Source organism: Prunus mume, linkage group LG6, assembly GCF_029339155.1.
Source record: "Prunus mume cultivar Tortuosa linkage group LG6, ASM2933915v1, whole genome shotgun sequence".
NCBI classification, from domain to species: domain Eukaryota; kingdom Viridiplantae; phylum Streptophyta; class Magnoliopsida; order Rosales; family Rosaceae; genus Prunus; species Prunus mume.
The window spans coordinates 11,697,393-11,931,373 of record NC_142703.1 but is presented as its reverse complement, the minus strand read 5'-3'; the positions used below and the strand labels follow the sequence as shown (position 1 = coordinate 11,931,373).

General features: G+C 38.1%; 24 protein-coding genes, 5 long non-coding RNA genes and 8 pseudogenes across 59 annotated transcripts; 21 read left to right on the top strand and 16 right to left on the bottom strand.

Annotated features, from left to right (window-relative positions):
* Window positions 1-292: 292 nt before the first annotated feature.
* Window positions 293-1,594, top strand: LOC148916079 (uncharacterized). Its single transcript, XM_089055056.1, has 2 exons — window positions 293-990; window positions 1,168-1,594. Exons 1-2 carry the CDS (start codon window positions 293-295, stop codon window positions 1,592-1,594), a joined length of 1,125 nt encoding a protein of 374 aa, XP_088911182.1.
* A 358-nt stretch (window positions 1,595-1,952) lies between these two features.
* Window positions 1,953-36,733, top strand: LOC107882015 (protein ROOT HAIR SPECIFIC 17-like). The gene is made up of 10 exons (XM_089055055.1): window positions 1,953-2,125; window positions 2,418-2,421; window positions 2,856-3,045; window positions 3,249-3,325; window positions 34,245-34,333; window positions 34,431-34,614; window positions 34,777-34,973; window positions 35,231-35,345; window positions 35,457-35,788; window positions 35,887-36,733. The coding sequence occupies exons 1-10, from the start codon at window positions 1,953-1,955 to the stop codon at window positions 36,356-36,358; spliced, it is 1,833 nt and encodes a 610-aa protein (XP_088911181.1). The 3' UTR covers window positions 36,359-36,733.
* On the bottom strand, window positions 5,529-15,752 carry LOC103343893 (TMV resistance protein N-like). Its single transcript, XM_089054410.1, is given in 10 exon segments — window positions 5,529-5,716; window positions 11,224-11,583; window positions 11,710-12,896; window positions 12,899-13,073; window positions 13,175-13,450; window positions 13,569-14,679; window positions 14,777-14,855; window positions 14,858-14,928; window positions 14,930-15,284; window positions 15,378-15,752. Coding segments are annotated over 9 exon segments (3,711 nt in total). The 5' UTR covers window positions 15,262-15,284; window positions 15,378-15,752; the 3' UTR covers window positions 5,529-5,596.
* Window positions 8,220-8,818, top strand: LOC148916078 (uncharacterized). The gene is made up of 2 exons (XR_016127861.1): window positions 8,220-8,519; window positions 8,703-8,818. It is a non-coding gene; the product is annotated as an uncharacterized LOC148916078 (long non-coding RNA).
* Window positions 17,277-18,617, top strand: LOC148916077 (uncharacterized). The gene is made up of 2 exons (XR_016127865.1): window positions 17,277-17,393; window positions 17,532-18,617. It is a non-coding gene; the product is annotated as an uncharacterized LOC148916077 (long non-coding RNA).
* On the bottom strand, window positions 18,700-24,375 carry LOC103334703 (TMV resistance protein N-like). 5 transcript variants are annotated; one of them, XM_089054395.1, is made up of 7 exons: window positions 24,246-24,375; window positions 23,587-24,137; window positions 23,133-23,171; window positions 22,446-22,946; window positions 21,253-22,354; window positions 20,859-21,134; window positions 18,700-20,757 (listed from the first exon to the last, which is right to left on the bottom strand). In XM_089054395.1, the coding sequence occupies exons 4-7, from the start codon at window positions 22,871-22,873 to the stop codon at window positions 18,916-18,918; spliced, it is 3,648 nt and encodes a 1,215-aa protein (XP_088910521.1). In that variant the 5' UTR covers window positions 22,874-22,946; window positions 23,133-23,171; window positions 23,587-24,137; window positions 24,246-24,375; the 3' UTR covers window positions 18,700-18,915. The 5 variants fall into 5 exon arrangements, with proteins under 5 accessions (XP_088910521.1, XP_088910522.1, XP_088910524.1 ...); XM_089054396.1 differs by having other exon boundaries at window positions 23,619-24,137; XM_089054398.1 differs by lacking the exon at window positions 23,133-23,171.
* On the bottom strand, window positions 25,183-29,772 carry LOC103334701 (disease resistance-like protein DSC1). 3 transcript variants are annotated; one of them, XM_089054406.1, is made up of 6 exons: window positions 29,435-29,772; window positions 28,849-29,341; window positions 27,641-28,751; window positions 27,251-27,538; window positions 26,007-27,143; window positions 25,183-25,911 (listed from the first exon to the last, which is right to left on the bottom strand). In XM_089054406.1, exons 2-6 carry the CDS (start codon window positions 29,316-29,318, stop codon window positions 25,390-25,392), a joined length of 3,528 nt encoding a protein of 1,175 aa, XP_088910532.1. In that variant the 5' UTR covers window positions 29,319-29,341; window positions 29,435-29,772; the 3' UTR covers window positions 25,183-25,389. The 3 variants fall into 3 exon arrangements, with proteins under 3 accessions (XP_088910532.1, XP_088910534.1, XP_088910531.1); XM_089054408.1 differs by having other exon boundaries at window positions 28,849-29,333; XM_089054405.1 differs by having other exon boundaries at window positions 28,849-29,491.
* A 223-nt stretch (window positions 36,734-36,956) lies between the features above and the next one.
* Window positions 36,957-41,317, bottom strand: LOC148916076 (disease resistance-like protein DSC1). The gene is made up of 4 exons (XM_089054386.1): window positions 40,233-41,317; window positions 39,607-39,873; window positions 37,869-39,503; window positions 36,957-37,733 (listed from the first exon to the last, which is right to left on the bottom strand). The coding sequence occupies exons 1-4, from the start codon at window positions 41,169-41,171 to the stop codon at window positions 37,248-37,250; spliced, it is 3,327 nt and encodes a 1,108-aa protein (XP_088910512.1). The 5' UTR covers window positions 41,172-41,317; the 3' UTR covers window positions 36,957-37,247.
* Window positions 41,318-41,465: 148 nt separating this feature from the next.
* Window positions 41,466-41,957, bottom strand: LOC148916075 (disease resistance protein RLM3 pseudogene; annotated as a pseudogene).
* Window positions 41,958-44,414: 2,457 nt separating this feature from the next.
* Window positions 44,415-44,861, bottom strand: LOC148916074 (disease resistance protein RLM3-like). Its single transcript, XM_089055054.1, has one exon. It carries the CDS (start codon window positions 44,859-44,861, stop codon window positions 44,415-44,417), a length of 447 nt encoding a protein of 148 aa, XP_088911180.1.
* Window positions 44,862-46,466: 1,605 nt separating this feature from the next.
* LOC103334784 (TMV resistance protein N) lies at window positions 46,467-52,069 on the bottom strand. 2 transcript variants are annotated; one of them, XM_089054384.1, is made up of 8 exons: window positions 51,949-52,069; window positions 51,737-51,849; window positions 51,142-51,503; window positions 50,531-51,044; window positions 49,326-50,436; window positions 48,921-49,208; window positions 47,110-48,822; window positions 46,467-47,004 (listed from the first exon to the last, which is right to left on the bottom strand). In XM_089054384.1, exons 4-8 carry the CDS (start codon window positions 51,019-51,021, stop codon window positions 46,510-46,512), a joined length of 4,098 nt encoding a protein of 1,365 aa, XP_088910510.1. In that variant the 5' UTR covers window positions 51,022-51,044; window positions 51,142-51,503; window positions 51,737-51,849; window positions 51,949-52,069; the 3' UTR covers window positions 46,467-46,509. The 2 variants fall into 2 exon arrangements, with proteins under 2 accessions (XP_088910510.1, XP_088910511.1); XM_089054385.1 differs by lacking the exons at window positions 51,737-51,849; window positions 51,949-52,069 and having other exon boundaries at window positions 50,531-51,036; window positions 51,142-51,314.
* A 2,132-nt stretch (window positions 52,070-54,201) lies between these two features.
* On the top strand, window positions 54,202-56,997 carry LOC148916072 (uncharacterized). Its single transcript, XR_016127862.1, has 3 exons — window positions 54,202-54,364; window positions 55,978-56,124; window positions 56,222-56,997. It is a non-coding gene; the product is annotated as an uncharacterized LOC148916072 (long non-coding RNA).
* Window positions 54,593-55,980, bottom strand: LOC148916073 (uncharacterized). The gene is made up of 2 exons (XM_089054388.1): window positions 55,403-55,980; window positions 54,593-55,285 (listed from the first exon to the last, which is right to left on the bottom strand). The coding sequence occupies exons 1-2, from the start codon at window positions 55,868-55,870 to the stop codon at window positions 54,797-54,799; spliced, it is 957 nt and encodes a 318-aa protein (XP_088910514.1). The 5' UTR covers window positions 55,871-55,980; the 3' UTR covers window positions 54,593-54,796.
* Window positions 56,173-59,184, bottom strand: LOC148916071 (disease resistance-like protein DSC1; annotated as a pseudogene). Its single transcript, XR_016127860.1, has 4 exons — window positions 58,628-59,184; window positions 57,441-58,530; window positions 57,052-57,339; window positions 56,173-56,953 (listed from the first exon to the last, which is right to left on the bottom strand). The product of XR_016127860.1 is annotated as a disease resistance-like protein DSC1 (transcript).
* A 6,235-nt stretch (window positions 59,185-65,419) lies between these two features.
* On the top strand, window positions 65,420-75,626 carry LOC103334612 (uncharacterized). The gene is made up of 13 exons (XM_008237585.3): window positions 65,420-65,791; window positions 66,508-67,660; window positions 68,136-68,354; window positions 68,438-68,670; window positions 69,333-69,407; window positions 70,638-70,709; window positions 70,795-70,893; window positions 71,301-71,372; window positions 71,447-71,561; window positions 72,025-72,093; window positions 72,317-72,662; window positions 73,592-73,715; window positions 74,545-75,626. The coding sequence occupies exons 1-13, from the start codon at window positions 65,642-65,644 to the stop codon at window positions 75,247-75,249; spliced, it is 3,432 nt and encodes a 1,143-aa protein (XP_008235807.2). The 5' UTR covers window positions 65,420-65,641; the 3' UTR covers window positions 75,250-75,626.
* Window positions 75,627-81,202: 5,576 nt separating this feature from the next.
* LOC103334613 (amino acid transporter AVT3B-like) lies at window positions 81,203-83,001 on the bottom strand. The gene has a single exon (XM_008237586.3). It carries the CDS (start codon window positions 82,749-82,751, stop codon window positions 81,468-81,470), a length of 1,284 nt encoding a protein of 427 aa, XP_008235808.1. The 5' UTR covers window positions 82,752-83,001; the 3' UTR covers window positions 81,203-81,467.
* An 814-nt stretch (window positions 83,002-83,815) lies between these two features.
* CGL1 (alpha-1,3-mannosyl-glycoprotein beta-1,2-N-acetylglucosaminyltransferase) lies at window positions 83,816-89,353 on the top strand. The gene is made up of 19 exons (XM_008237587.3): window positions 83,816-84,149; window positions 84,304-84,354; window positions 84,738-84,825; window positions 85,287-85,349; window positions 85,577-85,611; window positions 85,704-85,780; window positions 85,907-85,952; window positions 86,069-86,131; window positions 86,233-86,299; window positions 86,369-86,437; window positions 86,545-86,614; window positions 86,732-86,793; window positions 87,319-87,409; window positions 87,504-87,597; window positions 87,935-87,997; window positions 88,104-88,142; window positions 88,224-88,394; window positions 88,615-88,743; window positions 88,858-89,353. The coding sequence occupies exons 1-18, from the start codon at window positions 84,081-84,083 to the stop codon at window positions 88,729-88,731; spliced, it is 1,335 nt and encodes a 444-aa protein (XP_008235809.2). The 5' UTR covers window positions 83,816-84,080; the 3' UTR covers window positions 88,732-88,743; window positions 88,858-89,353.
* A 628-nt stretch (window positions 89,354-89,981) lies between these two features.
* EMB2762 (CCAAT-binding factor) lies at window positions 89,982-94,562 on the top strand. Its single transcript, XM_016795091.2, has 15 exons — window positions 89,982-90,441; window positions 90,540-90,632; window positions 90,734-90,807; window positions 90,911-90,972; window positions 91,085-91,136; window positions 91,311-91,411; window positions 91,518-91,591; window positions 91,728-91,829; window positions 91,938-91,996; window positions 92,132-92,306; window positions 92,798-92,971; window positions 93,115-93,277; window positions 93,454-93,511; window positions 93,596-93,701; window positions 94,071-94,562. The coding sequence occupies exons 1-15, from the start codon at window positions 90,076-90,078 to the stop codon at window positions 94,275-94,277; spliced, it is 1,866 nt and encodes a 621-aa protein (XP_016650577.1). The 5' UTR covers window positions 89,982-90,075; the 3' UTR covers window positions 94,278-94,562.
* Window positions 94,563-95,162: 600 nt separating this feature from the next.
* LOC103334617 (putative protein phosphatase 2C 27) lies at window positions 95,163-98,389 on the bottom strand. 2 transcript variants are annotated; one of them, XM_008237589.3, is made up of 5 exons: window positions 98,214-98,389; window positions 97,247-97,660; window positions 96,951-97,145; window positions 96,591-96,796; window positions 95,163-95,918 (listed from the first exon to the last, which is right to left on the bottom strand). In XM_008237589.3, exons 2-5 carry the CDS (start codon window positions 97,445-97,447, stop codon window positions 95,360-95,362), a joined length of 1,161 nt encoding a protein of 386 aa, XP_008235811.1. In that variant the 5' UTR covers window positions 97,448-97,660; window positions 98,214-98,389; the 3' UTR covers window positions 95,163-95,359. The 2 variants fall into 2 exon arrangements, with proteins under 2 accessions (XP_008235811.1, XP_008235812.1); XM_008237590.3 differs by having other exon boundaries at window positions 98,219-98,389.
* Window positions 98,390-99,444: 1,055 nt separating this feature from the next.
* Window positions 99,445-100,852, top strand: LOC103334708 (putative anion transporter 5; annotated as a pseudogene).
* A 240-nt stretch (window positions 100,853-101,092) lies between these two features.
* LOC103334709 (glutamate receptor 3.2-like) lies at window positions 101,093-104,206 on the top strand (annotated as a pseudogene).
* A 2,517-nt stretch (window positions 104,207-106,723) lies between these two features.
* On the top strand, window positions 106,724-108,382 carry LOC103334710 (uncharacterized). The gene has a single exon (XM_008237688.2). It carries the CDS (start codon window positions 106,724-106,726, stop codon window positions 108,380-108,382), a length of 1,659 nt encoding a protein of 552 aa, XP_008235910.2.
* Window positions 108,383-111,028: 2,646 nt separating this feature from the next.
* Window positions 111,029-115,353, top strand: LOC148916070 (large ribosomal subunit protein eL20-like). 10 transcript variants are annotated; one of them, XM_089055254.1, is made up of 12 exons: window positions 111,029-111,163; window positions 111,336-111,489; window positions 111,969-112,020; window positions 112,150-112,246; window positions 112,329-112,445; window positions 112,597-112,676; window positions 113,194-113,309; window positions 113,407-113,470; window positions 113,574-113,630; window positions 113,754-113,802; window positions 114,810-114,969; window positions 115,064-115,353. In XM_089055254.1, exons 5-8 carry the CDS (start codon window positions 112,430-112,432, stop codon window positions 113,450-113,452), a joined length of 258 nt encoding a protein of 85 aa, XP_088911380.1. In that variant the 5' UTR covers window positions 111,029-111,163; window positions 111,336-111,489; window positions 111,969-112,020; window positions 112,150-112,246; window positions 112,329-112,429; the 3' UTR covers window positions 113,453-113,470; window positions 113,574-113,630; window positions 113,754-113,802; window positions 114,810-114,969; window positions 115,064-115,353. The 10 variants fall into 10 exon arrangements, with proteins under 10 accessions (XP_088911380.1, XP_088911381.1, XP_088911387.1 ...); XM_089055255.1 differs by having other exon boundaries at window positions 111,062-111,153; XM_089055261.1 differs by lacking the exon at window positions 111,029-111,163 and having other exon boundaries at window positions 111,189-111,489; window positions 113,194-113,286; window positions 114,817-114,969.
* Window positions 115,354-120,380: 5,027 nt separating this feature from the next.
* On the top strand, window positions 120,381-122,491 carry LOC103334711 (uncharacterized). The gene has a single exon (XM_008237689.2). It carries the CDS (start codon window positions 120,393-120,395, stop codon window positions 122,244-122,246), a length of 1,854 nt encoding a protein of 617 aa, XP_008235911.2. The 5' UTR covers window positions 120,381-120,392; the 3' UTR covers window positions 122,247-122,491.
* Window positions 122,492-124,091: 1,600 nt separating this feature from the next.
* LOC148916069 (uncharacterized) lies at window positions 124,092-132,117 on the bottom strand. Of its 8 annotated transcripts, none has more exons than XR_016128254.1 (6): window positions 131,638-132,115; window positions 131,064-131,144; window positions 130,902-130,968; window positions 130,404-130,784; window positions 130,170-130,295; window positions 127,221-130,025 (listed from the first exon to the last, which is right to left on the bottom strand). It is a non-coding gene; the product is annotated as an uncharacterized LOC148916069 (long non-coding RNA). The 8 variants fall into 8 exon arrangements; XR_016128248.1 differs by having other exon boundaries at window positions 131,316-132,112; XR_016128250.1 differs by adding an exon at window positions 124,092-124,394 and having other exon boundaries at window positions 129,847-130,025; window positions 130,902-132,098.
* Window positions 132,118-136,826: 4,709 nt separating this feature from the next.
* Window positions 136,827-137,868, bottom strand: LOC103334619 (uncharacterized). Its single transcript, XR_514270.2, has 2 exons — window positions 137,200-137,868; window positions 136,827-137,094 (listed from the first exon to the last, which is right to left on the bottom strand). It is a non-coding gene; the product is annotated as an uncharacterized LOC103334619 (long non-coding RNA).
* Window positions 137,869-147,226: 9,358 nt separating this feature from the next.
* Window positions 147,227-148,565, top strand: LOC103334712 (putative anion transporter 5; annotated as a pseudogene).
* LOC103334714 (glutamate receptor 3.2-like) lies at window positions 148,530-153,983 on the top strand. 5 transcript variants are annotated; one of them, XM_089055472.1, is made up of 8 exons: window positions 148,530-148,566; window positions 149,819-149,906; window positions 150,382-150,585; window positions 150,691-152,024; window positions 152,128-152,405; window positions 152,586-152,617; window positions 152,702-153,096; window positions 153,380-153,983. In XM_089055472.1, exons 3-8 carry the CDS (start codon window positions 150,429-150,431, stop codon window positions 153,887-153,889), a joined length of 2,706 nt encoding a protein of 901 aa, XP_088911598.1. In that variant the 5' UTR covers window positions 148,530-148,566; window positions 149,819-149,906; window positions 150,382-150,428; the 3' UTR covers window positions 153,890-153,983. The 5 variants fall into 5 exon arrangements, with proteins under 5 accessions (XP_088911598.1, XP_088911599.1, XP_088911597.1 ...); XM_089055473.1 differs by lacking the exon at window positions 148,530-148,566 and adding an exon at window positions 149,442-149,688; XM_089055471.1 differs by lacking the exon at window positions 148,530-148,566 and adding an exon at window positions 149,442-149,717.
* A 201-nt stretch (window positions 153,984-154,184) lies between these two features.
* HSK (homoserine kinase) lies at window positions 154,185-155,623 on the top strand. Its single transcript, XM_089055475.1, has one exon. The coding sequence runs from the start codon at window positions 154,325-154,327 to the stop codon at window positions 155,435-155,437; it is 1,113 nt and encodes a 370-aa protein (XP_088911601.1). The 5' UTR covers window positions 154,185-154,324; the 3' UTR covers window positions 155,438-155,623.
* A 590-nt stretch (window positions 155,624-156,213) lies between these two features.
* On the top strand, window positions 156,214-156,651 carry LOC103334715 (RING-H2 finger protein ATL80 pseudogene; annotated as a pseudogene).
* Window positions 156,652-157,171: 520 nt separating this feature from the next.
* LOC103334621 (monosaccharide-sensing protein 2) lies at window positions 157,172-161,674 on the bottom strand. 2 transcript variants are annotated; one of them, XM_008237594.3, is made up of 7 exons: window positions 161,138-161,674; window positions 160,929-161,050; window positions 160,516-160,733; window positions 159,678-160,244; window positions 158,347-159,278; window positions 158,054-158,241; window positions 157,172-157,836 (listed from the first exon to the last, which is right to left on the bottom strand). In XM_008237594.3, exons 3-7 carry the CDS (start codon window positions 160,592-160,594, stop codon window positions 157,392-157,394), a joined length of 2,211 nt encoding a protein of 736 aa, XP_008235816.2. In that variant the 5' UTR covers window positions 160,595-160,733; window positions 160,929-161,050; window positions 161,138-161,674; the 3' UTR covers window positions 157,172-157,391. The 2 variants fall into 2 exon arrangements, with proteins under 2 accessions (XP_008235816.2, XP_008235817.2); XM_008237595.3 differs by lacking the exons at window positions 160,929-161,050; window positions 161,138-161,674 and adding an exon at window positions 160,829-160,918.
* Window positions 161,675-167,391: 5,717 nt separating this feature from the next.
* Window positions 167,392-171,202, top strand: PHT3;3 (phosphate transporter 3;3). The gene is made up of 6 exons (XM_008237596.3): window positions 167,392-167,845; window positions 168,911-169,260; window positions 169,337-169,380; window positions 170,295-170,509; window positions 170,600-170,724; window positions 170,813-171,202. Exons 1-6 carry the CDS (start codon window positions 167,708-167,710, stop codon window positions 170,865-170,867), a joined length of 927 nt encoding a protein of 308 aa, XP_008235818.2. The 5' UTR covers window positions 167,392-167,707; the 3' UTR covers window positions 170,868-171,202.
* A 2,304-nt stretch (window positions 171,203-173,506) lies between these two features.
* On the top strand, window positions 173,507-178,053 carry LOC103334623 (calcium-dependent protein kinase 26). The gene is made up of 9 exons (XM_008237597.3): window positions 173,507-173,870; window positions 174,305-175,158; window positions 175,498-175,641; window positions 175,726-175,878; window positions 176,331-176,446; window positions 176,686-176,853; window positions 176,994-177,218; window positions 177,455-177,621; window positions 177,800-178,053. The coding sequence occupies exons 2-8, from the start codon at window positions 174,378-174,380 to the stop codon at window positions 177,587-177,589; spliced, it is 1,722 nt and encodes a 573-aa protein (XP_008235819.1). The 5' UTR covers window positions 173,507-173,870; window positions 174,305-174,377; the 3' UTR covers window positions 177,590-177,621; window positions 177,800-178,053.
* Window positions 178,054-189,357: 11,304 nt separating this feature from the next.
* Window positions 189,358-192,195, bottom strand: LOC103334625 (glycerol kinase). Its single transcript, XM_008237598.3, has 4 exons — window positions 191,682-192,195; window positions 190,638-191,281; window positions 190,038-190,247; window positions 189,358-189,662 (listed from the first exon to the last, which is right to left on the bottom strand). Exons 1-4 carry the CDS (start codon window positions 191,911-191,913, stop codon window positions 189,618-189,620), a joined length of 1,131 nt encoding a protein of 376 aa, XP_008235820.2. The 5' UTR covers window positions 191,914-192,195; the 3' UTR covers window positions 189,358-189,617.
* A 1,844-nt stretch (window positions 192,196-194,039) lies between these two features.
* LOC103334628 (uncharacterized) lies at window positions 194,040-195,198 on the bottom strand. The gene has a single exon (XM_008237602.3). The coding sequence runs from the start codon at window positions 195,013-195,015 to the stop codon at window positions 194,578-194,580; it is 438 nt and encodes a 145-aa protein (XP_008235824.1). The 5' UTR covers window positions 195,016-195,198; the 3' UTR covers window positions 194,040-194,577.
* A 2,215-nt stretch (window positions 195,199-197,413) lies between these two features.
* On the top strand, window positions 197,414-199,709 carry LOC107881329 (pentatricopeptide repeat-containing protein At4g32430, mitochondrial pseudogene; annotated as a pseudogene).
* A 5,999-nt stretch (window positions 199,710-205,708) lies between these two features.
* LOC148916068 (pentatricopeptide repeat-containing protein At4g32430, mitochondrial pseudogene) lies at window positions 205,709-208,307 on the top strand (annotated as a pseudogene).
* The last annotated feature ends 25,674 nt before the right edge of the window (window positions 208,308-233,981 follow it).

Here is a 233,981-nt window from a genome sequence, read left to right as displayed (position 1 = left end):
GAAATTTTACATGTTTTTTCAACTAAAGTGAAGAAAGCAATCTGTGAAGAAATTGGGGAATCAAAGTTTTGTATAATTGTTGATGAAGCGCGTGATGAATCCAAGAGAGAGCAAATGGCTATAGTGTTGCGATTTGTTGACAAAAGGTCTTATTCAGGAGTTCTTTTTTGGGCTTGTTCATGTGTCAGACACTGAGGCATTAACTCTGAAAAAAGGTATATACTCTATATTGTCTCATAATTCACTAAATATTCAAAATATTAGAGGACAAGGATATGATGGTGCAAGTAACATGCGAGGTGAATGGAATGGGTTACAAGCTTTGATTTTGAATGATTGCCCATATGCTTACTATGTTCATTGTTTAGCACATCGATTACAATTGGCATTAATTGCATCATCAAGAGAAGTTATTCATGTTCACCACTTTTTCACTAAATTGACTTCTATTGTCAATATTATTGGTGTTTCATGCAAGCGTAATGATGAACTGAAAAATGCTCAAGCTGCTGAAATTGAGCACATGATTGCAATTGATGAGCTCGAGACTGGGAAAGGAATGAACCAAATTGGCATCTTACAACGTGCTGGTGATACTCGTTGGGGTTCTCATTTGAAATCAATTACTAGCTTGGTAAATATGTTTAGTGCAACATGCATAGTTCTAATTAATATAATTGATAACGGAACTACTTATTCTCAACGAGGAGATGCTGATGCAGCTTATGAGGCAATGACTTCATATGAATTTATCTTTATCTTACATCTTATGAAAGAACTTATGGAGATCACTAGTGATCTTTGTCAAGCTTTGCAATGTCAATCCCAAGACATCATAAATGCCATGAATCTTGTTTCTTCCACTAAAGCACTCATCCAAGAATTAAGAGATGATGGATGGGATTCTTTGCTTACCAAGGTGAATTCTTTTTGTGAAGCACGGAACATAGATATCCTAGATATGAATGCTCGTTATGTTTGCAAGACGAGGTAGAGCTCGCCATCAACAAGATGATTTTACGATTAAGCATTATTATATGATAGATATTTTTTATGCTACAATAGATTCTCAACTTCAAGAATTAAATAGCAGATTTAGTGATCAAACAACAGAGCTGCTTATTATGGGGTCGGCTTTGGATCTCGTGAAGTGAATAAATCTTTTAGGATTGATGATATTCGTCAATTGGTAGATAAGTTCTATCCACAAGACTTTGAAGATCATGAGAAGATAGGTTTGAGAAGACAACTTCAACATTTTGAGAATGACGTCGTTAGACTTCCAGAGTTCAAAAACTTGTCAACAATTTCTGATCTATCTCAATGGATGGTAACAACTAGAAGATCAATGACATATCCACTTGTTTATAGAGTGGTTGTTCTTGTGCTTACTCTTCCTGTTTCTACAGCAACTGCAGAGCGATCATTTTCTGCTATGCGTATAGTAAAAACTAGGCTCCGTAACAAGATGGAAGATGAATTTCTCACAGACTCTTTGATTATGTACATTGAAAGGGAAATTGCAGAAAAGTTTAGCGTTGACTCAATCATAGATGGTTTTCGAGATATGAAAGAACGACGAGTGTTATTTTGATACCTAATTGAATAAACAATTATTTTTTGCCTTTAATTTTTCCAAACATTATTAAGGTTGAAAATTTGAAATTTTTTAATGTCTTGTTTGGTTTATATATTGGCCCCCCAACACATAAATTCCTGGCTCCGCCACTGCTTGGAAGCCTTGTTTATGGGCCGGGTCGGATCCTCCCGCTCTTGCGTCAGCATCAACACTACTTGTCAATACTCAGAAACGGCAGGGCAATTTGGAATTTGTAAAACTTTACATGTAAGGCTCTTCATTGATGTCTTGAATTATGTCATTCAGTAGTGACCTGTTTTATATAATTTGTATATCTGCATTATAATGAGATTGATATTCGGGGTTATATTGCATGGCGGACCTGTGCAGGCGCAAGGAGATGCACCTGCACCTCCGGTTGCCGGAAAAGTCCATTAGAGCAGCTGGAGTTGCACCTCTGCTTCAGACTAGAGACGCACGCAACGTGTTCGACGAAATGCCCAAACCACCTAGGCGCTGTGCTACAGCTGCTGCGCACAAAAAACTGTAAGACCTCCTCTTCTTTTCCTTCAACTTTCGTTAAGCCAACTTCTAAACCCCTTTTGCTTCACTCTCAAAATGCACACAAAACTTGTACTCAATTGGGCTCTGCAGAAGCTCAAAGTCCTTACCCGAAGAGGCGAAATTTCATCCGGGTATGCTGCATTTCTTCCTCAATGACGTAAATTACATTCAACTTTTAGTTGGTCCAATTGGGTTCTTCTCTAAGCAGTGTTCATTAGGAAATGCTACTATGAAACTTTGGTTAGAAGATTGTTTTTTTTTTTCTCTTTTCCAGCTGGGTATGTTTGATTTTGCTCCAATTAGTGAATTTTGGTCTGTGTAATTTTTTCCTTTGGCTGTCATTGTTAGCTTGTGGAACTGGAAGTTTCTACTTGATTATTATTCTGAAGTTATGCTGCAATTATGACATTATGTCAAGGTTTGAAGGACTAATATAGGGTAAGCGGTTGATAGTAGGCAATTCTACTTTTGAACATGTCAAAGCAGCAAAAAACTAGTTAGAAGCTTGATATAGTTGTACCTATTTGCTTTACTGTGGAACTATACAAATAGAAAAGAAAAAAAAAAGCAATTTGGTGTCTGTTTATAGATTATACTCCCTGTCCCTTGTTGCTGATTTTGATTATGATTTTACATGTATATTGTTTAAATTATAAGGATGTTTAGTTGTTTTCATTTTTTATCTTTTATTATTTTTTTTAATAGCTCTTAGCTTTTGAAAATTGCACCTCTCCTGAGAAATTCCTGGGTCCGCCAGGCAAGCAACCCTGACAAGGTAAGAAGACATGGCAGAAGCCCGCTAACTCCAGAGGAGGGTGGAGGGAGCTCAGGTCGAGATTTATGGAGCACAAGGAAATCGGATAAGTTCCATGGTTGCAGCAATGCCGCTGATAACTTTGCAAGTAAAGTATATCAGATATTATTAATTTTATTTATGCCCTTTTTTCTCCATGGTTGCAGTAATGAATAAGCTTTCAAGTTTCTCTTAACTTGCGGATGATCAGATATTCAGACTGAGATTCAATTAAAACTTGATAATTTTTCTTAATCTGGAATTGCTGATGCCTTGTTTTGTTCATTCCATGCACTAAATTTAATGTTGCAGCTGCTGATGTGAAAACACATTTGAATCGCTACTTGTTGATTGCTACGAGTGGAGGCTTAAACCAACAAAGAACAGGGGTGAGTTTCTTGATTGAGCTAGAGTTGCATAGTTTTCTTCTATTCAAGGCTTAACTTATTGTTCTCATTTGTTCATATAAAGGCTTAAAAGAACCTTGTGGTTATGCATTCAGATTCCAAATGACTTCTTTATTATTCTAATTGTCGATAGTTATTTCGTTTTGGCATCTGGTTATAAGTAGCTCTTGTATAGGACTAGTTGATAGGACTTTGTAACTTTTTCATTCCATGAGTTTCATTGATGAGACTGGCTTCTAATCATGCATGCTTTTGTTGCTGATTCTGTCTCTGATGCTTTGTTTCCTGATTCTGTTACGATAACTGATGCTGTTGTTGCAGCTTATATATCTTGAATGCTACTCTTGTTGTTCTGAAGCTCGACCAGAAATCGTTTTGGAAGGATTCCAGGTCAGTTTCAACATATCACAGTTAAAGAACTATTGTCGAGGTCAATGTAAGCAAAATAGTCAAGAGTATTTGTGTGTTATTTCGTGTATTTAGTGCAGCAACTTCGATGCAATCTTTGATGTGGACTGGTTTATATCATCTCTCGCAGAAGACGTTGAAATCATTAAACAGCTTCCAACAAAGGGAGGAAAATCAACGAGTCCATATACCGTGCGTGTCCCAAAGGAAGTGCAATGCAAAATGCTACCAGAATCGTTTAGTGCAATGCAAAATGCAAAGCAAACAGCTCAAATCAAAAGAAAATTTGAATTTCGTCATCTTGGGCATACAAAGCCCTCTTCTTTATCATCTCAGCATCTTTGCCATAAAATATACATCCCACACCTTTCCACCTCCACCTCGTCCCCCACCGGAAAGGGTTCGCGATGATAATTCAGTAGGAGGAAGTCAACATTGACCTCAGTAAAATGGTTGTAAATGCAATGGGGCTTCGAGCTTCCTCTATAACTTCTTCAAAGACAATATTATACCACCACACAAACACCTCATGTGAATCTTCATAAACAAAGGTTAGTTCATTTATTCGTGAATCATAAAACAAAGGATGGTTGACTTCATGGCTTTCACCATTGCTAGTTTTGAAGTTGTACTTGCATCCAATCTTCTGTGCAGCAAAGCCAACAACAAAAGATAGAGCAAAACCAAAGAAATCTGTGCTAAACCAATCATGAGGAAGCTCAATCTTTATTGAACATCCCTCACTTTGATGGCATTTGTCTCATTAATCACCCAAAGTTTAGGGGTGTATTCGGTGCATACTTTTGATGAATTTGAATGAAATTAAAAAGTCGAGGTATCTAATTTAGATTTTTCAAAAAGGGTGTTGTTAAATGAATTCTAAAACTAACTGAGTATTTGATCTAAGTACACCCTAATATTTAAAACAAAATGTAAAAGTAACAAAATACACCCTATTTGAATGAGTTTAATGAAAAGAAACAGATTAATCAGCCTAGGAATTAATTTCCAACTGTAGATCATCTTTTGAAGCTACCATTGATCATAGGATGAGCAATTAGTTCATTAAATTGGATCAATGGATATCATTGTCTACTGCTCCTTTCCCACTTGCTTTACAAAATTACATTGCCATATGGACTTGCTTTTGCTTCTGCTTTCTTTCTTTTCAGCAATAAGTTGTGTGCTTATGTTTGTTCTTTGTCCAATCAAGAAACTGAAAATTTTAGAACAAAGATCTAAACTTCCAATAAATGGTCCCACTGAATCTAGAAAGTTGCTGAGAGATTCTTGTATACATACTCCATTTGAAGTTTGTCCGCGATTATGAAATCTATTTTATTCGTTGCAGAAACGATTACCAGATTTGGTAATGCATCCAGTATTTTTATGTTTAGGTAGATGGGGAAGGGAAATTTGCTCTTATACAATGGGACAAGCATTCTGAAATATCATTCGATTACTTGACAGACACAGGCATGCATACAAGCACACACATCCCAGAAAAGGTATGCATAGACATGGAGAATTGTGCATGTGCTTTGAAGGGAATCTAGCCAGGGAAATGATTTCATAAAAGGAAAACTTGTTATTTTTTTATTCTCAAATCTTGACATTGATAAAAGGAAAACTGGATCATACTTATTTAATACTTGAATTGAATGAAGAAAATTACTAAACTCAATAGCATCCTTAGCCAAGAAGCTTGGCGATGGAAAGGGGGAAGGGTTAAAACAAGAAAGACATCCCTACGCCTAACAAACTCAGAAGCATCCTCAGCCACAAGGCTTGCATAACAAACAGCTCAAATAAAATGAATTTTGAATTTAGGGATATCGGCTTGATCTACAAAGCCCTCTGCTTTATCATCTCAGCACCTTTGCCATACAACAGACATATCCCACACTTTTCCGCCTCCAGAAGGGGTTCGTAGCTAAGATTCCATACGATGAAGTCAACATTGACCTCAGAAACAAGTTTGTAAAATGCAGTGAGGCTTTGAGCTCCTTTTACAACTTCTTCAAAGACATTATTATACCACCACACAAACACCCCACGTGAATCTTCCTCTCTTCGATGGACATTATCAGTGGTGAACAGATTATGCAAAGGATGTCTGATTTCATGGCTTTCACCATTACTAGTTTTGAAGTTATACTTGCATAAACAGCGCATATACCCATATTGAGCATTGCGAAGAACAAGAGATAGAGCGAAACCCAAGAAATCTGTGCTAAACCAATCACGAGGAAGCTCAATCTTCATTGAACATCCCTCACTTTTATGGCTGAACCAATTTGGAATTTCATTCCCAAAACATCTAATGGCAACAAAAGATCTCTTGAATAAAGATTCCTGTACCATGGACATCATAATTATTAAACTCGTGAAAAACAAAGAGCAACTTCTTCAACAGAAGTGAGTTCGACAGACAGAGTGTGTGCGTGAGAGAGAGAGAGAGAGAGAGAGAGAGAGACCTCATTTGAATCATATGATGGTTGTTCAATTTTGTCTTCTTTAAACTTTGACGACGCAGTTGCCATTCGCATAATTCTGAGCTGTGCATCACCCATTATGTTGCTTCGTGCATTCTCATCCAACTTTGGGCAACCAGAAAATATATGTTTCTCATAAAGCCTTTGAAAATATATATATTCGCCCCAACCTTGTGTGATTGTAGTGCTTGAACTAGACACAGTCTTCAGTGACGTGCAAGCACGTGCTTCAAGACATTGCAGTAATGGGGGGAGCTCTGGTAAAGATTCAAGGCTCTTGCAATTTATGAGGCACATATGAGACAGCTGAGCAGCTTCTTTGATGCTTGCAGGTATGTTCTTAATTTCGGTCCCACTTAGATCTAATTTTTGAAGCGCAACTAGATTTCCAATTGATGGGGGCAGCTCTTTAACCGCGGTACCTGATAAATTTAGAAATTGCAGATGTTCCATAGCCTCCAATATTTCTGGGAAGTGTTGAAAGTTATAGCAACCACTGAGATCAAGGCTCTCCAGATAATTCAACTTCCAAATGCTCATTGGGAGACTCACAAGGCTTTCGCAATTGATCAGTTTAATTGCAGTGAGACCAACAACAGACTCTATTGATGTATTCCTCAATTCTTTTACTGTTGTACCACTAAACGCTAGCAATGTTGTATTCCTGGCAATGTTTTCAAAGGCGAGGCGTATAGGCGAGGCGTTTTTAGTAGCGCTATACGAGGCGTAAGCCTTAAAGCGTTGAGGCGTAAGCCTTTTGAACATTAATTTATTTTAATAAGAAAAATTTATGAATAATACAATACGATTAAATTGTACAACTAATTCTTATTCGACCATAACAATTTTCTAAATATAATCAAATATAAGTATTAATTGTCATTCAAAGCATAATAATCAATCACAAAATATAAAATAATATTTATTCAACATCAAAACATAAAATTATATGGAACTTCAAATTACAGTTTATTATTGTCAAATTATACAAGTATGATGTATGTACGTAAAAAATAAATTTAAAAAAAAACTTACTTGCAATCAAAAGATGAAGAGAATTCTTGAAATTAATGGAATTATCTGATAAGGGTAGAAATTAGAGTTGTACACATACTATACAATATATATATATATATATATATAGTTCATGTGTTAATATATTAATTTAGAGAAAGACAAAAAAAAGAAAAAGAAAAAAGGGTAAGTAGAAAACCAACAGCCGATTGGAGAAGAAAAAAAGAAAGATATTAACTATTGTATTAAGTTTATTACAATAAAGGTAAGGAAAAAAACTGAAACTAGCGTGTTTTTTTTTAAAAAAAAAAACACAGATTCCAGGTGAAACGACGTCGTTTCACTTTAATATTGTTTTTAAAACACTGCAATCAAAACGACGTCGTTTCATTACAATAAACCTAAAATAAAAAAAAGGCAAGTCGTCTTCTTCGCGAAGTCATCTTCAACGCAGAAAATTTGCAGAAAATTTGCAGAGTCGCAAATTTCTTCCGGTTCAAAAGTTTCCAGATCTGATACGCCTTTATCCGCCTGGCCACGCCTTCTCACGCCTTTCTAGCGCTAAACGTGCAACTCGCGAAACAGCCGACCGCCTCGGGCGTTTTCCTCCCGCCTCGCGCCGACGCGCGCGAAGGCATGCCTTTGAAAACACTGATTCCTGGGAAGCTCCCAAAACTTGCAAAGATATTCGCAGCCTTCTACACTAAAAGAATTCGAGAGTTTCAGCTTACAACTGTTGCTTGGAAGACTCTTAAGATGTTCACAAAATTTAAGATCTAAGTGAGATATTTTTTCGTGAGACCAAACTGATGAAGGCAATTTCTTTGTTGCTGTCCAAGACAAATCTAAGAATTCAAGACTGCATGGCATCTCGGGAAGATTTTTGAGATTGTAGCACCGCGCAAGGTCAAGATAAGTAAGCTTGCTAAGATGTTGAAAATACGAAGGAATTTCAAATCTCTCTGTATGTCATTTTAGGGCTTCGGATTTTCGTTCCCAATTCTTGGTTTTCTGATTGCTCCGCTGCTCCTCAGGTACACGGTAGCTTGAGCACGCGGCACTCTTGATCTCATGGTCTGATCTTGGCGAATCGCAATTCGACGGTGGTGATGGCGTCGGCGCAAAACCAATCGGCAATTGTGGATCTCTTCGATGCTTATTTCCGACGAACCGATTTGGACCGCGATGGCGGGATTAGTGGCAGCGAAGCCGTCGCTTTCTTCCAAGCCTCCGGTCTCCCTAAACCGGTCCTTGCGCAGGTACTCTCTCTCCTCTCTCTTCATTTTGGTCGTATAAGCCGTCGCAAAACCAATCTATAGTTGTATTTATATCATAGTGTTTATGATTGTATATGTATAATGGTAGTGGTTGATCGGGCTTTGACGTTGATGGAAATGTGCTCTCAATCAGATTGTTTTGAATTTTTAGTCTTTTTTTGGCAGAAGCAGTTAATGTGAGCTCGGAATGTCCTAGTTCTCTGATGGGAGCTGAGCGCTTTCATTTTTGTATTACTGTAAATGCGGAATTGATTTTTATTTAGTTCATTTTCTTTAGCACACGTATGCGACTAGTTACATTTTTTTGGTTAATTCACGATCTGAATACAATTGTTAATGAACTTATAAATGCTGAAAAATACTTCAAACCAAGAAGTTAACACTCTTTGATCCCTTATATTTTTCTTTTATCATTTTTTAAATTATTTAGGAAAATTGAAATGATCAAGTACCATAATCACTTTGCCATTGACCATTAGGGTTTGTCGACATCCATGGGGAAGATAAGAAAGCGAGGAGGAAAGGGGATACAAATGTAAGGTGGGATGCTTTTAATTTTGGTAAAGGAGAAAACGCCCATGCCTTATTTCTTTATCGTTACAAAAATAAAACTGTACATCACCAATCTCATAAATAGAGAAACAGAGAAGAAAAAAAAACTACAAATCACACATATCAAATAAATTCAAATAGTCATAAATTTGTAACGTCAAACTAGTGACGTAGTTTATAACTCATTTCATCATTGCAATTTTATTATATGTGAACTATTTGATGAGTTTTGCAGCTTTTTATTTATTTATCGATATACGAGTTTTGCAGCTTAGTTGTTCATTGAGGTATATAAATGGCAATTAAGTAATACTTTGGGATTAAAAATTTATTTTTATTTGTGAAAAAAAAGGCTTGTTTTTATTGCGACAACGACTATATATATATATATATATATATATATCTCCTAAAAGCTTGCATAATTGCATGTGTCAAGTATTAAAAATAGTGGTGAGCATACATATTGAATTAACGTACTGAGCAAAAATATTTCCCAAAATGAATACTAAGCACAATGGACCATACATGTTAGCCGTAAATTTTATTGTAAGATTCACATCATGGTTACATGGAAGATTATCTCTAACATGACTCATTTTGCTTAATTTAGTCAACAAAAATGTAACCTATTAAGCTAGTTATATTTTTATATATAAACGATATTCTACTTTAATCTAATTTAAATTATAGGAAGTGGGATTCGAACTCGAATGTAGAGTAAGAAGCACATCCGCTATAGTCAATTGGGCTAAGCAAACGTATGCAACTAGTTACATTTTTTTTTTGTTAATTCACGATCTGAATACAATTGTTAATGAACTTATAAATGCTGAAAAATACTTCAAACCAAGAAGTTAACACTCTTTGATTCCCGTATATTTTTCTTTTATCATTTTTTAAATTATTTAAGAAAATTGAAATGATCAAGTACCATCATCACTTTGCCATTGACCATTAGTGTTTGTCGACATCCATGGGGAAGATAAGAAAGCGAGGAGGAAAGGGGATACAAATGTAAGGTGGGATGCTTTTAATTTTGGTAAAGGAGAAAACGCCCACGCCTTATTTCTTTATCGTTACAAAAATAAAATTGTAAATCACCAATCTCATAAATAGAGAAACAAAGAAAAAAAAAACTGCAAATCACACGTATCAAACAAATTCAAATATTGATAAATTTGTAACGTCAAACTAGTAATTATATGTGAACTATTTGACAAGTTTTGCAGCTTTTTATTTATTTATCTATATACGAGTTTTGCAGCTTAGTTGTTGATTGAGATATATAAATGGCAATTAAGTAATACTTTGGGATTAAAAATTTATTTTTATTTGTAAAAAAACAAGGCTTGTTTTTATTGCGACAACGACTATATATATATATATATATATCTCCTAAAAGCTTGGGGCAATGTTTATTATTGCCAATATCAGTAGCACTGAATACAATTTTTATTTTCATTTATTTATTTTTTGTCTTAAAAAAAACCAGTGAATGTTGAGCTGTCCGATTACAGCACAATCAGACAACTGAATACATTTTTGTCCCCATAATTGGTGGGAAAAAGTGTGAAAATTACGTTTAAAGTTGACCCAGAAATTCCATGATAAGCCAATCTTTCATTGACTTTGCTTTTGCACTAACTGAGAGGCCATTGCTCTGCACAAAAAAGGCCCCCAAACTCTGAAGTGATGACCAAGAGGCCCAATGTATTTAACCTTATTATAGATATGAGTTTCCAAAAATATCTACTCATTTATGCCCAGAGTCTCAAAATTACTTAAATGACACTATTAACAATTTAATACTTGAATTCAATGAAGAAAATTACTAAACTCAAAAGCATGCTTAGCCAAAAAGCTTGGCGATGGAGAGGATAAAGGGTTAAAACAAGAAAGACATCCCTCAGCCTAACAAACTCAAAAGCATCCTCAGCCACAAGTCTTGCAAACAGCTCAAATGAAATGAAATTTTGAATTTAGGGATATCGGCTTGATCTACAAAGCCCTCTGCTTTATCATCTCGGCATCTTTGCCATACAACAGACATATCCCACACTTTTCCACCTTCATCGCCTCCTCCTTGTCATAACGCTCAGTAACAAGTTTGTAACAAGTGGAAGTGAACATTGACCTCAGTAACAAGTTTGTAAAACGCAGTGGGGCTTTGAGCTCCCTCTACAACTTCTTCAAAGAAACCACTATACCACCACACGAACACCTCAGGTGAATCTCCTCTGCTTCCAGTCATTAACGGACTACACCAAGGATGGTTGACTTCATGGCTTTCACCATTACTAGTTTTGAAGTTGTACTTGCATATAATCTCCATATCCCATGCAGCAAAGTCAACAACAAGAGATAGAGCGAAGCCCAAGAAATCTGTGCTAAACCAATCACGAGGAAGCTCAATCTTTATTGAACATCCCTCACTTTTATGGCTGAACCATTTTGGAATTTCATTCCCACAACATATAATGCCAACGGAAGATTCCTGTACCATGGATATGGACATCATAGTTATTAAACTCGTGAAAAACAAAGAGCAACTTCTTCAACAGAAGTGAGTTAGAGAGAGAGAGAGAGAGAGAGAGAGAGAGAGAGAGAGAGAGAGAGATACCTCATCATCATAGCTATCATCTGAATCATATGATGGTTCTTCAATTTTGTCTTCTTTAAACTTTGACGACGCAGTTGCCATTCGCATAATTCTGAGCTGTGCATCAGCCATTATGTTGCTTCGTGCATTCTCATCCAACTCTGGGCATTCCAAAAATATATGTTGCTCATGAAGCCCTCGAGAAAATTTATATTTTTCCCAACCTTGTGCGAGTGCAGTGCTTGAACTTGACACTGTCTTCAGTGACGTGCAACCTTCTACTTCAAGATGTTGAAGCAATGGGGGGAGCTCTGGTAAAGATTCAAGGCTCTTGCAGTTGGTGAGGAACAGGCGAGACAACTGAGCAGCTTGTTGTTTGATGCTTGCAGGTATTCTCTTAATTTTGGTCCCCCTCAAAAATAACTCTTGTAATGAGATTAAGCAAAAGAGCTCATCGGGGACAACCTCAAGGTTCTTGCAGCGCTCGAGATCTAATTTCCGAAGCGCAACTAGATTTCCAATTGATGGGGGTAGCTCTTTAACCGTTGTACCTATTAAATTTAGAATCTCCAGATATTCCATAACCTCCGAGATTTCTGGGAAGTTTTGAAAGTTAAAACAAAACTGGAGATTAATTGCCTTCAGTGATGGGGGGAGCTCTGGTAAAGATTCAAGGTTCTTGCAGTTGTGGAGATCTAATTCTCGAAGCGCAACTAGATTTCTAATTGATGGGGGTAGCTCTTTAACCGCTGTATCTGATAAATTTAGAAACTCTAGATATTCCATAACCTCCGAGATTTCTGGGAAGTTTTGAAAGTTAGAACAAAACTGGAGATCAAGGCTCTTCAGAGATTTCAACTTCCAAATGTTCGTTGGGAGACTCAAAAGGCTTTCGCAATAATTCAGTTTAATTGCAGTGAGACCAACGGCAGACTCTATTGATGCATTAATCCTCAATTCTTTTATTGTTGAACGAGTCAACGCTAGCTCTGTTGTATCCCTGGGAAGCTCCCAAAACTCGCAAAGAGATTCGCAGCCTTCTAGACTAAGAGAGGGTTTCAGCTTACAAGTGTTGCTTGGAAGACTCTTAAGATGTTTACAATATGTAATATCTAAGTGAGATATTTTTTCCTGAGACCAAACGGATGAAGGCAATTCCTCTATTGCTGTTAAAGACAAATCTAAGAATTCAAGATTGCATGGCATCTCCCAAGGTCAAGATAAGTAAGCTTGCCAAGATGTTGAAAATACGAAGGAATTTCAACCAAACTTTGACAGTCATTCATTTCTATATGCTCAATTTTTAGACTTCGAGAGAGATTTGGGACTTCAGTTAAATGTGGGCTTCCACTGAGACGGATCCATTTTAAGTTCACAGGAGGACTCTGTAACAAATTAAACAAGAATTAATAACTTATTAGCTTGTAGATTATTACTTTCTCGGTCACATGTTATACAGGAACTAAAATAAGCATATATAATATACCTGGTCTTCATTCCAAAGTTGCCCCTCAACTTGGCCCCACGGCATATCAAGGACAAGAAGATTTTGAGCAGAAAATTTTGATGGCAAAGATTTCAAAGGATATCTGTACCAGTCAAGATATCTGAGAGAATTTGGAAGACCTAGAGAACCAATTAATGAAGTTGCGAGGTCCTCAAAAGAAAAGACACGTAGCCATCTCAGTTCACGCATCTTTTCGAAGTTTGCATATTCCATCTCACGCCAGTAAATGGATATGGCTTGAACATGTCCATCGGTCTGACAATCAAGAGCAACAATATAAATGTAAAATATAATATACAAAAAAAGTTTAATCAAAATTACATTTGTAGGAATTATCTGACTTTTTTATTGAAAATGTGAATAATTAAACTACCTGGTTATTTGCCAATAATTGATTGACATCCTTTGCCATGAGTAACCTACTGCCTTGTTCTTGAGCAATTGCCTTACCCATTTCTTCCACCAAATCATGCATCTCTATCCGTGCTTCTAACTTTTTTCCCCACCATCTATTGAAATATGAAATTGATATGAGAGACCTATCAATAAGATCATTGATTCCCTTTTTCCCACAGAAACCAGAACCATCTAATAATTCTTTAACATAATTCCTCTCACAGCCTTTATAAAAACATGCTATATCAAGAAATATCTCCTTCTCATGTTTTCCTAATCCATCGTAACTTATTCTCAACACTTGATTGATTTCTTCGTCTGGAAATTCTTTCACTTTTTCCCATTGATCTTCCCACTCTTGTTTGCTCTTGCAACGACGGAATGAGGACCCCATAACTTTAAGAACTAATGGAATGCCCTTAATATAATCCACCACCTCTCTTGACAACTCAGTGTAATCTGTTGTCGGAGACTTATTTCCAAAAGCATGCGAGTGAAAGAGCTCAAGACCTTCATCAGAACATAATCCCTCAACATTGTATATCCTTTCACGGTCAACTCTTTGCTCAAGTAGGCCTTGATCTCTAGAAGTTATAATGATTCGACTTCCTTGGCAAAACCGATCATCATCACCAACAAGAACTTCTAGTTGTTTTCGAGCATCCACATCATCAAGAACAATGAGCGCCTTTGTACGCCTGAGCCTATCTTGAATATGAGGTGGTATAGACGGAGTGTTGATATTTACATCTTTATCCTTTAATAAATCACGAACAAGTGTATTTCGCAACTGATGTAGTCCATTCGTTTGTTCTGAGTCCCCCCTGACATTTGCAAGAAAACAAGTAGCTTCAAATTTAGAGGAGTGCCTGTGAAATACAGCATCAGCAAGGGTAGTCTTGCCAATACCACCCATGCCCCATATACCTACACAGCAAACACCTGGTGAATCTAAGCATAATAAAGACTCAATTTTCTCAATTTTCTTTTCAATCCCAAACAGGCCCTTTAAATCACTTGACGATTTGCGATTCAATTTGTTCAAAACATCTTGAACAACTTTCTCAACAAAATCGGCCTCTGTCGTCCTGGCAAATATCGTTATGAAAGACAAACAATAGTATGAGTAGAGTATGAATCAAATAATAAAAAGTAGAAATTGATACAAATTAGAGAGTTAGTTACCCTGTTTTGCTGGAATAATGAAACCCAGACATATTGGCTGCTTCCTCCAAAGCAGCCCTCCATTCAACCACCTCATCCCTCTGCGCTTAAGTGGACGATCTTCAAGTGCATAAGTTCCCTGCTGTTTTCGTACATCGATGGATCTATGCGATAAAAATGGGTATAACAATCTGTCCATGGCTTTTCTTGCATCCAAGTATATGCACAAGTTCTTTCAAACACCATGTGGAAGAAGCGTAGTCTTTTGAGAAAATGACTAGTGCAATTTTCGATTTCTCGATTGCTTCTAGAAGGGTAGGTCCAATGTCGTCTCCTCTCTCAAGTCTGTTATCTATGTAGGTCTCAATGTTCTTCCGACCTAAAGCCGCATGAAGATGGCTGGTAAAAGTATCGCGTGTGTCTTCACCCCTGAAACTAAGAAACACATCGTACTTTTCTCGAAGAGGAGCAGGAAAAGGAAGAGAAGAAGAAGAAGAAGAATCCATATCCCTATCCAAAACCTGCAAACCTGTCAAAACATGCATATATGCAAATAATGATAGGTCCAAAAAATCTCCACAAATATAAGAGAGCTAATAATTAAGTTAGAGACAGACAGTACCTCCAGATCAAGAAAGAAGCTGCAGAGATATTAATCGCCTTATCAGCAAATATTAAGAAAGAAATAATTGTATGATTATGAAGACCTCAGAAAGAAGTGGTAGAGCTTATAGCTATATCATGTTTTGGCAATCGTACTAAAAGCAGAACGCGCTTTTGAGTTCCAGGATGAGATCTAGGTGGGAGTGGCAGCACAGACTTTCGCTTTTGAGCTGGAATTTTTCTTCAGTTCATCGCGCTTTTGAGTTGACTTCTACCTCCAGATCAAGAAAGAAGCTGCAGAGATATTAATCGTACTAGAAGCAGAACGGAAAAACAATGGAAATTATGAAAAGAAAAACGAAAGTGCAGAGGAATTGTCCAAGCATTCAAACTTGGATTAGTAAAATGACTAGATTTCATGCGCAATCAACGAAGAATATAGAAGTTGTTTTCTAACTTGAAGGATTAAGATGGACTATTCATATGAGATTGATATCTAAAACTATCCCCATTAATTCCAATGAATAGTCCATCCTAATCCTCTAGGTTAGAAAACAACACCCATACACTGGCCCATTCTCTAAGACTTGATCAATGGGCTGAGTTCAACTAAGGCTGGTCCAGGTTGTGGACAAGGTTCTTATTTTAGTTTTAGTAATTTATTTCTATGTAAATTGAGGAAAGAAGATTCGACTTACAACCTTCATTTATTTTAATTTGCAATTATCTAATTCCATACCTCAGAATCTCAGATTTTCCATGGTTTCCAGCTAAGCCAGACTTCTTGGTTCTTTTTTGCTTCTTTTGATGGTAGCCTGCTTAGGGACCTGATTGGTAACTTGAGGGTTGAAATCCACTTCGTTTGTCATTTATAGATCTGCAGTAAACATATACAACAATCAGCAAATCAGATCTATTAGGTGAGTAAAAGAAACACAAATAGAGACTTTGTTGGCAAACCAGCAATGTTGGTGGTGGTGGTGGTACTTCAAAACGGAGGACTCGAGAGAAATGGTTGCTTCGTTTCATCTTGTTTCTTCTCTAATGAATACTCTACGTGGGAAAGAGTTGTTTCGTTTTCCAAGACCCAGGCACCAATTAAATGCCATGTTAGAACTTTTTGGTTTTTGGATTGTGAAAATCTAAGTATTTTCTGTCGGGTGGCATGCATTAGGGTCCAATTAAAGGCCAATTAAGACAAGCCACGTTTAAAGCAAGTTTTGAGCAAATTGTTTGTGTTGCTTTGCTTTTTTGTTTTTTTAATCCTAAGGTGGATGACATTAATCTATTGGAAAAAAATATATATATATATATATATATTGTTAGAGAAAAACAAGACTATATATTTTTTACCAATAGTCTTAAATTAATATACTCCTATGTTTAGCATATATGAATATATGAGTACTGAAATAAAATATATATAAGACTTATAAATAAATAAAAATTAATTATAATTAAAATTCGGAATTTTCCAGAAAATACTGGAAAAATCAGATCCTTTTGTAGTTCGGAATTTTTCGGACCAGAATTTACAAATACATTATGTCCCATGTCTCTTGACCGAGATTTGGTGATTCACTTTGTCTCATGTCGTCAATTTCATCCAAAAATATAGTAACTTTGATGACATTGCAAGTGAAGGACCCACTTTTATGTTGATGTGTTAATACAAATAATAAAAAAGTCCTTAAAATAAGAAAACATTAATATTCTTAATAAATATTTTTACAAGATGTGGATGATGTTTGCATATATTAAGTAGGCATCGAACGCTAATTTTGCTTTCCTTTTTTTTTTTCCTTGGAGGAGACTCAACCTTGTTTCTTAATAAATATTTTTGGTACATGGGATGGGATCATGGGAGGGCAAAAAGCTTAAATTGAGTTTCTTTCCCAACAACCGGCCACTGAATAGAATATTAGAAGCCTTGTTTATGGGCCGGTTCGAATCCTCCCGCTCCTGCGTCAGCGTCAACACCACTTGTCAATACTAAGAAACGGCGACGTTTGTGTTCCATTGCTCTGCATTTGAGGTAATTTGGAATTTGTAATACTTTACATGTAAGGCTTCATTGATGTCTTGAATTATGTCATTCAGTAGTGACCTGTTTTATATAATTTGTATATCTGCATTATAATGAGATTGATATTTGGGGTTATATTGCATGCAGGAAAGCAACCCTGACAAGGTACGAAGACATGGCAGATGCCGCTAACTCCAGAGGAGAGTGGAGGGAGCTCAGGTCGAGATTTATGGAGCACAAGGAAATCGGATAAGTTCCATGGTTGCAGCAACGAATAAGCTTTCAAGTTTCTCTTAACTTGCGGATGATCAGATATTCAGACTGAAATTCAATTAGAACTTGATAATTTTTCTTAATCCGGAATTGATTGATGTCTTGTTTTGTTCATTCCATGCACTGAATTTAATGTTGCAGCTGCTGATGTGTTTCTTAATTGAGCTAGAGTTGCATAGTTTTCTTCTATTCAAGGCTTAACTTATTGTTCTAATTTGTTCATATAAAGGCTTAAAAGAACCTTGTGGTTACGCATTCAGATTCCAAATGACTTCTTTATTAGTCTAATTGTTGCTAGTTATTTCGTTTTGGCATCTGGTTATAAGTAGCTCTTGTATAGGACCAGTTGATGGGACTTTGTAACTTTTTCATTCCATGAGTGAATAGTGATGAGACTGGCTTCTAATCATGCATGCTTTTGTTGCTGATTCTGTCTCTGATGCTTTGTTTCCTGATTCTGTTACGATAACTGATGCTGTTGTTGCAGCTTATATCTTGAATGCTACTCTTGTTGTTCTCAAGCTCGACCAGAAATCGTTTTGGAAGGATTCCAGGTCAGTTTCAACATATCACAGAAAGAACTATTGTCAGAGTATTTATAATGTTATTTCGTGTATTTGGTGCAGCAGCTTCGATGCAATCTTTGATGTGGACTGGTTTATATCATCTCTCGCAGAAGACGTTGAAATCATTAAACAGCTTCCAACGAAGGGAGGAAAATCAACGAGTCCCAAGGAAGTGTAATGCAAAATGCTACCAGAATCGTTTAGTGTCTGTTCTTAATAAAAAGCTTGTAAGCGTCTTTCAGGAGGCGTAAATAGAGTCCTATTTAGATTTTGAAACTTGCAAATTAAAGCTACTGGAACATCTTTTGCTGTTTTCATTTTTCTTTTCATTTTCTCTGATGCTTCTTGCCATAAGGCACGAATGTTTATATGAAAGGAAGTTTAGGATTTTTCACTTCTTCTTCAGGCTTCACTCTCTTTCATTTTCTCCAATTTCTCCCCTCGCTCTTCTTTTAGTACGTGTTCTATGATAGGCATTGAATCCAACGATGGCCCTGCTTTCTTCATCTCCAGAAATCCAATTGATGTACAATTTAATACTGTTGACTTTTTAACAATTGAAAACTTGAAATCAATGAAGGAAATTACATGGCTTACATGGGGCGTTAAAACAAGAAAGACATATCTAACCGTAACAAACTCAAAATCAAAAGCATCCTCAGCCACAAGGCTTGCAAAGCAAACAGCTCAAATCAAAAGAAATTTTGAATTTCGTCATCTTGGGCATACAAAGCCCTCTGCTTTATCATCTCAGCATCTTTGCCATACAACAGACATATCCCACACTTTTCCACCCCCACCTCGTCCCCCACCGGAAAGGGTTCGCGGTGATAATTCAGTAGGTTGAAGTCAACATTGACCTCAGTAAAATGGTTGTAAAACACAGTGGGGCTTCGAGCTTCCTCTGCAACTTCTTCAAAGACATTATTATACCACCACACAAACACCTCATGTGAATCTTCATAAACAAAGGTTAGTTCATTTATTTGTGAATCATAAAACAAAGGATGGTTGACTTCATGGTTTTCACCATTACTAGTTTTGAAGTTGTACTTGCATCCAATCTTCTGTGCAGCACAGCCAACAACAAAAGATAGAGCAAAACCAAAGAAATCTGTGCTAAACCAATCAGGAGGAAGCTCAATCTTTATTGAAGATCCCTCACTTTGATGGCTGAACCATTTTGGAATTTCATATCCCCAACATCTAATGGCAACCGAAGATCTCTTGCCAAAAAATTCATGTACCATGGATATGGACATCATAGTTATTAAACTCGTGAAAAAAATAGACAGAATGAGTAAGGCAGACAGAGTGTGTGCGTGCGGTAGAGAGAGAGAGAGAGAGAGAGAGAGAGAGAGAGAGAGAGAAAGAAAGATAGACAGAGAGACCTTCTCTGATTCATCATGGAAATAATCTGAATCATATGATGAGTGTTCATTTTTTTCTTCAATTTTGTCTTTAAACTTTGACGACGAAGTTGCCATTCGCATAATTCTGAGTTGTGCATCAGCCATTATGTTGCTTCTTGCATTCTCATCCAAGTTTGGGCAATCAGAAAATATATGCTCCTCACGAAGCCCCCGAGAAAATATATATTCTTCCCAACCTTGTGTGATTGCAGTGCTTGAACTTGACACTGTCTTCAGTGACGTGCAACCTTCTGCTTCTAGACATTGCAGCAATGGGGGGAGCTCTGGTAAAAATTCAAGGCTCTTGCAATCCCTTAGGCACAGGCAAGACAGCTGTGCAGCTTGTTTGATGCTTGCAGGTATGCTCTTAATTTTGGTGCTACTCAGATCTAACTCTTGTAATGAGGTTAAGTAAAAGAGGTCATCAGGGACAACCTCAAGGTTATTGCAATCACCGAGATCTAATTTTCGAAGTGCAACTAGATTTCCAATTGATGGGGGTAGCTCTTTAACTGATGTACCTGATAAATTTAGAAACTCCAGATGTTCCATAGCCTCCAAGATTTCAGGGAAGTTTTGAAATTTGGAGCAGCAACTGAGATCAAGGCTCTCCAGAGATTTCAACTTCCAAATGTTCGTTGGGAGACTCACAAGGTTTCTGGAAGATAAGAATAATGTCTCACTCAAATCTAGCACTCTTGTATTCGTGGGAAGCTCCCAAAACCCGCAAAGAGATTCACAGCCATTTAGACTAAGAGAACCCGAGAGTTTCAGCTTACAACTGTTGCTCGGAAGACTCCTAAGGTCTCTACAATATGTAATATCTAAGTGAGATATTTTTTCGTGAGACCAAACTGATGAAGGCAATTCCTCTATTGCTGTGTCAAATAAAAGTAAGACTTCAAGATTACATGGCATCTCGGGAAGATTTTTGAGATTTGTGCAGCCCCCAAGGTCAAGATAAGTAAGCTTGCCAAGATGTTGAAAATACGAAGGAATTTCAACCAAACTTTCACAGCCCCACAGATCTATATGCTCAATTTTCAGACTCCGAGAGAGATTTGGGACTTCAGTTAGATGTTTGCATTCATTAAGACAGATCCATTTTAAGTTCACAGGACTCTGTAACAAATTAAACAAGAATTAATAACTTATTAGCTTGTAGATTATTACTTTCTCGGTAACATGTTATACAGGAACTAAAATAAGCATATATAATATACCTGGTCTTCATTCCAAAGTTGCCCCCCAACGACGCTGGACGAAATTTGAAGGAAAACAAGATTTTGAGCAGAAAATTTTGATGGCAAAGATTTCAAAGGATAATCGTGCCATTCAAGAAATCTAATAGAATTGGGAAGATCAATTGATGGAAGAAAATGACTGACACGTAGGAATCTCAGTTGATACATCTTTTCGAAGTTTGCATGTTCCAACTCCAAGTGTCGGGTTTTAGAATCAGACAAGTGAAAGGATATGGCTTGAACATGTCCATCTCTCTGACAATCAAGAGGAAAATATAAATGTAAATATAATATACAAAAAAATATTTGAACAAAATTACATGTATAGGAATAATCTGACTTGTTATTTGTAAATGTGAATATTACTACGTACTTGGTTATTTGTCAACACTTGATAGACATCCTCAGCATTGAACAACCTACTACGTTGTTCTCGAGCAATTGCCCTACCCATTTCTTGCACCAAATCATGCATTTTTATAAATCCTCTTGACAGCAAATCTTTCCGTTGTACTTTTGAAATTGATATGAGAGACCTATCAATAAGATCATTGATTCCCTTTTCCCCACGGAAACCACAACCATCTAATAATTTTTGTACATAATTCCTCTCATAGCCTTTATAAAAACATGCTATATCAAGAAATATCTCCTCCTCATTTTTTCCTAATCCATCGTAACTTATTCTCAACACTTCCTCGATTTCTTCGTTTGAAAAATGTTTCAAATTGTTCCATTGGTCTTCCCACTCTTGTTTGCTCCTGCAACGATGGAATAAGGACCCCATAACTTTAAGAGCTAACGGATTGCCCTTACTATAAACTATCACCTTTTTTGACAACCCAATATAATCTGTTGTTGGAGACTTATTTCTGAAAGCATGGGAATGAAAGAGCTGAAGAGCTTCATCAGAACCTAATCCCTCAACATTGTATATCTTTTCATGGTCAACTTTTTGCTCAAGTAGGCCTTTATCTCTAGCAGTTATAATGATTCGACTTCCTTGGCAAAACCGATCATTATCACCAACAAGATCTTCTAGTTGTTTTCGAGCATTCACATCATCAAGAACAATGAGCGCCTTTGTACGCCTGAGCCTATCTTGAATATGAAGTGGTATAGATGGAGTGTTGATATTAAAGGAGTCCTTTAATATTTCACCAAGAAGTGTATTTCGCAATTGTTTTAGTCCATCCGTTTGTTCTGATTTCTCCCTAACATTTGCAAGAAAACAAGCAGCATCAAATTTAGAAGACTGCCTGTGAAATACAGCATCAGCAAGGGTGGTCTTGCCAATACCACCCATGCCCCAAATACCTACACAGCAAACACCTGTTGAATCCAACCATAATAACGACTCCATTTCCTCAATTTTTCTTTCAATTCCAACCAGGCCCCTTAAATCACTTGACGATTCGCGATTCAATTTGGTCAAAACATGTTGGACAACTTCCTCAACAAAATCGGCCTCCGTCCTGGCAAATATCATTATGAAAGACGAACAATGGTAAGCATGAATGAAATGAAAATAAAGTAGAAATTGATACAAGTTAGCGAGTTGGCTACCCTTTTTTGCTTGAATAAGGAAACCCAGACATATTGGCTGCTTCCTCCAAAGCAGCTCTCCAGTTGGTCACCTCATCCATACTGCGCTTAAGTGGACGATCTTCGAGTGCATAAGTTCCCTGCTGTTTTCGTACATGTGATGGATCTATGCCATAAAAAATGGGTATAACAATTTGTCCATAGCTTTTCTTGCATTCTAGTATATGCACAAGTTCTTTCAAACACCATGTGGAAGAAGCATAGTTTTTTGAGAAAATGACTACGGCAATTTTCGATTTCTTGATTGCTTCTTTAAGGGAAGGTCCAATGTCGTCTCCTTTCTCAAGTCTGTTATCTATGTAGGTCTCAATTTGCCTCCGAAGTAAAGCCGCGTGAAGATGGCTGGTAAAAGCATCGCGTGTGTTCACCTCTGAAACTAAGAAACACATCGTACTTTTCTTGAAGGGGAGCAGGAAAAGGAAGAGAAGAAGAAGACGATGAATTCATATCCGTATCCAAAACCTGAAAACTTACAAGTCAAAGCATGCATATATGCATATATATATTCATAAAATATGCAAATAACGCTAGGTCCAAAAATTAGCTTTGTGCATATTCAGTAAATGATAAAGGAAATTAAACAACTAGTGGCACTCAAGAGATTTTGAAAATTACCAACTGAAAAGAATAAGTGAAATCTACACTTACATATCAGAATGCTGTTTATCATGCGCCGAATCAGCTCAACTGTAATTATAAAAAAAAAAATTATATCTCAACTGCCTGCATTGTAAGTGACATGATTATTTTCTTGTCATAATAGTAAATGTAAGCTCATCAAAATTTTGGAGGCTCGTATGTTAGTTTCAATATTTCTTGTAGCCGACCAGATTACTAGGATCGTTCTATTCGTCTGTCAAAGCCTTTGGCTTGAATCAAATTACTTGTCTATTATCTTTCAAATTATTGTGCAGCAAGGAACAGGGCCAAAACTCTACTTCCAGAAATCGAAAATCATCGACCCAAAGCCAAAACTATGTGGATTTCAAATTTACAAAACATCCAATACCCAATTCTCAAGATAAGATTTTTCATTGACTTACCTGATAAGGTAGCGGAAAAACAAGAAAATATCAGAGAAATATAAGGAAAAAATTGGTACCTTGACAGAAGGAGTTATGGATATTGGCTTACACTAAAAAACTGGACTGGTGTCTTATTGCAGAATAATCTCTGATTTTGAATCATCGGAAGCCGTCTTCTCCGCTACCTCTTTCTTCAGCGGTTGAGCTTTCAATTTGCGGAAGCTTCCCTCTCCACTCCAACTCAACTAAAGACAACGTTTTTTTCATTTTCCTTTTATTTATTTTTCTGGTTTTGCAAATCTCACGTGACCTCCACGTGCTCTGAACAAAAATAGACAAAAAGAAAAAGATAAACTGCCGAATTCCCTCATCCAACAACAAAAAACCATCGCTCTCTCACTTTCTCTCTTTGGGAAAAACTCAATCGCTCAAACATCAAGGAATTCTGCTTCAGCTTCAAGTTGCAAACCACTTCCTAGGCCTCCACTGTATATGTTTCTTGCAATTGAGAAACTTCTGACAATTTTCTTTCTCTTCATCTCCATTTCACCATCAAGCTCCAAAGATTGTAGCACTGAAATTGAGCTATTAACCTTGTTCTTGTAAGCAATTGCTGCCTTCACAAATTCTTACAAAAACCCAGAAAAAATAAAATCAATAATTAACCTCTAGAATCCCATATCAATCAAGATCAAGGGATTTTTTATTTTTTATTTTTTAAAAGTAGGTAAGATACCTGATAAGCAGATGGGCAAGCAATAATTAACCTCTCGCAATTTTTATTATATGCGAACTACTTGACGATATACGAGTTTTGCAGCTTAGTTGTTCATTGAAATGTATAAATGGCAATCAAGTAATACCTTGGATTAAAAAAATATTTTTTTTAACAGAAAGAGGGGTTGTTTTTGTTGTGACAACGACTATATATATCTCCTAAAAGCTTGGGGCAATGTTTATTATCGCCAATATTTCATTAAATTTTTTTTTTTTGGGTCTGAAAAAAAAAACAGTGAATGTTGAGGTGTCCGATTACAGCTCAATCAGACAACTGAGTGTAAATTTTTGTCCCCATAATTGGTGGAAAAAAGTGTGAAAATTACATTTAAAGTTGACCCAGAAATTCCATGATAAGCCAATCTTTAAGTTTCTACGAGCACAACAGTTGCATTTAATGCATCCATCGACTATTTGTCCTATAGATTGATGATTCTAACGTATAGATTTTTTAAAATAAATTTTTTGGTCGCTTTATCGAAAGAATTCGACTTTCACGCTTTCTTCCTCTTGATATAAAAGGAAACTTGTTATTTTTTTTATACAAATTTATAAATAAACTCAATCCTAAACATGTATTTATAAAAAAACCCAAGCACTATTTAAACATAGAAACACACCCAAAATCAACCCCAAAGTCAACTTTTTTGGTGTGTTTATAAATGGGTTTTGAGTGTGTGTAATGATGGGTTTTGGGTGTGTTTATAAAGTGTTTTGGGTGTTGGGTTTTTTTATAATTTCAACCTCCATTTTGGGTGTTTTAGTGAAACTGCCTTTTTTTTAATCTCAAATATTTACATTCCTTATCCATCAAACCTTGATAGCTCTAAATATGGGAGTTGGATTGGATCATACTTATGTATAGGTTAGGACTGATGATAATTACTTAAATGACATTATTAACAATTTAATAGTTGAATTGAATGAAGAAAATTACTAAACTCAAAAGCATCCTCAGCCAAAAAGCTTGGCGATGGAGAGGGCGAAGGGTTAAAACAAGAAAGACATCCCTCAGCCTAACAAACTCAAAAGCATCCTCAACCACAAGTCTTGCAAACAGCTCAAATAAAATGAAAATTTGAATTTAGGGATATCTGCTTGATCTACAAAGCCCTCTGCTTTATCATCTCAGCATCTTTGCCATACAACAGACATATCCCACACTTTTCCACCTTCACCTCCGAATAGCCATAACAATCCATTACGGTGAAGTCAACATTGACCTCAGTAACAAGTTTGTAAAACGCAGTGGGGCTTTGAGCCCCCTCCACAACTTCTTCAAAGACATTACTATACCACCACACAAACACCTCATGTGAATCTGCGCGTCTAATATTCCTTGGCAATCCCGGATCACACAAAGGATGGCTGACTTCATGGCTTTTACCATTACTAGTTTTGAAGTTGTACTTGCATTCAAGCCCGAAATACTTAATAAAAGATGGATCCAAGCCTCTCTTGTTTGCAACAACAAGAGATAGAGCAAAACCCAAGAAATCTGTGCTAAACCAATTACGAGGAAGCTCAATCTTTATTGAACATCCCTCACTTTTATGGTTGAACCATTCTGGAATTTCATAGCCCAAACATCTAATGGCAACCAAAGATCTCTTGCCAAAAAATTCCTGTACCATGGACATGTACATCATAGTTATTAAACTTGTGAAAAAGAAAAGCAACTTCTTCAACAGAAGAGAGAGAGAGAGAGAGAGAGAGAGACCTCATCTGAATCATATGATATTTCTTCAATTTTGTCTTCCTCATCTGAATCATATGATGCTTCTTCACTTCTGTCTTCTTTAAACTTTGATGACGCAGTTGCCATTCGCATAATTTTGAGTTGTGCATCACCCATTATGTTGCTTCGTGCACTCTCATCCAACCTTCTGCAATTAGAAAATATATGTTTCTCATGAAGCCCTCGAGAAAATATATACTCTTCCCAACCTTGTGTGATTGCAGTGCTTGAACTTGACACTGTCTTCAGTGACATGCAACCTTCTGCTTCAAGACATTGCAGCAATGGGGGGAGCTCTGGTAAAAATTCAAGGCTCTCACAATTCCTTAGGCACAGGCAAGACAGCTGTGTAGCTTGTTTGATGCCTGCAGGTATGCTCTTAATTTTGGTGCTACTCAGATCTAAATTTTGAAGCGCAACTAGATTTCCAATTGATGGGGGCAGCTCTTTAACATCTGTACATGATAAATTTACAAACACCAGATGTTCCATAGCCTCCGAGATTTCTGGCAAGTGTTGAAAGTTAGAGCAACCACTGAGATCAAGGCTCTCCAGAGATTTCAACTTCCAAATGTTCGTTGGGAGACTCACAAGGCTTTTGCAATTGATCAGTTTAATTGCAATGAGACCAACAACAGACTCTATTGATGTATTCCTCAATTCTTTTATTGTTGCATCTCTCAACTTTAGCACTGTTGTATCCCTTGGAAGCTCCCAAAACTCGCAAAGAGATATGCAGCCTTTTAGACTAAGAGAACCCGAGAGTTTCAACTTACAAGTGTTGCTTGGAAGACTTTTAAGGTCTCTACAATATTTAATATCTAAGTGAGATATTTTTTCGTGAGACCAAATTGATGAAGGCAATTCCTCTATTGCTGTCCAAGACAAATCTAAGAATTCAAGATTGCATGGCATCTCAGGAAGATTTTTTATTTTTTTGCACCGCCCAAGGTGAAGATAAGTAAGCTTGCCAAGATGTTGAAAATACGAAGGGATTTCAACCAAGCTTTCACAGCCTGGCAGATTTATATGCTCAATATTTAGACTCCGAGAGAGATTTGGGACTTCAGTTAGGTATTTGCAAAAACGAAGACTGATCCGTTTTAAATTCACTGGACTCTGTAACAAATTAAAGAGAAATAACAAGAATTAATAACTTAGTTTGCAGATTATTACTTTCTAGGCCACATGTTATACAATAACTAAAATAAGCATATATAATATACCTGGTTTTCATTCCAAAGTTGCACCCCAACTTCGTTGGATGACATATCAAGGACAACAAGGTCTTGAGCAGAAAATTTTGATGGCAAAGATTTGAAAGGATATTCGTCCCAGCTAAGATATCTAAGAGAATTGGGAAGATCAAGAGAAACAATTGACCGACAATAACGACCGAAGACACGTAGGAATCTCAGTTGATACATCTTTTCGAAGTTTGCATGTTCCAACTCCAAGTGTAGCGTTTTAATCTCATACAAGTCAAAGGATATTGCTTGAACATGTCCATCTTTCTGACAAATCAAAAGCAAAATATAAATGTAAATATAATATACAAAATTACATTTGTAGGAATAATCTTACTTGTTTATTGTAAATGTGAATAATTAAACTACCTGGTTATTTGTCAATACTTGATAGACATCCTTTCCAATGAACAACCTACTGTGTTGTTCTCGAGCAATTGCTCTACCCATTTCTTGCACCAAATCATGCATCTCTATCCGTGCTTCTAACTTATCTTCCCACTTTTCGCAAGAATATGAAATTGATATGAGAGACCTATCAATAAGGTCATTGATTCCCGCTGCCCCAAAGAAACCACAACCATCTAACATTATTTCTACATCATTCCTCTTACGGCCTTTATGAAAACATGCTATATCAAGAAATATCTCCTTCTCATTGTCATCTAATCCATCGTAACTTACTCTCAATACTTTCTGGATTTCTCCGATTGGAACTCGTTTCACTTTTTTCCATTGAACTTCCCACTCTTGTTTGCTCTTGCAACGACGGAATGAGGACCCCATAAGTTTAAGAGCTAATGGAATGCCCTTAATATAATCCACCACCACTCTTGACAACTCAGTGTAATCTGTTGTCGGAGACTTATTTCCAAAAGCATGCGAATGAAAGAGCTGAAGAGCTTCTTCGGCACCTAATCCCTCAACGCTGAATATCTTCGCAGGGTCAACTTTTTGCTCAAGTAGGCCTTTATCTCTAGCAGTTATAATGATTCGACTTCCTTGGCAAAACCGATCATCATCACCAACAAGAACTTCTAGTTGTTTTTCAGCATTCACATCATCAAGAACAATGAGCGCCTTTGTACACCTGAGCCTGTCTTGAATATAAGGTGGTATGGACGGAGTGTCGATATTTACATCTTTATCCTTTAATAAATCACGAACAAGTGTATTTCGCAACTGATGTAGTCCATTCGTTTGTTCTGAGTTCCCCCTGACATTTGCAAGAAAACAAGTAGCTTCAAATTTAGAGGAGTGCCTGTGAAATACAGCATCAGCAAGGGTAGTCTTGCCAATACCACCCATGCCCCAAATACCTACACAGCAAACACCTGGTGAATCCAAGCATAATAACGACTCAATTTTCTCAATTTTCTTTTCAATCCCAAACAGGCCCTTTAAATCACTTGACGATTCGCGATTCAATTTGTTCAAAACATCTTGAACAACTTTCTCAACAAAATCGGCCTCTGTCGTCCTGGCAAATATCGTTATGAAAGACAAACAATAGTATGAGTAGAGTATGAATCAAATAATAAAAAGTAGAAATTGATACAAATTAGAGAGTTAGTTACCCTGTTTTGCTGGAATAATGAAACCCAGACATATTGGCTGCTTCCTCCAAAGCAGCCCTCCAGTTGGCCACCTCATCCCTACTGCGCTTAAGTGGAGGATCTTCAACTGCATAAGTTCCCTTTTGTTTTCGTACATGTGATGGATCTATGCGATAAAAAATGGGTATAACAATCTGTCCATGGCTTTTCTTGCATCCAAGTATATGCACAAGTTCTTTCAAACACCAAGTGGAAGAAGCATAGTCTTTTGAGAAAATGACTAGTGCAATTTTCGATTTCTCGATTGCTTTTAGAAGGGCAGGTTCAATGTTGTCTCCTTTCTCCAGTCTGTAATCCATGTAGGTCTGAATTTTCTTCCAAAGTAAAGCCTTGTGAAGATGGCTGGTAAAAGCCTCGCGTGTGTCCTCACCTCTGAAGCTAATAAACACATCATACTTTTTTTGAAGAGGAGAAGAAGAAGAAGAATCCATATCCCTATCCAAAACCTGCAAACCTTTCAAAACATGCATATATGCAAATAACGCTAGGTCCAAAGAATCTCCACAAATAAGTAAAAGAGAGCTAATAATTAAGTTAGAGTCAGTACCTCCAGATCAAGAAAGAAGTTGCAGAATAATAATCGCCTTATCAGCAAATATTAAGAAAGAACCTCAGGATGACATCTAGAAAGAAGTGGCAGAGCTTATAGCTGTATCATGTTTTAGCAATCGTACTAAAAGCAGAACGAAAAAACAACGGAAATTATGAAAAGAAAAACGAAAGTGCAGAGGAATTGTCCAAGCAGTCAAACTTTGAAGCCATCCAACTCTTTCTTGATCTTGACTAAGAAAAGTACTGACAAAACCCAGGAAATAATCAGAGATGGAAAAAGAGAAGTGAACGGTGGACAAAAATTCAAACATTCACACGTTGAAAAAAGAAAAGGGCATATGGGATAATGGGAGCGGCAGTACAAACTTTTGCTTTTGAGGATATTCTAACTTTTGCTTTTGAGGATAATAAAATAAAAATGTATCCTAGTTTTTTATTTAAAAAATGAGATGCAACACAATTGTACTAGTTCAGACATGACTAGCACACAAAGTAGCAAAACAATCCAGCAAAATCATCAAAGCTTGAAAAAAGGTAGAGAAAAAATAGCCCAAGCACTTTCCGCGAAGAAACTGTCATGCATCATGCATCATGCATCATGCACGCATTTCAAACAAAAGAAAATGGTATATATAAATTACAATATCCGAGACGTGGCCGACAAGCCATTGAAAGTGATCAACTAAACAATCGAAAAGAATTGGCAAAAAAATAAAAAAAACAATCGAAAAGAGAATTGGCAAAGAAATAAAAAAAAACAATCGAAAAGAATTGGCAGAAATAAAACCCACGCACATGATGTTGCCTAAAATTGGGATTATCGCTGGAGTCTTTGTGCAAGTAATCACTTTAAACTTTAGCATGTTTGCCCAGCTTACTTTTAACAGTATTGACATTGAATTCAATGGAGCTCATTACATGGGTAGGAAAAGCCGAAGGGTTAAAACAAGAAAGACACCAAACTCAAAAGCATCCTTAGCCACACAAGGCTTGCAATAGCTTATATAAGTTTAGGTGCATATTCCTAACTACTGGAGCTTTAAACTCTTTGCTTTATAATTTCAACATCTTGGGCATACAATAGGTAGATCTCACACTGTTCGAGCTTCAAAGTCGATAAGGATTCATCAGAAGAAGTTTGTACATAGAAGTCAACATAGGCCTTAGTAACAAGTTCGTAAAACGCAGGGGGCCCTTTCAGCTCCCTATAGAACTTCAAAGAAATTATACCACCACACAAACACCTCATGGGAATCTTCGAAACCGCTTGCATCCAAAAACTGATGATGCAAATTATGTTTTCATGGGTTTCACCATTTTTGGTTTTGAAGGTTTACTTACATTCCAACTTCAAATAACGTTGTGTCTTCATATGCAACAACAAGAAATAAGCGAAACCCAAGATATTTGTACTAAACCAATCAGGAGGAAGCTTGATATTTATTGAAAATCATGGCTGAACCAGTTTGAAATTTCATACCCTGAACGTTTAATGGCAACAAAAGATCTCTTGCTTAAATTATGTAACATGGATATAACGAGAATGAGAAACGAGGGATGAAAAAAATCTCCAAATTGGATGTATATGCACAAAGCTAGAAAGATTGAAAGCAGTTGGTTGCGGAGAGTAATTAAGGTAGATGACAATTTACACGTTTTACGCACAAAGTTCTGCTTTTGCCTTTTCTTGTTGGGTTCCATGTAGGAAGAATATGCATATATGGCCTCAATTTACACGTTATAACTACCACAACTTCTTCTTTTCTTTTCTTTTTTTTTTTTTTTATTTTTAATTTAAATTTTGTCTTATTAATCACCCAAAGTTTAGGGGTGTATTGGGTCCATATTTTTTATGAATTTGAATGAAATTTAAAAGTTGAGGTATCTAATTTAGATTTTTAAAAGGGTGTTGCTAAATGAATTCGAAAACTAACTGAGTATGCCCTATGATCTAAGTACACCCTAATATCATCAATAAATTATATCATCGATGCTAAAGTATAATCAACGACATCGGTAGAAAACTCCTAAAATTTGTGCTGACGCCTTTATACCCATTTAGTCTTATTAATTATAAAATCGATACCTAAAATACTAATAGCATCGGTTTTTAGATTTGTCGATGCCTATGGGGTGTAGTGTAAAGTAAAATTTGGCATAGTGTGGTCTGAGTATGTGGGAGTAAGCAAATATATGCACAAGTATCGAATCTCAAATGGAATTGAGTTTTTTTTTTTTTTTTTTGTTTGTTTGTTTTTTTTTTTACAATTATTTTTGGTACATGGGATGGGATGGGAGAAGACTTAAAATTGAAGCTACCATTGATATCATAGGATGAGCAATTCGTTCAATTGTCTACTGTTCCTTTCCTACTTGCTTTACAGTGTTGTGAACTTGTCATATGGACTTGCTTCTGTTTTCTTTCTTCTCAGCAATAAGTTGTGTGCTTATGCTTGTTCTTATCCAATCAAGAAACTGAATGTAGAAAGTTGTTGAGAGATTCTTGTATACGTACTCCATTTGAAGTTTGTCAGCGATTATGAAATCTATTTTATTCGTTGCAGAAACGATTACCAGACTTGGTAATGTATCCAGTATTTTTATGTTTAGGTAGATTGGGAAGGGAAATTTGCTCTTATACAATGTGACAAGCATCCTGAAATTCCACTTGTGGAGATCATCAAGTATTGCACTGAAATTACATCTTTCTTGATCTTGAGTAAGAAAAGCACTGACAAAACCCAGGAAGTAATCAGAGATGGAAAAAGAGAAGTGAACGGTGGACAATAATTCAAACATTCACACACTGAAAAAAGAAAAGGGCATATGGGATAATGGGAGTGGCAGCACAAACTTTTGCTGCCACTCATTTTTACAAGATGTGGCATGATGTTTGCATATATTAAAAATAACCAAGTAGGCATCGAACGCTAATTTTGCTTTACCTTTTTTTTCCTTGGAGGAGACTCAACCTTGTTTCTTAATAAATATTTTTGGTACATGGGATGGGAGGGCAAAAAGCTTAAATTGAGTTTCTTTCCCTACGACCGGCCCCTGAATAGAAAATTAGAAGCCTTGTTTATGGGCCGGATCGGATCCTCCCGCTCTTGCGTCAGCGTCAACACTACTTGTCAATACTCAGAAACGGCAGGGCAATTTGGAATTTGTAAAACTTTACATGTAAGGCTTTTCATTGATGTCTTGAATTATGTCATTCAGTAGTGACCTGTTTTATATAATTTGTATATCTGCATTATAATGAGATTGATATTCGGGGTTATATTGCATGCTGGCAAGCAACCCTGACAAGGTAAGAAGACATGGCAGAAGCCCGCTAACTCCAGAGGAGGGTGGAGGGAGCTCAGGTCGAGATTTATGGAGCACAAGGAAATCGGATAAGTTCCATGGTTGCAGCAATGCCGCTGATAACTTTGCAAGTAAAGTATATCAGATATTATTAATTTTATTTATGCCCTTTTTTCTCCATGGTTGCAGTAATGAATAAGCTTTCAAGTTTCTCTTAACTTGCTGATGATCAGATATTCAGACTGAGATTCAATTAAAACTTGATAATTTTTCTTAATCTGGAATTGACTGATGCCTTGTTTTGTTCATTCCATGCACTAAATTTAATGTTGCAGCTGCTGATGTGAAAACACATTTGAATCGCTACTTGTTGATTGCTACGAGTTGAGGCTTAAACCAACAAAGAAGAGGGGTGAGTTTCTTGATTGAGCTAGAGTTGCATAGTTTTCTTCTATTCAAGGCTTAACTTATTGTTCTAATTTGTTCATATAAAGGCTTAAAAGAACCTTGTGGTTGTGCATTCAGATTCCAAATGACTTCTTTATTATTCTAATTGTCGATAGTTATTCCGTTTTGGCATCTGGTTATAAGTAGCTCTTGTATAGGACTAGTTGATAGGACTTTGTAACTTTTTCATTCCGTGAGTGAATAGTGATTAGACTGGCTTCTAATCATGCATGTTTTTGTTGCTGATTCTGTCTCTGATGCTTTGTTTCCTGATTCTGTTACGATAACTGATGCTGTTGTTGCAGCTTATATCTTGAATGCTACTCTTGTTGTTCTCAAGCTCGACCAGAAATCGTTTTGGAAGGATTCCAGGTCAGTTTCAACATATCACAGTTAAAGAACTATTGTCGAGGTCAATGTAAGCAAAATATTATAATGTTATTTCATGTATTTGGTGCAGCAACTTCGATGCAATCTTTGATGGAGAATGTTTTATATTATCTCTCGCAAAAGATGTTGAAATCATTAAACAGCTTCCAACAAAGGGAGGAAAACCAACGAGTCCATATACCATGCGAGTCCCAGAGGAAGTGCAATGCAAAATGCTCCCAGAATCGTTGGCGGATCTGTGTGAAGGGCAGGGTGGGTGCCCGCCCATCCAAAGATTTTTTTATTATTTAAAAACCTATACATGTTATATGGGCAGCCCAAGTTTAAAAGCTTAAAAGCTTACCCAATATACACACACGCCCATCCAACTTACGCCCATCCAACTTCAAAGTGGTCCCAACTTAGTTTTCTTCCATTTAAGGCTAACTTATCGTTCTAATTTGTTCATGTAAAGGCTTAAAAGAAATTTAGTTTAAAGAACATTGTGGTTTGCTTTGCTTTCTTAGTCTAATTTTGGATTGTTATAAGTAGCTCTTGTATAGGACTAGTTGATTGTACTTTGTAACTTCTTCATTCCCTGAGTGATAAAGACTGGTTTGTAATCTTGCATGTTTTTGCTGCTGAATCAGCATCTGATGCTTCCTTTCCTGATTCTGTTACAGATAACTGATGCTGTTGTTGCAGCTTATATCTTGAATGCTACTCTTGTTGTTCCCAAGCTGGACCAGAAATCATTTTGGAAGGATTCCAGGTCAGTTTCACCATATCACAGATAAAAAACTACTGTCAAGTTCAATGTAAGCAAAACAGTCAGTGGATTAATATTGTTATTTGGGTATTTGGTGCAGCAACTTTGATGAAATCTTTGATGTAGACTGGTTTATATCATCTCTATCAAAAGATGTTGAAATCATTAAACAGCTTCCAACAAAGGGAGGAAAACCACTGAGTCCATATACCATGCGTGTCCCAAGGAAGTGCAATGCAAAATGCTACCAGAATCGTTTAGTGCCTGTTCTTAATAAAAAGCATGTAAGTGTCTTTCAGGAGAACCTACCACATTTTTGTAAAGAATTCGTTAATCATCATATGCTGGTGCATATAACCGAGGAAGAAAAACTTCTGGTGCTTGAATGAGTGCCTTTTCAGGTTATATGGAATTTACAGTTATTTATTATGCTTTCTAATGTGCAGGCTGTTCAGCTCACAAAGTTTGATTACAGGCTTTCAAATAAGTTGGATTCAAATTTACAAAAGCTTAGATGTAGAGCAAATTATCATGCCTTGAAGTTTACTGACATTATTAATGAAATGGGGAAAACGTTGGTTGACAGAATGAGGATGAAAAGCAAGCATTTCATTGCCCTGCATTTGAGTATTTTTTTCCTATTGTACATGCTAATGTACTGTGAGCAAGTTATGCCTTCGACAGAATACTTGCTTGTGCAGATAATTTCTTTGTAGAGTTAATGCGTGTTTTGTCTTGAAAAATGATTGAATTTTGTTTTCTTTAGCATGCTATATGTACGGGTGGGTTGTACAGCACAAAAGCCTCTATTTAGGTTGTTTTGATAGGTGGAATAGGTTTTGTGCTAGAGTTTTCCAAATTCTTTTGGACTGCATAGGAAAAAATTTCTGACATTGGTAGACCATGTTATAGGTTTGAGCCTGATATGCTGGCATTTTCTGGATGTGATTTTGGTGGAGGAGAAAAAGAAAGGAAAGAACTTGGAAAAATTCGGAAAAGGTGGAAAACTTTACATGTAAGGCTTCACTGATGCCTTGAATGATGTCATTCAATAGTGACCTGTTTTATATAATTTGTATATCTGCATTATAACTACATTTGATATTTGGGGTTATATTGCATGCAGGCAAGCAACCCTGACAAGGTACGAAGACATGGCAGATGCCCGCTAACTCCAGAGGAAGTTGGCCTTATGCTTAGAGCACTGGGTTTTGGAAGTGATATTCACTTGTATGTGGCATCAGGTGAAGTATACGGAGGTGAAGAGACGTTGGCACCACTAAAGAAACTTTTCCCAAACTTCCACTCAAAAGAGACTATAGCAAGTAAAGAGGAGTTGACACCATTTTCATCCTTCTCTTCTCGAATGGCTGCACTTGACTTTATTGTTTGTGATGAAAGTGATGTTTTCATCACCAACAACAACGGCAATATGGCTAGAATGTTAGCTGGTCGAAGGTGTTAAAACTTGAGTTCAAGGATACATTTCTGTCTTATGGTGGAAGGGTTTGATTTGATCATGTTTTGGTTTATAACTAGTTTGCTTACTGATGCAGGAGATACTTTGGTCATAAACCAACAATCCGTCCAAATGCTAAGAAACTGTCTGCGTTGTTCTTGAATCGTAATAACATGACTTGGGAAGAATTTGCCTCCAAGCTTCGAACTAGTCAAATTGGATTCATGGGAGAGCCAAATGAGATAAAGCCTGGCAGGGGTGAGTTCCATGAAAACCTAGCAGCCTGCATATGTAGTGCATCTAGCACAAGGTCCAACAAAGTTCCAATTCCTCAAAATGAAAGTTATGACAGCCAGAACATACATAAGGAGGATGACAGGGAAAAGGACAGTGGTTACGTGACAGATGAGCAAATAACTGAGGATGAGCAGGATTGGTCTGAGATTGATTATATGGAAATGAATATAAATCGTTCTCAGGGTCAAGTGCTGCCTAGTGTAAGAGTTTCAGATCCAGGTCTTCTACTCAAACCTGACGAACCAGAACTCAAAGAGTTCTTTTCAGACTAGACTGAATTAATTAGGAGAAGACTAGACTGGATCTCCACCTCTGCAAGTTAGCAGATTTTTCCAAACGAATTCGTCACCAAAATTCTTTGCTGGTTTGTTTTGATAGGTTACTTGTGCGCGCAAGATTGATTTTGTTACACTGAAGGGTAGTAATAACAAGGACGCACAATGTACATAGAAGGCCTTTGTAGCAACAGCATCGTCATTGGAATAACAGAATGGAGGCGTAATATAGCCCTATTCAGATTTTGAAACTTGTAAATGAAGCTACTGGAACATCTTTTGCTGTTTTTTTTTTCTTCATTTTCTCTGATGATTCTTGCCGTAAGGCAGGAATGTTTATATGATTTTTTTTTTTTTTTGGGGTCAAAAGAATGTTTATATGATCCTTGCTATTCTTTTGTACCTTATATATTTTTTTTGAATTTTTTTAAGTACGTGTTCTATGATAGGCATTGAACCCAACGATGCTTTGTTCATTTCCCTCCAAAATTTTAATCTTTTGCAATTGCTTTTGGGGTCAAAAAACGTATTTCATTTAAGAAATGCCAACTGAAGAAAGGTGCCAATTTCCCTTTTATGATTAAGAATGAAGCCATTCCAACTTGAAGCAGAAATCCAATTGATGCAAAATTTAATAATGTTGACTTTTAACAATTTAATACTTGAATTTCAATGAAGAAAATTACATGGCTTACATGGGGTGTGACCGTGAGAAACTAAACTCAAAAGCATCCTCAGCCAAAAAGCTTGGCGATGGAGAGGAGGGCGAAGGGTTAAAACAAGAAAGACATCCCTAAGCCTAATAAACTCAAAAGCATCCTCAGCCACAAGTCTTGCAAACAGCTCAAATAAAATGAAATTTTGAATTTAGGGATATCTGCTTGATCTACAAAGCCCTCTGCTTTATCGTCTCAACATCTTCGCCATACAACAGACATATCCCACACTTTTCCACCTCCGTATAGGAGTAGCCGCTAGCATAACTCCATACGGTGAAGTCAACATTGATCTCAGTAACAAGTTTGTAAAACGCAGTGAGGCTTTGAGCTCCCTTTACAGCTTCTTCAAAGACATTATTATACCACCAGACAAACACCTCATCACAAGAAAATAACTGGCTAGATTTCGGCTCCAGACTACACAAAGGATGGTTGACTATAAGGCTTTCACCATTACTATTTTTGAAGTTGTACTTGCATCTAATATTCATAAAATGTGTAGCAGCAGCAACAACAATAGATAGAGCGAAACCCAAGAAATCTGTGCTAAACCAATCAGGAGGAAGCTCAATCTTTATTGAACATCCCTCACTTTTATGGCTGAACCATTTTGGAATTTCATTCCCAGAACATCTAATGCCAACGAAAGATTCCTGTACCATGTAGATGGACATCATAGTTATTAAACTCGTGAAAAGCAACTTCTTCAACAGAAGTGAGAGAGAGAGAGAGAGAGAGAGAGAGAGAGAGAGAGAGAGAGAGAGAGAGAGAGCGAGAGAGAGAGAGACCTTATCTGAATCATATGATATTTCTTCAATTCTGTCTTCCTCATCTAAATCATATGATGCTTCTTCAATTCGGTCTTCTTTAAACTTTGATGACGCAGTTGCCATTCGCATAATTTTGAGCTGTGCATCACCCATTATGTTGCTTCGTGCATTCTCATCCAACCTGCTGCAATTAGAAAATATATGTTTCTCACGAAGCCCTCGAGAAAATTTATATTTTTCCCAACCTTGTGCGAGTGCAGTGCTTGAACTTGACACTGTCTTCAGTGACGTGCAACTTTCTGCTTCAAGAAGTTGAAGCAATGGGGGGAGCTTTGGTAAAGATTCAAGCCTCTTGCAACCGTCGAGGAACATGTGAGACAGCTGAGCAGCTTGTTTGATGCTTGCAGGTATGCTCTTAATTTCAGTGCAGCACAAATCTAACACTTGTAGTGAGGTTAAGCAAAAGAGCTCATCGGGGACAACCTCAAGGTTCTTGCAGAAGTTGAGATTTAATTCTCGAAGCGCAACTAGATTTCTAATTGATGAGGGTAGCTCTTTAACCGCTGTACCTGTTAAATTTAGAAACTCCATATGTTCCATAGGCTCTAAGATTTCTGGGAAGTATTGAAATTTGGAGCACCAACTGAGATCAATGCTCTCCAGACATTTCTTGTTCGTTGGCAATACTTTTATATGTTTCCTTTGAAGCCCTCGAGAAAATTTGCATCCGTCCCGACCAATTGTCTTTAGTGATGGGGGGAGCTCTGGTAAAGATTCAAGGCTCTTGCACCAGTTGAGGAACATGTGAGACAACTGAGCAGCTTGTTTGATGCTTGTAGGTATGCTCTTAATTTCGGTGAAGCACAAATTCAACACTTGTAATGAGGTTAAGCAAAAGAGCTCATCGGGGACAACCTCAAGGTTCATGCATTTCTGGAGATTTAATTCTCGAAGCGCAACTAGATTTCTAATTGATGGGGGTAGCTCTTTAACCGTTGTACCTGTTAAATTTAGAAACTCCATATGTTCCATAGGCTCTAAGATTTCTGGGAAGTATTGAAATTTGGAGCACCGACTGAGATCAATGCTTTCCAGACATTTCAACTTCCAAATGTTCGTTGGGAGACTCACAAGACTTTCGCAATAATCCAGTTTAATTGCAGTAAGACCAACGGCAGACTCTATTGATGCATTCCTCAATTCTTTTATTGTTGATCCACTCAACGCTAGCTCTGTTGTATCCCTGGGAAGCTCCCAAAACTCGCAAAGAGATTTGCAGCCCTGTAGACTAAGAGAGAGTTTCAACTTACAAGTGTTGCTTGGAAGACTCTTAAGGTGTCCACAAAATTCAATATTTAAGTCAAATATTTTTTCGTGAGACCAAACTGATGAAGGCAATTCCTCTATTGCTGTCCCATTTAAATTTAAGAATTCAAGATTGCATGGCATCTCGGGAAGATTTTTGAGATTTGTGCATTGCCCAAGGTGAAGATAAGTAAGCTTGCCAAGATGTTGAAAATACGAAGGAATTTCAACCAAACTTCCACAACTACTCAGATCTATATGTTCAATTTTTAGACTCTGAGAGAGATCTGGGACTTTAGTTATATGTCTGCAGTGTCTAAGATTGATCCATTTCAAGTTCACAGGACTCTGTAACAAATTAAACAAGAATTAATAACTTATTAGCTTGTAGATTATTACTTGTTAGGTCACATGTTATGCAAGAACTAAAATAAGCATATATATAATATACCTGGTCTTCATTCCAAAGTTTCCCCCCAACACTGCTGTACGACATTTCAAGGACAACAAGATTTTGAGCAGAAAATTTTGATGGCAAAGATTTCAAAGTATATCTGTCCCAGTGAAGACATCTAAGAGAATTGGGAAGACCTAGAGAATCAATTAATGGAGTTGCGCGAGAATCGACACGTAGCCATCTCAGTTGATGCATCTTTTCAAAGTTTGCATATTCCATCTCAAGCCAGTCAATGGATATGGCTTGAACATGTTCATCACTCTGACAATCAAGAGCAACAATATAAATGTAAAATAGAATATACAAAAAATGTTTAATCAAAATTACATTTGTAAGAATAATTTGACTTGTTTATTGAAAATGTGAATAATTAAAGGGAGTTTCACTAAAACACCCAAAATGGAGGTTGAAATTATAAAAAAACCCAACACCCAAAACACTTTATAAACACACCCAAAACTCATCATTACACACACTCAAAACCCATTTATAAACACACCCAAAAAGTTGACTTTTGGGTTGATTTTGGGTGTGTTTCTATGTTTAAATAGTGCTTGGGTTTTTTTATAAATACATGTCTAGGATTGGGTTTATTTATAAATTTGTAATAATTAAACTACCTGGTTATTTGTCAATATTTGATAGACATCCTCTGCAATGAATAACCTACTGCTTTGTTCTCGAGCAAGTGTCCTACCCATTTCTTGCACCAAATCATGCATCTCTATCTGTGCTTCTAACTTATCTTTCCACCGTTCGTAGGAATATGAAATTGATATGAGAGACCTATCAATAAGATCATTGATTCCTGTTTCCCCAAAGAAATCACAACTATCTAACATTCTTTCTACATCATTCCTCATATAGCCTTTATGAAAACATGCTATATCAAGAAATATCTCCTTCTCATGTTTTCCTAATCCATCGTAACTTATTCTCAAAGCTTTCTCAATTTTTTCAATTGGAAATTGTTTCAATTTTTCCCATTGAACTTCCCACTCTTGTTTGCTCTTGCAACGATGGAATGAGGACCCCATAAGTTTAAGAGCAAACGGAATGCCCTTAATATAACGTATCACCTTTCTTGACAACTCAGTATAATCTGTTGTCGGAGACTTACTTCCAAAAGCATGCGAATGAAAGAGCTGAAGAGCTTCATCAGAACCTAATCCCTTAATGTTGAATATCTTCGCATGGTCAACTTTCAACTCAAGTAGGCCTTTATCTCTAGCTGTTATAATGATTCGACTTCCTTGGCAAAACCGATCATTTTCACCAACAAGATCTTCTAGTTGTTTTTCATCATTCACATCATCAAGAACAATGAGCGCCTTTGTACGCCTGAGCCTATCTTGAATATGAGGAGGTATGGATGGAGTGTTGATATTTACATCTTTATCCTTTAATAATTCACGAACAAGTGTAGTTCGCAAGTCATTTAGTCCATTCGTTTGTTCTGATTTCTCCCTAACATTTGCAAGAAAACAACTTACTTCAAATTTAGAGGACAGCCTGTGAAATACAGCATCAGCAAGGGTGGTCTTGCCAATACCACCCATGCCCCAAATACCTACACAGCAAACACCTGGTGAATCCAAGCATAATAACGACTCAATTTTCTCAATTTTCCTTTGAATTCCAACCAGACCCTTTAAATCACTTGACGATTCGCGATTCAATTTGGTCAAATATCGTTATGGCAAATCGGCCTCTGTCCTGGCAAATCGTTATGAAAGATCAACAAAATCGGCCTCTGTCCTGGCAAATATCGTTATGAAAGACAAACAATATAGTATGAGTACAGTACGAATCAAATAATAAAAAGTAGAAATTGATACAAATTAGAGAGTTAGTTACCCTGTTTTGCTGGAATAATGAAACCCAGACATATTGGCTGCTTCCTCCAAAGCAGCCCTCCAGTTGGCCACCTCATCCCTACTGCGCTTAAGTGGACGATCTTCGAGTGCATAAGTTCCCTTTTGTTTTCGTACATGTGATGGATCTATGCGATAAAAAATGGGTAAAACAATCTGTCCATAGCTTTTCTTGCATCCAAGTATATGCACAAGTTCTTTCAAACACCATGTGGAAGAAGCATAGTCTTTTGAGAAAATTACTAGTGCAATTTTCGATTTCTCGATTGCTTCTAGAAGGGTAGGTCCAATGTCGTCTCCTTTCTCAAGTCTGTTATCTATGTAGGTGTCAATGTTCTTCCCAAGTAAAGCCTTGTGAAGATGGCTGGTAAAAGCGTCGCGTGTGTCCTCACCTCTGAAACTAAGAAACACATCGTACTTTTCTTGAAGGGGAGCAGGAAAAGGAAGAGAAGAAGAAGAAGATGGATTCATATTCGTATCCAAAACCTGCAAACTTACAAGTCAAAACATGCATATATGCAAATAACGCTAGGTCCAAAAAATCTCCACAAATAAGTATAAGAGAGCTAATAATTAAGTTAGAGACAGTACCTCCAGATCAAGAAAGAAGCTGCAGAATAATAGTATGATTATGAAGACCAACGTTGCACCTCAGGATAACATCTAGAAAGAAGTGGCAGAGCTTATAGCTATATCATGTTTTAGCAATCGTACTAAAAGAAGAACGAAAAAACAATGGAAAGGAATTGTCCAAGCATTCAAACTTTCAAGCCAACTCTTTGTTGATCTTGACTAAGAAAAGCACTGACAAAACCCAGGAAATAATCGGAGATGGAAAAAGAGAAGTAAACGGTGGACAAAAATTCAAACATTCACACACTGAAAAAAGAAAAGGGCATATGGGACAATGGGATTGGCAGCACAAACTTTTGCTTTTGAGGATAATGAAATAAAAATGTATCCTAGTTTTTTATTTAAAAAATGAGATGTGAGCGTGACCATCTTCTTTTGACCCCATAGGGAAAACAATCCAGCAAAGTCATCAAAGCTTGAAAAAAGTAGAGAATAAATTAATAGCCCAAGCACTTTCGGCTAGGGGTGGGCACTCAAACAGGCGAACCGGAAATCTGAATCAATCACACTGAATCAAACCGGAAAACCGAGTTGACCAAAAAGTCAACAACCGGTCAAAAATCGAACCAGACTGGTTTGGACCCATTTTGGATCCGATTCCATGTCTTCAAAAATCAGACCGGGCCGAACCGAACCGGTCAAATTAAAAAATATATATTTATATTTAATGCTATATTTTTAATTTAACAAAAAAAAAATTAATATTTATCCAAGTTCAATTTCAAAATATCTCTCTTTTATAACTTTAATATTTATTTTTATATGAAATTGAATAATTTGTTAATTTTCAAGTAAAAATAATAATATTTCAGTTGAGAATTGTATTAAAAAATAATTTTTTATAATTCGGTTCAAAATTGAACCAAACTGGAACTAGTTCAACCAAAACCGGACAGTTTTTGAAATTTTTTAATTAAAACTGAACCAAACCAAACCGGATGAATAGTAACGAATCGGTACTAATTTGAGGCAAAAAGTCCAACCCGAACCGTGCCCACCCCTACTTTCGACAAAGAAACTATCATGCATCATGCATCATGCACGCATTCAAACAAAAGAAAATGTATGTATAAATTACAATATCTGAGCGTGGCCAACAAGCCATTGCAAGTGATCAACTAAACAATCGAAAAGATTTGGCAAAAAAATAAAAAAAACAATCGAAAAGAGGATTGCAGAAATAAAACCCACGCACATGCTGTTGCCTAAACCCTCAATGGAGCACATTACATGGTTTACATAGGGGAGGAAAAGCCGAAGGGTTAAAAGAAGAAAAGACACTCTAAGTCTGACAAACTCAAAGGCTTAGAAGCAAGTCCAATGGATAGTGAGCCCGAGGCCGAGGGAAGGCTGTTTCTAGCGGTCACCAGCTCGGGGGACGTGTGGGACCCACCAACTCGTTCGCCCGGCGGCTTCACCGAGGTCCAAAACGCAGGGGTGACGTCATGCGTGCTACAATACCCCACGTGCTACAAGATCGCTATAGTGCCACGCGCTACGCTGCCGCTAAAGTCCACTGTCGCGCTCTGGGCTCTCCGATCATATTTTTTTCCAATCCAATGGCAGCCAATTTTGTGCAATAAAAATGAAAAAAATCAAATTTTTTTTAAAAAAAATACCAAAAAATTACTGATTTTTTTTTTTATAAATACCAAAATTTTATCCGATTGAGATATGAATTTTATAATAAATATTGACATGTACGAACCCAAAAATCTTATCCGAAAATATTATCCAAATTAATTGTTTAGGTAAACAAATTTGTGAAAAAAACAAAAAAATGAATAGTAATTGCCCTTTGCCATGGCAATGGGTGAAAACACACAATACTATTTGTAGTGAATAGTGGCTGCCCTAGCTCCCTCCTTGCCATGGCAAGGGGCAAACGGGTGGAGTTGCGCTTAGGGGTGTATTCGGTGCATACTTTTGATGAATTTGAATGAAATTTAAAAGTTGAGGTACCTAATTTAGATTTTTAAAAAGGGTGTTGTTAAATGAATTCTAAAACTAACTGAGTATTCCCTATAATCTAAGTACATCATAATATTTAAATCAAAATGTAAAAGTAACTAAGTGCACTCTATTTGGATGACTTTAACGAAAAGAAACAGATTAATCAGCCTATAAATTAATTTCCAAATGTAGATAATCTTTTGAAGCTACCATTGATCATAGGATGAGCAATTAGTTCATTAAATTGGATCAATGGATATCATTGTCTACTTCTCCTTTCCTACTTGCTTTACAAAATTATATTGCCATATGGACTTGCTTTTGCTTCTGCTCTCTTTCTTTTCAGCAATAAGTTGCTTTTGCAGCCCTCCAGTTGGCCACCTCATCCCTACTGCGCTTAAGTGGACGATCTTCAAGTGCATAAGTTCCCTGCTGTTTTCGTACATCTGATGGATCTATGCGATAAAAAATGGGTATAACAATCTGTCCATAGCTTTTCTTGCATCCAAGTATACGCACAAGTTCTTTCAAACACCATGTGGAAGAAGCATAGACTTTTGAGAAAATGACTAGTGCAATTTTCCATTTCTCGATTGCTTCTAGAAGGGAAGGAGCAATTTCATCTCCTCTCTCGAGCCTGTTATCTATGTAGGTGTCAATGTTCTTCCGATGCAAAGCCGCGTGAAGATGGCTGGTAAAAGTATCGCGTGTGTCTTCACCTCTGAAACTAAGAAACACATCGTACTTTTCTTGAAGGGGAGCAGGAAAAGGAAGAGAAGAAGAATCCATATCCCTATCCAAAACCTGCAAACCTGTCAAAACATGTATATATGCAAATAACGATAGGTCCAAAAAATCTCCACAAACAAGTATAAGAGAGCTAATAATTAAGTTATAGACAGACAGTACCTCCGGATCAAGAAAGAAGCTGCAGAGATATTAATCGCCTTATCAGCAAATATTAAGAAAGAAATAATTGTATGATTATGAAGACCTCAGGATGACATCTAGAAAGAAGTGGTAGAGCTTAAAACTAGTTAGCTGGTCGAAGGTATCAAAACTTGAGTTCAAGGATACATTTCTGTCTTCTGGTGGAAGGGTTTGATTTGATCATGTTTTGGTTTATAACTAGTTTGTTTACTGATGCAGGAGATACTTTGGTCATAAACCAACCATCCGTCCAAATGCTAAGAAACTGTCTCTGTTGTTCATGAATCGTAATAACATGACGTGGGAAGAATTTGCCTCCAAGCTTCGAACTAATCAAATTGGATTCATGGGAGAGCCAAATGAGATAAAGCCTGGCAGGGGTGAGTTCCATGAAAACCCAGCAGCCTGCACATGTAGTGCATCTAGCACAAGGTCCAACGAAGTTCCAATTCCTCAAAATGAAAGTTATGACAGCCAGAACATACATAAGGAGGATGACACGAAAAAGGACAGTGGTTACGTGACAGATGAGCAAATAACTGAGGATGAGCAGGATTGGTCTGAGATTTGATTATACGGACGAACCAGAACTCGAAGAGTTCTTTTCAGACTAGACTGAATTAATTAGGAGAAGACTAGACTGAATCTCCACCTCTGCAAGTCAGCAGATTTGTCCAAACGAATAAGTCACCAAAATTCTTTGCTGGTTTGTCTTCATAGGTTACTTGTGCGCGCAAGATTGATTTTGTTACACTGAAGGGTAGTAATAACAAGGACACACAATGTACATAGAAGGCCTTTGTAGCAACAGCATCGGCATTGGAATAACAGAATGAAGGCGTAATATAGCCCAATTTGGAAATTTGTAAATGAAGCTGCTGGAACATCTTTTGCTGTTTTTTTTTTTGGTTTTTCATTTTCTCTGATGATTCTTGCTGTAAGGCAGGAATGTTTATATGATTTTTTTTTGGGTCAAAAGAATGTTTATATGATCCTTGCTCTTCTTTTGTACCTTATATATATATTTTTTGAATTTTTTAAGTACGTGTTCTATGATAGGCATTGAACCCAACGGTGGCCCTGCTTTCTTCATCCCTCCAAAAATTTTATCTTTTGCAATTGCTTTATGGTGACGTTGATAGAAAAACGTATTCCATTTAAGAAATGCAAACTGAAGAAAGGTGCCAATTTCCCTTCTATGATTAAGAACGAAGCCATTCCAACTTGAAGCAGAAGTCCAATTGATGCAAAATTTAATACTGTTGACTTTTAACAATTTAATACTTGAATTCAATGAAGAAAATCACATGGCTTACATAGGGCGTGACCGTGAGAAACTAAACTCAAAAGCATCCTCAGCCAAAAAGCTTGGCGATGGAGAGGAGGGCGAAGGGTTAAAACAAGAAAGACATCCCTAAGCCTAACAAACTCAAAAGCATCCTCAACCACAAGTCTTGCAAACAGCTCAAATAAAATGAAATTTTGAATTTAGGGATATCTGCTTGATCTACAAAGCCCTCTGCTTTATCATCTCAACATCTTTGCCATACAACAGACATATCCCACACTTTTCCACCTTCGGACGGGAGTTGCTGCTACCATAACCCCTTACGGTGAAGTCAACATTGACCTCAGTAACAAGTTTGTAAAACTCATTGGGGCTTTGAGCTCCCTCTACAACTTTTTCAAAGACATTATTATACCACCACACAAACACCTCATCACAAGAAAATAACTCGCTTCTAATGACATTTTTTGGGTCCAGACTACACAAAGGATGGTAGACTTCACGGCTTTCACCATTACTAGTTTTGAAGTTGTACTTGCATTCAATCGTTATATGATATGTAGCAACAGCAACATGAAGAGATAGAGCGAAACCCAAGAAATCTGTGCTAAACCAATCAGGAGGAAGCTCAATCTTTATTGAACATCCCTCACTTTTATGGCTGAACCATTTTGGAATTTCATTCCTAGAACATCTAATGCCAACGAAAGATTCCTGTACCATGGATATGGACATCATAGTTATTAAACTCGTGAAAAAGAAAAGCAACTTCTTCAACAAAAGTGAGAGAGAGAGAGAGAGAGAGAGAGAGAGAGAGACCTCATCTGAATCATATGATGCTTTTTCAATTCTGTCTTCCTCATCTGAATCATATGATGCTTCTTCAATTCTGTCTTCCTCATCTGAATCATATGATGCTTCTTCAATTCTGTCTTCCTCATCTGAATCATATGATGCTTCTTCAATTCTGTCTTCTTTAAACTTTGACGATGCAGTTGCCATTCGCATAATTTTGAGCTGTGCATCACCCATTATGTTGCTTCGTGCATTCTCATCCAACCTTATGCAACTAGAAAATATATGTTTCTCATGAAGCCCTCGAGTAAATTTATATTTTTCCCAACCTTGTGCGAGTGCAGTGCTTGAACTTGACACTGTCTTCAGTGACGTGCAACCTTCTGCTTCAAGACATTGAAGAAATGGGGGGAGCTCTGGTAAAGATTCAAGGCTCTTGCAACGGTTGAGGAACATGCAAGACAGTTGAGCAGCTTGTTTGATGCTTGCAGGTATGCTCTTAATTTCGGTGCAACACAAATTTAACACTTGTAATGAGGTTAAGTAAAAGAGCTCATCGGGGACAACCTCAAGGTTCTTGCAGAAGTGGAGATTTAATTCTCGAAGCGCAACTAGATTTCCAATTGATGGGGGTAGCTCTTTAACCGCTGTACCTGTTAAATTTAGATACTCCAGATGTTCCATAGGCTCTAAGATTTCTAGGAAGTATTGAAATTTGGAGCACCAACTAAGATCAATGCTCTCCAGACATTTCTTGTTCGTTGGCAATTCTTTTATATGTTTCCTTTGAAGCCCTCGAGAAAATCTACATTCGTCCCAACCAATTGTCTTCAGTGATGGGGGGAGCTCTGGTAAAGATTCAAGGCTCTCGCAACGGTTGAGGAACAGGCAAGACAGCTGAGCAGCTTGTTTGATGCTTGCAGGTAAGCTCTTAATTTTGGTAAAACTCAAATTTAACACTTGTAATAAGGTTAAGCAAAAGAGCTCATCGGGGACAACCTCAAGGTCGCAGTTTTGGAGATCTAATTCTCGAAGCGCAACTAGATTTCTAATTGATGGGGGTAGCTCTTTAACCGCTGTACCTGATAAATTTAGAAACTCTAGATATTCCATAACCTCCGAGATTTCTGGGAAGTTTTGAAAGTTAGAACAATTCTCGAGATCAAGGCTCTTCAGAGATTTCAACTTCCAAATGTTCGTTGGGAGACTCACAAGACTTTTACAATTGAATAGTTTAATTGCAGTGAGACCAACGACAGACTCTATTGATGCATTCCTCAATTCTTTTATTGTTGATCTACTCAACGCTAGCTCTGTTGTATCCCTGGGAAGCTCCCAAAACTCGCAAAGAGATTCGCAGCCTTTTAGACTAAGAGAGAGTTTCAGCTTACAGGTGTTGCTTGGAAGACTCTTAAGAAGTTTACAATATGTAATATCTAAGTGAGATATTTTTTCGTGAGACCAAACTGATGAAGGCAGTTCCTCTATTGCTGTCCTGGATAAATTTAAGAATTCAAGATTGCATGGCATCTCTGGAAGATTTTTGAGATTTGTGCAACTCCCAAGGTGAAGATAAGTAAGCTTGCGAAGACATTGAAAATACGAAGGAACTTCAACCAAACTTTCACACCATTTCATATCTATATGTTCAATTTGTAGACTCCGAGAGAGATCTGGGACTTTAGTTAGATGCATGCAGCCTTTAAGATTGATCCGTTTCAAGTTCATAGGAGGACTCTGTAACAAATTAAACAAGAATTAATAACTTAGCTTGCAGATTATTACTTTCTAGGCCACATGTTATACAAGAACTAAAATAAGCATATATAATATACCTGGTCTTCATTCCAAAGTTGCCCCAAAACTTGGTTGTACGGCATTTCAAGGACAACAAGATTTTGAGCAGAAAATTTTGATGGCAAAGATTTCAAAGGATATTCGTACCAGTGAAGATATCTAAGAGAATTGGGAAGACTTAGAGAACCAGTGAACTGCAATTTCTTGAAAATGTGAGATGAACTGACACGTAGCCATCTTAGTTGATACATCTGTTCGAAGTTTGCATCTTTCAAGTGTAGCTTTTCAATCTTATACAAGTCAATGGCTTGAACATGTCCATCTCTCTGACAATCAAGAGCAAAATATAAATGTAAATATAATATACAAAAAACAATTTAATCAAAATTACATTTGTAGGAATAATCTAACTTGTTTATTGGAAATGTGAATAATTAAACTACCTGGTTATTTGTCAATACTTGATGGACATCCTTTGCAATGAACAACATGTTGCCTTGTTTTCGAGCAATTACCCTACCCATTTCTTGCACCAAATCATGCATCTCTATCCATGCTTCTAATTGCTCATCTACTGATGTGTTGGAATATGAAATTGATATGAGAGACCTATCAATAAGATCATTGATTCCTGCTTCCCCGTGGAAATCACAACTATCTAAACATTCTTTTACATAATTCCTCTCATAGCCTTTATAAAAACATGCTATTTCAAGAAATATCTCCTTTTCATGTATTCCTAATCCATCGTAACTTATTCTCAACACTCGATCAATTTTTTCGTTTGGAAATTGTTTCACTTTTTTCCATTGAACTTCCCACGCTTGTTTGCTCTTGCATCGACGGAATGAGGACCCTATAACTTTAAGAGCTAATGGAATGCCCTTAATATAATCCATCACCTCTCTTGACAACTCAGTGTAATCTGTTGTTGGAGACTTATTATTTCCAAAAGCATGCGAATGAAAGAGCTCAAGAGCTTCATCAGAACCTAATCCCTCAACATTGTACATCTTCGCATGGTTAACTTTTAACTCAAGTAGGCCTTTATCTCTAGCTGTTATAATGATTCGACTTCCTTGGCAAAACCGATCATTTTCACCAACAAGATCTTCTAGTTGTTTTTCATCATTCACATCATCAAGAACAATGAGCGCCTTTGTACGCCTGAGCCTATCTTGAATATGAGGTGGTATAGACGGAGTGTCGATTTTTACATCTTTATCCTTTAATAAGTCACGAACAAGTGTATTTCGCAAGTCATTTAGTCCATCCGTTTTTTCTGATTTCTCCCTGACATTTGCGAGAAAACAAGAAGCATCAAATTTACAGGAATGCCTGTGAAATACAGCATCAGCAAGGGTGGTCTTGCCAATACCACCCATGCCCCAAATACCTACACAGCAAACACCTGGTGAATCAAAGCATAATAACGACTCAATTTTCTCAATTTTCCTTTGAATTCCAAATAGGCCCCTTAAATCACTTGACGATTCACGATTCAATTTGGTCAAAACATCTTGGACAACTTCCTCAACAAAATCAGCCTCCGTCCTGGCAATATCATTATGAAAACACAGCAAACAATAGTAAGTATGCATCAAATGATAACAAGTAGAAATTGATACAAGCTAGAGATTTAGTGTACCCTGTTTTGCTTGAATCATGAAACCCAGCAATATTGGCTGCTTCCTCCAAAGCAGCCCTCCAGTTGGCCACCTCATCCGTACTGCGCTTAAGTCGACGATCTTCAAGTGCATAAGTTCCCTGCTGTTTTCGTACATGTGATGGATCTATGCGATAAAAAATGGGTATAACAATCATCTGTCCATAGCGTTTCTTGCATCCAAGTATATGCACAAGTTCTTTCAAACACCATGTGGAAGAAGCATATTTTTCTGAGAAAATGACAAGTGCAATTTTTGATTTCTCGATGGCTTCTTTGAGGGAAGGTCCAATGTCGTCTCCTTTCTCAAGTCTGTAATCTATGTAGGTCTCAATGTTCTTCCGACGTAAAGCCGCGTGAAGATGGCTGGTAAAAGTATCGCGTGTGTCTTCACCTCTGAAACTAAGAAACACATCGTACTTTTCTTGAAGAGGAGCAGGAAAAGGAAGAGAAGAAGATGAAGAAGAATCCATATCCCTATCCAAAACCTGCAAACCTGTCAAAACATGCATATATGCAAATAACGATAGGTCCAAAAAATCTCCACAAACAAGTATAAGAGAGCTAATAATTAAGTTAGAGACAGACAGTACCTCCGGATCAAGAAAGAAGCAGCAGAGATATTAATCGCCTTATCAGCAAATATTAAGAAAGAAATAATTGTATGATTATGAAGACCTCAGGATGACATCTAGAAAGAAGTGGTAGAGCTTATAGCTATATCATGTTTCAGCAATCCAACTCTTTCAAGCCATCCAACTCTTTCTTGATCTTGACTAAGAAAAGCACTGACAAAACCCAGAAAATAATCCGAGATGGAAAAAGAGAAGTGAAATAATTACCAATGCAGTGTCGGTGGACAAAAATTCAAGCATTTCACACACTGAAGAAAGAAAAGGGCACATGGGAGTGGCAGCACAATGGCCCCCTCTTACGCGCTTCACGTACAAAGTTCCTGTTGATTTTTCGTTGAGTTCAATTCTAATGGGAGTCACAAAACATTACACAGTAGGCACCCAATTTACACGTAAGTTCTGATTTTGTATTTTCTTTTACATGGCCAGGCCGAAGGCTTAACTGTATTAGGACATTACTAGAGAGGGGAGAGCCCAAAGCAACAAGAGAGGCCCAAGCAAGAAAGATTTACAACCTTTATTTATTTTAATTTGCAATTATCTAATTCCATACCTCATATTTTCCATGGTTTCCAGCTAAGCCAGACTTCTTGGTCCTTTTTGGCTTCTTTTGATGGTAGCCTGCTCAGGGATCCGATTGCTAACTTGAGGGTTGAAATCCACTTCCTTCGTCATTTATAGATTTGCAGTAAACATATACAACAATCAGCAAATCAGATCTATTAGGTGAGTAAAAGAAACACAAATAGAGACTTTGGGGCAAACCAGAAGTGGTGGTGGTGGTGGTATTGCAAAACGGAGGACTCGAGAGAAATGGTTGCTTCGTTTCGTCTTGTTTCTTCTCTAATGAATAGAGTCTACATGAGAAAGAGTTGTTTCGTTTTCCAAGACCCAGGCACTAATTAAATGCCATGTTAGAACTTTTTTGTTTTTAGATTGTGAAAATCTAAGTATTTTTGGTCGGGTGACAAGCCACGTTTAAAGCAACTTTTGAGCAAATTGTTTGTGTTGCTTTGCTTTTTTGTTTTTTTAATCCTAAGGTGGATGACATTAATCTAGTGGGAACAAAATTATATATATATTTTTAGAGAAAAACAAGACTATATATTTGTTCTCAATAGTCTTAAATTAATATACTCCTATGAGTACTGAAATGAAATATATATATAAGACCTATATAAATAAAAAGAAATTAAAAATTCGGAATTTTCTGGAAAAAAAATGTAAAAATCAAATTAAAAAGGGTTGGGAGAAGTTCATAATTTTTTTGAATCGGAATTTACAAATACATTTCGATTTCAATTCGAATTTTATCGAAAATATCGAATTTCGGCACTTTATAATATCAGAGGTATTGAAGTTGGATTTTTTAAAAAAGTTTCGGACCATAATCGGTGGGAATCGAATTTTCCAATTCAATTTACACCTCTAGAAGAGACCAAACCAAACCAATTAGTGATAGATTGGTTTGGTTTGGTTAAGATACATATATAGTCAATCCAAATTGTGATATTTCATTGCTCCAATGTGTTAATGAAGGATTAAACCGAACCAAATCGCACACATCCAATTAGTGATAGAGTGGCAGCACAGACTTTCGCTTTTGAGTTCGCTTCTACTTCCAGATCAAGAAAGAAGCTGCAGATCGAGATATTAATCGTACTAGAAGCAGAACGGAAAAACAATGGAAATTATGAAAAGAAAAACGAAAGTGCAGAGGAATTGTCCAAGCATTCAAACTTTCAACACAAATGGTTTGTGTTGCTTTGCTTTTTTGTTTTTTTATAAATATCCCCAAAAATATATATGAACTTGATAATTTGAGGATGTTTTGTAATTTGTCCTTATTTTAAAAACAACTTGCTATTAACAAAAATAAATAAATAAATAAATCCTGTGAAAAAAGATGTGTTGTGTGACTCTTATGTCGTCTTGCTCTGGATTCCATTACCAAGATAGTCTACGTGTTTACATTTCTTTAATTTCCGCCAGTATAGACATTACCATCCAGTTGCAATAATTAATGTTTATAAGGTCAGGATTGCATATATTAAACAACCAAGTAGACAGTGAAGGCGCAGACACAACCAAATGAAATCTATTTTATTCGTTGCAGAAACAATTACCAGACACAGGCATGCATAGGTAGTTGGGAAGGGAAATTTGCTCTTATACAATGGGACAAGTGTTTGTACAAATTTCCCTACGAGAATATTCGGTTGCAAAGATTCTCCTTCCTTCTTCACCTCCTCTTTCTCCTTGCAAAATAGAACAAATGAGAGGGCCACACCCGGGGGTGTTGGCCAAAGGCCCTCCGATGCCTAAATTAGTTCAATTGAATCGTATAGAAAACAATAGCTAATAGGGTACGGAGATATGTTTATGGTGTAAACCGGGCGGCCGGAGCCTTATGTAAAAGAGAGAGAGAAAGGAGATAGCTATCTTGATGTTAGTTATGATTTTATATTACCTCTCCTCATGCTGTCTGAATACATTCATTTTGTATGAGGATGTAGCTCGCCTGGCCTTTGTAGCTTTAAGAAATGAGAAAGTCATGGGAAGCTTCTCACATTTGCTGCCCCTCGCACATGGACAACCCAAGAGGTGAGTTTACCACCATCAGACAGTTCGTTGTTCTTTCCTCCTCTAATTTGTACAATATAGAATTGAAACCTCTAATTTGAAGTTTAAATTTTTTTTTTTTGGGTATGAATAAAAAACGGTGGATGTTGAGCTGTCTGATTATAGCACAATCAGACAATTGAGTAAATACCTAGCCATATTCTTTATTTTCCACACCAAAACCCTAAATCCTATCAAAATTAATCGTTTATGTATAAAAAAAAAAATAATAATAATAATTTAAAGTGCCTCCCCTTATCCTTTTTGTCATGATAAATAAGTGGAAGTGTTCTAATGGACCATTAAAACCAGTGGCAGTTTTGAAATATCGCAACAAACACAGTACCTTTTTTGTCATAAAGCAGAAATAATAAATAAATAGATTAACGACGATCGTTTGAAAAAAAATAAACTCATCGACATCTCTCTGTGTCCCCGTCGTCGTCAGGTGTACGGTAGCTTGAGCACGCGGCGCTCTTGATCTCATGGTCTGATCTTGGTGAATCTCGCCGTCGCTTTCTTCCAGGCCACCGGTCTACCCAAACAGGTCCTTGCGCAGGTACTCTGTCACTTCTCTCTGTTATTTATATATGTATAAGCCGTCCCAAAACCAATCTATAGCTGTAAGTATATCATAGTGTTTATGATTGTATATGTATAATTGTAGTGGTTGATCGGGCTGTAAGTAAATCTTGACATTCTTTACCCATCAATCAAACCTTGATAGCACTAAATATACATACTTATGTATAGGCTAGGACTGATAATAATTACTTAAATGACACTATTAACAATTTAATACTTGAATTGAATGAAGAAAATTACTAAACTCAAAAGCATCATCAGCCAAAAAGCTTGGCGATGGAGAGGATAAAGGGTTAAAACAAGAAAGATATCCCTAAGCCTAACAAACTCAAAAGCATCCTTAGCCACAAGTCTTGCAAACAGCTCAAATAAAATGAAATTTTGAATTCAGGGATATCGGCTTGATTTACAACGCCCTCTGCTTTATCATCTCAGCATCTTTGCCATACAACAGACATATCCCACACTTTTTCACCACCTCCAGATGGGGTTTCCTGGCATGCGACCATACGGTGAAGTCAACATTGTCCTCAGTAACAAGTGCAGTGTGGCTTTGAGCATCCTCTGCAACTCTTTCAAGGACACCTTTATGCCACCACACCCACACCTCACGTGAATATCTGCTTCCAATATTCGTCCACAAATCACTCAAATGATGGATTACTGCAAAGCTTTCACCATTACTAGTTTTGAAGTTGTACTCGCATCCAATCTTCATACAATCTGTAGCAGCAGCAACAACAATAGATAGAGCAAAACCCAAGAAATCTGTGCTAAACCAATCACGAGGAAGCTCAATCTTTATTGAACATCCCTCACTTTGATGGCTGAACCATTTTGGAATTTCATACCGCGAGCATTTAATGGCAACAAAACACCAACTGTCAATCAATTCCTGTACCATGGATATAGACATCATAGTTATTAAACTCTTGAAAAAAAGAGAGCAACTTCTTCAACAGAGAGAGAGAGAGAGAGAGAGAGAGAGAGAGAGAGAGAGAGAGAGAGAGACCTCATCTGAATCATATAATGCTTCTTCAATTCTGTCTTCCTCATCTGAATCATATGATGCTTCTTCAATTCTGTCTTCCTCATATGAATCATATGATGCTTCTTCAATTCTATCTGCCTCATCTAAATCATATGATGCTTCTTCAATTCTGTCTTCCTCATATGAATCATATGATGCTTCTTCAATTCTATCTTCCTCATCTAAATCATATGATGCTTCTTCAATTCTATCTTCCTCATCTAAATCATATGATGCTTCTTCAATTCTGTCTTCCTCATCCAAATCATATGATGCTTCCTCATCTAAATCATATGATGCTTCTTCAATTCTGTCTTCCTCATCTGAATCATATGATGCTTCTTCAATTCTGTCTTCCTCATCTGAATCATATGATGCTTCTTCAATTCTGTCTTCTTTAAACGAAAACATAGTTGCCATTCGCATAATTCTGAGTTGTGCATCACCCATTATGTTGCTTCGTGCATTCTCATCCAACTTTGGGCAATTAGAAAATATATGTTTCTCATAAAGCTGTAGATAAAATATAGATTCTTTCCAACCTTGTGTGATTGCAGTGCTTGAACTTGACACTGTCTTCAATGACGTGCAACCATCTGCTTCAAGACGTTGCAGCAATGGGGGGAACTCTGGTAAAGATTCAAGGCTCTTGCAACCGTTGAGGAGCAGGCAAGACAGTTGAGTAGCTTGTTTGATGCTTGCAGGTATGCTCTTAATTTCGGTCAAACTTAGATTTAACTCTTGTAATGAGGTTAAGCAAAAGAGGTCATCGGGGATTTCTTGTATACTGCACTCAACCAGGTGTAATTTTCGAAGCGCATCTAGATTTCCAATTGATGGGGGGTACCTCTTTAACCATTGTACCCGATAAATTTAGAAACTCCAGATGTTCCGTAGCCTCCGAGATTTCTGGGAAGTGTTGAAAGTTAGAGCAACCACTGAGATCAAGGCTCTCCAGATATTTCAACTTCCAAATGTTTGTTGGGAGACTCACAAGGCTTTTGCAATTGATCAGTTTAATTGCAATGAGACCAACAACAGACTCTATTGATTCATTCCTCAATTCTTTTATTGTTGTACTACTAAATTCTAGCACTGTTGTATCCCTTGGAAGCTCCCAAAACTCGCAAAGAGATTTGCAGCCCACTAGGCTAAGAGAGAGTTTCAGCTTACAAGAAATTCTAGCACTGTTGTATCCCTTGGAAGACTCTTAAGGTCTTCACAATGTCTAATATTTAAGTGAGATATTTTTTCGTGAGACCAAACTGATGAAGGCAATTCCTCTATTCCTGCCCAAGAAAAATCTAAGAATTCAAGATTGCATGGCATCTCGGGAAGACTTTTGAGATTTCCGCACATCGCAAGGTCAAGATAAGTAAGATTGCTAAGATGTTGAAAATACGAAGGAATTTCAACCAAACTTTTACAGCCAAGCAGATTTATATGCTCAATTTTCCGACTCCGAGAGAGATTAGGGACTTCAGTTAGATGTCTGGAGAAAGAAAGATTGATCGATTTTAAGTTCACAGGACTCTGTAACAAATTAAACAAGAATTAATAACTTAGCTTGCAGATTATTACTTTCTAGGCCACATATTATACAAGAACTAAAATAAGCATATATAATATACCTGGTTTTCATTCCAAAGTTGCCCCACAGCTTGGCTATAAGGCATCTTAAGGACAATAAGATTTTGAGCAGAAAATTTTGATGGCAAAGAATTCCACCGATATCTCGACCACTGAAGATATCTAAGAGAATTGGGAAGATCAAGAGAAAGAATTAATGGAAGATTACCATCAAAGACACATAGCGATCTCAGTTGATACATCTTTTCAAAGTTTGCACGTTCCAACTCCAAGTGTGGCTTTTCAATCTCAAGCCAGTCAAAGGATATGGCTTGAACATGTCCATCTCTCTGACAATCAAGACCAAAATATAAATGTAAATATAATATTAAAATTACATTTGTAGGAATAATCTAACTTGTTTATTGTACATGTGTATATTACTACGTACCTGGTTATTTATCAATGCTTGATAGACATCATCTGTATTGAACAACCTACTGCGTTGTTCTCGAGCAATTGCCCTACCCATTTCTTGCACCAAATCATGCATCTTTATTATTTGTCCTTTTGACCATCCTTTTGAAATTGATATGAGAGACCTATCGATAAGGTCATTGATTCCCGCTTCCCCAAAGAAATCACAACTATCTAACATTCTTTCTACATAATTCCTCACACAGCTTTTATGAAAACATGCTATATCAAGAAATATCTCCTCCTCATTGTCATCTAATCCATCATAACTTCCTCTCAACACTTTCTGGATTTCTCCGATTGGAACTTGTTTCACTTTTTTCCATTGAACTTCCCACTCTTGTTTGCTCTTGCAACGACGGAATGAGGACCCCATAACTTTAAGAGCTAATGGAATGCCCTTAATATAATCCACTACCTCTCTTGACAACTCAGGATGATCTGTTGTTGGAGACTTATTTCCAAAAGCATGCGAATGAAAGAGCTCAAGAGCTTCATCAGAACCTAATCCCTCAACCTCGTATATCTTTTCACGGTCAACTTTTTGCTCAAGTAGGCCTTTATCTCTAGCAGTTATAATGATTCGACTTCCTTGGCAAAACCGATCATGATCACCAACAAGAACTTCTAGTTGTTTTCGAGCTTTCACATCATCAAGAACAATGAGCGCCTTTGTACGCCTGAGCCTATCTTGAATATGGAGTGGTATAGATGGGGTGTCGATCTCAAAGGAGTCCCTTCATATCTCGCCAACAAGTTTATTTCGCAACTGATGTAGTCCATTCGTTTGTTCTGAGTTCTCCCTGACATTTGCAAGAAAACAACAAACTTCAAATTTAGAGGAGTGCCTGTGAAATACAGCATCAGCAAGGGTGGTCTTGCCAATACCACCCATGCACCAAATACCTACACAGCAAACACCTCGTGAATCCAAGCATAATAACGACTCAATTTTCTCAATGTTCTTTTCAATCCCAACCAGACCCTTTAAATCAGTTGACGATTCGCGATTCAATTTGGTCAAAACTTCTTGAACAACTTTCTCAACAAAATCGGCCTCTGTCCTGGCAAATATCGTTATGAAAGACAACCAATAGTATGAGCACAGTATGAATCAAATAATAAAAAGTAGAAATTGATACAAATTAGAGAGTTAGTTACCCTGTTTTGCTGGAATAATGAAACCCAGACATATTGGCTGCCTCCTCCATAGCAGCCCTCCAGTTGGCCACCTCATCCCTACTGCGCTTAAGTGGACGATCTTCAAGTGCATAAGTTCCCTGCTGTTTTCGTACATCTGATGGATCTATGCGATAAAAAATGGGTATAACAATCTGTCCATAGCTTTTCTTGCATCCAAGTATACGCACAAGTTCTTTCAAACACCATGTGGAAGAAGCATAGACTTTTGAGAAAATGACTAGTGCAATTTTCCATTTCTCGATTGCTTCTAGAAGGGAAGGAGCAATTTCATCTCCTCTCTCGAGCCTGTTATCTATGTAGGTGTCAATGTTCTTCCGATGTAAAGCCGCGTGAAGATGGCTGGTAAAAGTATCGCGTGTGTCTTCACCTCTGAAACTAAGAAACACATCGTACTTTGCTTGAAGGGGAGCAGGAAAAGGAAGAGAAGAAGAAGAAGAAGAATCCATATCCCTATCCAAAACCTGCAAACCTATCAAAACATGCATATATGCAAATAACGCTAGGTCCAAAAAATTTCCACAAACAAGTATAAGAGAGCTAATGATTAAGTTAGAGTCAATACCTCCAGATCAAGAGAGAAGCTGCAGAGATATTAATCGCCTTATCAGCAAATATTAAGAAAGAAATGGTAGAGCTTGAAAAGTTGTTTAGTTTTAGTTGAAATAAACCTTGTTATAAGGAAGTAGATAAGGTTTGAATTTTTCTTTAGGAGGATCCCTTGACTTCAGGGACTGTTAGTCATGGGATTAGTCATGGGGTCGTGTTCCTCTGCTTTCTGTTTTGTAAAGGCTATTTAAAAGCCACTTTCCATTCAATAAATTGATTGCATTCTCTCAATTAAAAGCTAGATATTGACAATTGGTATCAGAGCTCCAAATTGGGGTCTGAAGAGCAAAGAAAAGCAGCAACTCTTGCCGTAGCAAGTATCAATGAAGACTGAAGGAAGCAGCTTTGTTCAACCATCAATCCCACGCTTCGATGGTCACTATGATCATTGGAGCATGTTAATGGAGAATTTTTTGAGATCTAAAGAATACTGGAGTCTCGTGGAGAATGGAATCACAGCATATGCAGAAGGAACGGTGTTGACAGAAGCTCAACTCAAAAGCGTAGAAGATCAGAAGCTCAAAGACTTGAAGGCCAAGAATTACTTGTTTCAAGCCATTGATCGAGCTATTTTGGAGACAATTCTGAAGAAGGAAACGGCAAAGGATATTTGGGATTCCTTGAAGAAAAAGTATCAAGGCACGGCTAGAGTCAAACGTGCACAATTGCAAACTCTTCGCGAAGAGTTCGAGATGTTGCAAATGAAGAATGGAGAAACAGTCACTGACTATTTTGCTCGAACATTGACTGTTGCAAACAAAATGAGGATACATGGAGATAGAATGGAAGATGTCAATGTGATTGAGAAGATTATCAAGTCTATGACACCTAAGTACAACTATGTTGTATGTTCAATTGAAGAGTCAAAGGATATTGATGCCCTTTCAATTGATGAACTGCAAAGTAGTCTGCTGGTACATGAACAAAGGATGACTTGTCATGAAATGGAAAAGCAAGCTCTAAAGGTTAGTCAAGAGACTTATTCACCAGGAAGAGGAAGAGGTCGAGGCAGTTTCAGAGGTCGTGGAAGAGGGAGAGGTCGACAAGTTTCATTTGACAAATCAACCGTGGAGTGCTACCACTGTCATGAACTTGGACATTTTCAGTATGAATGTCCTCAGAAGAAGGAGTACAAGGCTAATGTGGCTGAGACTGAGGAAGAAATGTTGCTGATGGCATATGTTGAAGACGAAGGTGATCAAATGAGCAGCACCTGCTACTTGGACTTTGGATGCAACAATCACATGAGTGGGAGTAAGAAGTTGTTTTCGAATATGGATGAATCTTTCAGAGATAATGTGAAGCTTGGAAACAACTCCAGTCTTCGTGTCATGGGAAAAGGTAACATAAGGATTGAAGTCAATGGAGTGAAGCACTGTATAACTGAGGTATTTTATGTTCCTGAGTTAAAAAGCAATCTGATCAGTCTTAGTCAGTTGCAAGAAAAAGGAATTGTCATTTTGATTCAAAAGAACTCTTGTCAGATTCATCATCCTAACAAGGGTTTGATCATTCAAGCTGATATGACTTCCAACCGCATGTTTTTACTCAAAACTGAATCAGCAGCTGAGAAGCAAATGTGTTTCAAATCCACAATAGAAGAGGACACGTGGTTGTGGCACTTCAGATTTGGACATCTAAATTTCAATGGTCTCAAAGCACTCCAACAAAAAAATATGGTGAAAGGTCTTCCTCCGCTGCAAGTTCCTGCAAGAGTTTGTGAAGAATGTATGGTGGGAAAGCAACATCGTGAGCCATTTCCTAAGGAGAGCAATTGGAGAGCCACACGAATACTTGAATTGGTGCATTCTGACATATGTGGACTTGTCAACCCAATCTCCAACAGCAACAAAAGGGGTGGAGAATTTACTTCCAATGATTTTGTTCATTTCTGTGAGAAAAATGGTCTACACAGGCAATTAATTGCAGCTTATTCACCACAACAAAACGGTGTGGTCAAGAGGAAAATCGTACCATTATGAACATGGTAAGGAGCATGCTAGCAAGAATGAAGGTCCAAAGAAATTTTGGCCCGAAGCTGTGAATTGGAGCTCACACATCCTAAATAGATGTCCTACTCATGCTGTGAAGAGTGTAACACCAGAGGAGGCATGGAGTGGCAAAAAACCTCAAGTGAATTATTTTAAGGTTTTTGGTTGTCTGGCTTTTGTTCACACTCCAACAATCTAAGAACCAAGCTTGATGATAAGAGCAGAAAATGTGTGATGCTCGGAGTCAGTGAAGAGTCAAAGGCCTACAGACTGTACAATCCAGAGACTCAAAAGATCATAATTAGTAGAGACGTGGTATTTGATGAAGCTAATGGTTGGGACTGGAACAATAAACAAGAAAAGAGAGCTGGTGTTGATCTTGAAGAATTGAAACAATGAATGGTGTTGAAGAAGTCACATCTAGAGAAGTAGAAGATGAACCTGTTGGACACGATTCACCAAGAATTACTGAAGCTTCACCAAATGTATCAAGGCAGAGAAGACCCCCTGGTTGGATGACAGATTATGTGAGCGGTAATGAGCTCTTAGATAATGAGAACATTGCTCAAATTGCTTTGACTGGTGGGAATGATCCCACTACTTTTGATGATGCTGTGAAGAGTGGAGAAAAGCCATGGTCTTGGAGATACAAGCTATTGAAAGGAATGATACGTGGGAGTTGATTGACTTGCCTGAAGGAGAAAAAACAGTGGGAGTCAAGTGGATATTCAAGACCAAATTCAAATAAAATGGAGAGATTGAAAAGTACAAGGCCAGGTTAGTAGCTAAAGGTTATACTCAAGAATATGGTATTGATTATTCAGAAGTATTTGCCCTTGTGGTTCGTCATGATACCATATGCTTGGTTATATCCTTAGCTGCACAAAATGATTGGTCAATCTATCAACTTGATGTGAAGTCTGCATTTTTATATGGAGAACTCAATGAAAGAGTGTTCATCGATCAACCCCCTGGATATGTGCAAAGAGGGAAAGAACATAAGGTCTACAGATTAAAAAGGGCTCTATACGGACTAAAGCAAGCTTCAAGAGCTTGGTATAGTCGTATAGAGTCACACTTCTTGAAAGCTGGATTCACCAAGTGCCCATACGAGCACACTTTGTTTGTCAAGCATGGTAAAGAATGTGAGATTCTTATTGTATGTATTTATGTGGATGATCTAATTTTCACAGGAAATAATGAAGACATGTTCAAAGAATTCAAGAAGTCCATGATGGAAGAATTTGAGATGACAGACTTGGGAAAAATGCACTATTTTCTTGGAATTGAAGTGAAGCAAACAAGCAATGGGGTCTTTATTAGACAGAAGAAATACGCTGAGGAAATTCTCAAAAGATTTCACATGGAAGATGGCAATTATGTCCAAAATCCTATAGTTCCAGGAACAAAGCTTAACAAGGATGTGGGAGGAGAAGGAGTCAATAGCACTCACTTCAAGCAGATAGTGGGAAGCCTAATGTACTTAACTACTACCAGACCTGATCTGATGTTTGCTGTGAGCCTTATTAGCAGGTACATGGAATCACCTACCGAACTTCATTATCAGACAGCTAAGAGAGTGCTTCGCTATTTGAAAGGAACAATAGACCTTGGTCTATTCTACAAGAAGGAAACTAGAAACAAGAAGGAAGCTGGGGGTGAGCTAATGGGATTCAGCAACAGTGACTATGCAGGTGATCTTGATGATAGGAAAAGTACATCTGGATATGCATTCATGCTAAGTTCAGCAGCTGTCTCTTGGTCATGGAAAAAACAACCAGTTGTCACTCTCTCTACAACAGAAGCTGAATTCATAGCTGCAACTTCAAGTGCTTGTCAAGCTGTTTGGCTAAGAAGGTTGCTAGAAGAACTGTGCTTTAAACAAGATAAGCCTACTGTGATTTTATGTGACAATAGCTCTGCTATTAAGCTGTCCAGAAATCCAGTAATGCATGGGAGGAGCAAGCACATTGATGTCAGATTCCATTTCCTTCGAGATCTTGTCAAAAATGAAGTAATTGCGTTAGAGCATTGTCCAGGCAATATGCAGGTTGCTGATATCCTAACTAAGCCATTAAAGTTGGAGGCATTCGTAAAGATGCGGAAATTGCTGGGGATATGTTCAAGTTTGTCTTTAAATTGAAAGATTTATTGCCTTTCAATTTACGGGAGGATGAAAAGTTGTTATTTACTATTTGTTAAAGTTGTTTAGTTTTAGTTGAAATAAACCTTGTTATAAGGAAGTAGATAATGTTTGAATTTTTCTTTAGGATGATCCCTTGACTTTAGGGACTGTTAGTCATGGGATTAGTCATGGGGTCGTGTTCCTCTGCTTTCTGTTTTGTAAAGGTTATTTAAAAGCCACTTTCCATTCAATAAATTGATTGCATTCTCTCAATTAAAAGCAAGATATTGACAGAGCTTATAGCCATATCCAACTCAAAAGCAAAAATCAATGGTATATCCATAAGATCTCATCCGAAGCCCATTCGGAAAATGGGCTCGGCCTGATTATTTCGAAGCCCATTCAGAAAATTTCGGAAGTTACTACCTTCGGAACATTCAGACAACAATTTCGAAATGTCACTTTGTTTTAATTTTCTTGTGAATCATGATTAAGCTAACCCCAAAACAAAATAATTCCGTACCTCATATTTTTCATGGTTTCCAGTTAAGCCAGACTTCTTGGTCCTCTTTTGCTTATTTCGATGGTAGCCTGCTCAGGGCCTGATTGGTAACTTGAGGGTTGAAATCCACTTCGTTTGTCATTTATAGATCTACAGTAAAACATATACAACGATCAGCAAATCAGATCTATTAGGTGAGTAAAAGAAACACAAATAGAGACTTCGGGGCAAACCTGCGGTGGTGGTGGTGGTATTGCAAAAAGAAGGTCTACATGGGAAAGAGTTGTTTCGTTTTCCAAGAGCCAGGCACCAATTAAATGCAGTGTTAAAACTTGTTGGTTTTTGGATTGGGAAAATCTAAGTATTTTTGGTCGGGTGGCATGCATTAGGGTCCAATTAAAGGCCAATTAAGACAAGCCACGTTTAAAGCAACTTTTGAGCAAATTATTTGTGTTGCTTTGCTTTTATTTATTTTTTAATCCTAAGGTGGATGACATTAATCTATTGGGAATATATATATATATATATATATTGTTAGAGAAAAACTAGTCTATATATTTTTTACCAATAGTCTTAAATTAATATAGTCCTATGTTTAGCATATATGAATATATGAGTACTGAAATAAAACATTTATAAGAGTTATAAATAAATAAAAAGTAATTATAATTAAAAATTCAGAATTTTCCGGAAAATACTGGAAAAATCGGATCGAAAAGGGTTGGAAGTAGTTCGGAATTTGTCAGACTTTAATTTAAAATACATTTCGATTTCAATTCAAATTTTATAGGAAATATCAGATATTGGCACTTTCAAATATCATAGGTATCAAAGTTGGATTTTTTTAGAAAGTTTGGGACTATAATGGGTCGCAATCAAATTTTCTCATTCAATTTACACCCCTAGAAGAGACCAAACCAAACCAATAAACTCATTACTAATAGATTGGTTTGGTTTGGTTGATACATATATATTCAATTCCAACTGTGATATTTCATTGCTCCAATACTTTAACGAAGGATTAAACTTAACCGAATCACACCACATCCAATCCTACTTTACAATGCCTCCACACCCATCTTGACATGACTTACAAGGTCCATCTTACACTCAAGTAACAAACAATTAAATTTTTTTTAAAAAGTTATGAGATTCTTACTCTCGTATGTTCTTTATGCTTTGCTTGCTAGTTAATGCCTTAATCCCATGAGGAAAGAAACCCAATTTGCATTTTGATTGTTTGAACCCAAAAAAACTCAAATTCCATGGACACGTGACAATGACATCTCCTCCAAGACACACCAAAGTGGACAAGAGGCAACTTGGAAAATGTCCTTCCCAAGGGCAATCATAAAATCATTTTTGGTTGCAATCATTTTTCATCATTAAAAACCAGTGGTTACCTAATGGGCCGGGCTATTAAAACCAGGGGCAGTTTTGAAATATCGCAACAAACACAGTACCTTTTTTGTCATAAAGCAGAAAAAATAAATAAATTGATTAACGACGATCGTTTTAAAAAAACCTCATCGACATCTCCCAGTGTATCCGTCGTCGTTTTCTTTTTTCCTCCAAATCGGAGAAGAAAGACAGCAAATCTCTCTGTATGTCATTTTAGGGCTTCGAATTTTCGTTCCCAATTCTTGGTTTTCTGATTGCTCCGCTGCTCCTCAGTGAACGGTAGCTTGAGCATGCGGCGCTCTTGATCTCATGGTCTGATCTTGGCGAATCGCAATTCGACGGTGGTGATGGCGTCGGCGCAAAACCAATCGGCGAATGTGGATCTCTTCGATGCTTATTTCCGACGAGCCGATTTGGACCGCGATGGCCGGATTAGTGGCAGCGAAGCCGTCGCTTTCTTCCAAGCCTCCGGTCTCCCCAAACCGGTCCTTGCGCAGGTACTCTCTCTCCTCTCTCTTCTTTTTGGTCGTATAAGCCGTCGCAAAACCAATCTATAGTTGTATTTATATCATAGTGTTTATGATTGTATATGTATAATGGTAGTGGTTGATCGGGCTTTGATGTTGATGGAAATGTGCTCTCAATCAGATTGTTTTGAATTTTTAGTCTTTTTTTGGCTGAAGCAGTTAATGTGAGCTCGGAATGTCCTAGTTCTCTGATGGGAGCTGAGCGCTTTCATTTTGTAAGAGAGCCATGTTATCTTGTCATTAAACTAACTTTTTTTTTGTGCGTGCTCAATCGATAGTAGGTGGCATGGCAGGCAGACTTTAGAAATGCTATTTGTATGGATACTGTAAAATGTGACTTCTTTGCATTGATTGGTCACTGAGAATTGTTTATGAAATTACAGTAATGTAGTGGTGCAAACCTACAGTATGATTTCGTTAGGTTTTCCAAGGTGTCAATGATAGTATAAGACTACTCCGGAATAGTTGGAATTTTAGCATACAACTGAAATGTTCATGGACATGATGATATCAACAAATGGTATTTTATGCTGTATATTTGTTTAGTTGGAGGAAAACTGTGCAAGATGATAACTGGGGGAATGATATGTTATCTATAAATGAATTAGAAGCACTTTGTCATTATCTTTTTCAACCGAAATTTGGATCAGTTATAGTTTATATTTGCTTCTTATGTTCATTGGCAGATATGGGCAATCGCAGACCAGAGGCAGACTAGTTTCCTTGGTCGGGCAGAGTTTTACAATGCACTTAGACTTGTCACTGTGGCACAAAGTAAGCGAGAACTTACTCCAGAAATTGTGAAGGCAGCATTATATGGCCCAGCTGCAGCTAAAATACCTGCACCTCAAATAAATCTCGCGGCCACGGCTGCACCTCAGTTCAATTCTGCTCCAGCAGCACCTGCCACTCAGGGCGGTGCTGTTACTCCGACATCCTCCCGACCACAGGTACAATCTCAGTTCAATCCTGCTGCACAAGCACCTGCAACTCAGGGTGGTGCTGTTACTCCAGCATCCTCCCAAACCCTTGGGTTCAGAGGGCCGCAAGTACCTCCAAGTGTGAATGTGAACCAACAAAATTTCCTTTCTCAAGATGCTAAGTCAACGAGGCCTCCAGTGCCTCCATCTACTTCTGATTCCCAACCACCACAGGGTGTTGCCACTCAAGGGTTCCCTAGGGGAGGTTCAGTGGTACACCCTCATCCACCAAACTCGAGTATGTCAAATGATTGGATTGGTGGAAGGACTGGTGGAGCTCCGACGGGGATACCCTCAACATCAGGACCAACAGCTTCCCTACCACCTAGACCGCAGGCAGGTTTTGGGATAAGACCATCAGGACCACCAGCTAAGGATTCCAAGTCATTAAATATATCTGGGAATGGGTTTACTCCTGATTCATCTTTTGGAGATGACGTGTTTTCTGCAACAGCATCTCAACCAAAGCAAAATCCTTCTGCACATGCATTTCCTCCTGGCAGTGTACCGGTCTCATCAGCCATTGTACCAGCTGCTGGGACCCAATCTTCAGCTAGCCCAACTACTGTTGGTTCTTTGCAAAGTTCACACATGATGCAACAGGTTGGTGGGCAACCTCAGCAGGCCCAGTCATTTCCGAAGCCAAACCAACAGGTCTCTGCTCAGACTAGCCCATCTGGAGTTTCACTTGGAGCTGGGAACTCTGCTTCTAGTCAGTCCCATATACAATGGCCTAGGATGACTCAAAATGATGCTCAGAAGTATTCCAATATCTTTGTGAAAGTAGACACAGACAGAGATGGGAAAATCACTGGTGAACAAGCGCGCGACCTATTTCTAAAATGGGGACTACCAAGAGGTGGGACTAGTTTTGTTAAATTTATCTTTTGTCTTGTTATTTATAAGGCACAGTTTCTTCTTCTATGCTAGCTTGAAACTGCAACTGATGCCTCTTTGTAAAACTTGCATTGCCCCTATCTCTGAGTTAAAGTTGTTTAATTTCCCTCGTCTGGGTTGGTGGCATTTAGTTCAGACTTTCTGATTATAACAGGCTAGATCATTAATTTATAAGTTTTTTGTGAGATACCTTGCCACATCTATTTGTGACTTGGGACCATTCATAGAAACTTTAAAATGGATTCATGTCTGAATGTGCGGTCTATATTGATGGTTTGAAAACATATCTGCTGCATTGTCTTGCAAGGGAACATTACTATTGTAATTGGATATGAAATTTCAGTATTTTTTAAAACTCGTATAATGCTCTTCCTTGTCTTCTACGAGCCTTTAGTTCCCTCACTCTTTAACTGTATGCTATTGTTTACATCTGTCAGAGGTTTTGAAGCAGGTGTGGGACTTATCCGATCAGGATAATGATAGCATGCTTTCTCTCAGGGAGTTTTGTGCCGCACTATATTTGATGGAGCGGTATAGGGAGGGACGCCCTCTCCCAGCTGTGCTACCAAACAGTGTTATGTTTGATTTATCTAATATTTTTCAACCCACAAATCATTACAACCATGCTGGCAATGTACCCTGGAGACCTGCATCTGGTATTCATCCATAAAACGAATCACTTTTTTTGAGATCATATGTCCTTTCATGGAGATTAGTTTCTTATTTTTCACTTTAAAAGGCGTTCAACAACAGCAACCGATACCTGGCCCTGGGGCTCGACACATGGCACCCCCAGTTGGAGGAAGGCCACCGAAGCCAGTTGCTCCTTCTCATGCTGATGAAAGGCCACAGACCAATCAGCAGAAACCAAGAGTACCAGAATTAGAGAAACATCTTTTAAATCAACTGAGTAAAGAGGAGATTAACTCCCTGGAATTAAAGTTCAAAGAAGCAACTGAAGCTGATAAAAAGGTACTTGAACTTTCCTGTTCCCCAATTTTGACAGTGCGAGCCATTTGTCTGTTCATCTGATGTTCGAGCTTTCCCTCTTTATGGTATAAGTTGTATACCATATGTATTGTGGTAAAAAACTGGCAGCTTTTGTGTTTTTTATTCTGAGATAGAATTTGCTTCCTGACTAATTCTAAGCGCTGGTATAACATTTTGGTTATATTGGCTTTATCCGCAACCCAATTGGTTTAATCTGTTCTCTCTCTCTCTTGCTCCCTCCCTCCCTTCCCCCTCCACTGTCTCCCTCCCTTTTTTTTTCATGATGTAGCTCCAAAGCCAATTCATTTCCAGATTATCTCCTTATCTATGTATTATTTTTGCAAAGTTATATGTCTTTGTTACTTCCAGATACATGTCAAACATACCAAAGAACTTGAAAATCTTGTGATTATGCGTTTTACTTTGAACTTAATATTGTTGTTTTAATTCATTATTCTGTTGAGAAGATTTTCATTAGGCTTAAGTAGGAAGGCTGTTCTGGCAATGAATCATGATCAGTTTTCCTTGAATTGCCAACTTATGGAATAGGAATTTCCACATACTTTTATACTGTATTAAACTTTTGCTCCATTTTCAGCTTAAATCTTTCAACCTTTTAATATGATTCCTTTTGTTCTTTGAAGGTAGAAGAACTGGAGAAAGAAATTTTGGATGCTAAAGAGAAAATTGAATATTTCCGTGTCAAAATGCAAGAACTTGTGAGTATCTCATGTTATCTTCTTCCCTTTCCTTCTTGTATGCCCCTGCTTGGGCATATTGTATATAATAAAGTTGTTTTACTTTTTGCTTCTGAATCGAATTGTTCAATGACGAGTGATAGATTTTTGGATGTCCAAATCATTTGTTACTATTAACTAGTCCACAGAATTTTTACTATTTGATCTTCAGTGGTGTGAGAAAAACTTGTTTAAAGTGTGGATGGTTGTGTTGTGAAGTAGCAGTGATTCTTGTGCTGACAAGGACCTGTTGGGAAGTTAGGGCAGAAAGTGTAGATCATGTGTTTTTTCATTATCGCTTTAATTTGTGGATGAGACTGTTTAGGGAAGGAAATTTTTGTTGGGTAATTCCAGCTGGGTACTCTTCTCTGTTTTGTAGAGGGCATGAGTAGTTTGGTGGGGTTATGAAGGCAAATGTTTTTTGGGATGCAGTGTTCTAGCAGCTATTTGGGTTTCATGACTTGAGAAAAGCTAGAGGAGTTTATAAAACTTTATCGGGGTATGGAGTAGTTTTACGATAAAATTTGATTTCGGCCATCACCTTTGGCTTCAACATCGTCTGAATTTCATGATGTATCTTTTCAGCCATATTCACTGATTGAAAAGCAGCTGTTTTCTATTTTGATATTTTAATTAGATTGAAGGTTCTGTATGTTGGAAGAAATTATATTGTTCCTGTATTCATTGTATTACTGTTTACGGTGGACACTTGTCCACAGAGATTGCACCGTTTGATTGAAATAAAATATTGTTTCCATTTATTTTATTTTAATTTTTAAGGATTGACTAGGACTCTTTGAGTTGAGGAGCTTTGGTAGTCAATTAAGAGGTCATTCTTATGCACCATAATAGTGATGAAACCAAGATCCAAATTTTGATCAACAATGTAGCAGGGGCATGGGAAGAATTTGTCATATGTATAATTTTAGACCATATTTCTGGAAGAGTTCACAGCTTGTGGTGTATTTCAAGGCGGCTTCACTTTGTTACTTTAGGCAAATGACATTTTAAAAGGCATTTGTTTCAAACATGTAATAATTTTATATCTAGATACAAGCATTATTCTTTCAGTTTTTGAATGCTTGTATTGGATGATTGAGAATGATAATACTTTATTTTAAGTCTCACATGCGTTGGGTGTGGTGTTGAAATTAGCATGTTTGATGACCTTGTTGTTTTTGCTATATTCTATAATTTCCTTTTTGGTATAAGGTTTTGTACAAGAGCAGATGTGATAATCGCCTTAATGAGATCACAGAAAGGGCATCTGCTGATAAACGTGAGGTATGTTCTAGAATGCTTGAGCCTGAGCACATATTTACATTAATCTTTAGCTACTATTGACTTCATGAGCTCTACATGATTTTAGGCCGAGTCCCTGGCCAAGAAATATGAGGAGAAATACAAACAAACTGGAGATGTAGCTTCCAAGCTGACTATTGAAGAAGCCACATTTCGTGATTTACAGGTACGTGTAACTACATTTCAAAACTTTATGTACAATGCCTCCATATTGTGTTATGTTGCTCTTGCTCATTCAAATCTTAAAGGGTCACATGCTTGCTGTTTGTTAAGTTAGGATTTAAATTATAAATGTCTGTGCATGCGAGATGGCTTACTTTTATTGTTTTATGAGATAAGTAAGAATGGGAATTCAACGTCAAATAGGTCTTTATGAATGGGAATTCAAAATCAAATAGGTCTTTATGTGTTTTACTTTTATGAGTAACAAACATAATACATTTTTTAGGATTTCTAGGAGTAGTGGGATAGAGAGAAAGTAGGGTCGGAAAAGAGAAAAATAATGGTGATAGCCCAAGTGGTGTATTCATTTTATTATCACAGATTGGATTATGTTATGTGATTGATATGCAGGAGAAGAAAATGGAGCTATACAGGGCAATTGTCAAGATGGAGCAAGGAGGTGATGCAGATGGCACCCTTCAGGTATATTTAAACGTGGGTGGTTAATGGAAACCTTTGCAGAACTTGTCTAAGATAATTTCCAACTGAATTTTCAGGATCGGGTTGATCGTATCCAGTTGGATCTTGATGAGCTTGTAAAAACTCTCAATGAGCGCTGCAAGAAGTATGGATTACGTGGAAAGCCTACAACATTAACTGAGCTTCCTTTTGGTAAGTTGATCTCTTTCCTTTGTTGATTTCTTGGGAAATTTGAAATCCTATATATACTCATAAGAGTAGTTCTATTAAGGATTAAAATATATTTCATAGAAAATGTTATGTGAAAAGTATGATTTATGAGAAAGTCCCATGAATGCCCTTGGAGTTTTCAAAATGATTTTTCTTTATCGAAATTATTTGATGGATTTTACAACACTCTGGATGGTCAAATTATTTCGATTTAGTAAAAGCATTGTCTTTCTAGAAGCTGAAATCATTGGAAATCTTATGTAGTCTTGCAAATCTCTCTGATTTGTTTGTAAAAAAAGAAAACATGTAACAGGATGGATTGAACTTATTCAAAGTCTGTAAGGTTTCATTAGTGTCATTTTTTTTTTCTTTATAGTTAACTGCTGCAATATTTGTAGTTTTATTACATTTGGCCATTTGAAACTTTTCTTTGCTTTTATATAAGGCTGGCAACTGGGCATCCAAGAAGGAGCTGCTGACTGGGATGAAGATTGGGATAAATTTGAAGATGAAGGTATGCCATTAATGAGTTTACATAGGTCCAAGATAGTCTTTGTGATTAGAAACTGCTGGTAACACTTATATTTTTTTATTTAATTTTTCTTTTTTTTCTTCCTGTGGTGAATGGAGTATATTGTCTACTGTTCATAGTTCCTTTTTTTGTCTATATGTGGTCGGCTAATTTGATAAGGGATTGTAACTATTCAGGATGACTCATGTAGAAGTTCACTTTTCAGGATTCACTGTTGTCAAGGAGCTCACTCTTGATGTGCCAAATGTCTTGGCGCCTCCAAAACAGAAATCATCACCAGCTCAGAAAGAAAAAGCTCCCACAGTTGAGAGTCCAACAGCTGCTTCTTCACCTAAAGTTAATGAAAATTCAGAAAAGCCTCAGAGTGCAGATGGAAGGGTAGTTGAAAATGGAGCAGCATATGATAAAAATGAAAATGATTCAGCAAAAAGTGCTCCGAACAGTCCACTTGCTAGCAGTACTGTTGGAAGCCCATCTAGAGAATTTTCTGATTCTAACTTTGGAAAGACTGCAGGCGCAGATGCCTCACCCCGTGAGAAGGAATTTCAAAGGTATAGTTCTAGATCATTAGTTCCTACATGTTTAAGATCACCTTGATTGGTTGCGTGTTGATGCACTACACTTAAACAAGCCTCATAGTGCCTTTTACTTGAAATGAGTTATTTATCAACCTGTCTGGCCTTATGGTTTCGTTGCAATTCTCTACATTCTCGTCTTTCCTTAAATTGTGTGTCTCATACTTCTCACCTTGCTATAAATTATCTAATCATTTGCTGTTTCAAGAAAAAAATAATAATAAAAGAAAGAAAAAGAATCTAAGGATTATTATTGTTGGTAGCTAATAGTTAGCTTGATATACATTTTGTTATGTGTCAAAAGATCCTGGTTTTGAAGCCTCTCACCCCTTCCGCGCTTATTTGTTAATTCGCAAGCTGCATGTTTGGGCAATACCCGTATGTTCCCCTATGTCCCCCTATGTATGCTTCTGTGTCCTTCTCCATGTGCAGAATGGAAATGCACTTGAGAGAGGGTGTTAGCTTGATATACATGGTTGGCACATTTGGTAACAAATTAATCTTTTTAATTCTGATGGTTGTCGAACAATCTTTGGACAATTTTGACTGTTGAGTGCAATATAAGCTGCCAAACCTAATCCCATCCTTTGAACACTTAGATCTACGCATGAATTTCATAAAGAACATCTACATGAAAATATGTGGTTCTTAGCAAATATTTAAGCAATTCCTGTACAATATCGAATAGCCATGTCAAATGGCAATGCTTTTAGTCTTCTGATGCTCTTTGCTCTTTGTTTACCTAACTGTTTATGTTTTTTTCTTTGCTGCTGCTTCTTTAGTAAATTGATATCCTTAAATGACCACCAGATCATATTGGTCAAATCTGGCAAGAATCAAACATCTTCTATTATGTAAATCCTGATACCTGTAAAGTTTTTTAAATTCCAAATTTTCATGTGTAGTGATCATGGGGGTCCTGGGTCTGTGTTTGGTGACAAGAATTTTGATGAACCAGCGTGGGGAACATTTGACACTAATGATGACGTTGACTCTGTGTGGGGTTTCAATGCAGTTAGTACCACCAAGGTAAGCCAATATTGTGTTTGTTATTCTTTTTTGTTTGCTTTTGGTATTTAGTGTATTCAGTATTTATCTAATGGAAATCAGTACTCTCTGACCTTTTGTCTATGTTGACTGGATCTTACTGCATGATTGTGGTTAGTACCACCTAGTTGTTTGTGGTGGTGATTTGTCCATTATTTGATTACAATGGTTGCTGCCTCAAGTGATCTAATGCTGACTTGTTCAGTTATTAAATGAGGTTTAGATAATTTTAACAATACTAGGTTTTTTTTTTCTTTTCTTATCATCACTTAGTTTCTAGTTCTGATGGAATCTTCATGTAAAGCACGTCTGTAGTAAGGTCTTTTAACTGACCAATTATGATCAAACCCAGTTGGTTCACTGCAGATACAAAAGGGGTTGTGAAATTGTTCTTGGTGCAGTTAAATGCACATTGAGGAGACCATGATTTTGGCACTTGGACTTGGTTAATCAAAACCATTTTGGGTTTGCAGTGAAATGGGAGTAAATAACATGGTTAAACAATCTAATGCAACTCTCTTAGTCATAGTAAAGAATTGTGGTGAAAGGGAAAAGCAGGTCATATTTTAAGCTAAAACGTGAGCATTTCATTGTCATGTTATTTCTTGTTATTGTTTTTTTGTACATGATGAAAATTTCTCATATTTGGTCCCCACCTAGAATGCATGTATTCTAGGTTCCAGTGAATGTTTCTTTTCTTATGGCTAGTGGTTACTTGCCTCTTTCAAGCTCTCTGTTTTTGCTGTGTTATATTTGTGTTTGTTGTTGGCATGCTGGGTTGTGCTGTAACTGCTCTTAATCATACATGTAGGATATTGATCAGGAGAGTAATAGAGATCACTACTTTTCCGGGCCTGGGGAGTTCGGCCTCAACCCTATCAGGACTGGGTCATCAGCAGGTGGCTTTTCCCAGAATAATCGTCCCTTTACTTTTGACGATTCCGTTCCTAGCACACCACTCTCGGTCTTCAATTCAGGATACTCACCTCCAAGGTACAAGGATAGTTCAGAACCCTCATTTGACACCTTCTCCAGGTTTGATTCGTTCAGAAGTACACAAGATAGTGGATTTTTCCCTCAACAAGAAACACTGGGAAGATTTGATTCTATGCGCAGCAGTAGAGACTTTGATCAGGGTCATGGGTTTCCAACATTGGATGACATCCCAGATCCTTTTGGCTCTTCAGCGCCATTTAGGACATCACTGGACAGTCAAACTCCAAGAAGAGACTCGGACCCTTTTGGGTCTTCCGGGCCATTTAGGACATCATGGGACAGTCAAACTCCAAGAAGAGACTCAGACCCTTTCGGGTCTTCAGCGCCATTTAGGACATCACTGGACAGTCAAACTCCGAGAAGAGACTCGGATACTTTTGGGTCTTCTCCATTTAGTACATCACTGGAGAGTCAAACTCCAAGACGAGACTCAGACCCCTTTGGGTCTTCAGGGCCTTTTAAGTTGTCAATGGAGAGTCAGACTCCAAGAAGAGACTCTGATCATTGGAGTGCATTTTAGCTGGGTAGTAGTTCTGCTTCATATTTGTGTCTGCTATTCGCCGTTCCAAGCCGTGTTAATGCAGCTTACTGATGAAGATATTGGGGGACTGACGATTGTGTTTTATGTTTTGAAATCACTGAGCTTGTATTGTATCTTTTGTATTTCATATTGTGTATGCGTCTCTTTTTCTTGATTCTTATTCTTTAGCTTGTTGGATGACATGTATCTTCTTTTCGGAAATTTTCCTAGTCCTGTTGAAGCTAAGACCTATAGGTTTTTTTCTTCTCTTTATTACACATTTGATGATTGTATTATTAAACTGAGTTGTGTCTTCCTCTTTGGCCTCTGCTGTAATTTTTTGTTTGATCTCAAATAAAAGTTGTATTTGCCGATTCTCTCTCTCTCTCTCTCTCTCTCTCTCTCGTCAAACATGAATGAACACAGTTTTGTTGATGTTGGTTTTAGCTGGATCATTCGTATATTTTGCTCATGCCGTTTCAGTTCTCAAATTCTTTATGGCCTGAAGTATGGATATAAGTTTATGAACAAAAACAATTGACAGAATACATGGGTTGTTGTAAATGAATCTTGAGAATCACTCTCAATGACCCACAACACACAAATGTGTTAATAATCTCTCTTACACAACACATAAAACAGAACAATAATGAGAGGGTTCATTATGAAAATATCAGCATCAGTGCATCATCTTTAAGCCAAACACTCGAACATACTCCGCGACAATGAAAACTTCATTTGAACAACTGTGGTAACGTTCTACTAGCATCATATGCCTTTACAGTCTTTGAATGATGATGCCGTTTATGATCAAACTAAGATAACAATCTGTAGGCAAGCAAACGATCTTTTGGTAATGCGGAGAAAAACCATTCAAGCTTGCCAAGGAATAGACGTCAACTCTCAACTCACATATCCTAATCGAATAATAAGTGCCCCATAGTAGGCTTATGGTTAGGGTTCAAGGCTTGAGAAAGGTTTGAGACTCAGATTTAGGGTTTGGAGGCTCAAATCCATTTTGGAATACTAAAATAATTTTCTAATAATTGAAACTATTTAAAAAATATATTCGGAAAGTAAAAATAATTTTAAAGTCCACAAAATTATTTAAGACAAGTAAATATAATTAATTAGTATGTATTAAGTAATTTATGAATTTAATTAAATACTAATTATTCACTAAATAAGTAATAATTAAACATAATTACTAATTAATATAATTAAATACTGCTAAGATATTACTTAATTGCAAATATTAAACTAAACAAACTAATTTTGTATATATATATAAAAAAAAGTCCACAAAATAATTTAAATAATTAATTACTACTTATGAATTAATTTATGAAATTAGTAAAATATTTAAATACTAATTATTCACTAAATAAATAATAATTGAAACATAATTACTACTTAAAGTAATTGAAAAAGACTGAGATATTACTTAATTACAAAAAAGAAAACGTCCAAGCGCCCAGACCCGCCTAGGCGCCCGCCTAGAGCCTAGGCAACGATTTAATATCCTCTGTAGTTGATTTCGAGATCTGTCAACTTCCAAAGATGGATTCATTTGGTTCAGCATATTATTAGGATTTTCCCTAAGTGATATCATATGCTAAACAAGGTGTACATGATGAGAGCATAGGCTGTTTGCTGTTGCTGCAATATTTTCCCGTTAGGAGCAATTGATTTTCTAATGTTCCGCTTCCAGCCTTTTTCCAGCCTCAGCCTGCTGCAGAAATTATTGCATTCAGGATGGGAGAACTAAGAAGAGGCCTTTCAAGATATCAGGGTATTGGTTTGGATGAGGCACTCATCGAAAAAGCTGGAATGATACTTATACAAGCTGAACGATTTTATTAGGGTGCTTTCAACCATGTGGTGCAGCAGATGGAGAATCATATTGCCTTGTATAACTTATATGCATGATCTAGCAGATTTCCTACTTTTCTTTTCCTTCGATGTTCTCAGCAGTCTCATAAATTGACATGCTTCCATTCCTCAAAATGATCTATAATGAGCTCTCTGGGAGAAGGGATATGAACACATGACTTCGGGTGTAGGGATAAATTATCTTAACTACTTGCATTATAAAACCATTGATGCTTTGTTTTTTTTAAGAGAAATGAAAAAAGAAAATGCTTTTCTTAGCAGTTGAAGCAACTTATTGAAGCATTTTGATGCCACCAAACAAGAGACACATCATCCCACATCCCAAGACCCAACTCCACCCAAGAACCCAAACAGGGCAAAAGCAACTCACACACCATTCAAAACTCCATTCTGTCCTTCCCTTCCCCAACTTCAAAACCCCATAAAACAAAATAAATTATCTCTCTGTTTTTTCAATATTCATTCTTTGTTCTCTGGGCAGTAAAATGGGACGTTGCTTATCTGGCGACTTAGAGCCAGCTCTGGTTGTGAAGAGGAGAACAACTATTATGAGGCATAGACAATTCAACACTTAAGCAAATCAACACTTGCGAAAATGATGGGAGAGCTGGAACCTGTTTCCACTGCACAAGTACCATTTAATTTGCGCTGCTTGCTATGGCTTTTCTCGGCAATCATAGTAGAAGAAGTATATGTCGTCGTGGTGGTGATTGTTGTGCTGCTAATTGTGTTCTCGGTTTGATCTGATTTGGTGAGCTGACGGTCCGGCACACTCATTATTGGGGTTCCTTGTTGTGCATGACAAAGTATCTAACATGGACTCGTCCCCTTTGTTCACCATCATTTCTTTCACCAAATTCAAGCACTTGAACGAACTCTCCTGTAATGTAAGAGCAATAATAGGAACGTGTAATTTATATATGTCAAGTGGAAAAGAAAAAGGTTGTGCTTACTTTATTTACATATTGGCAAGATGATATTAAAGCTTTAAACGATGGAAACTGCAGTTGGATCAGCTTTTGAGAGCTTGTGTAAATGATGGGCTGTCATATAAGTCCAGAAAAGAGAGAAATAAAGGCAGAACTACTCTTATCGAAAAAAGTAGGGGAAAAAATTATTTAAAAAAGAAAAGAAAAGGATCCCATATATATATATATATATATATATATAGTCCTTCTATTGAGGATCCTCAAATAATTTTATTTGAGGACGCTTTAAGTCTATAATTTTTCTCAATGATCAAACCATCTATTTTTAGGTCTTCATTCATAGATGATCCTTACAAAAATTAGACAAATCTGAAACCATTTGACATCCAATTGTGTCTTACAAAATCAATGAACACGGTGCTCCAAGAAAGTACTAAAATTTCAATAACTCAATTTAGTGGTGAAATGATATCGGATTCAAGTGATTTTTTGTAGAGATGATCTTTGAATGAGTATCTACAAAATAGATGGTTTGAATTAGTGAAATACAATCCGGAGTGGGGCCTACAAGGGGTGTCCCTCAAACAAGCTTATTTGAGGGATCCCTCAATGGAAGCTTTATATATATATATATATAATATAGGGAGCTTCCATTGAGAGATCCATCTGGATTGTATTTCATTAATTCAAACCGTCTATTTTGTAGATACACATTCAAAGATCATCTCTACAAAAAATCATTTGAATCCGATATCATTTGACCATTCAATTGAGTTATTGAAATTTTAATACTTTCTTGAAGCACCGTGTTCATTGATTTTGTAGGACACAATTGGATGTCGAAATGGTTTCCGATTTGTCTAATTTTTTATAAGGATGATCTATGAATGAAGACCTAAAAAATAGATGGTTTGGATCATTGGAAAAAAAATTGTAGGGTACCCTAAAGAGCGTCTCTCAAATAAAATTATTTGAGGATCCTCAATAGAAGGGGACTGATATATATATATATATATATATATATATATTTACAAAGTCTAGCCGCGCGGCTATACTATTTAAATATATTATAATTAAAAGTTTTATTTATAAAATAAAAAATTAAGAAAAAAAACCCCAATATTAAAAAAAGGGTGCCCTAGTAATTTTGAAATTTTGTGGCCACTTCCATTAGTTCATACTTTATAGTTATTAATTTGCTAGTTTAACGTATCTGAACCAAATATTGGAAAGAGAGTAATTTCACAGTAAATCAATCTAAGAGTTCAATTTTGTCTTCTTCTTTTTTCGTGGGAATGTTAGCCTTTGATCTACCTTGTTCACTCGAGTGCTACTAAATTATGTTACTACACACATTATTTATCATAGAGAATTGCATGCTGCGTTAGAGTGATCTTGGTAATTGCTTCACTTTTCAAACACTTTACATGAAGAATTCTACTATACCCATAAAGCTTTGTTTGAAATTATTGTTCTGGTTGGGAAAGAGATTGCAAAATTGTAAAATTGTCATCTTGCATTTTTCTTACAAGAAGTAAAAAATAATCTTAGCTTCTCAAATTCTTTCATAGTTAGTAAAATACGGAACGTGAAAGATATGAATAAAATAAGTACGTGTTTTATTCGACAAAATTTTGGCAAGTTACAACTGAAAAGTTCGGCCATTATATAATATTTAAATATAATATATTTTAATATTTTAATCATACATAAAAATTATGTGTATAATACATGAAGTGTATTATTGAAAATTTTGTAAAAAATACAGGCTTAATTATGTACATGCCTGTGCTTTCCAACTTATCTTAGATTACACTGTGGTGGAAAACGTCTCAAAGTACCCCAATGTGCAAAAAATGTCTCACGTTACCCTTTCCGTTTTTTGAAGTTCCATTCTAACGTTCGTTCATCTCCCCAAAATTCCGCAATGCAGCTCCTCCCATTTGTTACCGCTCATCGCACTTTTGGGCTGCCATCTCCTCCTCCGCCACCCCAAGCGACGACATGGATATCAAAAGAACCAAAGACGTTGTCCTCTACCACCCTCACATCTCACCACGCCAACCGTCGTCTGGATCACCGAAAAAAGCAAGAAATTGGCCGGTTTTTACCCAAAATCTCCATTGCTCGTTCGGGCGATTCCGAGCACCATTTTCTTCGATCCATGTATGATTTTTCAACCTCTCGAGTTGTTCTTGCTGCTAGTTGTGTTGGTTAGGAGAAATTTCTTAGTTTTGGAGGGTAAATAAGCGATGAACAGTAACAAAGGGGAGGGGCTACTGCTCGAATTTTGGGGAGATGAATAAGAACATTCGAACGGAACTTTAAAAAACTGACGGAAGGGTAACGTGAGATGCTTTTTGCACGCTGGGGTACTTTGAGACGCTTTCCACCACAGGTGGTAATCTGAGATAAGTTGGAAAGCACAGGGGGCATGTACATAATTAAGCCAAAAATACATGTATTAAACATGAAAATTATGATAGTTCAATTTTTTCTCCCTTCCTTTTCTCTCTTCCTCCGATGTGGGATTTCTCACGTCTTTCATTTTTCAATTCTTTCTTGTACCACCCATTTTTTTCTCTTGCCACTTAAGCTACACTACTTTCTCCCCGCTCTGGCACCTTCACTTTGAATTAAGACTAAATATTTACTCATTCATTCATTCAAGGTTTAATAAGTACGATCAAATTCCTTAACAGGGCTCGTTTCCTCCATCTTTGTTGAAGGGCGAACGCGTCGTACTGGTAAAAGAATTTAGCCTACTAACTGAGGTCATTGTAAATCTCTTCTATTTACTTTTACAAAGACTTTTTTGAGAGAAAGTACTTTTACAAAGATTAAGTGATGATTGATGAATCCCTTTCATGAAACCTAAGTAAACTGTAGTTCCATGCAATCTCTAGTAATGGTTGTGATCAGATATAGTCCATTTCCTTTTTTGTTCTTCCTCTATTTGGTACCATACCACCGCCTCTTTTCATATATTGCTTGCATCACATCACCTTCTGATACAGAAGGATTCTGATTATTGGTACTGAGTGTTGTATTTCGAAGGAGAGTTTCCAATATACAACCATCTTTGCATGCAAGACGCTTTACCAGTAAAAAAGCATACACAACACAAATCAGAACAATAATGAGAGGGTTCATTATGGAATATATCAGCATCATCTTTAAGCCAAACACTCAAAAATATTTTGGGCCAATGCAAACTTCATTTTAACAACAGGTAACATTCTACTAACATCATACCTTTACAATCTTTGAATGAGGACGCCATTTATGATCAAAATAAGATAACAATCTGTAGGCAAAGGGAACATCTTTTGGTAATGCAGAGAAAAATCACTCAAGCTAGCTGAGGAATAGACGTCAACTCTCAACTCACATATCCTATACTTTGATGGAGAAAATCTCTTGCAGAGCAGACCAAGTTCCTGAAAGCGCAAGAACAAGTCCTAACACCAAAATGCTTACATCTGACGACCATTGTCTCCACCCCATCTCTCCCTTGAAAACCATCAAGTGAAACAAGGTAGGCAAAACAAACCCCAATGCACAGCACACACCACTCCCCACCAAAGACATGAAATCAGCAAAATTGGGGACCAACAAAGCCACCAAACTCACAGCCAAAACCAGCACCCACCTCAACCATAAGCAATACCTCCCGCTCCAAAACCGCCTCTCCATGATCTCATAAACCGGGTGCATCATTATAGGCAATGTGAAGAATAGATTCACCACAAGACCAAGCTTCACCAGAGTGCTGATCACGCCTGCACCATAATTAGCTGTGATCATGTCCTTAGTTTCTTCCCCAAAAGCAAAGTAACCCAAAGCTCCAAAGCTTCCATACATCAAAGAAATGAAAGTCATGGTCCAGCCCAGGATCCACCCAAACTTGTCCTTGTCTTTGGTCTCTGTCTCTAAAGGCAAAACCATCCCAACCCCTTCAAACGAGTACACAGCCACACCCAGGCCATAAAAGAACAGAGAAAGGTCCCCAAAGGCCTTCACTTCAGGCCTTTTTGCCGCCATAACCATCACATCCTCCACCATCACCACGCCCATTGCTCCAAGATCAATCACATCAGCAAAAATACTCAAAGGGGCTAAATGGGTCAACGTTGCAATTGAATTCAACCCCAATTGGAACGGAAAACACCCCCAAATGTAAAAGCTTTTTGGTGCCAAACCCAAAATCTTGGGTGTCAAAACGGTTGCTGTGGGTGCATTTAGCAAATGGGCCATTGTATTACCAATAAAAATGAGATAGCCGACGCAAAACCCAGCCTGAGCAAGAATGATAAGAACATCGACCACCAACCTCCCTACAGTGCCACAAACGGCGAAACCCAAGTCCCCAAAAGATGGGATCTTCGTGCATCCATTGGAAGACTCAAGCTTTCTTCGGGTGTAGACCAACAGCATCATACAATGGTGGGTAAGAAACGCCACAAGCAAAAGGGTGAGGAGGCTCATGAGCCACCCAGTGCGCTTGAAAGAATAAGGCAAGCCCAAAACGCCTGCACCCACAATAGCGATGAAGACATTGGCAAAGGTCTTGCCTTGGGAAGACAATGGCTTCGGGTCTCCGATCAGCGGTGTGTTTTCTGATGGGGCTGGTGGTCTGAGGCGCTGAGACGACGAGCTTGATTCTTTGTCAAAACCCATCTTGATCCTCTGTTTTTATTTCGACCCGGATTAACAAAGATCAAGAACACAAGCTTCCAGATGGGTTTTGGTTTGATTGGCGATTTTGATGAGAAATGGCGAGATGGATGAGTACTTTTTCTTTAAGAGATTTATATGTTTGGTATTTGCCAAAAAGTTGGGAAGATCGGAGGAGTTTAGGCTGTTTGTTTAATTTGTAATTGTTTAAAATTTCACCTGAAAACTGCATTGGATAATTTGGCTTATGATAGAAATAGAAGGAAATTAATTTTATTTTATCTTTGATTCGGCAAGAAAATGAAAACATACCCGTAATAACTTTGCCAATTATATTAGCAAACAAAACTAATGATTATGAAAAGTTAGAAAAAGAATCCTCCATGCATATATGATGATAAGTGTCATAATTCAATGTTCACGGATCAATTGTGATTTGTAACTTTTTTGATTTTTTTTTTGATTTTTGGGGTCACGGTTGAGAAGGAGAAGGGATATTCTTGCTCCCTATGCGTGACATGAAGGATTAAATCGCATACGTCTAACTTGCATATCAACAATTTTACCATTGAATTAAGACTCTATCAACAATTATGAGGAGTTGTAATTTACTATGCATCCATTATGATTTAATATTATTCGAGTGCTTCTTTCAATACTAGGTATCTATTTTTTTGCATTATCAAAGACAATGATCAAGTTATTTGAACTTCATTTTAATATTTGAAAGAAAATTACAACTAAATTAAGATGTCGTTGATGCATAAAAACTTAAAAAGACACGTAGGTTTCAATCATAGATACACTGGTGGATAAAACAAAAACAGGTACTCAAGATTCAAGATTATAGCCCATCATCAAAACACAATAAAAATTGAAGATTATATCCCATGATTTTTATATTATGAGATGATAAGATAAGGTTGACAAATTGGAAACATATATTTTTTTGGGTAAACAAATTGGAAATATCCTTCTCTTATTGGATTTGTTGTAATCCAATACAAACTCATTGTGGGGTTACTACCAAAAAGCCCAAGCTCCTTCCTTTTCTTTCTTTCTTTCCTGCCAGAAAGCCCATTTCTTCTTCTGGTCCAAAAAGCAAAAAAATTGGACAGTGTCAGTGAGCAAGAACAGCCGGCGCAGGTTAGCAAGACATGGAACTTGACTAACAGTTATTGCCCAGTCAAGTAAACGCGATCAAAATTGACCAAACACAGAAATGAAGAACATTCTTTTGGGATCCTTGTAATTTCATCTGATTCATTTTCATGTGTAATTTGTGAGATCGGAAGCTGCCGAAAATTTGTTGGCACCAAAAAGAAAACAAAAATGAAGAAAATTCTCTGCGATTTTCGGTTCCTCCTATTTCTCGCTGCTGCGGCGTTCATCTATATCCAGGTGCCCCCAAAACCTTAATTCTCTCGCTGCTGTTTGTTTCAAATTCATCAATCGTGTTGTTCATATTGAGATGCATGTACAGTTGTTGTAGTAGCTGAAATGACAACCAGTTTTCTTCTTCTTGTGTTTTTTGTAATTTTTTTTTCGCTTATAGATGCGGCTTTTCGCGACGCAATCACAATATGCTGATCGTCTTGCCGATGCGGTATGTCTAAATTATGAGTCAGTTGTTGTATCAGAGTGGTTCATGAAAAATTGGTCTTCAATATGAACTCTTCTCTTTTTCATTTGATGATAAATGGGAAATGGGCTGTAGATATCAGTTTATTTTAGCTCATGTAGCTTTTTCTTAGCTGCAACATTACTTGGTAGGATTATTATCTCGTGCTGGTTCATTGTCGACTTGAACAAATTGAGCAAATGAGCAAAAGAAGAAAGTTTGACACAGCTTCAATCTAAATGTTTAAAAGATTCTGTTTATTTTCCTTTCTTCGTGAACCAAATGGCTTATTTGCTGCATTGGAAGCTTCTTGTGGGTTGAAAGTTCATTACTTTATTTTGAATCACACATTTACTGTTCTTTTACAGATAGAGTCGGAGGACCAATGTACATCTCAATTGAGAACACTAATTGATCAAATAAGCTTGCAACAAGGACAAATTGTTTCCCTAGAAGGTGTGATATATTTCAAGCACTCGAGTCTTTCATATATTTTTCTATATATTATAGGGCTCACAACTATCCTGTCTTCACTCTTGTACTAATGAGTAAGCTTTAAATTTATCAATCATGTTGGCCATTTTTTGGCAATTTCTTCCAGTTGTACTGTCTGCATCATGCTGTGAGAATTTTTTTTGAGCAGTGAATTACTGTTATATATCTTATAGTAACAACATGGTTTCTGGAGGTCTTTATCCCCTTTATGGCTTCTTTGCCAAAACATACTAGGGATATCCCTTCTACTGTAATTTATCTGGATTGAGTCTGATTATTGCATTGATTGTATAGGCCTTTTGTTACTCTTTGGTAGCCAGTTAGTTTTGATGGACTTCTTGTCCATCTTTTCTGTATCCTTATTTTTATAAAATTTTGATTTCCTTTTAAAAAATTATGACACTAGACTGCTGCAATTGTAGAAGAAAAGCAACGGCTAGAGCAAGAGTGTGGACAACTGAAGGTCCTTGTTCAAGAACTTGAAAGTATGTGCTTATCAGAAAAAATCTTTTTCTTAAAATGATATATAAAAGCACCTGCCAGTTACTTATTTTCTATTCTTGGAAGATGTCTTGTGTGCTTTAACATTTTTCCGAAGCACTTTTTTTTCTTTTCAGCCATTCCAAAGAACTTAGGATAACTCCTCTGTTGTTGTTGTTGTTTTTTTTTTTTTTTTTTTGTTTTTTGTTTTAATTTATAAATTTATTTTCAGGGAAAGGCCTAGGTAGGCTGATTGACAGAGAACAGGTGCAGATGAACGTGTTACTTTTGGCTTTCCTTCTTCCTAGAAATCATGACTTGTCATTATTTTTAACCATTATTTCTAATGAACTTGTTAGGTGCCAGTGGCAGCAGTTGTAATTATGGCATGCAATCGTGCTGATTATCTGGAAAGAACTGTTAAGTCAGTTTTAAAGTAAGTTTCATGTTCTTGTCAAATAAAAAGAAAGTTTTGTGTTTAGACCATATTGCACAGTGCAGTTTTTTTTTTCATTTGTACACAGTTGAGCTGACCCACTAGCCTAATTTTTCAATTATATAGATATCAGAGTTCTGTTGCTTCAAAGTTTCCTCTATTTGTCTCCCAGGTATCTATGTGCTTAATCTTTCATAAAATACTATGAGTGTCATTGACATTCGTCATTCTTTAGCAGTGATCTAGGAGAGAATCAATAGATAAACATGGTAACTTCATTTTTCTCAGGATGGATCGCATCCAGCTGTCAAAGAGAAGGCTTTGAGCTACGATCAGCTTACCTATATGCAGGTAAGTTGTACATTTTTAATCAAATTGTATATTCTTGGGAATATCTTAGACGTTTGCAACACCCCAGGACAGCCGTAAGTCCTGACTTCAATTCATTGCAGCATTTGGATTATGAACCAGTTCATACTGAAAGACCTGGGGAGTTGATTGCGTACTACAAAATTGCACGTAAGGAATCTGTGAGTCTTCTGTTAAGCATCTATTAGCTTCAGTACTAAATCCCTGGTTTTTCCATAGGTCATTACAAATGGGCATTGGATGGATTGTTCTACAAGCATAACTTCAGCCGAGTAATCATACTCGAAGGTGAAAACAGTGTTCCTTGGATTATCCTGTCAGTTTGCCTTTCTTTCCGCTTTATTACAAAGCTCTAAGTATGCTTTGCTGATACAATCCATCATATTTGAACACAGATGATATGGAAATTGCTCCTGATTTTTTCGATTACTTTGAGTCGACAGCTGCTCTCCTTGACAAGGATAAGTATGTCCTCTAGATGAACCTGAGGTCTTGTACCTTGAATACTATGTTGTTATAAAATTATTCCAGGCTCCAGGAATTCTGGTTTTCCTCACTTTTTTTATATTTAAACTGTGGTAGGTCTATCATGGCTGTTTCCTCGTGGAATGACAATGGGCAAAAGCAGTTTGTGCATGATCCTAGTGAGTTGTCATCAATTTTTTTAGTTTATCTTCCTTATATTGAAATCAAGCTTAGGGCAACTTTTATTTCTCAAGAACCAATTGAGATCTCTGTCCCACCCTTTGTGGGTGTGCTCTGTGATTGCATGAAGCAAATATGCTTGTTTTTGTGGGAGGAGTGATGCTTATTTGGGTAAATATATTGTTTGTTCAGGCTCCTGGATCATGTAGGTTTGTAACATATTGTTCCTATCTTTAAGGTTTGACAATGATCTTTGCATCTAAGTCTTTATATACATTTATCTAACATGGTCAATTAATATACTGGCAACATGTTTACCATCCCCATCTCTCGCGCTCTCTCATCCTTTCCCGTCCCTCCTCTTTGAGCTCGTACGCCATATTAATTGTTTTGACGTTATGGTACAATCGTCTTAACAAGAAGTTAATGCATTATCAGTATTTACTGCTAATGTTTGGACACAAGACATTGACACTTTTCAGAACCATTATGCTCTCTGATCTGCTGTCTGATCCACTCTGCAGAAGTACTTTATAGGTCGGATTTCTTTCCTGGACTTGGGTGGATGCTGGCTAGATCCACATGGGATGAGCTATCACCAAAGTGGCCAAAGGCATATCCTTGTTGCTGTAGTGAATTTTGTTTTTATTATACTTCTCTATGTTTTTCAATGCATTTCTTCTAAATGTTTTCTTTCACAATGCTTCACTTACTGGGATGATTGGTTGAGGTTAAAAGAGAATCATAAAGATCGACAATTTATTCGGCCAGAAGTTTGCAGAACATATAACTTTGGTGAACATGTATGTATTCTCACTTTTCTTGTTCATTACCTCCCAACCTCTAGTGTGTGCAAGCAGTCTCGTTCAATTCAGGGATTTGTATTGATTATAATGCATTTCTGCATCAATTTTAATTTAATATCTATTAGTGATGCTAGAAAATCTTATGCTAAAGTGGTTCTTTGTTCATTGAAACTGCAAAGAATTTTAGAGGAATAACTTCTTTCACTCTAATTAACTCAATGCAAATGATATTTTCTAGTAAACTGGGATAGCCCTTCAACAAAATGGCTTCTTTGCCCCCTTGTGGGACTGAAATTTTTAATGCCTCAGCTCTCACGTCTTGTGCTTTATGCAGGGTTCTAGTCTGGGGCAATTTTTCAAACAATATCTTGAGCCAATCAAGTTGAATGATGTCCTGGTAATTACCAATCTCACTTCTGTATCATTCCATCTAGTCTAATTTTGTCGTCTCCTTATTCAACATTTTCACACTGCATTTTTCTTTTCTATCTTCGCTTCCAAAGGTTGACTGGAAATCAATGGATTTGAACTACCTGATGGAGGTAATGCGTGCTTTGATACATTTGGTTTGAATGTTGCTTTCATTACATCTTTAATCAATACATCTTTCAACCTGTTTGTAGGACAAGTATATAAAGCACTTTGCTGATATTGTGAAAAAGGCTAAACCCATTCGTGGAACAGATCTTGTACTAAAGGCACGTAACATTGGTGGTGATGTTCGCATACAGTACAATGACCAGCCAGACTTTGAACGCATTGCACGTCAATTTGGTATTTTTGAAGAGTGGAAGGTGAATTTTCCTTGTTATTGAGTAACTTTCATTTAACTATTGTTGAGTTTAGGAAAAGCCTATTTGATTTTATGAGACTGGAGAATCTTCGTTAAGTCCTGCCTTCATTAATTATGCAAGTAGCTCTGAAAATAAAATAATCCATAGTGCTAGCTATACCCAGTTATTAATTTATTTATTCATCCGGATATGTTTGTTTATGTTTCCTATAATTTTTCAGGATGGTGTACCAAGGACAGCATATAAAGGAATAGTTGTTTTCCGATATCAAATCCCACAACGTATATTCCTTGTTGGTCCAGGTTCTCTCGTGCACCTTGGAGTTAACGATTCTTGATGCAAATATGAGGTTGGTTTTGCCTAACTTGCTGCCATTTCTTGGCTTAAAATTGTAGACACCGATTTGATATTTGGGATAACATAAATAGCATCTGAGATATTTCTCCTCTTGGTTAATGGACAGAGTTCAAAAGGACAAAGTTTTGTTTCCAAGGTTCAACATTGAGGTTCAAGAAAAACATATTTCTTGAAGCACAGGGGTAACTCATACCAATAGAGAATCAATGTTAACTTAAACCTAGATGAGCCGGCTGCGTTTTTTTCTTGATTTGAGTGTTGCAGCTGGCTATGTCCTCACTCTCTTCTGTAATTTGACTTCAGAAACTTTGTAATTGTTGCATTCAACAAGTAGCAAGCTCCCACATCTCTGTTGTCTCCATACGTCTACTACATATTTGGTGGGTCGTTGGAGAGCAAGAAAGGCGATGCTATCATTGTTCTTGTTACGTCTCGAATTTATTATATTATTGTTTCCTTGATGGATACCATACCTTCTGAAGGAACTTGTAACCTTAATCCCTGATGTACGATATCTTGAAAGATCTAATCATGTAGCATACGAGAAAACCAAAATGTTCTGATATGAAATGAATTATGTATGTTGATTGATCTTGCTAAAATTTTATATTGCTTTTGCTTACAGATGATACTACTTATACTCCCATCTTTTTCTTTCTATATTTGAAAATTAAATGAAAAAAATACACAAAAAGAGCACCTTCAACCCTCTCTCCTTCTACGATATCAACACTATATTGTTTATTGGGTGCTAGGAGCATTGGGCAACTTACCTAATCCGCATCCACCGGTTAATTCTATGATTAGTTCACGATAATTTGGATTATGGTGGTACAATTTGATTGGACCATATTCTCCTTTTCCTTTTTATGAAGGTTTCATTATTTGAAATTAATAGGTGAATATCAAAATACTACAAACCAACTCAAAAAATAACAGCTGGCCTTATTGAATTTAATTTTGACTATTAAATTACTTTGATGCTCTGTTGAGTGTTTTGAGTTTTATTTATTTATAAGGTTTTGGGGTTGGATTTCTTTTAAGAAATTGATGGCAGTTTTGTAATTTATAAGAAGTTAAAAGCTTTTTTATCATGTTGTAAATGAGTTTTGTATGTGTTTCTAAAGTTCATTTAATATGAAGTATTTTTATAATTTCGGCTTCTATATTGGGTATAACAGTGAATCTCCCAAATAAAAAATATCTGATACGACCTGTCGTTCTTAGTAAATTGAAATCGTCGAACCTAAAAACCTAACTCTCTTCTTCATTCTCCCCTCAGTTCCGTTCCCGCCGAACCTTCACCTCACCAGCAGCAGCAACCATGGCCTCCATTCTCTCCAAGAAGCAAAAGCAGAAGCACAAAAGCACAAAGCTCTCCGACCTCAAAACCCTAGGCCACGACCTCCTCTCCTCCAGAGCCCACGTCAACAACCTCCCTAAGCTCCTCTACTTCGTCTCCCCAACCTCGCCTCCCCAGTTCGTTCTCGAGTCCCTCCTCTCTCTCCAGGCCTTCTTCACCCCTCTCTTGCCTGATCTTCCTTCCTCTTCTTCCAAGCCTTCCGCTTCCAATGCATCCCAGGACGACCCTGACTTCATCTACCGGACTTGGCTCCGGTCCAAGTTCGACGAGCTCGTCGAGTCCCTCATCCAAGTCCTGCTTTCTCCTCAATCCGATGAAACTCTCAAGGTCAATTTTCTATTTGTTGAATTTCCTTTCTTTTTTGTTTTGTTTTGTAATTATAGATTTTTTTCCTTCTAAATTGTGCTTGCTGATACTGTGATTAGGAGGTGGTGTTGGACACACTAATGGAGTTTGTGAAGTCTGGAAATGGGGGAAGGTTTCACTCTGCTATTTACCATAGGTTGCTTCGTAGTATTGTAAGTTGTACCCGTTTCTCCAAAAGCTTGATTTGATTTTTTTTTTTTTTTTTCTAATGATATTGAAAGAGTAAGTTGTAATGTGGTGTTCTCATCGATAGGTTTACTCTACGACACCGGATAATTTCTTGTTAGACGTGTTGGCATCCAAGTATTTCAAGTATATTGACGTCCGGTAAGGTCACATGGCTTCTATTGTTTACTGGAGGCTTTAGTCGGGAAAGTTTTGTTATGTTTACTTAAAAAAGTATTGTAATTGTTGTATTTGTTTGTTGCAGTTATTTTACCTACATCAGCTTGGAAAAACTTTCTAGAGTTCTAGATGCAAAAGACATTTCTGGTACTTCCTGCTGTGGTCCTTGCTGCAAGTTTCATAATTTTTTGTTTCATCTTTTTTGGGGTGGTTGTGGTGGTGTTATCTTAGTTAGTTTATTGTTTTGTGTCTCCTTTAGATGACAGAAACCTGAACACAGACGGCAACGATGGCGGGCATCCAAGGGAAAGGTTAGTATAATCAACAATGTTATCACTTTGGAAATTTCTATTCCATTTTTTTTCTCATTGCCTCTTTCTATTACATGACCCCAATGTATTATATATATGCTAATGTTTATATTTCTTAGTATGTTGATGCTGCAAGATGTTAGCTTTTGATTTCTTAAAATCATTTACTGGCAGCATGGATCTATTAATTCGCAAGATTCATTACATAATGTCACACATCCCATCTGTGGAAGCTTCAGTTGAGAAAACTGGTTATGACATGTGGAGTGGATCAGGTGAGTGTTCCCTGCCTTCACAAATCAGTGCTTCAACAGTTAAACTCATACTTTACTTTGGTGGAAGATATCATTATTGATTACTGATTAAGATTCTTGTGTAAAGGTGATGATGGAGATATTTCTGGGAATCTTAAAGCAGAAAATAAACAGCACATGACTGAGAAGCACAATGATAAGGCAAGCTATCAATTATCTTCAGAAGATGATGTTTCAATGCAACTATCAAAATTGTTTGTGCATTCATTCACTAGATTATCCTCTTTATATTTCTATGAGATTAACATTCCACATTCTTTTTGGATAATGTCTTCAGGTGTTGACTGCAGCCAGTATTGCCAAAAAGATGAAATTGAAATTTACTAAAGCATGGTTATCATTTCTAAGGTTACCACTTCCACTTGATGTGTACAAGGAGGTAAGGCTCATACCTGCCACACCATGATTTCTCATAAATGTTGTGCCCGAACAAAATTTAATTGGTTTTTTTATTGTTATCTTAAATGTTGTGACTTGTGACGCTCAGGTTCTTGCCACTCTTCATCAGGCAGTCATTCCTCATCTATCTAACCCAGTCTTGTTATGGTAAAGTTTCTTACCAAATACGTTTATGTATATTTTTCCAATTTGTTCTTTGTGACTTTTAGTCTATTCATTGCTTGACAACATGCAGCAACTTCTTTCTAAGATCATGACATTTCATTTATTGACAATGTGCAGTGATTTCTTAACTCGGTCATATGACATTGGTGGTGTTATCAGCGTCATGGCTCTTAGCGGCCTCTTCATCCTCATGACACAATATGGTTTAGAGTACCCCAACTTTTATGAGAAACTTTATGCACTACTGGTTCCTTCTATTTTTATGGCAAAACATCGATCAAAGTTTTTTCAGGTAATGCTGATCATTACTGCGGTAACAGTTGTTAAAGATATACTTCTATAACACAAGGCATGTATATCTATGTATGAGTGTGAGTGTGCATTTGTGTTGTTTTACAATTATCAGCAATTAAAATAGAAAGTGAATCTTAACATATGATAATATATGCTTAGATGTGTGTGTTATCTTTAAATCCATTGAGTTTTGCATCAACTAGACTGGTTATATGTTTTCATTAAAACACTCATTTACTCATTAAAAAAAGAAAGCTAAGGGGATTTGACAAAGTCATTCAAGTGTAATGACCTTCCCATCAGTTGTGGCTTTGATTGATTTCTTCACAGAGTTTAAGTTCTGGAGCTTAATGTACAGGAAACTCTGTTGCAATAATGCATCATGAACATGAGGTTGCTTGCTTGGTCTGCATAATTGTTGAACACCCGGTTTAAATGTTTATGTTGGATGAATCAGTAATTTTATACTTGTGCTATTTAATTTTGCAGCTTGTGGATGCTTGCTTAAAATCACCACTTCTTCCTGCATATTTGGCTGCTGCTTTTGCTAAGAAATTGAGCAGGCTGTCTATTTCAGTTCCTCCGTCCGGAGCGTTAGTTATTATTGCGTTAGTTCATAATCTTCTACGGAGACATCCTTCAATCAATTGCTTGGTGAATCGGGTATCCGAACAATCTTTAATTGTTTCTTTGTCAATATATTCACTATCCTTTTGATCTGAAAGCAAGTGAGGTCAGCTGTACTGTTCTTTGTCAAAGTATTCATTTCATACATGATACATTTGAGGAGACCACTGTTTATGCAGGGAGGTGGTGGTGCAACTGTGAAAGATGATCCAGAAACAGAACAGAGGGTTGCTGATGGTGTAGATGACACTGCAACTGCTTCAGCAGACAAGTCAGTCAAAAAACCAGGCGTTGACCCTTTTGATAATGAACAAAGTGATCCTATAAAATCAAATGCCATGAGTAAGTGTCTTTTCCCCCTAAATGTGATTTCTGCATGCCAAATACCTGCATTTCATGTAAGCCATGAATGTGGTATACTTGCTCAAATTTTATTTGAAAGCAGACAACACACACAGTATTGCTTTAATTATTAAATAAATTTTACTTTTACATATTGATGAGATGTTTTTGAACAGGAAGTTCACTCTGGGAGATTGATACCCTCCGTCACCACTACTGCCCTGCTGTATCAAGGTTCATGCTTGAGTCCTGATCATGTGTCATTATTTATGGTCCTTGTACCTTTTGATTTTTCCTGATGTCCTTTTTCTTTGTTAGGTTTGTTTTGTCACTTGAGAATGATTTGACAGTCAGAGCCAAAACCACTGAAATTTCTGTTGGAGATTTTAGCTCAGGCTCATATGCAACAATATTTGGCGAGCAGGTATTAATATCATGTCTCATGATTCATTGAGTAATATAATAAATTTAATGCATTTTTCAATTTTATATTTTAAAGGATAGAAAAAAAAAGTTGTGGAAATTTGGTACTTACAATAGTTTAGTTCCATCTGTGGACGTGTTGATTCCTGTACATTTGGTCATCTGACAGCAGGCTACGTTTGGCAATTTTTATTTTATTTTCTAAATAGTTGTGGCCTCTTGTATATTCATTTTTGGGACCGTTGTAGGACAGAGTACATATATTTGTTACTTTGTCAATCTGTCTGATGTCCAAGGAAATGCCTTGCAGTTTTCTTTATATAGTATGTGATTTCACTGATCTGGCGACTGCATTGACTCTATTTTGCAGATGAGACGAAGGATAAAATTGGCTCCACTTGCATACTACAAAGTACCCCCCACCTCTTTGTTCTCGGAGTCCGAGTCTGAGTTTCTTGGTTGGACGTTCAAATGTGAAGACAGTAAGCGAAAGAATGACATCAATGATGAGAATGGGAAAATAGATCGAGAATGTGATCATAATTCGGTAAAACGACAACGAGTTGAGTGTTCATAACCAAAGTGTGCCATCCCTCTCTTTTGCCCTTTCTTTCAAGGGGGCAGGATTATGCTCGTGAATTATAAGATTTGAGCAACAATTTTGGGATTCTTAGGTGAATGTTTCCTCGTTTGTTGATTTTGTATGCTGCAACAAATTTTGAGCTCCAAAAAAGGGTAAAAAGAAAAGCTGCATCAGATTTTGAATTTGACCTACTATTTTGTTGGCAAGTTATCTCTGTACATGCATTTTTGTAGCCGATAATTTACCTTAATGATGCGATCAGGCGCGTTAATTTAATCATTTTTCTGTGTGCATTGTTTGGAAGGTGGTTTTACCCAAGAACAGCATAAATGCTGTTCGCATTGGTTTTCTTGGCACATCAGACTCTGCATTGCGCGTAGTCGGTTTTGTGAGGCCTTTTTCCATGCTTTTATCTTAAGGCTCCTTCCCAACTGTCTATTACTTTTATTTTTAAGACTCAAATGCATGAAATTTCCTCAATTTTTAATTTCCCACAAATAAATTCAGTTTCTGACCCACATTTCATTTCACGTAAGCCAAATCGGAATCATGTTTGTTATCAAATTGAAACTCAGCCGATGATCTACTTCGAACATTGCTGGTTTGGTCACAGGTTTCTTTTTGTTCATCTTTTTGTTCTCAAGAGTGGTCAGCTTATGGAGTCTTTCAGCAAGAGCGCATTCCATCTCCGCCATCTGACCTTAAAATTGTCCACCATTGTAACCGGCTCTGATACCAAACTAAGACCTGTCTTTGTCCTACTACTCCTCTAAATTGAAGTAAGACATGAGAGAGAGGAGTGAGAATTCATAGGATTAAAACTCTTTCATATAAATTTGGGTTTTGTGATTTGAGATGGGTGGATGGGTTACCAAGACATGGGAGAAACTGATTTATTTACCACGACATTATGTACAACAAATTTCACTCAAAAGCCAACAAATTAATCAGATCCCAAGACAGATCAAAACATGCAATGGTTGGCTGTTGATGACATTATGAATAAATAAATAAAAAGAGAAAAATGACCGATTCTTCAATATCATTCACAAATGTGATTTTAGCATCAAATCTGATCATGATTTACTATCTAGTACTTCCTGCAGAAGATTCAGACCTTCTGCTGATATACTCCTTTTGAATTTCAATTTCGGGATCTCAAGCAAAGGTGGTGGGTCTGAGGAGAAGCATACCACAACTACTGTCAGGTTGTCGCAGGTATTGCGCTTGAGTGCCTCCCTAACCAGCTCTCTTGAGCATCTCTCAGGATCATTGTGAAGCATTAATTCTTTCCTTGCAATTGTAACTGCGCATTGGCTGCTCATCACATCCCACAGCCCATCACAGCCTAGGATCAAGAATTCATCTTCCTCACTCAGAGTTGTCTCCTCAAGCTCCGGCTCTGCACTTAAGGGACAAGAGGAACCTTTGGAGCCTTTCATGTGCCAATCTCCAAGAGCTCGTGCCACCGATAATTGACCGTTAAGGTAGCCATCATAAACCACACCTCCCAGTTTCTCAATTCTTACTCTTTCTGAGGCACAATTGGGTTTATGGTCTTTGGAAAGCTCAACTGCCCTACCTCTTCTTCCCAGCACAGCTCGGCAGTCCCCGGCATTGGCAATTAGCATCGTCCTGAAAGAAGAAATCACATGTAAATCATGATGTCATCTATAAAGACATAACCGACGTGGAGAGAACTTTGTGGTTGAAATCCTACAGGAAGTGGCCAGTACATTCTTCTACTATGAAAAATTCATCCAGTTTACCTGGTCAAGACCATAAAGCTATGCTATAGCCACATATCTATTGCACCATGGAAGGTTTCACAAATGTGACCCCCTGCCTCCCACAGATAAGATTTATTACCAAGCTACAAGCCTCTATATTGATGCCAAGAAATGTCTTTGAAAGCATTCCTGGATGAAATCACCATGGATGACATTGGTCGATGAGAAATGATGAAATTTTACCCGTGGACTTGGCACAATAAGATAGCTTATAATATATAATGATGTCATAGAATTTAAATTGTCAGATTAACCATTCTACATCATATAACTCCATAAGCTTCAAAATCTTTGTTACTATTTGTTCAAAAAAATAAAAAATAAAAAAATTCCAAGAAAAAGAGAAAAAATTTTGGTACACCCACAACGGAGTCTGACAGAGCATAATGCAGATACGTAAACTAACAAACAACCATTAGAAGAGTGACTACAAGGATGTGGTTAAGCATTTAGTTTAAGCTAGACCGATACCAATAATGGATGAGAAAATAAACAATACAAGGATAATAATTCTCACCTTCCAGATATGAGGGCAGTAAGTGCAGTGGTACCAGAGGAACTATCAAGAGAACCAGTATCAGCAAAAGCATGGTCAGCGTTTAGGAAAGCACTCTTAATAGCCTTCTTGGCACAAAAGGGGAAATGTGAATCCTCAACTATAAACCTCAAAATGTTCTCTCTGATAAAAGAAGCTGCATCTGTACCACCATGGCCATCAAAAACCTGCAGTAGAACAAGAATGTTGACACATCATGGCATGTTATGGTAGTTGTGCGCTTAAAGGAATCACCGCCATTTTCATTAATCAACAATGAAAGCAGCATTAATGTTTCTAGAAACAACTCTATATAGCTTAGTTAGTGATTAAATTACAAACCCCATAGAAAGCTCCAGGAGAAGGAAAGTTCGCAGTGGCACCTAGATGTTCGAAAATATTGTCTATACAGATATGCTCATCCTCCATATAAGGTTTTGGACCGATCTCTGAACAGCTTCCAGAGCGAAAAACAGGTACAAATGCAGAGTTACTATCTGATGAGGACTTTGAGCTAACAATCCCAACATCCGACTCCTAAGCAAGGAGTGAAGAGGCAACATCAAATTCCATACAACTTTAATATGAAGAAACGATAGAAAACTGCAATTATTACAGATGATAGAAATCAATCTCACCACTTCAGTTGCAGGAGCCAACTGGGCAGAGCTCACACAATACCTCATAGCTGAGAGGTGCCGAGGAGGTTTGCCCATGTTCGGTTGCTTTAAGCTCTCAAAAGTAAGTGATTTCTCTTCTTTTGTAACAGTAACGTTCTCCTTTCTGTGGCTGCCATCTAACATGGAAAGTGGAGATGGGTAGTCGGTCCCTGCAGCCATTTTCTCTCCAAAACATAATCCAATCTTGAATCAGAAACTGGACCTCAAGTGTTCCCTTTCAACCAATCCTTTTGCAAAGAGTTGATTCAAACTTCAAAAGCTTCTTACTTTTATCAAGGAAACAATTTCTGATATCAGGAACAGACCCCAAATCATACCACACAAGTAGCTTTCCTCCTTTTAGGTTGTTTCTTCAGATACTTTGATGGACACCTGAGTAGAAAATGACCAGAAAATTCTCAACTTACTTCTCAATTATTTTGTTGAGCTAAAATTAAAGATCAAACAGCCCAGTTAATCTGTTGAACCACCAGCTACAAGTATGTACCCTAAACATAAACTCAGCAAAAAGCATATTCAAATAACAACTTTGCCATTTCAGGACTATCCACAAACCCATATCACAATCCAAATCACCAAAATCTGCCACAACCCATATCAGATTTCAGAAAAGAAAAACCAGAAACAAAGGCCATGACTTTATTCTAATTCTGGGAAGTATAAAAACATAGTTTTCATTTAAAATAAAAACTATAATTCACAGATTTAAACTGCATACACCAAATCCAAATACAGAAACCAGCACAAAATAAGCAAAAACAGTAAAGCAACAAAACCCAAAATTTATTACTCAAAACTGCAACATAAATCACACACCAAACCAGACAACTCTTCAGCCACAAAGAATCAAGCTTGACATATGCAAATCATAGAATTAAAGAGCAAAATAGTTGGTGGGTGATGAACTGATGATGATAATACTTGCCGTACTGTTTTGGTTAGCTTAAGAAAAATCTTCAAAGATCCCTGAAAGAGAAATTGGAAAAGGAGAGGAACAAGCCCACAAACCACCAAAAGCTTTCAAACTGAAAAAGAAAAAAAATGGTTATAAATGATTTTTTTTGGGTTGATATGTGTAGGATTGATGTTGATTCGTTGAATAAAGATGTAGAAAGAGTTTGATCGATGAAGAAAACGGAGGGTAACTGGCACGTGGGTTTTGTCAACCGGTCATTGCGGGTCGTCCCGGTGGACTTGTAAATACGGACAGCTGGGCATCTGGCACGTGGCGCGTAGGATGTTTGATATTTGGGTTGTTACCGGAGAATCGGAGATGAGAGGGTTGTAGTTTCAGGTGTTGAGGTTCAACAATTGCGGCTGGGCTGTCGTGTCTGCCGTTGGATTGCAACAGTTGATAATTGACGGCCGGATGATGACTGACGGTTTTCACCAAACTTGGGAACTGGTAGTTGACGGTCGTTGACAACGGCGATCCCATTCATGTTTTCCAACTAGCAACAACTAAAATCCACCCAAATATTTTTTTTATAACAACTGAAAATTGAGGTTTGCAAAATCTTTCAATGTTAGGAAAATGAGTATCAGACCAAAGAGCATTTTAAAGAGGTGAGCTTTCACAATTGATATTCACATCAATGAGCCAAATAAATTAAATTAGAAGACATTTTCATTGCATGTTTTTGTTTTTGTTTCTAATGATGGAGATTTAGACAGGTAATAGACCCAATAATACATACACATCTGGAAGCTGACCAAAAAAGTCACTAATAAATATCTCTATCTTCATATGCCACTCTCTGGTCAGATTGTTATTAAAAATGGATGACCTTTTTGGGATTTATTATCTAAATTATGGGTAATTTTCTTAGCCCAAAAAATATATATATATATATATTCAACTGATGGGTTATTTGAGCTAACAGAGTAAGTTATGTCATGTCACTCAAATTTCACCAATTGTGCCCATATTATAGTTAAGGCTCCATGCAATTTCTGCTTCTTTTTGGTAAGTAAAACATGGGTTTTGATTCTCATTTACAACTTGTAGTTGTCTTTTCATGCATGGTGACATGAACTGACCACCCATATACACAGATTTCCAGAGGCATGAGCTTGCTGCTATATTCTTCTTCTAAAAGCACTTCTTAATAAAGGAAAAATTTCACTGTGCCACTTGCGCAGAATACCAGTGAATTATGTGGACAAGATCTCCAAAGCGTTATTTGATTGTCACTCAACTCAACTTTCATCAGCACATGCATTTGCTATGTAGAAAGAGTGGGATTCTCAAATGCTTACACAGCAGCAGCTGACGCTGCTGGTGTGAGCCAATCAAGCAAAGGCACTATTATGGCTATGCCTGTTCACAAGTCCCTGGAGGCTGGGCAGCTCAGAGAATAGGAGGGAGGTGTGTTCTTCTCCACTCATCTGTGATATGGTCTCTAATTTATGCCTTTGTCCCGTTAGACCCCAATCGCGTCGCAATGATGGTTTTGGCTCGGTTGCTTCTTGGTGTGGCACAAGGCTTCATGTTCCCTTCAATCCACTCTGTTCTTGCTCAATGGGTGCCTCCACATGAGAGGTCTAGATCTGTTTCTTCTGGAATGTACCTTGGTGCAGCTGCAGGAATGCTTGTGGTTCCAAGCCTTGTGAAGTTGAGTAGCCCCCAATTTGTATTTTTGGCTGAAGCAACTTTAGGTACTATGTGGTCTGTGGTTTGGTTAAACTATGCTAGCAACCCACCTCAATCTGAGCTTCCAAAAGCTACAACAAGCGTTGTTGCTAATTAAAAGGGGTCATGAAAAGATAGAAGTGGAGGATCGGGACGGACGAAATTCTAATAGAACAGAGAATATCCCATGGAAGAGTATTTTTGGGAGCTTACCAATTTGGAATTTCACTTTCCATTATGCTTTGCATGTGATGATGAATTGGCTCCCAACATACTTTGAACAAGGCCTCCAGCTTAGTCTTTAGGACATGGGGAGTCACAAGATGGTGCCTTATCTTAAAATGTTCATATTCTCAAACATTGGTGGAGGGACTGCTTATCACTTGATCACAAAGAGGCTCTTGTCTGTGACTGCAACCAGGAAGCTTTTGAACACTTCAGGGTTCATAGTTGCTTCTCTTGCATTGATGACACTGCCCATTTTCAGAACTTCCCCTGGGGCTGTGATTTGTTCTTATGTGGCCCTTGGTTTCTTGGCACTAGGGAGAGCTGGGTTTGCTGTAAATCACATGGATATTGCTCCCAAGTAAGCAGAAATTGTGATGGGAGTGTCTAATACAGCTGGTACATTGGCTGGCATAATTTGGGTGATCTCACTGGGAAGCTTCTTGCAGCTGCTAAGTTTGCTCATTCGGATCTTTCGAATCCGGAAAGCTGGAGATCAGTATTCATGATACCGGGGATGCTTTGCATTTTCAGCTCACTTGGGTTTTGACTCTTCTCAACTGGGGAGAGGATTTTTCACTGAGGTAGGCTCGTTAAGAACAGATGTCATCAGCCTTTTTATTTTTTTATTTTTTTTAATGATGTATGAATTGGATATGTACTGCATTCCTGTGATATGTAAATGAATTGATCATATAAAAATTCAAGTTTTCAGCTTCAGTGAATTTGGAAGGCTTATATTTGTTAGCATGAATAGCTTGAAGCTCATTGGCTTATTATTTTCCACTTTTAAAACATAATTGTGATGATTTATTGAGGCCCATGATTCATTCAGTCATTTCTTAGCTAGTTTGTCTATCAAGGTTACCATTGGAGAAGAGTATGCAAAATGGACTTATTTTCAAGCAACCTTCTGTGAATCAAGCAGTTCAAGCTATCTTCAAACCATGAAAGTGCCAGTTGGTACATCAGGAAAGAATTTGCAAACAAATAAATGAAACATACCCTTGAAAGCATTGGTTCACTAAATTGATTGAATAAGCATCTATGACAGATTATCCATAATTTTTTTTTTCTTCTTAAAAAATTGGGCCATTGATTTTATGTTAGAAAAGAAATTTAGATGTGACCAACATTGCAGATGCAGCTTTATGTATCATTTGTGTATATAAAACTGTGCCAAGAATCACAGTTAGAAATCAAATCAGGTCTCAAGTGATTGTTCTACACACATTTGCCAAATCAGGCGTCGTAGTTTTTTATGTCGCCCAGGAACTTGGGATGATGGAGAGTGGATATGCATGGATAGCTACTGCTTGGCTATCCACTGTTTTAGATTCAACTTCACCTCTTTCTTCAAAGACTGCCAACTCTATCCAAGGTGCTCTCACTCTTAGACCACTCACACCAGACTCAGAAAGAAAAAAGGGCTTTTATATCAAGGTGGAACAAGTTGAGTAATGGCTCTATTGGGTTGAACCCTTATGGTCTATATGCCTATGACACCGTCTGGATGCTTGCTCATGCTATAAATTTGCTTTTGGATCAAGGGGGCACCATTTCCTTTTCCAACATTACTAGCCTAGGTGACCCTAAGGGAGGAGGGACTGTGAACCTTGTTGCATTGAGCATTCTTCATGGTGGGAAGCAGTTGCTGGACAACATATGTTGCAAACCAATACAACCGGACTGACTGGTCCTATAGCATTTCATCCAGATAGATCTCCATTGAATCCTGCATATGATCTCATTAACATAATTGAAAATGGATATCAAAGAATTGGATACTGGTCTAACTATTCCGGGATATCTGTTGTGCCCCCTGAGACATCATCAAACCGGTCTACTTTGAACCAACAACTTACACACTATTGTACGGCCTGGAGGGACAACAGTCAAGCCTCGTGGGTGGGTTTTTCTAAACAACGGAAAGCAATTAAGAATTGGAGTACCTAATCCAGTTAGCTATCGAGACTTTGTATCACGAAGAAATGGTACTGATATAGTTGAAGGATACTGCAATGATATATTCCTTGCAGCTATAAAGTTGCTTCCATATGCAGTTCCATATGACTTTGTTCTGTTTGGTGATGGTCTCAAGAACCCAAGCTACTACGTGTTTGTAAACATGATTGCATCAGGAGTAAGTAAAATTTAACAATTACAAGATACTGACTTATATTCTTACAGAAAAATAAAATGGAGACCCATAAAACTTCTATCTGATTTAAGACTTTGTTTTGTAGAAGTTTGATGCTGCTGTAGGTGACATTGCCATCATCACCAACCGGACAAAGATTGTGGGTTTCACTCAGCCATATATAGAGTCAGGGCTAGTTGTGGTGGCTTCAGTTAGGAGGTTAAATTCGAGAGCTTGGGCGTTCTTAAAGCCATTTGGTCCACTGATGTGGGGTGTCACAGGAGCTTTCTTCCTGATCATTGGATTATTCATGTGGATTTTGGAACATAGAATAAATGATGAGTTCAGTGGCCCTCCTAGGAAACAGATTGTCACAATCTTATGGTATGTACTTCGTACATAGAACATTCTGACCTGGCTTTCGCATATACATTTGTATGCTATGATTCGTGATGGCACGAAAGCTGCAGCTCATGAAAGTTGAACTTCTATTGAATTTGAATGCAAATAAACTTAATACAACTTTTACTCATCTGCCTTCATTCGGTGGTTTTTCAGGTTTTGCTTTTCTACCATGTTATTTGCTCATGGTAAGTTCAATTTTGGTACTACATGTCGTGTTCTTATACCAAGAACTTGAAAGTGTGTTTAAAAGATCCATCTTCGAACTTTCAGGAGAAAATACAGTGAGCACTGTGCACACTAGGTCGGACAGTGCTGATCATCTGGCTTTTTATAGTTCTAATAATCAACTCAAGTTATACAGCTAGCCTGACATCAATGCTCACAGTACAACAACTAGAATCCCCCATTACTGGAATCGATACCTTGGTAACGAGCACCGAACCTATAGGATACCAAATAGGGTCTTTTGCTCAAAACTATTTGGTTGAGGAGCTCAACATCCCAAGATCTAGGCTAGTTCCTCTTGGCTCACCAGAAGCATATGCAGACGCCCTTAAGAAAAGAACTGTTGCTGCTGTGGTTGAAGAAAAAGCATATATAGATTTCTTCCTCTCAGAAAACTGCATGTTCTCAATTAGGGGGCAGGAGTTCACCAAAAGCGGGTGGGGATTTGTGAGTATTTCAACATAGTTTTCTTTAACTTTTCCAAAATTTTATTCACTGTATGTTGTCAACATGAACATTTTCCGGTTTAGTGTCAACACATATTTGGTTGACCATTCTCCCAAAACATGCGCAATCTGATCATTCTTTTGTTAGACAGTCTGATATGTTATGTTACTTTATCAGATTTCGAGTAACTGATCAAGTGAAACAAAACATAATTCTTTATGCTACAAAATAACTGATAGATGTGCGATGTCTGAATGTTTCTGCTACATGGGTTTTTGCAGGCATTTCCAAGAGACTCTCCTCTAACCATTGACATGTCAACCGCCATTCTCACCCTATAGGAGAACAGAGATCTTCAGAAAATTCATGACAAATGGTTGTCAAGAAAAACCTGTGCACAGACCTCTGACCTCATATCAGACCAGCTTCAACTACAAAGCTTCTGGGGATTTTCCTTATCTGTGGCATTGCATGCCTTATTGCTCTCTTCATTCACTTTCTGTTGGCACTACGCCAATTCAGCCGGCATTCCCCCGAAGCTGAAGATCAAACTGAGCCTTCCAGCCATAGCAGGAGAGCCTCCCGCTCTTCGCGCCTCCACACGTTCCTGTCCTTCATCGACAAAAAGGCAGACGAATCGAAGAACAATAACAAGACAAAAAGAAAACGCAAGGAGATGATGGTATCAAATGGGAAGGAGAATTGTGAAAATGACTCAAGGAATATATCCAAGAGAATACAAATCAACAACTCTCAAGAGATACACAACAATGCTGACAATGACTTGGCTGCAAGGGCGGAACTAACTCCAGCCCAGGGGAACATTTATAAAATATTATTATAGGTTTATTTCTACTCAAATAAATATTAGCCCATTGCACCAAATAAATATAGCCCACACATGCATTGTTTTTCTTTTTTTAATAAATTAATAATAGTCCAATCTAAGTAAAGTAAATAATAATTCAGTCCTCTATTTAAAATAAGCTTACTCTTGAATCATATAGGAAATAATAAACGTCAATCCAATCAATACCTATATAAATTTGATTAGAAGCAGAACTCACGCTAAGGCTCTACCAATTGGAGCTATTCTAATCTTACTGATATTGGGCTACACCCACATAGAACAAACATCAAAAAATTTCTTCTAGCCACCCAAAATGCCATATGTGAACCTTCAGAGCCTAGAGGAAATATCTCTCATCCTCTAAAAAATTGTACCAACCTATCTTGAGTGGGTTCTACAATCTTGGTAAGTTTTTCTCTTATATATATATATATATATTCAATTTCCAATTTTAATTGTTGTTGTTAAGTTTTTATGATTTAGGGTTTGAGTGAAAACTTTTGGAGATTGTTGATATATGTCTTATTTTTGCAACTTGAGGTCTTAATTAGCATATATGATTTTTGGTGTCTAGTATTTTTGGGGAATCAACTTATTGTATTCTTGTTGATGAAGCAAAAGATGCATCTAATAGAGAGCAAATGACCATTATTTTAAGATTTGTTGATAAGGATGGTTTTGTACGAAACTTTTTTTTTTTTTTTTGAGATTGTTTGGTATTTATTTATATTTTGTACTTATTTGTGTTATATTTGCTCGTAATGTGGCTTTGTTTGATTTATAACATTTTATTTACATTTTTGTTTCAAGAGAAAAAAAAGGCTTATAATATATATCCTCTAAACAAACAAAATTTAGCCTACCCTTATAAAAATTCTTGGATCCGCCATTGCTTGGCTAACTCATTAAACATCATCATTTCCAGCCACCTTTCTAATGATAATAATCTAATTAAAAGTTAATTAATCATACCGTATCATGTTCTCTATTTACTCTTTTGTGTTAATATTCATAGAAAACGGTTGAATTATCAAATATGCTTGTCAAATCTGTTCACCATTTCAAAAAATTTCAGGGAGTTTGTATTTCAAGTAGTTAAATGGCATTAACCATGCAACCGAGGTCAAAATTTTTGTTCCTTTTTTTCCCAATACAGTTTGTATAAATAAATAAAAATTTAGCAGAACCATCATTTGAGAAAATGTCACCCCATTCCAAGAGCAGGAAAAAAAAAATTTGAAAATTCCAGCCCAACCCATAAAATTCTTCAAAATCCATCCTTTCCAAGCTCATTCTGGTGTGGTTTCTGATTTTTCCAGTTTTGAACAGGATTTTTATATATATTTTTTCAAATTATTACTTTTGTACAAATTCCAACAAAAAAAATTTTTGTGGGCTTAAAATTTCACAAATGGCACAATTTCGTGCAAAGTATAAATGTAACATATAAATGTAATAATTTTGTGTATTATTTTTCTCTAAAACAAGTATAATTTAATAAATCGGAGAGCCCATTAGACCTAATTATCTCATCTTAAAACGGCTTAAAGATAAGGACCGTGCGGTGTCGGGCCATGCTCGGACCGTGCGGTGTCAGGCCGTGCTCGAACCGACCGATCCGTTTGACACCTCTAATCTATCACATGGGGGCCATTTTTACTAACTTTAGAAAGTAAATGAGATTTCCATCTATATAATTTTATTTATTTGGAAATTATCCTAGACATCAAAGCTTGGGTATTAAGAGGATTTTTCCACTTAATGATATTAGGAATACCGAAGGAGAATTTCAAAAATAGTAGACATGTAATCCTAAGTTAGTAACCTTGTAAAATTAACATTTTACAATCTCTAGTAATATGTTGAGCTGAATAAAATAAACAAAATAGATAATATATTTAGAAAATATACTCTCTTTTTTTGGGTGAACATAAAAATCTACTTTGTAACCCGAAGTTTGTTGGAATTGAATTAGCAACATTTTTGTTTGGCAAAAAAAAAAAAAGCAACATTTTAAAATTAATAGACGCTTTTTTCAGTAGCTTGCAAAAAAATTAAATAATCCTCTGCAAAATAGAGATTAAAAGAAGAAGAAAAAAACAACTATTTCTCCTTCAACTGTTTTCTAGTAGATTGATTGGGTTAGGTCGGACTCCAAATTTATGTGCAACCAAGCCCATCAGGATCCACAGTGGAGAACGCCTTTTACTCCTCGGTACCTACCAAGCTTCTTTCAATTAAGAACCCTAGCTTCACCTATATATATATATTAAAAGAAAGACGAGAGAGGGAGACGAGAAAGAGACGAGGGAGATGAATAACGCAGTGGTGCCGAGGGGTCAAGTGTACTGTTTGACGAGGGCGAGTAGGGTTCCGATTCCGAACAAACCAGGATGCCTCCCAAACCTTGTCAATGTCGTCGGCAAAGCCAAATTACTAGTAGCTGCACCCACACCAACCCCATTCCCAATCCAAACAATCCAAAGCAGAAGAAGAAGAAGCTGCCCTTTAATGGCTACTTCCCACCCCAACGCTGACATCGCCAACAACAACATCTGCCCTTTAGTTGACCAAGAAATACAGATGTGCCCTTTAATTCCCTCCACTGGCGACCCCTGCCTTGATCTCTTTTCCAACTCCCTCAGAAGTACATGGGAAATAGATACTAACCACTGCCTTATATATCTGAAGCAAATTCTTCCCTTGGCCTGGTCCCACAATCCCCTTACCACTCTCAAGCTCATCTTCAGCAACGAGCGTAAGTCATTTTCTTACAGAAAGTTGGACACAGCTGTCTTTTGGCTCCTCCAGAACCACCCCAAGACTCTACTACGCAATCTCCGCTCTATTGCCGACTTGCCTGGGTCTTGGAATTTGGAGACACTTGCCAATCTTGTGCACAACCTTTTAGTTTATAAACGAGGCGGCAGAGACGACGAAGACTACGCTGCGCATCTTCATCCTAAGAGGTACGACCGTGACCCGGATTATAGGTTGTTACATGACGGGGTTATGGATCTCTTGGTGGAGCTGTTAAAGTCTGATATCGACAAAATGAAGCAGCACAAGCTGAAAATGAAGCCGCTTACGGATGGTGTCGAAGAATTCGAGGCGGATGAAATTGATGATGGTTGTTTGGTATCCGGGGCTGCAGAGTTATGCACCAGAGACGACGACGAGTACAGAGCCATTTTTCTGAATGAAAGCATTGCGAGGAGGCTTTTCCCTCCCGAATCAGATGTATCAGAAGAGTGGGAACGGCTAAGGAAGGATTTTTTGGTGCCCTTGACCAATTACTACGAACGTCAATTACACTTTACAATCCGAGACGAGTGTGTGGTTAAGAAGTATTTAAAGGAGGTGGAAGCAGGAGGGGGACGGAATTTGATAAAGCCGGATGCTTTGCTTCCGGATGAGATTATAAAATATGTAGGAGATAAATATGAGGATGTGAGGGAAGCGGCTGAGCTTCAGTGGAAGGCAATGGTGGAGGACATAAAGCAACAGCAAAAGCAGGGGAAGGGTTTGAGCAAACTCAAAAACTGCTTGGTGGTGGGCCCTTATCCTGCAGACCATTATTCGAGCACAGAGGTGGGTTTGGTACTTTTTATGTCTGAACTGAATGAAGAGCCATGGAAAGGGAAGTTGATAAAATACAGCGGTGGAAAATATCAGCTAGACTTGATCCAAGGCCATGATCTCAAGTCCAAGATGGAATTTATTAAGTGTGAACCAACGACGACACCCGCGAAGGTACGTAATATTCTGGAGGTGTTTGATTTGATTTTGGAGGTGGGTGTGAATGAAAATTTGAAGGCAGAGCAGATGATCAAGAAGGTTTTTGTGTTTACTGGGCTACACACACCTAATGGTGGTCGCTCGGAGATTGAGCATGAGTTATTGCGGGCCAAGTTTGAGGCAATACGGAGCAAATATAAGGACAAAGGGTACGGGGATGATGCGGTGCCACACATTCTGTTTTGCGATGATAATCAACCGCACTGGATTTGTACTAAACATCCAGGCTTCACGCGGTTGGGTGGCTTTTGGAACTTAAACTACCACATTTCCAAGTCCTTGTGGGAAAATGGAGGGGAAATTGGCATGCACCATGTCATGGATGCCGCCATCGCTGACAAACAGTATCAAGCTTTCTCTGTGTTCGATTGACTCAACTTGAACTGTAACTGTGGCGATCAAGATCAATATAAATCCGTTGAATTACTGGATCAGAATGTAGAAGAAATAAATCTTGATTATTATTATTAGTTTTCCTGTTTTAACTTATTTGAATTGTTTTCTAGGTAGCTAGCTATCGAGATCGTCTGCATTGAAAATGAAAAAACTATGGACCATGGATTGATATTAGGCTTAATTAGTGTCCCCGTTGATAATTGATATTAGCTATCAATATTGTTTGCATTGAAAATGAAAAAACTACGGACAACCGGTATGTGTATCAAGTATTTTTATTTTATTATTACATGGATTGATATTAGGCTTAATTAGTGTTATATGTCTCGTTTTAAAGTTTGCAATCACCTGTATTACTTTTTAAAGCACCCTACAACTACGTTTGTAAATAAAAGAACATAATTCTGGCACTCGAAAAATTACTCTCCATTCTCTTCCACCTTTCTTCACTTAGGAGGATCGCATAAGGTTGTAGTACATAGAATTTTGAAGTCATCACCCTAGGAAGAACCCTCAACAAGAGGTGATTTTGTTTGTATGTGTTAGAGTTTGTATAGGAAAATACATTTGCATTTAGTCCCACATTGGAAGAGAGTTGTTTCCTTCCACGGTTTGTATATCTATCTCAATAAACTTCACATGTAGAAGACTATTTCCATGTCCATAGGCTCCATACAGCATCAAATGGTTCATTCCAAGAAGCAAGTATAAGCAATTAAACTATCATACCTCTAAGGGAAAATTGAATCTCAAAATCACATACATTTTATCTTTTTTGATAAAAAAAAAATAATAAATTTTTTTAAAAAAAATTATATAAAAAAGCCTACATCTTATGAGTCGGATAAGTGACCGTTCTGAAATGGAATGATGGGGTTTGGATCTGATTGTGATGAGAGGTTTAACATGGAAATGCAAACAAAGGGAAAGGGAGGTGAGGAGGAAGATGAAATTGAAATTACAAAATTGCCCTTTAGTTTAATACAACTATGAATGTCACGTCATCGTTTAACAGAAAACTTGACAGTAAACTAACGGAGGTATGAAAATTGTAGTAAAACAAAAGTTTTTTTTATATTTTATTTTATTTATTTTATTTTTTTGGGTCTGAAGTAAAATTAGAGTTAAGGTATGAGACCACGGATGGACTCATGATTTCAAAATACCTTACGTACAAACCTACTAAAAGGATAGATTACTCGACGGTGACGAGTGAATTTCATTGAGAACAAAAAATACATAAGGGGACATAATGAGTCCCTCAAAATGCATCTAGTACAACCTTAAATAAAAACAACATTAAACTAAAAGAAAAAAGCAATTAATTTTTTTTTAATACAAGTAACAGTCTAAAGAGAAGAAAGTTTCTCACACATATACTAATAAATAATATATTCATAATGATGTTGAAAGATTAATAATAAAAAAATACCAACAATTAATAAATAATTTGTGAGTAAAAGATTAAGCAAAATTAAAGAGTGGTAAATGATTTTGGTGGTGTGATAATTTTGAAGAAATAGGTGGGTTTTATAGGGAAAATTGAATAGTACAAAAATTTTAGGAAAAGAAAACTGATGTTGGTAAATATATATATATATATATATTAAAATTTATTTTAGAATTAAAAAAGATAATGGGTAGTTGTGTTCCATAAAAATAGGATTCATTATCTGATTTTTTTTTTAATTTTAATTTTTTTATAATATGAAAAAAAATGAATTTACCATATTATCCTCATTTAATTAATAATTTTAATTCTTAATGTTTGGATTAGCAAATGGCATTTTCTAGTATTTTGAATGTTTCACCATTATTTGCCTTTTGCTTTATATATAAGGAGTTTCACTAATACACCCAAAATATGGGTTGAAATTATAAAAAAACCCAACATGAAAAACACTTTAGAAATACACCCAAAACCCATTTATTAAACACACTCAAAACCCATTTATAAACACACCAAAAAAATATACAATTGTTGATTTTTGGGTTGATTTTGGGTGTGTTTCTATATTTTAAACAGTGTTGGATTTTTTTTTTATAAATTCATATTTAGGATTGGGTTTATTTATAAATTTGTATTATATATTTATATATATATATTTTTTTTTTTTTGAGGTACATCAATAATTGGGGAGGGGGAATAACCTGATATTTACAAGGTGCCTATGGGGGGAGTTTGAACCCCAGACCTTGGGTTTGGGCCAATCTCCTACTCACTCTCTACAACCATGGTAGGTAGGACGCCAGTGGCAATTGATGTTGATATTAATTTTTAAAAAATTGTCATTGGTATTAATTGCACAAATAATATCGAATCATGCTGAGTAGTTGGAGCAACTTTGGTGAGTGTGAGTATTATTTTTTAAAAATCAACCGTTGGATGAGGAAAGGTGGTTTGAGTGCATAGGCGTTGATGGACGAATATTAACTTTGGGCTATAAAAAATCAAGACACATGGGCTATAATCCAAGTTAGTATGTGCATAGATCCATCTCTATATGAGACTGAGACAAACAAAACAAAAAAAAAAACTTCGTGTAACAACGTGTGAATTCTATAAATACCATGTCATCCTTTAATGGAAAATTTAATAGTCAAATTATGAAACTATTTAGATCTCCATGTCTATATAAATAATACCATGTTCCCAATTTTGGCTTGCTCTTTCTCCCATGAGAGCTTCACTGTTGAAGCTTGATCTGGCTTTCTTGCGGCCGTTGATTTCGTTTGTGGCTGCTATGGTGCGAATTGGTTCGTTCATTTGGTCCTCTTCTTCATTAGATAACCTTCTTTTCATTTGTTCTTCTGTTTGTCTCATATCGCATTCTTCCTCTTTTGTTGTGCTTCCTTCTTCAATTTTTCAGATATGTCTTTCTTTGTCTGTTCTTCTTTTTTAATCGTGTCTTCTTTTGATGTTTTGTAGGTAGTGTTTCGACGGACAGTTCTGATGCCTCACCTGTTGGATCTCCCGATCGCGCCTCCTCTGAGATTCAACGACAGCCGTCCGACGATTACATGATCAATTGTCTGGGACCGGCGGTCTCTCCGAGGATCTCAAACAAAAAATTATTTAGCAGGCAAGATCTCTCTGTTTCTCTCTATTTAAACATGTAGATAATGAACCCCAGGAGCTTAATATACGTTTGTATCTAAAGGAAATATGGTTGGTTCAATAGAAGATCATTCAAACAAAAAATCTGATTTAACATTGTATAAAATATGTAGAACCCTACTTACCCTCTATTTGTTTGCTAAGAAAATGCAAGAGAAAAACAGAAAATTTCATCTTTTTAAACATTATACTGTTGTTTTGTGGGTAGGAGTTCAATAATTATGCTTATAAGGGCGTTTGAGGTCACCCACTTAATAGCATTAGTACCTTTTATTGAAATCACTTGGGCTTCTGTGGAAACTCAAGGACATAAAAGCAAAAGTTTGAGTCTTTTTTCTACAATTATGTTGGATTGAAAATTTGGTGCCTTTGTTCTTTCTTGCATGTGCTTGGAATTACAATGAAAATTTTCTTTCATTGCTTTTTTTTTTTTTGTTGTTAAAGGGTTTGAGCATGGGGACAAAGGTGATTTTGCAACTTCACCAAAGTATTTTAGGTAAGAACCATATCCTCAAATTGCTCTTTTGGACCAAAATTAAGCCTTTTGTGTGATGGTTTATCATCTGACTGGGTTATATGTTTGAGCTTATAGATTGGTTCATGGTGGATTTGAATTGACACGCAGAGTTGCTTGGGTGAAGTTGATGACCGTGCACATTGCAGGACTACAACAACAAAATGGTGCAATTACATCTATTTGTGGACTTTGAAATAGAAAAAAGGTTTGCATTGTTTAATCGCCTCCACTGTATTTTAATTTCTTTCCCTTTTATTAATTTTGATTGTATTTCTTCCCAATGATAGGATTGAACAGGCTTTTGAATTGGTAATGGGAGGTGATTGTTTGTGCTTGAATAAAGGCTTGCCATTGCCATTGCCATTATTGTGGGACAGAGCCTGTGTATATGTACAGAAGTTGCGGTATACATTGTTCTCTCTCCATCTCTTTAATTTCAGTTTTTTTTCCTTTAATAGAATTTCGGCAAATATTTTGGTTCTGGACTTTTGGTGTTGAAGAAATTTACAATAAAGGTGTTTTATGATGTTCTGTGTTCATAAATATCTTTTGTAGAACAACATGGAATGTTGACTGACTTTGAAGGTGCTACAAGAAAAAGTGAAATAGGGTTCTGCATTTGGACTAGCAAAGAGGTTTGTCAATCATTCTCTCATCCTCAGTTTTTTTTTTCTTTCAATAAGTTGATTACATCTCAGCCTTAAATTCACTGGTTTTTATTATTTCAGTTTAATTTAATGAGACAATTTCTGTTATAGAATTCTAAATTATGCATTTTTTTTACATTTTAGGGTACTGGGATGCTTGGGGTTTTTTTTAATTTTCTTTTCCACTGCATATTATAACTTAGATGGGTATGTTTCAAGAAGGTTGGTTTTATTCTTGAAGAATACCCATTTGGTTTTAGACATAGTTTATTTAGTTAAATATATGGCTACTGGTGAAATGGATTAGCCAAATTCTAGCATTGTTGTAAACAGTCAGTTTAAGTGGAGGTTTGTTGTATGAAATTTGGTAAACAAATATCTAGAAAATTATCTTCACAGTTTCTTAGGTTCCATTTAATTTGGTATTTGTTTTTGTGTGATATATTTTTCTTAGGGCGTGTCAAATGGTAAAGCTGCAATTAATGGTGTCGTTTTTGTGTTGCAGTTCCACCAGTACCAGGTTGTTGGGAGGAAGCTCCCTACGGCATTTGATGAGCACCCCAAGATTTACCGAAGGAAGCTTTGGGCCACCAATGAGGTTCGTGCCAAGTCCAAGTTCTGGTATAATCCTTAGCCTTAGCTCGGGTTTTATGATCCAAATGTTCATTGGTGAATTTTGGGTTAAACTTAATATTGTTGGTTGATTTGTTTGGATTAGGTATTTCCTGAGGAAGCTGAAGAAGGTCAAGAAGAGCAATGGCTAAGTGCTTGCCATTAATGAGGTTTGTTCTCTCTGCCATTTATACTTTATTTTTTTCTAATTAATAAATTTGTACCCATTTTGATTATTTGTCAGTGTCTAATGTAGTAAATGTTGTTTTGCAGTGGGGAAGTGGTTCCTCCTCAACTCTCTTCCTGACGAAATCCAATTTGTTGCCAAAGGTCTCACCTTTTACCCCAAAGCGTCACTCTTTTATCACATTTATTTTGCTTTTTTCTAATTTTGTTTCAATCATTTGAATCGCGTTTTGCATTTGATGTTTGGCTTTGGTGGCAAATGTGAAGGAGGCTGCGTCAGAAGCATCCCCTCGAAATGCCCGGTTGAATTAGAAACGTATGTTTTCTTTTCTTTTTTTCTTTTTTTTTTTCCTTCAAAATTGAAGCCTCCACTTTGCTGAATAAAGGCTCCTCTTGGCTTTAGTGTTTCATTTCGATGAATTTTGGGCTCTCACATGTGTCTGCGAAATTGCAAACCTTTCTTTTGTATTGGGGTTCCAATTTCCATTTCCCGGCTGATAAGTTTTTCCTTTTTTTTTTTTTTTTTTTAAGTATTTACTCATGTCTCTGTCCAAAACATTTTTTTATAGTACGTTTTGTGGAATGTACAGATATATTATAGGAATAGAAGATGAATCTGTCTTTTCAACAAATAGAAAGAGTTAAATATTCTGCGAATACTTTACTCCACCAGTTTTAGAATGAATATTTTTTTTTTTTAAACATATATCTTTTTAGACTCAACATTTAATTTTGAATTTTCCAATGAAAATGACACAATTTTTGGTACAGTTTTCTTCCAATAATTGGACTAGGCAAGTAGCAAAAGATAAACTACCAAAATTGAAGGTAGGTTACGGGAACCCAAATTATTGTAAAATTTGATTGGTAAAGATTTAAAAGTATGTTAGATTGACAATGAAAAAGTGAAAGATCAATTATAGAGAAATGGGTGGCGCGAGTGGTCTTAATTGTTGTATGTCTTCCTTATATGTGCATATTCTGTTTGTAATTCTCTATTTCATGATTGATTTGATTATCTGTTTTTATCCTCTGGGTTTGTTGGGATGTTAATAAAGTTTTGTGCTTTTGCAAAATATTGGTTCATCCTTTCAATTTATATGATATGAATGTGTCCTGTAGTATGCGTATTAGATTTCTTATTTGACGATTTATGAGCTGAAATGGGATATGCCACAATTTGGTACGTACATGCCACCACTAAGCTGTGGTTTGATTTGATATTTGTGGAAATTTTGCAACTCATTTGTAGATTCGTACATACAGACTTTTAAGAATGAAAATTTCCTTTTATAGCAACCCATAACAAATACCAATATATAGCTTGCAGGGCTTGGATAGTGCATCGAGTACTGAAGAGCTTGGATTGTGCAGCAAGTACTGAAGTTGTTGTGGCACTGGAACACCAAGGAGTTTGTAAGTGAAAGGAGCTGCCGGCAAAGGGCTAATCTTCTACAAGTGGTGACTCATATTTTTGTTTTTTGTATGCTCAATGATTCTTTGCACTTCTTACTTTGGCATTTAATTAACTACCATACATTTGATTTGTGGTGATATTTGGCTGATTCTGTTTATAGGGAAACAGAGGAAGATGAAGAAAAAGTAAAAATGGGCATCCAACATTCAAAAACTTTTATGCTCTTATTCTCTGTTTTAGAAACACTTGCTTTGGTCTCTAACAAAAGCAATCAATTCCTCAATTGTTGTTAGGGTCACCCCAAATTGTGTAATGATCTATTGTTGTTAATATTTGCTTTTTTATTATTTTTTTTGACTTCATGTGTTTTTATACAGATTTTGTGTAGTATTCACTGATTTGGTGATGTCATGTTAGATATGTTCAAAGTTTGAAGACTTACCTCCATTATCTAAATTCTAATTCCGAATTTTAATTCTTCTTTCTTTCTAAGTTTGAACACTACCACTGTTATTTTGGAATTGATTAAGATTCTTTTTTGCGTTTGTAGTTTGGCTAATTTTGTAACACCCCGACCCCAAATTTATCCCATGTTTTAATTTATTTAGGTGGAATTGAGAAATTACCCGTGGGATAGGGGTATTTTAGTCATTTTCTTATCTGGAAGGAATTTGGGAATTCCGGTTGTACTGTTGCGTAGAGCACGGTGAGATGAGTCCGTAGACACGTAGTGGGCTCGAATTGGAGTTGTAACGAGAGAGATATAATCAAATGAAGCTCAGTGGCATAATCGTAAATATTTGGAAAATAGATTTTTGGTTAAAAGATGGAATTGCCCCCGTCTCTCTCTCTCTCTCTCTCTCTCTCTCTCTGGTTTCGTGGTTTGGCCGGCCGTGCTCTCATCCGCCACCAAAGTCGACGGGCGGTACCAAAATGACCGCCGTCCTCTTCCTACCCAGGGTCTCGCGCCACCGCCAGATTTCGCCGGAAAAATCGAAGAAAGCCGGTTTCAATCGAAACGGCTTCGTTCTCCGTCGTCCGGCCACCGATTCCGGCAAGTGAGGTATGGTTTCTCACCTATTTTCCGAGCTCTAGCTGATGGTTGGGTAGGATTTCATAAATTTTGAGGCTAAGTAGCTCGATCTACGAATTGAAATTCGGCCGGTTTTGCGATCGCGATTCCGGCCACTTTCGGTCAGTTTTTGGGGTATGTCCAAGAACAAAAGTGACTCCAAATTAGGTGTATTACCTAGGGTAGGAGTCTTGGCTCACGATTTGGAAGTTTTCCGGCGATGCGATATCGCTTTAGACATCCACGCGCTGCCGATGGGTGTGGTGGCGCGTGGGCACTGTAGCTGAGGGGCATTTTTGTCCCATTGCGATCCTCTCGATGTCACGAGCGTGTAGGTATGCTCGGATCTCATTTCGGATACCGTTAGAGTTCCGGACGGATATCGCATATCGTGTATTTTCCGGGTTCGCTAGGTTTGGACCGTTGGATGGTCCTGAAATTATAATATGTTGATCTAAGTGTTACCAGGATCGTGTAGGGTTCGACGGATCGTAAAACGCAGTCCCGGATACTCCGAGAATGCCAAACTTGCAGGACGTGTGTCTTAAACCTGGTAGAACCTATAGGAACTGTCAGATTGGAATTTGGAGGTCGTGGGCCCCGCGGGCCTGTTTGACCAAGTTTGGATAGTTTTACCCTGGGTTGACCGCTAGACTTTCGTTGTAGTTCTACCATTCCAGGAGGGTTAGAATGACCTTAGCGATAGGTCTTGAGCGTTGTCGAGTTAAATGGTTGTTATGCGAATTTAGGATATTATTATATAATTTAAATTGCGAAATTATCAGATGCTATGCCAGGGTTGAGGTTTGTATAGGAGTAGAAATTATACATTATATATCAAATTGTGTGGATGTATAAAGGTAAATAAAGCGATCGAATGTTAGTTACAGTGATATACGCACTACCCCACGTACCCCCCATATTGTGATCATGTTGAGGCCTTTAAACCCGTGCGGGCTTGTGAGAATGTAGTCAGGTCCAGTGTGAGGTCACACGCGTCTTTGGATTAGCGGCGTGTTAGCGGACCCCATACGTGGCGGGTGCGTCCGGCGTATGAGGAGATATGATTGTGTGGTGGTGAGAATGTAGCCGAGCCCGGTGTGAGGTCGCACGCGTCTTTGGATTAATCGGCTTGTTGGCGGACCCCATACGTGGCGGTGCGTCCCGGCGTATGAGGGAGATATGATTGTGTGAGGGTGGTGAGAATGTAGTCGGGCCCGGTGTGAGGTCGCCGCGCGTCTTTGGATTAGTCGGCGTGTTGCGGACCCATCACGTGGCGGGTGCGTCCCGACGTATGAGGAGATATGGTTGTGTGAGGGTGGTGAGAATGTAGCCGGCCCGGTGAGGTCGCACGCGTCTTTGGATTAGTTGGCGTGTTGGCGGACCTCATACGTGGCGGGTGCGTCCCGACGTATGAGAGGAGACATGATTGTGTGCGGGCTGGTGAGAATGTAGCCGGGCCGGTGTTGAGGTCGCACGTGTCTTTGGATTAGCGGCGTGTTGATGGACCCATACGAGGCCAAAGTGCGTCCCGTCGTATGAGAGGATTATGTGATATGTTGATGAGTTCTCCTGTGTCGTAGGTTTATCCGGCGTGCGGATAGGTCCCATACGTAACTTTGAATGTTCCGGCGTATGGGGAGATATTATGATTGTGTTTGGTGAGTTGTGATGATTAAATCCTAGAATGTATGAATTTGTATAGCTGTACTGGTTTCTCTGATATTAGGAGCCGGGATAGATACTGAAAGAGCTATATGTGGCTTGATCCTTAGTAGGTACGTAGGCGCTGAAGTTACTAGGTGCACCACAGATTAGACCCCACTTAGGTGGTCTTACTGAGATTGATTTGGACTTCGTTGTTGGTCCCGAAACTTGGTTGAATTGAGGCTCGTCCTGTGGAACTGAGTGAGTGAAGGTGTGCATAAATAAATTTTGAAGTTGTTATATGCATGTTTGATGCATTAAGTTATTTTAAAATTATTATTGGGCAGTTCTGCTAGAATCATTTGAAGGCCAGAGGCCATTTATGTAATTGCATGAGATTATATTGTGCGTGCTGCCGGTTGGGTTATAAAATGTGTTTTATGCAGGTGGAAATTTTGGGGAAATGTTCAATTTGAGAGGAGACTCTGCGAAATTTCAGCAGAAAGTCTCGTACCCTTAATCCTCTCAGTACGAGGACATAGATTTAAGGAGTGAACCCGAGGCGTGGGTGTGATGCCGGGTCTCCGCAGGTTCGTCTCGGGTTCCGGAAATTCAGGACGGGTCCTGTTAGCTAATTTGTCACGACCCGACTCTAGCACGATATTGTTCGCTTTGGGCCTCCTCTCTGCCCTCACGGTTTTGTTTCGGAGCTCACGAGCAACTTCCCGGTGGGTCACCCATCCTGGGATTGCTCTAGCCTCCAACTCGCTTAACCGGAGTTCCTAAGAATCCGAAGCCGGTGAGCTCCCAAAGGCCTCGTGCTAGGAAGAGAAGTGTCCACACATTTAAGCACTTCACCTTTCCTTCCCCGAGCGATGTGAGATTGCTCACCGTTCTTGCTTCCCCAAGACACGGGTCTTACAATCCACCCCCCTTGGGGCCCAGCGTCTTCGCTAGCACACTTCCGGTCGGGGTCCGACTTTGATACCATTTGTCACGACCCGACTCCCCTAGCACGATATTGTCCGCTTTGAGCCCCTCTCTCGCCCTCACGGTTTTGTTTCTGGGAGCTCACGAGCAACTTCCCAGTGGGTCACCCATCCTGGGATTGCTCTAGCCTCCAACTCGCTTAACTTCGGAGTTCCTAAGAATCCGAAGCCGGTGAAGCTCCCAAAAGGCCTCGTGCTAGGAAGAGAAGTGTCCACACATTTAAGCACTTCACCTTTCCCTCCCCGAGCGATGTGGGATTGCTCACCGTTCTTGCTTCCCCAAGACACGGGTCTTACAAATTTTTTCTTTGGGAGTAGTAAACTTGCAAAACAAAGATGCCACTATTTAGATCTCCATGTCTATATAAATAGTACCATCTTTCCTATATATTTTTCACGACTATGTATACATTTCACACAGTTTTAAAACCCGCAGCATCGCGCGGGCACCATGGCTAGTATCAGCTAGACTTGATCCAAGGCCATGATCTCAAGTCCAAGTTGAAATTTATTACGTGTGAACCGACGACGACACCCGCGAAGGTACATAATATTCTGGAGGTGTTTGATTTGATTTTGGAGGTGGGTGTGAATGAAAATTTGCAGGCAGAGCAGATGATCAAGAAGGTTTTTGTGTTTACTCGGCTACACACACCTAATGGTGGTCGCTCGGAGATTGAGCATGAGTTATTGCGGGCCAAGTTTGAGGCAATACGGAGCAAATATAAGGACAAAGGGTACGGGGATGATGCGGTGCCACACATTCTGTTTTGCGATGATAATCACCCGCACTGGATTTGCACTAAACATCCAGGCTTCACGCGGTTGGGTGGCTTTTGGAACTTAAACCACCACATTTCCAAGTCCTTGTGGGAAAATGGAGGGGAAATTGGCATGCACCATGTCATGGATGCCGCCATCGCTGACAAACAGTATCAAGCAAGAAATCTTGATTATTATTATTAGTTTTCCTGTTTTAACTTATTTGAATTGTTTCCTAAGTAGCTAGCTATCAATATCGTCTGCATTGAAAATGAAAAAACTATGGACAACTGGTATGTGTATCAAGTATTTTTATTATATTATTACATGGATTGATATTAGGCTTAATTAGTGTCCCCAAACTCAATTAGAGTCGCACTATATATTGGTATTGGTAGGAAACATTTGTTCTCACCACTTTAATCTAATGTATATCTTCACCAGCATTCTTAACATACGTGTCCATGGGCCTAACTATAGTTAACTCTCTTATTTATTGTATTTATAGAATCATGGTTATGATCATGGATACATTTCAAGTGTTGAGAATGACGGTGATGGTACACCTTGAGTTCAAATGATTTGTAATTGAGAAGAGGCATGCCAGCTTTGAATTACAGCTGGCTGTTCTAACTGGGCTGGCCGAGATGGGACACAAAGTTAAATAAATTTCCCTTTTTTTGTTCCAAGATTTATTGCCTTGGGGACCAAGGATTTTCCTTTCCTTTTCTACAAGATAAAACGGGCAGTTTCGTTGGATTTTATTTTCTTATATTTATCTATTTATTTTACTGATGAAATGCGGTCCAGCTGAGTAAAAGGCTCGCCAACAGCTACTAGGCCATGGGCTCCATCCTTATGACCACGTCAGGATCCACAGTGGAGAAGGCCTTTTACTCCTCGGTACCTACCAAGCTTCTTTGAATAAGAACCCTAGCTTCTCCCAGGGATATATATATATATATATATATATATATATATCTATCAAAAGAAAGACGAGAGAAAAAGAGACGAGGGAGATGAATAACGCAGTGGTGCCGAGGGGTCAAGTGTACTGTTTGACGAGGGCGAGTAGGGTTGTTGCGATTCCGAACAAACCAGGATGCCTCCCAAACCTTGTCAATGTCGCCGGCAAAGCCAAATTACTAGTAGCTGCACCCACACCAACCCCATTCCCAATCCAAACAATCCAAAGCAGCAGAAGAAGAAGCTTCCCTTTAATGGCTACTTCCCACCATAACGCTGACATTGCCAACAACAACTTCCCTTTTATTCCCTCGTCCTACGGTGACCCCTGCCTTGATCTCTTTTTCAACGCCCTCATACCGGACGACAGAGATACTAACCAATGCCTTACATATCTAAAACAAATGCTTCCCTTGGCCTGGTCCCACAATCCCCTTGCCACTCTCAAGCTTATCTTCAGCGCCGAGTCTATCGGTTTTTTCTTAAAAAAGTTGGACACGGCCGTGCTTTGGCTCCACCAGAACCACCCCAACACTCTGTTACACAACCTCCACTCCATTGCTGACTTGCCCGGGGCTGGGAGTTTCTATGCCCTTGTCCAAATTCTGTACGTCCTTCTGGTTCAGAAGCAAGGCGGCCAAGGCAAATACAACGACGCTGCTGCGGATCTGCTGAATCTTCATCCTGAGAGGTACGACCGTGACCCAGATTATAGGTTGTTTCACGACCGCGTTATAGATGTTTTTGTGGAGCAGCTCAAGTCTGATATCGAGAAAATGAAGCAGCACACGCTGGAATTGGAGCCATCTGATTATTTAAGTGATGATGATGAGGACTACGTCACTCGTGAATACGCCATGAGTGAATACCACCGCCCCTGCAAAGTTTCGGCTGCAGAGTGTTGCACTTCAAAAAACGAGTGGGATGACCATCGCGCCCGCGCCATTTTTCTGCGTGAAAGCATTGCGAGGAGGCTCTTCCCGCCAGAATCAGATCCATCAGAAGAGTGGGAACTCCTAAGGAAGGACTTTTTGGTGCCCTTGACCAATTACTACAAGCGTCGACGCGTGTCGGAAAGCCGACAGTTTTGGGTTAAGAAGTATTTGGAGGAGGTGAAAGCAGGAGGAGGTACTGGCATAATAAATCCCGATGCCTTGCTTCCAAATGAGATCATAGACTACGTATACGAAGAAGATGAGGATGTTGGGGAAGCGGCGGCCGAGCTTCAGTGGAAGGCAATGGTGGACATGTACCTAAAGCAGCAGCAAAAGCAGGGGGAGGGTTTGGGCAAATTCAAAAACTGGTTGGTGGTGGGCGGTATACCCAACAATTTTGCTGCGTGTTTGAGATTTCTCATGTCTGAACTGAGTGAAGAGCCATGGAAAGGAACGTTCATTGGTGGAGATGAAGATGAGCCGGAATGGATACAAGGCGAAGGGCATGATCTTAAGTCCAAGTGCAAGTTGATGAGGAAATCCGATGACTACTTTGGGTTTTTGAAGGCAATTGATTTAATTTTGGAGGTGGGTGTGAATGCGAATTTGAAGGCAGAGCATATGATCAAGAAGGTGATTGTGTTCCAAAGCCTGAAGCCAGGTTGGATTTGCACCTCGGTTTGGCACTATGATCAACTAGTGAACGACGTTGAGTCAATACGGAGTAAGTATAAGGACAAGGGGTACGGAGACGATGCGGTGCCACACATTGTACTTTGGGATGTTTGTGAAGATTGGAGTATCCCGCATTCTTGGATTTGTACACAACATCCAGGGTTCACGCGGTTGAGTGGCTTCTCCGGTCATTTGGTTAAGTCCTTCTTGGACAATGGCGGGGAAATCGGGCCGCACCATCTCATGGAAGCAGTCATCGCTGACAAAGAGTATCAAGCTCTTGCTGTAGTTGACTGACCGACCGAGACTCAACTGTTGAACAACTGATGTGCTAGGCTACTAGCTGCTGGTGATAAAAATAAATCTTGTACGATTGGATTATGGTTTGATCTCAACATTACGTTTGACATCATCTATTCTAATTTTTCCAAGCAACATTGTCTGTATGCTCTGAAAGTGAAAGAAAACTGTATGCTAAAATTTGGATTTAGAGCCTATTACATAGGTTACTGATGCCTATTATTATTATTATGTAATAGAAATCTGATATCCAGAATGAGGGCTAAATTTACTGGTATAATGAGGCCTTGTTTGGTAAGACGGATTGGACTGGACAAGTCCAATTAAAGTGGATATGGATTCAGTTTATTGTTTCGGTTTCGAATCCGCTCTCATCGATTGCTCTTCAACTCCTATGCTTTTCAAATTTAACTTATTATATTTATGTTGTGATTGATGGACACTTACTATTACTTAAGACTTATATTTGTTGGATTATACACCCAAAATATTGGTTTTGACGCGTTCTCTAAGGTGTCTGACAGTTTTTTGGAAGACAAAGATGATAACTCTATCTACATGAATTATCAAGTGAACAAATGAAAGATGGAGTTACTGACGATGGCTCCAAGTTACCGTCTACAGTCGTCTTGTCTGCCAACTATTTTACTCCTTTGACTGGTAATAAAACTTCCACTACAAGTTAAAATAGGTAATTCTACTATTAATAATTCAAAGGGTACACACCAATCTAAAAATCCCAATAATTATTTTTAGCCAAATAAGAAAAGAGTACCATTAAAACCATTGTTGGGGGAAACCACAGCCACTGATTTTTATTAATTACTCTCATCCGTTGGATCAGGGGACCACTGATTTTGTGTATTTTATGACCCTTTTGTTGTTTGACCAAAATTTTCCCCCACATTCATTATAGTCACATGGTCTGCAACTTGGGGCTTCTTTCTTTTTTATTTTATTTCTTCTGATAAAAAGATTCTTCAATTTCACAAGTTTGAGAATAACATAATTGAGCGTTTAAATTATAAATTATAACTTGTTAAGGTCCTAGATGTAATTCTCCTCTTTTCGTCTACTATCGCTTGTATTTGAAAGTATAAATTTATAAACCACCAGAAAACATGACCTCTTGCCTGCCCTTCAATTTGGGTCTGGTCAGTAGTCACAGGTTGAATTTTGCAAACACTAGGCATGATTAACGTAGCTTTATGTGTTATGATATCATGGATATCTACTTTTCCACAGTAAGCAATTGATCGCTTTTTCTGGTTTCTTTATTGTGAATTGTTCAATGGTGTTATGAGACTTTAAATAAAAAATAAAAAATTGAAGCATATATTGCCTTATTCTTTAAATCAAAGATAAAAAATTATTTCATGAGAGATGACATCATCTTTAGGGAACTCCACTTTGTCTGGGGGTGGCCCGAAATTCTTTTTATGTTAGAGTATGCACTAGATTTAACATGTAGGGTGGGCTAAATTTTTTGTTTCAACAATATTATTCAAAGGGCTCATAAGATGTAGTTTTTTTTTTCTTTTTTTTTTTAAAAAAAATTAATTAATTATAGGGATTTGAGATTCAATTTTCTCTTAGAGGCATGATAGTTTAATTGCTTTTTGGCATGAACATTTGCTAAAATTAAAGGAGCCTATGTCAAAAGACACGTTGACACAGTGGGACTTTTTCCTCATGGAAGGAAATTAAATATATAGGACCCTCTAAAGTCTAAACCGCAATTTCGGCTCCTTTATTTTTAGATTTACTTATTTCGATAAGTGAAAGAGGATTCATACATATAAAGTTATATAAGGAACGATATAAATTATTACCTTTAAAAAGTAAAAAAATAAAAATTATATATTGTACCTTTCTAGTTTCAATTCAAGTGGTGCTACATGTTTTTTATCATGTACGGTGTGCTTGCTTTATAATAAATTGGATTAGATAATTCACTAAATTCCTAAACACCAAATGCGAAGAAGAACCCAAAAATTATCACTAGAATAACTCAACTTTCAAAACTATAAACGATCCCTGTTGGAGCGGAAAATTTTGGATCCTCCAACAAGTAATTTTTGATTTCCATGTTGAGAAGTCGGACACCATCTTTGATTATCACCATTGAGTGAGGAGGGGGGGTACCTGCAAGAAAACACTCCGACGCTCAAGTCAGTGTTTGTTCATGAATACTGCAGTAAAATCAATCATAACTCCATCCCCCTATACTATAGTTAGCCTTGTATAGGCATTGAACTCTTGGACTCCAAGTCCCATATCCCTTATTTATCTCCATGCTCAATGGTAGTGGATATCATGTTATTTGATTCCCCTTCACTCCCTAAATTTAAGGTTCATGGGAAGTGGCTTGTTAATTGGGCCTTAATTTTTGCTCCCATAATCCCCATGTCATTTTTTGCTATATATGCGGTACATAAAAAAAAACAAAAAACAAAACAAAACAAAACAAGTAAGACCATTAGTAGATGCGGTACATACAAAATTCAATATTGACGAAATTCTGCATAAAATTTATATCTATTGTGGTTCTGTGATTATTCAAATCATCATATACGTACAAAACCCCAGTGATGTCTAAATTTGTGAGGTAGCATAGGCATGCAACCCCAATGATGTCTGAGTCTGTGAAGTAGCAGCAAGCCTTGGGAAATCTGTGTATGTAAGTACCTTGAGTGTCGAACCATCTCATCCCCCTCACATGCAGAGCATTGAATCCGAAAACCAATTTCACCAGTTAGGGTCGTACTCTCATTTTCTCTATAATTTCGTTTATGTCTTACACAAAGTTGATTCCAAAAATATTTTTCTTTTTTAAAATCCTATCCGAAAATATTTTTTCCCTTCTAAAATAGTACTCTAATTAAGTTATTTAACATATTTAAAAAATATACTAAAAACTAATAAAATATTGAGGGGTAGCTTTGAAATCTAAAGTCTAATTCGCTTGAGCGGTACCTTTGCAACTACTATCCACGCTTCACTAGAAATAGATTAACTCACCCTCCATATAAACTTCTATTCTCTCACACTCTCAATCTCAACTTATATCCATACAAGAAAATATTCTAGTTTTCTTTACTTAGCCTCTCATCTTCACTGCTTCTCCCTTAATGGAACCAAATATTCCACACTTTCATCAAATGTTGGGCACCACTTTTGCAAAACCTCAGATGTTAATTGATAGACGTGGTCCAAAAGATTCAAAACTAGCGAGGTTAAGAAATACCTATACACCTTTGCAAAATGTCACATAGGCCCGTAACATGGAAATAGCCTATGTCAAAACCGCAATTTCGGCTCATTTATTTTTAGATTTACTTATTTGGACAAGTGAAAGAGGATTCATACATGTAAAGTTATATAAGTAACAATATAAATTACTACCTTTAAAAAGTAAATAAAAATTATATGCGGTACCTTACTAGTTTCATTTCAAATGGTGCTACGTGTTTTTGATCATGTACAGTGTGCTTGCTTTACATTAAATTGGATTGGATAATTCACTAAACACCAAACGTTAACGAGAACCCAATAATCATCACTAGAATAACTCAACTTTCAAAACTATAATAAGATGATTAGTAGATGCGGTGAATACAAAATTAGGATTGACGAAATTTTTCATAAAACTTATAGCTATTCAAATCATCATATACGTACAAAACCTAAGAGGAGTTAATTATAATTCAATGAAGAGATATATATTTAAATATATCTAGGGAGAGTTGATGATACAGAGGGACAATCTACAAAGCGAGCAGCTTGACTGAACGTTGAGCCACTTGTCCACGTTGCAACTCACCCTCTATATAAGTCTCACCTTCTCATCCTCTTCTTCTCACCTCCAACTTCTCACTAACCCACCTCTGCAACTCACCCTCTCGGCTTCTCATCCTCTTCTTCTTACCTCTGCACAACTCTCAACTCTTCTTCACTTCTCCCTCAATAGGACCCAACATTCCAAACCTTGAGTACATATTGAACACCATTTTCTTATAGCCTAATATGTTAATTCAAGGAGGTGCTCCAATAGATTCTAAACTGATGAGGTTGAGGAATACTTATATTTGTTGGAAAGAAGTCACAGATAACAAAAAACAGCTTGTGCTTCAAAGACAAAAATGGCATGATGCTGTCAAACCTATAGAGAAGAAAAAATCAAAGGGTAAGGGTTTCTCATCAAGTAATCCAGAGCCCGATCCTCTTCTAGAAGCCACCGAATCTTTCGCCCAAACTCAGACCAATTTTAAAGCATTTATAAGGTCCTTTATACTATGACCTAACCTTCCCCTCATGGTATGGAACATGGGTCATGTTGACCACTTGGTGCTATTATGGTCAATGTATGAGGATCAACGCTTACACATTTTGGCCGAGCTGACTGATGAGTTCCAATGGACTAACACAAAGGTATACACACCCCCAGGAATTATTGGCGAAAGCAAAGATGACGTTGGAACCATATGGGTTCAAGGTCAAAGTCTTGAAAGACAAACATCTCAAAAGAATCAGCAGTAAAAAGAAAAAAAAAATAGTGAGGTAGTTAGTTCGTAAATTTGTTTTAGTTTTTTATCTAGACATCAACTGAAAAAAAAATGATGTTTTTTGTTTTTGCAAGTGCACGCCATGCTAAGGGCTGAGATGGTGTTATTTTTCGTTGTATTTTTCATTCCACAACACCACCTCATCCCTGCATGGCATGCACCTGCGAAAACAAAAAACAACATTTTTTCAGTTGATGTCCAAATAAAGAACTAAAACAAATTTACGAAGCAACTGCCTCACTATTTTTTTTTTTTTTTTTACTGCTGATTCCTTTGAGATGTTTATCTTTCAAGACTTTGACCTTGAACCCATATGGCTCCAACGTCATCTTTGCTTTCGCCAATAATTCCTGAGGGGGTGTATACCTTTGTGTTAGTCCGTTGGAACTCATCACTCGCCAAAATGTGTAAGCGTTGATCCTCATACATTGACCACATCAGCACCAAGTGGTCAACATCACCCATGTTCCATACCATGAGGGAAAGGTTAGGTCCTAGTATAAAGGACCTTATAAATGCTTTAAAATTGGTCTGAGTTTGGGCGAAGGATTCGGTGGCTTCTAGAAGAGGATCGGGCTCTGGATTACTTGATGAGAAACCCTTACCCTTTGATTTTTTCTTCTCTATAGGTTTGACAGCATCATGCCATTTTTGTCTTTGAAGCACAAGCTGTTTTTTGTTATCTGTGACTTCTTTCCAACGAATATAAGTATTCGTCAACCTCATCAGTTTAGAATCTATTGGAGCACCTCCTTGAATTAACATATTAGGCTCTAAGAAAATGGTGTTCAATATGTACTCAAGGTTTAGAATGTTGGGTCCCATTGAGGGAGAAGTGAAAAAGAGATGAGAATTGAGAGTTGTGCGGAGGTAAGAAGAAAAGGATGAGAAGCCGAGATGGTGAGTTGCAGAGGTGGGTTAGTGAGAAGTTGAGAGTTGGAGGTGAGAAGAAGAGGATGAGAAGGTGAGACTTATACAGAGGGTGAGTTGCAACGTGGACAAGTGGCTCAACGTTCACTCAAGCTGCCCGCTTTGTAGATTGTCCCTCTGTGTCATCAACTCTCTCTAGATATATTTAAATATACATATATCTCTTCATTGAATTATAATTAACTCCCCTTAGGTTTTGTACGTATATGATGATTTGAATAACCACACAACTACAATAGCTAAAAGTTTAATGAAAAATTTCGTCAATCCTAATTTTGTATTCACCGCATCTACTAATCATCTTATTATAGTTTTGAAAGTTGAGTTATTCTAGTGATGATTATTGGGTTCTCGTTAACGTTTGGTGTTTAGGAATTTAGTGAATTATCCAATCCAATTTAATGTAAAGCAAGCACACTATACATGATCAAAAACACGTAGCACCATTTGAAATGAAACTAGTAAGGTACCGCATATAATTTTTATTTACTTTTTAAAGGTAGTAATTTATATAATTTATATTGCTACTTATATAACTTTACATGTATGAATCCTCTTTCACTTGTCCAAATAAGTAAATCTAAAAATAAATGAGCCGAAATTGCGGTTTTGACATAGGCTATTTCCATCAAGATGGGCATTTACAAATTTGGCGAGGCTATCTAATGACTTCGAATGGACAAACAAAGTGGTATACACCAAGCATAAATTCTTAGTGAGATCAAAGAAAGAGTTGGCACCACATGGGTTCACGGTCGAAGTGTTGAAAGACAAAGACATCAAAAGTTCAGTAACAAAAATAATTAGTCAAGTAGTTACTTAGCAAATTTCGTGTGAGCCTGAGTGAAGGCTTGAGTAGCTTCTTGAAAAGGATTGGGCTCTGGAAAAGTGGTGTCCAATATTAGCATCCGAGGTTTTGCAAAAGTGGTGCCCAATATTTGATGAAAATGTGGAATATTTGGTTCCATTGAGGGAGAAGCAGTAAAGAAGAGATGAGAAGCTGAGTAAAGAAAACTGGAATATTTTGTTGTATGGAGATAAGTTGAGATTTAGAGTGTGAGGGAATAAAAGTTTATATGGAGAAGCAGTAAAGAAGAGATGAGAAGCTGAGTAAAGAAAACTGGAATATTTTGTTATATGGAGATAAGTTGAGATTGAGAGTGTGAGGGAATAAAAGTTTATATGGAGAGTGAGTTAATCTGTTTCTAGTGAAGCGTGGATGGCATTTGCAAAGCTACTGCTCAAGTGAATTAGACTTTAGATTTCAAAGCTTCCCCTCAATATTTTATTAGCTATTAGTATATTTTTTAAAATCTATTAAATAATTTAATTAGAGTACTATTTTAGAAGGAAAAAATATTTTCGGATAGGATTTTTAAAAAGAAAAATATTTTTGGAATAAACTGTGTAAGACATATAAGGAATTGTATAGAAAATGAGAGTACTACCCTAATTGGTGAAATTGGTTTTGGATTCAATGTTCTGCATGTGAGGGGATGAGGTGGTTCGACACTCAAGATATGTACATACATAGATTTCCCAAAGCTTGCTGCTACTTTGCTGCTACTTCACAGACTCAGACATCATTGGGGTTGCATGCTTATGCTACCTCACAAACTTAGACATCACTGGGGTTTTGTACGTATATGATGATTTGAATAATCACAGAACTACAATATCTATAAATTTTATGCAAAATTTCATCAATCTTAAATTTTGTATGTACCGCATCTACTAATGATCTTACTATTTTTTTTTTCCGCAAACAGTGTTCATTAGTTTAGGTGGCTTTTATACATTGTTCTCAACATTGCCTCTCTATTATAAAAATAAAAATGAAGTATATTGTTTGCTATTGAGTTATGTACCAATTTAATTATTGGGAATGAAACTGAGACATTTTATAAATAAAAAAACAGCAGAAAGAATAGATGTACATGCTAAATGTTGAACATGCTAGCACAAGTGACGCACATGCCAAATGTTGAACTTACAGCTAGCACAGGTGAAAAAAAGGACCACCTTTAATGAAAAAGGATGGAGTACGCGAGAGAGAGAGAGAGAGATATATATATATATATATATATATACTGTATACATACCTTCTTGGATCTAGTCAGTGACATGAAAAAACCTTTAATGAACGAGGATGGAGTACGCAATTATGAAGAGTTATTTACTTGTTTTCCATGTTTTGTCCAACATTTCTCAATTCTGTAAACTCCATCGTATCGTAGCCCTGCTGGCGGGGGCAAAAGAGGAGCGTTTCTCCTTCTTGGATCTGCCCAAAAGAATAATTAGTGTTAGCTAAAACACAAAAGATTCAACCAAAACGATAAAGAAAACAAAAATGACAAAGTTTTTAAGTGAAAAAAATTTGTTCTCGCATCAGATATTTTCTATTTGACAAAGACACAAAACTCACCTGACAACTCGAACAGGGTAACCCTGTAGGCAACTTTCTCTTAGCGCCTGATTCCTCAGCTCTAACTTCTGATCAAAAGTGTGAGCCTTATTTGTACGCTTATTGCCACTAAGGTCCCTTCCACCACTGTACAGTTCAGCACAAAACCAAAGATTAATTAAGACAGAACAGGTAAATTAAAAAATCATTATGAATTAATTAATTATAATAATTATAATAATTAAATATAATTACCTCCCTGTGTAAAGAAACCACTCGCCATGGTCCTCATCATCTTCATAGCCACCAGAGAGAACCACCGACTAGGCCCCATGTTTGGACTGCCCGGCAATCCCAGAAATCATCGGAAATCATCAGAAATCATCTACATGCCCACCAGAGAGAACCCTAAACCCCAACTAGGCTCAAATAACTTGAGTTTAATTAATTAGCACCACAATAAATAAGTGGATAATCTGAAGCCACCATACTACCAGGTTCACATGATGCCTTAAATCTTAAACCTAAAAATTGGTTAGAATATTACCCTGGAGAAGTTTTATGTGCTGGTTCCACCTTCAGTATTTTTGGGTTCCTTGCAGCATTTACCTTCTTGCCAAAGAAGCATAAACCTTCCTGAAAAATAAAGGGGAAAAAGAAGTAAAGATTGATAACTCAGATCTACAAAAGGCTGAGAAACAGAAGAAGCAGAGAGATAAAAAACAGAGGAGGTAATTAAAGCTATGTATTTACCTATGAACTTCTTGAACAACTTCTTCTGGGTTGGGATGTTGGCCAGGAAGAGTGAGGTTGAGGAATGCTGTGGCAAGAGAGGAAAATGAGCAGAGAAGAAAGGGGGGAGATGAGATGAATTCGCAAGGGGGAGATATCTGAGAATAAGCTATGCAGGGTTACCTTGAAAGTACCCATGTATGAGAATTAGAGAAGACGACTATGATCTCTGAGGCCACGCGGGTTTGAGCGGCTTTGGTTTATCTGAAAATTGGAAGAATTAAAAGGAAATTCTGGAAGAGTAAAGAAGAAGCCACATTCGATCTCTCAGCTACCAAATAAAAAATTAGACAAAAATTTGTATAATTATAAAGGATAAGCTATGAAATCAGAATGGTAGAATGCGAGGAGAGATGAGATGGTGGTGGGGTTTACCAGTGCAGATGATAGGTCTTTGGAGGAGAGGAGTGAGTTCTAAATCTGGAGGTTCAAGTTTAGGTGGAAGTATGTAAATGAAGTGCGTAAACACTTGACCGACAAGGGAGAAGAGAAGAGAAGAGAAGGCGTGAACATGATGAGAGGAAGCACAGGTTGTTTTGGTTATAAGGAAGCGCGGTTTTTCAAACTTTGTCAACAAGCACAGGTTTAGTGTGTAAAGAATGCAAATTACAATTGTGGCCTCTCCTACGACAACTTGTCTTTTCTTATCTTTGTACCGTTGGGACTTGGATTTTATGGCGGTCTGAGTTGTGCTTACTGGGTTTTACACTTTCTCGTGTTTCGGTTCCATCACTCCATGACTCTGACCTCACATAATAATTCATATTGAAACGAAGTTGCCACGTTCTGGACAAATACGAGATGTATGGCCTTGTCGGTTGCATAGCTGGCATGTCTCTTGAAACTGAAACGGGGGCTGATATGGTGGTGTAGGAAGGAGCGGTGAGCGATTATCTGGTGGAGGCAGTGAGGGAGTGTTATCACGACGAGTCCGGCCTGGTGCTTGGGTTCCAAGTGTTGCTTCGATTTGAATTCCAGCTGTTGTGGGAGTTGGAGTTCCAGCTGTTGCTTCGATTTTTCTTCGTTTGTTTTTTTTTTTTTTTTGAAAGAAAAGTAGTGGGAATTTTTGTACAAAAGGAAAAAAGGGTTTATAATATATAGACGTGAGGTGATGAATCAATGAGATGAGAGTGAGATACTTTATTTTACTTTATAGCAGAAGAAGCAGATCCATGAAAAGTCATTGACCAAAAGCCAAGCCAAGACACTCCTGTAATTACAACGTGAAAAATATCAAGGGAGCTTGAGCACAGCTCTTCTTCATTACTTACGGTTTTTGGTTATCTCTCATTCTGGAGATTAATTAAACCAACTTAATTAAGAAAATATTGTTTTAGACTCGTAAAAATCTGACATTCATATTCTTAAGAATCCTTCCTCTTGCTGCAACTAGTGTCTTATTACTATACTAGGTTAGGTTGGCTTCGAATTAATGAAAATCCATCTATCTGGAGAAGAGTTGCTCTAGAGCTGACAGATTGGCTAAGATAGAAACCTGTCGCCATTCGATGAGGTGTCAACAATCATTAGGGACGACACGTGGTCCTGCATCATCGTCCTCCTCACCTTCTGGCTCTTTGGTTTGTATCTATATATCTAATTTTCAAATTAACTATGTTTTTAACATATTGTTATTTTCTGGTCGATTATTATTCGTAATGAAGCTCCTAATTGGATGTTGCAGTTTCGATGACTTTGATTTTGGGAGTGTATGGGTCTTCAAGTTTAGAGCTAGGCCCTAATAGTTCAATTCTTCTGCAACCTAACCCCATATTTGCGCAGTCTGTAAGGGTATTTTTGGCACTAGCTCTACCATTTTCCATTTTACCTATATGATTCTGTGTGGTAATCTTTTGGTGGGCATTTATTAGGTAGAAGAGCTGAATATATCAAGTCCTGGTCATGTACTATATGGTTTCTATAATACTCCTCCTCTTGATACTGAAATTAGTTTTGAATTCAATGATCTGCATGTGAGGGGATGGGATGGATGTACATACACAGATTTAACAAGGCATGAGCTTGATGCTACCTCACAGACTCAGACATCATTGCATGTGTTGCATGCAAAGATTTATATTTCTTGGTTGTCCTTAGCTTATAGGCAGATATATAGCAGCAAGGAATCAACTTTGTATAAGATTTTACACATAAAAGAAATTGCAGGAAAAGTAGAGAAAATAAGAGTACAACCCTAGTCGGTGAAATTGTGTTTCCTTGACCCGTCCCCCAAACAAACCACCCAAAGATCGTAGGTTTCGGTGGGAAGCTGAGTCAGCAAAACTGACAAAGTGGAGTTCCAACCCTCATACTCATAATTCTTAATGCTCTATTATTCAATAACAGCAAAAACAATTCTATCCAAGTGAATTCGACTTTAGACTTCAAAGCAAAACAACAACAGCCCAAAACAAAATTTATAACAACTGAAATTTGAGGTTTGCAAAAGAATCAAATTTGGGACATCTTTTAATTTTAGGAACATGAGTATCAAACCAAAGACCTTTTTTAAAAAAATAATAAAAAATTTATATATAGATAATTTTTCTAATTATTTTGTTTTATAGGATTTTGATTATAATGTTTCCATTCAAAGAAATAAATAAAAATATTAAAGAGGTGAGCTTTCACAATTCATATTCATATCAATGAGCCAAGTAAATTAAATTAGAAGCCATTTTCATGACATGTTTTTGTTTTTAAGGATGGAAATGTAGACAGGTAATGGACACACGCATCTTGAAGCTGACCAAAAGTGTTACTAATAAACACAATTCTGTACATGCACGAACCCAGCCATGTCTAGGCAAATTTTATTTAAAGTCTCAATCGCTTACGAACTGTGAAGTAGATATCCATGATTGATCAATTGCACTTCTGTATGGACCCCATACTCAGACATCATTGGGGTAGGCTCACTTTTACAGAGACTGCATGCATGCTTGATGATTAAGATGGAACCACCTCAATTAACATTGAAAAAGGGTCAGAGTCAAGTCTCTGCGTCGTGGACCACCTCAATTCACTTTGGAAAAGGCAAGACTGAAACTTGTAAGAATCTTAAGCTTGTCATTTTATTGTAAACAATAATATATCTTTGGTTGGGGTTTCCAAAATAGGAAAGTTTTATGATTCTAATGTGACGATGTTATTCCTTTTTTGGATTAATTGCGGAGGGCGTGGGCGTGGGTATGTATCTGCACTTTTGTATCAGACAAATTTAATCTGTTTTCTACTGTCTAGTTTAGAATAACTCCAACTTATGTTGAAAAATATCAGACATGGAGGGTAATGGGGAAGCAAAGAGAGAGGGGTGGTGGGTCAAAAAGCCCTAGGACAACTTGTCTTTTCTCATCTTTGTACCGTTGGGACTTGGATTTTATGGCTGTCTAAGTTGTGCTTGCTGGGTTTTACACTTTCTCGTGTGTTTCGGTTCCATGCCTTCATGACTCTGATCTCACATAATGATTCATATTGAGATGAGATTTTTCTTGGTTTGTTTTTTTAGGAAGAAAACTAGTGGGAATTTGTGTACAAAAGGAAAAAAGGGTTTATAATATATATAGACGTGAGGTGATGAATCAATGAGATGAGAGTGAGATACTTTATTTTACTTTATAGCAGAAGAAGCAGATCCATGAAAAGTCATTGACCAAAAGCCAAGCCAAGACACTCTTGTAAGTTGTAATTACAACATGGAAAATATCAAGGGAGCTTGAGCACAACTCTTTTTCATTACTTACGGCTTTTGGTTATCTCTCATTCTGGAGATTAATTAAACCATCTTAATTAAGAAAATATTGTTTTAGACTCGTAAAAATCTAACATTCATATATCTTAAAAATCCTTCCTCTTGCTGCAACTAGTGTCTTATTACTATACCAGGTTAGGTTGGCTATGTAAATGTAATTAAGTTAAAGTTGGTTTGGGAGCAATGTGCTTGGCAACGCATTACTCAAATCAGTGGCTTTATATTATTGGAGTCTGTGGCATGAGATCTGCTTTATATTATTGGACTTTATAGCATGGGAATGTGCTATTGTCGTTGTCGACATGGGGTAGGCTTACTAGACCACAGTCTTCATGTTAATAGAGATCATTGGGATCCCAATTTATGGTGAGTACAACCCTAGTTGGTGAAAAATCTCCTTTATGTTGGATTTGATGAGGTGGGGGGAGGGGGGGAGTAAAGTGAAAAGGTGAGAGAGTTTTGGTTTTGGATTCTATATATTTGCTCTACCAAATTCATATCAGTTTTCAATACAGAGACTGCATGCGTGATGATGTTAAGATGGACCACCTCAATTCACATTGAAAAAGGGTCAGAGTCTAGTCTAAGCAACCGATGTGTCTGAAACAAACGGGTGTTCAAATCAATTACCGCCAATTCACATTGCAAAGATGTCAGTGCCAACACAAACAAGTAAACAACACTAACGCACACCAAATGACTCCCTTCGACAAGCTGATCATGATTCATAGCCATGGGAGATCATGATATCATAACACATAAAGTTGTGTTTCAGATTTCAGCTACTTTAATCATGCCTAGAGTTCCAACCCTCATACTCATAATTCGTAATGCTCTATTATTCAATAACAGCAAAAACAATTCTATCCAAGTGAATTAGACTTTAGATTTCAAAGCTATCCCTTAATATTTTATTAATTTTTAATATATTCTTAATAATTTAATTAAAGTACTATTTTAGAAAGAAAAAAAACATTTCAGATAGGATTTTAGAAAAGAAAACTATTTTTGAATAGGATAGGATTAATTTAAAAACAACAGCCGCCCAAAACAACATTTATAACAACTGAAATTTGAGGTTTGCAAAAGAATCAAATTTGGGACATCTTTCAATTTTAGGAAAATTAGTATAAGAACAAAGAGCCTTTTTTTTTTCTTTTTTTTTTTAAAAAAACTTTTGTATATATACATAATTTCTCTAATTATTTTGTTTCATAGGATGTTGATTATAATGTTTCCATTCAAAGAATAAATAAAAATATTAAAGACTATTTCCATGTCTTTTGACATAGGCTCCTTTAATTTTAGTAAACTTCACATGTAGAAGACTATTTCCATGTCCATAGGCTCCATACAACATCAAATGGTTCATGCCAAAAAGCAAGTATCTGCACTTTTGTATCAAACAAATTTAATCTGTTTCTACTGTCTAGTCTGCATCATGAACCACCTCAATTCACTTTGAAAAATATCAGACAAATGTTCATTGCCTTTTTGCCCTTCCCAGCACGTTATCTCTTCCGTATTGGGTTGGCTCTACATTGTGGTCCATGGTCCAGAACATGAATCTTTGAAAAAAGTAAAGAGTTAAAGTGAAATGGTGAGTTTTGGATTCTATTCCGAAATGGGGAATGGAGGGTAATGGGAAGCAAAGATAGTGGGGTGGTGGGTCTTTCTTTTTTTGCATTTACGCATTTACTGCAAGAGAATCAAATCTCTAACACACACTGCCAAAGCCCAATGAGTTCTTTGTCATCCTTGACTGCATCTGCCATGTGATTACAATTGCCCAACTTGAGCAAGAAAACCTCTTTCAGTCGGGCACATATGTGTTGCATCACACTTGTTTAAATGCATATGCCGGACAGTTTTGTTAGCCAAATGGAAGAGATTTGTTATGATAACAGCAACAGAGCACAAGTGACCAAACAAACAAAATCAAAGGAAGCTGCACAACACCCAAACACAATCTGGAAATCCTTCAAGTGTATCGAAGACCGTGGCTGGGGTGGGCAGAAGTGCCAGATATCACAAACTTGTCTTACTAACTTCTCTAACAGAAAATGGGACTTACGTAGGCTGATTACCAGTCTGTAAAGTGTTTGCATTATGTAACTGACTCTAGCTTCACCATATAAGGATGAGTTAGCAATGTAATTCAGTGTATAAACACAAACTTCAATTAAAAATACAACTTCTCTCTGAATGTTTTCTCTAAGATTTTCTCAGCCTCTCTGATATTTTCTGTTTCTCCAAAGACAAATAACACATAAATCAAATATAGCCATTAAAGTCAGAATACAACGAAGCAGTGGCATAACTTTAATTTTAAATAATTACATCTTCCATAAAATATAGCCACTCATCATGAATCTCAGCCCCCAACTTCTCTCACACTTCACCCTGCACAGGAAAAAAAAAATCCAAGAGGGATCTTTGGTTAGTGCGAGATGTCAAAAAAAGAACAAAGGGAAAAAATAAATAAATAAAACCAGATTTTTCTGTTACCTCCTGTACTGAACTGGCACAATATCAGCTTTTTTCTTTGCAATTTCAGCGAATAACTGATGAGGTTAAGGAATACTTATATTCCTTGAAAAACATCACAGATGCCAAAAAATCAGCTTGTGCTCTAAGGGTATTCTTTGGAGCACAAATTGTTTTTTAGCATCTGTGACTTCTTCCAAAGAATGTAAGTATTCCTCAACCTCATCAGTTGGGAATCTATTGGAACACTTCCTTGAATTAACTTCTTAGGTGAAAGTTGTGTGGAGGTAAGAAGAAGAGGATGAGAAGCCGAGAGGGTGAGTTGCAGAGGTGAGTTAGTGAGAAGTTGAGAGTTAAAGGTGAGAAGAAGAGGATGAGATGGTGAGACTTTATAGTGAGTTGCAAGCAACGTGGACAAGTGACTCAGTAGCTAGGTAGTTCAGCCCTTAGAAGGGTAAAAAAAATCCTAGCCCATTTATTAGCCAATCCGACCTTATCACTCCAAGACAAAATAAAAAGTAAAAGACAATGAAGATTATCTCCCCTGTCTCATCCTTTTTCTTTTATTTATTTATTTTATTTTTGTTTTCCTTCTCTTCTTTTTCTTCTTCTTGTACTCGTAGTTTTCTTTTTTGTTTTCCTTTCTCTCCTCAACCTCCGTCCTGTTCTTGTACTTTTTTTTCTTATTTCTTGTAATCTATTTCTAATTTTTTTTAATGTATAATTGGGAAAGTATGTTGTTTTTTAGAATATAGTTGAAGATGTAGAAGTAAATCATGGAAGTGTTTAATATATTGTCTATAGTTTGGGAATTATCATTAAAATTGTCAAAATTTTAAAATATATTTTTGGATTTGAAGAATTAGCCTAAAAATTAGTCCTAGTCATTTTTGAATTTTGGGTCCGAGCCTGACTGAGTTTAACCAAAAATGCTATTAGCCTTACAATGCATGGTGTGAAATATATATTCAAGCCCCATATAAAGAAACCAGAAAAAGCGATCAATTAACACATAAAGCTGTGATTCAGAATTCAGCTACTTTAATCATGACCACAGTCTTCATGTTAATAGACGTCATTGGGAACTTAATTTAGAGTGAGTACAACCCTATTTGGTGAAAAGTCTCATTTATGTTGGATTTGATGAGGTGGGTGGGGTGAGGTGAAAAGGGGAGAGTTTTTGTTTTGGATTCAATGTCTTTTCTCTTCCCAGCATGCCAGCAAGTTCTTTTAAGAATATCAGACAAAGCAGACACAACATAGCCACGTGAGATCAGCTGTGTTTCAGAATTCAGCTACGTTAATCATGCCTAGAGTTCCAACCCTCATACTCATAATTCCTAATGCTCTATTATTCAATGACAGCAAAAACAATTCTATCCAAGTGAATTAGGCTTTAGACTTGAAGCTGACCAAAAATGTTACTAATAAATCTCCCTATCTTCATATGCCACTCTGTGCAGGCACGAACCCAGGCTTGTTGCATGTGTTGCATGCAGAGATTTAATATCTTTGATTTTGGTTCTGTATCAGCACTTTTGTATCAGACATATTTAATCTGTTTCTACTGTCTAGTTTAGAATAACTCCAACCTAGCTATGTCGAAAAATATCAGACAAATGTTGATTACCTGTTTGCCCTTCCCAGCACGTTATCTCTTCTGTGTTGGGTTGGCTCTGCATTGTTGTCCATGGTCCATAACATGAATCTTTGAAAAAAGTAATGAGCTGAAGTGGAATGGTGAGTTTTGGATTGTATTCCGAAATAGGAAATGGAGGGTAATAAATGGGGAAGCAAAGAGAGAGAGTGGGGCGGTGGGGAGAAAAACTTTCCTGGCAGCGGTGGGACTTTCTTTTTCTGCATTTACTGCAGAAGAATCAAATCTCTAATACGGGTGGTGGGCTGGTGGGTCTTTCAAGGCCCTTATAATGAGTTAGATTAGCATCATCGATCGAAGATCTTCTTTGCTTCTGCAAATCTGCCAACTGTTGAATGCAGAGAGCGCATGCAATGCAATATGGTCGTCGTCAGATTTTTGAATCCAACACGCTTCCCCTTTTCCTGTTGGCTTTCTCCGTCACATAAGTTATAGAGACATTTGATCCATCAGTGGATCCAATGCTCCGTCTGCACATAACACATAAAATAACAAGAGGACGCAAAATATAAAAATATTAAAGAGTTGAGCTTTCACAATTGATATTAACATCAATGAGCCAAATATATTGACATCATGTTTTTAATGATGGAGATTTAGACAGGTAATGGACTCAAATAATAAACACACATCTTGAAGCTGACCAAAAGAGTCACTAATAAATCTCCCTATCTTCATATGCCACTCCTCCAGGGTCAGATTGTTATTAAAAATAATTGACCTTTTTGGGATTCATTGTCTAAATTATGGGTAGTTTTCTTACCCCAAAAACAAAAACAAAAACAAAAATATTATGCCCATAATATAGTTAAGGCTCCATGCATTTTCAGCTTATTTTCAGCAAGTAAAACATGGGTTTTGATTCTTATTTACAACTTGTTGTTTTTTCATGCATGTTCACATAAATTGTGTTGGTTAAACAAGAATCAGTATTACACTAATAATTTAATTAAATAATTAAATAAAACAATAGATAACATCACCAAAAAGAAAAAGAAAAAAAAACACTTGTTAGGAAAGGGAAAGTTTTCTATGTGCCACTTGCTCAGAATACCAGTGAATTATGTGGACAAGATTTCCAAAGCGTTCAGACCCGAAAAAAAATCAAATAAATCCAAAGCGTTATTTGATTTGATTGTCACTAACTTTCGTCAGCACATGCATTTGCTATGTAGAAAGAGTGGGGTGACCTAATCAAGCAAAGGCACTATACCCTCTACATTATATTATGGCTATGCCTGTTCACAAGTACCTGGAGGCTGGGCAGCTCAGAGAATAGGAGGAAGGTGTGTTCTTCTCCTCTCATTTGTGACGTGGTTGTGGGAGCAAATATCGTCCCACTAGAATATTCGTCTAAGATTTCTTCGTCTTCTCCACTTCTCTTTCTCCCTGCAAAACAGATCGGGGTAAAAGGACCACACCGGGGGGTGTTGGCCAAAGGCCCTCCGATGCCTAAGTTAGGTAGGGTATTTCAAGGAAAACCGGGTGGCCGGAGCCGTGTGTGGTGGCCGGAGCCTTGTGTCAGAGAGAGAAAGAAAGTGGTGGCTAGGGTTTGTGAGAAATAATTTCTGCAGAGTTTCAGTAGGAATTTAGACGTACCTTGACCTTTGTGCGTAGCCAAGTATTTATAATGGTCTCGGAGATTAGGGTTTCAGAGGAATAATTCCATAGATGGAAGGGAATTATTCCTCCCCTATTTGGAATTGATTTGATTAATTAGGGATTTGATTTATTAGGGTAAATCAAATCCCTAATCGTGGTAGGTATCAGATCAAATCCTAATTTAATTAGGTAACTCCTCATTTAATTGGGAATTGGGGTAGGAATCAAATCAATTCCCAACTTAATTAGGTAATTCTCAATTTAATTGGGTAACTCCCAATTAAATTGAGTAACTCCTAATTAGGTTGAGTAATTTCCAATTAGGTCAAATAATCCCCAAATGGAAGGAATTATTTGACCTAGGGTATGATTTAATTAGGTTCCCACAAATGCCCCCCAGCTTCTGCATGGCACATGGTGGCATGTAGGAGATGTGAATTGTTTTTGGGCTGTCCATGTAACGGCTTCCTCCTTGGATTTGGGCTCCTGAATGGAGGAGGCTTTGACTTGCCAACTGGTCTTTGACTTGGGCTGTCCACCAGAATCGGGCCGAGGCGAAGGGCCACCTTTGGAGCAGGCGCTTGAGTTGGCTTATTTGTGGTTGATCCAAACCGCTTCAATTCCTTCTTTTGTGTCATGAACTAGGAACAGATGAGTGAAGGCGATCATGTGTGGAGCACGGACATGTTGGAAGTCAGCGCGATGGGTAGGGAGGTTGGCGACGGTCCGCCATTCCTCTCACCTACATGTGATGGTAAGTCGCATCCCTTTGATCTGCCATGAGCCATGGAATTCTTTCGTGTGTCCGATCGACTTCTTCGCTTGTAGAAAATGATATCCACAAGAAGCTCGATCTCGACCCAGACAAGACCAATGTTCATCAAGCTTTGAACATCCTTGCCAGGTTCTGTGGATTGCGTTGGTTGCTGAGTGAACATCGGAAAAGGTGGTGGCCTGCCCCCCGAAGATGTTGAAAGATGGGAGTTGCATGGCTCGAACCTAGATGATCTGCTAGTTGAGCAGGAGAAGTCCTCGACCAAGCTTCCTCATTCTTCCACGAGCAAGCCTTCCGTAAGGGGGTCTCGTCTACTGAGAATGTCCATATGGGAGTTGCTTCTTCATATTCCAGGATCAAGCACCTCGTCAGCGCAAACAGTAAGAAGATCAATGGCATGCAAGAGGTCCGGATATTCTGCTGTATCCGCCGAACCGCCTAAAACCCATGATCTACCCCGTGAGGAGGCTGTTGAAAAGCAGGGTTTGAGTTGCTTGTGCCGATCCTGAGATCAAATTGAGAGGATTGTACATCCGTCTAGCAATCACGATTCGTCTGCAAAGCCACGAACAGTCAAGCGCGGAGCTGACTCAATGTTGCAAGTTACGCCAAGAGAGCTAAAGAGTCGTCTGCTCGAGCAAAGAGTCCTTGTTGCACGAACTGCCGATCCAGAAGTGGTGATAGCTCCGCTGGTCAAGTTCGACACTCATGTTGAAGCCACGGAGGCATCCAAGCATGAGATTGTTGCTAATGCGTACAAACAGGATACTCGGATTGCAGGAATAGTGCTTCTCCTTGTTGCCCTTTCGAACATGAAGACGGTAAGCAGCTTTATCTTGACCTGCCCCCTGCTCAAAGTGAGCAGAGCAATGTTGTGGATGCAAGCGGTTGAAGAGCAGATAATGATGAAGCTGCAATGGAGGAAGACAACTCCCAAGGTGGCGTAGCTGATAAGGTTAGACCATATGCGAAGGAGCAGGCAGGTGAGGCCGTTGAGTAGATGGTGCTAGTTGGCTGCTTTGTTATGGAATTTTCAGTTGTTTTTCAAACTTCAATTCTCATTGTATCTTGTAAGTGTACGTCCGGAGACATAGCACTTGAAAGAGATTCCATTGAGTTTGTACTCGTGAAGTAGCTTGCCCACAATGGAGGTAAGGCTCGTCGCCTGTGTGCGTATGTCGGGGACATGACGCTTGAAAAGACTCCATAAAGTTTGTACTCAAAGAGTAGCCTGTCTTCAGTGGAGGTGAGACTTGTCGCCTACGAGCGTATGTCAGGGACACAATGCTCGAAATAAAAAGATTCCATTGAGTTTGTGCTTCGCGAAGCAGCTTGTCTGCAATGGAGATGAGGCTTGTCGCCTACGAGCGTATGTTAGGGACACAATGCTCGAAAAAGACTCCATTGAGTTTGTGCTTCGTGAAGTAGCCTGTCTGCAATGGAGACGAGGCTTGTCGCCTGCGAGCGTATGTCGGGACACAACACTCGAAAATGACTCCATTGAGTTTGTGCTTCGTGAAGCGGCTTGTCTGCAATGGAGATGAGGCTTATCGCTGCGAGCGTATGTCGTGACATAACGCTCAAAAGACTCCATTGAGTTTGTGCCGTGGAGCGGCTTGTCCGCAATGGAGATGAGGTGACAAGCTTGTTGCTGCGAGCGTATGTCGTGGACACAACGCTCGAAAAAGACTCCATTGATTTGATGAAACCAAACAGGAAGGCCCTACGTGGGTGTAACTTCCTCGCCACCTGCTCCAGAAGAGTCGGCTTGCCTCCACCCATTACCTGGACAGCCCAAGTCAAAGAACAGTTGGCAAGTCAAAAGCCTCCTCCATTCAGAGCCCAAATCCAAGGAGGAAGCCCATACTGGACAGCCCAACAAACAATTTGCATCTCCTACATGCCACCACGTGCCATGCAGAAGCTGGGGGGCATTTGTGGGAACCGAATTAAATCATACCCTAGGTCAAATAATTCATTCCATTTGGGGATTATTTGACCTAATTGGGAATTACTCAACCTAATTGGGAGTTACTCAATTTAATTGGGAGTTACCCAATTAAATTGAGAATTACCTAATTAAGTTGGGAATTGATTTGATTCCTACCCCAATTCCCAATTAAATGAGGAGTTACCTAATTAAATTAGGATTTGATCTGATACCTACCACGATTAAGGATTTGATTACCCTAATAAATCAAATCCCTAATTAATCAAATCAATTCCAAATAGGGGAGGAATAATTCCTTTCCATCTATGGAATTATTCCTCCGAAACCCTAATCTCCGAGACCATTATAAATACTTGGCTACGCACAAAGGTCAAGGTACGTCTAAATTCCTACCGAAACTCTGCAGAAATTATTTCTCACAAACCCTAGCCACCACTTTCTTTCTCTCTCTGACACAAGGCTCCGGCCACCCGGTTTTCCTTGAAATACCCTACCTAACTTAGGCATCGGAGGGCCTTTGGCCAACACCCCCCGGGTGTGGTCCTTTTACCCCGATCTGTTTTGCAGGGAGAAAGAGAAGTGGAGAAGACGAAGGAATCATTGGCGAATATTCTAGTGGGACGAAATTTGCTCCCACAGTGGTCTTTAACTTATGCCTTTGTCCCGTTAGACCCGGATTGCGTCACGATGATGGTTTTGGCTCGGTTGCTTGTTGGTGTGGCACAAGGCTTCATGTTCCCTCCAATCCACTCTGTTCCTGCTCAATGGGTGCCTACACATGAGAGGTCTAGGTCTAGGCAATATATGCTTCAATTTTTTTTTTTTTTTAAAGCCTCCTAGCACCATCAAACATATACGAACAATTCACAATAACAGACAATGGTATCATATATATTTCACATAACCGAAAATTACAACATGATAATTATATATTAAAAAAGAGAGAGAGAGAGAGAGAACAAAACCATTTTAAAAAATAAATAAACAAGTAAAGCATTAAATGAACTAAGTAGATTAAACTGCAAACTGAGTTTAATCAAAATGCTATTAGGCTTACAGTACATGGTGTGAAATATGTAGCAAATACATTCAGGCCACATATAAAGAAACCAGAAAAAGCTTCCCATCTCGATCAATTACTCCTAAACTGTGGAAAAGTATATATGCAATTAGCAGTGTACAAAATAATGAAGTAACATGAACATTAGAGTGTTCTTGCACTATTTTATATAACTATCCAGAAATTTTAGAAATACCTCACTCATTGCTTTTTGTTCTATTTTGCGGGCACACCAATATATATATATATATATATATATATATCAGTAAACTTCACATGTAGAAGACTATTTTCATGTCCATATAGGCTCCATACAGCATCAAATGGTTCATGCCAAGAAGCAAGTATAAGCAATTAAACTATCATACCTCTAAGGGAAAATTGAATCTCAAAATCACATACATTTTACCTTTTTTTAATTAAAAATAATAATAAATTTATATAAAAAAAACCTACATCTTATGAGTCGGATAAGTGAGCGTTCTGAAAATGGAATGATGGGGTTTGGATCTAATTGTGATCAGAGGTTTAACATGGAAATGCAAACAAAGGGAAAGGGAGGTGAGGAGGAAGACGAAATTGAAATCACGAAATTGCCCTTTAGTTTAATACAACTATGAATGTCACGTCATCGTTTAACGGAAAACTTGACAGTTAAACTAACGGAGGTATGAAAATTGTAGTAAAACAAAAGATTTTTTGTTTTTTTTTGGGGGTCTGAAGTAAAATTAGAGTTAAGGTATGAGACCATGGATGGACTCATGATCTCAAAATACTTTATGTACAAACCTACTAAAATGATAGATTACTATACGGTGACGCGTGAATTTCATTGATTACAAAAAATACATAATGGGACATAATGAGCCCCTCAAAATGCATCTAGTACAACCTTAAATAAAAACAACATTAAACTAAAAGAAAAAAGTAATTAATTTTTTTTTTTAATACAAGTGATAATCTAAAGAGAAGAAAGTTTCTCACACATATGCTAATAAATAATATATTCATAATGATGTTGAGAGATTAATAAAAAAAAAATACCAGCAATTAATAAATAATTTGTGAGTAAAAGATTAAGCAAAATTAAAGAGTGGTAAATGATTTTGGTGGTGTGATAATTTTGAAGAAATAGGTGGATTTTATTGGGAAAATTGAATAGCACAAAAACTTTAGGAAAAGAAAACTGATGTTGGTAAATATATATATTTTTTCTTTTTTGGGAGGTACATCAATAATTGGGGAAGGGGAATAACCTAATATTTACAATGTGCCTGTTGGGGGAGTTCGAACCCCAGACCTTGGGTTTGGACCAATCTCCTACTCACTCACTAGAACCATGGTAGGTAGGACGCCAGTGGCAATTGATGTTGATATTAATTTTCTAAAAATTGCCATTGGTATTAATTGCACAAATAATATCGAAGTGGTTTGAACTTTGAGTGCATAGGTGTTGATGGGCGAATATTAACTTTGGGCTATAAAAAATCAAGACATATGGGCTATAATCTAGGTTAGCATGTGTATAGATTCATTCTTGTATAAGACTGAGATAAACAAAAAAAACTTCGTATAACAACATGTGAAATCTATGAATACCATGTTATCGTTTAATGAAAAAATTAATAGTCAAACTATGAAATTGAAGTAAAATCAAAATTTAGGCATGAGACTATCTAAGATATATTTGTACATCGACAATTGATACGAAACCTATAAACTTCTAACAATCACCGTTTCTAGAGATACAACGTATACAAAGAACATATGCTTGTTACTGAGATCAAGGGAATAAATAAATGACTATAAAAGTTATAGTTCATAGCTTTAAGCTGTGTTTGAACTCCATGATGATGAAATAGAAATAGAGCTATATCTAATTTGCTCAAAATTCAATAGGGAACCGATATGTCTAAAACAAACAGGAGTTCAAATCAATTACGAATTCACATTGCAAAGATGTCAGTGCCAACACAAACAAGCAAACAACACTAACGTACACCCACACACCAAATAACTCCTTTCGAGAAGGTGTTCATGATTCATGGCCATGTGAGATCATGATCTCAAAACACAAGTGTTGGGTTCGGCTCGCTTGCATGATACAATTAGTCTACTTATTGAAGATGGGTTTTAGAGTGAAAGGGCTAAATCTACTATTGGAGATGGCTTTATGTGTTTGATGGATGGCAGGCCCAGTGATATGTACTGATTCAACCAAAGAATAATAACGTTACAAAAGGCCCCATTTAAAAAAATTATAATAATAAATTATTGTCCTTCAAACTACGTTCTTGTTGCCTTCACCCAACATCACCATCACTGTCTCCCAAAATACATTCTTGGGAACTTGTAACAACTAAAATCCACCCAAAACAAAATTTATAACAACAGAAATTTGAGGTTTGCAAAATATTTCAATGTTAGGAAAATGAGTATCAGGCCAAAGAGCTTTTTTATTTTTATTTTTTTGTATATATGAGATACCTTAATTTCTGTAATAATTTTGTTTTTTTTAGGTGAGCTTTCACAATTGATATTCACATCAATGACATTAAATTAGAAGCCATTTTCATGACATGTTTTTGTTTCTAATGATGGAGATTTAGACAGGTAATGGACCCAATAATAAACACAAATCTTGAAGATGAGTCACTAATAAATCTCCCCTATCTTCATATACCACTCTGAGGTCTTTTTTTTTTTAAAAAAAAATTTAAAATTATGCCCATAATAAGCTATGTCATGTCACTCAAATTTCACCAATTGTGCCCATAATATAGTTAAGGCTCCATGCATTTTCAGCTTCTTTTCAGCAAGTAAAACATGGGTTTTGATTCTTATTTACAACTTGTAGTCTTTTCATGCATGTTGACATGAACTGACCACCCATATACACAGATTTCCAGAGGCATGAGCTTGCTGCTATATTCTTCTTCCAATAGCACTTCTTAATAAGGGAAAAATTTTCTGTGTGCCATTTGCTCAGAATACCAGTGAATTATGTGGACAAGATTTCCAAAGCGTTATTTGATTGTCATTCTAACTTTCATCAGCACATTCATTTGCTATGTAGAAAGAGTGGGATTCTCAATTGCTTACACAGCAGCAGCTGATGCTGCTGGTGTGACCCAATCAAGCAAAGGCACTATACTGTCTACATTCTATTATGGCTATGCCTGTTCACAAGTCCCTGGAGGCTGGGCAGCTCAGAGAATAGGAGGAAGGTGTGTTCTTCTCCTCTCATTTGTGACGTGGTCTCTAACTTATGCCTTTGTCCCGTTAGACCCGAATCGCATCACGATGATGGTTTTGGCTCGGTTGCTTGTTGGTGTGGCACAAGGCTTCATGTTCCCTTCAATCCACTCTGTTCTTGCTCAATGGGTGCCTCCACATGAGAGGTCTAGATCTGTTTCTCTTACAACTTCTGGAATGTACCTTGGTGCAGCTGCAGGAATGCTTGTGGTTCCAAGCCTTGTGAAGTTGAGAAGCCCCCAATTTGTATTTTTGGCTGAAGCAACTTTAGGTACTATATGGTCTGTGGTTTGGTTAAACTATGCTAGCAACCCACCTCAATCTGAGCTTCCAAAAGCTACAACAGTTACTGGGTTTCGAGAAGTATTGTTGCTAATCAAAGGAGGTCATGAAAAGATCAAAGTGGAGGAACAGAACGAACGAAATTGTAATAGAACAGAAAGTATCCCATGGAAGATTATTTTTGGGAGCTTACCAAATTTGGGCTATTGTAGTGAATAATTTCACTTTCCATTATGCTTTGTATGTGATGATGAATTAGCTCCCAACATACTTTGAACAAGGCCTCCAGCTTAGTCTTCAGGACATGGGGAGTTACAAGATGGTGCCTTATCTCAACATGCTCATATTCTCAAACATTGGTCGAGTGATTGCTGATCACTTGATCACAAAGAGGCTCTTGTCTGTGACTGCAACCAGGAAGCTTTTGAACACTTCAGGGTTCATAGTTGCTTCTCTTGCATTGATGGCACTGCCCATTTTCAGAACTTCCCTTGCGGCTGTGATTTTTTCTTCTGTGGCCCTTGGTTTCTTGGCATTAGGGAGAGCTGGGTTTGCAGTAAATCACATGGATATTGCTCCCAAGTATGCAGGAATTGTGATGGGAGTGTCTAATACAGCTGGTACATTGGCTGGCATAATTGGGGTTGATCTCACTGGGAAGCTTCTTGAAGCTGCTAAGTTTGCTCATTCGGATCTTTCGAATCCGGAAAGCTGGAGATCAGTGTTCATGATACCAGGGGTGCTTTGCATTTTCAGCTCACTTGGGTTTTTACTCTTCTCAACTGGGGAGAGGATTTTTCACTGAGGTAGGCTTGTTAACAGCAGATATCATCAGGCTTTAAAAATTAAAAAAAAAAATGATTTCTGAATTGGATATGTAAAGGTCTGCATTCATGTGAAATGTAAATGAGTTGAATATATATAAAAATTCAAGTCTTCAGCTTCAGTGCATCTGGAAGGCTTATATTTTGTTAGCATGAATAGCTTGAAGCTCATTGGCTCATTCTCTTCCACTTTCAAAACATAATTGTGGTGATTTATTGAGGCCCATGATTCATTCAGTCATTTCTTGGCTGGTTTGTCTTAACATAACACTAGCTAAATATCAAGATTACCATTGGAGCAGGGTCTATGCAAACTGGACATATTTTCAAGCATCCTTCTGTGAATCAAGCAGAATTTATGCTAAGGTGCCATAAGAAACTTCCTTTTAGAAATAGACCATTTTGGTTGTATAATTCAAACCATGAAAGTGTCAGTTGGCACATCAGGAAATAATTTGCAAACATATAATTGAAACACCCTTGAAAACATTGGTTGTTCACTAAATTATGCACAGATGATTCATAATTTTTTTAAAAAAATTGGGCCATTGATTTTATGTTAGAAAAGAAAATTAGATGTGACTAACATTGCAGATGCAGTTTTATGTTATCAATATGTTTGATCACAAAGAAATCAAACATATTGTGAATCTATGATTGTTATTGATTCTCTCATGGTAGCGATGCTGTTTGGGAACTTCAAAAAATCTAAGCAAAAGTAGGGAAGCTTCTACTGATCTGACAAAAGCACCACTAACAATAGACCTATTTTAGTAAATAGGCCATGTAAGGTGTAAACCTTCAATCCAATTTCAGACCACTTTTATGAAAGCAACTCAGAGACAGCATGTTATAATATTCTTTTCACCCTGCCATGGTATAACAATATATCCAATGGTACAAATACCAAACTTAAACAATTCAGCCATTGTTCTGAAGAGTGACTGTTACAAAAGACAAGCAAACTCAATACAACTCCAACAAGATCAAGTGGAAAACCATTTGCCCAAGTTGCTCTCTTTCCCCAGTTTGAAGTATTCTCATCACAAGAATTAAATAATGGAACTATCTTTCCCTCAGCTCCAATGGGCCTCTTCCTTTCTTGTGAGTTTTGACTCTCTAGCTTTACTTCAGTGAGTGTTCATTTTTCTTTATATTTAATTTCTATTTCCTTTTCTGTCTTTGTATGTCACTTGCTATTTCAATTCATTAATCTATCTTCCTTGCTTTTCAGAATAGGTGGTTGTGTACCCCAAACTCTAAGCTCTGCCTCTGGTTCCTCTTCCTTGTCCCCCTCCACCATCCCCAACTTTAACTCTGAGGTGAGTGTGGATTCCTTGAGACACACTGAAAACACCTGAGTTTTCACATTTTTCATGAGATGAGCTTCGTTGTCATTCCTTATATGTCCAAGATGTTGCTTTAGTGCGACAGATTTGTGCTTTTGGTTTGCCCAATTTTCTGTCTGTTGCTTTTGGGTTTCAAGTAGCACAGCTCATAATTTTGATAATTTATTGCGTTTGGTTCTGTTTGTCTGAACTTCCAGTTGGTATTTCTCCTTATTTATGCTTTCTGAATGATGGGGTGGTGCTGTTTTGCTCCTAGTTGAAAATGCCACTGCTTGAGTTTTAAGTTTCTTGTAGTTCACTTTGACATAGAAAGTGATGACTTTGAAGTTGAATTTGGTGGTTCCATTCCTTCATTTTCTTTGAAAATAAGAAACTTGGGGAGGTGCTCAGAATAGTATCACAATGAATCTAGTTTGGGTCGTTTCAATACTCATTATCTGCATACCAGGCTCCACAGAAGGGGCCTCAAGACCTGCCGCCGTGAACGTTGGAGCTATGTGCACATTAGGCACCATCAATGGAAGAGTCTCAAAGATTGCCATTGAGGCTGCTGTGAACGATGTGAACTCTGATCCAACCATTCTTGGTGGAACTAAATTATCTATAACTTTTCATGATTCAAACTTCAGTGGATTTCTTGGCATCATTGGAGGTAATTATTATTATTTTTTATATCTTCTGTATGCCTGCTGTTTTAACTAATTAGGCTGTCTCAAGTACTTAGTATTTATAATGCTTATTTCTTTGTTGATCACAGCATTGAAGTTCATGGAGTCTGATACAGTAGCTATAATTGGTCCACAAACTGCTGTGATGGCTCATGTACTCTCACATCTTGCAAATGAACTTCATGTCCCTCTATTGTCATTCACAGCGCTGGACCCCACCTTATCAAGTCTGCAGTATCCTTACTTTGTCCAAACTGCACCCAATGATCTGTTCCAGATGGCTGCTATTGCAGACATGGTTAGTTATTTTGGTTGGACAGAGGTGGCTGCAATTTTCACTGATGATGACAGCGGTCGAAATGGTGTTGCTGCATTAGGTGATAAACTTGCAGAAAAACGCCACAAGATTTGTTACAAGGCAGCACTGCCACCTGAACCAAAAGCAACTAGAGATGATGTTAAAAATATGTTGGTAATGATTCGAATGATGGAGTCTCGAGTGATTGTTGTACACACATTCGCCAAATCAGGTCTCGTAGTTTTTGATGTCGCCCAGGAACTTGGGATGATGGAGAGTGGATATGTATGGATAGCTACTGCTTGGCTATCCACTGTTTTAGATTCAACTTCACCTCTTTCTTCAAAGACTGCCAACTCTATCCAAGGTGCTCTCACTCTTAGACCACACACACCAGACTCAAAAAGAAAAAGGGCTTTTATATCAAGGTGGAACAAGTTGAGTAATGGCTCTATTGGGTTGAACCCTTATGGTCTATATGCCTATGACACTGTCTGGATGCTTGCTCATGCTATAAATTTGCTTTTGGATCAAGGGGGTACCATTTCCTTTTCCAACATCACTAGTCTAGGTGGTCCTAAGGGAGGAGGGACTGTGAACCTTGGTGCATTGAGCATTTTTCATGGTGGGAAGCAGTTGCTGGACAACATATTGCAAACCAATACAACCGGCCTGACTGGTCCTATAGCATTTCATCCAGATAGATCTCCATTGAATCCTGCATATGATCTCATTAACATAATTGAAAATGGATATCAAAGAATTGGATACTGGTCTAACTATTCCGGGATATCTGTTGTGCCCCCTGAGACATCATCAAACCGGTCGACTTTGAACCAACACTTACACACTGTTGTATGGCCTGGAGGGACAACAGTCAAGCCTCGTGGGTGGGTTTTTCCAAACAATGGAAAGCAATTAAGAATTGGAGTACCAAATCGAGTTAGCTATCGGGACTTTGTATCACGAAGAAATGGTACTGATATAGTTGAAGGATACTGCATTGATATATTCCTTGCAGCTATAAAGTTGCTTCCATATGCAGTTCCATATGAGTTTGTTCTGTTTGGTGATGGTCTCAAGAACCCGAGCTACTACGAGTTTGTAAAAATGATTGCATCAGGAGTAAGTAAAATTTAACAATCACAAGATACTGACTGATATTCTCAAAGAAAAAGAAAATGTTGGCCCATAAAACTTCTATCTGATTTAAGACTTTGTTTTGTAGAAGTTTGATGCTGCTGTAGGTGACATTGCCATCGTCACCAACCGGACAAAGATTGTGGATTTCACTCAGCCATATATAGAGTCAGGGCTAGTTGTGGTGGCTCCAGTTAGGAGGTTAAAGTCGAGAGCTTGGGCTTTCTTAAAGCCATTTAGTCCACTGATGTGGGGTGTCACAGCAGCTTTCTTCCTGATCATTGGATTAGTCATGTGGATTCTGGAACATAGAATAAATGATGAGTTCAGGGGCCCTCCTAGGAAACAGATTGTCACAATCTTATGGTAAATACTTTGTACATTGAACATTCTGACCCGGCTTTTGCATATACTTACTAATTTGTAGGCTATGATTCGCGGTGGCACGAAAGCTGCAGCTCATGAAAGTTGAACTTCTATTGAATTTGAATGCAAATAAACTTATAACAACTTGTACTCATCTGCCTTCATTCTGTTGTTTTTCAGGTTTAGCTTCTCTACCATGTTTTTTGCTCATAGTAAGTTCAATTTTGGTACTACATGCTGTGTTCTTTACCAAGAACTTGAAAGTGTGCTTAAAAGATCCATCTTTGAACTTTCAGGAGAAAATACGGTGAGCACGCTAGGTCGGATGGTGCTGATCATCTGGCTTTTTATAGTTCTAATAATCAACTCAAGTTATACAGCTAGCCTGACATCAATGCTCACAATACAACAACTAGAATCCCCCATTACTGGAATCGATACCTTGGTAACGAGCACCGAACCTATAGGATACCAAATAGGGTCTTTTGCTCAAAACTATTTGGTTGAGGAGCTCAACATCCCAAGATCTAGGCTAGTTCCTCTTGGCTCACCAGAAGCATATGCAGACGCCCTTAAGAAAAGAACTGTTGCTGCTGTGGTTGATGAAAAAGCATATATAGAACTCTTCCTCTCAGAAAACTGCATGTTCTCAATTAGGGGGCAGGAGTTCACCAAAAGCGGGTGGGGATTTGTGAGTATTTCAACATGGTTTTTATTAACTTTTCCAAAATTTTCTTCACTATATGTTGTCAACATGAACATTTTCCGGTTTAGTGTCAATGAAACACATATTTGGTTGACCATTCTCCCAAAACATGCGCAATCTGATCATTCTTTTGTTAGACAGTCTGATATGTTATGTTACATTATCAGACTACGAGTAACTGATCAAGTGAAACAAAACATAATTCCTTATGCTACAAATAACTGATAGATGTGCGATGTCTGAGTGTCTGCTACATGGGTTTTTGCAGGCATTTCCAAGAGACTCTCCTCTAACCATTGACATGTCAACCGCCATTCTCACCCTATCGGAGAACGGCGATCTTCAGAAAATTCATGACAAATGGTTGTCAAGAAAAACATGTGCACAGACCTCTGACCTCATATCAGACCAGCTTCAACTACAAAGCTTCTGGGGACTTTTCCTTATCTGTGGCATTGCAAGCCTTATTGCTCTCTTCATTCACTTTCTGTTGGCACTACGCCAGTTCAGCCGGCATTCCCCCGAAGCTGAAGATCAAACTGAGCCTTCCAGCCATAGCAGGAGAACCTCCTGCTCTGCGCGCCTCCCCATGTTCCTGTCCTTCATCGACGAAAAGGCAAACGAATCGAAAAACAATAACAAGACAAAAAGAAAACGCAAGGAGATGATGGTATCAAATGGGAAGGAGAATTGTGAAAATGACTCGAGGAATATATCCAAGAGAATACAAATCAACAACTCTCAAGAGATACACAGCAATGCTGACAACGACACTTGACTAACTCGTTAAACATCATCAAGCCACCTTTCTAATGATAATAAGTTAATTAAAAGTTAATTAATCATACCATATCATGTTCTCTCACTCTTTTGTGTTAATTATTAATAGAAAACGGTTGGATTATCAAATATGCTTGTCAAATCTGTTCACCATTTCCAAAAAATTGCAAAGAGTATGTAGTCCAAGTAGTTAAAACGTAAAATGCATTTACCATGCAACCGAGGTCTAAATTTTATTCCTCTTTCTTCAATACCGTTTGTACAAATAAATAAAAATTTAGCAGAACCATCATTTGAGAAAAAAAAACACATGAAAAATTGAAAATTCCGGCCCAGCCCATAAAATTCTTCAAAGTCCGTCGTTTCCAAACTCACCCATTTACTTCGACAGCCTAAAACCCCACCCGACACAGCTGCTCACTCTGCGACAACAATGGCGATCTGCCACCAATCTCCGTTCAAACTCTTCACTACAATCCCATCATCATCTTCATCGTCGAAGCCCAAACCCCTTCTCAGATGTAACCTCTCCCTCCCCTCCAGACCCTCCCTCACCTCCACCGAACCCGAACCCGTCTACACCTCCGTCAAGGCCTTCGCGCCGGCCACGGTGGCCAATCTCGGCCCGGGCTTTGACTTCTTGGGCTGCGCCGTCGACGGCCTCGGCGACTTTGTCTCCCTTTCCCTCGACCCGCAGGTCTCGCCGGGCGAGATCTCCATATCTGAGATCTCGGGCGACCACAACTCGAAGAAGCTCAGCAAAAACCCACTCTGGAACTGCGCGGGAATCGCAGCCATTGAAGTGATGAAGATGCTCGGAGTCCGCTCGGTCGGCCTCTCTCTCACTCTGGAAAAGGGACTGCCTTTGGGCTCCGGGCTCGGTTCCAGTGCGGCGAGCGCAGCCGCCGCCGCCGTTGCAGTCAACGAGATTTTCGGTGGAAAATTGGGGATCGATGAGCTTGTGATCGCGGGGCTGAAATCGGAGGAGAAGGTCTCTGGTTACCACGCCGATAATATCGCTCCGGCGATTATGGGAGGGTTTGTGTTGATTCGAAGCTACGACCCGTTGGATTTGATTCCGCTGATCTTTCCGGACGGTAAAGAGCTGTTCTTTGTGTTGGCGACGCCAGAGTTTGAAGCTCCAACGAAGAAGATGAGGGCGGCGCTTCCGGCGGAGGTGGGGATGGCCCACCACGTCTGGAATTCGAGCCAGGCCGGGGCGCTGGTGGCGGCAGTGCTTCAAGGGGACTTGCCGGGGCTGGGAAGGGCCTTGTCAAGTGATAAGATCGTCGAGCCACGGCGGGCTCCGCTGATTCCCGGTATGGACGCCGTGAAGAAGGCGGCGATTGAGGCTGGGGCTTTCGGGTGTACGATAAGCGGGGCGGGGCCCACCGCGGTGGCGGTAACAGATGATCTGGAGAGAGGGAAAGCGATTGGGGAGAGAATGGTGGCGGCGTTTTTGAAGGAGGGGAAGTTGAAGGCGGCGGCGAGTGTGAGTAGGCTCGACCGGGTTGGTGCCAGGCTTGTTAGTACCATTCCCAGATGAAAGTTTTGATTTTTTTCCTTTTGGGTTGGTTGAGACTTTAGATGGGTGTTGTAAACAATGCAAGAAAGAAGAGTGTTTGTGTTCTTGTGGCATTTTGTATTCACAACAAGATTGAAAATGTGTAGTGAATGCGTTTTGTCACAGCCTTTTTAACTTTTTCTATACTTCCAATGTCTTCTTCTTTAATGGCTCCTAGTTGAAAATTCTGCTGCTGCTGCTTGAATTTTAAGTTTTTGTAATCAACTCTTACATGGAAAGTTATTTTCAATACAACTTTCTACCCTATTTCCTATTGTATTAGATCTTTTACCTATGAGATCAATTGAACCTTGAAATTTGCTTCTGTGTTTGTTGCTTCTGTGAATAACAAGAGCTTTCTGGAAATCTGAAAGCAGAAGTTAGTGGTCTTTCTGGTTTTGTAAACAATGCAAGGAGGTGTTTCTGTTTCCATGGCATTTGTATACAAAAGAAATTTGAAAATGTGTAATGAATGTGTTTTGATTGAGCACCAAATTTTTACTGTCCCACATTGTAAATGCAGTTGGCTCTTGTGTCAATCTTTGCTGCAGATTCTTAAGAAATGCTCTAAAGCTGTCAAACTTTAATTGGATGTTTGATGTGTGAACTCACAGTTGGTGAAGCTAAGCAATTTGAGCTCTCTGGTGGTTATAAGTGCTGGTTGGTCAACGATGGTTAGTACATTGTTTACCAAATTCTGATAAATGGGGTCTCTTTTTTTCTGTTAAATCCTCACATTTGATCATTCTCTTAACGATATGGCTCTCCAGTTTGTGTTTTGCGTTGGCAAAACTCCCATTATCGTCATTTTTGTTCCATTGTTAAGCATCCTAGGAGCCTTTGTCATTGTCATGATCATCCGGCCAATATTATGGCTTGCATCACGGTTGTGCCGTCCCATGGCCAGAGCTAGGCTCTCCTCACCTCAGCCTCCTGGCCCTCTGCCTGACCAAGACCTGCACGAAAGGAATCTCCGGGCGCTTCCAAGAGTCTCATATAATGCAGCAGGTGATGCAAGATTCACAGAATGTGCAATCTGCTTGATGGAGTTTGTGGACGGAGATGTAATCAGGGTGTTGCCTTATTGTGGTCATGGATATCATGTGAGCTGTGTTGACAGGTGGCTGAAGTGCCATTCTTCATGCCCATCCTGTCGTGGCACCGTGGCTATTATGGAAGAGAGGTGCCCAAAATGAAGTTGATTTTGAACTCATAGATTGGAGTTTGGAGCTCTAAAGAAGGGCTACAATATTTTCTATGCAAGTTTCATTTTTACCACAGAAAAAATGTGGGAACTGTGTCTGGTTCTGTTAATTTGCTGATCTTTACATCAAAATGGTCAACTACTGAACATGATCTTCAGTTGAAAACTTTGTACTTGGTTCCTCATTTCCTTTGTGCGTTTAAGATTCACTCGTCGGCATCAGGACATAAAATACAAAAACAGAGGGTTTGAACTCATTCAGAAGGTGGGTTGAATACAGAAATGGAGATATGTGGGATCAAACTAGCAAACGTTCTTTTACCCCATTTGTTTTCAGGAAATTTGCCTTTTTCGTGTGTATGCCATTTTTTTTAATTTACTTTATCTGAGATTGAGATTGTTCCTGGCAGAGTCTGATTAAGAACTGTTCACAACACGAATAAGAAGATAAGAATCATCACTGGACATGCTTAAAATCTCATGTCGAAATTGGGATTGAGTAAAACAAGCCCTTTGCTATGAAGTAATCCCACAAATTTCATTCCGAACACATTGTACACAAAAGCTCTTGAAGTTATTTATATCAGGTATAACAAATGAGGGATAATTATACACGAGCCTTTCTACGGGGATCGATCGTACCAATTAAAAACAAGTAAAGAAAAAGTAAATTTGAAGCAAAACCAGGACGATAAAACAGCCAAAAAAAAATTTAGTCCACCAAGGACCAAGTCAATTGTTCTTGGCAGCTGCAGCCTGCTTTGCACCAACGGAGAAGAACTCGATAATCACTTCAAGGGGCATGCCTTTGGTCTCCGGAACTTTCAAGAAAACAAAAACCCAAGCTATGACGCACACAACCCCGTACATGCCAAAAACGCCACCAAGACCAACAGATTTGAGCATCACAGGAAGTGAGTAGGTGACAATGATGTCACCAATCCAAAACGTGAGGGCACATATGGCAATGCAGAGGCCTCGAACTCGGGTGGGGAAGATTTCTGCGCAGAGTATGTTGGGGACTGGCCCAAACCCCATAACAAAGAAACAGAAGTAGAGCACAACACTAACAGTCGAAACTGATGCATTCACAATACTGCCCATATTCACAAGACTTCCAAGGACTAGGATGACGAGAGATGCTATCAAGACCGGGATTGTGGTGAGCAGCAAACTCCTGTATTGTGATACATAAAGTTAATATTGACTTAAAAGCATTCTGAATGATGATTGACATCTTATTCTGAGGGAATTTTATCCACAAGATATTCATATGAAGTTAATAAATGTAAAAAAGAAAGAGCCCCAAAACTTGTCTGGGCCATGTTAATTCAAACAACGTGTCCATTCAGCCAAGATGCGAAGATATAACCAGAAAAACAGTAATAATTTACCTTCTGCCAGAGATATCCATGAGCCTCATGGCAACAGCTATACTAGGAAGCATCAACAAGGTTGTTACTCCACTGATAAGCAGAGATGCAGAAGCTGAACTAATGCCCATGTTTGAAAGAAGCACTCCAACACCTGCCTGCTCGAGAATTTGAGGAGTGTAGTAGAGAACCCCGTTTATACCAGAGAACTGCATTTTTTTTTCAAAAGATATAAGAGGTGCGAACATGACCGGCCAAGTAAAATTGGTCACAAGCACAACTCTAGAGGTTTTTCAGTAAATATTAATTATTACCTGCTGAAGTATCTGCATTCCAACCCCAACAACCAAAGCATGCTTGACTCCTGGTTCAAAAAGATCACTCCAAATTGGCCCTTTTGCAGCAGCTGCAGATGGGTGAATCATTGCTGGTCCAACTGGATGCTGATTCATAAGCTCTTTGGAATAAAGAGCAGGTTGACTCACCAAAGCAGCGGCCTGGATGAACTCACCATCTGTCGGTGCATCACCACCAGGAACCGAAACAATAGATCCACGACGAGATGCAGGGACACCCTCCTGGTGCAAATAAATTCTTTTGAATCCTCCTTCCTTATGTCCATCCTGGCCTTCTCTCTCAGACCATTTCCATGCCAGTTGCCAACCACCACCAATCCCGGTGCTACCAGCTCCTTCTCCACCAATGAGACTGTTGTTTCTCATGCTAGCAAGGCTCCCATGGGGAGGTGGGCCCAGGTCCTTTTCAAGGCTCGTTGTCTGACGTGATATCAATGGACTGTGCAAATTGTCATCAGAATCACCACCAACTGCATCAGATGCGTAATCATCTCCTTCTCTGGCGAGGCTCTCCTCATCCCACTCTTCTTGTCTAGCCTGATTCCCTCCCACGCTGAACATGCTGCCAAAGTGTGGGAAAAGCATACTTCGCATGCTTCCTGTATCAGGGAGCTTCTCATGTACACTGCCAAAGAGAGAGACGAGAGGATCAACAAGCCCACTTTGGTTTACCATGCTTGCATGCCGAGACACAAGTCCAATAGTGCTTTGATCAGTCACAGGTCTGGCAACCCAGGATTGACCTCGTTCAGGCCCATATAATTTGATTTTATCCTTTTCAGCAGATAAATCATGGTCATCAGCAATGTCATCGGCTGGGCCAATTATGTACTCCTCAAAAGATGTTTCACCCCCAACTCCAAGACCCTCAACAAGTAAAGCCATCTCACCTGTTGATCTTAGAAGGATCAATACCATTCAAACAATGCAACATTGTAAATAAAACAGTTATTTTAGTGAAGCAAATCGTGACAGTATTTAGTACGCTTTTCTGCCCATATAAGGCTATAAGTGAAAAGAGTCTTGATTTCTACAACTTTGTCTGCCAAACTGTATGACCAAAGGATCAAATAGCCCAAAAAATAACCCATGAGCAATAATACATACTTTCCTACTAACAAATGGCTACCCTCACCAGATGATGCAGTCTAAAGTGAGAAAGAGAGAAAAAGCACAAACCACTTGAGCAAAAGGTTTCATTCCATGCAAATAAAAGAGAAAATAAATCAATTTCTGTATCACAGCAGTGACCAATTATTCATAGATAAATTCAGAACAAAATGACTAACCAGAGACATCTTCTCTGCCACGCAGCCTCTGTAAAACGTGCTTGGCCTCAAGCATCCGCCCCTTACTTACAAGCCATCGTGGAGACTCAGGCAAGAAAAATACAGTCAATGCAAAATAAACAAGAGAAGGAATAGAAAGAATCCCAAGCATCAACCTCCAGCTTGGTAACTTTGTTAATGACATCCCAAAAACCATGCAATATGATAAAAACATTCCCCCTGAGCCAGTGAACTGGGGAAGGGTATTCAACGATCCCCTTATTTCAGGTGGTGCTGTCTCAGATATATAAAGCGGAACCAAGGTAACTACCAAACCAATTCCAAATCCATCTAAAAGCCTTGCCAAGAGAAGGATATAAACATTGGGAGCCCACAGCATTACAATACCACTAAGGAAGTATAGGACAGAAGAGATTATAAGCACAGGACGGCGGCCTAGCCAGTCTGCTATGGCTCCAGCGCATGTTGTAATCAAAGTTGCCCCTATAAGTGACATGGCCACTATCAGCCCTTCCACAGCTGGATCACTTTCTAATTTGAATTCCTTCTTTATGTACAAAACAGACGCTGCAGCAAAAACAGAAAAGGTCATTCCAAATGTAATTCGGTAGCAAAAATCACATATTCTTAACTTTTGGACTACCAATGAAGAAAATTCCAAGGCTAGGCATGAAGTAAACTTTTGATTAGCAATCGAAACAAAGCTAAAGAAGCAAATCTTCAAAGCATCTAAGTTGACTGTTGTTCTCAATCTAAAAGAATCAACTTTCAGTGTTGAAAAAAGGCAGACATAAAGCTATTGATACTCTCCAAGTACGAGTTGAAAGAGTAGATTTACCTGCGATAGTAGCGTTGTCCCATCCTTGCAATAAATTACCAATAGCAGCAGCAACAGCCACAAGCACAGCTCCACTCATCTTCCACTCAAAACCCAAAATCGATTGCTACCCTCTTAAGCAAGTCTCACCAGTAATTAACCAATCCAATCAAAAAACCAAAAACCCAGATCAAAGATCAATTATTTGAACCCGTTCTTGATCACCCAGTTCAACAATCCTGGCAAAAAAATGATCCACTATCAGTACGAGGGAGAGAAGCATAGGTCATTGAGGTTAAGGTGTTATAAGACCACTGGATCAAAAGCTAAATACCATTTATAAAACAAGCCAAAACTCAAACAGAAGCGCACACATAAGCAACCCAACCCAATAGAAAACAAACAAACAAACAACCAAGGTGATGAAGGTTTACCTGAAACATAGGCGTTTGATGGGTGAGTGGTGCGTACTGTCTGTAAATGCAATCACGCCGTCAAAAGTTTTAGACTTTGAGTCCTAGTTGATGATATTTTCTTCTCTTTTTTCCGGTTTATACTTTCCAAGACAACGAAACGCAAATTATTTGAGAAAAACAAACGATATTATTCGCCAAGAGAAAAGGTAGTAAAGCAGAAGAAGTACCCAAGAGGAACAGAGGTAAGCCCTTTTGGGAACAGAGAGGTGACTGTTGGACACCTGCCCTTGTCCTCCTCTCTTAGCCTTGCACGTCACTCTCCCTGATCAGACTGCTGTTACGTGTTCCGTCATCTTTCGCAATCTGTAAATTGGCCCTTTTCGAATTTTTCTAAAAACAACTCAACTTTATTTTCCAATTTTCACACACCCAATGAAAAGACTTGCTCTGTTTTCTTGAGCAGCAATGCAGGAGAGTGTCTGAAATGGGTTTTCAGAGAACTGGAAAACTTAACCAAGTAGCCAGGCCAAGGCCGACTCCTTAGGTAGGTTAAACAAACCCAATAGAAAAATAAAAATACTTAAGAATTTGCTAAAAATGAAATTTTGGTACTCAAAAAGAAATCCTTAACTTTTAGCCAGCAAGCTCAGCACAACACAGCACCAACCCAGCTCAGCGCTTGAATATTCCAACTTTCCATTAATGTCATTATTACCTAATGGACAAAAACTATGAACAAATAAACAAAGCAAAAACGCAAGACCATGTTGGCGTGGGGATTTGGCAAAACTAAATATATAAGCACTAAACCAAAGCATATAGAGTCCCTGTTTGTGTGTGATTAAATCACTTTTGTATTGAATTAAAAATAATAGATAAAGCCAACAGGTAGAACCTAGTTGTCTTCAATTTGAACTCTCGTGGTACCGCGACAATGTGTGTGAAAGAAACTTCCTCCTTATATAGTTTTTTTTAAATAAATAAAAAAACCAATCAAATAAAGCAATGATTTGAAAGATGAAATCGATCGAATCGGATTCGTATGAATGACAGTGAGCATGACCTTGTTGTAATGGAATACAACTAGCGGACTAGGAATCCACCACTAGTACAGTTCCAATAAGCAGGGATCACCGCGTCCATTGCTTTAGTTATCTTTTTTCATTTATTTTTTATTTTTTATTTTGTGCTTGTCATATTTCCCTACTTTTTCTTCTCTTTGTCTTGGTGCCCTTTATATATATATTTGTTTTTTTCCATTAAAATTAGGCTGGTTTTTTATTTTTTGTTTTGTATTTACCTTTTTGTTGATGCATCAATTCATGAGTGAAGGACCCAACAAGTTGTGGGGTTTATTCCATGGTTGGTCTGTCAAGTTTACTAAGAATTTGCCAGCCCCACTTGTGTGTGGGTCCTGTGATTGATGTGGTGGGGAAATTGTGGCTTTCAATTATTTATTTTGATCTATGATTTCATCATCTAGTGTTAATTATATGATTTTATTTTGTTGGTCATGGTTCAAATCACAGATTTTCTTCTAACAGACTACATGGGATTACTAGTTCTTCATGGAATTTCAAATATAAATATATTTATCCTAACTAATGGTATAACTTATTTAACCTAATTGCATTGGAGATTGTTAATCAACATAAAAGAAAAGGATATTGATTTTTTATTTTTTTTATTTTACATACGATAGTCTAAACTACAGGAAATGGAGGTTTCTCACACACGCACAACTAAGATGTCATAGGAATTCGAACTTGAAACATCTTGTCTACTAGTCAAGGCACTTTTTCACTAGGTTAGAAACCATTGACTCTTCTTATAATCAATAACAAACTCTTACCGACACTTTTTACTTAAGAAGAAAAAGTCCAATTAATAAAATTATCCCTTCTTTCTTTTGTCTTTTCAAGTTAACTATCCATTTTATGTAATTAAAAATTGTTTTTTAAATCATTGATATAAATTAGCACAGAAACAAGAAGGGCACATGAACAATGACCGTTATCGGCAGGAAAATTGTAAACTAGGCCCATGCCATGTGGCCAAAAATATTATTCAAAGAGGATGCATACAGGGGACCAAGAAAAATAACCCCATTTTGTACCATTTTGCTTGTTGGGCATGTGAGTGATCATGATCCTGTCTATTATGAATATGACATTAAAAATAAAATAAAAAATCAAAGAAAGAACCTTCTTCAATATGAGAACAAAAAACGAGAAGTTGGGCTCTCACAGCATATTGATCTTCTCCTAACTGTTTCAATCGAAGAAGGACAAACTATATGGGTCTAAGACTAAAGACAACACGAGGCAGGCTGCTCTCTAAATTATATGATTTTTAGAATCTAAAAGCCCATTGGGCTAGACCCAAATCCTATTTTGGTACAAAAATTCTTCCTAACATCCTAACGAAATTGCTACCAACGGAAGATTCTTACATACCACGAGTGTATATAACGTTTTTCTCGTAAAAATTAATAACTAGGAAAATACATGAGGTGTGGACACGTGATAAGCATGCGAAGGAGTGTGGTCATAAGACAAGGACTGGTCTTTAAATTTTTCTAGAAAGTATGTCTAGTCTAGTGGTACGGTGTGATAATGATATTTAGTTAGTATTGGGTCAATGCTTCTTGTGATCATTTAGTGAATTAATTTTTGTTATTTTGATATTAGAATTGAAACTGTCAATGAAAATAAGGGTTTGTTTGGGAGTGATTCTGGATCACTTATGAGAAGAAGCACCTCCCGTATACTTATCCATAAGGCCCCGTTTGGTTCATGGGAAAAGAGAATGGGAATTCAATTGCTTTCCCATATTTGGTAAGTCCAGACATGAAATGGTTGCCTAACACATGAGAAAGTAGGAGAGAAAGTGAAGTCCTTCTCTTAACTTGGGTTTTGTTTTCCCTTCTCATGGGAAAATTTGGGAATATGAGCCAACATTTAATGCACAATTTTCATGACTATTTTGTCCCTATGAACAATTTAGAATTACAACGTATCATTAAATGCATTCTTTTTTTATTTGATTTAACATGGGTATAATTGGAAAATTATACAAACTTTGTTTTCCATTCATACTCAAAACAAACATGGGAAATGAAACAAAATGAAATCTTCTTGTTGCTTTCCCGACATTACCAAATGTGGGAAAGGAATCCTTCATTCTCATTCCTTGGGAAATGACATGGGAAGTAATTTCTCCTCAAATCCATTCTGTGAACCAAATGGGGCCTAAAATCACTAAAATGATTTTAAGTTATTCTGAGAAGAAGCACCCCCAATGCGCTTCTCCATAAAAGTGATTATTTACCTATCTAGAGTTACTCTCAAACAAGCCCTAAGAGTGTAGCAAACCAACTCGCTACATACACAATTATGTAACATGAGGAAGCGGTCAAATGACCTAATTTTGAGGGAATAATTGCATAATAAATAAATGAGAAGTGAATATAAAGTATGTCCATATAAATTGCGTTTTCTACAATGAGAACTTGCTTTATATGCGGACACAATTATAGCCTTTTTTATATATAGAAAAATTGATAGTATTTATTGATGAAATTGAACAAGTACAAAGCCACAAAAGTACTGAAATCGGTACAATATCTCTAGTGACCAAACATGTTGATTTGATCTAGAGAAAATTACATCAAAACCAACAAATACTTAAACCCCTTATTCAGCAACGTCTATACTCAAACTAATAATACAGATCCATTGTGCAACGGTAGAAACGGCAAATCCATATCACAGCTGAAAATTAAAATACAAAATATAGCAAACTCCTAAAGAGTTCTTGAGAATTAAAATAAAATAAAACAAACTCCTAAAAGAGTAATAATAGACTAAAACAAATAAAGAAACAGGACCACTGCTTCATATCCTTTCCAGCAACCAAAGAGACTCATAACGCCATATCGACTAAACCCTTAGGGGGGTGTATTCAATTAGGATTTTAAAAGACTATTTTGGGATAAATAAGTCTTGTGGTATTCAATTAAGACTTTTAAATAATCTAAACAAGTCTTGTGGTATTCAATAAGGACTATTAGGATTTTTTAAAGAGGGTGTCCAAATCTAGTGGTATTCAATCAAGACTTTAAACAAGTAACAAAAAGTCTGTTGGTATTCAAAAACTTGCTAATTTCGAAGGATTTTTTTTAAAGAAGGAATTTGTGTGACTTTTTAGTGGGAGGTATAAATACCAAACCCTAAAAAAAATCTCACCATAACCCATCAGACTTTTCACGTGAGATTTTTTTTTTCTCTGCAAGAGAAGATGAACAGTTCTTCGTGAAGATAAATAGCTCTTCGTGAATAAGATATTGCTTCCTTCTCGTGCTATGTCTTCTTGTGCTATGTATCAAATATATGCCATGCTTGTATATAGTCTGTGCTATGTTGAACTTTTTTTTTTTTTTTTTGTGCTGTTTTGGTTGTACTTTGGTTGAAGTATTTGGTTTATAATTTGGTTGAACTATTGTTATTGTAATTTGATTAAACTATTTTGGTTGTACTATGGATATGTCTTTAATGATTTCAATGGTCAGCGTTTGTTTGAATCAGTCCCTTTTAGCTGTCTAATGTTCTTGGTCTTGATAATTTGTTTCTTGTGATAATTCTTCCTATGGGATTTTCTTGCTCAATTCTTATCCTTCCAGATTGATTTTCTTAGCCCATATGGACGGTTTCTTGTGATTATTCTTCATACAGATTATAATTTTTTTTGGTAAAGAGAAAAACAGCTTTTAGTTTTTTTCACTTATATATTATAGTTTTTTTTTTCACATACATAAAGAGAAAGACAGCTTTTCTGGAAAAAAAAAAAAAAATTAGAAAGACAGCTTTTAGTAAACATGGACAGTTTAGTTTTTTTTGTTTTGTTTAATATTTTTTTTTTTACAGCTTTTATTTTCTTCTTTTTATCGTTTTGCAGTCTCGTATATTTTTATATATACGTATAATGTCACAACCGAGCATGTATGAAGGTAATGACATGGAGGAAAAGAAATTGATGATGAAGAAATAGGTGAAGACGAAATAGATGACGAAGATATAGATGACGAAGATATAGATGATGAAGAAATAGATGACGAAAATATGTTTTATTTATTTATAACTTTTCATACTAATTTTATATATAATTAGGTAAATATTTCCTAGTGGATTGTGGATCTTCATCTTCAGTATTACCAGTTAATGAAGAAGATAATTTTGAACCTATTATTCAAACCCAAGAGCAGCAACGAGAAGATGCTAATGCGTGGAGGGCTAGCATAGCTTTAGATATATAGAGAAATGCTATTTAGGAGGACATGAAGCTACATCAAATTGGCTATTAAAAGATTGGGAAAATTGTATTGGGTTTTACTTTTCTTTATTAAAATTATAATTTCTTTGTTATTGAATAATTTGGTTGAACTATTATACTATTACCATTGCTCATCATCTAATAAGTTGGTTGGTTAGCATCATAAAAGTAAAAAATCCATGTGGTCCTTTCAAATCTTATAAATTCTTATGATATAAATCTTTTAAAATCCAAACGTAAAAAATCTTGATTATAAAAATCTTTTAAAAAAATCTTTTAAGTCATTATATTCCTAAATAGTCTTTTAAAATCCACAAGACTTATTCATCTCAAAATAGTCTTTTAAAATCCAAATTGAATACACCCCCCTTAGTGTTGCACTAGCTAAACCCCAGCCCACACAAACTGACAACTTCCATAATTGTAACTCCAAACTCTAAACTAGAGCCAAAATCATGTGTATATGGACTAAAAGCAATGACTAAATCATGGCGACGCAGTGGCTGCTTCAACATCAACTACAAACCAGCATAGCAACCGATGCTACCCCACTGACGTGGGCACTACCATCTTTGCCTGCAACTAGAAACAGAAAAATGAAAAACATAACAAGCAAAAAGTCTCATCACAAACCAAAACTCTAATCCCTATGAGGAAATGGAGAAGGAAAAGAAAGGGGGGTTGAGAGGGAAGAGAAAGGGGAAAGAGGTGAGGGAAGAGCATATGCGAATACAAATTAAGTAAATTTAGGTTTTAGTCACAAAAAAACTTTCATTTTTTTGGAAAAAGTCAAAATTTTTCCCAAAAAAAATAGAAAAACCCATCAACTTTCAAACCAAAGACATGTAAATGTAAATGATTCCTTAGGAAATCCAAAAATAAATAAGAGCATTTTTGTCCCTTAAAATGTGAAATTTTCAAAATTCATTAGACTGTGTCCGTGTTGAATGCCAATTACCGGCTATACACATATGCGGTATGCAAAAAATTTGTAATGACTATTGTTCCCAATTTGTTGGAATGTGTTGGTCTAAAAACTCCAAAAAGTCCAACTAATTCGTTCACGAGCAACTTATGGGTCACGCAATAAAGGGCAAGGGTTTGATTAGTTGTGAGAGTTTAATTAAAGCAAAGCCATATAGTTGGAACCGTAAACGTGGACGTATAGCTAGCAAGAGAAATCGTCCATGGCATCGAACTTTTTTGTTCAAATCTCCACCGCCACGTAACACTAAGAACCTCCTTTATTCTCCAACGCCCTAGCTTGTAGCAACTACCAAGTAAGCTGCGCCTCTCTCTCTCTCTCTTTATTTGCCTTTGCTCTGTCTCCGTTGGCAGAGCCGCTATTTGACATTTGGCTCCAACCGAAGACTCTATGAAATGGGTTTTGGTCCACTTGGGCCTGGAGCTTGTAGGAATGTGATTATTTGAGATAGGAAGTGAGAATTTGGGAACAAGGAAAGATCATGAGAAAGGTTGAAGGGAGGCTGTGTGAGGAATTTTCACCTGCATATTATGGGCTCTGCACTGTTGGAGGAATGCTCAGTGCTGGCACTACCCATCTTGCAATCACGCCTCTTGATGTCTTGAAAGTTAATATGCAGGTTCGTTTTCTTGGTTAAGTTTCGTTGATCTTTTCTGGGTTTTTTTTTGTTAACCAACGTATTTGCTTGTTTTACTGTTTACCATTTCTCTCGGGTGCTTGGGTAGTGGTATCGGTGTTCAAGATGAGAACTTTGCCATTGATGACAAGGGTTTGGAGGGTTTTGTTACTTTGTCTGACATTGATTACTATTTGTTTGTGGAAGTGGAAGAATTTTTTAGCAATGAAAGGATCTTCAGCTGATCGAGTATTGTTCATGGGTTTAGGGTTTATGTCCTTATAACTGTTGTCCTGTTCATCATGGTTGTCATTCATTTCCCTGATTCCTTCTTGTTGTTATTGTGTTGGATGTCCTTTTTTCCAATACATATTCTGTTGGATGTTTGCACAAAAGGTTCATACTTAATTTACTTTGCACAAGAGTTTGATATTATTTATTTTTTTCCATTACTCCAGTCTTATATTTGTCAAGTAAAGGTGAATGCCACCGGATGTATGACCAATTTTTATTAATAATACATTAGCCGCTGTGGTTGTTTTATTCTTTGTTTATTTATCGTGGGTCTTAGGGGTAGTTTGTGATGAATTGGTACTACATGCAAGGATTGGCATGGCAAATTAGGTAACTATTTGCAGTAGTAGGACACTAAGTTTAAAGTTTTCTTTTAGTGTGTCAAAACCCTGTCCCTGCCTTTATAGATAAAGTGGTCATGTATCTAAAGAATAGAAGTTGCCAGAAAGGGAATGAGGGTGTGGGGAATAGAAGTTGTCATGTCCTCGACTCCAAAAAGAATAGTAGTAGTTATGCATCACATGGCATGAATCACAGATCAATAGAACTAACTATCAGATACAAATTTCTGTTCTCTTTCCAGTGATGAAATTTCATATAGTTGCTTTGATTTCCTTCTATTCGTTTCAATTGCCATTTCTGCTACTGCAGATTCATGTTTCAAGGGATTTGTCTCCCATATTTTTATCTCTTATATAAATTAGTTTCTCTTTTGACAGTCGAGGACATAATTCTTCTTAAGAATGCTCTAATAATGTAACTTGTACACTTTAGGTAAATCCAATCAAATATAACAAGATGGCTTCAGGGTTTTCTATTCTTTGGAAAGAACAAGGCCCTTCTTCTCTTTGGAGAGGTTGGTCTGGGAAACTTTTCGGATATGGTGTTCAAGGGGGCTGCAGATTTGGTCTCTACGAATACTTTAAGAAGCTTTACTCTGATGTATTGAAAGATCATAGCAGGAGTACCATATTCTTTCTCAGCAGTGCATCCGCTCAAGTATTTGCTGATGTGGCTCTCTGTCCTTTTGAAGCCGTCAAAGTCCGAGTTCAAACACAGCCTTACTTTTCAAAGGGCTTGGTTGATGGGTTTCCAAAACTATATGCAACCGAAGGGCTAGCTGGGTAAGTTACCCAAATTTTTTTTTATCATTCTTCTCCTTTTAATTTCTCAATCCTTATCAGCTAATCTGCACTGCAGCTTTTACAAAGGACTTTTTCCACTTTGGGGTCGAAATCTTCCATGTAATATCTCTATCTCTGCATTTTTAAAATTTTCATTTGCTTGCTTGGTAGGATCCATGGCTATGAATTAAAAAATATATTGGGTGGTTTGTCACATTAGAATTTCAAGGGTGTGGTATGCTGTCCTGTTTTTGCCAGCATAGTGAACAGATAATGCAGTTTTGAGGTTCATGTCATCTCCCACTTCAATAATGGATTAGTTTCACTGTAAAATCCTATAGTGATGTCTGTCAAATAGTTGTTTAAATCATGGTGGTTTTTGGATATATCAACATTGCTAGAGCTGCATTGTTGCTAGCATGTAGTACTGTGGTTATTTCCTAGTAGAATCGTTCACTTCTTTTGTATCTTCTATTGCTTGTTGATTATCCTGTGAGATTTTGCATACAGAACCTTGCATTTTTTATTTTTTTTAATTCCACCAAATAATCGTACTTAGTAATATAGGAATGTGAGCAAAAGGCTACTTGATATCACACATTGCTATTTGTTTAATTATGTTTTTCCCCTCACACAAAACCCCAAGGTGATCATTTGCCCTTGACCAAACCTTCCTACTCTATTTGTACTCATTTTGGTTAAGTGCTATGATCGGAAATGTGAAATCAGGAATGGTCCTGCATCTGTTCAGAACAGGAAAACATGAGGTTTTTGGCAGTTACCTTTGAGAATGAAAAATTATGCCCTGTGGTTGCGTAGAGTAGCATAATGTGTATGGTCATTATCAAGGTGCTACTTGTGTCGTGTCCTACCCAAGGATCAGCTACATGCTTTCTGGCATTTATCATGAGAACGTTGCTATCTGTTCTCAGTTATCATCATCAAGCACTCAGTAGAGACTGAAGATTAGCATGTGCTGTGAATTTGATACAAATATTTATTAACTTTTTTGATGTGAATACTGTTCTTCACAGTCTCAATGATAATGTTCACGACATTTGAGCACTCAGTGGATCTGATTTATCACAAAGTTATGCAAAGAAGAAAAGAAGATTGCTCAAGAGCCCAACAGCTTGGTGTGACATGTTTAGCGGCCTATGCTGCAGGAGCTGTTGGTACTGTTATTTCTAACCCTGCAGACAACATTGTTTCCTCTCTATACAACAAAAAGGCTGACAATGTGATGCAGGTAGCCCTTTGAACTAAGCTTTTCTTTGGTTTATTTCTAGTAATTGAAGGAAAAATCATCAATTGCGTTGGCTTTATATCTTATCTCCAGGCTGTGAGGAACATCGGGCTCGTTAATCTATTTACTAGAAGTCTTCCTGTTCGGATTACACTTGTCGGACCTGTTGTTACCTTGCAGTGGTTTTTCTATGACACCATTAAAGTTCTATGTGGATTGTAAGTGCATTTCACTTGATACAGACACAACAGCATATTTCCTTTCCTCATTTCATCTAATTATAAATTCCATTTGAAAAAATTTCAGGCCTTCCAGTGGAGGGCTTACCAGGCGTCTTGAAGAAGCTAACCTATCAGCTTAAGATCATTAGATTAGATAAAGAACAATTCAATAGGATCACTGTCTTTGAGGATGAGATAGTCACTCCTTGGGGCCAGCAATTACTACAACTTTGATCCTTCGTTATGTCACGGTTCATTTGCGGTATAGGTGGCATTTTGAGTTGAGAGTTTTGTCGTATCCGGGGTTTATTAATTTATATCCATAATATTTGAAGGTCATGCAGTCTAGCTTCATGATACTCTATGATTTTGGGTACATAAGATGAGATGTAAATAGCTTCTGCATGCTTAATGCTTTATGTTAAAGTGCAGCAGCAGCAGCAGCAGTTATAAAATGTGATCCTGCTTTGAAAGACATTTTGTATACTTGAAAAGAAGTGTAATTTGTGGCAATAGGTTTCGTGGAACCTATAAAGTAAATTGCCAATTACACTTTGTCGAACCTTTCTTGGGTGCAATGCAAGTGCTATGTGGTCGTGAGTCTTTTGGCTAAAAAGTCTACCAACTAGCGTGGTCCGATATTTGAGGGCCAAAATCGAATGCTTTTCGGTAAAAATTAAAACTTAAAAATTAAAAAGAAAAGTATGCCTTTGCTTTTTCTTTTTCTCTGTTTTTTTTTTTTCCCCTCCGGTGTGAGTTATATTAGTGGAAAGAAACTCCATTGGAGTTCGATTTTCCTAGGTGCCATGAGGGAGTGGGAATCCACCGAAGTGTGCATTTGCTTTGAATTAAGCTTTCTACAGTTTCGATAAAATAAAATAAAAAGCTTTCCACAGTAAATTGAGATTGTGGATTCTGACGTATGTGACCTTTAGAAAAATCAATGTTTATGTTGAAAAAGTATGCGAGAGAGTATAAAATGATTTGGATAAACCAATGTTTATAAAAAATTATTTAAAATCATTTAAAGTGATTTTCTCCACATAATCGCTTAAAATCATATAAAATAATTATATAAAAAAGCATGTGAGATGTGTTTTTTCTTATAAATAATTATAGCTCTTCCAAACGAGCCATACATTAACGGTCTATAATTACTCACTCTCTAACGGGAAACTAATACCAGCATGCTAGTACTGTTACATGTGAATGCATTAATAGTTCAGAGTCATCCACTCGATCGTTGAAGACTGGTGTTAGCATAATCCTAATAGGATTTTGGCTCCTCAACATAAGTTAGATGGAATGTCAAGGTCATGCACACGAGGCAGCGAAGTCAAAGAGTCATATGGCTGCTAGGCTTAATATATATACAGTCCGCGAAGCGATTTTTCCCTTTTCATCCTTTCTGGTTGTAGTGAGTTGACTACAAATTGGCTGTGCAAATTTGGAGTGACCCTCTAACGATTTGAATTGGTCAAGCACATCTGGCACTTATCCATTTGGCTGGATTATCGTGTGGACCACCCCTCCTAATTAACTGGTTTTGGATTTCACTTGGCAGCCAACAAAAGAAAAAAGAAAACTACCCTTCATACATAATAGTAACTTTTTTTGTTTGGGAATGGTTGTTTTTACCTTTCCTTTTTTTATTATGGGTCAGAATTGACTGTTGCTGACCCATAAATGAATGGCAAGCATACCAACTTTTCTGTGGAGGAACTGTTAAAAGGGCAAATTTGTACCAAATCTATCCATATTTATCCATCAAAATGGAAGTTTTTAAGCCTCTTTATTAAGCTCTTATCTAACATGTAGAATAATAGTTTAATTCCCTTCCTCTCTTGATCAGGCTCTAAACCTCCTTTTAATCATAATATAAAGAAAAAAATGATGTTTATTTGTAAGTAAAAGAATAATGAATTGGTAGAATTTGGCCTTACACAACACACAAAAGGAATGGTGCCATCAGTTTATTTGTACATATAATGATTGCAAAATTGTCTGCACAAACATACCTATATTACTGTTTTCTGTTATGAAACTAGGCTATAATCTACAAAAAGATTTGCACAGATCATTTTATTTACTTTTCTTCCCCTCCTTCGTTGCCTTATTTCCTATTTTCAGTTGATAGAAGCGATATTAAAAAAGAGAGGAGAAGTCTAACTTAGGATCTCGAATATAGGATAAATGCTCAATTGAGCTACAAAAGCCTATGGCGTCTGAATTTTAATTTAAATGCAACCGTTGTATGAAATATGTGCGTCAATCTACTACTCACATAATGTTAAAAACTGTAAGACATGTGTTGCATGCAACTAGTGAATGCAAGTTTTGCCAATTTAACTTGTGATGCAGTTTGGAGAATCAAACAGCGCCTCTGACACAAAAAATTGTGTCTCTAAATTTAGCTGCCAGAAAAACCAGCTCGAACATTTTGACCAAACAAACCTCCCTACACACCCACCGCCATTCACCGCCACGTGTCATCCACGCACCAATCACACTCACATCGCAACACCCCATTCTCGGAACCAACCCGACCCATAATCTCGGAACTCGCCTTTTTCACCGCGGCTCTACTGGCAGGTCAACATGGTAACTTTAACTTTTTTTTTTTTTTAACCTCCTTCCCCCAGTTCCAATCCAAGAATGCCGTGTGCTCCTTTTATTTTCATTGTTCAGACAAAAATAAATCACAAAAGATTAAAATAAATAAATGGAAAATTATTGGATGACATGAAGGCCATTAAAAAAAGACGCGTTTTAAAATAGCTGGTATATGGTTTTTATTTAATTAATTGCAAAAATTAAAATAAAAGTGAAGAGAGGAGAGAGAGGGAGTGAGAGAGAGGGGAAGGTTAGAACTTGAGATGAGAATAGCTGGTCAGCACTCACCTCCGATGTTTCCCAGCAACACCATCCCAAAATAACAACAATCCAAAACAGCCCCTAATTAACAAAAATATAATTTTGGAAGAAACCCATTTTTTCAAAATCATTATAGCTGTAAAGATTATTCCAATCTCAAAGCCTTTTGTTGATTTTGAGATCAAAATCAAATCTTCATAAGCACCTTGTTCTTCTCCCACCTTGTGTTTAATTCGTTCACACTCCCGTCCTTTCAAGTTTTTCAACTGGTAAAGGCCCCATCTTTCTCTCTCTTTCTCTAAAAAATGTATTTGCTTTGTTGCTTTCTATCTGTCTTTCTGTGTGTGGATATCTGAATCTTGGTCTTTTTGGTTTTCTGGTTGCTGGGTTGTTTTATTTCTGTTTAAAGATTTGATCTTTGTGGTTAATTGGTAAGCTCTTGTTGCAATAATCGTATGTATGATATGGATTTATATCATGGAAAAACTAGAGAAAAAGAAAAGGGTCTTTCTTGTGTTGCATGGAAAATTCAATTTCAATGCTTTGCTTGCTTTCTTTTTCATGGTTAATGGATTCATATATGTGGAGCCCATAGGTCTGATCTGCTTATTATGATGATGAACTTTTCTTGGATTTGTTAGCCATGCTTATTGCTTATTTTAACTTTGACTGAATGTGTTATGTACTATTTGCATGCTTCCAGAGCGAATTGATGAGAAACCAATTGGGTGTGGGAAAGTCTGTGAAAAAGTCTTGAGGGGATTTGTGATTGTTTCATGGGCAACACATGCCGTGGATCTTTCAGGGGGAAATATTTTCAGGGCTACAGCCAGCCCGAAGACCAATCTGCTTCCATTTCCAAGCCCAACACCTCTTCTGACCATTCGACTTCTGACCACTCCCCATCCAGCTTGAAATCTCAGCACAACGTTCCCCAAGAATTCTCCAAAGTCAGCCCCAAAACCAAAAACAACCATAACAATAGTAATCCACCCATCATTAGTCCCAGGAAAGACAACACCATGAGGAGATGCATTGATAACCAAAGCTATTATGTGTTGGGTCATAAGACTGCCAACATTCGTGATCTTTACACGTTGGGTCATAAGTTAGGACAGGGACAATTTGGGACTACTTATTTATGCACCGAGATTGCTACGGGCAATCAGTATGCATGCAAGTCTATCTCCAAGAGGAAGTTGATCTCAAAGGAGGATGTGGACGATGTGAGGAGGGAGATTCAGATAATGCACCATTTGGCTGGTCACAAGAATATTGTGACAATCAAGGGTGCCTACGAGGATTCACTGTACGTTCATATTGTGATGGAGCTTTGTGCTGGCGGTGAGTTGTTTGACCGCATCATCCAGAGGGGACATTACAGTGAGAGGAGGGCAGCTGAGTTGACAAGGATTATTGTTGGGGTTGTTGAAGCTTGCCATTCACTTGGTGTCATGCATAGAGATCTAAAGCCCGAGAACTTCTTGTTAGTTAACAAGGACGATGACTTCTCTCTCAAAGCCATTGATTTTGGACTCTCAGTTTTCTTCAAACCAGGTAAACAAGCAAAAATAAATGTGGTTTCCTTTTTGAATTTTTATTTATGATGATCTGGAGCATAGTAAATAACTAGTGCACTTCAATAGTATAATTTTAATAGTAAAATGGAACATCTTATGTTAGGGAATTTGATTTTCTACACTTGTATTTAATTTATGGGTTATATCAAGTTCGTGTGCATTTGAGTAGTTAAACACATGTAGTGTGTATATAGTAATAAGTTCTCTTAACTTCTGTTCTGAATTTATTGGTACTGTTTCTAGATAATAATTGAAAAGCTGGAATGCATTGCAGTGTCACTGTTGTGTCTCTTTAACTCTTTCAACTGTCTTTCAGGTCAAGTTTTCACTGATGTGGTTGGAAGCCCATATTATGTTGCTCCGGAGGTACTCCTCAAGCATTATGGACCAGAAGCAGATGTGTGGACTGCAGGCGTTATTCTGTATATTTTGCTAAGTGGTGTGCCACCATTTTGGGCAGGTAATGGTGGTTTGGTATTTAGTGTGAAACAGAGGTTACTTCATGTTTTCTATTACTGAAAAGTTTTACTTGTTTGGTGTACAGAAACTCAGCAGGGGATATTTGATGCGGTCTTGAAGGGATATATTGACTTCGAGTCAGAGCCATGGCCCTTAATATCTGACAGCGCAAAAGACCTAATCCGGAAAATGCTCTGTTCTCAGCCTTCAGATCGCTTGACTGCTCATGAAGTGCTATGTACGTTTAAACCTTATTTTAGTGCAATAATGTGCATGGTTTAATGTGACCAGAATAGGAAGTTTATTTGTTGTTCGTTGTTCTCCTTTTCTTTTCGTTGGATGGAGCATGTCATTATTACTACATGCACAATATTTGCTGTTAACGACATTATGCTAAAAATTTGCTGGATAAAACTTCAGGCCCTTTTAAGTTGAACTCAGCGCATTCAATGTCTAAAGAGAATCAGCTATGTTTTCTTGAGAAAAAATTTGGCTAAAAAGGAATAAATTTTAGAAGGCTGCCTAGACTAACACCTGTTGCTTAGCTTTCCTTGTTAGTGTGAGCTTTTTCAAATTTTAAGAAATGAAGATTTAGAAAGACCGTTGAAGTGTTATTCATCATAATTGCCCAGTGTAAATTGCGCACTTTTGCTACTCTCAAGCTTTCAAGTGACGTATTTTCGTTTTCAGGTCACCCTTGGATTTGTGAAAATGGGGTTGCTCCTGATAGAGCACTAGATCCAGCTGTACTTTCTCGTCTCAAACAGTTTTCTGCTATGAACAAGTTAAAGAAGATGGCTTTACGGGTAAGTGCATGCAGGAGACTGAAACATATTGTTACGCATTTTGTGTCAGTTTTGGTATTTCTTAGATTCTTTACTCATGCAGTTTGGCTTGGTATTTGGAACGCACATTTATAGTTCACGCATATGGTCCCTCAAATCTCAGGGCCCACTTTATAGTTCCTGTTGACTTTTGGGTTGGCATGCCCCTTAACTGGGCTAGATGGTAGAACTTATTCTCAAGATTTCTAATGTATTATCAGGTAATAGCTGAAAGCCTTTCTGAGGAGGAGATTGCTGGGCTGAGAGAGATGTTCAAGGCAATGGATACTGATAATAGTGGTGCTATCACATTTGATGAACTCAAAGCTGGCTTGCGAAGATACGGCTCTACCATGAAGGATACAGAGATACGTGATCTTATGGATGCAGTAAGATGCTTGTTTCCAAATAGATTGTTTTATAGGCTTACAGACATGTCTAATTCTCAATCTTGTTGTTAATGTGCCAAATTCATTATCTTTGACTTTGTTTATGTTTCAAAAAACTAAGCTGTTTTACTTCTTTCCAGGCTGATGTTGACAACAGTGGGACTATTGATTATGGGGAATTCATAGCTGCTACAGTTCATCTTAACAAACTAGAACGTGAAGAACACTTGGTTGCAGCCTTTCGATACTTTGATAAGGATGGAAGTGGTTATATTACAGTTGATGAGCTCCAGCAAGCTTGTGCAGAACATCACATGACTGACGTTCTTCTTGAAGATATTATAAGAGAAGTTGATCAAGATAATGTAAGTCATTAAAATTTCATGAGGAAAGTGCATATTTCTGCTTTATCAAATAGTTGACCAGAGTGTTTGATTTCTATTCTCGCATGCATGCAGGATGTTAAACTAAATGTTACTTAAACTAATTGTCTGCTTTATGGAAATAGTTTAATGGGGAATTATGTTTTGTACCATCTATTTTAAGATTTAGGCTTCTTGCTATAAATGTTACTCAAGCTTCAATTCTCGCATGCATGCAGGATGGAAGAATTGACTACGGTGAGTTCGTCGCCATGATGCAAAAGGGCAATGTGAAAGGCAATATGCCTATTGGAAGACGGACTATGAGGAACAGTCTAAATTTGAGCATGAGAGATGCACCAGGAGCTCTTTAGCTTCCAACTAAGCACGTCAGCTTTATGTAAAGGTATCATTTTCTGCATTTTTGTTTTCTCATTTATCTGTTCCACTTCTAAGATATCAGAAGAATTTCAAAAGATTCTTCTCATGTTTCCAGATAACCATTGTAAGGAATGTTATTGGTGTTTTAGCCTATGTGGGAGACTTTTATACTATTTGTAAGTAATCTTACTTGGTTTTGGCAGGTTGTACAGCAAAGTCAGAAGAGGAGATTTGGTGGTAGAAGTTTGAGAAGCAAATTTTAATTCCTCAACTCCAGTAGATTTCAATAGGCCCCAGAAGATTTGAGTTGTGGAGATCCTGTTTTCATTTTTGTGTAGTGAAGCCTTTATGTTGCTGTATGACCACAGAACATGTTGTAAGCTTTGTTGACTCCAGAGTGGGAAGTGTTACAACTATTCAAAGATGCTAATTTCTTTTTGGGTGTTTTCCTTTAAAAGATGTTTTGTTGGTGTCATATGATTGTTGTGAAGGCAAATAACTCCAGGCTCCATCTTGACCAAAAAAAAAAAAAAAAACTCCAGGCTCCATCCGCCACATGATAAAGCGAAACAGAAAGGAAAAAAAGAAATTACAGCCTTTTTTCTTAATCAAATAAATTACAGCCTTTTAAACACTGAGAAATAATTGTATTCTTTTTACTTTACTAACAATTCATTAAGCCTAATTTCATGGTGCCCTCATCGGGCTTTTAAAGAAAATGCCAATACACAACGAGGTTTAGTTTAATGAATAAAGGTCTATACTTGCAGATCAAATATCTCAGGTTCGAATTCCCACGGCATCATAGTTAAATACCAATACCTAACGGGTCTAGTTTAATGAAAAGAAGTTTTTACTTGCATATCGTAGATCTCGGTTCGAATTCCCACAAAGATTATAGTTGTGTGTGTGAAAAATTCTTTTCCTATAGTTTAGACTATTACTTGTACTAAAAATAAAAAAAGCCAATAAATGATGGGTTTCTTTCTAGTTGTGTCATATTGTTGGAACTATGTTGTTGCTCCTATCACGTGCATATTTGTCTCATTTGTTGAAGGTGTTTGTGGGAGCAAATTTCGTCCCACTAGAATATTCTCTAAGATTCCTTCGTCTTCCACTTCTCTTTCTCCTGTAAAACAGATCGGGTAAAGGACCACACCCGGGTGTTGGCCAAAGGCCCTCCGATGCCTAAGTTAGGTAGGGTATTTCAAGGAAAACCGGGTGGCCGGAGCCGTGTGTGGTGGCCGGAGCCTTGTGTCAGAGAGAGAAAGAAAGTGGTGGCTAGGGTTTGTGAGAAGTAATTTCTGCAGAGTTTCAGTAGGAATTTAGACGTACCTTCACCTTTGTGCGTAGCCAAGTATTTATAATGGTCTCGGAGATTAGGGTTTTAGAGGAATAATTCCATAGATGGAAGGGAATTATTCCTCCCCTATTTGGAATTGATTTGATTAATTAGGGATTTGATTTATTTGGGTAAATCAAATCCCTAATCGTGGTAGGTATCAGATCAAATCCCAATTTAATTAGGTAACTCCTCATTTAATTGGGAATTGGGGTAGGAATCAAATCAATTCCCAACTTAATTAGGTAATTCTCAATTTAATTGGGTAACTCCCAATTAAATTGAGTAACTCCCAATTAGGTTGAGTAATTCCCAATTAGGTCAAATAATCCCCAAATGGAAGGAATTATTTGACCTAGGGTATGATTTAATTCGGTTCCCACAAATGCCCCCCAGCTTCTGCATGGCACGTGGTGGCATGTAGGAGATGTGAATTGTTTGTTGGGCTGTCCAGCTATAACTGGGCTTCCTCCTTGGATTTGGGCTCTGAATGGAGGAGGCTTTTGACTTGGGCTGTCCACTATAATCGGGCCGAGGCAGCCGGCATCTTCTGGAGCAGTGGCGTTTGGGTCGGCTTATTTGTGGTTGATCCAAACTACTTCAATTCCTTCTTCTTTTTGTGTCACGAACTAGGAACAATATGAGTCAAGGCGATCATGTGTGGAGCACGGACATGTTAGAAGTCAGCGGCAGATGGGTAGGGGAGGTTGGCGACGGTCCGCTCATTCCTCTCACCTACTGTGATGGTAAGTTGCATCCCTTTGATCTGCTACAGCTGCCATGGAATTCTTTGCTATGTGTTTGACTGACTTCTGTCTCATGCTTGTAGAAAATGACATCCACAAGAAGCTCGATCTCGGCCCAGACACGACCAATGTTCATCAAGCTTTGAACGTCCTTGCTGTTCGTGGATTGCGCGGTTGTCGCGTGAACATCGAAGGAGGTGATGGTCCGCCTCACCAAGATATTGAAAGATGGGAGCTGCATGGCTCGGACCTAGATGATCTGCCAGTTGAGCGGGAGAAGTCCTCGACCAAGCTTCCTCATTCTTCCACGAGCAAGTCTTCCGTAAGGGGTCTCGCTTTGGAAATGTCCCTATGGGAGTTGCTTCTTCATCCGCAGAATCAAGCGCCTCGCCGCGAGCGAAGAAGATCAATGGCATGCGGGAGGTCCGGGACATTCTCGCTGTATCCGCCGAATCGCCTAAAACCCATGATCTACCCCGTGAGGAGGCCGCTGAGAAGCGTGGTTTGAGCCGCTTGTGCCGATCTTGGGATCAAGCGAGAGGATCAGTACATCTGTCTAGCAATCACGACTCGCCTGCAAAGCCACGAATCAAGCGCGGAGTCGACTCAATGTTGCAAGTTACGCCAAGAGAGCTAAAGAGTCGCCCGCTCGAGCAAAGAGTCCTTAAGTTGCACGAACTGCCGATCCGAAGTTGGTGATAGCGCCGCTGGTCAAGTTCGACACTCATGTTGAAGCCACGGAGGCATCCAAGCATGAGATTGTTGCTAATGCGTACAAGCTGGGATATTCGAATGCAGGAATAGTGTTTCTCCTTGTTGCCCTCTCGAACATGAAGACGGTAGCGCTTTATCTTGACGCCCCCTGCTCAAAGTGAGCAGAGCAATGTTGTGGATGCGAAGCGGTTGAAGAGCAGATAGCGGATGAAGCTGCAATGGAGGAAGGCAACTCTCAAGGTGGCGTAGCTGATAAGGCTAGACCATATGCGAATGAGTAGGCAGGTGAGGCCGTTGAGTAGATGGTGCTGGTTGGCTGCTTTGTTATGGAATTTTCAGTTGCCTTTCAAACTTCAATTCTCATTATATCTTGTAAGTGTACGTCCGGAGACATAGCACTTGAAAGAGATTCTATTGAGTTTGTACTCGTGAAGTAGCTTGCCCACAATGGAGGTAAGGCTTGTCGCCTACGAGCGTATGTCAGGGACACAATGCTCGAAATAAAAAGATTCCATTGAGTTTGTGCTTGCGGCAGCTTGTCCGCAATGGAGATTAGGCTTGTCGCCTGTGAGCGTATGTCGGGACACAATGCTCGAAAAAGACTCCATTGAGTTTGTGCTTTGTGAAGCACTTGTCTGCAATGGAGATGAGGCTTGTCGCTGCGAGCGTATGTCGTGACACAATGCTCGAAAAAGACTCCATTGAGTTTGTGCCGTCTGCAATGGAGATTAGGCTTGTCGCCTGCGAGCGTATGTCGGGGACAAAATGCTCGAAAAAGACTCTATTGAGTTTGTGCTTCGTGAAGCGGCCTGTCTGCAATGGAGATTAGGCTTGTCGCTGCGAGCGTATGTCGAGGACAAAATGCTCGAAAAAGACTCCATTGAGTTTGTGCTTCGTGAAGCAGCCTGTCTGCAATGGAGATTAGGCTTGTCGCTGCGAGCGTATGTCGGGGACAAAATGCTCGAAAAAGACTCCATTGAGTTTGTGCTTCGTGAAGCAAACTTGTGCAATGGAGATGAGACTTGTCGTCTGCGAGCGTATGTCGGACACAACGCCGAAAAAGACTCCATTGAGTTTGTGCTTCGTGAAGCAGCCTGTCTGCAATGGAGATGAGGCTTGCTGCCGCCATGTGTATGTTCGTAAGACATAATGCTCAAAAAAGTACTTCATTGAAAAGCTTGCTCTTGTATTGATGTTGGTGTGAATACATCGCTTTATTGAATAAAGGAAATTGACAACAAAGGTAACATCAAAAGTAGTTCGTCTTTAATGGAAGTACAGGAGGCTCGTCGCCTGCTAGCAGCCAAGTGGTAAGCGAAGAGTTTCATGGATAGTATCTTCGAAGGTGGTGGGCATTCCATTGTCTCGGAATTTCTCTTCCTTCTAAAGTATCAAGGGTGTAACTTCCTCTGCCCCCAGATCGGCTGATCATGTAAGGGCCTTCCCAGTTTGGCTTCATCTTCTTTGACCCTTGCCTTGGTGCTGTGATGAAAGTTTTTCTAAGCACAAGGTCTCCAGGCTGAAATTGTCTTATCTTGGCCTTCTTGTTGTAGTAGGACGTCAACTGCTGCTGGTAGGCGGCAACTCGAACAATGGCATTTTTCGTTCTTCTTCGAGCAGATCAAGGTTGACTTTCATCGCTTGCGCTTTGGTCAAGATCGCCCACCTCAATGCTCATAGAAGGGACTGTGATGTGTGGGGAATGATTGCTTCATCCCATAGGCCAGGGAAAATGGTGTCTCTCCGGTCGATCTCCTTTTGGTCGTGCGATAAGCCCATAGGACTCCTGGCAGCTCGTCGACCCATTTTCCTTCTGCGCCTTCCAGTCTTTTCTTTAGGCGTCTAGCACTATCTTGTTGGATGCCTCTGCTTGGCCATTGCCTTGCGGGTATCGGGGTGTTGACAGGTGTTGTTTGATGCCATACTTCGCAAAGAATGCGTGACACGCCGCCTACGAATGTACCATTGTCGGTGACTATCGATTGCGGGCAACCGAATCTGCAAATAATGTTCTTCCAGATGAACCGTTCAACATCGGCCTCCTTGGTAGAAGATAAAGCCTCGGCCTCGATCCATTTGGTGAAGTAATCAGTGGCAACGATCATCATCTCTTTGTTGGCAGGTGCCGTCGGCATAGGTCCCACCAAGTCAATGGCCCACTGCATGAATGGCCATGGACTGTTCTGCGGATGGTATTCCTCGCGGGCAGGCCAGGACCGGCTTGTAGCGTTGGCATCGATCACATCTTCGAGCATACTCCGTAGAGTCTTGGCGCATGGTAGGCCGAAATAGCCTATGCTTGAGAGCCTTCGAGCAAGCGATCCGCCCCATGATTTCCACATTCGCCGTCGTGTATCTTGCAGAGAACCTCGAGCGTTTGTGGGTACTTGATGCAAGTGAGATGAGGCCCGTAGTATGATCTGCGGATAAGCATGTCGCCTTTCATGTAGTATCTTGCAGCCTTCTGCTTGATTTTTCTGGCCTCGGACTTGTCCTTGGGCGTGTTTCCATTCACCGTAGTCAATAATTGGGTCTTGCCACTCGGATCCTCATCGATCGCATCAGTCCGGCTGCTCTGCCTCCTCTATGCTAGGTGGTCAAGGTGCTCGACCGGGATGGAACGTCTGAATCGGTTATCCAGCGCCGATCCTAAGCTTGCTAGTGCATCTGCGTGCGCGTTTCTCGCTCTGGGAACTTGCCTGGATGGTGAAGGTGGGAAACGCCTTCAACAACTCTTGAACTTTGTCAAGGTACAAGATCATCCTTGGGTGCTTCGCCATGTATTCTCCTGAGGCTTGACTTGTGATCAGCTGAGAATCTGAGTAGATGGCCAACTTTTTGATTGATAGCTCCTTTGCGCAAGCGCCGAGCAACGCCTCGTACTCGCCTCGTTGTTTGAAGCCGAAGCCAAGCGTGATAGCTTGCTCTAACAGTGGTTCCATCTGGGGTGATGATGACGACGCTGCTCCGGCTCCTTTCAGTTCGACGCCCGTCACGCGCAAGAATCGCCACATGTCTGGGTTGGTCGTTGAGAGGTCTTGCGCTCTCGAACTTTCCTTCTTTTGTCGACCGACTTCTCTTCTTGGTGATGGTGTGAATTCTGCAACAAAGTCCTGCTAAGGCTTGAGCTTTTATTGCAGTCTTCGGCGGTAGAGGAGGTCATATTGGCTTAGCTCTATAGCCCACTTCATGAGTCGCTGAGAAGCATCAGGGCTGTGGAGGATTGATCTCAAAGGAAAGTCGGTCATGACGATGACTCGGTGAGCTTGGTAATAAGGTCGCAGCTTTCTCGCAGAAACCACAAGGGCCAAAATGAGCTTCTCCAATTTCAACGAGTCTCTGCATCGATGAGAGCTTTTGACGTGTAGAATATCGGATGTTGGGCCCCAAGTTCTTCTCGAATGAGAGCCTGAGTGACGGCCGAGTTGGACACTGCCAGGTACACGAACAAGTCTTCACCAGGAACTGGCTTTGAGAGCAAGGGAGGTGAAGTAAGGTAGGTCTTTAGATTCTGGAAAGCTACTTCGCACTCTTCGTCCCATTTGTCTTTTTGTCCTTTCTTCAAAGCTTTGAAGAATGGTCTGCACTTGTCGGTAGACTTTGAGAGGAATCTGTTAAGAGCCGCTCGCCGTCGGGCTTTGTATTTCCTTCACTGTGGAAGGCGACTTCATCTCGAGAATGGCTTTGATTTGATGCGGGTGTGCCTCGATACCTCGTTGCGTCACTAAGTACCCCAGGAACCGGCCAGATGATACACCGAACGTGCATTTACTTGGATTCACTTCATGCGATATTGGCGGAGCGGTGAACGCCTCGGTGAGGTTTTTGAGATGGTCTGCCCGCAGGGGCTTTAACTAGCATATCGCCCACGTACACCTCCATGGTTCTGCCGATCTGCTCCTTGAAAATTTTATTCACGAGCCTTTGGTAGGTTGCTCCGGCGTTCTTCAGCCCAAAGGGCATGACCTTGTAGCAGTAGGTCCCTCTTTCGATGATGAAAGAGGTCTTCGCCTTGTCATCATCGTACATCATAATTTGATTATAGCCGGAGTAAGCATCCATGAAGCTGAGCAGCTGGTTGCCGGAAGTTGAATCCACGAGTGGTCGATTCTCGGCAGTGGGAAGTTGTCTTTAGGGCACGCTTTGTTGAGGTCGGTGTAATCAACGCATACTCTCCATTTTCCCTTTTCTTGTTTTGCCACCAGAACAACGTTAGCCAGCCATTCCGAGTAGGAGACCTCTTCAATGAAACCGGCAGCTAAGAGCTTGTCGATCTCGGCTTCAATGATCGCGACCCGCTCGGGAGCAAAGTTGCGTCTCTTCTGCACCACGGGCTTGCTAGCAGGGTTGACATGGAGCCGATGGCAGATGATATTTGGGTCAATGCCAGGCATGTCAGATGGTGACCACGCGAACATGTCTTTGTTGTTCTGGAGGAAGATGGTCAGCTCTATCTTCTCGTCTGGGCTTAGGCGCGAGCCGATCCGCGCTTTCTTGTCGGTGGTGAGGATCGAGGGGTACTAACTCAACGTCTTCCTCAGGCTTCCAACCTTCTTCAAGGGAGCCTTCCGGGCGGATTCCCTCATCTCGATCCTTCTTGGTTGAATTCGCGCGAGCCGACCTGCGCCTCCTTCTCCGGCCTGATCGGGATCGGGGTACTAACTCAACGACTTCCTCAAGCTTCCAACCTTCTTCAAGGGAGCCTTCCGGCGGATTCCCTCGTCTCGATCCTTCTTGTTCGGATTCGCACGAGCCGATCTGCGCCTCTTTGTCCGGCCGGTCGGGATCGGGGTACTAACTCAACGCGTCTTCCTCAAAGCTTCAACCTTCTTCAAGGGAGCCTTCCGGGCGGATTCCTCGTCTCGATCCTGGTTCCTTAATCGCTATTGTGAGGCAGAACTTCCTTCCCTTTCGGGTTTGCTTGTCCGCTAAGAGCGCTTCGCCTCGTTGGCGGCTTGCATTATCTTGGTGTGAACGCAGTGCTTGCTCTTCTTGAGCCCTTGGGCGGTGCATCTCCTGCCATGGCTTGGTCGCTGTTGATCGCCGATCCCGCCCGGGATGGGATAGCGGATCTTCGATGTAGAGCAGATGTGACGGCCTCGATCTTGCCGATCCACGGCCGCCCAAGATTCCGTTGTAGGGGGAAACCTCGTTGATGATCATGAAGGTCGTGAGCGGACCACTGGGGGTGAGTGGACATCCAAGTCGATCGTTCCAATAGTGATTGATGTGGCCCCATTGAAGCCGGTGAGCGATCTGGCAAGTTTGCTAATCTTGGGCTCGAACCCCATCTGTTGGATAATGAGATAGTTGCAGGATGTTGGCTGCGCTGCCCTCATCTACATGAACTCGCTCGATCACAGCTCAATTTGGATGCAGATGACTAGGGCGTCATTATGTGGCAGGTCAAGCCCGAACAAGTCATTCTTTGGAAGCCGATGATAGGTGTATCCCCAACAGCTGGTACTCCTGTTGTGACTTGGGAGACATAAGTTGCCTGCGCGATCTTTCTCTTGCGCTCCTTGGTGGTCAGCCCGGACTCTTGGGAGTCGGCTAGAATGGTGTTGATTCGAATGACCTTTTGGGGAGGTTCCTTGGCAGCTACATCACGATCCTCGATCTGCTGGATAGCCTTCTTTGCAACGAACTCTGTGCAATGGCCCTCTCTGACCAGCTCCTCAAGGTGCCTTTTCCAAGCGTTGCAGCTTGTTGGTGTAATGACCGTGCTCCCCGTGGAATGCGCAGTATTTGCTGGTGTCTCTTTTAGAGGGGTCTCCTTTCATGGGTGGTGGTCTCCTCACCCACGGCTTGTCCTTCACCTGAGCTAGGATCTGGTTGATTGGGATAGCGAATTCAGTGAAGGCCCCTGCTTCGAGCTTTCCTCTTGGGGCCGCGATCTGCGCTTATCTCGGGCTTTTTGCTCGAACTTGTTGTTCTTTTGGCTTGCCTGCTTCGTCGGGTGGTCAACTTGCTTGCTAGCTTTCTTTGCGGCGATACGATCATCGTCCCAAAGTGCGTAGCGCTCTGCCGTCGCGAACACTTCGCCAAGGTTTGACTTGGAGTTATGGCCAGCTCCCGGTATAGCTCGTGCTCGGTTGGCAAGCTCTTCTTGAAAGCTGAGGATGCAACTTGGTCGTTGCATCCTATGATGTTGGCCTTCTTAGCCTTAAACCGTCTCGTAGTCTCGTAGAGACTCGTCTCGCTTCTTGCGCAGTTGAACAGGTGGTCCTGCATGCTTTCGACCGTCTTGTAGGAGGTGTACTCCTTTGTGAAAATGATGGCGAACTCCTTGAAGCTGCCTATTGACGCGGACGATAGAGTGTGGAACCAATCTGAGCTGCTCCTCGCAGAGTCATCGCGAACACTTTGCACATCAGTATGCGTCGTCGCCTTATGTACAGGATCATGGCGCTCTTGAAGTGCCTCAAATGGCTCTCGTGGTCGAGTCCCCTTGAATGGAGTGATGGATGGCGCGTAAACCGCGGCGGCGGAGCTCGTTCCACCTCGTCCGTAAAGGGCGCAGCAATCAACTCGATCAATTTCCTTGCATAGGGCCTCCTCCGCGCTTCCTTTGAGTCGGAGACCTCGAGTTGGTCATTTACTAGCTTTGCGACATCCTCTGCTCGCAGGTTGGAGTCTTGGGCCGACGTCTTGGTGCCTCGAGCGACCGCTAGCTTCTTCCTCGGTTCCCAAGGGTCGATCCTTGGGTGCTCTGCTCGTGAGGCGATTAGGAGATTGAGTTTGTGAGGATTCCTCTGCAGCTTGTCGCCGCGTGTTGGTCCTCGAGCGGGCTGGTGGGCGTCGATCGTCACCCTCGCCGCAAGGAAGGTCGCTCGGTCGACGTCTTCGGTGCCTCGAGCGGATCGCTAACTTCTTCTCCGGCTCCCAAGGGTCGATCCCTTGGTTGCCCGCCGATGGGGCAAGAGAGAAGGTTGAGTTTGGTCGGACCTCGAGCGGGCTGGTGAACGTTGATCGTCATCCTCTGCTTGCAAGGAAGGTTGTTCAGTCGACGTCTTCGGTGCCTCGAACGTGATTGGCTGACTTCTTCTCCGGCTCCCAAGGGTCGATCCCCTTGGTTGCCTTGCCGATGGGGCAGGAGAGAAGGTTGAGTTTGGGAGGATCCCTCCACAGCTTGTCGCCGCGACCGCTCACGAACTCGAGCTCCTTGTGGACCTAAGCGAGCACGAACATTGGATTGTGGGCCTAGCCTCTCGAGCACATTGGTCCTGGGTCCTTAGCCTCGAACGGCTCGAGTACGGCTCGCATGCGTCTGCCTCGCCTGCACGATCTCGCTCTCTTCCCTGCCGGTTTGCCCTTGTCTGACTAGCTCTGGGACCTCTCGAACTCGCTCACCAAAGATGCTCGTGTGCCCTCCTCTCCTCGTCATGGGGTCCAAGGTTGGGGCCTTGATTCAAGTTGATCTGCCTGAGTAGCTGGCCAATCAGGTTGTTTTGATCATCGACCTTCTGTGTGAGTTGATCAACCCGCGAGTTAAGGTCCACCGACGCCGGGTCAAGTAGAGTGGTGTGCATCGGGCCCAACGGCATGTGGGCTAGGGCTCCATTAGACGCGTACACAGGTGCATATGTCAAGTGTGATCGCAGAGGAGGGAGAGAATGGATCTGCTCCAAGACTGGGACGATGTCGAGTAGCCATGGGGCTGTGCAGCAAGTCCGAGTTAAGTGGTGTGGCTGCTGTGCTCGACGGCAGCGAGGCGCAGCGACCCGAATCGGCGCTGGCGATCGCAAGGCCGTGGAGGTCCTGTGGTCATGTGGCGGCCGCTCGCAATTCCAGCAATTGAAGGCGGCCGCAAAGCACTAGAAGACGGCTGCAGGGCGTTGGCAGTGCATGATTCCGTCGCTGTTGCATGGAGGTTTCCACCACGAAACCATGAGATGGGCCCGTCGTGGTGGCGTTACTCTTCGTACGTCTTGTATCAACCATGGTTGTTTGAAAAAATGTGTGAAAGATGGATTTTGAGCACGCTTTGAATATATCTCGTGCTCTCAATGAAAGCACCAATTTGTGGGAGCAAATTTCGTCCCACTAGAATATTCGCCTAAGATTCCTTCGTCTTCTCCACTTCTCTTTCTCCCAAAACAGATCGGGTAAAGGACCACACCCGGGGGGTGTTGGCCAAAGGCCCTCCGATGCCTAAGTTAGGTAGGGTATTTCAAGGAAAACCGGGTGGCCGGAGCCGTGTGTGGTGGCCGGAGCCTTGTGTCAGAGAGAGAAAGAAAGTGGTGGCTAGGGTTTGTGAGAAGTAATTTCTGCAGAGTTTCAGTAGGAATTTAGACGTACCTTCACCTTTGTGCGTAGCCAAGTATTTATAATGGTCTCGGAGATTAGGGTTTTAGAGGAATAATTCCATAGATGGAAGGGAATTATTCCTCCCCTATTTGGAATTGATTTGATTAATTAGGGATTTGATTTATTTGGGTAAATCAAATCCCTAATCGTGGTAGGTATCAGATCAAATCCCAATTTAATTAGGTAACTCCTCATTTAATTGGGAATTGGGGTAGGAATCAAATCAATTCCCAACTTAATTAGGTAATTCTCAATTTAATTGGGTAACTCCCAATTAAATTGAGTAACTCCCAATTAGGTTGAGTAATTCCCAATTAGGTCAAATAATCCCCAAATGGAAGGAATTATTTGACATAGGGTATGATTTAATTCGGTTCCCACAGTGTTCATGTCCATTTTAAAGATTTATTAATGGCACTGACAAACCCAGATTGGATTCCTTTGGAGCTGTCTCTGGGATTTGTCTGTTCAACCAAACAAATTTGCTGTAATCTAGGTAACAATCCCTGCATTTTCGCAAATGTTCATCCTGTCGGTATTTTTTTTCTTTCAAAAATCATCCTGTCGGTATTTACAAGCATTATTTACCTCATATTTGATCAAAACCATGTCAGAAAAACGAGGTACAAAATCCACCAGCAGGCTGCTGTTTCAACTTGCAAACTACATTTCAGAACATGTTGTATTACTATGAGTTTGAACTAAATAGCACAAGTTTTGTACATGACATTATTGGCCACGTGATGTCGATGGCTTATTGTTGTTATCCATTGCCTCAACTAGATCAAAAAGTAAAAGAAAGAAAAAAAAAGACTTGAAGATACATTTCATATAAAATTCGATGTTTGTGTTGGAATTTGCTTGCATTGCGACTGATAGATAATTCATATTGGAATTCATCCGAAATTTCTATGTGGCCTTCAAAGTTGCAGTTTCATATGATACTGAGATATCCTGCAAAAGAAGATGGAATGATGTCAAAATAAGCACACACTGTTTTGTTAGTGACCATGAGAAACTGTGAGATCTGAATTTCAGCTCCAATTACGTGACCACACTTAAAACCAAAGAGGGACTGAACCTATCCTGTAAAATCTATTAATTGGAGCACAATATATATTGACACAGATGGATTTCACCATGGAAGCCACAAATACGGCAGCAGTATCCGAAAATGAGACGAAACCAGCTATCGGAACCTATTTACTATGATCTAGTCAAATATGTTGGACTGAATCCTTAGCTGGTTTGTTCTCGTCATTGGATGCTGAAATTCAAAACAAATAAATATATATGCAGAAAAAATGTGGTATATGGATGCAAACTTGCCTTCAGCAATGCTGTGCTTGAGAAGGTGCATTTTGATGTGATTGCACGTCCATGATCCAACAGCCATCCCACCTCGCTGTAAGTATCACCATCTTTACATTCTTTTAGTGAACACCACAACTGCTTGGGGAGAAATATCAGACCACTTTCATCTCTTACGGAGTTCTGCTCACTGTTGTCTAAAAGTTCTTGAAAAAAGTTATGTTTATCCTGTTCACATTATATACTAATTAGACCTTGGAGTTACAAGAAATCCAACAAATCAATGACAGTCTACCAAATGGATTGATATGCAATTACGTTGAGGTAATAGCTTCAGGAGAATTCAACACAAGAATATGTAGACGTTTCTTCCTATGGATCAAAACATGGATGTGATTCCCATAGTGGCAAAAGCAAAGAATGAAGTGAACCTCCGCAGCAAGAAAAATCACAAACTTTTAACCAAACAAAAGAATTATTTGAACCTCTCAAGCATACTTATTGAGCACAATAGTCTAATTAACGCACACAATTATGTTCAGGGATTTGAGCTTAATTTGAGCATATCAATCAAAATGTACACACCAAACCAACAAGAGAAGGATTTTCATAACTCACATTTTCCAAACCAGAACCATCAAAATTGGCAAGAGCTCTTGGGCCCTGCCAAGTCCCAACAACTTCTGAAGCTTTCAATGCAGCCGTAGAAGCAAAGGCAGAATCCCGGATAGCACACCCACCTAATTGATCCCCATTTCTGAATGGTCCATACCACTGCTCACAAAACACTCTTGTATTCTGCAGCATCATCTTCATATTGTCTATACGGATGACCTGAATTATTCTCACACGAGACTCCTTATCTTGAGGGTTAATCAAGCAATACTCCAACTCCAACAACTTATTACCCTTTTCCTCAACTGGCCAGACGGCCACATAGCATCCGCTAGACTGATATGCAAAGGCAGAAACTTCGTTATTCACACCACCAATGTTCTTCTCAATGACGGTGTATCGTGTAGCAGCATCAGCTTCACATCCAACTGTGGGAAGTAGCTCTATATTCTTGTACACAAGAACGGGCTCTTCCGGGTTAGCAAGAGTGGGGCATTGAGTCTGCCAATCGAAAACCTTAACCTCCCACTCCCTGTAAGCTCCAGGTACAACATTCTCTGGAAGTTCAATTGGGTTCCCTTCCTTTGTGAAGTCTGCTCCATAGCCATCCCATTCACCGGACACATTTCTGGCAAATTCGGACCACGCTTGAACAGATAAAGAAGATTGATAAAAGAGAAATTGAATTAAATGCATCTTAAATATATCAACTTTAGATTCTAGATTTCACATATATAACATAAAGAATGGAAATTTAACCATCACCATCTCTTATCCAATCCTTTTTCTCTGCTATATATCAAACCAGGTATATAACAACTGACCATTTTAGATTGGCAACATGCAAATTGTTTGGAAATTAACCAGAATTATACAACCCAAATCCAAATAGCTTCATTTGCTCCAAATATTAAGCCAAGATGAAAACTTTTTGCTGCTATAGATACAATCAGATGCTCTTATTTAAACCCAAAAAGCCAAATCCTAAAATAAATAAGCAGAAGCATCACCATAGCTTTTGACTTAGAGAGCTTAGAATAAACTTACCAGTGGCAGAAGTGGAAGTGGGATTGAAGTTGCTGTCCTCCTGAATTTGGAGTTTGACATCAGAAAGGGTGGTGTTGGTGGAGGACGAGGCAGTGCTTTGCACAATTTGAGTGCTTTGGCGACGATTCTGAGGCTGTTGAAATTGAGGGCTTGAAGGCTTTTTAGAAGGCAAAGAAGTGCTTAAGCTCAAAGCTCTGGTGTGGGGGATTATGCTGTTCAAAGCCAATGCCATGAGACTTGGATTTTTCAAATATGCTGTGGGTTATGGTGGCCGTTCTCTGCTCTTATCCTCAGACACAACAATGAAGCTGGGAAAGAAAAGGACACAGTTGTGGCCTTGTTCTTAGTTGCTTGGCTGCACAAACAAGATGATGGAATATTCTTCTGAATCTTTGGCAGTTGGGAACTTAGGAAGCCTGGAGAATCAATGGCACTTTGCAAACGATGTCGTATCATCTGATGTATTTCTGTTATTTTACATTTTGGGCCTCCACGAATTGGGTGGGTTGGAGGTGAACTCAAGCACACCCCAAATATTTTATATATCCCAATAATTATGAGAGGAAATACTTTTTTGCTCAATTGTGAATTTAAACGTTGGTTATGGCTTCGCTTGTATGTGTCAAATGCGTTGTTTTGCTTGCGAGGTGATGGTATATTTGCCGAATATGAAAAACACTATTAGATTGTGAGCCACATCAAGTACCAAACATATAGTGAAAATGACATATTGAATCTTACCTAGAAAATGGACCAAACTCTTTGCCAACCGTATTTTGGTCTCTACTAATTTAGTAATTTTGTTGTCTCATCTTTTACTATACTAAAGTTACAATTGTGATATATTTTAGTAAATTTTTGGACCACATCTATAAACAAAATTAGAATCACATATTCGTCATCTATAACTGTGGTTCAAAATGGTGACGAAGCTAGTAGCTTGTCTTTGGAGGGCCAGTACTGTAGTTTCAAGGTTTTATAGCCTTATATTTCAATTGATATAGCAACATGTGTTTAAGAGTCATTGACTTTTTCATGAAACTTCGGGGACCACGATCACTGCAAACCTGTATGTAGCTTCGTCCCTGATTCAAAATATAGATTAGGGTTTCTCCAATGCACCAGAAACCCAAAACCCCAATTTGATTTTTATCCCAAACTCAAACCCATATTCAGGTTTCAATATAACTTTTTACTCACATGCATTAGAGGAAAAAAAGAGATGACCTTTATTATATAAGGTTGACATCTCACTTGGGTTAAAAATGTTGTTCACAATGTAGTGCATACATAGTTTATCTTTAGCATTATTCTGACAAGTTTGGATTAAAATTTAACAAAGTTTGGTTTAGTGCTTATTGGTTGGCGTGTCTTAAAATATTAGTCCATCCTAGAATTGGATTGGACTAATATTGTAAAGGATTGAAGGAATAAAAGATTTGATGATCGGCATTTGGCAGCTCACCCATTACCAATTTGACTCTCCAATAGTGTCAACTATTCAGTCGGTGCAATCATGGGATCCATGTGCTGTCATGGTTTGGTCAAAACTCAAAAACTAAAACTAATTATTTATTAATTTATTTTTCCCCTTTTTTGTTTTATTGGTTTATGTTTGGAAAAAGAATGAGCATCCAAATTTATACACCGACACTTTCTACTTGGTTCAGCTGAAAAGCAAAATCTGGTCCTATAATTTTAAGACCTCAAAGTCCTTCAAAACAAATTTAAATTTTTTTTAAACATGATATGAAAACCCTACCATGCAAAATTAGATACGAGTTCTTGGTGACTAGAACAGAGATGAGGCTTCATGGGGGTAGTCCTTGTCTGCAAGTGTCTGTTCATATCATGTTTGCTTGCTGGCAATGACATTGGAATTTGGCAAATTGGCATGCATCACCGACAGTCAAAATTTGTGTAACTGGAAATGCAAAAAATAGACTCCATATTTGGCCTTATTGCCTTTTCTTTTAGATACCTTTTTTCTGTCCACTTAACCAAAAAAACAAAAATAAGTATCTAAAAATTGTGGTCTAGAATTAGGCAGGTCGTGGAACGAGAGGTAAACTCAGACGTTCTTAAATTAAGTCTTTATAATATAAAAAGCGTGTGAGATATGTGTGTTTACGCGCTTATATTCTGTAAATTGTCTTTATTATTAAAATGAAATAACATTGAAAAAAAGAAGAAGCAAACTTCACTCTAAAGGCAAAGATGGATCCCATTGTCATAGATCTACCAATATTGAAATTGACTTAGTATCACAAAGATTGAGAGCTGAGCTGGTTCTTCTCATGTACATTGTAATAGTCATTGAGGGATTGAATTAAGCAAGACATCAAGGAAGAAGGAAGAGGACCTAATTATAAATATTTCATTACTAGCAATTAACTAGCACATAAAGATCCACTTATACAAATAATGGAACCTGCAAAAAAACAATTGCTTTCAATTAAAAAATAATAATAATAACAACCATATTGGAGTATTTACTAATCAATAAATTGCTCTCTTTCTCTCTCTCTCTCTCTCTCTCTCTCTCTCTCTTTCTCTCTCTAACCATCCCATGAACCTCTGGTAAATGATGAGCAGCAAGCAAACCCTGCAATTCCCATTGCTGATTGTTGGAATATTAGTGCCCCCATCACCTCAATTTGCCACAAATTGCAGAGAAATCTGACCACCATTAATGAACCACCTTCTTCCACAGCAAGCCCACATGACAGATAATAGAACAACAACAACAGCAACAACAACATTAACCTATCTAATTACAATGGTATAATGATCTTCATGCAGGAACATGAACAAGAACATTAACAAGTACACTTCTGATCCATAAAGGCCCGACCTTTGTTGATTAATTTCACAAACCAACACTTACCCATTAATCTCAGCCAAGCATTTTCTTGGTTTTGGTTCTCCCGTCATCAAAATTGTACCTATAAGTTTGAGGAAGGCTGCCAACATCAGAACCCACGAGCCTCTTGAGCTCTGACCTGACCTTGTAGAACACATGCCTCCAGCTTCCTCTGTTGTCAGAGCCAAGAACTTTAGTCTCCTCCTCGTTCATCTCCAGATCTTGAGCAAAGATGGGTTTTCTGGAGAGGATCCAAGTCCAGCCCCAGAGCCACCATTTTCTTATGGACCCTCCTGCATACTCTCCCATGGCGGAAACCGATTTAGATCTGCTCAAGGCCCATGATGTTGCAGGGGATGAGATGGGCTGGAGCTTGAGGGAGAGAGAAGAGAGCCTCCTGCGCAGGCCTGGCTGCTCTGTTAATGGATCTTGAAGGCCTTGTGAGACTGGGAGTGATTGGCTTGCGGGCATGGTTGGAAAATCTGAAGCAAGTTGCTGTTGCTGTTGGCTCTGTTTTGAAAGCTCTGCAAAATTTGAGCTCAAGAAGAAAAAAGAGGAAAACAGAGAGAAGAGAATGATGAAATGTGTGTTTTGGGTTTTGCGTTGTGTTTTTGTTTTGTTTTTAGAAGAAGGTGGTGAGGTGAAATGTAGCGTTCACAGCTTCATTACAGGCTGTTCTTATTCGTGTTGTGGGGGGCCCTGTGAGGTGGTGGGGGTCCATGGAGTTCTAATTCTCTGCATTTACAGCATTTTCTCCTCTGTGATGGGCGACAAGGTGTGGAGTTTCTCATAATCTTTTAGAATTTATTATACTTTTCGCGATAATTTGAGGTCTTAATTTGGTTTTGAGTCCAAAAAAGTAAACAAGAAGTTCTTAATTTGGGTGATGATTGGGAAAATTTTCAATTTAGCTGGAGGCAATCATGCCTTCTTCTTTAAATTAGGCTTGTTTCTGGGTCCATGTAAATTCGTTCATTTACCATAAAAACGGGTTTTGCAAATATAGTGAGTATTTGTTTACAGCTGGTCAAGAATAAGTATCAACTAACTCCTTTAATTAGACGTGAAGGAATAAAACTATTTGTATTATATTTACCGATACGTGTTCTAATATCGTATTTCTTAAAAGAAAGAATTCATCTATTTAACTCATCACAAATATATATTATTTTTGCGTTCTCGCATCATGTGAGCAGAAACTTGAGACCTACTCTTATTAAACAAAGACAACTACTACTAAATCGAAGACTAGTTAATGATAGTTTACTATAGTTTGAACGAATTCACAACATTACATTTACATGACACATTGTGTTACGGTTCAACAATATATTGAGGGGTTGTTGCATACCAATCATTGTGATGATGCAGTCATCATTGTTAAATCATAATATACATCGACATCTTAAGTTACTACAAAAGATATGAGCCAATTTTTGGCCTGTGATGGTAAATTGATATTAAAAAATTGAAGGGAAGAGAATCACGATAACTTGGGAGTTAGAGTGGGGAAGGAGGCAGAAAGAGCCATTTCTCACTTTGGCCCCGGAAACGTGGGGAGAAGGTATCTAAGTACATAGTATAGGGAGGAGCCAGAGTGTGACTGCAGGGACCACCCTTGAGTTGTCGGTTGTAAAGTCTGGATCTGCGGATTACAAAATTATATTCATTCCCATTAGTTCCCTCCCTCCTTCCCTAATACATTGCTTACATTGTTGTTTAGTAAGTAAAACATGTTGTTTAATGAATAAGTAATAACCTGCATTATGCTAATATCATATTCGTATAAAAACACGATACTTGTTTATATTGTGATTTTACTTCAAGATTATCTATTTGGTGAATAAGTCGGTAGTGGAAGTTTTTGTCATTGCAAGGAAGGATGGGAATGGGAGCTTTGTATCTTTATTTTTCATATGAGATGAGAAGGAATAAGTTATAAAGACGTAACATTATTGATTTTGTTATGTGATCACAAATTCAAGAAAATGAAATGCAATGGATGTGTCTAAATAAACCCAAAAAGTTACTCAATACACTCATCATGACCAACATCACTTCCATCTCAAATATCGGTATCGCTCTGATCTCATAGATGGGATGTTGAACATGACTAGGCATCACCTCCATTTCAGATATTGGTATCGCTCCGATCTCAAATATCGGGACTAGCCATCCTTGGGTAGGTTTTTAATTTTATATATAGTTTGATCTATACACCCAAGGGCAAAAGAGCAGGGTTGTCAAGTGCAATGAGAAAAAGGTTGTCATTGGGTTTAGTTTATAATTACGATGGATACATTTTAGAAAGTAAATTCTTACAGAAGCAATTTTACATTATGAAATTCAAGATTCTTTTATCCCCAAAATGTTGGTGGATCCCTATTTTTTGTTGTTGTATTTATGGGTTTAACCCGCATTATTTATTATAAATAAAATCCATTTTTTATTCTTGTCAAATGGACTAATAGCTGGAAATCATTAGAATGAGAGGTATAAGAAAGAATTTAAATTATCATTCCCCTAGTATAAAAAAAAAAAAATTGAAGAAATAACTCTATCCTAATTAGTTAAAGTGGTATTTTAAAATAACATGACAAAATTGTATAGTTAAATAGTATAGCCGGGCGGCTATACTATTTAAATATATTATTTTAACGGTTTAGCCGTTCGGCTATACTATCAAATATTTTCAAGGTATAGGCGCTTGGCGATACTGTTTAAATATATTATTTTCAATGTATAGCCGCGCGGCTATATTCATATTCGAACATTTTAACGGAATAGCCGTCCGGCTGTACCCGTTAAATATATTCGAATTGCTAGTGCAAGCTTCGTCTGTCTTCATTTGGAACAAAAATGAGGCGGCCAGACCCGCCCAGGCCGCCTAGGCTCCGGCTAGACCCACCAGCACCGCCTAGAACCGCCCAGGCAGCCTAGGCACCGCCTAGATCGGCCCAGGCCGCCTAGACCAGCTCAGGCCGCCTAGATCCGCCCAGGCCGCCTGACTCCCTTATAGCATCAGAGTTGTTATCTTAGTGGAGATTTCAATAGCTGAATGACATTTGATGGTTTTCGTAGAGAGAGTCCAATCCAATCCAATCAACGCAGCAGCCGAAACGAAAAAATAAAAAATAAAAAATCGAAGCTTGAGATGCGAGTGCAACTTCAACTACATTTGTCTCATAACATCGATGAAAATACCGTTGCCCTTGCTATCAAGGCCTGTCAAGAGGACCCCAAACCCGGATGCCAAATTCACGGGTCTGCAGTTTCTTCTGGGTTTGCTTCGTATACTACGGTTTCAAATTCTTTGATGAGTATGTACACCAAAGCTGGACAGTTTGATGGTCCCTTACTTATCTTTGAGACTATGTGCTATACTGATATAGTTTCTTGGAATACTATTCTTTGGGGGTTTCGAACAAGTGAGGGTGCATTGAATTTTTCTCTTAGGATGAATTTTAATGGAGTTGTTTTTTATCCAGTGACTTATACTACGATTCTTGCTTTTTGTGCGGATCATGAAGATTTTCTATTTGGATTACAACTGCATTCTCTTATATTTAAGTCTGGTTTAGATGGTGAAGTTTTTGTTGGAAATGCACTTATAAGTATGTATTCGAGGTAGAGGCGGTTAATAGAAGTTTTTGTTGGAATGTGTTTGATGAAATGGCGAATGAGGATCTGGTTTCATGGAATGCAATACTATCAGGTTATTCTCAAGAGGGAAATCATGGGCTTGAGGCGATTTTTGCCTTTATTGAGATGGTGGGAGAAGGGATGGGGTTAGATCATGTCTCATTTACTAGTGCAGTTTCAGCTTGCTGTCATGAAATGAATTTAGAACTTGGGAAACAGATACATGGCTTGACAATTAAATCAGGATATGGAAGTCATGTTTCAGTTTGTAATGTATTGATCGCGACATATTCAAAGTGTGAGGTTACTGGAGATGCAAAATTAGTCTTTCAGTGCATGAATGATCGCAACGTAGTGTCTTGGACAACTATGATTTCCATAGACGAAGAAGATGCCATTGCTCTATTTAATGAGATGAGATTGGATGGAGTATATCCAAATGATGTTGCATTTGTTGGACTATCCATGCTATATCAATTGGGAAGTTGTTGGAGGAAGGCGAAATGATTCACGGGTTTTGCATAAAGACTGGCTTTTTATCAAAGCATAATGTTCGCAACAGCTTGGGTATGCTAAGTTTGAGTCCATGCATGACTCCAACAAAGTAATTGAGGAGTTAAACTGCAGAGAAATCATATCGTGGAATGCTTTGATTTCAGGGTATGCTCAGAACGGGCTGTGTCAAGATGCACTAAAAACATTTTTGGTAGCAACTATGGAGTCGGAGCCAAAAAATTACACATTTGGTAGTGTCTTGAGTGCAATTGGTGATGCTCAGGATATTTCTCTGAAATATGGCCAATGATGCCACTCTTCCTTGATCAAACTTGGATTAGTGACTGGCCCAATTATCGCAGGTGCTCTTCTTGATATGTATGCAAAGCGAGGAAGCATTTGTGAGTCCAAAAGAGTTTTCAGTGAGACGCCTCATAAAAGTCAGTTTGCTTGGACTGCAATAATATCCGCATATGCTGGGCCGTCACCTCTTTCATTCAATGGTGAAAGACTATATCATATTGAACCATCTCCTCAACATTGTTCAAGTATGGTGGACATGTTGGGACGTGCAGGGAAATTGGAGGAAGCAGAGGAATTGATGAGTTAGATCCCTGGACAGCCAGGGGTTTTGTGGTTGCAAAGCCAGCTTGGGGCTTGCAGGATCCATGGGAATGTGGAGATGGCGGAGAGAGTAGCCGATACATTGATGAGATTGGAACCAATGGAAACGGGTTCTTTTTTGTTGATGGTCAACTTGTATGCTGAGAAAGGGGACTGGGAAATGGATGAGAGATAAAGGAGTGAGAAAGGAAGTGGGATATAGTTGGGTGGATACTGGTGATGCTGATGGTTCCCTGTGTCTGCATCATGCATGGGTTTTCATCAGGTGATACATCCCACCCACAGAGTCTGGGGATATATGTAGAATGGCAAAATGTCTAGGATTAGAGATGAAGATTTTGAGAGAGAACACGTGGGAGACAAAATCACTGAAAATGGACTCCTTCTCAAGGCCCTCACTTTGAAGGCTTGAATCTGTACATGTAAAACTTCAAAAGTAACCCATGATTGTTAAGAAGTTCTGTAGCCAAATGTCAAAATAAAAAATAAAACAAAGGAAATTCATCTTGAGGTAATTCGAAAAATGGAAAAACGTGGTTGGCAGGATTTCAACTTTCAGGGATGAAACTTACAAGATAACAATAAAATAGTTATTATTTAAATTTTGCAGCCAGTGCGTTTTTCACTTAGATTATCCCCAGAATGTTTTTCTTTTGTTTTTCTGAAGAGGACAGGAGTTAGAACCCGGTAGCTGTTCTAACACTGCTAGTTCATCGCAAAACTATTTGATAAAATGTTCTAGCCACCGCTACTTGGTCTACTCAAGGTCCAAAACCTTTGTATGGTAATGCCAAAATTGAGGATGTTTTCAAGTTGCATCTTTGAATTTTACAAGGTTGCTAAAAATCTTGTAATAGGTAATGTGTAGAAAGGTGCTAAAAATCGTAAAATTAATTGGCAAGAAGAGCTGCCACAAATAAATATCTTGTAACAGGTAATGTGTAGAAAGGTCCAAAACCTTTGGATTCCTTTTTGGTTGTGGCATTTATGGGTTTAACCTGTATTATTTCTTATAAATAAAATTCATTTTTTATTCTTGCATAATGGGCTAATAGTTGGAAATCATTAGAATGAGAGGTATCGGAACGAACTTAACTTCTCATTCCACAATATTACTAGTATAAATAAAATAATTGAAGAAATAACTCTATCCTAATTAGCTAAAGTGGTATTTTAGCCCTAAACCTGAAAATATCATGCCAAAATTGTATATTTAAATAGTATAGCCGGACGGCTGTACTATTTAAATATATTATTTTAACGGTATAGCCGTACGGCTATAAGCTTCGAATATATTCAAATATCTTAAAGGTATAGCCGTCCGGCTATACGATTTAAATAGGGTCAAAACAAACACGAAGCTTGCACTCGCGACTCAGCCATTTCGCTTAGCGCTTCCAAGCTTCAAAGACTCTCTCTCTCTCTCTCTCTCTCTCTCTCATCTCAAGCTTCAATTTCTTTTTTGCTTTCGTTTCGGCTGCTGCGTTGATTGGATTGGATTGGACTCTCTCTATGAAAACCAGCAAATGTCATTCAGCTATTGAAATCTCCACTAAGATAACAACTCTGAGGCTATAAGGGAGTTAGGCGGCCTGGGCGGATCTAGGCGGCGCCTCGGCAGCCTAGGCGGATCTAGGCGGCGCCAAGGCGGCCTGGGAGTTTCTAGGCGGCACCTAGGCGGCCTGGGAGGTTCTAGGCGGCACCTAGGCGGCTTGGGAGGTTCTAGGCGGCCTGGGCGGGTCTGGGCTTCCCTTTTTTTTTTTTCCATATGAAGACAGACGAAGCTTGCACTCGCAGAGGAATGTGGTGCACGAGTGAAATGAAGAGACAGAGAAACGAACACGAAGCTTGCACTCGCAGTCCAATCTTCAAAATTCAAATACTCGGTCTTGAGCCTCTCTCTCAACTCAAGCTTGGATTTTTTTCTTCGGTTTCGGCTGCGGTGTTGATTCAATTTTTTTGGGTGCTTTTCTGCTATTGAAGTTGGCAACGTCATATGAACATCCAAGGCAGTTTCTTAGTATGCCAGAAGAAGCCCAGCAGATGGTTCTTTAACCTGAGGCACACATTGCAGTTTGGCATTGGATTACACCATGCCGGTCTGAATGACAAAGATGGATCTCTGGTTGAGGAGCTTTTTGCAGACAACAAGATTCAGGCATTTCTATCTTACCTCAGTAAGCATGAGTCTTTCCTAACAAACACATTAGGAAAAGAGAATATAAAAAGATCATGTTCTTACTCTATATACTGATTAGGCATACCTGTTAAATTATAGGTATTGGTTTGTACCAGCACATTGGCATTGGTTGTAAACCTTCCAGGTCATCATCTGGTCATTATTAAGGTAAGGCAAAATTTGTGCTGTATCTTTTTCATTTTGTTCCTATATTTACAAAGGTTTCTAGTAGGAGTATATTGCAGCAGCTGTTCTTCAGGACAAATTTACGTAACTGTTGATTCTCTTGTAGGGAACAGAATATTATGATGGGAAAACAAAGAGATATGTTGATTTTCCAATATGAATCACAAATATATTGCAAACGATGGTTTTGGTCACACATGACTATATAGAATAGAAAATGGAAAGAAAGAAATATGTGAATCAGATTACATGCTTTTCTCCCTTTATAATCAACAGTTGCTTGGATTCTACAAGAAAGATGGGAGTAGATGTCCATCACAATCCGCCCGCGCCTAACAAATCATGTTACTTTCTGAATATGTGCCTCAAATACTAGGAATCAGGTTGTTTGGGGTTTTGAATATCATAAAATCTAATAAAGTCAATGGATGAAGTCTTGCAGTCCTATATCTAATCAATAAACCATTTTCCTTTTATTTTTTCAAGCTCAATTACTAGCATGAATCTTCTGCAAATGGTTGTGCAGGTATTTCAGACTTCTTAGTAGTAGTACTTGCCTAGAATAAAAGACGAGTGCTAGTGCGAATTGGGCATTCGGCCTTGTTTATATCATTACATTCTACAGCTAGTGCTAGTCCTCTTTCCTGTATTGTTTATCTTGTTTTGTTTTGTTTATTTTTTTCCTTTGTCCTCCTAGAGAAGCTCTTCTTTTGTGTTTTTCCTTTTCACAGTACATTACCCTAAAAAATATAGGGCCATTTCAGCAGGACTCAAACCATCAGCTTTTGGGTAACTTTATATTTATCTTTATTAAAAATTGAGTATATTGTGGGATGTGATTGCCAGTATTAATGTATGTTTGGATGCAGCATGCTTCTTTATCTAGATTGTTTGCTTCAGTTCTGACACCTTCAATATCTTCTTTTTGTTTTTCCCATTGTGACATTATACATAAGAAATTCACAGAGGAATTTGCCGAAAGGAAGTTGGAGAATGATACAATGACAAACTTTGGTGTTGATTTGATGCCACTCTTTGTGATAAGTGTGTAAACCTCAGGGTTGTTTTGTGATATATATGTATGCCACGTCAGCAAACTAACAGAGTTTTTGACATAACCTAACGGCATGAACCATTTGTGATTGCACATACTAACCTTAAGGACCATAAGTGACCAAAAAAAAAAAAACATTAAGGATGCAATTTGATAGTTTCGTAAACCTTAGGGACGTTTTGTGATAATAAGCCTAGATTTTTGTTTGTACCTTGTCACTTAAACAACGGGTAAGGGGTATAATGGAAGGCAACCGTCGGATGAGAATTGTAGATTAGTGTCACTGGTCCTTTTCTTTCCCTTTTAACTTTCTTAAGGTGTATAAAGTTTGACCCAAAGTCTAAGTTTCACTGATTGTGGCTTGTTTTTTAATTTTGTACGTAGGTTATCATTGATTCTTCAACAGATTCAATGTGTAGTGGAAATTACCAAGTAGGTCTTGTAATAGGTAATGTGTAGAAAATCGCAAAATTAATTGGCAAGAAGAGCTGCCACAAATAAAACCTTGTAACTGGTAATGTGTAGAAAGGTCCAAAACCTTTGGATTGGATTCCTATTTTTTGCTGTTGTATTTGTGGGTTTAACCCTTATTATTTCTTATAAACAAAATCCATTTTTTATTCTGGCCTAATGGACTAATAGCTAGAAATAATTAGAATGTGAGGTATTAGAAAGAATTTAAATTATCATTCCCCAATATCACTCGTATTAAAAAAAAAAAATTGAAGAAATAACTCTACCCTAATTAGCTAAAGTGGTATTTTAAAATTACATGACAAAATTGTATATTTAAATAGTATAGCCGTGCAGCGATACAACTTAAATATTTTATTTTAACGGTATAGCCGTGCGGCTATACGCTTTGAATATATTCGGATTTCAAAGTAGCACGATCTAATTCAAAATTTTCATCCAATTGAGCGCGTCTAGCATTTTTTTTCACGGTAGCAGGATCACTATAGCTGACTGCATTGAGTTCGCCGCCATAGAACTCAACAGTTACACCTACTTGTTCGATACTATATTTTGATTTTGCCGTTCTAAAAGGAACATAGGCTCTAACAATTCCGTCTCCGTCTACCAAAACAACCAAAAATGTTTCAAACAAAAAGTAGGCATACGACGTACGAACGGTGATATTATTTAAATATATTATTTTCACGTTATAGCCGCGCGGCTATATTCTGGGAATATATTTTAATATTTTACGGTATAGCCGCTCGGCTGGACTCGCTAAATACATTCGATCTGCGAGTGCAAGCCTCGTCTGTCTTCATTTGGAACAAAAAAGAGGTTGCTAGATCCGCCCAGGCCGCCCAGGCGCCGGCTAGACCCACCAGCACCACCTAGAACAGCCTAGGCGTCGCCTGGATCTGCCCAGGCAGCCTAGGCGCCGCCCAGATCCGCCCAGGCCGCCTAGATCCCCCAGGCCGCCTGACTTCCTTATAACATCAGAGTTGTTATCTTAGTGGAGATTTCAACAGCTGAATGACATTTGATGGTTTTCGTAGAGAGAGTCCAATCCAATCCAATCAACGCAGCAGCTGAAAAGAAAGAAAGAAAAAATCGAAGCTTGAATGTATTAATAGCCTGAAGTGTAACATGCATCACTATAAGAAGATGCAAGACAAAGTTCTTCCAGGTTCCCCCCCTCATATTGGTTGCGTCTATATTGTTTAACTTCAATACCTATCCAGTTGCAGGAATTGACAAATAATGCAGCAGAGTATGCTCAGTTACGGATAGGGCGGGGTAAAAGAGCAGCACGTCAAGGTAAAATAATCAGGAATGACATCAATTGAATGAACTCGGAATTTACCTTCTTTTTTGTATTCCTGGGTTATCCCCATAAGTTAAATCTCTTAGTCCTCTATAATAGGTATATGGATGACCTTTAAGAATATCCTAAATCAGATTTTCCATTATTTTGGGTGAATATTGCTGCCTGACTGCGATTGCATGTTTCAATTTGGTGGTCAGTTGTAATGGTTGGAAATGAAAGATTAGTTTTATTAGGTTAAACCTTTCGTTCCACTGAAATGTCTGTCATATTCAGATTTCATCATTAGGAAGCTTCTGCTTGAAACATTTTGGGAGGATCTTTATTTCTAGACCAACATATCTTATTTATATGTAATGCCAGTGTACATAAGAATGGTTTCTTCCCCTATTCTTGTGTTCAGTATACCTATGTGCCCTTTTGATGTATGATATTATCTCTTTACAGATCGAAGACGGCTTGAGAGACTTCTCGGAGTGGAAGCGCTGATGCCTTCACTACAAGATCCTGAGTGTTTTAGCTTCTAAGTAACTTTATATTTCTCTTTATTAAAATTGAGTATATTATGGGATGTGATTTCTAATATTAATGTATGATTGGATGCAGCTTGCTTCTTTATTAAACCGGCATCCTCATGAAAGGTTGGATCTCCTACGCTTGCGAGATACAAGAGAGGTATTGAACTTTTCTCCCCTCTTAACATAGTTATTTCAGGTGCACGTGGTATGGTATATGTAAGAATTAGATGCTACTTCTCATCTAACACGTTGTTTGAAATCTCATTTAGAATAGTTCGTATATATATATATATATATATATCAATGCCATATGACCTCGGATACCATCAATTTACTTCAGAACTCTTCTCTTTGTTGTCTCATTAGACCGTTTTGTATCCAATTTTTATCTGAAGAGAATACTGCACGAACTGATATATCTCATAGTAAAAGAGTAGGGTTGTCAAGTGCAATGAGAAAAATGTTGTCAAGTGGGGTTTAGTTTATAATTAGGATGGATACATTTTAGAAAGTAAATCCTTACACAAGCAATTTTACATTATGAAATTCAAGATTCTTTTATCCCCAAAATGTTGGTGGATCCCTATTTCTTGTTGTATGTATGGGCTTAACCCACATTATTTCTTATAAATAAAATCCATTTTTTATTCTTGTCTAATGGACTAATAGCTGGAAATCATTAGAATATGAGGTACCAGAAAGAATTTAAATTATCATTTCCCAATATTACAAGTATAAAAAAAAAAAATTGAAGAATAACCCTATCCTAATTAGCTAAAGTGGTATTTTAAAATAACATGACAAAATTGTATATTTAAATAGTATAGCCGCCCGGCTATACGATTTAAATATATTATTTTCAAGGTATGGCCGTGTGGCCGTGGCTATACTGTCGGAATATATTCAAATATTTTAATGATATAGCCGATCGGCTGTACCGGTTAATATATTCAATCTGCGAGTGCAAGCTTCGTCTGTCTTCATTTGGAACAAAAAGGAGGAGGCCAGACCGCCTCGGCCCCTGCTAGACCCACCAGCACCGCCTAGATCCGCCCAGGCTGCCTGACTCCCTTATAGCATCAGAGTTGTTATCTTAGTGGAGATTTCAATAGCTGAATTACATTTGATGGTTTTCGTAGAGAGAGTCCAATCCAATCCAATCAACGCAGCAGCTGAAACGAAAAAAAATAAAAATAAATCGAAGCTTGAGTTGAGAGAGAGAGAGGCTTAAGACCGAGTCTTTGTAGCTTGGAAGCACCTATAGAGAAGCGAAATGGCTGTGACTGCGAGTGCAACTTCAACTACATTTGTCTCATAACATTGATGAAAATACCGTCACCCTTGCTATCAAGCCCCGTCAAGGGGACCCCAAAACCAGATGCCAAATTCACGGATTTGCAGTTTCTTCTGGGCTTGCATCGTATACTACGGTTTCAAATTCTTTTATGAGTATATATGTACACCAAAGCTGGACAGTTTGATGGTCCCTTACTTATCTTTTAGACTATATGTGCTATACTGATAGTTTCTTGGAATACTATTCTTTAGGGGTTTCGAACAAGTGAGGGTGCACTGAATTTTGCTCTTAGGATGAATTTTAATGGAGTTGTTTTTGATCCAGTGACTTATACTACAATTCTTGCTTTTTGTGCGGATCATGAAGATTTTCTATTTGGATTACAGCTGCTTATATTTAAGTCTGGTTTAGATGGTGAAGTTTTTGTTGGAAGTGCACTTATAAGTACGTACTCAAGGTAGAGGCGGTTAATAGAAGCTAGGAATGTGTATTGATGAAATCGCGAATGAGGATCTGGTTTCATGGAATGCAATACTATCGGTTACTCTCAAGAGGGAAATCATGGGCTTGAGGCGATTTTTGCCTTTATTGAGATGGTGGGAGAAGGGATGGGGTTAGATCATGTCTCATTTACTAGTGCAGTTTCAGCTTGCTGTCATGAAATGAATTTAGAACTTGGGAAACAGATACATGGCTTGACAATTAAATCAGGATATGGAAGTCATGTTTCAGTTTGTAATGTATTGATCGCGACATATTCAAAGTGTGAGGTTACTGGAGATGCAAAATTAGTCTTTCAGTGCATGAATGATCGCAACGTAGTGTCTTGGACAACTATGATTTCCATAGACGAAGAAGATGCCATTGCTCTATTTAATGAGATGAGATTGGATGGAGTATATCCAAATGATGTTGCATTTGTTGGACTATCCATGCTATATCAATTGGGAAGTTGTTGGAGGAAGGCGAAATGATTCACGGGTTTTGCATAAAGACTGGCTTTTTATCAAAGCATAATGTTCGCAACAGCTTGGGTATGCTAAGTTTGAGTCCATGCATGACTCCAACAAAGTAATTGAGGAGTTAAACTGCAGAGAAATCATATCGTGGAATGCTTTGATTTCAGGGTATGCTCAGAACGGGCTGTGTCAAGATGCACTAAAAACATTTTTGGTAGCAACTATGGAGTCGGAGCCAAAAAATTACACATTTGGTAGTGTCTTGAGTGCAATTGGTGATGCTCAGGATATTTCTCTGAAATATGGCCAATGATGCCACTCTTCCTTGATCAAACTTGGATTAGTGACTGGCCCAATTATCGCAGGTGCTCTTCTTGATATGTATGCAAAGCGAGGAAGCATTTGTGAGTCCAAAAGAGTTTTCAGTGAGACGCCTCATAAAAGTCAGTTTGCTTGGACTGCAATAATATCCGCATATGCTGGGCCGTCACCTCTTTCATTCAATGGTGAAAGACTATCATATTGAACCATCTCCTCAACATTGTTCAAGTATGGTGGACATGTTGGGACGTGCAGGGAAATTGGAGGAAGCAGAGGAATTGATGAGTTAGATCCCTGGACAGCCAGGGGTTTTGTGGTTGCAAAGCCAGCTTGGGGCTTGCAGGATCCATGGGAATGTGGAGATGGCGGAGAGAGTAGCCGATACATTGATGAGATTGGAACCAATGGAAACGGGTTCTTTTTTGTTGATGGTCAACTTGTATGCTGAGAAAGGGGACTGGGAAATGGATGAGAGATAAAGGAGTGAGAAAGGAAGTGGGATATAGTTGGGTGGATACTGGTGATGCTGATGGTTCCCTGTGTCTGCATCATGCATGGGTTTTCATCAGGTGATACATCCCACCCACAGAGTCTGGGGATATATGTAGAATGGCAAAATGTCTAGGATTAGAGATGAAGATTTTGAGAGAGAACACGTGGGAGACAAAATCACTGAAAATGGACTCCTTCTCAAGGCCCTCACTTTGAAGGCTTGAATCTGTACATGTAAAACTTCAAAAGTAACCCATGATTGTTAAGAAGTTCGGTAGCCAAATGTCAAAATAAAAAATAAAACAAAGGAAATTCATCTTGAGGTAATTCAAAAATGGAAAAACGTGGTTGGCAGGATTTCAACTTTCAGGGATGAAACTTACAAGATAACAATAAAATAGTTATTATTTAAATTTTGCAGCCAGTGCGTTTTTTAGTTAGATTATCCCCAGAATGTTTTTCTTTTGTTTTTCTGAAGAGGACAGGAGTTAGAACTTGGTAGCTGTTCTAACACTGCTAGTTCATCGCAAAACTATTTGATAAAATGTTATAGCCACCGCTACTTGGTCTACTCAAGGTCCAAAACCTCTGTATGGTAATGCCAAAATTGAGGATGTTATGAAGTTGCATCTTTGAATTTTACAAGGTTGCTAAAAATCTTGCAACAGGTAATGTGTAGAAAGGTGCTAAAAATCGTAAAATTAATTGGCAAGAAGAGCTGCCACAAATAAATATCTTGTAACAGGTAATGTGTAGAAAGGTCCAAAACCTTTGGATTCCTTTTTTGTTGTGGCATTTATGGGTTTAACCTGTATTATTTCTTATAAATAAAATTCATTTTTTATTCTTGCCTAATGGGCTAATAGTTGAAAATCATTATAATGAGAGGTATCGGAAAGAACTTAAATTCTCATTCCACAATATTACTAGTATAAATAAAATAATTGAAGAAATAACTCTATCCTAATTAGCTAAAGTGGTATTTTAGCCCTAAACCCTAAAATATCATGACAAAATTGTATATTTAAAGAGTATAGCCGAACGGCTGTACGATTTAAATATAGTATTTTGAAGGTATAGCCGTACGGCTAGAAGCTTTGTATATTTTCAAATATCTTAAGGGTATAGCCGTCCGGCTATACGCTTTAAATATGGTCAAAACAAACACGAAACTTGCACTCGCGACTCAGCCATTTCGCTTGGCGCTTCCAAGCTTCAAAGACTCTCTCTCTCTCTCTCTCTCTCTCTCAACTCAAGCTTCAAAGACTCGCTCTCTCTCTCAACTCAAGCTTCAATTTCTTTTTTGCTTTCGTTTCGGCTGCTGCGTTGATTGGATTGGATTGGACTCTCTCTATGAAAACCAGCAAATGTCATTCAGCTATTGAAATCTCCACTAAGATAACAACTCTGAGACTATAAGGGAGTTAGGCGGCCTGGGCGGATCTAGGCGGCGCCTCGGCGGCCTAGGCGGATCTAGGCGGCGCCTAGGCGGCCTGGGAGTTTCTAGGCGGCACCTAGGCGGCCTGGGAGGTTCTAGGCGGCACCTAAGCGGCTTGGGAGGTTCTAGGAGGCCTGGGCGGGTCTGGGCTTCCTTCCTTTTCCATATGAAGACAGACGAAGCTTGCACTCGCAGAGGAATGTGGTGCACGAGTGAAATGAAGAGACAGAGAAACGAACACGAAGCTTGCACTCGCAGTCCAATCTTCAAAATTCAAATACTCGGTCTTGAGCCTCTCTCTCAACTCAAGCTTGGATTTTTTTCTTCGGTTTCGGCTGCGGTGTTGATTCAATTTTTTGGGGTGCTTTTCTGTTATTGAAGTTGGCAACGTCAGATGAACATCCAAGGCAGTTTCTTAGCATGCCAGAAGAAGCCCAGCAGATGGTTCTTTAACCTGAGGCACACATTGCAGTTTGGCATTGTCTTACCTCAGTAAGCATGAGTCTTTCCTGAAAAACACATTAGGAAAAGAGAAAATAAAAAGATCATGTTCTTACTCTATATACTGATTAGGCATACCTGTTAAATTATAGGTATTGGTTTGTACCAGCACATTGGCTTGGGTTGTAAACCTTCCAGGTCATCATCTGGTCATTATAAAGGTAAGGCAAAATTTGTGCAGTATCTTTTTCATTTGGTTCCTATATTTACAAAGGTTTCTAGTAGGAGTATATTGCAGCAGCTGTTCTTCAGGACAAATTTACGTAAGTGTTGATTCTCTTGTAGGGAACAGAATATTATGATGGGAAAACAAAGAGATATGTTGATTTTCCAATATGAATCACATATATATTGCAAATGATGGTTTTGGTCACACATGACTTATAGAATAAAAAATGGAAAGAAAGAAATATGTGAATCAGATTACATGCTTTTCTCCCTTTGTAATCAACAGTTGCTTAGATTCTACAAGAAAGATGGGAGTAGATGTCCATCACAATCCGCCCGCGCCTAACAAATCATGTTACTTTCTGAATATATGCCTCAAATACTAGGAATCAGGTTGTTTGGGGTTTTGAATATCATAAAATCTAATAAAGTCAATGGATGAAGTCTTGCAGTCCTATATCTAATCAATAAACCATTTTCCTTTTTATTTTTTCAAGCTCAATTACTAGCATGAATATTCTGCAAATGGTTGTGCAGGTATTTCAGACTTCTTAGTAGTAGTACTTGCCTAGAATAAAAGACGAGTGCTAGTGCGAATTGGGCATTCGGCCTTGTTTATATCATTACATTCTACAGCTAGTGCTAGTCCTCTTTCCTGTATTGTTTATCTTGTTTTGTTTTGTTTATTTTTTTCCTTTGTCCTCCTAGAGAAGCTCTTCTTTTGTGTTTTTCCTTTTCACAGTACATTACCCTAAAAAATATGGGGCCATTTCAGCAGGACTCAAACCTTCAGCTTTTTGGTAACTTTATATTTATCTTTATTAAAAATTGAGTATATTGTGGGATGTGATTGCCAGTATTAATGTATGTTTGGATGCAGCATGCTTCTTTATCAAGATTGTTTGCTTCAGTTCTGACACCTTCAATATCTTCTTTTTGTTTTTCCCATTGTGACACTTAATGACATTATACAAAAGAAATTCCCAGAGAAATTTGCCGAAAGGAAGTTGGAGAATGATACAATGACAAACTTTGGTGTTGATTTGATGCCACTCTTTGTAATGGATGGTGCCCTCCCATTTCAGAAGTTTCCGCTACCCATTGTTGAACCTCGGTAAAGACTTATGGTAAGTTGGTTAGCAGTTTGTATTTTCCACATATGACATTCATAAAATATTTAAACGTAGAAGTGCATTTGCTGCAAAATAACTATGTTGAAAATGTTGTCTGGCAAGTTTTGTATGCCCACTTGGTACTTTTCTGCAGTCCATGTGATCCATGTGTTTTGTTGTTTTCGTTGAATATTCATAGATTTTTGGCTTATTGTCACAAAATGTCCCTAAAATTTACGGAACTATCAGATTGCATCCTTAATAATAGATTTTTGCTTGTACCTTGTCACTTAAACAACGGGTAAGGGGTATAATGGAAGGCAACTGTCGGATGGGAATGGTAGATTAGTGTCACCGGTCCTTTTATTTCCCTTTTAACTTTCTTAAGGTCTATAAAGTTTTACCCAAAGTATAAGTTTCACTGATTGTGGCTTGTTTTTTAATTTTGTACGTAGGTTATCATTGATTCTTCAACAGGTTCAATAGCTGATTTTGCTTGTGAAGTGGAAATTACCAAGTAGGTCTTTCATCCTTCTCCTTTCCTTCTTAATTTTCTAGTTTGCAGAATGCCATTTGTATAAACTCCACTACCATGCTTTCCTCCTTTTAAAGAAAAAAATTATTATTTATGTAGGTGTGAAACACTTCCAGATGGTCGTTTCTATCTAGAGGTTAGATACTAGTGCCTTTTACTTCAATATGTACTTTTGCGCTATGTTTACATTGTTTTAATGCATTATGAATGCTAAAACTGATCTACTTTTCATTTAATGAACAATTATCCTATATTTTTTTGTCTTTATTTATACACCCGAGGTTGCAAATTAACTATTAGGCTTATCTGTGATAAATATTTCCATATCAGAACGTATTTTGTTTGAATTATGATGTTTTTTTAAATGATCCATTCACACACTTATAATAATACTATTTCATGCAGATAGAAAGTCGCCGACGGTTTCGTATAATTCGATCTTGGGACCAAGATGGGTGAGTTGTCTTATGAGATGTCTAGCCATTCATTTGATCTTTAGTTACTGCTCTTGTACAATGTTTTTGTCTTTTGATGTGCTCTTCAGGTACGGTATGGGTACAGGACATATATATATCCACCAGAAGGGTCTAGAGAGAGAGCAAACGTTAGTTCATGACAATTTGGTTTGCTGTAATCTCTCTATTGGAGTGTGCTCTTTTCAGTTATATTTTATTTTTAAATTTTTTGTTGTGGAGAATAGTAAGAAGCTTGAGTTAAACTTGATCTGGTGCTTAACAATGCTTTTGAGTTTCTTTTTGTTTTGTTTTGTTTTTATTTTAAATTTTTTTATATTAATAAATTGGTCACACATTTTTCTAGATGCAAAGTTGCGTAGTTTTCAACTTCAATTGGCAAAACTTGAGATACAATAATCAAAGCTTAAAGTGTTGTGGATGAGGCATCTTATTTTACATGTGACATGTGACCTAATGGAATTTGGTTGTAAATCTTCAAATGTATTATAGTTGTCAATGAATTAAGTCTAATAATGTCATTGCTAAAAGGCCCTATAGCTAATGTACTTATAGCCTGAAGTGCAACATGCATCACTGTAGGAAGATGCAAGACAAAATTCTTCCATGTTTTTACCCCTCATATTGGTTGCGCCTATATGGTTTAACTTCAATACCTGTACTCCAGTAGCAGGAATTGACAAATAATGTAGCAGAGTATGCTCGGTTATGGATAGGGTGGGGTAAAAGAGCAGCACGTCAAGGTAAAATACTATGGAATGACATCAATTGAATGAACTCGGAATTTACCTTCTTTTTTGTATTCTTGGGTTATCTCCATAAGTTAAATCTCTCTGTCCTCTATAATAGGTATATGGATGACCTTTTAAGAATATCCTGAATCAGATTTTCCATTATTTTGGGTGAATATTACTGCCAGAATGAAGTTGCATGTTTCAATTTGGTGGTCAGTGTAATGGTTGGATGAAAGATTAGTTTTATTAGGTTAAACCTTTCGTTCCACTGAAATGTCTATCATATTCAGATTTCATCTTTAGGAAGCTTCTGCTTGGAACATTTGCGGAGGATCTTTATCTCTAGATCAACATATCTTATTTATATGTAATGCCAGTGTACATAAGAATGGTTTCTTCCCTATTCTTGTGTTCAGTATACCTATGTGCCCTTTTGATGTATGATAGTATCTCTTTACAGATCGAAGACGACTTGAGAGACTTCTCCGGGTGGAAGCGCTGATGCCTTCACTACAAGATCCTGAGCGTTTCAGCTTCTAGGTAACTTTATATTTCTCTTTATTAAAATTGAGTATATTGTAGGCTGTGATTGCAAACAGAGGACAACAATAAAATAGTTATTATTTAAATTTTGCAACCAATACGTTTTTTAGTTAGATTATCCCCAGAATGTTTTTCTTTTGTTTTTCTGAAGAGGACAGGAGTTAGAACATGGTAGCTGTTCAAACACTTCTAGTTCATCGCAAAACTATTTGATAAAATGCTCTAGCCACCGCTACGTGGTCGGGCAGAGCAGTTAAAGAATGAACCAACCAAAATGATTGTTCTAGAATGGCTATTCCTCACAATTGCTCCTTGTGATGCAGCGGAACCTTGGCAATTAGGATTTCAAGACGCAGCAACACCTATGATGCAAGGAATAATGGACTTACATCACGAAGTTGCATCTTGGAATTTTACAAGGTTGCTAAAAATCTTGTAACAGGTAATGTGTAGAAAGGTGCTAAAAATCGTAAAACTAATTGGCAGGAAGAGGCACAAATAAAAATCTTGTAACTGGTAATGGGATAATGGGCTAATAGCTGGAAATCATTAGAATGAGATGTATTGGAAAGAACTTAAATTCTCATTCCCCAATATCATTAGTATAAATAAAATCATTGAAGAAATAACTGTATCTTAATTAGCTAAAGCAGTCCTAAACCCTAAAATATCATGATGAAATTGTATATTTAAAGAGTATAGCCGTACGGCTATACTCCCTATATTCAAATATCTTAACGGTATAGCCGTGCGGCTACACGTTTTGTCAAAACAAACACGAAGCTTGCACTCGCGACTCAGCCATTTCGCTTAGCGCTTCCAAGCTTCAAAGACTCTCTCTCTCTCAACTCAAGCTTCAATTTCTTTTTTGCTTTCGTTTCAGCTGCTGCGTTGATTGGATTGGATTGGACTCTCTCTATGAAAACCAGCAAATGTCATTCAGCTATTGAAATATCCACTAAGATAACAACTCTGAAGCTATAAGGGAGTCAGGTGGCCTGGGCCGATCTAGGAGGCGCCTCGGCGTCCTGGGCCGATCTAGGTGGCGCCTCGGTGGCCTAGGCGGATCTAGGCTGGGCCTAGGCGGCCTGGGCGTTTCTAGGCGGCGCCTAGGCGGCCTGGGCGGTTCTAGGCAGCCTGGGCGGGTCTGGCAGTCCTTTTTTTTCCAAATGAAGACAGATGAAGCTTGCACTCGCAGAGGAATGTGGTGCGCGAGGGAAATGAAGAGACAGAGAAACGGACATGAAGCTTGCACTCGCAGTCCAATCTTCAAAATTCAAATACTCGGTCTTGAGCCTCTCTCTCAACTCAATCTTGGATTTTTTTTCTTCAGTTTCGGCTACTGTGTTGATTCAATTTTTTTGGGTGCTTTTCTGTTATTAAAGTTGGCAACGTCAGATGAACATCCAAGGCAGTTTCTTAGTATGCCAGAAGAAGCCCAGCAGATGGTTCTTTAACCTGAGGCACACATTGCAGTTTGGCATTGGATTACAAAGATGGATCTCTGGTTGAGGAGCTTTTTGCAGACAACAAGATTCAGGCATTTCTGTCTTACCTCAGTAAGCATGAGTCTTTCCTAACAAACACATTAGGAAAAGAGAATATAAAAAGATCATGTTCTTACTCTATATACTGATTAGGCATACCTATTAAATTATAGGTATTGGTTTGTACCAGCACATTGGCATGGGTTGTAAACCTTCCAGGTCATCATCTGGTCATTATAAAGGTAAGGCAAAATTTGTGCAGTATCTTTTTCATTTGGTTCCTATATTTACAAAGGTTTCTAGTAGGAGTATATTGCAGCAGCTGTTCTTCAGGACAAATTTACGTAACTGTTGATTCTCTTGTAGGTTACAGAATATTATGATGGGAAAACAAAGGGATACGTTGATTTTCCAATATGAATCACATATATATTGCAAATGATGGTTTTGGTCACACTTGACTTATAGAATAAAAAATGGAAAGAAAGAAATATGTGAATCAGATTACATGCTTTTCTCCCTTTATAATCAACAGTTGCTTAGATTCTACAAGAAAGATGGGAGTAGATGTCCATCACAATCCGCCCGCGCCTAACAAATCATGTTACTTTCTGAATATGTGCCTCAAATACTAGGAATCAGGTTGTTCGGGGATTTGAATGTCAGAAAATCTAATAAAGTCAATGTACGAAGTCTTGCAGTCCTATATCTAATCAATAAACCATTTTCCCTTTTTATTTTTTTCAAGCTCAATTACTAGCATGAATCTTCTGCAAATGGTTGTGCAGGTATTTCAGACTTCTTAGTAGTAGTACTTCCTAGTGGGAATTGGCCATTCGGCCTTGTTTATATCATTACATTCTACAGCTAGTGCTAGTCCTCTTTCCTATTGTTTATCTTGCTTTGTTTTGTTTATGTTTTTTTTCCTTTGTCCTCCTAGAGAAGCTCTTCTTTTGTGTTTTTCCTTTTCACAGTACATTACCCTAAAAAAATATGGGGCCATTTCAGCAGGACTCAAACCTTCAACTTTTGGGTAACTTTATATTTCTCTTTATGAAAAATCGAGTATATTGTGGGATGTGATTGCCAGTATTAATGTATGTTTGGATGCAGCGTGCTTCTTTATCAAGATTGTTTGCTTCAGTTCTGACACCTTCAATATCTTCTTTTTGTTTTTCCCATTGTGACACTTATTAATGACATTATACAAAAGAAATTCCCAGAGGAATTTGCCGAAAGGAATTTGGAGAATGATACAATGACAAACTTTGGTGTTGATTTGATGCCACTCTTTGTAATGGATGGTGTCCTCCCATTTCAGAAGTTTCCGCTACCCATTTTTGAACCTCGGTATAGACTTATGGTAAGTTGGTTAGCAGTTTGTATTTTCCACATATGACATTCATAAAATATTTAAACGTAGAAGTGCATTTGCTGCAAAATAACTATGTTGAAAATGTTATCTGGCAAGTTTTGGATGCCCACTTGGTACTTTTCTGCAGTCCATGTGATCCATGTGTTTTGTTGTTTTCGTTGAATATTCATAGATTTTTGGCTTATTATCACAAAACGTCCCTAAAATTTACGAAACTATCAGATTTCATCTTTAATGTTTTTTTTTTGTCATTCGTGGTCCTCAAGGTTAGTATGCATGATCACAAATGGTCCATGCCGTTAGGTTCCGTCAAAAACTCCGTTAGTTTGCTGACGTGGCATATATGTATATCACAAAACATCCTTGAGGTTCACACACCTATCACAAATGGTTCTTACGAAATTTTTTAATTTTTTAATTTTAAAATTCATAAAATTTTTGTTTTGTTTTTAAAATTTTATGAATTATAATTATTTTAAAATATATATTAAATTTTAAATACATGTGACACTATATTATTGTAGATGTGGGCTCCATATATATGCCACATCAACAAATTAATGAAGTTTTTAAAAATAATTTAAAATTCATAAAATTTAAAAATGAAAAAAACTAAAGGTTTAGGGTTCATAAACGTTCCTCAAGATTAAAATCCTTCTATAAATGGTTTTTTCATTTATAAATAATTTTAAAAAGAAAACCAAAATTTTATGAATTTTAAATTAAAGAATAAAAAAAAAATTGTGGGGACCATTTGTGATAAGTGTGTAAACCTCAAGGATGTTTTGTGATATATATGTATGCCACGTCAGCAAACTAACAGAGTTTTTGACGGAACCTAACGGCATGGACCATTTGTGATTGCACATACTAACCTTAAGGACCATAAGTGACAAAAAAAAATATTAAGGATGCAATCTGATAGTTTCGTAAACCTTAGGGACGTTTTGTGATAATAAGCCTAGATTTTGCTTGTACCTTGTCACTTAAACAATGGGTAAGGGGTATAATGGAAGGCAACCGTCGGATGAGAATGGTAGATTAGTGTCACTGGTCCTTTTCTTTCCCTTTTAACTTTCTTAAGGTGTATAAAGTTTGACCCAAAGTCTAAGGGGGGTGTATTCAATTAGGATTTTAAAGGACTATTTTGGGATAAATAAGTCTTGTGGTATTCAATTAAGACTTTTAAATAATCTAAACAAGTCTTGTGGTATTCAATAAGGACTATTAGGATTTTTTAAAGAGGGTGTCCAAATCTAGTGGTATTCAATCAAGACTTTAAACAAGTAACAAAAAGTCTGTTGGTATTCAAAAACTTGCTAATTTCGAAGGATTTTTTTTAAAGAAGGAATTTGTGTGACTTTTTAGTGGGAGGTATAAATACCAAACCCTAAAAAAAATCTCACCATAACCCATCAGACTTTTCACGTGAGATTTTTTTTTTCTCTGCGAGAGAAGATGAACAGTTCTTCGTGAAGATAAATAGCTCTTCGTGAATAAGATATTGCTTCCTTCTCGTGCTATGTATCAAATATATGCCATGCTTGTATATAGTCTGTGCTATGTTGAACTTTTTTTTTTTTGGTGCTGTTTTGGTTGTACTTTGGTTGAAGTATTTGGTTTATAATTTGGTTGAACTATTGTTATTGTAATTTGATTAAACTATTTTGGTTGTACTATGGATATGTCTTTAATGATTTCAATGGTCAGCGTTTGTTTGAATCAGTCCCTTTAAGCTGTCTAATGTTCTTGGTCTTGATAATTTGTTTCTTGTGATAATTCTTCGTATGGGATTTTCTTGCTCAATTCTTATCCTTCCAGATTGATTTTCTTAGCCCATATGGACGGTTTCTTGTGATTATTCTTCATACAGATTATAATTTTTTTTGGTAAAGAGAAAAACAGCTTTTAGTTTTTTTCACTTATATATTATAGTTTTTTTTTTCACATACATAAAGAGAAAGACAGCTTTTCTGGAAAAAAAAAAAAAAAAAGAAAGACAGCTTTTAGTAAACATGGACAGTTTAGTTTTTTTTGTTTTGTTTAATTTTTTTTTTCAGCTTTTATTTTCTTCTTTTTATCGTTTTGCAGTCTCGTATATTTTTATATATACGTATAATGTCACAACCGAGCATGTATGAAGGTAATGACATGGAGGAAGAAGAAATTGGTGATGAAGAAATAGGTGAAGACGAAATAGATGACGAAGATATAGATGATGAAGATATAGATGATGAAGAAATAGATGACGAAAATATGTTTTATTTATTTATAACTTTTCATACTAATTTTATATATAATTAGGTAAATATTTCCTAGTGGATTGTGGATCTTCATCTTCAGTATTACCAGTTAATGAAGAAGATAATTTTGAACCTATTGTTCAAACCCAAGAGCAGCAACGAGAAGATGCTAATGCGTGGAGGGCTAGCATAGCTTTAGATATATAGAGAAATGCTATTTAGGAGGACATGAAGCTACATCAAATTGGCTATTAAAAGATTGGGAAAATTGTATTGGGTTTTACTTTTCTTTATTAAAATTATAATTTGTTTGTTATTGAATAATTTGGTTGAACTATTATACTATTACCATTGCTCATCATCTAATAAGTTGGTTGGTTAGCATCATAAAAGTAAAAAATCCATGTGGTCCTTTCAAATCTTATAAATTCTTATGATATAAATCTTTTAAAATCCAAACGTAAAAAATCTTGATTATAAAAATCTTTTAAAAAAATCTTATAAGTCATTATATTCCTAAATAGTCTTTTAAAATCCACAAGACTTATTCATCTCAAAATAGTCTTTTAAAATCCAAATTGAATACACCCCCCTGATTCACTGATTGTGGCTTGTTTTTTAATTTTGTACGTAGGTTATCATTGATTCTTCAACAGATTCAATAGCTGATTTTGAATGTGAAGTGGAAATTACCAAGTAGGTCTTGTAATAGGTAATGTGTAGAAAGGTGCTAAAAATCGCAAAATTAATTGGCAAAAAGAGCTGCCACAAATAAAACCTTGTAACTGGTAATGTGTAGAAAGGTCCAAAACCTTTGGATTGGATTCCTATTTTTTGTTGTTGTATTTGTGGGTTTAACCCGTATTATTTCCTATAAACAAAATCCATTTTTTATTATGGCCTAATGGACTAATAGCTGGAAATCATTAGAATGTGAGGTATTAGAAAGAATTTAAATCATCATTCCCCAGTATCACTAGTATAAAAAATAAAATAAAAATTTGAAGAAATAACTCTATCCTAAGTAGCTAAAGTGGTATTTTAAAGTTACATGAAAAAATTGTATATTTAAATAGTATAGCCGTGCGGCGATACGACTTAAATATTTTATTTTAACGGAATAGCCGTGCGGCTATACACTTCGAATATATTCGGATTTCAAAGTAGCATGATCTAATTCAAAATTTTCACCCAATTGAGCGCGTCTAGCATATTTTTTCACGGTAGCGGGATCACTATAACTTACTCCGTTGAGTTCGCCGCCATAGAACTCAACAGTTACACCTACTTGTTCGATACTATATTTTGATTCTGCCCTTCTAAAAGAAACACAGGCTCTAACAATTCCGTCTCCGTCTACCAAAACAACCAGAAATGTTTCAAAAAAAGTAGGCATACGACGTACGAACGGTGATATTATTTAAATATATTATTTTCATGGTATAGCCGTGCGGCTATATTCTGGGAATATATTCGAATATTTTAACGGTATAGCCATCCGGCTGGACTCGCTAAATACATTCGATCTGCGAGTGCAAGCCTCGTTTGTCTTCATTTGGAACAAAAAAGAGGCTGCTAGATCCGACAGCCGCCTAGGCGCCGGCTATACCCACCAAAGATCGCCTAGAAACCCAGCCTAGGCGCGCCTAGATCCACCAGGCCACTGACTCCTTATAGCATCGAGTTGTTATCTTAGTGGGGATTTCAACAGCTGAATGACATTTGATGGTTTTCGTAGAGAGAGTCCAATCCAATCCAATCAACGCAGTGAAAAGAAAGAAAAAAATCTCGAAGCTTGAATGTATTAATAGCACTGAAGTGTAACATGCATCATTGTAAGAAGATGCAAGACAAAGTTCTTCCATGTTCTTCCTCCCCCAATATTGGTTGCGTCTATATCGTTTAACTTCAATACCTATCCAGTTGCATGAATTGACAAAGAATGCAGCAGAGTATGCTCGATTATGGATAGGGCGGGGTAAAAGAGCAGCACGTCAAGGTAAAACATCAGGAATGACATCAATTTCAATGAACTCGGAATTTACCTTCTTTTTTGTATTCTTGGGTTATCTCCATAAGTAACCCATGATTGTTAAGAAGTTCTGTAGCCAAATGTCAAAATAAAAAATAAAACAAAGGAAATTCATCTTGATGTAATTCGAAAAATGGAAAAACGTGGTTGGCAGGATTTCAACTTTCAGGGATGAAACTTACAAGATAACAATAAAATAGTTATTATTTAAATTTTGCAGCCAGTGCGTTTTTCACTTAGATTATCCCCAGAATGTTTTTCTTTTGTTTTTCTGAAGAGGACAGGAGTTAGAACCCGGTAGCTGTTCTAACACTGCTAGTTCATCGCATAAAACTATTTGATAAAATGTTCTAGCCACCGCTACTTGGTCTACTCAAGGTCCAAAACCTTTGTATGGTAATGCCAAAATTGAGGATGTTTTCAAGTTGCATCTTTGAATTTTACAAGGTTGCTAAAAATCTTGTAATAGGTAATGTGTAGAAAGGTGCTAAAAATCGTAAAATTAATTGGCAAGAAGAGCTGCCACAAATAAATATCTTGTAACAGGTAATGTGTAGAAAGGTCCAAAACCTTTGGATTCCTTTTTGGTTGTGGCATTTATGGGTTTAACCTGTATTATTTCTTATAAATAAAATTCATTTTTTATTCTTGCATAATGGGCTAATAGTTGGAAATCATTAGAATGAGAGGTATCGGAACGAACTTAACTTCTCATTCCACAATATTACTAGTATAAATAAAATAATTGAAGAAATAACTCTATCCTAATTAGCTAAAGTGGTATTTTAGCCCTAAACCTGAAAATATCATGACAAAATTGTATATTTAAATAGTATAGCCGGACGGCTGTACTATTTAAATATATTATTTTAACGGTATAGCCGTACGGCTATAAGCTTCGAATATATTCAAATATCTTAAAGGTATAGCCGTCCGGCTATACGATTTAAATAGGGTCAAAACAAACACGAAGCTTGCACTCGCGACTCAGCCATTTCGCTTAGCGCTTCCAAGCTTCAAAGACTCTCTCTCTCTCTCTCTCTCTCTCTCTCTCATCTCAAGCTTCAATTTCTTTTTTGCTTTCGTTTCGGCTGCTGCGTTGATTGGATTGGATTGGACTCTCTCTATGAAAACCAGCAAATGTCATTCAGCTATTGAAATCTCCACTAAGATAACAACTCTGAGGCTATAAGGGAGTTAGGCGGCCTGGGCGGATCTAGGCGGCGCCTCGGCAGCCTAGGCGGATCTAGGCGGCGCCAAGGCGGCCTGGGAGTTTCTAGGCGGCACCTAGGCGGCCTGGGAGGTTCTAGGCGGCACCTAGGCGGCTTGGGAGGTTCTAGGCGGCCTGGGCGGGTCTGGGCTTCCCTTTTTTTTTTTTCCATATGAAGACAGACGAAGCTTGCACTCGCAGAGGAATGTGGTGCACGAGTGAAATGAAGAGACAGAGAAACGAACACGAAGCTTGCACTCGCAGTCCAATCTTCAAAATTCAAATACTCGGTCTTGAGCCTCTCTCTCAACTCAAGCTTGGATTTTTTTCTTCGGTTTCGGCTGCGGTGTTGATTCAATTTTTTTGGGTGCTTTTCTGCTATTGAAGTTGGCAACGTCATATGAACATCCAAGGCAGTTTCTTAGTATGCCAGAAGAAGCCCAGCAGATGGTTCTTTAACCTGAGGCACACATTGCAGTTTGGCATTGGATTACACCATGCCGGTCTGAATGACAAAGATGGATCTCTGGTTGAGGAGCTTTTTGCAGACAACAAGATTCAGGCATTTCTATCTTACCTCAGTAAGCATGAGTCTTTCCTAACAAACACATTAGGAAAAGAGAATATAAAAAGATCATGTTCTTACTCTATATACTGATTAGGCATACCTGTTAAATTATAGGTATTGGTTTGTACCAGCACATTGGCATTGGTTGTAAACCTTCCAGGTCATCATCTGGTCATTATTAAGGTAAGGCAAAATTTGTGCTGTATCTTTTTCATTTTGTTCCTATATTTACAAAGGTTTCTAGTAGGAGTATATTGCAGCAGCTGTTCTTCAGGACAAATTTACGTAACTGTTGATTCTCTTGTAGGGAACAGAATATTATGATGGGAAAACAAAGAGATATGTTGATTTTCCAATATGAATCACAGATATATTGCAAACGATGGTTTTGGTCACACATGACTATATAGAATAGAAAATGGAAAGAAAGAAATATGTGAATCAGATTACATGCTTTTCTCCCTTTATAATCAACAGTTGCTTAGATTATACAAGAAAGATGGGAGTAGATGTCCATCACAATCCGCCCGCGCCTAACAAATCATGTTACTTTCTGAATATGTGCCTCAAATACTAGGAATCAGGTTGTTTGGGGTTTTGAATATCATAAAATCTAATAAAGTCAATGGATGAAGTCTTGCAGTCCTATATCTAATCAATAAACCATTTTCCTTTTTATTTTTTCAAGCTCAATTACTAGCATGAATATTCTGCAAATGGTTGTGCAGGTATTTCAGACTTCTTAGTAGTAGTACTTGCCTAGAATAAAAGACGAGTGCTAGTGCGAATTGGGCATTCGGCCTTGTTTATATCATTACATTCTACAGCTAGTGCTAGTCCTCTTTCCTGTATTGTTTATCTTGTTTTCTTTTGTTTTTTTTTTTTTCCTTTGTCCTCCTAGAGAAGCTCTTCTTTTGTGTTTTTCCTTTTCACAGTACATTACCCTAAAAAATATAGGGCCATTTCAGCAGGACTCAAACCATCAGCTTTTGGGTAACTTTATATTTATCTTTATTAAAAATTGAGTATATTGTGGGATGTGATTGCCAGTATTAATGTATGTTTGGATGCAGCATGCTTTTTATCAAGATTGTTTGCTTCAGTTCTGAAACCTTCAATATCTTCTTTTTGTTTTTCCCATTGTGACACTTAATGACATTATACATAAGAAATTCCCAGAGGAATTTGCCGAAAGGAAGTTGGAGAATGATACAATGACAAACTTTGGTGTTGATATGATGCCACTCTTTGTAATGGATGGTGTGTCCTCCCATTTCAGAAGTTTCCACTACCCATTTCTGAACCTCGGTATAGACTTATGGTAAGTTGGTTAGCAGTTTGTATTTTCCACATATGACATTCATAAAATATTTAAACGTAGAAGTGCATTTGCTGCAAAATAACTATGTTGAAAATGTTATCTGGCAAGTTTTGGATGCCCACTTGGTACTTTTCTGCAGTCCATGTGATCCATGTGTTTTGTTGTTTTCGTTGAATATTCATAGATTTTTGGCTTATTATCATAAAACGTCCCTAAAATTTACGAAACTATCAGATTGCATTCTTAATGTTTTTTTTTTGTCATTCGTGGTCCTCAAGGTTAGTATGCATGATCACAAATGGTCCATGCCGTTAGGTTCCGTCAAAAACTCCGTTAGTTTGCTGACGTGGCATATATGTATATCACAAAACATCCTTGAGGTTCACACACCTATCACAAATGGTTCTTACGAAATTTTTTAATTTTTTAATTTTAAAATTCATAAAATTTTTGTTTTGTTTTTAAAATTTTATGAATTATAATTATTTTAAAATATATATTAAATTTTAAATACTTGTGACACTATATTATTGTAGATGTGGGCTCCATATATATGCCACATCAACAAATTAATGAAGTTTTTTAAAAATAATTTAAAATTCATAAAACTTAAAAATGAAAAAAACTAAAGGTTTAGGGTTCATAAACGTTCCTCAAGATTAAAATCCTTCTATAAATGGTTTTTTCATTTATAAATAATTTTAAAAAGAAAACCAAAATTTTATGAATTTTAAATTAAAAAATAAAAAAAATTTGTATGGACCATTTGTGATAAGTGTGTAAACCTCAGGGATGTTTTGTGATATATATGTATACCACGTCAGCAAACTAACATGAGTTTTTGAGAACCTAACTGCAGGGACCATTTGTGATTGCACATACTAACCTTAAGGACCATAAGTGACCAAAAAAAAAACATTAAGGATGCAATTTGATAGTTTCGTAAACCTTAAGGACGTTTTGTGATAATAAGCCTAAATTTTTGCTTGTACCTTGTCACTTAAACAACGGGTAAGGGGTATAATGGAAGGCAACCGTCGAATGAGAATGGTAGATTAGTGTCACTGGTCCTTTTCTTTCCCTTTTAACTTTCTCAAGGTGTATAAAGTTTGACCCAAAGTCTAAGTTTCACTGATTGTGGCTTGTTTAATTTTATCATTGATTCTTCAACAGATTCAATAGCTGATTTTGAATGTGAAGTGGAAATTACCAAGTAGGTCTTGTAATAGGTAATGTGTAGAAAGGTGCTAAAAATCGCAAAATTAATTGGCAAGAAGAGCTGCCACAAATAAAACCTTGTAACTGGTAATGTGTAGAAAGGTCCAAAACCTTTGGATTGGATTCCTATTTTTTGTTGTTGTATTTGTGGGTTTAACCCGTATTATTTCTTATAAACAAAATTCATTTTTTATTCTGGCCTAATGGACTAATAGCTGGAAATAATTAGAATGTGAGGTATTAGAAAGAATTTAAATTATCATTCCCCAATATCACTAGTATAAAAAATAAAATTGAAGAAATAACTCTATCCTAATTAGCTAAAGTGGTATTTTAAAGTTACATGACAAAATTGTATATTTAAATAGTATAGCCGTGCGGCGATACAACTTAAATATATTATTTTAACGGTATAGCCGTACGGCTATAGGCTTCGAATATATTCAAATATCTTAAAGGTATAGCCGTTCGGCTATACGATTTAAATAGGGTCAAAACAAACACGAAGCTTGCACTCGCGACTCAGCCATTTCGCTTAGCGCTTCCAAGCTTCAAAGACTCTCTCTCTCTCTCTCTCTCTCTCTCTCTCATCTCAAGCTTCAATTTCTTTTTTGCTTTCGTTTCGGCTGCTGCGTTGATTGGATTGGATTGGACTCTCTCTGTGAAAACCAGCAAATGTCATTCAGCTATTGAAATCTCCACTAAGATAACAACTCTGAGGCTATAAGGGAGTTAGGCGGCCTGGGCGGATCTAGGCGGCGCCTCGGCGGCCTAGGCGGATCTAGGCGGCGCCTAGGCGGCCTGGGAGTTTCTAGGCGGCACCTAGGCGGCCTGGGAGGTTCTAGGCGGCACCTAGGCGGCTTGGGAGGTTCTAGGCGGCCTGGGCGGGTCTGGGCTTCCTTTTTTTTTCCATATGAAGACAGACGAAGCTTGCACTCGCAGAGGAATGTGGTGCACGAATGAAATGAAGAGACAGAGAAACGAACACGAAGCTTGCACTCGCAGTCCAATCTTCAAAATTCAAATACTTGGTCTTGAGCCTCTCTCTCAACTCAAGCTTGGATGTTTTTCTTCGGTTTCGGCTGCGGTGTTGATTCAATTTTTTTGGGTGCTTTTCTGTTATTGAAGTTGGCAACGTCAGATGAACATCCAAGGCAGTTTCTTAGTATGCCAGAAGAAGCCCAGCAGATGGTTCTTTAACCTGAGGCACACATTGCAGTTTGGCATTGGATTACACCATGCCGGTCTGAATGACAAAGATGGATCTCTGATTGAGGAGCTTTTTGCAGACAACAAGATTCAGGCATTTCTGTCTTACCTCAGTAAGCATGAGTCTTTCCTAACAAACACATTGGGAAAAGAGAAAATAAAAAGATCATGTTCTTACTCTATATACTGATTAGGCATACCTGTTAAATTATAGGTATTGGTTTGTACCAGCACATTGGCATGGGTTGTAAACCTTCCAGGTCATCATCTGGTCATTATAAAGGTAAGGCAAAATTTGTGAAGTATCTTTTTCATTTGGTTCCTATATTTACAAAGGTTTCTAGTAGGAGTATATTGCAGCAGCTGTTCTTCAGGACAAATTTACGTAACTGTTGATTCTCTTGTAGGTTACAGAATATTATGATGGGAAAACAAAGGGATACGTTGATTTTCCAATATGAATCACATATATATTGCAAATGATGGTTTTGGTCACACTTGACTTATAGAATAGAAAATGGAAAGAAAGAAAAATGTGAATCAGATTACATGCTTTTCCCCTTTATAATCAACAGTTGCTTCGATTATACAAGAAAGATGGGAGTAGATGTCCATCACAATCTGCCCGTGCCTAACAAATCATGTTACTTTCTGAATATGTGCCTCAAATACTAGGAATCAGGTTGTTTGGGGTTTTGAATATCATAAAATCTAATAAAGTCAATGGATGAAGTCTTGCAGTCCTATATCTAATCAATAAACCATTTTCCTTTTTGTTTTTTCAAGCTCAATTACTAGCATGAATATTCTGCAAATGGTTGTGCAGGTATTTCAGACTTCTTAGTAGTAGTACTTGCCCAGAATAAAAGACGAGTGCTAGTGCGAATTGGGCATTCGGCCTTGTTTATATCATTACATTCTACAGCTAGTGCTAGTCCTCTTTCCTGTATTGTTTATCTTGTTTTCTTTTGTTTATTTTTTTCCTTTGTCCTCCTAGAGAAGCTCTTCTTTTGTGTTTTTCCTTTTCACAGTACATTACCCTAAAAAGTATGGGGCCATTTCAGCAGGACTCAAACCTTCAGCTTTTTGGTAACTTTATATTTATCTTTATTAAAAATTGAGTATATTGTGGGATGTGATTGCCAGTATTAATGTATGTTTGGATGCAGCATGCTTCTTTATCAAGATTGTTTGCTTCAGTTCTGACACCTTCAATATCTTCTTTTTGTTTTTCCCATTGTGACACTTAATGACATTATACAAAAGAAATTCCCAGAGGAATTTGCCGAAAGGAAGTTGGAGAATGATACAATGACAAACTTTGGTGTTGATTTGATGCCACTCTTTGTAATGGATGGTGTGTGCTCCCATTTCAGAAGTTTCCGCTACCCATTGTTGAACTTCGGTAAAGACTTATGGTAAGTTGGTTAGTAGTTTGTATTTTCCACATATGACATTCATAAAATATTTAAACGTAGAAGTGCATTTGCTGCAAAATAACTATGTTGAAAATGTTATCTGGCAAGTTTTGTATGTCTACTTGGTACTTTTCTGCAGTCCATGTGATCCATGTGTTTTGTTGTTTTTGTTGAATATTAATAGATTTTTGCTTGTACCTTGTCACTTAAACAACGGGTAAGGGGTATAATGGAAGGCAACCGTCGGATGGGAATGGTAGATTAGTGTCACCGGTCCTTTTATTTCCCTTTTAACTTTCTTAAGGTCTATAAAGTTTTACCCAAAGTATAAGTTTCACTGATTGTGGCTTGTTTTTTAATTTTGTACGTAGGTTATGATTGATTCTTCAACAGGTTCAATAGCTGATTTTGCTTGTGAAGTGGAAATTACCAAGTAGGTCTTTCATCCTTCTCCTTTCCTTCTTAATTTTCTAGTTTGCAGAATGCCATTTGTATAAACTCCACTACCATGCTTTCCTCCTTTTAAAGAAAAAAATTATTATTTATGTAGGTGTGAAACACTTCCAGATGGTCGTTTCTATCTAGAGGTTAGATACTAGTGCCTTTTACTTCAATATGTACTTTTGCGCTATGTTTACATTGTTTTAATGCATTATGAATGCTAAAACTGATCTACTTTTCATTTAATGAACAATTATCCTATATTTTTTTGTCTTTATTTATACACCCGAGGTTGCAAATTAACTATTAGGCTTATCTGTGATAAATATTTCCATATCAGAACGTATTTTGTTTGAATTATGATGTTTTTTTAAATGATCCATTCACACACTTATAATAATACTATTTCATGCAGATAGAAAGTCGCCGACGGTTTCGTATAATTCGATCTTGGGACCAAGATGGGTGAGTTGTCTTATGAGATGTCTAGCCATTCATTTGATCTTTAGTTACTGCTCTTGTACAATATTTTTGTCTTTTGATGTGCCCTTCAGGTACGGTATGGGTACAGGACATATATATATCCACCAGAAGGGTCTAGAGAGAGAGCAAACGTAAGTTCATGACAATTTGGTTTGCTGTAATCTCTCTATTGGAGTGTGCTCTTTTCAGTTATATTTTATTTTTAAATTTTTTGTTGTAGAGAATAGTAAGAAGCTTGAGTTAAACTTGATCTGGTGCTTAACAATGCTTTTGAGTTTCTTTTTGTTTTGTTTTTATTTTAAATTTTTTTATATTAATAAATTGGTCACACATTTTTCTAGATGCAAAGTTGCGTAGTTTTCAACTTCAATTGGCAAAACTTGAGATACAATAATCAAAGCTTAAAGTATTGTGGATGAGGCATCTTATTTTACATGTGACATGTGACCTAATGGAATTTGGTTGTAAATCTTCAAATGTATTATAGTTGTCAATGAATTAAGTCTAATAATGTCATTGCTAAGCTAATGTACTTATAGCCTGAAGTGCAACATGTATCACTGTAGGAAGATGCAAGACAAAATTCTTGTTTTTACCCCTCATATTGGTTGCGCCTATATGGTTTAACTTCAATACCTGTACTCCAGTAGCAGGAATTGACAAATAATGTAGCAGAGTATGCTCGGTTATGGACAGGGCGGGGTAAAAGAGCAGCACGTCAAGGTAAAATACTATGGAATGACATCAATTGAATGAACTCGGAATTTACCTTCTTTTTTGTATTCTTGGGTTATCTCCATAAGTTAAATCTCTCTGTCCTCTATAATAGGTATATGGATGACCTTTTAAGAATATCCTGAATCAGATTTTCCATTATTTTGGGTGAATATTACTGCCAGAATGAAGTTGCATGTTTCAATTTGGTGGTCAGTTGTAATGGTTGGATGAAAGATTAGTTTTATTAGGTTAAACCTTTCGTTCCACTGAAATGTCTATCATATTCAGATTTCATCTTTAGGAAGCTTCTGCTTGGAACATTTGCGGAGGATCTTTATCTCTAGATCAACATATCTTATTTATATGTAATGCCAGTGTACATAAGAATGGTTTCTTCCCTATTCTTGTGTTCAGTATACCTATGTGCCCTTTTGATGTATGATAGTATCTCTTTGCCAATCAAAGACGACTTGAGAGACTTCTCAAGGTGGAAGCGCTGATGCCTTCACTACAAGATCCTGAGCGTTTCAGCTTCTAGGTAACTTTATATTTCTCTTTATTAAAATTGAGTATATTGTAGGCTGTGATTGCAAACAGAGGACAACAATAAAATAGTTATTATTTAAATTTTGCAACCAGTGCGTTTTTTAGTTAGATTATCCCCAGAATGTTTTTCTTTTGTTTTTCTGAAGAGGACAGGAGTTAGAACATGGTAGCTGTTCAAACACTTCTAGTTCATCGCAAAACTATTTGATAAAATGCTCTAGCCACCGCTACGTGGTCGGAGCAGAGCAGTTAAAGAATGAACCAACCAAAATGATTGTTCTAGAATGGCTATTCCTCACAATTGTTCCTTGTGATGCAGCGGAACCTTGGCAATTAGGATTTCAAGACGCAGCAACACCTATGATGCAAGGAATAATGGACTTACATCACGAAGTTGCATCTTGGAATTTTACAAGGTTGCTAAAAATCTTGTAACAGGTAATATGTAGAAAGGTGCTAAAAATCGTAAAACTAATTGGCAAGAAGAGGCACAAATAAAAATCTTGTAACTGGTAATGGGATAATGGGCTAATAGCTGGAAATCATTAAAATGAGATGTATTGGAAAGAACTTAAATTCTCATTCCCCAATATCATTAGTATAAATAAAATAATTGAAGAAATAACTGTATCTTAATTAGCTAAAGCAGTCCTAAACCCTAAAATATCATGATGAAATTGTATATTTAAAGAGTATAGCCGTGCGTCTATACTCCCTATATTCAAATATATTAACGTTATAGCCGTGCGGCTACACGCTTTGTCAAAACAAACACGAAGCTTGCACTCGCGACTCAGCCATTTCGCTTAGCGCTTCCAAGCTTCGAAGACTCTCTCTCTCTCTCAACTCAAGCTTCAATTTCTTTTTTGCTTTCGTTTCAGCTGCTGCGTTGATTGGATTGGATTGGACTCTCTCTATGAAAACCAGCAAATGTCATTCAGCTATTGAAATATCCACTAAGATAACAACTCTGAAGCTATAAGGGAGTCAGGTGGCCTGGGCCGATCTAGGAGGCGTCTCGGCGTCCTGGGCCGATCTAGGCGGCGCCTCGGTGGCCTAGGCGGATCTAGGCTGGGCCTAGGCGGCCTGGGCGTTTCTAGGCGGCGCCTAGGCGGCCTGGGCGGTTCTAGGCAGCCTGGGCGGGTCTGGCGGTCCTTTTTTTTCCAAATGAAGACAGATGAAGCTTGCACTCGCAGAGGAATGTGGTGCGCGAGGGAAATGAAGAGACAGAGAAACGAACATGAAGCTTGCACTCGCAGTCCAATCTTTAAAATTCAAATACTCGGTCTTGAGCCTCTCTCTCAACTCAATCTTGGATTTTTTTTCTTCAGTTTCGGCTACTGTGTTGATTCAATTTTTTTGGGTGCTTTTCTGTTATTAAAGTTGGCAACGTCAGATGAACATCCCCAAGGCAGTTTCTTAGTATGCCAGAAGAAGCCCAGCAGATGGTTCTTTAACCTGAGGCACACATTGCAGTTTGGCATTGGATTACGAAGATGGATCTCTGGTTTAGGAGCTTTTTGCAAACAACAAGATTCAGGCATTTCTGTCTTACCTCATAAGCATGAGTCTTTCCTGAAAAACACATTAGGAAAAGAGAATATAAAAAGGTCATGTTCTTACTCTATATACTGATTAGGCATACCTATTAAATTATAGGTATTGGTTTGTACCAGCACATTGGCATTGGTTGTAAACCTTCCAGGTCATCATCTGGTCATTATTAAGGTAAGGCAAAATTTTTGCTGTATCTTTTTCATTAGGTTCCTATATTTACAAAGGTTTCTAGTAGGAGTATATTGCAGCAGCTTTTGTTCAAGACAAATTTACGTAAGTGTTGATTCTCTTGTAGGGAACAGAATATTATGATGGGAAAACAAAGGGATATGTTGATTTTCCAATATGAATCACAGATATATTGCAAATGATGGTTTTGGTCACACATGACTATATAGAATAGAAAATGGAAAGAAAGAAATATGTGAATCAGATTACATGCTTTTCTCCCTTTATAATCAACAGTTGCTTAGATTCTACAAGAAAGATGGGAGTAGATGTCCCTCACAATCCGCCCGCGCCTAACAAATCATGTTACTTTCTGAATATGTGCCTCAAATACTAGGAATCAGGTTGTTCGGGGATTTGAATATCAGAAAATCTAATAAAGTCAATGTACGAAGTCTTGCAGTCCTATATCTAATCAATAAACCATTTCCCTTTTTATTTTCTCAATACTCTACACCTATCTTTTTTTTGCTGTTAAATTTCGGAACGCCTATCATTTGCATTGCTGCTGTGACAATGATCCTCTTGTATATAAATGTGGTGAAGACACAAGTTAAAAGCCTTTGGTTTTTATTATTTTGTGTCCTTAGTATTTGATTTACAGATGCTGCTATGACAATGATGTGAGCATAGTCTTCTACAGATGTTTAATCCAGCTTACTATGGCTTGGACAATACTGAACCTGAGTTTGATATAAAGTGGATAAGGACTGCTTAGATGATCCACAAGTCAAAGCCAATCTGCTATTTCAGGTCAGAGTTGTCTTCAACTATATGTTTTTCAAACAAAAACTTCATGTCCTCATCCTTTTTAGTTTTCTCATCGTTTTATTCTCTTACCATGCATGAATTCTGCATTCAGGCACATTTCTCGCAGTTAGAATTACCAATCAGTGATTAAGTTACAGACTTGAAGTTAGTATTAGAACAAAGTATGCGAATCATCGGGGCCATGACGGATATAGTGGGTGGATTTCAAGCTCAATTACTAGCATGAATCTTCTGCAGATGGTCGTGCAGGTACTTGCCTAGAATAAAAGACGAGTGCGAGTGCGAATTGGGCATTCTGCCTTGTTCATATTATTACATTCTACAGCTAGTGCTAGTCCTCTTTCCTGTATATTATCTTTTTCTTTTTTTTCCTTCGTCCTTCTAGAGAAGCTTTTCTTTCGTGTTTTTCCTTTTCACGGTACACTACCCTGAAAAATATAGGGCCATTTCAGCAGGACTCAAACCTTCAGCTTATGGGTAACTTTATATTTCTCTTTATTAAAATTGAGTGTATTGTGGGATGTGATTGCCAATATTAATGTATGTTTGGATGCAGCTTGCTTCTTTATCAAACCGGGGTCCTCATGAAATGTTGGATCTCCTATGCTTCCTAGATAAAAGAGAGGTAGGACCATTTGTCCTAACGAAATTGAAGTTGAAGGACTACAGGAACGATTTTGAAAATTAAAGGACTCAAATGCAAATCGGGTCTAAGTTCAGGGACTAATAAAACGATTAACCCGCTTACAAAATTATATTCATTCCCATTAGTTCCCTCCCTCCTTCCCTAATACATTGCTTAATGAATAAGTAATAAACCCACATTACGCTAATATCATATTCATATAAAAACACAATACTTGTTTATATTGTGATTTATGAAAAATTGTATGTATTCAAAATTTGCTTCAAGATTTTCTATTTGGTGAATAAGTCGGTAGTATAAGTTTTTGTGGAAGGATGGGAATGGGAGATTTTGTATCTTTATTTTTCATATGAGATGAGAATGAATAAGTTATAAAGATGTAACATTATTGATTTTGTTATGTGATCACAAATTAAGAACCGAACCGCATTTGCGGTTATGGTTGCGGTATTTGATTTTCAAAACTTGCAGTTACCGCAAACCGCAAAGTATAGCCGCACGGATGATGATGTTGAATTCTACAAGAAAATGGAACATATGACAACTTGTAAGTAATTAGTTTATTTATGTTAATGTTATTTATGCTTCTTCTTATAATAAAATGTACTAAACTATGTTGTTTTATTTGTAGATAACATTGGTGTTCAAACAATACAACGAGGTTCTTCAAATCCACTCACCACCAACACTTGAGTTTGTAACATTAGTGCATTGCATTTTCCTTTTAGTTTTAACTTTAATTAACTTTGAATTGGATTTTTCTTTTTGGTTGTAACTTTAATTCATTTTACTTTACATTTTCCTTTTGGTTTGTAACTTTAAAGGATTTGGAATTGGAATGCTTAAGAAGTTTAACTTTAATTGGAATGCTTGGAATTGTAACTTTAATTTTCTTAGGTTGTGAATGCTTGAGAAG

Coding starts and splice junctions, on each gene's coding strand:
- LOC148916079 (XM_089055056.1), top strand. CDS start 293: ATGCGAGGTGAATGGAATGGGTTACAAGCTTTGATTTTGAATGATTGC. Junction 991..1,167: donor CGTTATGTTTGCAAGACGAG/GTAGAGCTCGCC, acceptor TAAATCTTTTAG/GATTGATGATATTCGTCAAT.
- LOC107882015 (XM_089055055.1), top strand. CDS start 1,953: ATGGCGGACCTGTGCAGGCGCAAGGAGATGCACCTGCACCTCCGGTTG. Junction 3,326..34,244: donor TAAACCAACAAAGAACAGGG/GTGAGTTTCTTG, acceptor ATTCTGTTACAG/ATAACTGATGCTGTTGTTGC. Junction 34,974..35,230: donor TTGAGTATTTTTTTCCTATT/GTACATGCTAAT, acceptor TGACATTGGTAG/ACCATGTTATAGGTTTGAGC.
- LOC103334703 (XM_089054395.1), bottom strand. CDS start 22,873: ATGTGTTTCTTAGTTTCAGAGGTGAACACACGCGATGCTTTTACCAGC. Junction 22,355..22,445: donor CCTTATTCAAGCAAAAAAGG/GTAGCCAACTCG, acceptor GATATTTGCCAG/GACGGAGGCCGATTTTGTTG. Junction 20,758..20,858: donor AACTTTGGAATGAAGACCAG/GTATATTATATA, acceptor AATTTGTTACAG/AGTCCTGTGAACTTAAAATG.
- LOC103334701 (XM_089054405.1), bottom strand. CDS start 29,357: ATGCATGTTTTGAAAGGTTTGCAGGTTTTGGATAGGGATATGGATTCT. Junction 28,752..28,848: donor CATTATTCCAGCAAAACAGG/GTAACTAACTCT, acceptor GATATTTGCCAG/GACGACAGAGGCCGATTTTG. Junction 25,912..26,006: donor TATCATATGATTCAGATGAG/GTCTCTCTCTCT, acceptor TCCATGGTACAG/GAATTTTTTGGCAAGAGATC.
- LOC148916076 (XM_089054386.1), bottom strand. CDS start 41,171: ATGGGTGGTATTGGCAAGACCACCCTTGCTGATGCTGTATTTCACAGG. Junction 39,504..39,606: donor AACTTTGGAATGAAGACCAG/GTATATTATATA, acceptor AATTTGTTACAG/AGTCCTGTGAACTTGAAATG. Junction 37,734..37,868: donor TATCATATGATTCAGATAAG/GTCTCTCTCTCT, acceptor TACATGGTACAG/GAATCTTTCGTTGGCATTAG.
- LOC148916074 (XM_089055054.1), bottom strand. CDS start 44,861: ATGGATTCTTCTTCTCTTCCTTTTCCTGCTCCCCTTCAAGAAAAGTAC.
- LOC103334784 (XM_089054384.1), bottom strand. CDS start 51,021: ATGGATTCTTCTTCATCTTCTTCTCTTCCTTTTCCTGCTCCTCTTCAA. Junction 50,437..50,530: donor CATGATTCAAGCAAAACAGG/GTACACTAAATC, acceptor TGATATTGCCAG/GACGGAGGCTGATTTTGTTG. Junction 49,209..49,325: donor AAGTATTGACAAATAACCAG/GTAGTTTAATTA, acceptor CTTGATTGTCAG/AGAGATGGACATGTTCAAGC.
- LOC148916073 (XM_089054388.1), bottom strand. CDS start 55,870: ATGGGTGATGCACAACTCAGAATTATGCGAATGGCAACTATGTTTTCG. Junction 55,286..55,402: donor CATTATATGATTCAGATGAG/GTCTCTCTCTCT, acceptor TCCATGGTACAG/GAATTGATTGACAGTTGGTG.
- LOC103334612 (XM_008237585.3), top strand. CDS start 65,642: ATGGCGTCGGCGCAAAACCAATCGGCGAATGTGGATCTCTTCGATGCT. Junction 70,710..70,794: donor CATCTGCTGATAAACGTGAG/GTATGTTCTAGA, acceptor ACATGATTTTAG/GCCGAGTCCCTGGCCAAGAA. Junction 71,562..72,024: donor ATTAACTGAGCTTCCTTTTG/GTAAGTTGATCT, acceptor CTTTTATATAAG/GCTGGCAACTGGGCATCCAA.
- LOC103334613 (XM_008237586.3), bottom strand. CDS start 82,751: ATGGGTTTTGACAAAGAATCAAGCTCGTCGTCTCAGCGCCTCAGACCA.
- CGL1 (XM_008237587.3), top strand. CDS start 84,081: ATGAAGAAAATTCTCTGCGATTTTCGGTTCCTCCTATTTCTCGCTGCT. Junction 85,781..85,906: donor ACTGTTAAGTCAGTTTTAAA/GTAAGTTTCATG, acceptor TCAATTATATAG/ATATCAGAGTTCTGTTGCTT. Junction 86,132..86,232: donor ATCAGCTTACCTATATGCAG/GTAAGTTGTACA, acceptor AATTCATTGCAG/CATTTGGATTATGAACCAGT.
- EMB2762 (XM_016795091.2), top strand. CDS start 90,076: ATGGCCTCCATTCTCTCCAAGAAGCAAAAGCAGAAGCACAAAAGCACA. Junction 91,412..91,517: donor TGACATGTGGAGTGGATCAG/GTGAGTGTTCCC, acceptor TCTTGTGTAAAG/GTGATGATGGAGATATTTCT. Junction 93,702..94,070: donor CAACAATATTTGGCGAGCAG/GTATTAATATCA, acceptor TCTATTTTGCAG/ATGAGACGAAGGATAAAATT.
- LOC103334617 (XM_008237589.3), bottom strand. CDS start 97,447: ATGGCTGCAGGGACCGACTACCCATCTCCACTTTCCATGTTAGATGGC. Junction 96,797..96,950: donor CTCCTGGAGCTTTCTATGGG/GTTTGTAATTTA, acceptor GTTCTACTGCAG/GTTTTTGATGGCCATGGTGG. Junction 95,919..96,590: donor ACTGCCCTCATATCTGGAAG/GTGAGAATTATT, acceptor TTCTTCTTTCAG/GACGATGCTAATTGCCAATG.
- LOC103334710 (XM_008237688.2), top strand. CDS start 106,724: ATGGCTACTTCCCACCCCAACGCTGACATCGCCAACAACAACATCTGC.
- LOC148916070 (XM_089055254.1), top strand. Junction 112,677..113,193: donor GCATTTGGACTAGCAAAGAG/GTTTGTCAATCA, acceptor TTTGTGTTGCAG/TTCCACCAGTACCAGGTTGT. Junction 113,310..113,406: donor CGTGCCAAGTCCAAGTTCTG/GTATAATCCTTA, acceptor TGTTTGGATTAG/GTATTTCCTGAGGAAGCTGA.
- LOC103334711 (XM_008237689.2), top strand. CDS start 120,393: ATGAATAACGCAGTGGTGCCGAGGGGTCAAGTGTACTGTTTGACGAGG.
- LOC103334714 (XM_008237690.2), top strand. CDS start 150,336: ATGAATCTAGTTTGGGTCGTTTCAATACTCATTATCTGCATACCAGGC. Junction 150,586..150,690: donor ATTTCTTGGCATCATTGGAG/GTAATTATTATT, acceptor TGTTGATCACAG/CATTGAAGTTCATGGAGTCT. Junction 152,406..152,585: donor CAGATTGTCACAATCTTATG/GTAAATACTTTG, acceptor GTTGTTTTTCAG/GTTTAGCTTCTCTACCATGT.
- HSK (XM_089055475.1), top strand. CDS start 154,325: ATGGCGATCTGCCACCAATCTCCGTTCAAACTCTTCACTACAATCCCA.
- LOC103334621 (XM_008237594.3), bottom strand. CDS start 160,594: ATGAGTGGAGCTGTGCTTGTGGCTGTTGCTGCTGCTATTGGTAATTTA. Junction 158,242..158,346: donor GAATGCAGATACTTCAGCAG/GTAATAATTAAT, acceptor AAAAAAATGCAG/TTCTCTGGTATAAACGGGGT. Junction 157,837..158,053: donor ATGGATATCTCTGGCAGAAG/GTAAATTATTAC, acceptor ATCACAATACAG/GAGTTTGCTGCTCACCACAA.
- LOC103334623 (XM_008237597.3), top strand. CDS start 174,378: ATGGGCAACACATGCCGTGGATCTTTCAGGGGGAAATATTTTCAGGGC. Junction 176,854..176,993: donor TACGTGATCTTATGGATGCA/GTAAGATGCTTG, acceptor ACTTCTTTCCAG/GCTGATGTTGACAACAGTGG. Junction 177,219..177,454: donor GAGAAGTTGATCAAGATAAT/GTAAGTCATTAA, acceptor GCATGCATGCAG/GATGGAAGAATTGACTACGG.
- LOC103334625 (XM_008237598.3), bottom strand. CDS start 191,913: ATGGCATTGGCTTTGAACAGCATAATCCCCCACACCAGAGCTTTGAGC. Junction 191,282..191,681: donor CACTTCCACTTCTGCCACTG/GTAAGTTTATTC, acceptor TATCTGTTCAAG/CGTGGTCCGAATTTGCCAGA. Junction 190,248..190,637: donor ATGGTTCTGGTTTGGAAAAT/GTGAGTTATGAA, acceptor TAATGTGAACAG/GATAAACATAACTTTTTTCA.
- LOC103334628 (XM_008237602.3), bottom strand. CDS start 195,015: ATGCCCGCAAGCCAATCACTCCCAGTCTCACAAGGCCTTCAAGATCCA.